At 43.7% G+C, this 269,310-nt stretch overlaps 8 protein-coding genes and 1 long non-coding RNA gene across 16 annotated transcripts; 7 read left to right on the forward strand and 2 right to left on the reverse strand.

Annotated features, from left to right (window-relative positions):
* The first annotated feature begins 10,921 nt into the window (after window positions 1–10,921).
* LOC102455806 (albumin) lies at window positions 10,922–38,341 on the forward strand. The gene is made up of 15 exons (XM_006125402.5): window positions 10,922–11,079; window positions 12,948–13,008; window positions 13,980–14,112; window positions 15,848–16,062; window positions 17,058–17,190; window positions 18,904–19,001; window positions 19,843–19,972; window positions 23,077–23,291; window positions 27,607–27,739; window positions 32,179–32,276; window positions 32,660–32,798; window positions 33,766–33,989; window positions 35,336–35,468; window positions 37,221–37,284; window positions 38,165–38,341. Exons 1-14 carry the CDS (start codon window positions 10,995–10,997, stop codon window positions 37,272–37,274), a joined length of 1,851 nt encoding a protein of 616 aa, XP_006125464.3. The 5' UTR covers window positions 10,922–10,994; the 3' UTR covers window positions 37,275–37,284; window positions 38,165–38,341.
* On the reverse strand, window positions 16,076–33,912 carry LOC149524585 (uncharacterized). Its single transcript, XR_016349515.1, has 3 exons — window positions 33,736–33,912; window positions 23,822–24,027; window positions 16,076–16,676 (listed from the first exon to the last, which is right to left on the reverse strand). It is a non-coding gene; the product is annotated as an uncharacterized LOC149524585 (long non-coding RNA).
* Window positions 38,342–44,014: 5,673 nt separating the features above from the next.
* On the reverse strand, window positions 44,015–216,160 carry RASSF6 (Ras association domain family member 6). Of its 8 annotated transcripts, XR_016349517.1 has the most exons (19): window positions 121,373–124,972; window positions 120,128–121,262; window positions 117,805–117,943; window positions 111,961–112,143; window positions 110,038–110,312; window positions 107,749–107,860; window positions 104,087–104,179; window positions 94,815–94,893; window positions 92,631–92,782; window positions 89,188–89,279; window positions 88,544–88,734; window positions 88,156–88,257; window positions 80,288–80,339; window positions 78,228–78,346; window positions 78,042–78,139; window positions 58,851–58,954; window positions 57,704–57,848; window positions 48,275–48,352; window positions 44,015–44,127 (listed from the first exon to the last, which is right to left on the reverse strand). XR_016349517.1 is itself a non-coding variant. In XM_089778152.1 (17 exons), the coding sequence occupies exons 8-17, from the start codon at window positions 104,158–104,160 to the stop codon at window positions 76,470–76,472; spliced, it is 1,035 nt and encodes a 344-aa protein (XP_089634278.1). In that variant the 5' UTR covers window positions 104,161–104,179; window positions 107,749–107,860; window positions 110,038–110,312; window positions 111,961–112,143; window positions 117,805–117,943; window positions 120,128–121,262; window positions 121,373–124,972; window positions 216,009–216,160; the 3' UTR covers window positions 73,968–76,469. The 8 variants fall into 8 exon arrangements, 5 of the variants coding, with proteins under 5 accessions (XP_089634278.1, XP_025041599.3, XP_089634279.1 ...); XR_016349518.1 differs by lacking the exon at window positions 44,015–44,127 and having other exon boundaries at window positions 48,125–48,352; XM_089778152.1 differs by lacking the exons at window positions 44,015–44,127; window positions 48,275–48,352; window positions 57,704–57,848; window positions 58,851–58,954 and adding exons at window positions 73,968–76,545; window positions 216,009–216,160.
* On the forward strand, window positions 48,096–72,408 carry LOC102455564 (alpha-fetoprotein). Its single transcript, XM_006125401.4, has 15 exons — window positions 48,096–48,255; window positions 50,650–50,710; window positions 52,955–53,087; window positions 54,516–54,727; window positions 55,953–56,085; window positions 57,134–57,231; window positions 58,700–58,829; window positions 59,715–59,929; window positions 62,093–62,225; window positions 63,215–63,312; window positions 65,531–65,669; window positions 67,250–67,473; window positions 69,003–69,135; window positions 70,898–70,952; window positions 72,231–72,408. The coding sequence occupies exons 1-14, from the start codon at window positions 48,171–48,173 to the stop codon at window positions 70,940–70,942; spliced, it is 1,839 nt and encodes a 612-aa protein (XP_006125463.1). The 5' UTR covers window positions 48,096–48,170; the 3' UTR covers window positions 70,943–70,952; window positions 72,231–72,408.
* On the forward strand, window positions 180,623–184,332 carry LOC102454150 (interleukin-8). The gene is made up of 4 exons (XM_006125396.4): window positions 180,623–180,762; window positions 181,671–181,806; window positions 182,661–182,744; window positions 183,520–184,332. The coding sequence occupies exons 1-4, from the start codon at window positions 180,699–180,701 to the stop codon at window positions 183,548–183,550; spliced, it is 315 nt and encodes a 104-aa protein (XP_006125458.2). The 5' UTR covers window positions 180,623–180,698; the 3' UTR covers window positions 183,551–184,332.
* LOC142818155 (interleukin-8-like) lies at window positions 192,900–197,665 on the forward strand. Its single transcript, XM_014574756.3, has 4 exons — window positions 192,900–193,023; window positions 193,959–194,094; window positions 195,982–196,065; window positions 196,847–197,665. Exons 1-4 carry the CDS (start codon window positions 192,960–192,962, stop codon window positions 196,851–196,853), a joined length of 291 nt encoding a protein of 96 aa, XP_014430242.2. The 5' UTR covers window positions 192,900–192,959; the 3' UTR covers window positions 196,854–197,665.
* LOC102454632 (interleukin-8-like) lies at window positions 206,018–210,003 on the forward strand. The gene is made up of 4 exons (XM_006125397.5): window positions 206,018–206,406; window positions 207,348–207,483; window positions 208,369–208,452; window positions 209,216–210,003. The coding sequence occupies exons 1-4, from the start codon at window positions 206,343–206,345 to the stop codon at window positions 209,244–209,246; spliced, it is 315 nt and encodes a 104-aa protein (XP_006125459.2). The 5' UTR covers window positions 206,018–206,342; the 3' UTR covers window positions 209,247–210,003.
* Window positions 216,161–216,512: 352 nt separating the features above from the next.
* On the forward strand, window positions 216,513–220,224 carry LOC102454894 (interleukin-8-like). Its single transcript, XM_006125398.4, has 4 exons — window positions 216,513–216,671; window positions 218,063–218,198; window positions 219,065–219,148; window positions 219,930–220,224. The coding sequence occupies exons 1-4, from the start codon at window positions 216,608–216,610 to the stop codon at window positions 219,958–219,960; spliced, it is 315 nt and encodes a 104-aa protein (XP_006125460.1). The 5' UTR covers window positions 216,513–216,607; the 3' UTR covers window positions 219,961–220,224.
* An 11,212-nt stretch (window positions 220,225–231,436) lies between these two features.
* LOC102453911 (interleukin-8-like) lies at window positions 231,437–234,611 on the forward strand. The gene is made up of 4 exons (XM_006125395.5): window positions 231,437–231,571; window positions 232,016–232,151; window positions 232,982–233,065; window positions 233,721–234,611. Exons 1-4 carry the CDS (start codon window positions 231,508–231,510, stop codon window positions 233,749–233,751), a joined length of 315 nt encoding a protein of 104 aa, XP_006125457.2. The 5' UTR covers window positions 231,437–231,507; the 3' UTR covers window positions 233,752–234,611.
* The last annotated feature ends 34,699 nt before the right edge of the window (window positions 234,612–269,310 follow it).

Below are 269,310 nucleotides of genomic sequence, written 5' to 3' on the forward strand. Positions count from 1 at the left end.
AAATCTGTTTCTTTTGGAATATCTTTGGAAGGGAATATTAATCATACCAACTCTGCAATTTTTTAACTAGCAGTTTCTTTTTCAGAGATTTATAAAGACCCCTGCCTTTTTACTCTGAATTACATGGGTTTCTCTCAAACTTAACTTTGACTTAGAAATAAAAGCCAACCTGTGTTAGGCTTATCAACCTCTAATCAATCCTGTAAAAAACTTAAAAACACGCTTATCTTTGAGCACTGACATTACAGTTTCACGAAAACATGAATATCAACTTTAACCGAGTATTTAGTCACACGGATTTCAAGTGGCCACTCAATGCTTAAAGGTAAGCATGTGCTTAGAGATTTGCTGAGTTGAGATCCTAGGGTATGTCAACTCTTTAAATTAAGTTAATTCGAAATAGCACTGTAGTGTAAATTCGAATTAAGCTAATTTGAATGAATACACACAAAAGCTATTTCAAAATAGCATGTCCACACTGAGTGGACCGTGAACCGAAGTTAAGGCTGGCCGGAACCAGTGCTGGCAGGATATCAGGTTAGGACTTAATGTGTGGGGCTGCTGCCTGAGGCTAACTGAGCTCCGTGCTTAAAGGGACCCTACCCCCATCCCGGACAGACAGTTCTCAGGGTTCCCGCTTGTTTGTCTACCTCGATGAGGGACAGCAAAGCAGTCCTGTCTTGGAGTGTCCTGACAGCCCGCACTCAGGACACCACAACACTCAGCCACATGGAGCCAGAGCTGCCCCTGGGCACGCCGGTGCATCTCATGGGGTCGTTGCCATAAACCCAGCTGCACTTGCTGCAGACTGCCATACAGGGGGATCCATCAGGAGGCTGTCAGGATCCAGGAGGCCCTGAGGGAGAACGTTCACCCCAAGGAGCCCTGAGAGCCACCCTGGTCCTCTCCACTGGGGACTCGTGCCCCATTCTTCCCTCACGTCCTTCCACTTACCCCTCCCTAGCCCCCCTTCCTGATGTCAAACAAAAGACATGTATGTTCAAAAATAGAAACTGGGTTTATTGAACAAAACTGGGGGGGATGAACCTCTGGGGAGACTGGGAAAAGGAGGTGGGAGAGAGGAGAGAGAAGGTGGGAGAGGGGAGGGGGAAACCTGGGAGGAGGGAGCTGGAAGGGGGAAGCAAGGGAAAGAAGGGGGAGGGGCAGCTCAGGGCCCAGGATTGGGGGGTCTCGCCGGACCAACTTGATTTTCATGCATACCTGCTTCTGGGTTCACATGTGGCCTTTGGTGGCCAGGCTGGCAGCTATCCTGCCATAGATGGCCACATTCCTCCATCTAGTGCGGAGATCATGGACGTTGGGGGCATCCCCCCCAAACCTGAATAAGGTCCATGATCGCCACCCTGGACCAGGAAGGCGCCCGCCTTCTCCAGCCTCTGTCAGACTCCTGGGAGCTGGAGACTGCTCCTGGGGAGTGGTGGAGGGCTGGCTGCCAGGGGCTTGCTGGTTCATGTTTTGGGGCCACTCGGTCAGGGGCCCCGGTGGCCATTGCTGGTTCTGGGCTGGCAGGCTTGGAGCTGGCGCAGGCACTGTGGCCAGGGTCTACCCCTTTAATGGCTCCGGGGTTCGAGGAGAGTAAGTTTTCCTAGCTGTGCCCAGAGTGGCCACCAGGGTTCCCTGGGAAGGACTGGAGTCCCCCTATTTTGAACTAAGTGTCTACACAGCACTTAATTCGAAATAGCTATTTTGAATTTGGCGTTCCTCCTCGTAGAATGAGGTTTGCCAAATTCAAATTAAGCGCTTTGCTATTTTGAATTAATTTCAAAATAGCGGTTTGCATATATAGATGCTATTAAAGTTAATTTAAAATAACGGCTATTATTTCGAATTAATTTTGCAGTGTAGACTTTCCTAGTTAGGAAACTCCTATCAGTATATAAGAGACACAATCCTAACTCCATGAACTTCAGGACAACTTGGGAAACATGACTAACTAATGAGCCATTGGTTTAGGTCTTTTGCTGACTAAATATGTATTTTTATGGTCTAGTTCTTAAAAAGGCCAGTCTGTGAAGTCTGTTTCCTCCAAATCACTGTTATTTACTGGGGATGGGGGGCACCAATATGTGGCTGGCACTTTATTAAAAAAAAAAAGCCAAAACATATTAGTGTGATAAGTTGCCTTCTTAGCTAACACACTGGGTATCTCACCAGAGATGACAAGAGCTAAACATAACCTCCAGAGCTGGGGACTATAACAACACATGTCCTCTGAGGAGTGGCATAGAGCAGGAAATGTAACACACATGCCATTCAGCTCAAATGCAAGCTATCCAGACAGCTTTCGAATTTGGTGCATGAATGTGAGTTGGAAAGTAGGCTGAGGATCAGGGCCGTCCTTAGGCATAGGCAGAATAGGCAGTTGCCTAGGGCACCAGTATTTCTGGGGCACCACTCTGCCAGGATGGAAGGAAGCAGTGGAGCATGTGTAAGCAGGGGCTGAACTACTTGCTATCAGCCAGCTAAAAGGAGAGCTGCCCTGGGGGGCGGGCGTGTTCACTCCAAGGCTGTGTCCAGACTGGCAAGTTTTTCCGTAAAATCAGCCGCTTTTCTGGAAAAATTTGCCAGCTGTCTACACTGGCCGCTTGAATTTCGGGAAAAGCACTGACGATCTCATGTAAGATTGTCAGTGCTTTTCCGGAAATACTATGCTACTCCCATTCGGGCAAAAGTCTTTTTCCGAAAGACTTTTGCGCAAAAGGGCCAGTGTAGACAGCACAGTATTGTTTTCCGCAAAAAAGCCCCGATTGCGAAAATGGCGATGGGGGCTTTTTTGCGGAAAACTGCGTCTAGATTGGCCACAGACGCTTTTCCACAAAAAGTGCTTTTGCGGAAAAGCATCCTGCCAATCTAGACGCGCTTTTACGAAAATGCTTTTAATGGAAAACTTTTCCGTTAACAGCATTTTCGGAAAATCATGCCAGTGTAGACATAGCCCAATTGTTTAGCTCTTCAAGATAATTAACTGTTATCTGTTGATATGTAAATGCAGCTCATGCCAGGAGGTGGAAGGAATCCGAGATGTGGCTATGTAAATCCAATTCAGCCAGGGCTGATGGAGGATCAGTGTTGGAATGGAATGTGATGTATTGTAACTAATTTGGGGCTGTTGTGGGGGTCACAAATCATGCTGCCCCTAAATGTGGGAACTGTAAAATATGACACCAGTGCTTGAAGGAGAGACACCATCATTGTAAGAGATCTCCGAGGAACAAGCCTCCTCCTGCCAGAGTTGAGTGAACTGAGTTGGTGTGGAAAGGGCTTGAAGGCTGAGTCAGCCTGCTTCATGCCTGCCAGGTGGGAGCTGTAAGACTGGCTCAACGTGCCCCTTTCCCTCTGGTTTTAAGGACAGACCTAAAGCAGACTCCATGGCTACGTCTACACTGGCAGCTTCTTGTGGAAGAACAGCTGTTCTTCCACAAAATCTTGCCAGCTGCACGAGGGTTCTTCCAGAAGTAAATTTACAGTACAGCATTGGAAAACAGGGCTTCTTCTGGAAGAGTTATTCCTCTCCCCACAAGGAATAAGCCCTCTTGCACAAGAGCTCTTCCAGAAGAGGGCAGTGTAGACAGGCAACATGTATTTCTTGTGCAAGAAGCCCCAATGGTTAAAATGGCCATCAGAGTTTTCTTGAGCAAGAGAGCTTCTACACTGCCATGGATGCTTTTGCGCAAAAGCATATCTCTTGTGCAAGAAGCTGCCAGTGTAGATGTAGCCCAGGAGTAGCACAAAGGTGGCCTAGCCTCAGGCTCAAGGAGGGGAGTCATCTGGATGATGTGTCAGGGTCTGCACTGACTGGACAGAGCTGTAAGTGGGGCATCGGAGAAAGTCTGGGTAAGTGAACTCTGTTGTGGTATTTTCCCAAGATAATGCCATGTGACTTCTCTCTCTTTCTTTAAAAGTTTCTTTTCTTCACTCAGACTCTGTGCTTGCGAGTGGGGAAGCATTTCCTCTCAGATGCGCCCAGGGGTGTGTGAATTTCCTAGGCTCGAGCCAGTTCTGTATGAGATGGACCCCGGGGCTATGTTTACACCGGCAGCTTCTTGCGCAAGAACATCTTGTGCAAGGGTTCTTGTGCAAGAAAACGTCCACACGGCCATATGCGAGCTGTGCTTTTGCGCAAGAGCATCCATGGCCGTGTGGATGCTCTCTTGTGCAAGAAAGCTCTGATGGCAATTTTAGCCATAGAGCTTTCTTGTGCAAGAAATCCCTGCTGAGCATCCACACTGCCCTCTTGCTTAAGATATCCCTTTGGCCTATTTTCTTCCACAATTTGATCTGAGGAAGTGGGTTTGGCCCACGAAAGCTCATCACCAAATAAACCATCTTGTTAGTCTTTAAAGTGCTACATAGTGCTGTTTTTGTTTCAGCTACACCAGACTAACACGGCTACATCTCTATTACTATACTAGTACCAGTTACTAGATTGAAGATTTGTATTGGGTGATATCAGAAATGCAGGTTTATGAAGCTTGCTGGTTGGTAAAAATGCTGGATAACATAGTTTTTCAAATATTGCCCTGGCAACAACAGTTATAATAATCACAGCAAATGGCTGCAAAACATGCATAACAATTGAAATTAGTTTGACCTTTTTAAGCTTATAGAAATATTCACCAAGCAAGAACATTTTAAGCAAATATTAAAGAAAACATGAGAGAGGAATATAGGAATCATCATGTCAGAACAGATCCCAGGCATATACAGTCTAGTTTTCTATCTTGGGCAGTGGCCAGAACCAAATGTTTCAGAGAAAGTATCAAGAGACTTAATAGCAGACAATTAGGGGTACGTCTAAACTACATGCCTCCGTCGATGGAGGCATGTAGATTTGTGTATTCGAAAAAGGGAAATGAAGCCTTTTCTAATCAGCTGTTTGTTGGCTCAGTGCGGCAGCCATGTAAATTTAAATGAAGCCACGATTATTTAAATCGCGGCTTCATTTCCCTTTGCCTGTCTAATCTACATGCCTCCATCGACGGAGGCATGTAGTCTAGACACACCCTAGATGGTAATTAAACTGCACAGGGTTCCAGGGAGAATTAGAGGAATGCAGGACAAATCAGAGGGAAGAGATCTCATTCTCGAGAAAGCTCAAGGCAAAGAAAAGAGTGTAGTGGGGGCAGTAGTTGAAGAGATAAGGGTTTTAATAGCCCAAGGGACATCATATTATGTTTGAAGGGTAAGAGAAATTACGCCAGTGTGTCACAAAGTGGTCCACTCACCACTGCTCTTCTGTCTCCTTTGGGGATTAGCTCTTGAGGCCAATATCCCCATCCATGAGTCGCACTCCATCACTCCAATACAGGCCTGCAGCTCCTCTTGTCCCAGGATCCACAGCATCCTCTTCACAACTTAGCCCTCTGGCCAGGTGTTCCCCCTTCCAGGTTTCAGTCCATCATCAGATGGTGCAAGTAGAAATCATTTCTAGCTGGCACTGCACTCATGGAAGGGGCCCAAGTGGGGTACGTGACCTCAACACATGATCCTCCATGTTACTCCTCCTTGCTCCACCTCCAGCCTGGGGCCCCCACGCTCCAGGGGTGCTGGAACAGTTTTTTATAGTGGGGATGCTGAGAGCTGTTCAGCCCAACTGGAAATCCTGAATATCATGGAAACCACTTCAAGCCAGGCAGTGCTGCAGCATCCCCACAACCCCACACCTGCGCTACACGCCGACATCCCCATCTCTGTCTAAAATTTACATTTTACAGATGCAGTTGTAAAATGATGCATTGGACCACTGGTACCAGCTCTACTTCTAGGTGTCATTGAGTATCTAGCAGGAGCCCACACTGAAAACTTCTAAAATGAAAGGACAGGAAGGACAATCGCTCTACTTTCCCTTAACGCACGGCTCAGTGCCTCCCTTATGTCCAAACTAAGGTTCTGCTAGCTTGCCTTTATCGAAGTGTGGCTCCCCGCCAGGCTCTAGGAAGGCAAAGATGTTGAACCATTCATCTGAGTCTGATGGAAAAGAGGCATAGAACTTTGTGTGCCATGTGCACAGAACTACAGACCAAATGGTTTTAGTATTTTCCTCAGCCTGACATACAGGAAGGTCAATCAAAATCACCTTGGCAGAACATGCATGAGAACTGTCACGAGAGATGAACAACTGATTAAAATCACATTCTCTGATTTCTTGGGGCCAAATCCTGTTCCCACTGACATCAAAAGGAGTTTTGCTATTGAATTCAATAGGAACACGCTTTGACATTTGGAGAGGAAAGGGCATCACCACCTGAGCAAGAACCATATTGCTCATACCACAGGTTGATTCATGTGAGAAAGTCAGAAAACATAAGATTGTTGTCCATTGCAAGGGAGAGATCAGCAATAAATGAGGCTAAAACAGTCTCTGTACCGTATCCAACTCATAAGTCCATCTGCAAAGCTTAACATTCTCAGACCTTTGGTTAGAAGACTTCTGTTAGTACATGTTCATAGTTGAGAGGCCGAAACAGAAAGAGGCAAAATGGAGATGTTTTCAGGAAAGGGACTTTTAGCTTCTGCCAAGTACCAAGTGAAGGGAAATCTGCTCTGAATGCGAAAGATGGAGTTTGGAGTCATGTGTAAGTTACATGTGCATTACCCTTACCCGTATTGAATGTTTTGAATGTTCACAAAAAGTCCATTAAGTGCAGACGACTATTTTCCAGGATCCATTGTGAGTTAAGTGTTCCTTATAATGAGCTATTCAACTTACTTGCCCCTTCACGAGTTGGCTAAATACCTTGTGGGCATTGCCACAGGAGCAAACATGTAGTAAATGTTCATAACTTCAGATAGCAAGATGACTATACGTACATAGAAATAGTGTAATCATAAGTAGTAGCTATTTCATGTACCTGGCTATTCTCAAAAGAGATTCTGAAAAAAATCACACCATGTACTTGAAACCCTCTGTGTCAGCACCATGTCGCACTGAAGTGTTATGTAAAACCAGAGATGGAGCCAGGACCATGACGCTGTTTTGTCTAAAGGGCCAAGGTTAATTTTTTGCTGTTGAAATGTAATTGTGCTTTAGTCAGCGAGTGCCTACTGGCTGGCACATATTCGGGTTAAAGGGCTTCAGTGTTAACTTCAATGTTCATAAACCTGGCATGTTCTGAGGTGGTTTAAAACATAATGCCACAGGTTTTTAGGTTTGCAAAGCTATGAACCTCTGCCCCATTGAGATATTAATTATTATTATTATTATTATTATTATTAATTACTGGCCATAATGTGGATTGGTATCCAATCTGCATTCTGCTCATGAGGTTATAGCACTATTCTGAATACCAGTTGGGAACAATTTATTTTTCAGTAAATATGGACTGATTCTTTCCTTTAAAAAGGGATGCATTTTTTCAGGTACACAGCGATTAACCCAGAAAACAATTAGGGCTGTTAATTTTCTATGGAACTTGAAAAGTCTCAGAGGGGTAGCCATGTTAGTCTGTAAATATAAAAGCAATGAGTAGTCCTTCGGCACCTTAGAGACTAATAAAAATATATAGAAGTATCATGAGCTTTCATGGGTAAAACCCACTTCTTCAGATGAGCTGGCGTGGGGGGAAAAAAAGGGAACCCAGAATTTATAACAGAAAAAGAAGGGAGAAAGACAGGGGGAAAAGTACCTGTCAATTGTAGTATCGGTGCTAATGAGGCTAATTGAGTGGGCTGGAAGTGTCCCATAATTAGCTTTTGAAATATATGAGGTGTTCAAGCCCAGGGAAACAGTGTCAAATTTGCATATGAAGGTCAATTCAGCACTCACTCTCTGTAACTGGCTTGTGAAATTCCTTTTAAATCCACGACTGAGTGCCCAGGTAGGTTAAAATGTTCCCCTACAAGTTTATGGAATTTAAAGAAAATTTAAGTTAAACTATATTTTCCAAGCTTCAGGGGGGTAGCCGAGTTAGTCTCTACAGGATAAACTTAAAAAGTAACAAATGGTCTGGTAGCATTTTATAGACTAACAACACATGTAGATGGTATCATGAGCTTTCATGGGCACAGCCCACTTCTTCAGATGACTGGAGTTTTGAATTTAGGATGTGCAGATCCAAAATAAATAGGGGAGAAGAGACGGGGGGAAGGGAAAAAAAGGAAGGGGGCAGGAAACAAGGAGCAGAGGGTATAAAAATATCAAAAGGAAAAACAAGTAGGCAGAATTGGTAATTATAAGCACCTGAAGATTGGCTAGTTAAAAAGAAGCAGATCAGGATCAAAGGATAGCAATTAGATAGTGTCTACACTGGGGACAACACCTGATTCCTGTTAGGCTGCAGAACTGGGCTGACATCAGAATCCAAACAGCCTCTCCTCAGTGCAAACAGAGGCAGGAATTCCGCTAATGATTTGGACTTGATGTGTTGCAGTATGACTATGGATAATTCAGACCAATGGGGAGAAAAAGAATAAAAAAAATGGTTTAAACACCTTCCTCCTAATCTACCCCTCCTGCCTTAAGGACGTCTGACCCTCCACACAATAAAGATGCTAACAAACTCACGCAAAAAAGCCTTTGTTTGTATATGTGCTGCACTCTTAAAGCCACATAAAAGAATGCCCTTCCTTGCCATATTCTGCTCCTTTAAGCCAGGGGTGGGGAGAGGTCTAGCTCCACGTTTTGTGGGCATCCCATATCCTCTCAAAATCTCTTGTAAGTACTGGAGTACACCCCTCCCAACAATCCTAGGCAACCTGCCCATTCCCTACTCTAGTGCCACCCCCTTAGTGGCTATCAGGGGAACCCAGACCTGCTCTCTACTCTGGGTCTCAGGCAGGGAACCCTCAGTTCAGCAGTTCTGGATTTCCTCTCTCTGTCCTCAGGGCTCCTTCTGTGGACTGTTTCCTCCCAACTCACAGTTCCACTCCTTTCTCTGGGTGTACCAGCTCTCAGGGAATGACTGCTGCCGGCAGCCTATCCTAGCTACCTAGTTTGTAACTGACTACCTTCTGCGCCAGCCTCTTGATTTTTGTAGAAGCCCCATCTGTTCCGGCACAGATGAACTTCCCTTTAATTAACTGCCTAAAGCTCTCCTCTTTGAGGTCCAATTATTCGAGTAGGCCTCCTGGCTCAATTAAGCTCACTCAGAGCCAGTGAGAGTAGTGAAGTTTAGGGTGAGAGCAGCCGAGGAAAGGATCAAGAGAAACCAGAAATTAGGAAGTTTTGAAGCTTTCCGGGTCAAAGTGTGCAACACGCCCCTCACTAGTCCTGTAACAGTTAGAATCATAGAACATTAGAACTGGAGTTAATTGAAATTTGACACAAAAAATGGCTATTTGGTCTTCTAACCACCCGTCACTGCCGCTGCCAGTTTGTCACAGGTTTTACTTAAACGTGCCATTGGATAGTTAGGCTCTGACCTGTCCCTGAATGTTTTGATTAGCACCGGGGAGCAGTTCTGTCTTGCCCCAGTGTGTAAACCACCTCCATGAAGATAGCAGCTAACTGCTCCGGGGAGCTTGTTTACATTGATGCTTTACAGCACGGTAACTTGCTGTGCTCTGGGTGGGTGTTCTTTCACACGCCTTAGTGAGAAAGTTACAGAATAGTAAAGTGGCAGTGTGGATAAGACCACCACATTCCCCATTGTAGAGCAAAGCTAATTTACACCATCTGAAAACATAACCCTCTTTTTGTTATTTGAAAGTATTTGCTGAATAGTTTGGACATGTATTTTTCAGTCTCTGAGTCAGTCAGTCTTAAACTCTTGCAACCTCATCACTGTCCAGAATTCCTACAATATGGTTGTGCCCTGAAACTCTCTGACTACTGGAATGAAATGTTTTTAAAACAGGAGAATAGCGAAGAAGAAATAAAGCACTCCCAGGATTAATTATTTTTCATGTGTGCTAAAAATGGTGAAAATGTCAGGGCTTGCAAACATTTTCACAATTTCTGGTAGTTGTCTAGAGCATGAGGAATAACTCAAACCCACAAAATGTGGAACTTAAACTCATTTCAAAAGAGCACAACTCACATATTTTACTGTTTGACCAGCTTTCCTCCTGGATGTTACATGAGGTCATCTCCCAGACATAGTGTTATTTGGCTGTTATTTGGTTCTGCACAATGAGAAAGAGTCAGTCCCATCTTTAAGACAACAGAGACACATTGTCTGAAACAGGGCTGTTTCTTCTCCCTGGGTCCATGTACATTCTAAGGTCTAGTTGCATCTTTGTTTCCATAAGTTTCCCTGGAATATGAACACAAGCAGAGGCACAGGCACAAGCACACAATAGCATTCCATAGTTTTACTTTTTGTTTTTCTGAGAATTTTGGGCCAATTAAATGCAGAAACTCAATCCTCCTTTATCTTTGGTCTCACTAACGTATCACATCAACCTGCGATATTCTTATTTAGACAAATAGAGGATCAGATTCACCAGTACCTCTGTCTACTTTTTACTACTCCATTGATGAAAACAATACATTCCTTGTAAATGTTCAGTGTACATCTGACACTAGATCAGGAAAATGGGAAGGATCTGTGTTTCCTGAGTGTGGTATCTAATCTTAAAAACAATTTTTTTTAAATAATACGCCTACCGAACCAAACCATTACCTGCACACCATTAGTTCAATCACTTTTGTATAAATATTGGCAAAGAATATGGATAGTTATGGAATTAGTATAAAAGATATGTTAATAAGATCCCTTGAATCTCTTTAATGTAATTTAATAAAGTAATTTACACAAATCTTTATCTGTCTGGGTACTAGAAAGTTACTGAATTTCCATCATCTTTAGAGCAATATTCCAAGTTACAAACTTCATAAGCAAATAACTGTATCAAATTCATTTTTGGCAAGGATATTTCCTGTTTTGTAATCTTCTTCAGGCCAAATAGAAAGTGTCTAGCGTATAGTTAATCTTTTACAGACACTGACTGAGAAGAGTATATTAATCAACGCTCTTTCCATCATTCTTCCTACCATTCCTGAATAATTCATCCCCACAAAATAACCTGCAACCATGAAGCAGCTAGCATTTATTTCTTTTATTTTCCTCTTCAGTTGTGCTATATCCAGAGATCTGAAAAGATCTGCTAGAGATGCAGGTAAGAGAGATCTACATTAGCTACTTGTTTTCATGCTCTCTTTGCAAACTTTGTGTTTTATAATTGTTTTAGTGATTGGTAGAAGTTCAAGTTCAGTTATGAAACTGCAAAATTAAGGGAGCAACTCACACCCCCAAAAGGGAAGGCATAGGTAGGTAAGCTTAGGTAGGCCTGAAGCCGTGTCCTTCCAGATAACAAATTTAGTAATCATCTTTCATCTACAAAAAGCCTCTCATTTACTTTACTTTTACTTAATTATTCTTCACTATTTAAAAGAAAAAAAAAATACTGAGCAATATTATTAAGACTGAAGGGCTGCTGCCAAGTTCCAGCCAGAGGTAGGTGAAATGCAGTGGTAGATGAATGATTGCTTTGTGCACACACATTGCAAAGATCCTTGGGTTGAACAGTTCTGTATTATCATTAGCTATATTCACTAGATTTAGGCTAAACTGATGTTTTTATATGACCCTTCCACGCACAGAGGACACTGGTGATTTGCATATAGTGGAACAAGAATCCAACCCAGCTTGGCTTTAATTTTGCGTTTGCAAAATAAAAACCCTTCCAACAGATTCCCAAACCAAAATGTGTCCTCCTCAGCTCATCTCTACTATTAATAGTACATTGATTGTCATTGAAAGTCCACACTAGTGTTCCCTCTAAGCTGCGCTGCAGCACAGCTTCATAGGTGATTAATCAGCCCCGCCCAGTCAGAGGCTCAGAGCTGACCGATTGGGTGGGGCTAATTAATCTCCTGGGAAGCTGTGCTGCTATGCAGCTTAGAGGAACACTGGCCCACACTTGCCAATAGTTAGTAGTATCTGACATACAGGCCTGGTCTACACTACAAATTAGGTTGGCATAACTATGTTGCTCTGATGTGTAAAAAATCCATATCCCTGAGTTGTACAATTGTTCTAACCTAAATCCTTGTGTAGACAGAACTAGGTTAATGGAAAAATTCTTCTGTTGACCTAGCTATCACCTCGTGGGGTGGTAGATTACCTATGCAAATGGGAGAGCCTGTCTCACTGACGTAGGCTGAGTCTACACTGACGTATACACATACTCACAGGCTACGTCTACACTGCCAGTTTTTGTGACAGAAAATATGCTAATGAGAGACTCATTTGCATGAGTTGCAATCTCATTTGCATGTTTCCTGCCGATCTGTTTTTGCGCTAGGGGTTTTTGCGCAAAACAAGCAGTGTGGATGTTTCCTTTTTGAGCAAAACCCCCTTTTTCCACAAGATCCGTATACCTTTGAGGCATAAAGATCTCGCAGAACAAAAGGGTTTTTGAGCAAAAAGAAAACGTCTATACCGCTTGTTTTTGTGCAAAAGCCCCTAGCGCAAAAAGGGATCAGCAGAAAATATGCAAATGAGATCACGACTCATGCAAATGAGTCCCTCATTAGCATATTTTCTGCCGCAACAACTGGCAGTGTAGACGTAGCCCTAGTAGTTATTTCCTGTACTTGAAATAGGAACACACTTATGCAGTTAAATACTAAGTGAGAAAAATGGCAGTAGTGGGAATATTTTACTTAGAATAGATTAGTACATGTAAGAAGCCAGTATAGCCAACATGAGTGCAATAGATGGGCCAGACGAGATGAGACTAAAGAGAGGGAGAACACAATTTTACCAGAAATGCTGATTAGCAAATGTTTAGATTTCTAAAGTACTCAGCACTGGCCTTTCTTCAATCCCACTGAACTCAGTGGGAAAATTCCCATTGAGCTCAAGATTTAGGTGAATGCTGAACATGTGTGAAAATCCCACCACAAATGTCCAGAATGCATTTGCTATGGGGGACAATTCTATACTATAATCTTCACTGTTCTCTTTGCTTTTTCTACTCAGAACACAAGAGTGAGATTGTTCACCGTTACAACGATTTAAAGGAAGAGGATTTTACAGAAGCGTAAGTAAACATTCAAGTTACATTCTGTAATGATCATCATCATCTTCTTCTTCTTTTACATTTTTAGTTGGCCAAAAAACCCCACCAAGATGAATCAATAGAATATAAGTGAGACACATAAACAATGAATGGGATAGGAATGTTAGCCTGCTAAATGTCTAATTAGCTAAGATATAGACAAACTTGTTTGATTCCTGAAGCAATCATAATCCTACATTTGCTTGATGCTCCGGTGTGCGCCAAAGTACCATCTGTCCTAATGGCAACACAAGTCACAATACCACATGCAAAATTTAGTCAGAATACATCAGTGACCCCCTCCCTCAACCCCAGGGCTTAGGAGTAGTGTGGATGTGATTCCCATTGGATAACTGAAGGAATCACATTTGTAGATCAAAAGAATGTTTGTTTCTTTGAAGCAAGTCAGCTTGATCTATATGGCTTTTAGGGATAGTGGAGTTAGCTGAAGATCTCATTATTTCACAATGAAAATAATACTTACTTATTTATAGCACCTACAGGAATTCTGGGTACTAATTTCAGGAAATACACAGAAGAAAAATCTGAGACATTTATATTCTGTGTCATAGTCTTTCTAGAGAAGTGTTAAGATAAATCCTACAACAGAAAGAGGGATGAGGAAAGATATCGATTGTGGAAATATAGTTATGTGTTTTTCCAGTTTAGGCATCTGTTTCTGATTTGAATGCATAATATTTGCTCAGAACCATTTGCATAATTGTGCATGCAAATTTGTGTACATGGGTATTGAGGTGCCCAGAACATTTGGCTCTCACTAATTTTTATGAGCTTACAGCAAACTTCTTGCCTGCCTCTTTCATTCAGTGGTTCTCTGCCTGGTTACCATAGATAACAGCAATATCTGAGAGTCCAGAAGCAAACTAGCAATTCAGGAAAGTTGGTGTTGTTTTTTTTAATTTACATCTTTAAATATATGCTTTGTCTTTCAGTACCCTGATCACTTTTGCTCAGTATCTGTACAAGTGCCCTTATGAAGAGGTAGCTAAACGGGTGAAGACTGTTGTGGATCTTGCACAGAAGTGTGTTGCCAGTGAGGAAGACCCAGAGTGTTTGAAACCAGTGGTAGGCAAAGTGTCCATTGTTATACTGATTCTTCTCTGCTTACACTGCTAATACAGCGTTGTGATAAAGAACTCAGTAGTAGTCTGTATGGGTATGTCTACACTAGCCCCCTAGTTTGATCTAGGGAGGCTAATGACGGCGACCAAAATTGCAAATGAAGCGCGGGATTTAAATATCCCGCACTTCATTAGCATGTTCCCGGCCGGTCGCCATTTTAGAAATTGACTAGCCCGAAGTAACTGCCCGCGTCTACACATGGCAGTGGAACAGGATTCTGAATTAAAGCCCTAAATCGAATTAGCTGGTAAACCTCATTGCAGGAGGAATACCAGCTAATTCAATTTAGGGCTTTAATTCAGAATCCCATTTGACTGCCGCATGTAGACATGGGCAGTTACTTTGGGCTAGTCAATTTCTAAAATGGCGACCAGCCAGAAACATGCTAATGAAGCACGGGATATTTAAATCCTGTCAATTGCAATTTCGGTCGCCCTCATTAGCCTCCCTAGATCAAGCTAGGGGGCTAGTGTAGACATACCCTAATAGCAAACCAAAAGCACATATTGGTTTTTCATCCCAAAATTTTAAGACTCAAGTTTTGATACTGCTAGTGAGCTGTACTCCATATACGTATTTCTGAAACATGGTGCTTGATTCTCTTACATTTTGAGAGCTGGATTTCCAAAAAGCATCTAAGGCCAGGCCTACAACAGGGGGCAATGTCGAATTGAGATATGTCATTCTAGCTATGTGAATAGCTTGCTCTAGTGAAGTAATGGAGTCACCAGAAGTGCAATCAGCTGTTGGTTTAGTGGGTCTTTATTAGACCCACTAAATCAACCCTTCAGGAGATCATTCCCCCAGCACCGATCTCCCAGTAAGTGTAGACAAGGCCTACATGACTTAGAAGCTTATGTTCCATTGATTTTCAATGGGATGTAGGGTCTTAAATCTTCTCTTAGATTTTCACATGTGTTTGAGTGTCTAAAATGCATAAGTATTTAGCTTGCTTAGGCATTTTAGAAAATTCCAGCAGTAGGCACCTAAGCATGTTATGCATCTTCAGGTGCTTAAATAATTTTGAAAATTTGGCCCTTAGCCACTTTTGAAAATGTTTACCTTGATTGCATTATTTCCACAGATGCTTGCCTAGTCAAGTCAGTTCCAATCTGAACTCCCCTGAATTTTGAATGCTTTAAAATTTGGAAGCAGATTTGATTTTTGAAACTTGTGCTCAGTCACAATGGCTCTTAGGCAATACTATAGTTAATGTGCTAGTTTGGGACTGTAGTTTAAGTGATTCTAACTGGTAATTCAAACAACAGGAATCCCATGGCTTCATTTCAAAGGCTGCCCACATTTACATTTAACTATAGGAACAATAGTTGCTTCCCAAATTAACCTGTCTATGCTCATTGACTTCAGTGGGGCTACCTGCATACGGTGAGCAGGATGAGTTCTATAGACTATTAAGTCAAACCTTCGGTGAATCTCTCTGTCGTAAAGCATCAGAATGAGGAAGGTACTATAAGTATAGGACCAGATTTTCAGGTGGTCCCAATTGACATAACTCTAAGTTATGAGCCATGTCATTGTAAATTGGGTGAGATTCTGGCCCATGGTCTTTTCAGAGTAGCTGTATTTTATAAAAGAAATCTAGATGAGTGAAACTTTACATCAGACATTCCATGAGCAACCTTAACTCTGACTCTAGTCACTGTATTTTCCCCTATAGCCTATTATCATCCTGGATGAGATCTGCAAAATAGATGAGCTTGCTGAAGCATACGGTGCAATGGCCAACTGTTGTAATAAAACAGACCCTGAAAGAAATGAGTGTTTCCTGTCCTTTAGACATTCTGCTTCAGAGCACCTTCCTCTATACCAAAGACCAGAGGCTGAAGTTATGTGCAAGAAATTCCAAGATGACAAAAAATCATTTATGGCACAGTAAGAACATTGATGTTATATATTTTTATATATATTTATATGTTTTAATTTGTGGAGAGCAGCTGTACTCAATATGGTGCTATGCCACCACACATGAACACATTTTAGAAAAATTGCTTCAGAGCATGGAAGCACCTGCACTAGAGGTGAATGTGAGTGGGAGCGGGTGTGCCCTGGTGCACAGCTCTGGCAAGAGCTGCCTGAGCTGTGGCAAAACCTACTAGGGAGCTATTTAAAGAATTGGCAGGGACCCAAGTTGCAAGAGGACAGTACCCGTGAGAAATATTAAGTTACTTCACCACCGACCTGCACTCGCCCACACTGCATACACTAAACTATGTCATGTAGGCAGCTTTTAGAATGGCAGCTGGTCACAAGTTTTCAAAATTTGAAAGAAAATGTTCACTGAATGTAGTTGCTAGACTCAGTAGAATTTCAAGATTTGAGAATGTTTCAAATAAAAAGCAAGTTTTTCAGATTAGATGGAAAAGCAAATTTTTCAGAAAAATTTCAAGAATTTTTATTTTGAAATCTTGATTTTTGTCATTTTTTTCTTCACTCCTGCTTTTTGGATTTTTCGTCCCTCTTTCTTCCTTCCTTTTCCCATTTTGTTACTGGAGAGAGACAGGGAAATAAATAAAGACAGAGCGAGAGAGATCAGAATGTTGCTGCTTCCAACCTCCCAAAAACTCTTAAAAGGGTTTTTTTTAAATAGAAATAAACACCATGGAATGTTGAAAGTTTTGTCTTCCAAATTAATAAAGAATATTAACACAAATGTGAGCAGCTGAAAACGTAAGGTGTTCACACAAGTTTCTCCAATACAGCTGAGTATTTCCTTTGTGATGAGAGCTCCTCCTTCCTCATGGATCTTCAGTAATTTCCAGAACTAGAACTGATTTGTTTTAGTATAGAATTGTTTCATACATGCTTTGTATAGACTAGAGGCTATTTGTTGTTGGTGTAACACATGTGGTTTTGTATTTTCTTTTCAGTCACATGTATGAGGTTGCAAGACGGCATCGTTTTCTTTATGGCCCCACACTCCTTGCTCTGGGTTTGGAAGTTGAGCATACAATTGAACACTGTTGCAAAGAGACCAACAGTAGTGTTTGCTTGGATGAAAAGGTATTCAGATTTTCAGTATGAAAAAATAAATATTGCTAGCTTTTAAAAAGTAGCCTTCTGACTGTAACTGTACTTCTGTTTATTGAACAATTTTAATCTTAAGAGGATACACTCAAATTTTCTTTAATAATATTTTTCAAAGAATTTTGTTAGGTCACAATATTTTTACAATCTCCAGGGAAATCTTGAAATTTAAATCTCTCTCTCTTTCCTCCTCATCCCCACCACTGTATTTGTATACACTAATCTTTGGCAGGTAGAGGGAGAGGTTAAAGCAGTGTACACAATTGACAGATTACTGGCACTAATATTAATGGCCTATGAAAATGGCACAGGAAATGTTGATCAAGTTATGTGAAAATAGACGTAGTTTGTTCCAGGTCATTGGAAAGTTTTCTTTTTGAGACATTTTCATGAAGTGGGTGGCTTCATGCAGCAGAGTGAGTGAGAGAGAGAGAGAGAGAGAGCACAAGCAAGCACATCTACACATCAGGGCTAAACTCAAAATAAACTATACAACTTGAGCTACACTAATTGGGTAGCTTAAGTCAAAATAGCTGATTTCGAGTTTTGGCACTGTCTACACAGCAGTTATTTCAAGATAAAGCACTCTTTCCCCAACTTCCCTTACTCCTCATACAATGAGGGTTATAGGAGCCAGAGTAAGCAGTCCTCCAGCTCCACATTATTTTGACATTATGTTGAAATAATTACTTGAGTATAGAACAGACTATGTTATTCCAAAGTAACAGTGCTGTGTAGACATAGCCAGAAAGAGGGAGAGAGAGAGAGAGAGCATGCGCAACTCACAATTTTGCATGTTTGCTTGTGAAAGCTAATCTTTGAATAATGTTTTGAATTTACATACTACTTCACCTCTCTCTGAAAACTGCTCAAACATCAGTCAGTATGTTACAGACAGTCAGATACGGTTGAAGAATTTCACATTTTGAAATTTCATGGTACAAGCATATATTTTTCCCCTCCATCAGAAATGTGTAAGAATTTTATCCCTTTTTCAACATGTTCTGTCAATCTGTTATTATTGCTCAGATGTCCTACACATGGGCAATATACATTCTGGGGGGTGGAGGTGGTGATCACACATTTATTGGCTGACTATAGACTATGATGACTCTGAAGCATCATGAAATACAGGAGTGCAAGGTTGGAATAAGACATACAGGCATAAGCAGTCACTATATTTCTGCCACTGTGGTTATAAGTGTAAAATAGATGGCACTTTGGTTTCTTTTCACATCTCTCTTTTCAAGTGCATGCACTCTCCTGATTTGGTATCAGTATGGACCAGTAGCAGAGTATCTTCTCTGACATACAGTTTATGGGAAAGTTCTGCCTTTACTAATACTCAGAGCTACTGACTGACCTTTCAGTCCTAATTACTTCAGCGGGGTGGTTCAGATGCCACAGAGAGCAACATGCAGTCCTGCAAGCACAGTGCTGGGTAGTCCTGTTAAATCATTTGGTCTATTTATAGAGAAAGGTGCTCCTTAAAGAAGAATTGGGGGATGTAATATATCTCCAAGCAAAAATAAAAGGCTGGACCATGAATTGCTAAAAATTGCATAATGCATTGTAGGTTTGCTTGGACTGTAAGTTAATCAGGCAAGGGCTGTTGGTGTTTCCAAACTGATGCTTCAAGCCTTTCACATATAATCATGTTGTTTGACAATGTGCTTCTTATTACTCTAGCTCCCTTTGATAAAAAAAAAAGTCCTCATGGTGAGCAAGAAGAACACCTACTATTGTGAAATCCTGAAGAAATTTGGAGAAAGAATTTTCAAGGGAAAGTAAGTCTCTGACCATTGAATAAATGTAAATGTAGCTATATAATTGCTCGAATGCATGTATAATGAGGAGGATACACTTCATCTAGAGTCAGACGGTGACCAAGTTTAGCATAAAGGCTAAATTTGGTTACAAATTAACATGTTTAATGGCTACCAGCCTACGAGACCTGACCCTTCTTTGAGGGGGTCTACAAAAGTGCAAGTACAAAACAAGATTAAAATAACTGATTTAATTTAAGCTTTTCTGCTTGCTGATTTAAATCATGATTAAATTAACTGATTTAAAATTCCTTTATATAAATCCATCATGATTTAGTGCATGCGCCCGCCAGGTGCTCGGAGCTGGCCTGGCCCCGGGCACATGGCGCACGGTGAGCGCCGGCCCCGGGCGCACGGCGCTTGGCGGGGGGGGCGCCGGCCCTGGGCGCGCGGCGCTTGGCGGGGGGGGGCGCCGGCCCCGGGCGCGTGGCGCTTGGCGGGGGGGTGCCGGCCCCGGGCGTGCAGCGCTTGGCGGGGGGAGCGCCGGCCCCGGGCGCGCGGCGCTTGGAGGGGGCACCGACCCCGGGCGTGTGGCTATGGGGGGGCCGCCCCGGGCATGCGGCTATGGGGGGGGCCGCCTCCGGGTAGGCGGCTATGGGGGGGCCGCCCCCCGGGCACGCAAGTGTCCCCGCCCCCTGGCGCCCGGCGGGCGAACGGCCACGCCCCCTGGCGCCCGACAACCTCAAAAGGTTGGGGACCACTGATTTAGTGTAACCCAAATTGTAATGACTTGCAAGTTTCCTATTTAATACAGAGCTTTAAATCCAAGCTTTAAACATTTTTCTGATTTCCCCTTTTATAGTATTTTTGCTACATTTGGCCAGAAATTTCCTAAGGCGCCATTTTCAGAAATTCGGAAAATTGCAAGCGATGTCCTGCATGTTCACATGGAGTGCTGTGCTGGTGATATGATAGAATGTACAGATGACAGGGTAAGTTACGTTGTTTTTTGTTGTTGACATTTAGGGTACGTCTAGACTACATGCCTCTGTCGCCAGAGACATGTAGATTAGGCTACCCGACATAGTAAAATGAAGCGGTGATTTAAATAATCGCCGCTTCATTTAAATTTACATGGCTGCCGTGCTGAGCCGACAAACAGCTGATCAGCTGTTTGTCGGCTCAGCGCGATAGTCTGGACGCGCGGGTGTTGACATCAAAGGTATTTGTCGACCACCCAGGTAAGCCTCCTGGGATGAGGTTTACCTGGGTGGTCAACAAATACCTTTGATGTCGACACCCGGGCGTCCAGACTATCGCGCTGAGCCGACAAACAGCTGATCAGCTGTTTGTCGGCTCAGCGTGGCAGCCATGTAAATTTAAATGAAGCGGCAATTATTTAAATCGCCGCTTCATTTTACTATGTCGGGTAGCCTAATCTACATGTCTCTGGCGACAGAGGCATGTAGTCTAGACGCACCCACAGTTCTTCACCTATATACTCTTGGCTGGCTGACATCTCAGCCCTTAAAAAGTCAGAGCTGGATCCTTAGCTAATGTACAATGGACTAACTCCACTGGCTTCAGTGGAGCCAGTTTACAGCAGCTCTGGATCTAACAGTTATATCAAAAGAACATTAAGGTTGAAAGTCAAGCATTCGAAAGCTAAGAAATGCCAGGAATATGTTTCCTTTTGTTACCTTAATTTGGACAATTTGTGTGTATATATTATACAGTTTTTAATTATGTGATAATTCTATACTATTTATCCATGTTAATATTCTTTTAACAATTTGCTTTTTTTTAAAAAAAGCCTATAAAATTACAAAACAAAGGGTCATATGGCATCATATTGGATTGGAACATTTAGATTCAGCATGCTGATTGTGAGTGTATGGAGTAACGAATAGGTGGAGTATGCAATTAATCTCTATGTGGACCAGTACTAGAGGTTGGATAGGATATTTTGCTAGTGGCTTTCAATGGTATTTATTGACAGTGGAGAAATGGGGAGGCTCAGATCTTAGGTTCCATTTCAGGCCTGGGAGAGGCATGTACTTTAGTGGGCACAAACTCTTCTGACTGCTTCTGCCATGCCTGACATCTTTTACTTTGCCCCGTCCAACTTGCCCCTATCCTGTATATACCTGACCACTGGCTCCTTGGCCCAGACCCGTCGTCTTCACCCAGTCAGTCTGAGGAGTGAAGGCTGTTCCAGTCTCCTCCCACAAAGTTAGTCTCACCTCTGGAGACTCCCAGCATTAGTAGTGGTCACTCCATTCCTGATCTTACCCACCCCTAGTCCTACTTATCCCAATCAACTCCTTCCTCCCTCTCAACAGCTTAGGTCCCCTTTGTATTTGAATTAGGCTGTTTCCAAAGAGGAGGTCACCAGAATTCTTTTAGCCTTGTGTTTCAATGTATATATCCCCTTGTTCTCATGAATTTGGCTACACACTTTGGGCTGAAGTTTCTCAGACACATTTAGCATGAAGTAGACATCTGGTATGGAAAATATCCATCCAACAATAAGTTCAGCAAAGTTATAAACAGCTGAAAACTGAGTTGAGGAGAAATCATCAGGCAAGCTTAATACTAAGCTGTATACAGGCAGTCCCCGGGTTACGTACAAGATAGGGACTGTAGGTTTGTTCTTAAGTTGAATTTGTATGTAAGTCGGAACTGGTACATATTGTAGGGGAAACTCGAGCCAAACATTTCTCCAGAGCTCAGTTTTATTCTCCCACACCTCACTTCCCTCAGTCTTTTATTCTCAAGCTGAGGTGTCTGCTGAGAAAAGCCGCTCCGCGTCTCCCTGGTCTGCTGGAGGGGGGCGCTAGCTTCGCGTCTCCCTGGTCTGCTGGGGGGAAGCAGCTAGTGCAGGGTTACCTCACCCCGTTTGTAAGTAGGGATCCGATGTAAGTCGGATCCATGTAACCCGGGGACTGCCTGTAATGCAAGCAATAGTAATGTCTTGCTATCCTGCAGCTTTCTGGGAGGTTCTAGCAATTCATTAACAGAAAGCTCTTACCCACAACATGTATATACAGGGGAGCCGACAGCCTCCATGGGCCCCTGGGCAAGGTGGGAGTGTCTCAGCTCTGTGCTGTCAGAAGTGGTGGGGCTTTGGGTGGAAGGGGTGGGGCTGGAAGCATTCAGACCCCCCCCTTCTCCCACCCTTAGAGCTGTACAAAGAATGTGTAGCATGGCATTTCAGTGATGAGTTAAAGGACCCAGAGCAACTGCTCTCTTTGTCCCCCTCTTTTGGTGGGCCTGAATACTACAATTTCAGATTAAGGTGTGCATAGACGCAAGGAGGATGCTAGCCAGTCAGCTGTTCCTTGTGTATGAGGTATTTATGCATTGCTTATTAGTCCAAATTCTTAAGTAGGCTCCAAGGCTCAGTCTAACAATCCTTATTCAAGTAATGCCTTTAAACTCAATGGAGTGACCCTCATGGGTAAGGCCTGCAGATCTGGGCCATGAATGTGTGGTAGATAACTATTTCACAGTGCTCACCAATTTCAGAGTGAGGGGCAGCTTTCAGACCCATAGGCAAGTTGTGGCATAGAGCTGACTTCTGTTGGTTTTTTTTTGCCTAGTGTCCCCTTATAGTAGCTGCCATGACTTACGGTCTAGCTAGGGATTAGGTGATTGAAAAGATAAAGTGGCAATCCCTTGTGTCAAGGTGCTTGATGACTTCTGCTACCTTTAGCAGCCTGTTCACACCCTCATCCCCCCTCCCCAGCTTTCTAATGACAAAGGAAGGGACATCTCCTCCTCATACTGGGCCAGGGAGCATGATAAGGGCACCATGGCTCCAGCCAGGTTCCAGCAGAAACAAGTGAACCAGTGGCTGGAAATCCATTAGCTCTACCTATTGTTCATTAGGTAGAAGGCAGCCTAGTGGAGTTCTGATTGTAGCCTCCCAAAAAACTGTTTCCCCTCTTTGGTGAATTTCCATTTCTTTAGAAGATTAGCATGACCAGCTCTGACTTAGGCCTCAAAGTTGTAAGAAGAAAAGCAACTGGGAAACTTAAAGTAAGTACATGCTTATTAAGGCCTCTTATCTGACACTCTATCATTCCTTTGGCAGCTAGAAGTTACGAACTATATCTGTTCTAAACAAGACATCTTCTCCAGTAAAATAAAAGATTGTTGTGAGAAGTCAGTGGTGGAACGAAGTGAGTGTATTGTTAGGGCAGAGTTTGATGATACACCTGAAGGCTTGCCCTCACTAGCTGATAAGTACATGAACAACAAGGAGTTGTGCAAACCCTTTACGGAACATCCAGAGGTCTTCATGGGAGAGTAAGTATCACAAATGTCACACGTTCTTATATCTACTGCCAGTGTTTTACATTTGTATGTACACAGCAGGACTGACAAGCCAGAAATGTACATCATGGAGAGATTCCTTTGTCTGATCCTTTGAGTGGCTGACCTATCACTTTTAGGGCATGTCTACGCAGCAGGGCTAAAGCCAAAATAAGCTTTGCAACTTGAGCTACATCAATTGCGTAGTTTAATTCAAAATAGCTTATTTTGGCTTTTGGGGCTGTCTACACAGCAGGAAGTCCGAGGTAGAGCACTCTTCCTCAGACTTCCCTTACTCCTCATCAAAGGAGGATTACAGGAGTCAGTATAAGAAGTCCTCCAGCTTGACATTATTTTGACATTATGTTGAAATAATTGCATGTAGTGTAGACATGGACTATGTTATTTCGGAATAACATCAATTATTCCAAAATAATGCTGCTGTGTAGATGTACCCTTAGTGTCTTGAAGTTCTACCATTTCACTCTATTGCAATTCCCATATTTTGCAATACAATGTATTACCCTTCTTTTGAGCACAAAATCCAGCTGTCTTCTGTTAGCCGCGGGCATAAGATTCCTTTTCATTCAGGAGTTCCATCTGCTTAATACACATTTTCTTGTCCCCGGCCCATAGCTTCTCCAGTGAGTCATCATGTTGATAGACTGTTCTTAGAGCTCCAAAAATAAGATTAGACAAGCTGCTGCTCCACCACCCATCCACAGGAGACCTACAGCCAAATGTGGGGAAAAAATTGTAATACCTTTTATTAATCATAACTACAGAAGAGACAGGTCCCTTTCTCCAGCTCTGCTGTCCTAAAAAATGCATTATTTGTAAATGATGATTTTGGCTTTAATCCCTCTGAAACTGATGTAAATTAGGAATGGTTCTATTGAAGTCAATAGAGTCACATCAGTGTGCAAACTGGTATCAGGGAGTGATCCATCGACTGAAAAACACCAACTGGTTTCAGTGGGAATCTGACATTTTCTTTGCCTTATTCCTAAAATCGGGGTGATTGCTTTTGTTCAGCATCTCAAAACTACCTTATGCCAGAGGCTTTTGTGTTTTTGTCTTGCAACTATTAGTTCTTGTTCTCTTTGGCCAACTTATCTCACGTGACTCCCACCATCTCAGGTGATACTTCCTCTGCTTTTCTGTGCTGGAGGCTGACTGCATCATACTGATGTACTTCATAGCTCGCTAGTTCTCCCTTTACCCAGAATCCACATCAGCATTTTCATTGTGGCCATGTGAAGTAGTTGTTCTGTATTCCTCCTTGTCTGGCATTCTTGCCCATTTGTCATGGCAGGCCTAATCAGCATTTTATAAGCTTTGCTCTTTAGTTTACAGAGCATATAGAGAATCCCTGTCAACTCCATCCATTTGCACCAAATGCTCTTTGTGCGTCTCCTAACAGCTACCTTCCTGTCACAGCTCAATGCCGAGCCAACATATTTAAATTGTTGAACAGAGTAACTCAGTAAAATATCAGAGAAGTAGCCGTGTTAGTCTGAATCTGCAAAAACAACAAGAAATCTTGTGGCACCTTATAGACTAACCGATTTATTGGAGCATAAGCTTTCGTGGGCAAAGACCCATTTTGTCAGATGCATGTAAAATAGTTTTGTTGGCTTCTCCTGGTCTCTCTCTTCTTGGATGATTCATAAGCAATTTCTGATGTAGCTTGCTATGGTTCTAGATTCCTGTCCAGTTTGTAGTTATCTTCACAGCACAGCATAAAGTCATTGGTCATAGTCTCAAAATACGTCTCTGCCAGATGGTGCCTGCAGTCTTGCCACCATAACAATTCTCTAGAAACTTGGTCAGAGACTTCTCTAAATTCACAAAAACTTCACAAACAATTCCTTGCATTTCCCCCTAAACTTCTGCAACATCCAGGCTGCAAACACTACATCCACTGTTGACCTTCTGGCATATACTTGAATTGCTTGTCTGTGTGCCAGCTTCTCCCAATAATTATTTCCATCCATTTCTTCCTGTGACTCATTAACTTGAATCAGTAATTACTACATTTGTGCACATCTAGATGATAATTACACTTGAGAATAGGGACTAAATATGCTCCTTCTCCAGGGAGGAATTTTTTTTTCAGTCCAGAGAATTATGCTGCTAAAGGTCAGTTGGTACCCAATCCAGTCCCATTCAGTATTGTGAAGTTGTTACTCAGGCATACTTCCTTCAATGATTTTGTTGCATTGTATTCATTGAGCAGTTTCTCACAAATCTGCTGCTACCTCCTAATGGTGGTAGCATCTTCCACCCGTACTCTCCCGTTTTCATCTTTCACAGCTCCCAAATACTCTAGGATTCTTTGCTTAAATCTCTGCTATTCTGCATCTTCTTTTCTCCTCTTCCTGGAGGGTATGTCTACACTACAACATTATTTTGAAATATCTTATTTCAAAATAGTTAACTCAAAATAGCGTATTTTGAAATAACGTGTCTACACACAAACTATTTCGAAATACTGTTTTGCTATTTTGAAATAGCGCATCCATACTGAGTGGACACTGAATCGCATTTAAGACCAGGTCTGGCAGGGCATCAGGTCAAGAGTGTCTTTGTGTGGCTGCTGTCTGAGGCCTGTGCTTAAAGGGACCCCCCCCCCCGGACAGCCGATTCTCAGCTTTCCCTGCTTGCTTGCCTACTTCAATAAAGGACAGCAAAGCATTTTGTCTCTGTGTGCTCTGGTTGCCCTCACTCGGGACACCACAGCACTCTGCAACATGGAGCCAGAGCTGCACCTGGGCACTCTGGTGCTTCTCTTGGACGTGTTGCTGAGAGCCTGGCTGCACTTTCTGCAGGCTGCCATCCGGGAGGTCCATCGGGGGGCTGTCAGTATCCAGAAGGCCCTGTGGGAGAGCTTCCACTCTGAGGAGCATTAAGAGCCTCCCTGGTCTGCCCCACTGGGGGCCTGTGCCTCATTCCTCCCTCACGTCCTTCCACCTACCCCACCCTAACCCCCCTTCCTCATACCAAATAAAATACATGTATTTTCATGAACACAAACTCTCTTTAGTTAACAAACCTGGGGGAGGAGGGAATGAAACTCTGGTGAGACTGGGGAAAGGAGGCGGGAGAGGGGAGGAAAGAGGTTGGGAGAGGAGAGGGGGAAACCTGGGAGGAGGGAGCTGGAAGGGGAAGCAAGGGGAAGAAGGGGAAGGTGAAGGGGAAGCTCAGGGTTGCAGGTCTTGACAGACCAACTTGATTTTCATGCGAACCTGCTCCTGGGTTCGCATGTAGCCTTTGGTGGCCATGCTGACAGCTATCCTGCCATAGATGGCCACATTCCTTCATCTAGTGCAGAGATCATGGACATTGGGGGCATCCTCCCCAAACCTGAATAAGGTCCATGATCTCCGCCCTGGACCAGGAAGGCACCCACCTTCTCTGGGCCCTGACAGGTTCCTGGGAGCTGGCAGACTGCTCCTGGGGAGTGGTGGAGGGCTGACTGCCAGGGGCTTGCTGGCTCATGTTTTGGGGCAACTGGGTCAGGGGCAGTGACTGCTGGCTCTGGGCTGGCAGTCTTGGAGCTGGCACAGGCACTGTGGCCAGAGTCAACCCCTTTAAGGGCTCCGTGGAGGGGGGAAGGAAGAGGAGTGTTCTTGGTTGATGCTGGAGTGGCCATTAGGGCACCCTGGGAAGGCTGGAGGCCTCCTATTTCGATATAAGTGTCTATACAGCACTTATTTTGAAATAGCTATTTCGAATATGGCATTATTCCTCATGGAATGAGGTTTACCAAATTTGAAATAAGCGCCCCGCTATTTCAAATTAACTTCAAAATAGCAGTTTGGCTAGTAACGTTATTTCGAAATAATGGCTGTTATTTTGAAATAACTTTGCTGTGTAGACATACCCTAAGTGACACCACACTCTGGGCTCTAAATGTCTAAAAGAACAAGGCCTAATGTTCTACACACCAGCTTTTACCATCTGTCTAGGCACTTAAGGCCTGCAATACTCTGGAAGCTATGCTTCTATCATAGAAACTATATTTCTTTTTCAGTGGTTATTAGAGTGTGGCCATTTCTCTAGATGATTTAATGCCTTAGAAAGTTATGCTCTATGAACGCTGTCCTGGAACACTTACACGTCACCAAAAACTGGTTGAAGAAAAGGCTACAGTGGCAAAAGGAGTCTACTGAGAAGACAACTCAAATCTCTTTGACTAAGTCTGAGTAATCACCACTGATTAACGAAGTGCTAATTACTAGGTATGACAGAGAATCTGTAGCTACTATATTCTTAAACTTCTAACGTTGCAGTTTTTATGTTACAGATTTCTTTATGACTATTCAAGAAGGCACCGCGAGTTCTCTTCTCTCATGCTTTTGCGGATTACTGATGGATTCCAATCTATCCTGGAAGAGTGCTGCAAAAAAGAGAATGCTGCTGAATGTTACAGTCACGCAGTAAGTTCTACTGTTCAGTCATACATATTATTTTTACTATTAAGAATGTTTTGGTGATGAACTCTCAGGAGATGATTGTGACCAAAGGTATTTGGATGGGATTTCAATAGTTAGGGATTTATTGGGAATTAGAAAAGGGGATTAGTTGAGATTCGCAGAGAGGATGTAGCATGAATGTGTTTGTCATTCAAAACAAGGACCTATGGTTTACCGAAATGAACAAACAATAGGAGTAACTCCATAAGGCACCCCGAGTGCATGTAAAATGATTGAGATCATTAGGTGACGTTCCTAATGGACATGTATACATATTGAAAAAGCAGCCTCACAGAACCATCTTGCATGGTGTCAAGTATCAGAGGGGTAGCCATGTTAGTCTGAATCTGCAAAAGCGGCGAGGAGTCCTGTGGCACCTTATAGACTAACTGAAGTGTAGGAGCATAAGCTTTCGTGGGCAAAGACCCACTTCATTAACACGGCTACCCCTCTGATACTTGACTACTTGCATCTGACGAAGTGGGTCTTTGCCCACGAAAGCTTATGCTCCAACACTTCAGTTAGTCTATAAGGTGCCACAGGACTCCTCGCCGCTTTTGCAGAACCATCTTGTGTGTTACTTCTGCAGAGGGGCTAAAGATTCAGCAAACCAGGAGAATGGATTAATCCATCATTCTAGAGATGGTCCCTCAAATCAAGGGTTAAAGCAAGTTAGTGGAACAGCATTTGTTGCCTCTAACTTCTGTTGTTCCTTTTAGCCACTGAACAATTTCCAAAGCTAAAAGCCCTTTATTGTCACTAAACAGGTTTAATAAAGAGAAAAAAAAACAACTAATTTTGTTTTTCCAAAACTTAAATGGATGGATTTAAATTCAGTTTCAAAATCCTATTCTACCATAATATAAATAATGACAGCACTGGGTGTGGCCTCGGTGAGGATCAGGGCCACATTGTACCAGGCCTTCTACAAATGTATTCAAACCGTCCCTCTCCCAAAGAGCTTACCATTCAGTGAGACAATTTAACTAGACAGAATGCAAATGTATTTGTCAGAAGATGAAAATGAGCTTATGCAACTTGTACAGTGCTACCAGATCCAATTGCTAGAAGATGAAGCTAGAACAATTTCAATTGAAAATAAGTTGTGATTTTTGAAATGAGAATAATTTGCGATTGGAAGAACTTAATGTGATGGTTTTGATCACAGAGATCCCCTTGAAACTGTAAGTTAACAAGCTGAAATACCACTGAGCCTGCCTACCTACCCTCTGGAGCACTCCCCTACCCTATTCTGGAAGATGCAGTTAAGCAATTTGCTCCAGCGATGGCACTGAATTAGGGTTACAGTTCACATCAGACACAGAGACACTGAGATCAGCTCAACTCTGGGAAGGCTCAGTCAAGATACAGGGTACATCTAAACTACATGTTATTTTCAAAAGAAGATATGCAAATTCCACAGGAATTTGCATATCTTCTTCCAATCTCACTTTTGAAAGTGGGTCTTTTGAAAGTGAAAGTAGTGTGGATGCGTTTTTTCAGGGGGAAAAAAAAACCTTTAAAAAAACTGCGTAAACCTCATTTTTAAAGGATGAGCCATTTTTTGAAAAAGGGTTTTTTTCCTGAAAAAAAAAAACAACAACAAAAATGCATCCAGACTATTTTCACTTTCAAAAGACCCGCTTCTGAAAGTGAGATTGGAGGAAGATATGCAAATTCCCATGAAATTTACATACCCTCTTTTGAAAATAATGTAGGGTCTAGACATAACCACAGTGTAATGCTGACAGAATCAAACCTGGGACCTCTGGAGCTTAGTGCATGAGCCTCTACCGCATGAGCTCAAAACCAGCTAGCTACTAGCTAAGGCTGTAGAGCAGACCCATTATCTCAATCAGTGGTCTCAGTGCCACTAGATTGGACAGTGCAGGTCATCCAGGAGGTGTGTGGGTTACAACAGCACACAGGTACACAGCCCTAGTGGGACCAGCACCCCAGATAATTCTGTCTTACTTTTCATAAAGTTTTTACAGAGCAAGCTCATGAAATGTTTGTCCCCTTTATCAATGAAAGATTTGCACAAATTTACCTCCCAACTTGTGCATGATACTTCTTAATGGTCAGCTCTAGGTAGTTGCAGCAGACATCTTAGATTGTAAATTGGGATTTCCTGGAATCTGGCTGCAGCCCATTGTTTGATTTCCCACTTCTATATTCCTGTTGCTAAAAGGGGGAGTCCTGTGTGTACAATTCAAATTTTTCACACTTCCAGAGGCAAAGTACAACATCCAAAATGCGTTCCAGCATCAGGTGACCTGGCGACATGTCTTGGCGGGACCAAGCATAGTCCAGGCTTACAGGAGAAGTAAGACTATTAATAGATCATTGTCCCAAGTACTGGGCCATTAAGCCCCTTGAGTACTACTAATGGCTCTAGATTTGTAAACAGGTTTATACTTCATATTTTTAATTTCAAATTCAGGAATGATGCATACACACAAATGGAATATACACATTCGGAAGATTAGAGATTTTTAAATGTTACATCAATTATTTCTTAGGACACATATGTAGTATTCCTATTCATAAGCATATTTCCATAAAAAACATAAGATGCAACATCACACAACCTTGGGTAATAGATTGCTAATTACTTGGAACCTTTTAAACAAGATTGGATGTCTTTCTAGTTCAGTAACAAGTTGCTACCCTCAGTGCAGGAATTATTAGGTGAAACTCTATACTGGTTATAGGCAGGACATCAAAGATAAATTATAATATTCTCTTGTCTTGGATCATTAAAAGTTGTGTCTATGACCATGAATACAAAATCAAAGATGATTTTGCAAACCTGGATAAAAGTGCACTAAAACTAAAGCTGTGCACAAACACTTTTCCCTTCTAAATCCCTCCAGTTTACATCTATAACACTGGTGAACTCTGTTCACTTTTCACAAACACCTGTGTGAGAAAAAAATATGTTCACAAGAATATTCATAGACATTTTATGTAAACTGTCTCAATGGACAGTCACAGAGTTATGGACTTCTTGGAGTAGTTTTGAATAATGAACAAATTCCTACAAAAAAGAGCATTCTGAGGAAGGAGGATGATAGTGCATGTCTAGACTACAGGATTTTGTCGACAAACGTTGTCTTTTGTCGACAAAACTATACCTGCGTCTACACTACCGCTGCGTTCTGTTGACAGTAAGTCAACAGAATGCAGCAGTTTCGTCAATGGTGGTAAACCTCATTTTACGAGGAATAACTCCTTTTTTTGAAAGTACTCTTTCAAAAAAAGGCACTATTGCATGCAAATTGCTTTTTCAAAAGAGAGTGACTATACGCTTTCGAAAAAGCAGCTTGCTTTTTTGACAGAACTGATTGTAGTCTAGATGCTCTTTTTCAACAGAGGCTTTGTCAACAGTATCTGTCGACAAAGCCTCTTTCGAAAAAGGTGTGCAGTCTAGATGTAGCCATAGAGTGGTTAGGGCAATAGACAGTCAGGATGTCAGATTCAGTTTGCTAGTCTGCCACAGACTTGTACCTGCCCTTGGGCAAGGCAGTTAGGCTGTCTGACTCAGTTCCCTGTATACTGGGAATATTTTCATAACTCAAAGCCAGGGGTGACTGGTGAGAGGAGACATGGGGCGGGGGGGCACCAGCCAAGTGAGCCCACTGAGCCCAGGGAAGGGCCAGAATAAGCCCCCTCTTCTTCAGGCCCTGCTTCTCCCTGCCCCTGCTCTGCTCCAGACCCTGCACCTGCTCCTGCACTGCCCTCTCCCCTGCTCATCCCTGCCCTCACTCCACCTTTTCCACCAACCACAGTAGCCCAGGGGACGAGTGGGGTTTGGGGGCCAGTGCTGGCAACAGGGGTCCAGCCCTTCCATCTCCCACTCACCAGTAGCAGCAAGAGAAGCAGAACAACCCTGCTCCAGCTTGCTCTGTCCCTCCAGCTGTGTTGTGTTGCTTCCTGCTAGTGAGCATAGGGGTGGTCTCACCCCACCTCAGAGCAACGCACTGGGAGAGCAGAGCCAGCTGGGGCCATGTGGCTCTGCTTCCCCTGACAGTGCTGGTGAGTGCTGGGGGCGGGACGACCTCTTCTTCAGGCACTAAGCCCCTCCAGTATTTGCCCTGCTTGCTACTGGTTGGACCCTTGCTGCTCCTGCCCATGGTCTTGGGGCATGTGCCCCCCTCATATCCCCACTATGTGTCACTGCTGTGCACAGCTGTGTTGAGAGGACAAAGACAAGACTGCAAGCATCTCAGACACTCTGGTGATGAGGTCCATCCATGTACCTCAGAAATAGGATAGAATACTTATGATTAGACAGGATCTAAATTGAATAGATAGAAGCTTTTCTGTGAATTGGGTGTCTGCTCTAATGAGAGCCTTAAATAGATACGCTTGCCTTTAACAATGATTATACTTACTTGCAGGAAGAGAAACTCAAGAGTTATATCCAGGAGACTCAAGACCTAGTAAAGAAAAACTGTGATTTCCTGGCCAGCTCGGGAGAAGCTGAATTCCTAAAATTGTATGTTTGTTTGGAGTGTCTTCTTGTTTATGTAATGAACATTCAGGGTTTTGTAAAGGTGAAATTCTTCAGACCCGAATGAATAAGACAAGAGTACAACTTAACCATTAGCATTTGTTCCTTTGGCATTACAGAAGATGCCATTATTCCAATTCAGAATAAGAGTATTTTGAAGTTATGGTCTGAACAGGAAGGTAGGCTTCTGCAGTCCCTGTTAGACTCACTGCTGCTTGTTACTATGGGTGAGGATGCAAAAGATTGGTTTAGCTTTGGACAGTTCAGTTTGTACTTTAGCGAACAGCCCTAAGTGATTTTTTAAAAAGTTTCTTCATACTTGAACTTTTTATTCGATTTTTTTATTCAATGAAATATTGTTATTTCAGACTTGTCATCCGCTACACTCGGAAAATGCCTCAGGCATCAACTGAAACATTGATTGAAGTCTCAAAGGAAATGGCAGATATTGGCAGCAAATGCTGCCAGGAACCTGAAGTTAAACACATATCTTGTATAGAAAGACGGGTAAATATATTTCTTTATCTTAGCTTTCGTTATGTTTCTGTTTATTGTACCTTTACTTCTCAGCAGTGATTTAAAGGGTCCAAGGCTTCAGCTGCTGCTGCAATAGCAGCGGTAGCCTACAGGAGCCCCAGGCCCTTTTAAATTTCTGGGCCCCAGGACAGCTGCCTTTATCTCCCCATCAATAGCCCTGTCTCTGTGTATTCTGCCCAAATTCAGAGACAGTATCAATTTTGTTCATGAAGGTGCAACAGCTTGTTAAGGAGGAAATACAAAGTATGGTCTCTCTCTGTGACCAATATATTCTTTTTCTAAATAGCAGCCTAAAGTTAGGTTTCCAAATACATAGTTAGAAATGAACCCCATTTGCAATGGAGATGAGCTTCCTCAATCCTGGTCACCATAAAGACATCATGAACTAGGTTGTATTTAAAGGCAGTTTAAAGATTTTTAGCATTTCTGGGCAAAGGTCTAGGTCTGGAAGTAGGTGCATTTTCCTGGGAAGTGATGTCATTTGTGAAACTAGCAGAAAGCACCTAATGTGAATGAACATGGACAGTTTTATGACTAGTTTAAGTCTGCTGAAGAAGATGCCATTGATACATTAGAGCATAAGGAATTACATAACTTTTCTGGAAGTTGGCTGCCTTCAATGGTAGGCTCAGAAATGCCAGTTATAAATCCTTTCCTGATCACTGACTGTATGAAATGTTGAGGGTTTGAATAAAATCCATGGTGCTTTCTTTAGAAAAGGCAACTTGTATTAGTGACAGTCACTTGTCTAAGTCTGACAAGTTCTAGGATGATTGCATGTTTTCATTCTCTGTTTTCATTGGTTCTCTGCTTAACAAGTGAAAGCTGCCAGCTCCCCTGCTATCATATTGTGATATAAGGAACATGCATTGTTTTTATTAACATTGGCACTAAAAGTGCTACAAACCTTACTTCGTTGCTTTCCCTCTTTGTTCAGCTGGGCATGGTGATTCAGGATATGTGTCAGAGGCAGGAAGCTACACCTGTAAATGAAAAAGTTGCACACTGCTGTAATGACGCCTATGAAAACAGAAGACCATGTTTTACCAAGTTGGGAGCGGATGAAAGCTACAATTCCACTAAATTTGAGCCTGCAATGTTCACCTTCCATGAAGATTTATGCACTGCCCCTGTTGAAACGCAGAGAATGAAAAAGCTAACGTAAGTTGTATGTTTGCTACTTCACAGCAGATTATCAGAACTTCATTTAAGATGAAGGAGAGGCTCAGTTTCACATAACACTGCACGTGGAAAATTGTCAGAGCCATGTTAGTGTCAGGATATTAGAGAAGCATGGTAGGGAAGAGAATATCATTCTTTTACTGGTGAGAGAAACAGGTTTTTGGAGCACACAGGGCTCTTCTTCAGGTAGGGGATAGGTACTCCCAGAATCACAGCCAAATTTAAGGTATAATCACTATACTTTCAAATGAGCTAGCATAGGAAAATGATAAAAACAAAAAAATCAGAAACACCCTATCGTCTGTGGGTGAACTCTTATCACAAAGTGTTTACCCCTTATCGGACCTCTCAGTCCTCATCCTCAAAGGAAACCTACATACATTTTAACAAGATTTGCCTGAGTACTTGAATTTATCACTCTGCTAGACACTAAAAGTTATGGACAAAATGAAGCCACTGAGATTTATGGATTTTTACAAGAATCTGTAACCCGAAATACCCTCTTTTTGTCCTATGACTGCCAAGGTGTTAATGGGCCACTCTACCTGGAATAATCCATGCACACATCTTAACTGCTTGTGGTAAACAATCTGTTCCGAGCATCACATACAATTCAAGGTGGAACAGGATTCCTAGTCCTAAAGGAGAGCTCTGTGTGGCTCAAAAGCTTGACTCTCTCAAACAGAAGTTTGTCAAATAAAAGTTATTGGATCACCCACACTTTGTTTCTACATTTTCCATACAGTGTGAGGAATCACTCACTTCTATAGCTCCATAGTAGCATTTTACTAGCAAGTCTTCAATGCACCCGATGAATTGTCTATCTATCTGGGACTTGGAAGCTATTGTTTTCACAACTGTAGCCATTCAACTGTAGCAAAAATTATTGCCCACCCCTGACATAAGATCCAACCCTGCCAGAATGGTTTAAGGAGGGACTTGGACACTGGCTTTGCCAATCTTTGCAAAAAGAAATCTTTTCCTGGCATATGGGCAATGTTGCAGAAGGGGTGAAGGCAGTTGTGGGAACAGTGGACGAGCAGTATCATGAGGCTAGAGTTGTAAATGGAATGGAGAAGCACAGGTGGTGGCTATTTAATATTTAGTATGTATATTGTTATATTCCATATTTAGGGTTTGATCCAAAGTCCACTGGAATCAATGGGAAAAAACTCCCATCAACTTCACTGGACATCAGATCAGGCCCCTATGGAGTATATTGGAAAGCCACAAACAGGCCATGGACCTGCATAGGGCATTACAAACTGATAATCAAGTCTCAATAAGAAGTATTCATTTTACATTGTTGCATTTTGTGTTTTCAGAATGCTGGTCAATCTCATTAAACTGAAGACCACTGCAGCAGATGAACAACTACAGAAAGTCATCACAGATTTTACTGACATGGTACAAAAGTGCTGCAAAGAAGTACCACATGAGACATGCTTTGCCACAGAGGTATCTCACTATTTTCATGTATCAAGGACTTATTTTGAATTAAAGGCATTGATATTCTGCACTTATATCCACATTTTAATTAAATGGGCAGCAACCCAGAATGGCTATAGATGCAGAAGCAATCATTGTTTACATGATACAAATACACGGTTGACAAAATTGCTGGGCCTCAGGGTAAAGAAACGGGGGGTCCTGCTCTGTGCTCCTGGGAGGGATGAGGCCGTGGGTGGAATGAGCGGGGCCGGCCCTCAGTGCCACCATTAGCACTTTGCGCCTCCCATCCCAGGCAGGCCTTAGAGCCTCCTGGAGCATGCCGTCTGGTGCTGCCAGGAGCCCCATGCCCTTTTGAGTTGTCAGGCTGAGGGGCAAATGCCCCACCCCAGCACATCAGCAGGTCTGTATTTTATTTGTTATATATATAAAATAATGTGTGTGTGGGGGGGGAGGAGGGGACGGACGGACGGGGGTGTCTCTCTGTGTGTGTTTATTGCTGCAGCTGCATGTACAGAGATTATTTAAATCTTCTTAAGCTTGCATCCAATATTTTCCTTTTGTGCTAAAGATTCTTCTAAGAACACCCAAAATTGGAAATGTAGGGATTATGGATGAATACTGCATCTATATAATTCCGCCCAGAAAGGTTTGAATAACATAGAAAGAGAAAGAGCTGGGCAAATTATGTTCTGTGGATATTTATTCCAATTTTTAAACAAGTTTACTTTGATTAACTCCTCCAGCCCCCTTTGCTTTTGCTGAATATTCAGTCACTCATCTTTAGCAGACACTGGAGAATAGTGTCAGAAAGCAACTTCTGCAAGTTTTAAGCTTTATGCTCATTCAGTCAGGAGATGAATGTGCAATGTTTTGACTGGTCACAAGACACATTTTAGATTTCAAAATTCAAAAGTGAAATATTTGGGAAAAGCCACTCTGGAGCAACCTACTAAGAATTATTCACAGAAGCCAGAAAACTAATTTAAGGCTCACAGACAACTCAGAGAAAAAGTATTACAACTGTCAAATATTATGCATTACTCAGTTGGGTCTCATGACACATAACCTCCTTTTAGAATTGTCCCCGTCCAATTTTAATAATGACTTATCCAAAACTACTTATATTATCTTCCATATATTTAATATAGCCTTATGAACATATCATTGAACACACAGAAATGGGGTATTTTAGACTAATTATGGGTTTTACTTTTCACTAATCACTCAGATACCAAACTGGTGGGCACATTAAAAATGCATGATTACAAGCACAGAGGAGATTATTCTTTTGGAAATAAACTTCTATATAAACAGATTTTATGACTATGAACTTGCAGAATGAAGTATGAACTTCTGTAGCAAATCTCTGCACAGCCTAGCTGCTTAGTGATCAGGGCTAGTTGGCTACAAGTCTTCCAGCCCTTCAAGCCATCCAGCAACAAGACCATCTCAGCAAACCTCCTGTGTAACTAGGGTTGCCAGGTGTCCGGTTCTGAACCAGACAGTCCAGTATTTGAGCTTTCTGTTGGAAAACAAATTGAGAAAATAGAAATGAGAAAATAGAAATGTCCGGTATTTTCTAAATAAGAGATCATGTAGACTGTGATGTAATGTCAAGTGTGTCCAGTATTTTTGTCAAAACTGTCTGGCAACCCTATGTGTAACACAGACCATGATGTTTAGATTATGAAAGCTTTCTGTACTATGCAATTTGCTTGCTGTGATTTTCTTTTGCAAATATTTGTAATCTTTTTCCAGGGTGCAAAACTGATAGACGAAGTGAAAACCATGTTAGAAATTGTGGGAGTCTAAAGCATTTCAGGTAACAACAACAGGATTTATATATTGGGAGCTCTGTTCATTTAACAGATATGAACAAATATGCTCAATTTAAAATGCCAGATTTCTTTCTTGTTATTATTTGTGTTGCTATTGTGCAAAGGAGCCAGGGGGCACCAACAGCTTCCACTGGCACCTGGGCAAAGTGTGTGTGTGGGAGCGGGGGGGGGGGGGGAAGGAGGAGGAGAAGCTTTACTCTACCAGAAGGGGAGGGGCCTCAGGCAGAGACAGAAGGGGTGGGGCTTGGGCCAGCTAGCGCTGAGCGAGGCAGTCCTGCAGTGCCACCCAGAACACAGCACCCCTCTTCAGACCTTAGCGCTGCCCAGAGCATTTGGCGCTCTGGCAACAATTTAAAGGGCTAAGGACTCCAGGTCCCTAGGGTGACTGTCTCTATTACTCCTCTCCCCGGTCAGCTGGACTGCCAGGAGCTCTAGTAATGGGCCATGACATTGCTCTAGGGCAGTGGTTCTCAACTGTGGGCCATATGGCTCCCTAGGGGCCACGCCCTACCTCTAGGGGGCCACATGGAAAAACCGGAACATTAGGTAAATTACGTACTTTTTCCAACTAACAGCAGCTATGAGGGGGGCCACAGAGGTAAACAAGGCTCAGAAGGGGGCCCATGAGCAAAAAAGGTTGAGAAACACTGTCCAGTGCAAGCAGAAAATGAAAAGACGATCCTTTTCCCTTATATACTTGGTTTTACCTCTTACAAAGAGTGTGCCAAATTTTGCTTCCCAGATTCAGAAGTGGTTTCCTAATTACTCCTTTATCATCAGCAGTACTGAACAACTTACTACTGGTGGTTTAGACGTACATTTTAGTTTTATCAAGTCATTCTTTTGGTTTCTCTTTCTACTTAGGGTCACCAATGGAGAAAGATGAAATTAGTCTGTGAAAGTTCTCTTGTACTTTGCTTCTCTGACCAGACACTGACATATGGTTTAGAATGCTGTTTTAAAAAACACTCAACATTTATGAACCACAGATACTTCAGAAACTTCAGTTGTTAAGAATAAAAAAAGCATTTGGAAAAAAAACCTAATTGTTCTAGTCTGTTGATTAATTTTATGGTACCAAAAGTTTCATTGAATCATAGGACTAGAAGGCTATGTCTACACTGCAGCACTACTTTGGGATACCTCTGGTATCCCAAAATAGCTATTCCACATTTTTGAGTGGGCCTGTTATTTTGAAATATAATGAGCACTGATGTCCCTGTAAACCTCATTCCATGAGGAGTAAGAAACATTTTGGAATAGTGATTTATTTCAAAATAAGTGCTGCATAGACTCAACTCAACAGGAGCACAACTCAACAGGAGCATTTTTTCCATTATGAGGAATGAGCACAAAGGAGTCAGCTTTGGCAGGAGAGCTGGGCCAGCTCCAAACACTATTATTAACAGAATGTGATGCCAGCTCAGTCTGCGAATGTTCAGGACTCAAAACACATCCTAGACACACTGGTCATTCAATAAGGTACTGGCTTACACTAAACCAGAATAAGCCTCGCTTGAACTGCAGCAAGAGCATCCTCACAGAGGCTGACTGGTGCGACTCTCACAAGGCCAAAGCCTCAGTAGAGTGTATTTGCAGTTTGCTGCTTTCAGCAGCTACCATATTACTGACAGAACTCAGAGCCTTCATACATGATGGAGTGTTTGCAGTCTCGGTTTTGACAACAAGAGTGTGCCCTGTATGTAGCGAGGAATTAAAAGGGAAGACAATGGGATTGAACTGGTATTACTGAGGATGTAACTTACCCTACAGGATTTTTACTAATGTTACTTTTACATCATATACAGATTTAGTAAAGTAACTTTTCACTGTGAAAGATTGAATTTGAAACTCTGTAAGAGTTTAGAGCCCTAACACACACAACCACCAAGCACAGAGACACACAGAATAGGCTGCTAGCTAAATACAGGTCCATTTTGAAAGCGCTACACCTGTACCACTACAGTGAAGCCACTGCTACACCAACAGGAGAGCTTTTCCTGGCGGCATATTTAATCTTTCTCCGCAAGAACCAGTAGCCATGTCAATGGGAAACGCTCTCCCGTTAACTCAGCACTGTGTACACTGCAGTTAGGTCAGTATAACTGTATCAGTTCGTAGTGAAGACATGGCCTCTGGCAAAGGGACACATCTCAACTCACCTTGCTCCAAGCTAGCTCTTTTGCCGATGACACAGACTGCACATTTCCCTAAGGGAAGTCCCCTAGCCTCCATACAGGACTAGGGTATCCCTTAAAGCAGGGATGGGGAGCCTAATGCCTGGGGGCCGGATATGGTCCCTGGCTTCTCTGAATCCAGCCCCCCCCCCCCCCAGGGTTCAGGGCTCCCCTCCGCAGCACTGGGGAGCCCACGCTGATGCTTAAGTTCTACTACCACGTTGTGGGGCTGGAGCACACAATTCCAACTACCCTGGGATCCCCCTAGGCTCTGGTGTGTGAGTGGAATTTAGGGGCCATGTCAGTGAGGTGGGGTTTTTTTTTTTGCTTCTCACTTGTGTGCAAGCCTGACTGAGTTTTCTGCGGGTCAGCAGCCCCATGACTCCAAAGAGGTTCCCCACCCCTGCCTTAAAGCTTGATGGGACTGCTTGCAATGCCAGCACCATTTTCAAACACACCACAATTAACAGCAATTGTCACAGGCTAAGCAGCCTGGAAAACCCCCGCAGGGCACACTTTGGTACTGCAGCCGCTCTGCCTCAGCCTCCCAGCCAGGGACCCCGCAGCCCCCCAAGGGAGACCCTGCCCCCCTTTCCCCATCAGGGACAGCCTGGCCCCCCTTGCTTCTCCCTGGACATGGACCCCCAGCTTTCCAGTCAGGGAGAGCTGCCCCCCTTCCTTCCCCCTGAATAGGGACCCCCAGGCCTCTTATCACTTCCCCCCTGAACAGGGATCCCCCTCCCGTATCTTAGCACACCCAACACTTCCCAGTTCTGTGGCCTAGTCCCACTGAGGCCGAGGCGGCAGCTCGGGCCTGGTGCATGGGGAGGCTCATGTGCCATGCCCCGCCAGGCTCCCCGGTACCCACCTCTCCTCTGGCGCTGGGAGCCAGTTCCTCCGCGTGAACGTCTCTCCGTCCGCAGAGCTTCTCCCGCAGCAGCTGCTCCCCCCCCCCCAGACCCATTGCAGTTACCATGGTAACCAGGCGGCGGGTGTCCGGTCACAATACTGACCAGGCACTGCCCAGGGCCCCTTCAACTGGACTGTCCAACAAACAAACAAACCCCGACACCTGAGGTCTGGCTGAGCTACTTAAGCCTTCAACCCCGCTCAGGGTAACAGAGTAATTTTAGCCCAAGTTCAAAAACAATATCAAAACAAGTGTCCTCAGCTCCACCAGGCTCAGGCTTCGGCCTCCTTTCTTACAGGCAGGGTCCTGGCAGCAATGGCTCAACCCAGGGGTTCCAGTCGACCCAGGCATCAAAGGCAGCCCTAGCCTCCTCCCAAGGGTCTCTGCCAAGCTGTAGCCCTCAGACAGTTCCTAGCTGAATCCCGTTTCCTGCCACACATGGAGCAGCCTGTCCACATTCCTCCTCAGCCAGTCTAAATGCTGGGTGTGCCTCCTCTTTGGCCAGCTTCCCTACTGTGGGAATCCTTAGGACTAGAGACACAAGAGACTTTTCCTGCCTCAGCCAGTCCATCCCCTCCAGGAGATGTTGGTCACCTTCTCTTAGATCTCTCTCCCCTCCTCCCAGCAGCTTCTTCTTCCTTTTGAGTCACAGCTGCAGCAGGATATAGCTAAATGAACAGAGTTGATGGGTCTCAGCCAGGGCCTGCAAGCAGCAAGCCACTCTGTTACAATGATGATTCATGAGAAGTTAAGAGGCCAGCTTGGGTTTGCAGGGCTGGCAGCTAGGGAAAAAACCCTGACCTCTTTTACTTGGGAATCTGAGCAAGTCTGATCAGGACACACTGATTATAAACTAAGAACCCTGGGAGTTAATTTCATAATCCTATTTTGGAGCATAAACACTTCCTCTCTTTTTTGCCATTTCCCTTTGTACCAGCTCTGCAGGGAGGTGCAGACAAAACCCTTGGGTCTCCTTGACAGAGCTGCTGCCCTAACACTACTCTTGGTTGGTTGGGGGCAGTGTAGCACCCTTCCCTCAGTTTCCAACCTCTATTACATGGTCAGCACCAGCCATAAGAGCATCCTGGCCCTCTGGCCAGACTACTGCAGAGTCCTGCCCTTTCTAGGGCAAAAATGTCTTTTACTAGAGTCTGACCACAAACCTTTGTCCTGGCTGGGCTCAGCTGGCAGCCATCTCATCACAGGTGTGCCTCTGCTACTCTACTTTTGTGCCTCAACCAGTGAGTGGCAAACACTTCTCTTCACTCAGGAGCTCGGGTTATAGCTGCTGAGGACCTGTCTCTATTCAGGGTTCTAGCTCACCCCCTTGGAGAAGTGTCTGCTTTTCTCTGCATCTCCACTTTCTTTCAGCCTGCTCTCTTGAGCACAAACATTCTCCACCTTCTGTTCTCTGAGTCTCCTTCCTCAAACTGTGGAGGGGAAGAGAGGGAAAAGCTGTGCTCCCCTACAGAAGGGCTTTATTTCTAATTAGGTCTGGCTCCACCTTTAGGTGCACCCACACTCATTTAATTGGCCACCTATTCACCCATGCACAGTGTGTGAGGTGGTGCTTATCCAACACAATTTCTCACCCTTTCTCCTGTAAACAACTGCCTGATTTACATAGGAGACATTTCACCTCAGTAATGCAGTCATAAAGCGTTTGGCTATGTGAGTTATTCACAACACTGTGCAGGGCAGCAGTTTGCACTCTTGGACAGTGCCAGGAAGAGGGCCCGGCAATGCCTGAATGTTGACTCAGAGGTTAAATCTAGCCACCGATTGGCTAAAATTTCCTCGTAAGACCTAGGGAGATGCCTGCGACATCTAGTCCTTTATTCACATGTGTGCAAATATCAAAATTCATAGACTCTGCATTGTCATTTAACATTTCGTTACCTGACAGAGGCTGCTATTTGAGATATGAGAAATGCATTTATCAGGTTTACCACCCTTTAAAGGGTGCCATAAACTTGAAACCTGGGCAGTTTAACAAGTAACTGAGTATTGGATCTGCCCTGGAGCTCAGTCACCAATGTTTTATAGTAACATTTTTCCTATTTTTTAATCTCTCTCCTGTTGCTGTGTGAAAGATATACACACACACACACACACACACACACACACACGAGAAAGTGCTGCACTCTGACTAAACAGAGGACAATCTATTTATCTGCCTATGTTTCTTTATGACTTACAACTGAGGCCTAAATGAACTGATTTATATTTCTCTGCTTTATGCAGGAGTAGTCCATCCCTGATAGATGTTTGTTTAGATAATAATTAGTTGTCAACTTACTTCATGTCAGCAAGGCAAATGCCCTGTTTGGTGACACTGGAGTCAAGATACTCAAAGGAGTTGGCAAATTCAACTTCTTGCCCATGGACGGTAGGTCCAGTGGTCCACCAGCCACAAAAATAGCTGTGAAGCAGTATCTGGAATTCGCTTACTTTATGTGATCAATATAGATAGAGCTTTTCCTCTGTTACTATTATTGCTACCAAAGAGCTTCTGCCTTATAGGGCTGGACTCCACAAGCAATTGAGCACTTGTGGAGCTTAAAGGAATGAGGCATTTCCAACTCTGATGTCAGCCCTGATTTAGAGGAGTATTTAAATTCATGCTTGACTGAGCTTTGACAGAAGTCCCATTGCCTTGAATGGGACTTAAGTACACGTTTAAAGCTAAGCATGTGCTTAAAAGCAGTATAGTCTAGCGATGTTTTCCTAAATCAGCACCTTTGGTGGGTACTGATGAGTGCACAGCATCTTTCAGAATGAAGTCATATTGCTACAGGAAATTCTACAGTGCTAAAAAGACATTTTTGGGGAGGGGAAGGCAAAATTGAGAGTGGCTTGAAGTATAACAGACGGGAGTTAATTCTTCCTCTTGCCTACTTCTTGTTTTTAATTTGGTGATTTGTTAGAGAATGGTGATGGCTGGTAACATTGTCTAAACAGTATAATAGATCTTTATGCTGCCAAAGAATGAGAAAATTGTCTACAGCTCTTTATACATTAAAAATAGGATTTAGGTTTACAGACCTGGCATAACAATATTCACTATTTTAACTGTGTGTGATACATACAAAAACGCCTTTCATTCACCAACTCATGCATGTTTACCGACTGCGTGGGATACTGTTCCCTGACTTATTCAAACTGCCCTTCCCAAAGATTTCACATGTCCTTGAATCCATGGAGTTGAACTTGGTTATTGAAACATTTAGGTTAAACTTGTTTGTTCTGGGTACAGGGTTCATTTCACTCTTCTGTGGAAATACAATCACCTCAGATTTAAAGCAGCAGTCTAAGCAGTACAGAACAATGCAGCACTCCAGTGTAAGAGTGAAATATACCTTCCCCCAGCTACAAGAAGAGTAACTGTAATTGCTCAAACCCAGGGTGCCAAAATTAAACACTCCTACACTTGCTTAAAGGGCCATTTTTGTCAAAGATCATAGCTAAAGGCTCAGATACCTCCTCTATCAGCTCCTTGAGTATCCTGGGATGCATTTCATCAGGACCTGGTGACTTGCTGACATCTAACTTTCCTAAGTGATTTTTAACTTGTTTGTGTATGCTATCTTCTAAACTTACCCTCTCTCTGCTTGTATTCATTACGTTAGGCACACCTCCAGACTTCTCGGTGAAGACCGAAACAAAGAAGTCATTGAGCATCTCTGCCATTTCCAAGTTTCCTGTTACTGCTTCTCCCTCCTCACGTAATTCAAAATGACCTTAGCAAGTTAGAGAAATGGTCAGACGTTTAATAAAGTTAATCAGAAGTTTAATAAAGAGAAATGCAAAGTGCTACACTTAGGAAGGAACAATCAGTTCCATACATACAAGATGGGAAGCGACTGTCTAGGAAGGAGCATGGCGGAAAGGGATCTAGGGGTCATAGTGGACCACAAGTTGTATATGAGTCAAAAGTGTGATGCTGTTGCAAAAAAAGCAAATATGATTCTAGGTTGTATCAACAGGTGTGTTGTAAGCAAAACTCGTGAAGTCATTCTGCCGTTCTACTCTGCACTAGTTAGGCCTCAGCTGGAGTACTGTGTCCAGTTCTGGGCACCACATTTCAAGAAAGATGTGGAGAAATTGGAAAGGGTCCAGAGAAGAGCAACAAGAATGATTAAAGGTCTAGAGAACATGACCTATGAAGCCAGGCTTCATGAACTGGGCTTGTTTAGTTTGGAAAACCGAGATTAAGGGGGGACATGATAGTGGCTTTCAAATATCTAAAAGGGTGTCACAAGGAGGAAGGAGAAAATGTGTTCCTCTTGGTTTCTGAGGATAGAACAAGGAGTAATGGGCTTAAAGTGCAGCAGGGGAGGTTTAGATTAGACATTAGGAAAAAAATTCCTAACTGTCAGGGTGGTCAAATATTGGAATAAATTGCCAAGGGAGGTGGTGGAATCTCCCTCTCTGGAGATATTTAAGAACAGGTTAAATAGACATCTGTCAGGGATGGTGTAGACGGAGCTTGGTCCTGCCTTGAGGGCGGGGGGCTCGGCTCGATGACCTCTCGAGGTCCCTTCCAGTCCTATGATTCTATCTACTGTAGGTGCACTGGACGTGGAGTGTTGCTGCCCCTGTGCGCTCGCCCTTCCTGTGCTCTGGGGCCAGGGAGGATGGGGCCATGTGCCAGGCGGAAGAAAGGTGGGGCCTGGGTAAAAAGGGAGGGGCTGGGGGTAGGGCTGGAGGCCCATGGCCAACACCTAGTATATACACATAATATATTTTTAATTTACTGTTAGTCTACAGAATCTTAGTTTAAAATTAGCTTTAAAAATATTTCGTTAGTGCGTTGCTTGATGATTATAAAAATCACATCTCTTAAAAAAATAAAATCACCCCACGCCCAGCTACCACTGGGCATAGTGACACCCGTTTAACAATACTGCTTACAGCCCCATAAGTCCTAAGGACAGCCCTGATGTTGTGCATTTTTGAGTTGGGGCTTCCTAGTCTCGCATGATTCCAACTTGTTTTTAGTTCCTCTGCATTAAGAGATGTCGCCCGTTTCCTTATGGTTCCTGCGCATGCGTCCACTGGGTGGGTAATCCTCAGCTGGCCTATCCCCAGAGGCCTCAGTGCTCTTAAGATGTACATTTTAAATGCTGTTTCCTTTTCGCTGTGGAATTTTTCCTATTTGCTGCTTCTTGTGCCATGCTTCCACTGATTCTTACTGGGTGACTTATGTTTTGAGAGACTGATGCTGATATGACAGTGATACCCTCTCAGTTTCAAAAACATTGTAGTTTGATTTATTTCCTTGTTTAAAATGCCCACTGCCATGTTACCATGTATGGCTACGTCTAGATTGCATCCCTTTTTCGTAAAAGGGATGCAAATTAGACGTATCGCAATTGCTAATGAAGCAGGGATTTAAATGTCCCCCGCTTCATTAGAATAAAAATGGCTGCCGCTTTTTTTCGGCATGGAGCTTTGCCGGAAAAAAGTGCCAGTCTAGACGCGGATCTTTCGGAAAATAAAGCCTTTTCTGAAAGATCCCTTATTTTAAGAGGGATAAGGGATCTTTCGGAAAAGGCTTTATTTTCCAAAAGATCCGCATCTAGACTGGTGCTTTTTTCCGGCAAAGCTCTGTGCCGAAAAAACGCGGCAGCCATTTTTATGCTAATGGAGCGGGGGAGATTTAAATCCCTGCTTCATTAGCAATTGCGATACATCTAATTTGCATCCCTTTTACGAAAAAGATGCAATCTAGACGTAGCCTAAGTGTTTTTCTTGATTAAGCCCGTAAGCCAGTGCTCTGGTTGGTTATAGAGGGGCCTGCAGGTTCTGTGGATCTCTGCACCTTCTGATAAAAAGCCCACCATTTGTTTATTCAAAAAAAAATGAATAAGTAAATGCTCAGCTGTTTTAAGTTTGCCTCCTTCCTGAATAAAAGTGAATGATTTATAAATACTTGCAGCTTAAACTAGTGAGCTGTTACTCCACCCCCATGAGAGATGCTTCATTGCTCATTAGCAGGGCCCTATCAAATTCAGAGCCATGCAAAACTTGTCATGGACTGTGAAATCTGGTGTCCTTGTGTAACATCTGGCCCTTTGCCTGCTTTTGCGCTGTACTATTCAGATTTCACAGGGGTCACTAAGGACTCTCAAATTCGGAGTCCTGACCCAAAAGGAAGGTACAGGGGGATCATAAGGTTATTTTAGGAGGGTCATGGTATTGTCAGTCTTATTTCTGTGCTACCCTCAGAGCTAGGCAACTGGGAGAGGGGGTTGGAAGGTTGGCTGGGTGCCCAGCTCTGAAAGCAGCACCCCACCAGCAGCAGTAAGGGTAGCAATGCCATGCGCATGTCACCTTTACTTTTGTACTGCTGCCTTCAGAGCTGGGTGGCTCAAGAGTAGCGGCTGCTGACTGAGGGCCCAGCCCTGCAGAAGTAAGGGGTACAACCTCTTACCATGCCATCTGTACTTCTATGCTGCTGCTGGTGGTAGCTCTACCTTCAGACGTCAGTTCCCTGCCAGCAGCCACCACTCTCCAGCTGCCCAGCTCTGAAGGCAATGCTACTGCCAGCAACGGAGCAGGAGTAAGGGTAACAATACCACAATCCCCTTACAATAACCTTGAGACACACCCCCCCCACACACAACTCCATTTTGTATCAGAGCCTCCTCCCCCCATTACAATACCATGACATTTCAGATTTAAACTGCTCAAATAATGAAATTTACCATTTAAAAAATCCTATGACTGTGATATTGACTAAAATGGACCATGAATTTGTTAAGACCCTACTCATCAGCAACTGAAGATGTTTCCCTTTCTCTCCAGGGATTCTATGGGCTCCTCAAATGGAAAGGCTTAGGGAGGACTTGATTTTGGTGCGCTCTTTTCTGCTTTGTGTTGGTTCAGTGTCAGTCAAATTCTGATATATCTGGTTTCTACTAACATGGAATGAAAAATTTAACTAGAAGACTTGAAAACAGTCCTGAAACCTAGGCTCTCTCTTCGTCTTACAGCTTCGCTTTAGAGATTAGTACCACTTTAATGGTACATTACACCATTCCTCATTTTATTTTTTAATGGTGCCCACTGTAGCATGAATAAATGAAACTGGAGTCATTAAAATAAGAGGGTTTTTTTTTTTTTTTTTTTTTTAATTTCCTCCTTCATTCTACAGACCTCAGATCAGGTTTGTTTCAAGCTCTGGGAGAGATTCTCAAGTTTGTGTCTGTTCTCATGGGAATCAACAACTTTGCAGATCTCCTAGCTTACATGATACCTTATTCCAGTTTTTCCCCCACCACCGTGGCACCTATCTGGGGTAAGAGAGCTTGTTCAGCAACCTAGAAAATAGGAGTTGCAAGTCCACTTCTGAACCCAGGGTCTTTCACTCGACCTATGCACTTCTAGCAGAACAGTTCACCTCTGAACAAATACTGCTGGAAGTGGATGAGTCTGTATTTGAGCTAAAAAAAACATGGTCATGAAAAAAGTAGTTTGTTTAAATATCTTGTTTGTAGTGCGATAAGGTAATTTACAAAAGTCTATTTGTCAAAATTCTGAAGACTAATGAATTTACAAGGCCTTTTTGCGACAAGATGTCCAGTTAACAAACATAATGAGCAAATAATTTTATCTATTTAATTATTAGCAGGAATATTCCAGAAGTTCCAATGTCATATACGACAGCAAAAGGGTTCTCATTAACCAGACATTACTTGAAAAGGGGTATAAAAGAAGCACTTTTCTCTTCTCTCTTTCTACTTTTCACATACATTCGAGCCCCCCCCAATCTGACACCATGAAGTGGGGAACATTCATTTCTTTTATTTTCCTGGTAATTTTTACTGAATCAAAAACCCTTCCCAGAAGATATCGGGATGTAGGTAAGAATATTTCTTGTACCTTAACTATAAACTTTCATATAGCGTTCACACACGATTGGTTGTGGTCATTGGAGGAATCTCATAGTCATTGTTCATTCTAAACCAAAAAGTGTAAAAAAAGAAAAAGTTAAGGGATACATATGAATATTATATCACAATTATAAAATGGCTCTAACTTCACAGGAACAAGATTAAAAGCACATGGTAAAGCTGACTTTTCAAAATAGGCTACTATATTGCAAATACAACAGCATTGATTACCTACTGGATTTGTGAACATGGGTTAGAAAACGCTGAATGTTCTAAGTCACATTCAGCAGTACACCAATCTCTTTGCAAGCCAAATCATGTTCACCTTTTCATGCAAGTAACTGGCACTTTACTAACAGTGCTCAGTTAAGAGTCTTAGTATTATATTAGCTACTATCTAGAGTTTTTAAAAAATGTTTTGAAGAACAAATTGAGTGAATATTTAGGGCCCAATTCTGCCATCCTTGCTTAAATTTATTAGTAGCAGTAGATTTGGTTTCAGTGAGTGAAGGTGGCAGAATCTTGCCCTTACTATTTAAAATCTAGAATTCTGTGCCACCTTTTTCCAATTTCACATGATCACTCATTTGTGGCTTATTAATGCTATGAGTATGCATGTAATATATGGGACCTTAGAATATTTACAGGTGTACAATATGTAATACAGTTTTAAACACAGAGTTTCACCATACTCATGTTGATTGTACTTTCATCTTGGGAGCTACTTACTGTGCTTTATATTAAGACATTCTATAGAGTGGGATTTCTTTATGCATCTTCATGACTTCAGTAAGAAGAGCATAGATGGCTCAGAAGCTGGAGCCATCCAGACTGTCTCTCTGCTACCTTGGTCTTATATTGGTCCTGACCCTTTTCAAAGACTTCATTATGGTTTGGTAGCCTTTTACACTCACCTTGGACAGATGTAAATAACTATACAGGATGCTAGGCAGTGGAGAGGCAGGTCAGCTGTATTTAAAAGTACCTAGTAGGAACTTAGGAAGATTGCTAGGAAAATAAGTCATTCTTCAGATTTCTGGTTGAAAGTCTGGTTTCCTCAAATGCCAATGGGCAAATAGAGATTTTCATCCCATTGCTAAATTATCAGAGAATCATTTATTTTGTTCTTGTGCAGTTGAATCATTCTCTTCACTATGTCCAAGATTGGGCCCATTAGAAAGGGGGAAAAAAGTTGTATGCAGTCTTCAACCACTAAGACCTACTTTGTTTCACTGGGCCAAATTCACTCTGTGTATGAGGGTGAATTCCATTCATTTCAAACAGTTTTAGCCACTCACGCAGTGCTGATTTTAACTAACTATATGACCCCTAATTAACTCAAACAAGCTAGTGATCTAAGACTCCTTTAAGTTTTAAGATACTGCCTGAGGGTATGTCTACACTTGCCCCCTAATTTGGATGAGGGAGGCAAATGAAGCATACCAAAGTTGCTAATGAAGCACGGGATTTAAATATCCCACGCTTGATTAGCATATTCGCGGCCAGTTGCCATTTAAAAAAGTCGGTCGCCCAAATTAACTCACCACATGTAGACACGGTAGTCTGATTCAAAACCCTTCCCTTGAATTAACTGTTACTCCTCGTGCAATGAGGAGTAACAGTTAATTTGAGGGGAGGGTTTTGGATCGGACTACCGCGTCTACACGTGGCGAGTTAATTCGGGCGACCGGCATTTTAAAATGGCAACCACCTGCGAATATGCTAATCAAGCGCAGGATATTTAAATCCCGCACTTCATTAGCAACTTTGGTATGCTTTATTTGCCTCCCTTGTCCAAATTTGGGGGCAAGTGTAGACATACCCTGAGACAGAAAGTACGTGGCCTGCCTTTACCAAATTATCAGAGCACTTAATTGTTAGTATATTTAGCCGCATCACCACAACCATGTAAGGTGAGGAATTGCTGTTGTCCCTGTCACCCAAATGGGGAACAGAAGCAGAGCTGTCCTTGGTCACAGGAAAGCTGTGGCAGACCAGAGATGGACTTGCAAGACCCAGAGTCACAGAATCATAGAATCCTAAGGCTGAAAGAGAGTTCAGGAAATTGAGTCCAGCCCCCTGCCCAAAGCAGGACCAACCCTAACTAAATCATGAAGTCTTTGAACAGGGTCAGGACCATATAAGACAACCAAGATAGCAGAGAAACAGTCTGGATAGCTCCAGCTTCTGAGCTATCTATGTTCTACTTATTTAAGTCATGAAGATGCATAAAGAAATCCCAAGTCGTAAGGATAGCATGCTAACCATTCAACCACCCTTCCTTAGAGAGCAAGAAAATGCTTAATAAAATATAAATGCCTTTAATCTTTGGGGATTCAAAGACCAGATTACCTTTTTTTCCAGATGAACACCACACCATTGGACACTGTTTTACTGAGCTACACGAGGACACCTTTAAAGCTGTGTAAGTGTGATGGCTAAAAATCCAGCTGAAAGTGGATCCTTACAGTGTGTTTTTATCTGATTCCGAAACAGGAATCATAGAATTCTAGAACTGGAAGGAACCTCGAGAGGTCATCAAGTTCAGTCTCCTGCCCCCACGGCAGGACCCAATACCTTTTAGATCATCCCTGATAGATGTCTATCCAACCTGCTCTTAAATATCTCCTGTGACGGAGAGTACTAAAGAGCCAGATACTGAAAAGTCCTTTTTAAAAATATTGGCAGAATAAAAATAGATCTTCAAAGCAACAAAATAAGTCAGAGTGACAATTGAATAAAGTGAGACTTGGACTTTGCTCTCACCTGTTGGGTGATTCTTATTGCCTCATTTTTTATTACAGCTCTCTGCAGACTACTCTGACAGATCTTGCTTATGGATATGCAGGTGCCAAAGGGCCCTAAGCACCTACTAGTCCTCAGGTAGAATCAGCAGAGACAGACAGAGACAGAGTATGTGCGTGAGAGAAACAGAGTGGGCAGAATGACAAACAATTGCACCCTTCCCCCAAATGAAAGGCTTGCATGCTTCAGTGGGCTGCCATAAAGGAGGATTGCTGTCCCTCTGGAGGAAAGGATTATGGGAGAACTTACAACCCAAAAGCTGTTGATGAATTACAATGCCTCCTAGGGTTATTGTTGTGACAGCCTAATAGCACTGTCTAGCTCTTAGTATTAGCCACCCATTATCCCCACTGGTTCATAAATTCACCTCCAAGAGATCCTTCTATCATTGCAGTTTGAAGTAACTAGAGTTCTAAAAGAAGAGAATATTTCTGGTGAAGAGGAAACAGGCAGCTAGAGACCAGCCAAGATCAAAACCACTGCAGGGGACTTAGATTTTGTCAAGTTCAAAGAGAATAATGTGTTGGCAAAGCACAATACATTGCTTTCAAAGATGGCTTGGACACCCATGCCATTTGTGAGCAATCCTGCCAACATGTCTTCCCTGCCCTTACTGCTGTCTGGTGACTTTTCCCACCAGGAATTATTGCGGAAAGGCTGAAAACTTCCCATTGGAGACAGTTCTCTGCAATGCAGACCTCTTCTGCCTACACAACATAGGGACGGGGAAAGACCGAGCTCTGACAAGCTTTTGTTTCCTCCAAGCAGTGTAGATATAGTTTTTATAGCTACAGATACCTTATGAAATACAGCTCATGCTCTATCAAAATAAAAACGTAGAAAATTCTTCTCTTTGGAAACTTTATGAACACAGTCACACAGTTTCACCTTCTCTGTGTTTCTCAGTTTGAGACTTAAGGGCATTTTTATAATAGAATCCACATTTGGGAGTTCATCACGAGTCATAGTTAAGTAGGTGTAGGTGCTCAACACTGATAGTTCTTACTAAGAGAGTTAAGCTGGCTGCCAAATCTGGGATCAAGAAAACATCATACCAATAAGATATATCGGTAGTCTGCTCAGGATTTTTTGCCTGGACTGGGAATGAGTGTGGATCATTGGTGAGGCTGATGCCAGGGGTGGGTTTTCCTGCTATCAGTTTTCTGTTACTTCAGGAGTCTTGGTGTAGTTTGGTTGCCTCCTCACTTTGGAATTTTTGTTCTTGTACCAGAGGATTTACATTTCAAAGGGCGGAGGGGAGACGACAGACAAAAAGTAGGAGGAAAGGATCATACAAATGACCGTAATGATCAGAGAGAAAGAAATGCTAAATGTAATGTACAACTAATATGACCTTAAGAGGCTGATTTGGGAATGGACACATAAGGAAAATGGAAATCTCTATTGCAATGTATTAGCTCTTCCCTGACCACAGAAAGGCAAACTCATTTAAACTGCCTTAGTGGTTCAGCATGGTCACTGAAAAGTAAAATTTTCCAAAAAAGGTTTTAGCAAGTCTTCCAAGAATCCCATTCCCTTCCCAATACAGGATGAAAGCACCTTCGGAGCTTCTTCTGCCATTCTCCTCAGGTTTGAGATAGCGCCTCATTATACGTTAGCACCACATAATGGAAAAGCCATGATTGTAAGTCTGACTCCACAATGACTTTACCATGGGTCAAGAACAATTGTCTTTAGTTGCATCTCTCAGGTTCTATGTTAGCTCAGTCCTCCAGCCCTGCCAGCTCAACAGACTGCCTCAGAGCCAGACCTCTGGCTCAGTGTTGGCACTCACACATCTTGAAGAACTCCATTTTGGTTTTGGTAGAGAGCTATGCATGTAACCATATGATCTTCGTTGCAGTGCTACGATCATGTTTGCTCAGCTTGTGCAGCAAAGCACTTATGAAGAAGATAGTAAAATGGTAAAAGATGTCACTGATCTCGCACAAAAATGTGTCGCCAGTAAGGAAGATCCACAATGTCAGAAGCCACTGGTAAGCAAAGCTGGGTCTTCCATTGCAGCCAAGACAATGGGAATGTACTGCTACAGTGACTGAGATTTTCACGAGTGACTAGTGATTAGGTGCAAAAGTGGTGAGGAGTCCTGTGGCACGTTATAGACTAACTGAAGTGTTGGAGCATAAGCTTTTGTGGGCAAAGACCCACTTTGTCAGATGCATGTCGACGAAGTGATTAGGTGGGCTTCAATTTTAGACATCCAACTTTCAGTGCCTCAGAGGGGCTTGATTTTCAGAGGATGAGCGCTCAGCACTTTCTAAATATAAGACTCATTTTAGGGCAGAGATGGGCGATCAAGAATAGTGAATAGGCCACATGAGTGGCCCTCCTTTGTCTCAGTGGACTGCATGACCAGTAGTGGGCAACCTGCAGCCTGTGGCCAACTGGGATTCCTCCTGCAGCCTGTGCACCCACGTCTACCTTCTTCCTGCATGCACCTCTCGCACACTGGGGCCTGGGAGCCCTGCACTACCCCCTCCTCCACGAAAAGCAGACAGGGGATGTGCAGACTGCAGGTTGCCCCCCCCCCCCAGCTAATCACTGAAAAACTGAAGTCCTCCAAAATCATTGGTCACTCTTGAAAAATCCTGTTCTGTATCTTCAAAAGCAAGTCTGGTTAGACTGACATTGGGCATCTGAGATCACTGTAACTAAATTTAGTAGCAGCAGGTGCCACTCACGACCAGCAAGGAAGGAGTCTTAATTTATTTAGCAACTGACCCTTAACAATCTCACTTTGTCAGAGACAAAAAACAGGACTATGTAGCACTTTAAAGACTAACAAGATGGTTAATTAGGTGATGAGATTTCGTGGGCCAGACCCCTGAGAGAGAGACAGACAGAGACAGAGACAGAGAGAGTCTGGATAAAAATGCTGCACCCAAACAGTCCTGAAATTTTGTTTTCGGCCTCAGATCTGGATCTGAGTTGTGCACATGCCTCCTATTTGTTTTAATGGGCTGAACCAAAACCCTGGATCTGAGCATCCCAGCTCTCTAGGAGAAGGATGCTTTACAGAGAGATTTGGTTCTTATCAGACATGCTCAGGCATACCTTGCTTTCTATCTTGGCATACTTGATATGACAATACGCAACACGCCATCTTGGTTTGGGTAACAATTTGAATAGTATCTGAACCTCAGGGGGAGTGGCTAGGTTCTCATTACATTGGAAATCCCACTTGTTTAGTTGCATAAACATGGATTTAGGAGACGAACGTTAGGCACAGATTTAGATTTTGATAAATCTTCCCTACAAGTTTAGGGCAAAGCAGAAAGGAATAAGAGGAAAAACTATCAGTTTATGTGAGCCAGGGCTCTATTAATAGTTCCTGGTATAAATGTTTGTTCCATCAGAGGAACAGGGCAACTCCAGACAAACAGAATTATTTCTTCTTTCCACAGACTGCCATTTTCCTGGATGAAATCTGCCATGAGCAAGGTCTTCCTGAGAAATATGGGTTGGCTGACTGCTGTGCGAAAACTGACCCCGAAAGAAATGAATGTTTTCTGTCCCACAAAAATTCTACACCAGGATTCATTGCTCCTTTAGTAAAACCAGACCCTGAAGAGGGATGCAAACAGTATCATGATAATCGAGCAGGACTTATGGGCCTGTAAGTAAGCTAATTTTATGTTAGAATTGAAGGAGTTATATAGTCTGGTTCTCAGCTCTGTAAACTTACTGCTAGGTGTCTTCTTGTGGGCTGGCAGACTACACCTACTCTCACCCCTGCAGTGATTCCTCTGACAGTATCTAGGCCCTCTAGATGAGTCACCATCTTGTTCCATCTTTCCAGAGTCACATTTGTCCAAACTCAAAGTCCCAGAAACATCTTGACAAAAAGAAAAGCTTTCTGCCTTATCTGGGGCTAGTCTCCAGCACTGTCTATGTCCCTTGCAAGGGGCTTGTATGCCTTCTTCCCCTGAAGCCAGTAGGGAACCTAATCCCATCCTCTACTCTGGTTTCTACTTCAGGAACCATTTACTGAACAGCTAGTTTGCAGCTTCATCAGGCCTCTTTCTACCAAGTCACCCAAGACTGCCATATTCAGGGCTGCCAGGGGGCGTGTGCAATCGACTCCCCTGCATGCATCTCCGTGCTTCATTATTGGCCCTGCCTACCCAGGCAATGTGTCCTACCTGAGGCGTGTCCTCAAGCTGTGGATGGTGGTGGTGGTCCCCAACCTGCAGGAGTAGAGGAGGAGGCTGCTGCAGGTGCTGGTGGTGAGGGTGCTCTGGGCAGTCCAACCCCCTATGTTGCTGGTCTAGGAGCTCTTCACACCACTGGGGGAGCAGTCCCTACAGCCCCATGTGGAAAGAGCAGGAACCCCAAGCCCCCGTGTGCAGCCACCAGTAGCCCAGGCCACAGCACTCCATTTGAATAGGCCCTGCAAATAAACACCCCAGCCCTGCCCATATTTCTTTTCCCAGTTTAGTCAAGGTGCCAGCCACGCTAGCTTGATCAAGCAACACACTGGAACTTAACTTTGAGCATATGTGAAGTTTCCTTGAAATCATAGGTGCCTAAAGTTAAGCATGCGCTTAAGTGTGGTGCTGGATCTGGCCTAGAGCACTCAGCGCCCTGCAGAATTGACTCCTTAAATTCCAGTAAAATCCCAGCACCCCTTCCCATCAGAATTCCCCCATGTTAAGTCTCATTGCACTATCCCATTCCCTGTTAGAATGGCAGGAAAACGGCGCTGACTGAGTGGACTGTTAGAACAAGCTTTGCTGTATGTTTAGTCATTTCAGAGCAGTATAATTACACTTTCCACCCTGTCTGGACTCTGTTCTGGGAGCTCCCACACAAAGTTAATTCAAGGTACCTTTCAATTTTAGATTCATCTACGAACTGTCCAGGAGGCATGCTTCCCTTTATTCCCCAACGATTCTGACCGTTGCCGGTCAATACGAGGAGATGATGAAAGGTTGCTGCCAAGCAGAAGACAAGGCTGCCTGCTTCAGTGAAAAGGTATTCAAGCTTAATATGAACAGCGACTTCAGGTTTTGATTAGTGGGCCCCTGTAGCTAGAGAAAGTCTCGAAGCAGAGCTGAAGGCCAGCTTTTTCCATTTGAGTCCTGTAAGCCTTTATTTAGGACCTGATTCCAGAAGGCACCTCTACTCAGGACAGGAGTTAAACATGTGCATAAGTGCTTTCCTGAACCTGGGCCTTTGACTGAAGAAAATGGTCCAATTTTCAGCTTAGCATTGGCAGCTCCCACTTAAGGAGACACTAATAAATAAATAAATAAATCAATCAATTTTCAGAGGCACCATTTTAGGATTGGGGGCTGAGATTTTCAAAGCAGAATAGGGGATTTAGACAAGGCCCTTCATACTAATGGAACGTCTGCATCTTAGGCTATGTCTACATTCACGGCACTCTAAAAATCAAAATAAGGTATGCAATTTGCCTTTACTCAAATTGTGTATCTTATTTTGATTTTATTTCAAATAAAGCAGTCCCAGAGTTCAGAGCAGCTGGCTGCTCCATCTGCCTCTCTGTGATAGGGATGGGGGAAGCTTTGTGAACTGCAGACCCCCTCCTTCACCAAAACTCTTTCTCAGACCCCACATTCTCTCCTCTACCCCATACCTATCCTCGAGCTCTCTTCTGCACCCAACCTCTGCCACAGACCCTGCACTCCCTCCATAGAAAATTTTTGCCCTTGACCACTTACCAAAATTTTGGAGTAGCTCTCCCCCCCGCCCCCATTAAAAATTATTGTCTTTCCCTGGATCAGACTATTCATAACAGCACAGTTTAAAAACACTGAGTACTGTTTAATAAGAGAGTTTCTGATGGGCAGGATTTCACAAAACTAGCTAGATAAGGGGCTGGTTAGCCTGCCACGTGAATGAAAACAATGCAACCCAGCATCCTTTTGCTTTGTTGGACACTTTATAGCTAAGAAAAAAAAACTTTTTATGTTTCTACTAAAATTATTTTTCTGATTCTGTTTCCTTCCTTCATTTGACCAGCACTTTTTTTTAAATGGTTGACCTCATCTTTTAACAGGCACCAATTGTGATGAAGCCAGTGAAAGAAAGTAGCTTGATTGAGGCACAAACATGTGAGGTCCTGAAGAAGTTTGGAGAAAGAGCCTTAAAAGCTATGTAAGTCTCTAGCTTGTTTTTGCAATGTACAACATTTTGAGTACTCTGCACCCACTAATTTTTCACCCATGGGTGCTCCACCTCTAGAGTACCCATGCCTCCAGGATGTAGAGCTTTCTCTTAGCAACCACTCTCAACTAAAACTCCTTCCAAGGTCCCTCCCAATACCCCAACCCAGGGACCCTATAACTAGTATCCACATCTTCTTCCTGTAATAGTTGCTGCTATTCCCTGGGCCACTTCTCCTTCACCCTTACCTCAGGATGGAAGTTCTTTCTCACAGAATGCTTCCATCACCAGAACTCATCTTCTCATTCTCCCCTGAGCTCCTGCAACAAGCCCCATCCTTGCTTTTTCTGGTTCCCACAAGGGAACTGAGCTGTTCAGTCCCTGCAGCTCCTTTTAGCTCAGCTTGCTGGACTGTGATTGGCTGATTCTCTGCAGCCTTTCTAGACAGGCCTGGAGGACTCACCTTTATTGCTCTTTTTCCGGAGCAGGGTGTGGTAGCACAGGGAGGATTCTAGTAGGGGGCCTGAAAAAGCCTGATACGTCCCATCACACCTCACGGTGGCAGTGGAATAAAGCGTTAAAGCTGTAGGCTGCAGCCATGGGCAACTCTATAGGTTAACAAAAGAGAGATGAAGGAGGTTTCTATAAAGTGAAAGCCAAAAGAACTTTTGTTTTGCAGGCCCTAGCTAAATTATTTAGATCACAATACACCATTTTTGTGCACATTCATTTGGTGGAAACTGATAGATGCAAAGAGCCGGGACCCAGTGTTACTGCTTTGAATGCCTTATAGCTAATAAATATACTCTAATTCCTGAGCCCATTTTGTAACAGAATTTAAAGGTCAGATTTGCAGCCAACTTTATGAGCAGCCAAATGCTACACAAAAATAGGTACAGCCCTGAACATACAGTTACCGTGACTATACATGCAACCACGCTGACCTTTATATGCAGAGGACCAGTGAGCTGTGTAATTGGGAATGCAAATTAGTAATGCAAATGCACAATTTTCTTAAAACATTAACTTTTAGGGGAAAATTAGATTAACAGTAATGGCCAAATACCTCTCCTGTTCACCAGTCCAGCTCCCTTTGGTGACAGCTGGTACAATTTTAAAAAATAGCCCTACTATTTTGAAAAAGCCACAGTAGTGTTTCTGTGATAGAACTGTACAAGTTATAGGCCTGATTCACGAATGTATGGCTTCAGCTTTGTACTCACGAAAACACCATTGTCTTAGATTTTCCAAGGGGTGCAAGGGAATTATGTGACCGGCTTTTATTCAAGTTCAATGGGAGTTGAGGGCCAAACTCCCTTACCACTGAATTCTCTTGCAGTTTTATCCTTCACTTCAGAGGCAGGCCACTGCTGAGAGTGAAATCTCACTCTGAGAAACTGCTAGAGATCATAGTATTGAATTCTGAGTTTAAAATAATACTTTTATTCATTCTTTCTAGGAAAGTTATTCAACTCAGCCAAAAATTTCCCAAGACTGATTTTGTTACCGTTAACAAACTTGTAACAGATATTGTTCACATGCACACGGAGTGTTGCCACGGTGACATGATGGATTGTATGCACGAAAGGGTAAAAGAATAACTTATTTACCACTTCTGGGTTTAAAAAAGTGGGTCTTCTTCCTTCTAGTTTTGTTCCTTTTTGCTCATCTTCTGTGCATCTGTTAACTGTCTTCCAAATTAGGTGTTTAAAGCCTGAAAGATAGATACAAAGATGAGAATTTTTCATCCTCCTAAATTATCCCATGTGACTCTGTTTGCAGTGAAACAGGCAAAAAGCATAAGAGCCAAGGATGAGGTTGTGGCTACAGCAGTAGACTGGAATTCCAGAAAACTGGGTTAAGTTCCTGGCTCTGCCAAAAACTTCTTGTGTAACCTTGGGCAAATCACTTAATCTCTCATTCCCACATCTTCAAAGGTAGCTAGATATTTACTTCCCATGGGAGTTAGGCACCTAAATCCCTCCAAAGTATCTTCTACTTCCATCTTTCTTCCACTCTTTGTCTGTCTTGCCTATTTTAAGAGCTTCAAGTCTGAAACTGTCCCATACTATGGTACATATAGTTCTGTGTACAATGGGTGTGGGGGAGGGCAATGTTTCCTAATGGTTAAAGCTTTGGCTTAAGCCTTAAGGTTAAGGTTCTAGTCCCACTACTGCTGCTGGTGCCCTCGCTGCCCTTGGGCATTCATTTAATCTCTTCATGATTCAGTTTCCCACCTGTAAAATAAGGATAAAAATACTAATTAAAACCAATCCCCTTAAAAAAACACCTTGAGATGTTCAGATGAAAAACACTGTGCAACAGCTGGTAGGCAGAAATTAAGGGGCCCCTTATCTCAGCTGGGGAATTGTCCAGGCTCCATTGTATTAAAAATTGTAATTGAAGGAGGGATTTCCCACTGCCAAAGAATGAGAACAACCAAATATAAGTGCTTTTTTAAAAACATTTTACAGGTAGAGTTGACAGATTATGTCTGTTCCCATCAAGATGCCATATCAAGCAAACTCAAAGACTGCTGCGACAAGCCACTGGTGGAACGAAGTGCATGTATCATTCAGTTGGACAATGATGACAAACCTGCAGACTTGTCTCCCACAGTCAGAGAGTTCATAGAAGACAAAGATGTGTGCGACCACTTTGCCAAGGAACAGGATGCCTACCTGGCCAAGTAATGCAGCGCTCTGATGTAGCTTTGTCATTTAAGCATTGCAAGCCCAGCACCATGATTTAGAAGCCAAAACTTTGCTTGCAGAACACAGACTTGTGAGCTAAGCCAGTGTGTGGGAATGAAGTCAAAGTAAAAGCCCCTGTCTTAACTCATTAAGGCTGTGTCTAGACTGCGTTTTTTTTTCTGGAAAAAGGTACGCAAATTGCGAACCCTTTTTTTCAGCACATTCCTTCTTCCTCATGAAATGAGGTTTACAGGGATGCTGAAAAACCACGTCTGCTCATCTGTAAAAAAATTTGGAGGAGCAGACATTTTCCTTGGATGCAGCAGAGTTTTTCTGGGATACTTCTGGTATCCCGGAAAAACGCTGTAGTGTAGACATAGCCTAAGTCTGGTTTAGGCATTGAGTAGGATTATTGCAAGCAAATACAAAAAAATAGTAGACCTAATTTTCAGTGGGGTTTGCCTTTATTTTATTTGCCTTTACATTTGTCATTGGTTTTTATTAATGCATCAATAAGCCTTGATCAATGAAAGATCTGCTCTTCTCCTAGTATTACAATTCCATCATCCAGTAATTGAAATATGATGTTACTTTTGTCTCTGAAAAGGGCTTAATAGAACACTTAAAAACTCATAAAAATTAGCATAAATACAAACACTGAGATATTTGGTTTTACTCAGGTTTACCTGAATCATTTTTTTTAGAGACAGGGAAACTCCCCCTTCCCTCTCCCCCCCCCCCCCGCAAAAAAAACCCCCAAACAAACAACAGATCCTCCAATGCTGCTGAAATTGAGAATGGGTAGAATGGGAGCAAATGTGGAACATCTGATTTCATGAGTGTTCTGCTATTTGGGTTGGTACAGCATGTCCAAGAACAGAGTAAAAAATCTCTAGTTTCTGGTGCTGTCCTTTCCAGTCCCAGTTTATGATTCAACCATAAAGTTGAACATGCCTAAAGCAACCCAAATTTTATTGAAGCATGTCTACTTTAGTCAGATTCTGGCTTTGAATCTACTCCCATTGTAATCACTATCAACATTTTCATTGGCATTAATGGAAGCATGATCATATTCAAAATTATACCCAAACACTGTTTAGATCAACAGTGAAATACAATGCTTTAGTTTTGAAAGTGGTAGCCAACATATCTTCTGGACCAAAGACTTGGTTAGTATAAACCGATTATGTCACTTGAATTACACCATATGCAACATCTGAGGACTTAGCTCCTTTGTTTGAAATAATTTCACTAGCACTTAAATGTGATACAAAATGGCTAAAGCTAAGCTATGCATTTTTAAAATGTTTTATAGTTAGAGCAGTTAGAAATTTCTTTAACCCGCTTTTTGATGAAAACTATCATTTTCAACTTTCTCCACAGTTTTTCAGTTTTTAATCCCCCAACTAAAAAATGGAAAAGCCTTTTTAATGTTTTCAAAATCCAAAAATGTTTTATTTGTTATGAACATTTGAAAAAAAATCTCATAGCAAAAAATTAGCCCATATTGAAAAAAAATCTTCTTTTTCAAAATTTTCATTTGCAATAGAATATATTTCTCAACCAGTTCAAGGAACAGACAGTTTACTTTACTGGAACAAGAGGTGCTCAGCACCTAAGCAGGAGCAGGATCAATAACTGCCTACCAAAATAAACAAACAAACTAACAAACAAATAAATAAATAGCGCATCTTTACAAGCAAGCAAGAAAGAAAGTCAGCATTTATGGTCAGTGGCCACAAATTATACATTAATCCTGTGCTAGAATAGGGCCAAATTATTCATTAACGGCTTCTAACTTAACCTATTGTATTTAATCAAATACATTAAAAAATATATCTTCAGCCATACTGGCTAATTGAATCCTGAGACAAAAAAAGCAGCTTATCATCAACATTCACTGTTTTTATGCTTTAACCGATCTGAGCTGATGATAATAAGCTGGCATTGGATGGGGCGAAAGGCAGGAATTGGTCAGAGAAATGTGGGATAGTTCAGCTACGAGTTATTGGTCTAGACTCACCAGGTGGAAGGCGATGGCCTGTGTTCTGCAGGGGGGTCAGATTACATTACAGTAATGGGGACCATTTAGCCTTTAAAAATCTATACATCTTTGATGGGCCCTACTTGCTAATGCTGATCTCTTCCATGTGTTACAGATTTGTCTACGAATATTCAAGACGACACCCTGAGTTCTCTGTTCAGATGCTTTTAAGAGTTGGGAAAGGCTACCAGGAATTACTGGAAACCTGCTGCAAAAGCGCTAACCCCCCTGAATGCTACGGCAAAGGGGTGGGTATCACTGCACTTCAGCAGGAGGCTTGAGTGAAATGCACAAACTCTCCTGGTCTGATGCGGATTGAGGCATGAGGTGGAAGCATTTCTACTCTCCTGCACTGCAGTGACACCTTTTGGCTTCCTAGAGGAGGAGGAGAGCTGTGATGAGGCTTTCCGCTCTCCAGTATGCGGGAAGGCAATTATTTGCCTTCCATTATTTGAACGATGTGTGGTTTGTGGGGGAATGGACATCCGATTCAGGGCAGGATCTGCATACTCATTGGCAGCTGGAGAAACTAGAAGCCCTCTTCTGCTCCCCCAGGGCTAGAGTGAGCTAGCTATTCAACCAGGAGCAGGTAGCTGGGAGGGGACTCCTGCCCTTTTAGGTGAAGTCCCCCTCTCTTGGAAAACAGGAAGTAGAGGAGGACAACTACAGAGGCCTCTCTGCTTGTTTGCGGGGGGTGCACTCTTGAGTCCTACACCACTAATTCCTCTCCCCCTTCCTTGCGCCTCCCTGTGGATGGCTCCTCGTGGGCTGCTCTATCTGTGATCTTCACAGGGACAGAAAGAGGGAGCTGCCAAGGAAGGGAGATCTCAGTTCCGTGAAATCCCTGAGATTTTTCAGGCTTTGGCAGGCTCCAAACAACAAATCTCTCAACATCCCTAATGCAACCTCTGTGCACTCACTGGGTTGTCCCAACATCGGTCAGCACGACCAGGAGCTCCCCTTGTGGCAGTTTGGGTTCCCATGACCCATCGGGATGTGGCCCTGTACACTCATAAAATCAGTTGTTTCAGAGAGGTAGGGAGGTTATGGGCTATGCACTGGTTATGCTCAGCTAGTTGAAGTTTCAGAGAGTGGATGGAAATTCTAATGCAAGCAGCAGAGATATGAGTATATGTCAGATACCAGGAAGCTGTGGCTAATGAAAGCTGTATTGTGGTACGATAATATTCTGCATTGGACGCTAATGTCTTTAACAATATACTACATTGTTTTTCAGGAAGAAATCCTCAAAAAACAACTTCAGGAAACCCAGGAATTGCTAAAGGCAAATTGTAACCGCTACAAGGAATTGGGAGAGTACCTTCTCCAAAATCAGTATGCGTTTTTTGTTTGTTTGTTTCCTAATGAGCATCCAACCCATGTTAAATAACAGGGGACCATATACTCTGCTGGTTCAAGTCAGTGAGCAGCAATTGATTTCCAAAGAGCTAAGCTGATTTACGCTGGCCAAAGGTCTGGTGTAAACAACTTGAGGATTTGTCAAGGGGAATATGTCCATATTTCAACTAATGAAGTATGGTGTTAATACATTGTTAAACTGCTTGGTCTCCTGTCTATAATACAGGTTAAGTTTCCTAATTGCTACCATGTGCAATTACATTCTGGCTGAAATCTGAGCCCTGAGCTCTGACTTAAAAGCCATAATCTGGCTCAAAGTAAATTGCTTTGCCCTTTCTCACAGGCTCCTGGTCTCTCTCTCTCTCTCTGGCTGTGTCTACACTGGCACCAAAGCGGCCACTCTTGCGCAAAAACTTGCTGCCTATCTACACTAGCCGCGAGTTCTCGTGCAAGTAAACTGATGTTCTACTGTATAAAATCAGGGCTTCTTGCGCAAGAACTATGATGCTCCCTCTCAGGAATAAGCCCTCTTATGCAAGAGTTCTTCCAGAAGAGGCCAGTGTAGACAGGCAACATGAATTTCTTGCACAAGAAAACCCGATGGTTAAAATGGCCATCAGAGCTTTCTTGCACAAGAGAGCATCTACACTAGCATGGATGCTCTTGCGCAAAAGCACATGCCAGTGTAGACGCTCTCTTCTGGAAGAGTTTTTGCACAAGATCATGCCAGTGTAGATGTAGCCCCCATGTATACGGCAAATATGCCCCACTAATTGTGTAGCAAAGGGACCAAAGCTTGAATAGCCAGAACAATGGCCTTATCCCACCGTGTCAGGGTTGATGAACATTAGGATGCAGGGAGCATGGACAAGCTTACGCTGTTGCTGGTTTGGGCCCTAGTCCATCAAGGTTCTCAAGCAGAGGAAAATGTAAGCAGGGGAGTTCTCCAACTGAAGTCAATCATATTACTCACGTGCTTAGTGCTAGGCACCTTGCTGAATCAGGCCCTTCTTCTCTGAAGAGATGTACAGAATGTGCTGCACTGAGAGGGTATGTCTACACTTCATTCCTCTCTCTCTTGAGAGGAATGCAAATGCAGACACCTGAAATTGCATATGAAGTGGGGATTTAAATATCCCGCACTTCATTTGCATAATTGCACTATGGTGCTATTTCAAAATAGCACTATTTCGAGAGAAAAAACGGGGTTATCTCGAGATAAAACTCTTTCCTCAAAATAACCCTTACTCCCATTTTTTTCTCTCGAAATAGCGCTATTTTGAAATAGAGCCATAACATGATTATGCAAATGAAGCATGGGATATTTAAATCCCTGCTTCATTTGCAATTTCGGGTGTCTGCATTTGCATTCCTCTCTCAAGAGAGGAATGAAGTGTAGACATTCTGCCTATGTCTACACTGGCGGGTTGTTGTACCAGAAGTATGCAAATGAGGCTAAGCGTGGAATATTGTCGAGCCTCATTTGCATACCTAATGAACCGCCATTTTTGCGGAAGATGCTCTTGCGCTAGAAGGAGCTGTCTACACTGCCCCTTCTTGCGCAAGAAAAACCCTCTTGCGCAATGCTGTTATTCCTGAAAATCATCAGCGTAGCAGCATTGCTCAAGAGGGTTTTTCTTGTGCAAGAAGGGGCAGTGTAGACAGCTCCTTCTAGCGCAAGAGCCTCTTCCGCAAAAATGGCGGTTCATTAGGTATGCAAATGAGGCTCGACAATATTCCACGCTTAGCCTCATTTGCATACTTCTGGTACAACAACCCGCCAGTGTAGACATAGGCAGAATGTCTACACTTCATTCCTCTCTTGAGAGAGGAATGCAAATGCAGACACCCGAAATTGCAAATGAAGCAGGGATTTAAATATCCCATGCTTCATTTGCATAATCACGTTATGGCTCTATTTCAAAATAGCGCTATTTCGAGAGAAAAAAATGGGAGCCTCTGAGTCTGGCCCCTCTCAAATCAAAACAGGCCTTGGGAACAGGAGAAATGTCCCAGTAAACCTGGCTTGACCATCAACCTGTTAACCTTTGACTTCATAATTATTGTTTGTCTTGCCACACTTGCTAATGATCATAAACATCAGGCTAGATGCTCTGATTTACAGCAGCTGAGGATTTGGCTCATTAATTGCTAGCCTGCTGGACCAGCTGTAACTGGAAGATTGTTTTTTCAGGCTCCTTGTCCTGTACACCAAGAGGATGCCTCAGCTGTTACCTGAAGAGCTGCTCCAGTTCACAAAGCAAATGGCAGCCCTTGGGGGCAAGTGCTGCCAGCTCAGTGAAGACAAAGTATTTCCTTGTGCAGAGGGACATGTGAGTATATTTCTTTCCTTGTCTCAGTCCCACTTTTCCTGGAGATTGTGCTGTCACCTCAACATTCCCAACCTCCAGCTATCCAGAGGAACACAAGACCAGCCATACTGGGTCAGACCAAAAGTCCGACTAGCCCAGTATCCCGTCATCCAACAATGGCCAATGCCAGGTGCCCCAGAAGGAGTGAACATAGCAGCTAATCATCAAGTGATTGCTCCCGTCACACAGTCTCAGCTTCTGACAAACAGAGGCTAGTGACACCATTCCTGCCTATCCCGGCAAATAGCCATTGAGGGACCTAACCTCCATGAATGTATCTAGGGTTTTTTTGGAACCTTGTTAAAGTCCTGGTCTTCACAATGTCCTTTGGCAAGGAGTTTCACACGTTCACTATGTTGTGTGAAGAAAAACTTCCTTTTGTTTGTTTTAAACCTGCTCCCTATTAATTTCATTTGGTGATCCCTAGTTCTTATATTGTGAGAATAAATAAATAACTTTTTCTTATTCACTTTTTCCATGCCAGTCATGATCTTATAGACCTCTATCATGTCCCCCCTTAGTCTCCTATTTTCTAAGCTGAAAAGTACCAGTCTTATTAATCTCTCCTCATATGGCAGCTGTTCTGAACCCCTAATCATTTTTGTTGCCCTTTTCTGAACTTTTTCCAATGCCAAGATACCTTTTTTTGAGATGAGGCGACCACATCTGCATGCAGTATTCAAGATGTGGGCATACCATGGATTTATAGAGGGGCAATAAGATATTCTCTGTCTTATTCTCTATCCCTACAGCCTACAGAGAATTTCTAACTCAGAAGCCCCATGTGGTAGCAAAAGGAATGATTGGTCACTGACTTGGCCTTGAGGTAGAGGGCCAGATGTTGAGGTGGTGTAAACAGGCATATTACCATTGAAGTCATTTGATTTATTCTGATTCACACCTGCTGAGGATCCAGGCTATAGTTTTGCAAACAAAACTGTCAGGCTACAGTTAGGCATATCCTTTGCTGAATCAGGGCATTAGTTTATGTAATGAAATTCTGACCCTGTTCTCATTCTGGTTAGCAGAATGTGTCTCCTGCATAGCTTGGGGGCAGAACCAGGCTCTGAGCATATATGACCTGGCTAAGACTTTGCTCCCTTGGGATGATTAACTTTTTATATCATTCTTCCCTCTCTGATACATCAATCTCATGGGCCAAATAATTAAAAGGGCCATAGATTAGCGTGCAGGGTTGGTTTTTTTTGCTTTTGTTTTTTGCAAGTGTTACACCCACAAATCCATAGTGGTTCAAACAAATCATATGCACATGTAAATTCTATAACCTGTGTGCTCAGATGACAATGCATAACATTACATATGCACGGAGGTTGCTGTTTGAAAATCTGGCCCCATTTTGTGTTGATGGCACTCAGCTTTCAATAGAAATTTGGGGCTGGTACTTTCTTTTAAGAAATTTGCTGAAGATTTTAATGGTGTTTGTAAGTTTGAAACCCTGGTGAGTTTATCAAGGATAGCATGTGCCCATTACTTTTTTTTAACATGCCAATGTAAAAAATCAATTCTCTCTCTCTCTACAGCTTGATCTTATTCTTGGACAAATATGTAGGAGACACTATGCCAGTCCTATAAATTCTAATGTCTGTAAATGCTGCAGTAGCTCCTATGCTCTCAGAAGGCCATGCATTGGTGCATTGGGAATTGATGAGAAGTATGTGCCCGTACCATTGACTCCTGATCTGTTCGCCTTCCATGAAGATTTGTGTGCCACTGAAGAGGCGGCGCTACAGAGAAGCAAGCAGAAGTAAGATATGCCTGTTTATTCTGTTTGCCTCAGCTTCTCTACCACTATCCTGCTAATTCACCCTCTTCGTGTCTACCCAGCTTTCTCTTACTCCTCCTGCTTCTTCTTCTTCCTTCACAACCCTTGTTAAAAACTCCTTTTTCCAGAAATATTTACTTCACCAGTTCCCCATATTGCCACCTCTTCATCCTGTTTCAGTTTCTTGTTTGCTCTTTGTGTCCTAGTCTGCCTTCCATCATAAGCAACTCACTTTTAAATTAGGTGTCTACGTTGGTATTTAGACAGCTAGGATATCAGTGGGATGCGTGCTCCTAAGTCACATAAGTGCAGCTGAAAATATCCTTCAGGTGTGACGTTTCAAAGCTGATCATCGTTTTATTTTGGGGTGTCCAAGATAGAAGCTGAAAGAGGTCTGCTTTTTTTAGAAGGGGGTTCTCAAAATCAAACGCTTGTCCCAAGCTCAAAAACCAAATGATGAATATTATCAGTTTTGAAATTTTAGGACTCTAAATACTCTTATCTGGACCAGATAAACAATCAGCTTTGTAAATAGAGCAGTTTATGGTACTTATATGGCCCTGTAATTTAGTATCGCAATACCTCAAAATCTCTGAGGTCTTTAGCCCAAGACACCTGTGAGGTGGCACAATATTATTTCCCTTCCATACAGGGGGAACTGAACCACTGATGGCATGTCTACACAGAAGTTTAGAGCAAGCTGCCCAGGTGGGCTAGCATGAATGCTCTAAACATAGTGGTACAGACAGTTGGAAGCCTGGAATTTAGGCTCTGAAGCCACCTCCTCTCTCGTCTTCAGAACCTGAAATGCAACTTCAAATTGTACACATCCAGGTCACGCAGAAAATCAGCAGTAGAGCAGGCAATGAAGCTGGTCCTCAAAAGTGGTAGAACCCACAAGTTTCTTCCTCTTCAGTGATACACCTTAGAACTAAGGAGACCTAGGTTCTTAGCATGCCATCTTTTCTTCCCCCTGACAGCAAGTGAGGAACCGTATCTCTTCCCATTGCTGAAAACAGGCACCCTGGCAACTAACTTTCTTCCCCTGAGAGCTGTGTCTGCATGGGGACAATGTCAACCAAATGCACAGCTTTTGGTGCCTGCAGCTAGTTGGTCTGGCATGTCAGTCAAGTTGCTGGTCTTCCCGTCTCCTCCAAATTAGGTCATACACCTGACCCAAGCAGGCAGAACTCCGAAGTGCTATGTGTGTGGATAGAGGCTTCTTCTCCTTGGAGCCACCAAAGTTTCGGGTGGCTACAAAAACATTTCCACAACTGAATACACGCTCAGGGCCAATCAACTCTCAAAGCCAAAAGTTACTACATTGTACTGAGGTATGATGAAAAGATTTCTACTTACCTTGCCTGATCTTCCATGTAGTAGTGACTAAGTCCAGTGAAATGACACAAAAGAAAGGCAGTGACAATTTAACTCTGAAATAAGGAGTTTTGTAAGTCATGTGTTATATCTTCAGGCTAAGTGGTCATTACTGTGGTTTGTTCTCCTTTCAGACTTCTCATCAACCTCGTCAAATATAAGCCCACCATTACAGAAGAACAACTGAAGACCATTATTGAGTCTTTTATTACCATGAGAGAAAAGTGCTGCAAAGCAGAAAACCATGAGACATGCTTTGGAGAAGAGGTAGCTCACTTTTTCTCTCACATATCTTTAATCAAAAGTGAAAGCAGGGTCGGGAAGGAATTTTCCTCCAGGGTAGATTGGCAGAGGCCCTGGAGGTTTTTCGCCTTCCTCTGTAGCATGGGGCATGGGTCACTTGCAGGAGGATTCTCTGCATCTTGGGGTCTTTGAACCATCATTTCAAGGACTTCAATATCTGAGATATAGGTGAGGGGATTAGTCTAGCAATGGGTGGGTGAGATTCTGCGGTCTGCATTGTGCAGGGGGTCATCCTAGATGATCATAATGGTCCCTTCTGACCTTAAAGTCTATGAATCTATGAATCAGCTAGTCAGAATGGCTCTACTTAAGTTTTTAAAGAAGAAACCAGATTGCCGTCACTTAAATATATGAACTCCAAGATGCCAAAGAATGCAAATTTGCCTGCGTCTAAGTATTAACCTTTTGACCATATCCAGAAGCTTACAGAACAGACCCAGCATTTTTAGCTTAGTGGGTCTGAAGGCTGTTGAACACTTTCCTGATGCAGGACTGAAGACAGGTTCTCAAATCTAATCTAACAGTTTCTCCAGGGTGGTAATTTCTAATTTAATTTCTCTTTCCAAAAGCCCAGCTCTTAGACAGGTAGAAAAATAGTCCTAAAAGTTAGGTGAAAGCAGTTGTTTCCAAAATATTAAGTGATTGAATTTCTCAGTTTCTTTCACCTAGCTCCATTTCTCACCCTGTCTCCCCATTCTTTTCCATATTGGTTTAGATCAGAGGTAGAGAATTTATGGCCCAGGGGCTGGCTCTGGCCCCTGACTTGCCTGCATCTGGCCCCTGAGGCTACTGCACCCTCCCTGCCACTCAGACCACACCACAAGCCAGCTTCCAGGCAGCTCCCCCACCCCACACTGAATCCCTTGTTTTTGACCCCACCCCAGGACCTAGCAGGGCCCACAAAATCTACTAGGCTCTGGTATATGAGTGTCTTTCTGCTTCTCAATCGGGGGCCACATCAGTGACATTGGTTGTTGTTTTTTCTCACTTTTGAGCAGTACAAATGATTTTTCTGTGGGTCAGCAGCCCCTGACCCAAAAAAGGTTCCCCTCCCCTGGTTCAGATTCATTTAATGATATCACACAACCACCTCCTTTTGCTTCTCTCTTCTCCTCACCTTATTTCTGTGCATCTTTTTCTTGTACTCTCCCATTTTTTGTATATTCCTGAGTTGGAATTTAGTTACCAATCCCATTTCCAATGTTCTGGGTGAAAAGCCAATGGTAAAATCCCACTCTCTCTTCTAAAGCTGGAGTTGGCTCAGCAATGCTAAGGAGTAAAAGGCAGTAAATGCTCATTTTTATCAACATAGAAAAGATTGTGGACTCCAAATCCACACACCATGCAGATCCGTAGAGCCTGAAAGGCCATTTTTACAGTCCTTTTTCAGAGTCCAACTGCACTGTAAATACTTTTCTAACAATTTCAGTGTCTTTCAATGAAATCTCAGTTTAAGAGTAGCAACTTGAACTGGTAAATACAGTGAGATCTTTTTGTTTCAGAGTTGATCCAAGTGAAAAAAGGAATGGTATGAAATTTCATTGAGAGATAATGCTGCAACTTTGTGTTCTGTAGATGTAAACTTCTGGATATGGTCAAATACAACTGTATGCTTTTAAATGACAGGAAATGCTCCTGAAGTTAGTGTGCATATATTATCTGTCCAATATACAATCTCATCCTGGATTCTCTGATCTATGAATGTTTGTGTCTTTTTCACCCTCAGGGCCCAAAACTGATAGAAGCAAGTCAGGCTACATTGGCAGCATAAAACATCTCAGGTAATCTTAGCGGGGAACATGCTCTGAATTACATAAAGGAGTAACAGAATTTAATAGGCTGCCTATTCTAAGTGTCCATAACATGTGATTTGGAACCTGAGAACTGCCATGATGGAAAAGATTATGGAGCAGAATCTCAGCTGCTGTAAACTGCCATAGCTCTGTTGAATCAGTGGAGCTGTGACAATTCACACCAAGAGAGGCTCTATTCCTAATAATTAATCTGCTATCAAGTCTCCTACAGTGACCTCAAAGAAAGACAAAAATGCTCTGTAATGCATTTGGCCACCTGCGGAACTCTAAGCCCAGTCTAGACACAATTGCATCAGTTGAACTAGAGGCATGCTTTTTATTATCAGTTTCATTCAACTGCTGCAAAAAGCGATGATAAATTGATGGACACCTGGCTTACATCAAATTAGCTCAAAAATGATTATGGACAGGGAAATAAGCTGAAGAATGCAACTGAAACCCAAAATGAAGAGTGTCCATCCAGGGTTTTGTATCACTTTAACTAAATGGTGTAGAAAAATGATTTAAATTAAACTGGTACGTCTGTGTGTAGAAAAGTCTCCTGTATCGTGGAGCTAGGGCTTTTTCTTATTCCAGAGTTATTCTGTGCAACAAAAGAACTGAAGGGCATTATAGTTTTTAGCTTAGCTAGTGGAACTGTAGAGTCCATTGATTTATAGTGTGTAATGGCCAGTTCCTTAACCCCTTTTAAATCCCCTTTGTGTCATTGCACAATAATAATTATAATAGGTTAACTAAGTGTTTTAATAGCATTTTGTTCAAAGTACAGTACAGATTCACAACTTTAATGTGCTAGTGTACACGAGGCTGCAAAAGTGCAAGGGGAACGGTAAAGCTGCCGGGAGGCATCTGAAGAGTCTCTTGCTGGGCACCCTGAACAGATGTAGAGCTAATGGCTGGCATAAAGACAGAGCAAGGACATGCTGAACACAACGTGCAGCACTCTGGTGAAGCGAGGCAGCTGAGTGGCTCCCTGGAAACCTCCCTGAGGTTGTTGTAACTTGCAACAGGGGCAGTCTTGGAACCCCTGTTGGTTCATATCAGTGCACAAGAAGATATGTGATGCCATCAAATACCAAAAGATAAAGTCCCTAAAAGAAAATCTGTCTTCCCAATGGTTTGCAGAGAGAAACCTTGGTGTTCAGATTTAATTAGGCTCATTTAAAGCGATTAATCTCTACCCCAAATAGAAAGTCACGTTCTTGCTTACCACTGTACATAACTAATTTTTCTCATTTTTCCTAGCTCACCGGTGGAAGGCGATAAAATTCATCTCTGCCCTGTTTACTGTATTTGCTTGCTTTCTTGTTAGTTGTCACTGTCATAGTCCTCTGATTCAAAGAAACAAAGGCAATTTTGCTTTCATGTTCATCTCTCATTGCTGCCTTACATCCCAATAATGAATAAAGCTTTGAATAAACTCTTCCTTTGTCCTGGCCAGGTGATTCATCATAGCAGACAATCTCTAAAACAATTCTTACAACATCACTGGCACATTTGCAAATAGCTGGTATCATTACAAACTGGTAGCTTTGTTCCTTTAACAGTTCAGGCCAAGAGGACATTGCAGAAAATCTATCCAGGCTCACACCAGGCAGGCTTCATAGTTATCTTTATAGTGGCCCAGTGTGTTAGATGCTCTACAAACCTGGGGAGGTGTTTGCCCCGAATAACTTACAACTGACATACACAGCATACAGACAAAGGAAAGAGAAGGAAGTCCATCACACGACACTACTCTTAAAGGATGTACTTGATTTTCAATCTCAACAAAGCCAGTGGGGTGTTATGCTTAAAATTAGGCATGTGCTTTGCTTCTTTGCTGAATCACCACCACATTTTCTTCTTTTCTGCTTTCTTTTATTTTAAAGTCTTTTCCATATGTCTGGTTCTTCAAAAAAGAATACTTACCTCCTTTATTTTTCCTTTGTATTTCACACATTGAGTTTTTCATATAGTAGAAATAAAACAAACATAAGAGTAACTTTTTTTTTTAAAGGCTCATTACCAAGCAGGAATATCACACTAGGTCCTGTGATTTCTGAGAGTGATGCATTGTCCCAATAAACTCAAGTGTAACTTACTAGGGTCAGTGTGAGGGGCTGTTTTTCTACAGCCTCTCTCACACATCAGCGTTTCAAAAATAAAAGCATGGGCTTCAATAGTGTCTGCCCATAATCTTGCAGCACCAAATGGAAGATAAATTTGACATGTAGGACAATAAGCACAATGAGAGGGTAACCAAGGCCTATGTGGATAAATTTATTTTCCCCTTAATAGAAGCATTACTTTAAATGTTATAAGGATAACTGGAAGTGAGCCTGTTTTCCTCCCTCATATCCTTTGTAAAGACTAATTTTTACTCTCATCATATATCCATTGGAATTGGATTAATTAATTTGAAAATATACCTATTATAGTTAAAGTACCTTAAATCTAGCCACTTATATTCCATTGGGCCAATTTTGCAATTTTTATATACATGCAAAACTGCCCTCTATTCAAACCTGATTTGGTTAAACAATTAAAGCCAATAGATTTAAGAACTCACTTAAAGTCAAGCAAAATCAAAAGTGTTTTGCTGAATTAAGAACAGTGTGCATGTAGGGACCAGTCCTGATATATTCCCAGCCATTTTCCATATGGTCTGCACATTGATGTGCTTTTATATCTAAGCAAGGTCAATGAATTAACAAGTTATTTACTTATTCCCACAATATAAGAACATGGGGTCACCAAATGAAATTAATAGGTAGCAGATTTAAAACAAACAAAAAGAAGTTTTTCTTCATTCAGCGAACAGTCAATCTATGGAACTCCTCGCCAAAGGATGTGGTGAAGACTAGGACTTTAACAGGGTTCAAAAAAGAGCTAGATAGATTCATGAAGGTTAGGTCCATCATTGGCTATCAAACAGGATGGGTAGGAATAGTGTCCCTAGCCTCTGTTTGTCTGGAAATGGATGACAGGAGAGGGAACATGTGATGATGATGAGTTACTAATATTTTAATCAGTCAACATTTTCATACTCTGTATTCATAAATAAACTACTCAACAGTTACTAGGCTGAATCCCATAGGCCATTCTACATAAATCTCATTACAAAATTTTTCAAAGATATAATGCACTGGATATATTGCAAATCATGGAAGGAAATCAGAGTTACAAAAAATACATTTTTGTATTAAAATTAAAAACAATACAATACATTCTTTAGCCACTATAAATAAGATCAGATCATTTTTCTTTCTTTCCCTGTGGCTCCCTTCCCACACTGACTTCCAAAACTAAATGGAAGCAAAGGTTGCCTACTGCAGTCATCATGGTGAGTGTACATACCTGATAATGCTCCCATTGAAAACAAGGACAATTTTCTATTGACTTGAATGGAAGCAGGTGTAGGCTGTTGGTGTGAAGGTGTGAGGACCCAGAAGTACAGTGGCGTGGAATTAGGCAGTTTTTGGCAACAGGGATTTATGCAAACCACCTAAGTTTTCACTTCCATAACCATGTGAGTGCTGTGTTCCATTTAGTACTTCACATTTGTTCAGACAGAGCAATGGTTCAGTCCAGCTAAAACAGGCGTTTTGTAACTTCTAATCAGCCAGTAGGCTTGTACTCTAGTTACATTAATATAAGAATACCTCGGTATGTTGTAGTGCCATCTAACCAGTGCCAAAGATTATACCACATCTTTACGTGAACTCAAAACTCAATGTGAAACTCAACTAAAACTGTGACTTGTGCTTGGTTTTAGGTGGAAACAACACAATCATTTAATGTATTTGGTCTTGGCATAAAATCATAAGCTGGTCCAGACTTTATTGAAATGTGGCCTACCTTTACAAGCCTACACCTTTTGGCTCAAATTTCCCATTTTTAAGGCTCGGCAATGAAACTTCCATATGTCTCCGTTCAAATACTGCAGCAGCACCTGTATACATCCATTTATGGGCTTAAGGCATTGACAGTTCTAGATCTGCAATATTTAAAACTAAGTATTCTTGACTGCTGAATGGTTTTAGCCAAAAAATAAGACCTTAATAAAAGACACATAGTTAGGGTTACAAGACATTGTACATTAAAATAAACTAGTTCCTGATAACAAATCATTCCCGTTAACACAGGTGAATTTCAATTTTGATACACCATCCAAGTTACAGTATCTCAGACAAGAGTAAAGTGGTTATTTATATTTATCTAATTTATTTTACTGTGTTGTACAGGAGCATATTCTGCATTATGGTACAGAACCCCCCCAATGTTTGTAATCTCCAGAAGTAAATGGCAACTCAGCATAGGCTACAGAAGCCATATGAAAGAAAGCAAACACAGCATGATAAGAGAGGGCAGCGAGTTACTCTTGTGAATTATATGGTCTTTGTTTACTGCCTGGCACGTTTGGCCTTAGCAAAATGCTTGAGGTGCAGGAGCCAGTCGAATGATATTAAAGAAGAAACGGACACAGATTGTTTTGTGGCCACAAAATGCCTGAGCCCTCAGGGACATGGGTGAATTATGCTAGTCCGCCCCCGCAGTACTCACTGGGATTGTACTGCCTACACATATTTTTACCTGCTGAACACAGCCCACCTCAGCCTCTAAGCAAAAAGAAGGAACAAGGAAAGGGGAAATAATCCATTTCTTATCCCAGAGAAAATACCTCTCGTGCAGTCTTTATGAAATGGATCAAATATAACAATGTTTAGAGAGCACTCATTACACAGTTCCTTAAAAAGGAGTTTCAGGTGAAAAATTAATCCCTCATTTTTAGTCAATTGATTAAAATAAAAGCATGAGTGGAAGAGTCTTTTTCAGATCTTATCATTCAAGCTAAACCTGCAAAGGTCTGATTTACAAAGATAAGGGAATTGGGCACCTACATTCCATCAATTTTTAAAGAGCTTTATCTACATCACCCGCTTAGGTGCCTAAATACCTTTGTAAATCTGACCTTTGCCTTTTAATGAACATCCTCAGACTCAGATTAATAAACTCTCAGACAGATTGATGAACACCCTCGGACTCCAATTAAACAATTCTTCTAAAGCAGACAGCCTATGACATTATTTTCAGTTTTCTGTAGGATTCTTAATCCATCTGGATGATTATGATATATCTCTATATTCACAATGCTCTGGCTTGTGGGTTGCAAATGGACAAGTTTCAAAGGTGTGCCCTTTTAATGGACTTTTCTCCTTTCTGAAGTTTCAAGTTACATAAGTGGTCACAATGGCAGAGCCCCTGCTAGAGAAGAATACGGGTTTTATCAGCTTTTCTTAATTCCCCTTCAGAATTCTACAGAGTTTGTTTTCAGTCCCATTTGAAAAGTTACCAGAAACAAACCCCACTCAACTTTAGAGGCCCATGTGCTGTACAGATCACAGTTATGGCACGTTCTCAATATTTCCAAAGATATAAGGAATAGAAAATTAAGTCTCCTATGGCTTAGAGGAAGTGTGTGATCAGCAGCAGAGTGTGATGTTATACAGCAGTCTCCGTTTTTATTAACCTTTTACTGTTAAGATGCTGGAGTATTATATCCTTCTCCCTATTGTATCTGAGCGAGAAAAAGAGAGAGAGAGAGCACAAAAAATTAAAAACAAAATTCAGATATTCAGCCCAAATTTAAAATAAAATATTTGAGGGGAGTCAAAAATTATTAATCAGAAAAAATTTCTGATGGAAACTGGCAACTTCGCTGTTATAAAACTTCTGAATTTTTCTGGATTCCCTAACCTGTTCATTTTGGCCTGATCATCGGCTGGTTTAAATTCCTCTTAAAAACCAGCAAATAGTCTTATAGCACTTTAAAGACTAACAACACATGTAGATGGTATCATGAGCTTTCGTGGGCACAGCCTACTTTTTCAGATGACCGGAGTATTGAACTCCTTATTCTTGCTTCTGGACATCCAACACTCTGGTCATCTGAAGAAGTGGGCTATGCCCAAGAAAGCTCATGATACTATCTACATGTGTTGTTAGTCTTTAAAGTGCTACCAGACTATTTGTTGTTTTTTAAGTGTATCCTGTACAGACTAACTTGGCTACCTCTCTGAAGCTTTTAAATTCCTCTGTTGACCTCAGTGACAAGCCCTCTACAAGTTTAGCTTTTGATCTGCATTGCAAACTGTCTGCTACTCTGGTATATCATTGGCTGGCATCAGGAAAGTTCATCTCAGCTAGCAGAAGAGCAGTCTGAGGGATGCTCAGAGTTCCATATCTATCTACATTAGGGTTACTAGAGTCTCTGAACATTGCCCAATCTTTAGTACATTGATTCTCATAAGCAAAGTACTATGATCCTCTTTTTACAACTGGAGAACTGAGATTGTGGCAGAGTCTCTTAAGTGCCAGGCTAATATTTTCACCACTGACCCACTCTTTCCATTAGCAAATCATTGCTAAGTGCTATACAAATATTATGGAATTTGTTCTGGCATTTACAGCCATTTACACCCATGGGGTCTGTATGTGAAGGTGTTGGGGAGTGTGCTATGCACATGTGCTCTAGCCCAGCAGCCCAGGATGCGTTCTGCTTGACTTATCAAGACTATCTCTGGAAGCGCTGAGGCAGTGTGTTTCAAATTGGAGCTGCATGCAAAGGGTGCAATGTGCAGGATCTGTTGGCCAGTGTGCCCAGCGCAGCTGTCAGTGGAAGACATCCACAAGTCTTGCACGCTGGGATGGTAAATCAGTGAGACTGTGGCTGCTGCTTGGCAGGTGTGCACAAGGGGTGAGAAGGCTCCTTGTGCCTTCTTCCCATTTTTGTACATCTCTGCAGGACTAGACACAGTACAGCACCATGGTAGGGGTGTTCACTTAATGATTATCTGTGCTGTTTATTCCTTTTGGGGCACCAGATATTGGCCACTGTCAGCAGACAGGACACTGGGCTGGAAGGTCCTTTGGTCTGACCCAGTATGGCTGTTCTTATGTTCATACACTATATATAGGTGCTACTTTGTAGAACCTACCAATGACTTTGTATGCAGTGTATTTACTCAGAATATAAACAAATGAGTCAAACCTACATTGTTTATTCCTACTTACTTTGCAATTGTCTGTTCAATCTCCCGACCTTCTTCCTCATTTAATTTTTGCAGAATGGATTCCAAGAGAGGAACGTGAAATTTAAGGTACTGAGCAACCTATCGTGGGGATCACAAGATATGCCCATCAGGGAGGTGTGTTAATGGGAAGAATGTTGGGAAATAGGCAGGATGATGATGTACATACGTCACTAGTAACTTCTTCTGAATTCTTGTCCATGAGAAAAAATTGCGCAATCTGTTCTGAGGGACCCTGTAAGAGTCTCTCCAGCAGCGGAGTGTCCGTGTTCTTGAGCCTTTTCTTTTCTAGGAATGAAAACAAATGAATGGACAAGCATGCTCATTTTGTGGCACAACCTAGAGCAGCAGTAACTAATACCTAATAGAAACAGTGTGGTCAATTCTTTGCATAGGCACAGTTGTTTCATACTTAGGACATACATTTTATTTAACATACATAATAGTCATTAACATACATGTGAGTGCCACATGCAGATAGATGGGAGTATATGCTCCTAAGGCCAAAATTTCCAAACGAGGCAACCAAATTAGGGCCCTAAACTTATTTTTAGGCATCTAAATATAAACTTCAGAGGGGTAGCTGAGTTAGTCTGTATGGGTATGTCTACACTACCACCCTAGTTCAAACTAGGGGGGTAATGTAGGCATTCGAAGTTGCAAATGAAGCCCGGGATTTGAATTTCCCGGGCTTCATTTGCATGATGCCAGCCGGCGCCATTTTTAAATGCCCACTTCTTCAGATGACCGGAGTGTTGGATGTTAAGGAACCAAAATAAATAGGGAAGAGGATGGTGGGAGGAAGAGGCAGTGGGTATATAAATATCAAAGGGAAAGCTGAACTAGTATGTAACAGGCAAAACTGATAGTCTATAAGCACCTAAAGACTGAATAGTTAAAAGAAGCAGATAAGAACCATTAGTTAGCAATTAGAGAAGAAGAGTACTAACACCAGATATACTAACAATATAAACTGGCAGAAAATGAACCAAAAGCTGTTCTTTGGGTGATGTAATATGGATTTAGGAGTTTAATTTGAGGCCCACTGGTTTGGAAATGTTAGCCTTAGTTCTTCTTTAATACAATCCCTGTGAATAATTCTGCAAACCGTTCTTTATCTTTCACGTTTTTACATGAATGACTAATATATTCCCCTCTGTTCAGAGTCTACCTCAGCATTTTGAATGTTCATTTTTAACATATGAAATGTATATTTTCTAATGGAATAAAGGAAGCAGGGTGTTTTGCAAAGATCCGATAAATGCTCTGCTACAGGCCCAATATATAAACTGGACTATAAATTGTAGACCTATATATAGACCCTCACCATTTCAAGGAAATATTGGCTAATGCTTCCTTATATATGTATTTTACCACCTTCTGAGAGCAATACGCTATGGCTATGTCTACATTACCCAATCTAGGCCATAGTTGCATATGTTCTTGTGCAAGACTGGGCAATGTAGACGTAGCTTATAGGTTTCAAATAGAATGTCCTTAAACAAACTTAACTATAAATTAGGACAGAATGTTCATCTCAAGTTAGGCTTTTAAGCATATTATTGCTTTTTCTAAAATAACAAAGTTAACTTGATACACATGGTCTGTGTCTAGACTGGCATGATTTTGCAGAAATACTTTTAACGGAAAAGTTTTTCCGTTAAAAGTATTTCCGCAAAAGCGCGTCTAGATTGGCACGGATGCTTTTGCGCAAAAAGTGCTTTTGCGCAAAAGCATCCGTGCCCAGTATAGACGCGCTTTTGCAGAAAAAAGCTCTGATGGCCATTTTAACCATCGGGCTTTCTTGGGCAAGAAATTCATGTTGCCTGTCTACACTGGCCTCTTCTGGAAGAGCTCTTGAGCAAGAGGGCTTATCCCTGAGCGGAAGCGTCAAAGTATTTGCACAAGAAGCACTGAATTCTTACATTAGAATGTCAGTGCTCTTGCACAAATTCAAGCGGCCAGTGTAGACAACTGGCAAGTTTTTGCGCAAAAGCAGATGCTTTTGCGCAAAATCTTGCCAGTCTAGATGCACCCATTATATATACAAAGTATATGATGAATAAATTAAACTCAATTTTCCACTGAGAGACTACAAGGTTTTCACAAATACTTTTAGGCTAACCTAATCCCCAATTGAGAGAGCACTGGCAAGACTTCTTTGTCAGCAATATAAGTAGCCTCCAAAGCCTTTTGGAGGAGTGGAGCAACATAGTTTGGCTTATTTACCTCCTGATGCATGGATGATATAAAGTGCAAATTCTTGTGGACTATTTTCAATCTGACAAAGAAAAAACAAAATTGATTCAATACACCGAGTGGCAGATTTTACATATGCTACAATTCCCCACCATAAACTGTCAGCAGTTAACAGAGATGCACCTCAAATTTGTGGCATTAAATCACAATCTGAGATTTTGGCTTTCAATACTGATAGTAGACAGAATTAGTAGGGTGGGCACCCCAAAAGATTCTGGACTTTGGACAAGGTTTCACACTAAGATATCATTTTCCTAACCTTTGCCCCCAACTGTCATGGGATTGATAAAACTATCATTGTACTTTCCAAAAGTGTAATGAATCTCAACAGTGGATCATTTCATAAAAAAGTAATAGCTTGCTACTGTCTTTTCCCCTGAAAACACTGTAATACTCCATACAAATCTTTTCGTGACAATCAGATTTATCAGCTCTATAGACGCTGCAGTGGAGAATTTGGATTTATTGCCACCCATTTTCCTGAACAACACTACAGAATTTGCTGTCCTTTTTACATCTAACTCATGATTTATTCTCCACCATTTCATAAGACATCCAATAGTCAGATTAGTTATGGATATTATTCATAAAAGTCTACGTTTTCCTCTTAGCATTTTATTTCACATGTTCCACTGCATTTTGATGACTTCACACTTCATGGTGCTGTACAGCAGCAAGATGAAATTAGAAAGTTCCAAAGCGCGATATAAAAGCTAGGCACTGTTATTGTTATTATTATTCATTATCTCCAGTATAAAGATCATTGCTGCCTATTTTAATAGCCTTTCTGCTCCTGTAATGTTGCTTGGCTGCATGCCTCCAGATGCCATGTTTACCAGTAAGGTTTCAACATGGGACCTTCCTCATGAATACACAGGTCTGGCCACGGGAGGAAAACATCTTTTGCGGTAAGCAGTGGAAGCTGGCAACTATTTTTTCTTTGAAGTTGTGGCCCAATTCTCAAAATATTTACATCCACCCCACCCCATGTAATAGCCATTAAAACTTACCTTGTTTATAAGGAAGCAGCAACAAGCAGACCAGACAGCTGGAGCTGCTACCACAGTTGCCTCTTCAAGCACGGGGCCTGACCCATGGGTGCTGAGGTCAGGAAGGCACCGGGCTCAGGTCCCATCCCTGCCCTTTACAAGCCCCCTCCAGCCTGGCCTTACTTGCTACAATCCTGCTGTAACCAAACAGCGGTTACCACAGCAACACCCTTATAAAGTGAGTCCTGCATGGTAAATTGCCATGGCAACCAGGCACATTCAGGAGGCACTATTAGCTAGACCAAGATTTGTGCTTCATCCAGCACTACATTCCTCGCCCTTTCTGGCACTGTATTTCACTACCAGGGAGAGCTGTGAAGCACAGTTTATCCTTGACTGACAAGTGTATACAGATTTAAGTTAAAAAGAGTTTCCAAAATGTATTTTGTTGCCTCACTGGCATGAGCTGCCCCAACTGTAAATAAAAGAATGGTTACTTACCCTGTAACTGTTGTTCTTCGAGATGTGTTGCTCATGTCCATTCGAAGTAGGTGTGCGCACCGCGTGCACCGCGTCTTCTGGAGCGTTTTCCCTAGCGGTACCCGTAGCGCCGGCAGGGCAATCCCTGGAGTGGTGCCGCCATGGCGGGGCATAAGTACCCCTGCCGGCGCTGCCCCACCTCAGTTCCTTCTTGCCGGATTCTCCGATGAAGGGGAGGTAGGGTGGGAGTCAAATGGACATGAGCAACACATCTCGAAGAACAACAGTTACAGGTAAGTAACAATTCTTTTCTTCTTCGAGTGGTTGATCATGTCCATTCGAAGTAGGTGACTACCAAGCTAACCCCACGGAGGAGGGGTCGGAGCAGTCATACCACCAGAGTCATGAAGAGAGGTGAACAATAAACGGATTTATTCGAACAATCCAACACGGATAAGGCACATATTAACAAAAATGACAACAGGACATATTTACATATTTTCATTACAGATTCGAGGACTGCAGAGCCCACCCCTGCATCCTCCCTGACCTGCTGTGCTAGCGCATAGTGCACTGTAAACGTGTGAAGGGAAGACCATGTGGCCGCCCTGCAAATTTCCGTGATTGGTACCTGAGCACCAAAAGCTACCGAGGATGCCTGCGCCCTGGTAGAGTGTGCCTTCACCCTGGGTGGGATTTTACCAGCCAGTTGATAACACTGTGTGATGCATTGCACCACCCATCTTGATAGCCTTTGTGTCGATATAGGCGAGCCTTTCACCCTTTCCCCAAATGCAACAATTGTTGGGATTTGCGGAACGGCTTGGTTCTGTCAATGTAGAATGCCAGCACCCGCTTAGTATCCAGGGAGTGAAGCACCCGCTCCTTAGGGGAGGCGTGAGGTTTTGGGAAAAAAACTGGGAGATAAATCTCCCGGGACAGGTGGAACGGTGACACCACCTTTGGGAGGAAGGCTGGATGAGGCCGGAGCCTTACGTTGCTATGTGAAAAAACAAGGTAGGGCAGGTCGACAGTTAGCGCCCTTAACTCTGAAACCCTTCGAGCCGATGTAATGGCCACGATGAAAGCAACCTTCAAGAGGTGCTTCAGTGAACACGTGGCCAGTGGTTCAAAGGGGGGTAACATAAGCCTGTTTTTCTAAACCAGTAAGAAACCTTTTAACCACCGGGTTAGAAAAGAGGGAAACTCCTGCCGTACCAGTATGGAAGGCAGAGAGAGATGCCACATGGATTTTGATAGAGGAAAAGGACAGGCCACTAGACCGAAGCTGGAAGATAGTCAAGGATAGCCGGAATAGGAGCCGAGGGCGGGTGTACTCCTCTCCGGGATGCCCAAGACGAGAAGCACTGCTACTTGGCAGCGTACTACCATCTAGTAGAGGGTTTCCTGCTACTGAGGAGGACCATTTGAACCTCTTGGGACCATTCCCTTTCAGGTTGGTTCAACCACGGATAAACCACGCCGTTAGGTGGAGAGACCTGAGATCCGGGTGAACTGTGGTCCCCTTGCCCCACGGCTGAGTTAGCAGGTCCCTGACTGGAGGGAGTGCTATTGGGTCTTGGGTAAGCATGTCCACTAGGATAGGGAACCAGAATTGCCTGGGCCACCTGGGGGCTATGAGAATGATTGTGGACCGAAATGTCCTCGCTCTGGTCAACACCCTGGAAATTAGGAGGAATGGGGGGAAAGCATAGAGAAAGCCCTCTGGCCACACAGCCGTCAGGGCATCCCCCAGGGAATATTTCCCCAGCCCCAGCAGGAAACAGTAGTTCCTGCACTTGGCATTGTGTGCCGAGGCGAACAGGTCTAGGACGCGATAACCCCACCTGTGGAAAACCTGACGCAAAACAGCGTCCTTGAGCGACCATTCGTGGGCTCCAAAGGATCTGCTCAGCGTGTCTGCTAGCAGGTTTTTGCACCCTGGGAGGTATTCCGCCTGAGGCGTGATATCATGCGTGACACACAAGTGCCAGAGTCGCAGGGCCTCTTTGCAGAGGGGAGATGACCGTGCCCCACCCTGCTTGCTGAGATAAAATACCGCTGCTGTGTTGTCCATATGAACCAGGATCGAGCGGTGAGAGAGCCTTGGCAGGAAGGCTTCGCAGGCTCTCCTCACCGCCCGCAATTCCCGGACGTTTATGTGCAGGGTTCGTTTGGAGGGGGACCAGAGGCCTTGAGTCCTGTGCCGCCCTAGGTGTGCTCCCCAGCCCAGGTCGGATGCATCGGTGACCAGCGTAAGGGAGGGGGGAGGGGCATTGAAAGGAACCCCACTGCGTACCACAGTTTCCTGGGTCCACCATAGGAGGGAGTCCAGAATTTCTGGGGGCACTGTGATTATTGAGTCCCAAAGACCCCTAGATTGGCTGAAGGCCTGTGCCAACCACGCCTGCAGGTGTCTCATTCTGAGTCTGGCATGGCGCACCGTGTACATGCACGCCGCCATATGGCCCATATGACCCTGAGATCAGCTCCACTATGGAGAGGAACCTGCTCTTGGGCAAGAACGCTCTTGCCACCCTTGCGTCGAGGAGGGCTCCCACGAATTCTGTGTGCTGGGAGGGGGTCAGGGATGACTTTTCGATGTTTATCATGAGCCCTAGCTTTAGGAAGAGGGCTCTTGTGAGTGCCACATGAGCTTCTACCTGATCGTACGAGCGACCTCGGATCAGCCAATCGTCGAGGTACGGGAACACATGCACCCCTCGTTTGCGGAGAAAGGCGGCAACCACCACCATACATTTCGTGAACACCCTTGGTGCCGTACATAAACCAAAGGGGAGCACCGTAAACTGAAAATAGTATTGGCCCACCATAAACCTGAGGAACCTCCTGTGGCTGGGCCTGATCGCCACGTGGAAGTACGCATCCTTGAGGTCGAGAGTCACGTACCAGTCTCCTAACTGAAGCACTGGGATGACCGAGGCCAAGGTCACCATTCTGAACCTGTGTTTTATGACCGCCTTGTTTAAACCTCGGAGGTCCAAGATGGGACGGACTCCTCCCTTCGGTTTGGGTACAACAAAATAATGGGAGTAGAATCCCCTTCCTTGCAGATGCGGAGGAACCCCCTCTTTTGCCCCTTTTTCGAGGAGCGCAGAAACCTCCTGGCGCAGGATGTGTTCGTGAGGGGTATCCCTTACTAAGGACGGAGAAAGCGGTTTTGAGGGCGGTGGGCCCAGGAATGGGATAGTATAGCCTCCATTTACTATGTTCAGAACCCAGGCATCTGATGTGATTAGAGCCCATGCATGGGCAAAAAGGGATAGCCTGGCCCCAAACGGGGGGCCAGGGCGGGAGACTGGTACAGGACTCTCGAAAAGGGTGTCAAAATTGGGGCTTGCCCTGATGGGAAGGACCATGAGGACCTCCCTGCTGGGTATCAGTCCTGGGGCGACAACGTCGACCCCTAGCCCCCTGGGGGTGCGTAGCCGCCCCGGAACCTCCACCGGAGGCCAGGGAGCGGCCCCTCCAGTAATCCCCATGGGGAACCTGGGGCTGCGCTCTCCCCTGCTGCCTATAGGGCAGCTGCCGACACTGTGGGGCCGGCGTGTGGATGCCCAAGGACTTTAAGGTGGACCTTGTGTCCTTTAGGGTATGGAGCCTAGAGTCAGTGTGCTCCGAGAACAGAGTTTTGCCTTCAAAGGGCAAGTCCTGGATCGTATGTTGCACATCCGGGGGAATTCCCGAGACGTGGAGCCATGCCCCGCGACGCATAACGACTCCAGTTGCCATAGTGCGGGCTGCTGAATCAACAGTGTCCAATGACGCCTGGTGAGCAGTTCGCGCAATGACTTTACCCTCCAAGGCAGCGGCTTCCGAGTCAACCGATGATGGAGGGGAGGTCGTGAGGCTAATAAGGTCCTGCGCCGCTTCAAACGTGTCTGGCGTGGATGGCCGGTGTGAAGGCAGGCGACCAGGACTATCGAGGCCCCCTCGGTGCCAGTGGTGCGCCGGTGAGCCCGCGCCGCGGTGCCCGATTGAAGTTGACTTCTTTGAAGGGGACCTTCTGCGGGACTTCTTCGCCCTCTTGGACGGAGGAGAGTGAGACCGGTGCCGAGACCTCGACGCCGACGCACGGTGCCGATGTGGAGCCTCCCCCGGTTGAAGCGCTGTCTCCATGAGGAGAAGCTTCAGGCGGGAAACCCTTTCTTTTCTCGTGCAAAGCTTAAAGGACTTACAGATCTTACAGGCAATTGCCAGATGAGCCTCACCCAAACACTTAAGGCAACTGTTGTGTGAGTCGCCTGGGCATAAACTTCCCGCAGTCAGCTCACGTCTTGAAGCCTTGCGGCCTTGGCATTCCTTACCCCCAAGGGAGAAGGAACAAAACAAAGAACCTAACTATCTAACTACAAGAACTATTTACAGACAAATTTGAGAACGGAAACCATTAACTAACTTGGGGTATGTCTACACTACAGCGCTAATTCGAACTAACGGATCCAGACTAAAAAACTAGTTCGAATTAGCATTTTGCTAATTCGAACTAGCATGTCCACATTAAGTGGACCCTGAACCGGGGTTAAGGATGGCTGGAAGCAGTGCCGGCAGGGCATCAGATGAGGACTTAGAGCGTGGAGCTGCTGCCTCAGGCTAGCCGAGGGCTGTGCTTAAAGGGACCCGACCCCCATCCCGGACAGACAGTTCTCAGCGGTGCCCCGCTTGCAATGTAGTCCTGGCTTAGATTGCCCGGAGTACCCACACTGGGCACATCACAGCACTCGGCCATCAGACTGGCTGCACTTGCCGCAGGCTGCCATCTGGGGAGAGGGGGTAATTGGGGGGCTGCAGGAGAGGTTCCACCCCAGAAGTCCGCAGAGCCAGCCCAGTCCTCCCCATCGGGGGCTCGTATGCCATTCCTCCCTCACCTCCTCCCACTTACCCTTCCTTAGCCCCCCTTCCTGATGTACAAAATAAAGAAAACGTGTGGTCAAAAATAGAATCTCTCTTTATTGAACAAAACTCGGGGAGACTGGGAAAAGGAGGTGGGAGAGGGGAAGAGAGAGGGTGAGAGAGGGGAGGGCAACTAAAATGATCAGAGGTTTGGAACAGGTCCCATATGAAGAGAGGCTAAAGAGACTGGGACTTTTCAGTTTAGAAAAGAGGAGACTGAGGGGGGATAGGATAGAGGTCTATAAAAGCATGAGTGGGGTGGAGAGGGTGCATCAAGAAAAGTTCTTCATTAGTTCCCATAATAGAAGGACTAGAGGACACCAAAGGAAAGGAATGGGTAGCAGGCTTCAAACAAGTAACAGAAAGTTGTTCTTCACAAAGCAAAGAGTCAACCTGTGGAACTCCTTGCTGCAGGAGGCTGTGAAGGCTAGAACTAGAACAGAGTTTAAAGAGAAGTGAGATAAAGTGATGGAGGTTGGGTCCATGGAGTGGTATTAGCCAGGGGGTAGGAGTGCTGTCCCTGCCCAAAGTTTGTGGAAGGCTGGAGAGGGATGGCACGAGACAAATGGCTTGGTCACTGTCTTCGGTCCATCCCCTCCAGGGTCCCTAGGATTGGCCACTGTCGGCAGACAGGCTACTGGGCTAGATGGACCTTTGGTCTGACCCACCCCTTAATTCAGACTAGTAAGTTCGAACTAGGCTTAGTCCTTGTAGAATGAGGTTTACCTAGTTCGAACTAAGCGCTCCGCTAGTTCGAATTAAGTTCGAACTAGCGGAGCGCTAGTGTAGCGCCTATCAAAGTTAATTCGAACTAACGTCTGTTAGTTCGAATTAACTTTGTAGTGTAGACATACCCTTGGAGACTAAGAGAGATAGAGTCGCTCCAAAGACCGTCACGGCAGTAAGAAGGAACTGAGGTGGGGCAGTGCCGGCAGGGTTACTTATGCCCTGCCATGGCGGTGCCACTCCAGGGGGCGCCCTGCCGGCACTACAGGTACCGCTAAGGAAAACGCTCCGGAAGACGCGGTGCACGCAGTGCGCACACCTACTTCGAATGGACATGAGCAACCACTCGAAGAAGAAATTATATTTGCAAGGGCCTGTCAGTAGAGGGAGACATGGTCACATGCACTAAGCCCTACATTAGCTTTCCTTACTGTAAATGTGGTTATAATGAAGTAATTCCTCCTTCTCCAGAAATGACAGTAAGGACAGCATCGAACACTTGTCACTAGTCTCAAAACATCTCTGAAGCCTTAGGAAAATAAAACCTAGCTGCGTCCCTAAACGCAGCAAGAGCACGCTATTCATTGGTATATTTTAAGTTTGTGGAAAATCTCTTTAATATTTCTGTCCTTAGATACAGCCAGAAGTAAAGGGCATTTTTATATTCTGGTTATCTTTTCTAGAATTCAATTTTTGTGCAGTGATGGGCACACACTCAGAAAGAATTACCTTAAATTTCTGAAGCAGTTGTTCTATTACTTCTCCTGTTTTCATGTTGCTGTTTATTCTTATTTTAGTTTCTGATCCAAAAGCTGGAGTGAAAATAGATGTCTAAAAAACAAGAGCAGCAATATATTAACTTCATTTAATTCCAATACATTTAATACCATGGTGGTGAAATCAACACAGGTGTAAAAACAATGTGGGATTATGCATCATGCAACATCTGCATAATAGTCTTCCTTTTCTTTAAATTGTTTGGTCACTCTGCTCTCATGCCACAGCTCCCCTGAGGATGGTTAAAGCAGAATCAAATCTTAAACAACTCATTGCATTTCACCCCCATCTGTTCTCTGCCGCATTCATAGTAACTCTTCGAACAGGAGAGCATTCACACCTCGTAGTTGTAGAAATGCCCATTAATGGAGAACCTGTGCTTTTCCACTTCCTTTCTTGCATCCGTTGGGGAATTTGCCCTTTTCCTCACTTGTAGTGTGTCACTCATGGCTCTGGTTCTGTGTGGGCTCAGGGAAGTGGGCTCCTGCACACTTCTGGGCTTGAGGGTGCTGCTCTCATAAGAGGAGCAACCTGGACAAAATAAAACATCATCAGCACAGCATATGTTACTTTACCTCCTCTCAGAGAGCTTTCAGCTTCACTTCTGCAGCTGTTTGCCAGTAGGTGGTGCTGGCAAGAAGTTATAATGGCTTGCAGAGTTCATAAGGTAGTCAGAGTTATATGCTGTTTGAACTGGTCACAGATCATTCCATTGAGTCTTTGTTTGGGGATTATCTCTTCAGAGACATTATAGACAATATAATTTAGTGTTACGGGCTGATTGCTACATAGATAATGAGCAGATGTAATAACTTCACTATTACTTCTTACAATGTATTCAAGAAGCATTTAAATATCATGAGGAAATCAAGGAAAAGCTGTCTCTTAATACTCCAGCCCATAGACAACTCTACATTTTGTCCTCTTTTATACCCGTGCAGCCACATAAGATAACTTTCTGATGAATATATTAAGAAAACTGACCTTTCTCATGGTTTAGAGGCTCTTCTGAAGAATTTGGTGTCTCTTCGCTAATGTGATGGAGATTATCAAATTCTCCCCAGCGCATCATCCCCCTGAAACAGGGATCAAACATTTATTTACAGGCTGATATTCTTTCTTAGTGGGAGTGAATCCAGTTTAGGCTCCAGCCAAGTGCCCCATAACAGATGGCTGTTCCTGTTTAGAACTCCAAGTCATCATTTTAGAGTCTTTCATTAGATTGTATTTAGTAGGTAACTTTAGCACATCACAATAGCGTATTTTACCAAACATGAATTGTGGGACCAAAGGCACCACAGGGTGCTCAGAAGCCTAAGCAGAACAGGTGAAAATTCAGACAATAATGTGTCTGATTATTCATGTTTTATAATGATTGATTTTATAGTTACCCCCAAGGCCCCACCTGAGAGGAAAGCCCCAGTTTGCTGGACACTGGGCAGAGCCATAACACAAGACAGTTCCTTCGTTGAAGAGCTTACACTACAGACCAAACAGGCCAAGGATGTCTCATGAGCTGCATTTAAAGATGGAAACTGATGCACAGAGAAATCTGTATTCCTAGCACAATGATCCAGGATTAGGTCTCCTAGGGTTACCAGATGGTTTCAACAAAAATACCGGACACACTTGACATTACATCACAATCTACATTACATCTTATTTAGAAAATACCGGATATTTCTATTTTCTCATTTCTATTTTCTCAATTTGTTTCTCGAACAGAAAGCTCAAATACTGGACTGTCTGGTTCAAAACCGGACACCTGGCAACCCTAAGGTTTCCTAGGTACTGTAATAACAGACATAAAATAATGAGAGTCACACAGGAAATCTCTGGCCCAGCCAGAACCTGAACCCAGCTCTCCTAAGTGCCAGGAATTACCTTAGCCACACGGCTCAACATAATTTGCTTAGTCATTAAATTATTTGTCAAAAAAATCTTTGACCAACTCTAGGGCTGTGACAGTATTGCTGGGTAAAGTGGGAGGGCCCTGCTCCAGGCTTCCAGAAGGGGTCTATGCCACTAGGTCTATGCCAATTTGTCCTGGAGGACAATTTCTTTCTAACCCCAAATATGGCACTCAGTTGTAGCATGTGGGCAAGACCCACCAACCAGACACCTGGGGAAGAATTCTCTATAGCAACTCAGAATCGTATCCCCAACCATTGGGCATGTTTGTTACTTGCAGCCACTGATTGGCCATCTTCCCTGTAGACAACTGCATCATACCACCCCCTCCATAAACTCATCAAGTCAGGCTTAAAGCCAGTTCACTTTTCTGCCTACATTGCTCCACTTGGAAGGCTGTTCCAGAGTTTCACTCATTGGATGTTAAAAACCTTTGCCTAATTTCAAGTCTAAACCTGTTGATGGCCAGTTTATATCCACTTGTTCTTGTGCCCACATTAATCCTTAACTCAAATAACTCCTCTCCCTCCCTGAAATTTGCCTCTCTGGTGTATTTATAGAGAGCAACCATATCTCCCCCTCAGTCATATTTTGGTTAGGCTAAATAAGCTAAGCTCTTTGAGTTTCTCCTTTCTCAAGGTAGGGTTTTCCTAGTAGCCTTTCTTTGCACCAGTTCCAGTTGGAATTCATCTTTCTTAAAACACAGGAGACCAGAACTGCACATGCTCTTCTGGATGAGGTCTCTCCAGTGCCTTGTATAATGTCAATAAGACTTCCTTGTTTCTACTGGAAATATCTTGCCTGATGCATTCTTGCTTTGCATTATAGTCTGTCTCACGGCCGCATCACATGAGTGGCTCACAGTCCTCCTGTGATCAACCAATACACCTTAGCCTTGTCACTTCTAACTAGGGTTCCCATCAATCCCTTATAAGAAGGGGCATCTCTTGATACTTCATTTCTACACAAGAAGATTAGGAGTTGCTGAGTGCTGCAAAAAGCAGCAAGAAATATCACTGGAAAATTAAAATATCATAATAACTAAATAATAATAATATTGGGAACCGGGGTGGGACAGGTTTGCTAAGAAAACCTTCCCTTATTTTTGAAATAGAATGTTGGCAACCCTACTTCCAACTGATACATCCTCAACTTATAGCAAAAATTCTTGATGCTAGTCCCTATGTGTGTGACCTTGCACTTTCCATTATGAAATTTCATCCCATTTCTATTACTCCAGTTTTCAAGGTTTCCCAGATCTTCTTGCATGATATGCTGGTCCTCTTCTATATTAGCAGCACCTCTCAACTTTGTGGCATCTGCAAACTCCCAACTTTTTTGCCACAGTTATGAATTAAAATGTTAAATAAGATTGTCCACAAGACCGATCCCTGACGAGCTCCACAAGTAACCTCCCTGCAGCCTGACAGTTCATCTGTCAGTATGACCCACTGTAGTATTCCCTTTAACCAGTTCCTTATCCACCTTCCAGTTTTCAGATAAATTCTCAACTTCTCCAATGGAATTAATAATTTCTCTGTGTATCAAATACCTCGTTGTACTCAGCAGAGCTCTACAGGCAGTCCCCGGGTTACGTACAAGATAGGGATTGTAGGTTTGTTCTTAAGTTGAATTTGTACGTAAGTCAGAACTGGCGTCCAGATTCAGCCGCTGCTGAAACTGACCAGCGGCTGACTACAGGAAGCCCGAGGCAGAGTTTCAACAGCGGCTAAATCTGGACGCCTGGAACAGAGCAGCTGGGGTGCTGCCAGGTAGGTCCCCGCAGCGCCGCACCTCAGCGCTGCAGGGACCAACCCAGCAGCACCCCAGCTGCTCTACCCCAGGTGTCCCCAAGTCAGCTGCTGCTGAAACTGATCAGCGGCTGATTCCAGGAAGCCCGGGGCAGAGCAACTCTGCCTCCGGCTTCCTGTAGTCAGCCCACCTGCTCTGCCCCAGGCGTCCTGAATCAGCCGCTGCTGAAACTGACCAGCAGCCCACCGCCCACGTCCTCCGGGGCGAGAAAAGCCCCGTTCGTAAGTATGGATCCGACATAAGTCGGATCCGTGTAACTCGGGGACTGCCTGTACTGCATTTACTCTATAAATCTTCTCAGAGATGCTAGTGTGAGGGGCAACACTTTTGGAGGCATCCCATCCCTTACCATAACTGCAGAAAACAGTGGGAATTCAACAAGTTCACACTTGCTGAGTTCTCCATCTCAAGTATGCAAGTAGCCCATACAGATGATTGGGCCTCTTTTCTTATTGATTTTTGTAATTACTTTTAAATCATACTTAAAGGCTGAATTTATTACAAAAAAAAATCTGTTTCTGGTGTTGCAGAATCTGTCATAAGACTAAGCAAGCAGCAAATGAAACCTTGCACAGGCTTTCACCATGCAAAACACAGGCAGAGCCTTTCTAGAATCTGGTGTGCAAATGTCATCTTTGTTTTACCTTCACGGTTGGACTGTGAAAACAATCGCCTGCCTGAGGCTATATAAGTTAATATATTACCTTTTACTAGGGAACAAACCCACACGCTCCGGCGACTTCAGAGTCACAAAAGGGGGAATTTGCTTCTCATCTTGGATTTTTAATCGGATGGGACGTCGTAGGCCCCAAAAAATAGCCAGGATTCCTTCGATAACTGGTTTGCTGCCTTCTGGCTGAAAAACATCAGGATTGCAGTGTTATGGCAGGCGTACAAAATTAGGTGTCACACAACAGCATCTGTTTAAGTCCTGGCCTGGGATTTTGCAATCATGGAGTGGATTCCTGACTATATGGCACAGCTATGTTGTAAATTAAAGGGAAAAGGCCCAAGCCAATACGCACTTTGAAAACAATGGAAAAGTTCTCACAGATGTTAGTGGGTCTTGCATCAGGCTAAAAGCCTAGAGTCCTTACAAAGTCCTTTCACCGGAGAAACTCCAAATGATTTAGTGGAGTTTTGGCTGCATACAGATTGAGAATCCCATGCTTCCCTTTTGCAGATTATTTTGCCAGGATTGATTCTCTGAGGACCCCATGTGTTCCCAGGAAGGCAGAAAAATGGAAAAGCTCTCCACTGTGGAAGAGGAAGGTGAGTCAGACTTCAAAGCCTGAGGATCTTGGGGGATACACCAGAAACAAGACACATGCACTCAGAGGTTCCTTGCCTCCATGCTCTCCCCCAGCCTCTCTGGCCAGAGCCGGGAGTGTGCTACCAAGCTCTAACCTGACTGCTGTTGTTCCCAGAGGCCACTGTTGGGCAGCTTCCCTGTGTTGAGGAGGATGCTGACAAAATTACAAGAAACTTGAGTGCCAGTGACCCTGCACCTTCCCTCCATGGGTTTGAACTGAGGGAGAGTAAAGAATGGAGAGTCCTCCCACAATGTGTCTTCCCTCAGCTGATGATTCTGGATCCTGGTGGATTTCTACAAGTCTGATTCCCTTTGATCTAGGGAATGAGATGGCAGGGAGATCCCACCGCCGAGTCAATAACTCCTTCCCCTTTCCACATAGCTTAGATCTGTGAGTTTCTGCTCCCCATCACTCTTGAAGAATCATAGAATCAAGGAATCTCAGAACTGCAAGGGACCTGGAGAGATGATCAAGTCAAGACCTTTCTATGCTTTATCATAGAATCATCAGAGTGAAAGGGATCCCAAGAGGTCATCAACTCTGGTCCCCTGCCCTCACAGCAGGTTCAAGCACCATTTAGATCATCCATGACAGGTGTTTATCTAAACTGCTCGTAAATATCTCCAGTGATGGAGATTCCATAACCACCCTAAGCAGTTTATTCCAGTGTTTAACCACCCTGACAATTAGGAATTTTTTCTTAATATCCAACCTAAACCGCCCTTGCTGTAAGTTAAGCCCATTGCTTCTTGTCCTATCCTAAGAAGTCAAGGAGAACAATTTTTCTCCCTCCTCCTTGTAACACCCTTTTAGATATTAAAAGCCATTATCATGTCCCTCTCAGTCTTCTTTTTTCCAGACTAAACAAATCCAATTCTTTCAAACTTTCCTCATAGGTCATGTTTTCTAGACCCTTAATCATCTGTGTTGCTCTTCTCTGGACTTTCTCCAGTTTGCCCACATTTTTCCTGAAATGTGGTGCCCAGAACAGGACATAATACTTCAGTTGAGGCCTTATCAGCATGCAGTAGAGTGGAAGAATTAATTCGCATTTCTTACAACACTCCAGCTAATACATCCCAGAATGAGGTTGGCTTTTTGTGCATAGTGCGACACTGTTGACTCATATTTAGCTTGTAGTCTATTATAACTCCCAGGTCCTTTTTCACATTACTCCTTTCTAGGCTGTCATTTCCCATTTTGTGTGTGTGTAACTGATTGTTCCTTCCTAAGTGGAGTACTTTACACCTGCCCTTATTAAATGTCATCCTGTTTACTTTAGACCATTTCTGCAGTTTGCCCTTATCATTTTGAATTTTAATCCTGTCCTTCAAAGCACTTGCCACCCTCAGGGGACTGTGTAATTTGGTTATAATACTTGTTTTTTTATATTGTGAAACTTATGCTATAACTGAAGAAGCACGCTCCATCTTATATATTAATATGCCACTAGCGTACTCCCAGGGTATTTTAATTTCATGATATATAGCTCACCTGCAGACTGCACCAATAGCTCATTACTGCAATCCTGCTGTGCTTTTCAAACAGAAAGTTATGTTTGCTTACATTTCTTACCTGATTATAGGAGAGTTGCAGATTCTCTTGGTCAACATAAAAATAGTTATAGGTCTTCAGTAAAGAGTTAAGTTGATCCCTAAAAGAAGTGATCACAATGTGACTACTAAAAATCTCTCGAGTACCATAAAATCCAGATGTCAAGGTCAACATTTTCAAATATACTTGTGCTTCTAAATCCACACTTAAATTTCAGGCATACTTAGCTCCCACAATCACAGTGGTGTCAGTGGTAATTGTGGGAGGTTGGCAGCTCTGAAAAATCAGGCGAATTATTCTTGTGGCAAAATATTAATTTAGGCAGTCAGTTTTAAAGCACCCAAGTTTGAAATGTTGGTACAAATACCGTAGTTTAATAGGAAAGACACTTTACAGTAATAATATAAAACAAGGATATAGTACAATATCTATGTCTGTTTCACTACAGTAAAGGGACTGGGAACAACAGATTCCAAAACTTTTCTTAGGAACTCTGGGCTTGATGTAATTAGAAATGCTTGCTAGACAAATGGAACATTCAAATTGGGAGATTTGATAGCTGATGAACAAATAGGGGCTTAGTTAAAATATTGCTTATAAACCAATATAAACAATTTCTCAAACCATTTGAAGGAGTGATGGAAGTTGGCTATTTAAAGATACATCTACATTTGAGAGGCAAACTATGATTCCCAGCTTGAAGAGGCATACCCACACTTGCTCTGCTTGAACTAGTGCAGGACTGGGCACGATGCAGGCCAGGGGCTGGATCTGGCCCACCTAACACTTTGATCCGGCCCACGGACTGCACCAAATTTCCAGGTGGTGGCTCAGGCAGCAGGATCCTATTTAAATGGCTCACAGCTCATGGCTGCAGCGCTATCCCAGCAGGGGTAGGAGCTGTGAGCATTTTAAATAGTCCCAGCAACCCTAGGCAGCTCCTAGATAATGCAATAGTCACAGGGCCAGGAGCTGCAAGCCCTTTAAATAGCAGCCATTTATAGGGCTTGCAATGCCAGCCCCTGCCAGGGTAGCACCACGACCCTGCAGCATAGCTGCAGCAACCTCAGGCATCTGTCAGGCAACACGGTAGTGCTGGGCCAGGAGCTGGGAGCCCTTGGCTGTGTTTTTAATTCAAAGACTTCAGCCCCAGACAACTCTGGGGGAGGCTAGTTCTCAGCCCCACCCCTTCTACCCCAGGCCCCGCCCCTTCTGGGGATGGAGCTGGCATGTGACTACATACCAAAATTAATTAAGTGCCCCCCCTTGTGAAAATTATTGCCCATCCCTGGTTTAGATTCTGGGTTTGATCAAACCTGAAACTGGAAGCAAAACTAGAGGTACAGATCACTGCCACCGAGCCTAATCCATTAAGCACCATAAATATTAACAAAAACCTACCTGTGTGCAAAGCAAACACACGGCATCTGCAAACTCATCCAAGTAAACAAATGACAGGTACACATTTGTTGAAAACACACTATTTACAGCTATTCTTTGAGCTATTATTTAATCAATCCCTTTGCCAATAATGACTTACAAAGGGAGTAGAAAATTATAAGAATGTGTTTATAATAGTAGCAGAAAAAAAATGACTTTTAAATTACATGCAGGATCATACAGAGCAACAGATTATTGTGTAAATATTACACCAACAGGCCCCTGGTTGACCAGGAAGCTAAAGAAGAATCAGGTAAATATTTATATCTTTTGAAAGCTTAAAGCTGGCAATGGGAGTTAACTGTATTTATTGAGGACACAGTATAGTCCTTAGTGAAGAGAGAATCCTAATGTGAAAGTCAAAGGGACTAATTTTCAACTCTCTCTCAAAGTAACTACCTGTTTTCCTCCAGCAATAATTACTTGCAGGCACAAATCACATTGGTGGAACATCCAAGCACGAGAAAGCACGCACAACTAACCAACCTATTGGTGGATAGTAGAGCCACCCAGAGGATCACTCATTTGTTTTGGGGAAACTCTCAAGGTTTTAATATTTGTTCTGCTTTTACATGAAAATAAAACTTTTGAAACATTTCCACGAAAACTGGAGTTTGTGGAAATGTCCGTTTTCAGATCAAAATCAGAGTTCTTAAGTTTGGGAAGGGAGGGTGCTCATCTGGGTCCAAAATCTGAGCTTTTCAATTCAGGAGATAGAGGGAGGGACAGAAAAAAATGCTCTCTCTCTGCCCTCACTTTTAGGACACTTGCCTGGGATTGGGGAGACTCAGATTCAATCCCTGCTCTGCCTCATTCAGAACAGATGTTTTTCAACCCTGGTCATTCTGAATCAGGCTTATCAGGGACTTGAACCTGAGTCTGCCATGTCCCAGGCCAGTTCCAACCAACATATTTTGACTAAATTTCATTTACTCAAAACTATTCCAAGCAGTTCTATGGGACAGCCTACGGTGACATCATTACTGGAGTCATCATCTGTGGAAAGTAGTACTCTCCCAGGAACAGGGTCAAAGCACTAGCCCATCGGCATGTTGGGCACTGCAGCCACATTCTCCAGAAGCATAGATTTCGTTGGGAAATATTTTTAGGAATGAGATAAATATGATTATTCTCATGTCAGTCATTCAGATCAGATTGTGGACCACTGTGCTGGGCTCTGTACAGACATGAAGTAAAAAGACATCTTGTACAGGCTGAATCTCCGAAATCCAGGATTCTCTGGTCCAGCAACATCTGTGGTCCAGCAGGACCATGGATATTTCTGTATCAGAGAGCCCCGTCCAGTCAGGGTCAGGAGCACAGCCCCAGCCAACTGGTAATGGGGCTGGCATGGTAGGGAGTGCAGCCCCAGCCAAGGCCTGAAGCAGAGCCCAGTGGATGGGGCCAGGAGTGAAGCCAAATGGCCAGGGCTGGAACCCAGGAGCAGAGCTGACAGTTGGGAGGGGAGCCTTGACCTTCCCTGGTGGTCTGGCAAACTCCCTGTTTTGGGACTGCTCAGGTCTTGAGGGTGCCAGAGCAGGGAGTTCTAACCTGTACTTTCATAAGAAGGATGTAGGACTGAAATGACTCGTGAAGATAATTTCTTTATGGCAGCATGCCCTTTAGTCAGTAGGGCTTTGTCTACACTGCAGGGTTTTTGCACAAGAAGCTTTTTGCGGAAGAGATCTTCCACAGAAACGTCTTGCGCAAAAGCACATCCATACCTCTAAAGCGTGTCTACACTGCATGGACACACTTATGCAAGAAAGCTCTGATGGCCATTTGCAGAATGGCCATCAGAGCACCTGTGCTTTTTCTGATAGACTCTTTTGCACAAGAAACCCCTGTTGAGCATCCACACACACCTTTTTGCGCAAAAACTCTTGTGCAAAAAGGAGTTATTCCTCGTAGAAAGAGGTATACCTATACAGCAAAAAGCCCTCTGTTCTGCTGGACCAGAGAATTTTCTTGCACAAAAATGTGCTTGAGGTGTGGACACTCCATGGGTTTTTGCACAAAACAGCTGTTTTTGCACAAAACCCCTGTACTATAGACATAGCCTTGCAGTTTGAAGTATTAGGGCTCACTACAGTTTATAGGAACCTTTCCATTGACTTCAGTGGACTCTGGGTTTGGACTTTCTTGTACAGATCAACAACCATGTTGACTAAAGTGATTCCTTCAAGAATAATTTTTTCAGCAGCTTTACCAGCTGAAGGGTAGTTGTGGAGCCCTAGGGTTTCGGCTAATGAAACAACTATTAACTGCCATTCGTCCTCGCCTTTAACCAAGGAGGTTGGTGAAATGCTACCCTGTATTTGAATTTGATTGGAACAAAGGAGAAATCACAAGCAAATCTACTGGGAGGGAATAGCGAAGGATCATCCACGAGCAAGAAGCCAAAAAACAAACAGAAAGCTTAAAATACAAAGAGAGAGACAAAACACCCCTGGGACGGATATGACAATTTCTTCCAGTATCCCCGAGACACATTATCAAATTAAGGTTTGGTTAGGGTCCACTGTATGACAAATGGTTTAGGTATTATTAGGGCAAGGATTGTATGATGAGTTCTGCTTAATAATGATCCAAAGCAATACAGACTGATGCATGTTTCATCATCTGATTCTTTTTTTTTCTTTTTTTGGTGGTTCAGGTTCTGTAGTTTCCACATCAGAGTGTTGCTTTTTTAAGACTTCTGAAAGCACAATCTGGATTTTGGAAGGCACTTCAAATCTTAAACCTTAAGTGGAATGATGTAGCTGTCTCTAAAAATCACACATTGGTACTTTCTTTACATTTTGTGAAATCTGCAGTGAAAGTGTTTTTAAAATGAACAAGTGCTGGGTCATCATCCAAGACTGCTATAATATGAAATATATGGAAGAATGCGGGTAAATCAGAGCAAGAGACACAAAATTCTCTCCCAGGACTTTAGTCACAAATTTAATTAACACTTTTTTTTCCACAAGTGTCGTTAGCCTGGAAATGTGTCCTCTGGAATGGTGGCTGAAGCATGAAGGGACATATTTTTAGAATATCTGGCACATAAATACTTTGCAGTGCCAGCTACAGAACCTCCTGTTCTCATTTTCTGATGATGCTGTAAGTAAGAAGTAGGAAGCATTATCTCTGGCAAATGTAAGAAAAATTGCTTGTCTTAGTGATTGGCTGAGCAAGAAGTAGGATGGAGTGGACTTGTAGGCGCTAAAGTTTTATATTATTTTGTTTTTGAGTGCAGTTGTGTAACAAAAAAGTCTATATTTGTGAGTTTCATTTTCACAACAAAGAGATTAAATTACAGTGTTTTTATGAGGTGCATTGAAAAATACTATCTTTGATCATTTTTACAGTGCATATATTTATAATAAAAATTACACTTTGATTTGAATCACTACTTGGAATATATATGAAAATGTAGAAAAATATCCAAAAAGTAAAATACGGTCAAATTGCTAAGGATGAGTAAAAGAGAATTGCACAAATACGAAGAGACAAAAATCAGGAAGGCTAACACATCAGAGGAGTTACACCTCTCAAGAGACATAAAAGGCTCCATAGATAGACAAGGATCAATAAAAAGATGAGGGAAAGCAGAGATCCTTTCCTTATGGGGAAGGAGAGATAAAAATGGAAGAATGAAGTGTTTAATGCCTCGTTTTTTTAGTCTTCAATATAAAGGTAAATTGTGACCAGATACTTAACACGGTATTAACAACAACGGGGAAGTAATGCAAGCCAAAATAGCAAAAGAAGAGATTAAAGAATCTTTAGAAAATTGGACACACTCAAGTCAATCAGTCCTGAATAAATACACCCTTGGATACTTAAGGAGCTATCTGAAAAATCTCAGAATAGTTAGCATTATTTTTGAGAACACAGGGAGTAACTTCTTTGACAAGGTTACTGTCCTAGTGGCTAGGAGGGAAGTAGTAGATGTGATGATTTTAGATTTCATTAAGGTTTTTTCTCAATACTAAATGACACTCATAAGCAAACTAGGGGAAACTTGGTCAAAATTAAACTGCAAGGGGTATGCCCAACTATTTGAAAGAGTAGTTCTTGATGGCTGTCTGTAAAACTGATGGGACTGGGCAAGGGAGAGGGAGATTATCTAGTAGAATCTTAGAGGGATCTCTCCTGCATCTGCTACTAGTCAGTATGTTCATTAATTACTTGGAAACAGACTATGCTTATCAAGTTTGCAAGATGAGACCACCTGGGAGTGATAAAATGACAGGATTATAATTCAAAACCACCCTGACAAATTGGAAAACTGTTCTGAAATCAACAAGATGAAATTAAATTAAAAGTGCCAAGTATGACACTTAGAAAGGAAAAAATCAAATGCACAACTATAAAATGGGGAATGACTGGATAGGGATGATAAAAAACAACAAATGGTCTGGTAGCACTTTATAGACTAACAAAACATGTAGACGGTATCATGAGCTTTCGTGCGTACAGCCCACTTCTTCAGATTGTACTACTGAAAAGGATCCATTGATTATAGTGGATCACAACTTAAATGGGACCCAATAATGTGATACACTTGGAAACAACTCTAATATTATGGGGTGTATTAACTGGAGTGTAATACATAAAATGTGCGAGGTAATTCTCCCACTTTAACTTGGCACTAGTGAGGACTCAACTGGCATACTATCTCTAGTTCTGGGCTCCATCCTTTAGGAAAGATGTGAACAAATTGCAGATATTCTAGAGGAAAGCAACCAAAATTACAGTAAATTTAGAAAATCTGACCTTTGAGGTAAGGCGAAAAAAATGTACATATTTAGTCTTAAGAAAAAAAGACTGGAGACCCACTAACACTCTCCAGATATGTTAAGGGGCTATTACAAAGAGGATGGTGATCAACTGTTGTCCATGTTCACTGAAGATAGGACAAGAAGTAATGGGCTTACTGGGCAGCAAGAGAGATTTTAGTTAGATATTAGGAGAAACTTTCTAACTTTAAGAGTAGTTATGCACTGCAATAGGCTTCCAAGAGTGTCAAGTCCTCATCACTGGAAGTTTTTAATAACATGTTAGATAAACAGCTCTTAGGGAGGGCTAGGTTTACTTAGTCCAGCCTCTGTGCATGTCATTATTCTCCTTTATTCAGCTCTGGTGAGGCCACATCTGGAGTATTGTGTCCAGTTCTGGGCCCCCCACTACAAAAAGAATGTGGATGCATTGGAGAGGGTCCAGCAGAGGGCAACCAAAATGATTAGGGGGCTGGAGCATATGACTTATGAGGAGAGGCTGAGGAAGTTGGGTCTGTTTAGTCTGCAGAAGTGAAGAGTGAGGGGGGATTTGATAGCAGCCTTCAACTTCCTGAAGGGAGGTTCCAAAGAGGATGGAGAAAGGCTGTTCTCAGTAGTGACAGATGGCAGAACAAGGAGCAATGGTCTCAAGTTGTGGTGGGAGAGGTCCAGGTTGGATATTAGGAAAAACTATTTCACTAGGAGGGTAGCGAAGCACTGGAATGGGTTACCTAGGGAACTAGTGGAGTCTCAGTCCCTAGAGGTGTTTAAGTGTCGGCTTGACAAAGCCCTAGCCGGGTTGATTTAGTTGGGATTGGTCCTGCCTAGAGCAGGGGGCTGGACTTCATGACCTTCTGAGGTCTCTTCCAGCTCTATGATTCTATGATTCTAGATGACCTCTCAAGGTCCCATCAAGGATGATATGTCATACCTGCGTTTTTTGTGGCACATTTGATAGGGGTGTTTACCGAGAAATACAGGCCATGCATGCCAGCTAGACCATTTACACCCACTTCTGTTCTCTCTCTCAATCTGCCCTTTGGGCAAGTTGAAGACAAAGGGCTTGTGTTGTGGAACACCATGCAGGGCAGGACTGACCGAGGCAGATCCAAGGTCATGGTAATGGAAGGACAAAATGTGAAAACTAAATTTGAAGTGATTTCATTCAGCAAACACTATTTTAATGCCCATTCATTTTCCAATTTTTATTTCCCTCAAAGGAAAGAAACTTGCATGGTAATAGAAAGACTGAAAAGCCTCTGCTCTGAAGCATGTCTCTCAGCTAGTTAATTAAGCACAAGAAGCAAAAGGCTCTGGCTAGCTTAGTGCCTAATCTGGAGCTCATGTGTTTGTGTGCTGTGTTCACACACATTTAAATTGGTTAATTATTGGCGAGACCTACAGCACGATGTCCTAAAGCAGAATTATCATAAAGAGAACGATGACTAAGCAGGGAGTACATAATTATTACCTACCTATGTTCCACGGGTAAGGTTCTGATGTCCCTGTTTACATGGAATGGTTCCATTGAGTAAGCTTATTGAAATCAACAGGCCCACCCAGAATGAGAGGCTATTGAGCCAGAATAAAGGGATGAGAGTCCAGTCTGGTATTTGAAAGTACAAACTCCAAAGGCCAGATTGTGATGGGTCTGTACATGAGGGGACAGTGAGGGGGAGAAAGAACAGTCACAGTCAGATCCTCTAAACTTGTTTAGAGGTTGCTTTCTCTGTGGGTCCCCTGGGGAGTTCCTCATCCAAAGGTGCTCCAGGAAGGGCAAAGAAGATGTGGGGCAACAGACCCTACTCCTGTCACACTGGCCCATATATCAAGCTAGGTACTACCTGGGGAGGAGTCTGCATGCCAGGGTGGGGAATTGTTTTTTGTTTGGGGTCACTGACCCACAGGAAAATTAGGGGCCGCATACAAGTGAAAAGAACAATACTCTCACGTCACTATTCACACTCAACTTGGGGACTTGGGACCAGGCCTGCCAATGGGAAGGGCAAAGGGGGCAATTGCCCCAGATCCAGGTGACCCAAAGAAGCCTTTTAATTGCTGCTGGAGCACTGTGATGGTGTTCTGGGCAGCTCTTTGGGGTGCGGGAGAAGGGGACGGTGCCATACGGTATGCCTTCAGGCAGCGAAGGGGGTGCTGTGGTCTGGGTGGCACTAATGGAGGGCTGCCCTCCACACTGCCCCTTCTGCCTGAGACCTCACCCCTTCCAGGAGCATGAAGCTGTCCGCTGCACCTTGCTCATGGGCCTGGCATGGCTGTCATCTCCCCTGTGGGAGAAGGGGGGCATTGGGGCTCAGAGACTTGCCATAGGACTGGAGCATGAACTGCAGTTTGCCTCACTGCAGAGGAAGTCCCAAGCCTCCCTGTAAGCAAGATTAAAGTAAGCCTCGCCCACAGGCTGGAGGCTCTCCTCTCTCATCCTAAAAGATGGTGTAATCTTTGCAGTTGCCTTGTGCATCAGAAAGTTTAGGGTGTAGCATAATACCAGGGAAACTTCCTGAGAGCAAGATCCACCCTTTGACTGTGGAACAATCTGCCAAGGGAAACATAATGCCAGCTCCATTCCCAGACACTTTTCAAATGTGACTGAACCAACATTTGCATTTGTAGGAGGCTGGACAGATGACCTCAAAGGCCTCAGGATTTTCTAGATGAGAGGTGCACAATGTGTGAATATATGTACAAATATACATAGGCAATTTCGAAAAAGATGTCTGGTCCAACTTTTCAAAAGAGCAAGGTTAGGCCTCCAAACCCATATTAGGGACCCATAAACTGGATTTCTGAGGTACTGAGCATCTGTTTGTCACATAAGAAATGGAATTTATGCACCCACATTAGAAAATGTAGGCCTCTATGTCTGCGCACCAGAAAGAAAGAAAAACGTTCAGCACATGAATGCCTGTTGACTTCATTGGGAGTTCTGTATGCAGAGGACAGGTAGGATCAGACTCTAAACCTCTACACTATTATTATAGACTCATCGCTTCTCCTTTGCATTATCTAATCTTAATGGGTAAGTGGAGCAGATCATTGCCAAGACATTAAATATTCTTATTGAAAAGTTACCTGGTAATGTACTTGTCCTCATTGATGGAAATAGCAGATGGTGGATGTTGCGATTTCATAGTCACTTTCTTCATTTATTTGAGTTAGATGGCACTACATGAATGGAACAGAATATTTTAAAAGTCTTAATCATTGTTCATTACATCTCTCTATTTGCAGTGTAGTTACACTTAAGTGCTACACTTGGAAAATGTGTGTTGATATATTTGGTTTGGGATAAGACATTAAAATGTTATTTTTCCTTAAGGGAAAACAATATATTCTGCATTTGCACTATAAAAGAGGGCATTCTCACTACTTGTAAGACTATTACAATACATAGTCCATATAGTTCCTATAATAAAAGGGACTATATGTACTATCTATAGTAATAGTCCCAAATATTACAGCTTACAATGGTATTAGTAATTCAAAGACTTGCAGCAACTACTTCAAAATACTTTGGTATTGTTTTACAAGAGAGGCTTGATACTGGATGAAAGTAGAATCTTTGGCACAGCATAGAATAGCTCATGGACAACAGATACAAAATTGCCTCAGGTTGCAAAGTGAAAGTGTCCTAGGCAGTAAACCTGAGGCAGGTTCCTGTGGATTGGATTGGAAATGTTGAAATTCCGGTCGATCCAGTGAAGTCTTGTGGCACACAAAGTCAGAAAGCTGAGGTATTAAAACGGAAGCAAGGCTACTACTTGCATCATTATCTGTTGCTTTCCATATAGCTGTCTCAGCACTGCCAGACCAAAGAGACTCCTGGGAAGTCTGATTATTCAATTTCAGCTGCTCCCGAGTCATTCCATGGTATTAGAAATAAAAGGCAGACTAAGCAGAGTGTAACTGAAGAGAATGAAGATTACGTTTCTCCAATGAGGTGTCATTTGTCAACATTTGTCTGTTTTGTGTTGAGCAATTAAGTGGGGCATGGACAAGAAGAGATAAGAATGAAATCTCTCAAATCGCTATGGATTAAATTCAAAGATTCACTCTCAGCTTTTACTCAGGTAAATGTCATTTAAAGCCAACTGGCATGCATTTGTTTGAGGAAAGAGTAAAAACTGAATGTCAAATGCTGCTTACTGGGATTGGTCCAGTGTGATCCTGGACCAATCCCAGAAAGATGAGTGGAATCATTCTGCATTTACACAGCAGATTCTGACTATGCACATGGACTTAAAGGATCTTTTTTTTGGACTGATCCAATTCCCACCAAAGATAGCCACATATATTTCATTCACTTCAATGACAGATCAGCCCTTGTACAAGCTAAAGGCCACAGGATCCAGGCCAAATGGGGGTTTGGGTGAACCCAGCTTTACATCTGTAGGAATGAATGCAATAAAAGTTCACAATGGCCAGAAATGAAAAGAGGGGGAAATTAAAAATCAGAAAGACTCTGGTTGGGGAAACATATGTGCTCAGTTCCTTCCATAGCATTCTTGCATACCAGTGTCTAATCTCTCTTCTTTAGACAAGATTTGATCCTCTGCTGACAGACCTTTATAGCTGTGTAAATGTATAGTTTATAAATATCCCAAATAAAAATAAAATACACTTAAGCAAAAAGTAGCAAGCAAAGAGACTTAACATTCCATTTATAGAATACCTTTATCCACTGCACCTTGACAGACAAGACCATCTAAGGCAGCACTGAGAGAAAATTGGCAGTCACAAAAGCAGCAGAGAACTGGATGGCTCTGCAAACCAATTGTCATCATTCTGGGCCAAGAAGATAGGAAAGGATCCTAACAGTTGGAAAGTATAAGAAATTCAGCCATTGGCATGTTTCCCTAACCAGAGTCTACTTTCATTGTTTCCTACCAGATTTAAATCCTGCCACTTAGCCTATAAGAGCAGAAGTGACTATAATTAATGAACTTTATGGGTAAAGGAGTGCAAGAAACTTTCCTCTCTGCCAACTCAGAGTTCAGTCACTTTTCAAAAGCTTGTAGAAGTCCACTGAAAAAGTCTCATTGACTTCAAAGGACATCGGATGATGCTCGGTCCAATTAAATATGCCTGCTGAGAAATGAACTCTGCTCAGTGATTACTGCGCAGCACGGAATGGTGAATGACCAAGAAAGGAGATCCCCATATACAACTTTTATTGCACTGTGTTCTCTTCCTCAGTGTATTCAATGGGAACAATTTAATGTACCCTGAAGTAATTTACTTTGATTTAGTCTGATTTACCAATGCTGGTAGGTAGATACTAATTTACATCAAACTGAACCTGTGTGTCAGTTCAAATTGGTGCCAGCATCCGCACCTGCAAAAAATGATTTGCAGATATCTGCATCCACATCCATGGATGCGGATACCCATGGACAATGCTCCTTCTAATCTTTTCCATCCATGTACGGAATAAATTTTTTATGTGCACCAGGACATGTGCGAATGTGTATCATCAACAGAAACACAAAACGGAGCTGTGGGAGCTTTGCTAATCAGTTGGGCAGCATTTTAATTTCTCCTGAGCGACCACACACATGCACAGCTTACATGGAATGCTACTCACAGATAAAAAGCAAACATTGGCGGATTTGCAGGGCTCTACAAATGGCTACGCCATTATTCACTGGTAAGATTTAAGATAATATAGAGATTCAGCCATGCATAAACAAACCCTTTTCATACTTTGAGAAATATTTATATTGATGGTGGCATTAGTCTCCTGCTGGCTGGCAATACAGTTAGGTTGGCCCCTTATATCTCACAGAATGTATCAACAATAGCCCAGTGACCAATTGACTCTTCGACGCCCAGCATTATTAAATCTAGATTATTTGTGCTAAAGCTGCGTTTGTTGCTCAGTGCTCCTATAGATTATTTGTTACATTTTAGCAGTCAGGTCATTCATTCAGTTAAGGAGTGGATCCGCAGATGGTTCCTACACAGTGAAGAAAATCTTTCTGTATGGGGGAAGATTTTGTATTGCACACAGCAACAGCCCTCACTCAAAGACATTTGTCATGGACAGGTTCAGGAGGGCTCATAATAGATTTTGATTAGTTGATAAAACTTTCCAGACAAATTTCAAATGGATGGAGGGCAAAACACAAGAGAGCCACCCAACCAGTAACATTTTCACAAATTTTGCCAAGGATGAAACTGTCAACATTTCTAATTTTGAAAAGAAAAACTACAAAAAGGGGGGGGGGGGGTCAGAAGATGCTGGAAAGTCCTCATTACTTTGGCCCATTACCTCAGCAGTGCTGCTTATCGTGCTCCCCTGAAAGAGGTGTTTAAGTCAATCTATTATGACATGGCAAAATAAACCTGGCAGCTCTTGGCACCCCTTTAGAGAGACACATTTATACTCAGACCACAAACTGTCAACGTTTCAAGCTTCAAACCCACATTGCTCATACTGGTTCCTGCTCTCCTCTCTCCTCTCTGACATGACAGTTGGGCGGTTGACTGGTTTCCATGGCAACTCAGTGCTAGGTTCTGAGCATCCCTAGGGCAGGTTTGGCCCAGATCTATCTAGGCCACACACAGCTTTCATTTGGTCTGGCTCAACTTCCTCAGGACGCAGGGCTGTCGTGTATTAGCCAGCAGCACTGGTCCACTTCTTTGCAGAACCTCCCTTACTCCAGAGAGGGCTCTAGCCTCTTCCAGTTCAGTTAGGGTGACTAATCTAGGAAATTCCCTCCCCTCACACATACCTGAAACAAAAATATCCTGCTTGTGACCAATTTTATTCAAATCCAGCACTACAGCCATCAAACACAGCAGCTTCTTGAGTGACTTGCATACGGGCATTAGCTAACGATATGCCTGTAGGTGGAACAGACTATATTAATCCTATGCCATTTACTCTTAGATCACACTGAAGTCAAAACAAAATACAGGACTATGTAGCACTTTAATGAGAGGTGAGAGCATTCAGCATCTCAGAAATATACATTATGCAGTTGCACAAATGAATACAATATAGTGCTGCATCTCTCTGTAGAAGCAACTATTGCCCTGCTGTATGCCAGTGCCTAAGTTTGTCTGCCTTCTAGATCACCTTCCTTTTCCATGTTTGCCACCTTCCCACAAAGGGAGCAAAGAGTTTCCAGCTGCTGCCTTTAACAGGACTGAGCAAGAAACAGTGAGAGGAAACTGTTCACAATCGGACGGATAATACAAAGTTGCCAGCTCTTGTTGCATTGCTTTGAGCCTGGCAACATAAGGTATTATCTTTTACAGTTTCTCCTGCTATTTAGCTGTACCTTAATCTCCTGACATATGAGGAGAGGTTGTGATAAAGAAGAATGTGCTAAATACTGGGCTTGAGTCTCTCAAACCAGTTTTACTTTGGTGTATTTCCACTGACTTAAGTGCATTTATCCCAACTTATACCAGTGAAGGTGACAGGAGAATTATATACTTTTCCTTTCAATAACTGGAAATCTCTCTTTTTTGGGGGGGAAGGAAGCAGCAGAGGAGAAAGCAAAGCAGATTGAAATCAACTGAAATGCTTCACATTTTGGTAACTTTGACATGAATTTGTTTGCCAAAAAATGCCAACATCAAACAGAATATTTCATTGACATTTTTAAAGGAAATATTTCCATTTTCTAATTCAAAATTACTTCCAAGATTCCCACCCATTGTATTAAAACAGAAAACCCTAGAGAGTTCAAAACTCAAGTGAAACTTTGATTATGAAGGGTTTTCTTCAGACCAAATGGAATTTCCGATTCACCAAAAATCTAAAAACAAAAAAGTTCCGGGTCAACCCAAAATGATTCTCCCCACCATTTTTTTTTGAATGGTCATCACATTGAGACATCCTTTATTCACACAGCTTTATTGTTTGCCTCAGAATCTAATGCAGCTATCTATTCTAGAAGGATAGTTCAACAAAATGTATACTGAACATGCTGCATAGTACACAGGGGTTTACATTATAGATACAAGGATGTATGCGTGACCCTTAATTCTTTTTATTTTAGGTTCCATGGGGAATGACACTTTATTATTTCACTTTTTGGTGTGTACCCTGGTATTCCTTTTGTTGGTTTGGTTTTATTTAACATTTGTGGATATAAACATATGTAAGAAGCAATCCACTTTCCACAAGCATAAAATGGATTTTATCTGCTTTTATACTGTTCTATGATGCTGTAAGTTAGGTGTAGCATACAGAGCACTCCTTTGTTTTAAAGGACTTTACTTATCCCCAGTGCCTCAATAACTCTAATTGAGAATAAAATACATTTCTATTTATTTTGCATCTATTTAGACACCTAGAAAGATGACAAAAAACCCAGCATTACTGTTTCAATGCATAACACAGGGCAATGCTCACAAGTGTGATAAAACCAACTTAACTGGTTGAATAAGTCAGATTTTACATCTAGCTTGGATCATGGCAGCAGTGCAAAGCAGCTAGAGTTTGTTGATGAATGTGGCCCAGTAGTTCTAATGTTAGACACAAAGGGATAGAGGAACTACATACATACAGAGTCCTATTTGCCTAGGTAAACATCAGGAAAAGGGCTTTAATAAAAGGCTTACGTGAGCCAGTCTGTTCCAGTAATGGAGGGCAGGTATTTATGAAGAAAAAATATTTTAATGGATTCCTGCTACCTGAAATTCCTGCTACTAGGAAAAAGTTAGGTCCAAGTAACTTTTGAAAACACAGTTGTAATAAAAATGAAAAGTAGAAAAGACCCCCTCATCAGAGACTTATGGCTTCTGCTTGTATACAAGACAGGTACAAAACTTTTTCTTCTGCCTACCTTGCCCCCATCGTCAATTACAGGGACTATCTTTAAGGATGAGAATAAACTTATAAGAAATCATTTCTGAGGGTTTGCACTACACATCTCCTTGGCTCTAGTACGCTAACTAGCTGAAATAAATTTGACATGAGATCTCTCCAAAGCCGCACTAATTAGTCACTTACTGACACTGCGCATTAAACAGAAAGCAGAGGCGCAGTTCCAACTAAATTCACTTACCTGGATGTGTGATCAAAATGAACTGAAGAGTAACGGAAGAGAGTCACATGCTGTTTTATTGAGCCCCTGAAGAAGCATGACAGCTCTGCACTCTGACAGATGCCTCCAGATAGTTTTATATACGAGTCCACAGAGCTATTAATTGTTACTTTGCTCACGGAGCAGGGAAGTGTTGGAAACATGAGACACTCCCTGTACCTTGGTGCCTGTTGGGAGTGTTTACCTTCCTTTCTGTGAGCAGCTGATAGGAGCACTCCCTCTTCAGGGCTACACACCTAAGGAGGTTGACATACTCTTGTTAACACTTTAATAGCTGATGTAATAGCAAAAAGGCAGACTGCTGACACTCTGTTCACTGGCCAGATGTATCCTAAAAGCATTCACCACCTGTGTGCTGAAAGTAAATCTTTTCTATGCTTGTTTCCCTGTTCCTAGAGTCTGGGACTCTTTCTAAGGGTTCCTAGACTCTTTCTAAGGGTTCAGTACAGCAGCCAACATATGCAATTTGCTGCTAAGTAAATAATCAGAGTCCAGTATGTACCCCCTAATGGGGACAGAGCTTGATTAGTAACACCTACATCTGTAAGGATATTGTGCAGTTATAGCAGGATATTATGTAGGTAAGCAATATTTAAGATTTACTGGTAAAGATTTGTCCCCATTACGGGGCTTAAGTCAGTGTTAACTGCACATCAGCTAATTGCCAAAGTCAGCTACAGGAAATTCCCAACTTATGGAAGGGTTGTGTTCCAAAAGTTTGTTTGTAAGTCGGTTGTTTGGAACTCGGAACACATTTCCCCATAGAAACATTACAAATGCCGGTGAGTTTTCTAGGCTAGCCCACAAAACCCTATTTAACCCATAATATAGCTGAAGTACTGTACATCTGCAATGAAAAACAGTAGAAAACAATACTGTTGCAACACTAGTCATTACAGGTGTATCACTGTTACTACCTATCAGACATGATTAGGGTCGTTTCTTGGCTCACAAATGGAGTGACACACTGCTTTTCCCTCGGGAGCGAACAAGCCACTGTGTAGCATACACAGATGTAGCATATAGTATGTGGTATGCTGTCCTGCCGCAAGTGGGTCCCAAGGCGATGACTTGTTCACATATGCCCGAATTATTAAAATAATAATATGTTACGGAGCTCTGTGCATACGTGCAGATGGTTGGAGATGTGTGATTAGTGGACGGCCTGTACTTGCATAGTAAGTTGCAGTTGAAATGCTGCTCTGTACTATGTATAGGCCACATCACAAGGCTATGGGCATTCATTTCTCTTGAGTGGCTGCTAGTTCGTAGGCAAGATGGAAGAAAGTCCATGGAGGTTGTGATGAAAAAGAAGAACGTGTAAAAATACTGAGCCTGAGTTTATCCTCACAAGCCAATTTTACTTGTACCTCCAGTGACTTTCATAAAGTTACCCCAGTTGAAACCAGTGCAGATAAGCAGAGAATCAGATACTCTGCACTAAATATAAAGGGTATTATTGCTTATCCTCTAAATATTTAACTTCAGGTCATTCAATTTCCACTCACAGCTCTGCATGCAGGGTGATTGGTTGGCTGCACAAAATAGTGTATTTGGTTTGCGGAAACTATGCTTATCTAATACCGTTCAATTCTACAGCTTGTACTAGTGGTGACTGTTTCACATTAACACCTCCCGCACAGTAACTGCCAAACGCACAGATGGCATGTGTTTCATAGTTGTGCATTTTGTAATTGCAGTGGAGTGCATAATAATAAGCTGTCTTGAAAGAGGCACTGTAATGGCTAGATAAGCATATTAGCTTTCATTCAGTTCATGGGTACATGACGACACTGTGAATGGTATTGCACTATTGCTCCAGTTTTTCTGCTGGGTATGGTGGGAGTAGACCGTGTCATTAAGATTACAGCAGAAGCTTCTCACCTTAATGCTTGTGATGGGTCTGGAGCAGAAAATTCACATATGGATCCAGATTCCAAGGTACCCCAAAGTCACATGTGCTTAGATGCAGAGTTTTGGTGCAAGTCCCCCACAGCTTAGGACTCGTGAATATTTCACTATTTTGCAAGATGGTGCAGAGGAAAAGGATAACATTCACATGCATGCCTGGGAACCAAAGTGAAGATACAAGCAATCAATGATTCTGAGAGGGTCTTCCAACTGAAAATCTGGACCACATTTACCATTTTTATAGTCCAATTTTTGTCTGGATCATTCTTTGGGGAAAATACGGGAAGTGAGTCTGGAACAAAAATATTTGAAATTTAGGTCCAGGTCCTAAATCAGCAGAGCTTCACTGCCATCAATGGATTTACATCAATATACATTGGTCCAAAACAATCTCAAATGCCATAAAATAAAAATAAAACAAATAAATAATTAAAAAAGATCCCCAACTCACTTAATAAGCAGTGGGTCATCTGGAAAAATCAGAGTAGACAGACTTGCATTGGCAGGACTTGAGCTATTACACTAAAAATAGCAGTGTAGCCATTGTATCATGGTCTGAAGTACAGAACCACAGACCTAAGGAGGAAGTGGGCTGGGGAGTCTGAGTTGCATCTCTACACTGCTATTGTCAGTGTGCTAGCACAGCCACTCTAGCAGGAGTATAGACATACCACATTTCACAGTCCTTCCCCTGAGCAGCCTAGAGGCTGGCAAAACCTAGCTCTGAAAAGCTTGACTTTCATTTGGTCTTTGTGTGCAGATATAATCCAGCTGGTACATGGAATCTTAGAAAAGCAGGGCTGGAAGGGAGCTGGAGAGGTCTTCCAGTCCAGCCCCCTGAGGCTGGGCCAAGACATCATCCCTAACAGCTGTTTATCCAACCTGTTTTTAAAAATCTCCAGTGATGGGAGTTCTACAACCTTGCTTGGAGGCCTAATACAGAGAGAAAGATTTTTTTGCCCTCTAAGCTAAACCTCCCTTGCTGCAGAGTAAGCTATAAGAACATAAGAACGGCCGTACTGGGGCAGACCAAAGGTCCATTTAGCCCAGTATCCTGTCTACTGACAGTGGCCAGCACCAGGTGCCCCAGAGAGTGTGTACAGAAGACAATGATCAAGCGATTTGTCTCCTGCCATCCCTCTCCAGCCTCTGACAGACAGAGGCCAAGGACACCATTTTATCCCCTGGCTAATAGCCTTTTATGGACCTAACCTCCATGAAATTATCTAGCTTCTCTTTAAACTCTATTATAGTCCTAGCCTCTGGCAAGGAGTTCCACAAGTTGACTACACGCTGTGTGAAGAAGAACTTTCTTTTATTAGTTTTAAACCTGCTACCCATTAATTTCATTTGGTGTCCCCTTGTTCTTCTATTTAGGGAACTAATAAATAACTTTTCTTTATCGGCCCTCTCCACACCACTCATGATTTTATAGACCTCTATCATATCCCCCCTCAGCCTCCTCTTTTCTAACCTGAAAAGTCCCAGTCACTTTAACCTCTCCTCATAGGGGACCCGTTCCAAACCCCTAATCATTTTAGTTGCCCTTTTCTGAACCCTTTCCAAGGCCAAAATATCTTTTTTGAGGTGAGGAGACCACATCTGTACACAGTATTCAAGATGGGGGTGTACTATAGTTTCATACAGGGGCAGTAAGATATTCTGGGTCTTATTTTCTGACCCTTTCCTAATAATTCCTAGCATCCTATTTGCCTTTTTGACCGCCGCTGCACACTGTGTAAAAGTTTTCAGAGAACTGTCCACGATAACTCCAAGATCTCTTTCCCGATTTGTCGTAGCCAAATTAGCCCCCATCATACTGTACGTATAGTTGGGGTTATTTTTCCCGATGTGCATTACTTTACACTTATCCATATTAAATTTCATTTGCCATTTTGTTGCCCAATCACTCAGTTTAGTGAGATCTTCTTGGAGTCCCTCACAGTCTGCTTCTGTCCTGACTATCCTAAACAGTTTTGTATCATCTGCAAACTTTACTACCTCAGGGTATGTCTACACTAGAAAGTTAGTTCGAACTAACGGACGTTAGTTCGAACTAACTTTCCTATGCGCTACACTAGCGCTCCGCTAGTTCGAATTTGAATCGAACTAGCGGAGCGCTTAGTTCGAACTAGGTAAACCTCATTTTACGAGGACTAACGCCTAGTTCGAACTAGCTAGTTCGAACTAAGGGCTGTGTAGCCCTTTAGTTCGAACTAGTGGGAGGCTAGCCCTCCCCAGGTTTCCCTGGTGGCCACTCTGGCCAACACCAGGGAAACTCTATGCCCCCCTCCCGGCCCCGGACCCCTTAAAGGGGCACGGGCTGGCTACGGTGCCCGTGCCAGGTGCAAGCCTGCCAGCACCCAGCTAGCAGACCCTGCACCTGGCACAGCACAGAGCCACCCACCCGATGCCCCCCAGCCCACCCCCTCTTGCCGGGACCAGGCTGGCGGCTCCCGGGAGCTTGCCCTGGACCGCAAGAGGCGGGCACCTTCCTGGGCTAGTGCGGACATCGTGGACCTCGTCCACGATCTCCGCACTAGGCACAGGAAAGTGGCCGGCTAGGGCAGGAGAGCTGCCAGCCTGGCCACCCAGGACCAGGTGTGCATGAAAATCAAGGGGGTCCACTGAGACCCCCGACACTGAGCCCTGAGCTTACAATGGCCGTGCTGGGTCAGACCAAAGGTCCATCTAGCCCAGTAGCCTGTCTGCCAACAGCGGCCAACCCTAGGGACCCTGGAGGGGATGGACCGAAGACAATGACCAAGCCATTTGTCTCGTGCCATCCCTCTCCAGCCTTCCACAAACTTTGGGCAGGGACACCACTCCTACCCTCTGGCTAATAGGACTCCATGGCCCCAACCTCCATGACTTGATCTCACTTCCCTTTAAACTCTGTTCTAGTTGTAGCCTTCACAGCCTCCTGCAGCAAGGAGTTCCACAGGTTAACTATTTGCTTTGTCAAGAACAACTTTCTCTTACTAGTTTGAAGCCTGCTACCCATTCCTTTCCTTTGGTGTCCTCTAGTCCTTCTTTATGGGAACTCATGAAGAACTTTTCTGAATGCACCCTCTCCACCCAACCCCTGCTTTTAGAGACCTCTATCCTGTCCCCCCTCCGTCTCCTCTTTTCTAAGCTGAACAGTCCCAGTCTCTGTAGCCTCTCTTCATCTGGGACCTGTTCCCAACCCCTGATCATGTTAGTTGCCCTCCCCTCTCCCAGCCTTTCTCTTCCCCTCTCCCACCTCCTTTTCCCAGTCTCCCCCAGTTTTTTTCAATAAAGACAGAGTCAATGTTGGAAGAAACGTTATCTTTATTTTGTACATCAATAAGAAGGGGGGCTAGGGAAGGGCAAGTGGAAGGAGGTGAGGGAGGAATGGGGTACGAGCCCCCGATGGGGAGGACTGGGCTGGCTCTGCGGGCTTCTGGGGGTGGAAGCTCTCCTGCAGCCCCCCAATTACTCCCTCTCCCCAGATGGCAGCCTGCGGCAAGTGCAGCCGGGCTGATGGCCGAGTGGTGTGATGTGCCCAGTGTGGGCACTCAGGGCACTCCAAGCCAGAACTTCTTTGCAAGCGGGGCACCCCTTAGAACTGTGTGTCCGGGGTGGGGGTCGGGACCCTTTAAGCGCAGCCCTCGGCTAGCCTGAGACAGTATCTCCATGCTCTAAGTCCTCCTTTTATGCCCTGCCGGCACTGCTTCCGGCCATCATTAAGCCCTGTTCAGAGTCCACTCAATGTGGACTTACTAGTTCGAACTAGCAAAACGCTAGTTCGAACTAGTTTTTAGTTCTAGATGCGTTAGTTCGAACTAGCTTAGTTCGAATTAACTAATTCGAACTAAGTTAGTTCGAACTAGCGCTGTAGTGTAGACGTACCCTCACTGCTTACCCCTTTCTCCAGATTATTTATGAATAAGTTGAAAAGGATTGGTCCCAGGACTGACCCTTGGGGTACACCACTAGTTACCCCTCTCCAATCTGAAAATTTACCATTTATTCCTACCCTTTGTTTCCTGTCTTTTAACCAGTTCTCAATCCAATAAGAAGCCCATTACTTCTTATCCTACTTAACAATTAACAGATGATCAGAGTCCTTTTTATAGAAGACTGTAACATATTTGAAGACTTATCAGTCCTGCACCCTTTTCTCAAGACCAAACATATCCAGGTTTGTGGGTTTTTTTAAGCCTTTCCTGATTGATAAAATGTTTAGAAAACCTGACCTTTTTATTGGTCTCCTTTGGTCTCTGTCCAGTTCACCCCCATCTTTCCTGAATCATAGTGCCCCCACTTGGACACAACACTGCTGAGTAAAGCAGGACAATTACCACCATCCACATCTTGCATGACATTCATGCTAATACCGTAAAATCTCGAGCATAATGCACACATTTTTCCCGGTTTTTTTAGCGTCAGAGTTGGGATGCACATTATTTATAGGAGGTTTTTTAAAAAGTTTTAAACTCACCTTTGGCAGGCATGAGCTGGGTGGGGTGGGGGCAGGCACAAACTGGGTGGGAAGGGGACCTCCACCAGCAGGCGCAAGCTCGGCATGTGGGCATCTGGGCACGGGAGGCCCCCCCGGCAGGCACAAGCTCGGCGTGCAGGTAGCTGGGCAGGGGACAGATTTCCTTCCCTCCCGTTCTCCTGTATAATGGGTGTGCATTATACATAGGAGTTTGAGTTTTTCATGATTGTAAGAGTCTAAACTCATGGTGCACACCATACATAGGTGCTCATTATACTCAAGATTTTACAGTATGTCCCAGAATGGTCACAGCGCTGGCTCATGTTCAATTTGTGACCCATTATTACCCCACATCTACTTTAGCAGTATAGGTTGAACCTCTGTAATCCGGGACTCCCTGGACCAGCAATATCCGTCGTCTGGCAGGACCATGGATGTTCCAGGACCAGAGAGTCCTGGTGGAGGGCTGGTGGCTCCTTGGCATATCACAACCGCAGTGTCAGGAGCTCAGTGCACCACAGTGGGGCTGCCCGGGAGGCCAGGAGCTCCATGTGCAGGGAGTTGGGATGCAGCCGTGAGCCAGATATGACCTCCCCTGCTCCAGCAAAATCCCTCTTCTGGACCAGTCAGGTCCCGAGGGTGCTGGACCAGGAAGGTGCAACCTATACTACACCAGTTAGTCCCCCTTTTGGAGTGGTGCGTTTGGTATTTCCTTCTTAGGTGAAGAGCGCTGCAATTCAGTTGATTGAATTTCATGTTGCTGATGGCAAATATGTCTCTTCATACCATGGGGATTTTCCAAGTGCTCCAGTGTGCTGAATGGATACAACTTTAATGTAAACTGGGAAGCTATGCCACAACATGTCAAAGTTTCCAGGGGAACAAACCCAGTGTAAGCAGAGATGTGGCTGATTGAGGCAATCCTGATTAAACACAAAGAATGTGCTCTGTCTCCACAGTATCTTTTGGATATTTTTATTCTGTGGTAACATATTTGGGGCAAATTCCTGATGGTGCAAATGGATGAAACTGAGGAAAGTGTAAGTGGGATAGGGGAAAGACTGCTGGTCAAATAGCTAAGCCATTTGATTAACCCTTAGGAGACCAAAGTTCAATTCCCAGCTCTCACACAATATTTCTGAGTGACTCTGGGCACTTGTTTAATCTACCCCATGTCTCAGTTCTCCATCTATTAAAAGCAATTAGCAGTTCTCTATGCCACAGGAGTTCTATGAGGGAGAAAAATCCATTGACAAACTGAAAGATTTCAGACAGTGGATGATTTAAAAGAACACAAATAAATTCTAAGAATGACATGTTTGCCTATGCAGCAAAGAACATGGACCACTTACTTCAATGGAGCTACTCTTGATTTATGCCTCTGTCACTGGAAGGAGAATCAGGCCTTCTTAAGAGGCTACCATACCTCATGACTTTGGTGGCAACTGCTCTCACTCGCCATGGTCTTCTCCAAGAATAGCCAATCGAAGCCTGAGAAGGAGCCAGAATTTACCAATGCACTTTGCAAAAGAGCCAGAAAAATACATCAGCAGCTCCCTCCCTTCCTCACCAGCATCTCCTGCCCACCATCAACCCCGCTGATCAAAACCTTTCCCTACCTCCGTCCTTGCTCCCACCCAGGAGTGCTAGAACAATCTGGATCTTGGGGGTGCTGAGAGCCATTGATACAAACTGTAAACCCTGTATATAATGGAAACCTCTTCAAGTCTTGGGGTGCAGCAGTGCCCTTGCATCCCTAATTCCAGCACCTATGACCCTGCTTGTCACAATCAGCTGTTTTGTGGAGCACTGGAGACTCTGGGGGGAAGAGGAGGAGCAAGGGTTCAGCTGGTTGGGGATGGGTTGGGAAGTGTTGAGGGCCTTGGGAGACGGGGTGGAGTGGGGGCAGGGCCTGGGTCAAAGCTGGAGGTTCAGGAGTGAGCACCCCCGGCACATTGGAAAGTTGGCACTTATAGGGCCAGCACCAGTGTTGGTGCCTAAGCAAAGATCCACATATTAACTTCAGAAAAGCTGCACAAGGTGCCAGAGCCAGAGGTCGGCCGCCCCTGCTGTACTCTGTGACAACAGCAGAGGACACGATAACTGTTTGCAGATAGTCTGATGCTCTTCATGAAATAAGTATAGTCTGAGAAGGAGTGACAGCAAATACCAATTGCTGAACTCTGTGGTTTTCACTCTGTTACTGCTTGGGAGCAGAATAAGAGGCAGAGACATTTGAGCTCTGGGTAAAGCTCAGAATGGAGAAAAAATTTGTAACTTGAAACCTATGTGCAATCTGCAAACATGGTCTGCAGATACGCGCCTCTGTGGATAAGGATAACCAAGGATCTAAAGTACATATCCAGGGCCATCCTCACCCACATGTACAATCTGCAGTTGGGTAGGGCTTCTGAAAATCGGGGGTACCACTGGGTCTTAATGTTCACTCATTTGCCTTTCCTATCCCTGCCCTGTAGCTTTGCTTCCTCTGGAGAGGCTCTAATTAACTGGAAAGTGAAAAAACCTGCCAGAGCTAGAAGATCACTGAACCTGTGAAAGAGCCATTCAACAGGTATTTGCAAACCATAGGTATATGCTGTCATTGTGCCTACGAAAGCTCATGGTGCCTTCTACATGTCTTGTTAGTCTTTAAAGTGCTACCAGACTATTTGTTGTTTTTTGAACTTCCTGTGTTAGCCCACAGGACCTTAGTTTAATATTCAGTTTAAAGTATTTCATTGGTGTGTTGCTGAAGATTATAAAGTCACAGATCTAAAAAAATCTGTCCCCCACAGCTGCCATTGGGCATAGGGGTACCAGTTTAATAGAGCAGCTTGAAACTCTCTAATCCGGCATTCTCTGCTCTTGCAACATCTGTGGTCTGGCATGATTATAGTTAGGCAGGTGTTCACTTATCACGGATATGGACAACTTTCCCACAATCCCATAAAGTTTGTTTACAGTCACTGGGCCTGGCTCTCAGTGTTCTATGCTGTTGTTTAGCTCTAAGGGTATGTCTACACTACAGGGCTCCATCGACAGAGCCATGGTGATGAGGGTTGTAGACATAGCAAAATGAAGTGGCGATTTAAATAATCGCCACTTCATTTACATCAAAATGGCTGCCGCACTGTGCCAATCAGCTGTTTATCAGCTCAGCGCGGTAGTTTGGACACTCGGCAATCGACATCAAAAGTCTTTGTTGACCGCCCTGGTAAACCTCATTCCACGAGGCATAATGGGGCGGTTGACAAAGGCTTTTGATGTCGACTGCCGAGCGTCCAGACTACCACGCTGTGCCAACAAACAGCTGATTGGCACAGCGCGGCAGCCATTTTGATGTAAATGAAGTAGCAATTATTTAAATTGCCGCTTCATTTTGCTATGTCTACAGCCCTCATCTACATGGCTCCGTCGACGGAGCCATGTAGTGTAGACATACCCTAACTTATCCCTAAATGTCTTCTAAGAGCCCAGTAAGCAGTGGAAGTGTGGGTAACGCTGCCAGACAATACTGACCTCCCGTGGTACAGCAAATTCTCTTATTCAGCACTGCTTAGGTCCCGAGGGTGCCGGACTAGAGAAGTTCAACCTGTACCCCATGAATACTAAGAATGGCCCTGTACATATCTTTAAAGAGGAGTTGTATGTCTCTTTGGACTCGGGTACACTCACCTTGCCTAGTCCATAGTTGTTCTGTGTTCTACAGTTATTCTCCTAGAATTTGTATACTGTACACAGAACCTGTGTATTGTACTTCTCAGATGTAACTCTGCTGACATCAGCGGAGTCTCACTGCTGTAAAAATGATGTAAATAAGAAGAGAACTGACACTATTTTGCATATAGGCACCAATTTAATTACCCAGCACTACTCTTATGTTATGGCAAAATTATACAGACTGATAAGGAAATGTATACTATGAATGTTGAAATATAAAGCTAGGCCAATGTTTAAAGAGCTGGATTTTCAAACATGTCCAAGTGGGAGCTTGATTGTAACTCACTCAGGCTCTTTTGAAAATCCCATCCACTGTGTGTGCTTGAACAGAACCAGGGAAAGCCAAAGGGGAGAATGCAAATCACAGGTTGGCTGATTTCCAGTGGCTCTGCCTCCTGTTTGGCTGTTTGCAGAGATCACTGAGGTATTGCCTCTCTTTTGGCATTTCCACCCACCCTCATGTGTATTTCAGGGCAAATACTCAGGAGTATTCATTCTCCATCTCTTAGTAAAGGGAAGCCTGCTCTCCAAGTCTCCTTTCCTTGTTATGCTGCTGCCCTTCTAACAAGGCATCAAATAGCTACCCACAGGGAATTTCAGCCCTCTAACTCCCCTTACATATCATAAATACCACAGTACTGCACACATCATGTGCTAACTATTGCTGATGCCCCATTCGGATACATACTATCTTACACCATCATATCTTTAATATTTTCTGAAGAGCAATGGCATTCTGTCGGTGCTCATTTCAATTAGGTTATTTACTTTAAAACCCCATCACACTCTGCTGATATTGCCAATATAGTGAATGCCACATGTTGTGGACAGCCACTAGCTGAGAGCTGATTGCAGAAGTGGGTGCAGAGCTAAATACTTCCCCCAGTGCTCAGACTCACTCCCACAACTGCTATGGGATTGCATAGGTGTTCCTTAGGGCAAAATTAGGCTTTGTGGCTATCATGGGCTTTGGGCCCTTCTGGTTTAAGAGTGCTATCCAAACAGTGTGAAGGCAAGAAGAGAAGCATTTATGAAACCCCAGGGTAGGTTCGCCAGCACAATCGCTGTCTTTCTCAGGACACGGATGCACCTGTAAAGGAGGCAAACCAGCAAGTGACAGGTCAGAACCATGCAGGAATTACAGGAAGAATCTTTCTTCCTGGTTGGTTAGGGTGTGTCTCAGTCTGGAATTCTACCCACCTATTTCTGATGTTCTCAGCCCTCCAGGCGATGCCTTTGATTCCAGCCCACAGACATGCTCCTGCAAGTGAAAAATTTCAGCTGCAAATGAGCGAGTTCAACCTCAGAAGGGGTCCTGTCATCCTGGCTGCTGGGGAGCAAGCTGTGGTGGGAGAAGTGCACCTAGAAACCAATTCCACGTTTAGTACATTCTGGGACAAAGCCAGAGTGCTCCCTCATGGCTGCACAGCTGCTGTGCATAGAAGGCAAGTCCCACAAGACAGCCAGGCAATGGCAGGGAAATGGGAGCGTCTCTACATGATTGTCAGCGCCATGTTACATTCCCTCAGGTCCACACCCACAGCGCAGGTTCTAACAGGTGCATGAACTAAAGCAACCCCAGGCTTGAAATCAGGTTCCAGTGGTATTGTGGACAGGGGAACACTCACAGTGGGGCAGTGCTGGAGCAGTCAGTACCATGCCCATCCTGAGAACAGGGGACACACACTCACAGCAAGGGAGTGCACGATGATTGTGCAAGTCCAGTAGATCTTTCTATCCAGTTATTTCTGGTGGAAACAACTAGGGTTGCCGGACAGTCCAGTATTTGAGCTTTCTGTTTGGGAAACGAATTGCGAAAATATAATTGAGAAAATAGAAAGGTCCGGTATTTTCTAAATAAGATGTAATGCAGATTGTGATGTAATGTCAAGTGTGTCTGGTATTTTTGTTGAAACCATTTGGCAACTCTAGAAACAATAGCTGGGCAGAGAGCACCCCACTGCCGCTGTGGATGCTCAAAGCACCAAGGTACAGCATACGATGCTCACATATTGTTGGGAAACTGCAGAACTTGTTTTTTATTATTCTCTATTGACATCTCTTCGTCCCTCATACATCCAAGAATAAAACAAAAATGACTTTCCATTCAAAAAGAAAAGCCCAATAACATTCCCCCACCCTGTTATCCACTATTACTAGTTGGCTGGGATGACCTCACAAAAGGAAATGGTACTTGCTGTGTGATGTTCTTGACTAGAACCAGAGAGCACATGGCCAGAGCAGGGAGGAGAAAGGAAGAGTATTTCTAGCAAAAAAGACCACCAGTTTGTTGGTGGAACATTTAAATCACAAGGAAATTTCATTTTCAAAGTAGATTACAAGCATTAAGGGACAGATTCTGGCTCCCTGAGTCATATTTTGCATCCTACTCCTCAGGCAATCTCGTTGAGTGGGTCTGTTCTCAGAATAAGGTGCTAATGGTTCCACGCTCTGGGCCCAAATCTCACACGAGGTAGGATCTGTACTCCAGTGTTATCTCTTTATTTTACACAGAGGAGATAAGTTAACACATGACTACAAGACTTAGATTAGAGGAAGTCACTGTGGCAAGGCCGGTGAGGGCTAAAGGACTCCTAGTTCTCCAACTCAAGTGCTCAGGTCACTAGGCCATATGCTCCAGGACCTGCCCATGCTAATCTGCTGTAAGAATTTCCTACCTGCAGGTTCTTTGGGCTGCAAAGCCTGCTACTGAGTTCTGGGGCTCATTACACCTCATTACTCCTCTTTCGTTTATAAATGAAAAGCAAATGTCTAGCCCTTTCCACTGCCTCAAAATCTAAGTTCATTACTAGCATGACATATTTGAGTAATTTTTCCTAACTCCATAGGCTGTCCCTGGTCCTGGCTATATCTGCTCATGATGACTTTGCAGCCTGTGGAGCCCATGGTGGTGGATCCCTAGATTCTCTGGGAAGAAGAAGGGCATAGGCAGGATGAGGATCATTTTATGATATCTACAAACAGCATGCTGTCTGGCAATTGCCGAGCCAGCTCCTTCACTGAACTGGGTGGACAGCTTCCAGCTACAAGGGTGGGGCAGCACAGAAGCCAGCTCAGCTGAAGGCAGAAGGAACAAGTCCCGGTGGTAACTATTTTATGTAAATGCACCTCAATAACATTGGGGGAAGCCTCTGTTTTGCATCTGTTCCTGCCGTGTATCATGTTTACTTGGCCAATAGCTATTTAGGGTGGGGTAATTACTCTGGACCCTTATGTTTTGGGCTGCAGTTTTCCAACCAACCTCCACAGCTTGGAGATCAGCAGGGAAACACAGTCTTCACTTATAAGATTATCTTCTGCATCTCATCTCTGCTAACCCAGGGCCTTTTCCCTGGAGCATTTTCTCTGGATTAAGTGTCTGCTTAAATCCAGCCCCTCCCCACACACTTCAGCTATCCATGATTGAGTCACATGATCTTTTCGAAAGTTAGCAATGGGAATGAGACACATCTCCCCTTAAAGAGCCAGTGATCTTGTGACAGGGAGAGGATTTCTGATTTCTGGTAGCAGCATTAGCATCATGCACTGAGGTCACAGATTTGACAGCTTGCCTGACACAGTTGTCCCTTTGTTTTCCCTCTGGCTCTGCATTGCTTCTCCAAAGGCGTCTTTCTCCACAGATCAGGACGAGCTCCATAAGAACAGGCTCCAAGTACAACCTCTCCTTTTCTTAAACAATATTTGAGGATGGTCATATCACGCGAGAATTCAAGAGGCATAAGGAAATACAAGTACATGACCCAAGAAACTGTGTTCAACTCCTAGATAATGAGGAATATTGAGGGCTGGAGTGACCCCTGGTGGCTTTTGCTGTAAGACATACATCAGAGCCATATATTTCATGGCCTCCATTTCTTCAGCTTCCCTTCCAAAAAATTAACTTCAGCCCACAGCACATTCCGGCTACATTCAAGTCCCATCTTTCCACAGGGTTTCAGATGTAGCTGCTGTTTTTAGCTATCCACTCATGTTAAAAAAATGTCACTAATCAGGAATGGTTTATAAAACTAGCAGGCCGAAATTTTCACACCTAAATTCATGGCTCAATTTTCAGTGATGCTAAGCACTCAGCCCTTCTCACTGAGGCAGTGGAAGCTGCTGAGAGCTCAACACTTTAAAAAAAAATCAGCGTAGAGCTGGTAAAATAAAGTGAAAGTGGGTTTAATGGAAAATGGCTTTTTTTGATTAAGTGGAAATTTTTGAAAAAAATCCATTTTTGATCAAAAGTTTCAATTTTTATGCTGAACATTTTCATAGTTTGGTTGACAATATATATCTAAAACATGGGGGATGACAAAAACTTGATTTATATATTTTTTAAAAGTTTTCATCAACAATTATCATGGGAAACAAATAAATTTAAAAAAATACATATTTTCCAACCAGTCCTACACCAGGCTTTGTGTCCTACTGCTTCTCTCCAGGTGTTCTCCCAGTCTTCTCCTTCTGACTGGCATCATGTCTTCCCTGGTCCGGTCTGACTCCCTGCCCCCACTCTTTCTCCTCAAGCAAGTCTCTCTTCAAAACACTCTCTTTCAAAGAGAGTTTTAGTCTCTGCCGCGCCTGCCCTCACCTCTTGCAGGTGTATTAACAGACTCCATTAAAAAGGTGTGCTAAAGCATCATTAAAACAATTATGTACAAATCATGGTACTTAACCAAAGGCATGCTTAATGGTGTCCTTTCCATCACAGTGCTCTTCCTTGCTTTTCTTCCTTGCGCCTTTATTTTGTTTGGCAGCAGCTTAAACTCCTGTAAGGCAGATTCTCTTTCTCCCCTTCTGTAAAATCCCCAAATATTGTATTAGTGGTATGATACATACATAGAAACAAACAATATGAATAGAATACATAATTTTATACAATTATCAATCTAATGAATCTGTAGCATAATATAAGAGGACAAAGTACAGGTTGAACCTCTCTAGTTCAGCAACACCTGTGGTCCAGCATGATTTAAGTTAGCTGGATGGGTGTGGCCAAATTTCCCACAGTCCAATAAAGTTTGTTGCCAGCCACCAGTCCTGGCTGTCAGTTCTGTGCTGTTATTTAGCTCTAATTTACCCCTAAATGACATTTAAGAGCCCAGTAAGGAGTGGAAGTGTTGCCAACACTGCTAGACAACATTGACCTCCCATTGTTCGGCAAATTCTCTGGTTCAGCACCGGTCAGGTCCCGAGGGTGTCAGACTAGAGAGGTTCAACCTGTATTCTTATTTTGCTATAAATCACTGCCCCCTCCCTATGTCAGTGAAGTGGGACAATCAGGGTGCAGTTTGATAGACAGGCCACATGGTGGGGCCAGCTCACAATGCATTGAGTCATTAGCTTTATATGAAGGAAACAAAGAGTATCAGAAAACTGCTCATCTGTATCAAATCATACAGGGAACACAGTGTAAATGCAATAAGCAACCCCCAGCCTACCATCAGACCTAGCACAACAGTGCTTGCAATTGCTGCATCTGAGCTGTCCAAGGGATGGGCAGCAGGCATACTATTGTCCAGTTGGCTGAGGAGTGCTCACCAGCAATAGGATAAATTATTTTTATTTAAAGCAAAGACAAGGAAAGAATATGTACACTGGAGAGGGCAAAGAACACAGGTTTTAAGAAGACAATAAACATGCAGCAATGGAAAAGAATTTTTTTAATAATTGATTTTGGCAATCCAATTTACTCCACAACTCGCTAAATGTCAAAGTTTAAATGCACCTCTACTTGGGGCAAGACCTTCACAGAGGTAGTATCCTTGCACTGTCCTCTGAGGCATCTTGTACTGACTGGTGTTTGAGACGGGACATGAAACCCTAGGTCAGACCCACCATGGCAATTCCTAGGTCTCTGAAAGGAAGATGCCGACAAACTTTACTTTCCCATTAACATTAAACACACAGACTGCACATCAAAAACATATAGGGTATGTCTACACTAGCCCCCTAGTTCCAACTAGAGAGGCTAATGTAGGCATTCGAAGTTGCAAATGAAGCCCGAGATTTAAATATTCCGGGTTTTATTTGCATGTTCCCATCCAGTCGCCATTTTTAAATTCCACTAGTCCGAAGTAACTGCCCGCGGCTACACACGGCAGTGAAACGGTAATTTGAACTAAGTCCTTAGTTCGAACTAACTTACTCCTCCATGGAATGAGGTTTAACAGGTAATTCGAACTAAGGACTTAGTTCAAATTACTGTTTCACTGCCGCATGTAGCCACGCGCAGTTACTTCAGACTAGTGGAATTTAAAAATGGCTACCAGACGGGAACATGCAAATAAATCCCGGGATATTTAAATCCCAGGCTTCATTTGCAACTTCGAATGCCTATATTAGCCTCCCTAGTTCAAACTATGGGACTAGTGTAGACATACCCATAAGGTGTCAAGCAAGATACAAGAAGAACTGAAATTGAGACATCCTATAGTAGAAAAACTGTTTTATTTTTCCTCTAGGTATGAATGGACAAGTGTGAGAAACTTTGGTAACTTTCGGGTGATTGTTTTCACTTTATTCTTCTTTTTAAAAAAAAGTTAGTGGTTGGGACAAGGGGAACTGAAGTTGTCTTTATGTCTGCACATAGAGTCCTGTACAGGTAGAGCAAAGAAAGCATGTGGGCAAAAATCCCCAAACCATACTGTCAGTTTGCTTTCCAAGAGTGGACATTTAGATGAGAGCAAAATTAGCGAGCAAATAGTAAAGAGTAGGAAGAACCAAACCACACCTGTTCCGGAAGGGATATAGCCTCATGCTTCAGGGCATAAACGAACCTCTGAGTTACAGAGGTCAAGAAGAGATTTTGCAAGAGGGAGTGAAATCACCTGCCCCTAGGGAGTTTCACCTGAGCCTTCCTTTGAAGCAGTTGATACAGGCCAGTATCAGAGATGGGATGCTAGAATGATTATTGTTTCCATACAGCAATTGTTCTATTCCTGTGTTCCTGACCTAGTTGGTCCACCTGCACAGTCCTAGTTTGTCCTGTCTGCGAAGGCTGTGATCAAGTGAAACAGAGTGCTAATGGGATAGTTGTTTTTATACTGTCAACAGCTGTCAAATAAGAAGCAGTTTGAGACTGTTCTTCAATATCCTTTTTCATCATTTTCTTTTCATTTCTTTGGAGTGTCTTTTCTCTGGCCACTCTGAATTCTTGGAAGGTGAGGGGAACAATCAAACTGCCCAGATTAGACTAAACTTGAAAAAAAGCTGTAGAATGAGGTGTTAAGGTCTAAACTACAGGACAGGTGTTTGAAGTGCTGGACAATTCACAAACACCTCAGACTTGGGACCTCATTTGTTAGCAGAGAGGAATCTGACCAGGTGTGCATGAGAAGCGCCACACCTTGGGGTTTGGTCTTATGATTTTTTTAAACGTTTTAGTAAGAGGCAATGTGACTCTGACTTTCTGTAGTAGCACCATGTGGGGAAACCACAAACAACCTGGCATTAAAGATGAATACCATATTATATGTTGCATGGCAATCACGGTGAATGCATAAGTCAGCTGCAGTTGCAGCAATACACAATTTTAGTGATGGCCTCTGATTTCAGACATTATGACAGTACTACAGAGGCCTCACAGCCATACTAAAATAGCAACACTCTTCTAGAAAGTGACCCTTTTCCATAACTCTGGTGATGCTAATGGGGTTTGAAAGCCACTGGATCTAGATTCCCCCCAGCCAGCATAGCCAGGTCTGAGTCTGCTCCAATTCAACCTTCAAACTAAGAGCTATGCCAGGGGTTTGGCTAAAATGCCAAAATCCAGCTGTCCCTGGATGGCAGATAGCCTCTTAGGGCTGCTACTAACTGGTTAAATTCAGCCTTGAGGCTGCTGTAAGTTATGTCAGGGCAGGGGTCATTATAGAATCAGTCCCAGAATCAGGGAGCAGAAAGAAAACAACAACAACCTTGTGGCTCTCTCTCTCCCCACTGTGCCCAGCTCAGAATTTAGCCTGAGCTACCAACTTACAGATACCACCTTAAATACCACATAAAACTGGGGCAGGTTTCTTTCAGGAGTTGGACCAACATTTCCAATCCTGAGTCTAATCTCCAGGAAAACACCGAAATCCTTATTTACATTCTTAAATGAATGGGCTGGTCGTCAAAGGTGTTGAACAGTCACAGCTCATAGTATTGAGCTTGGTCCTATTTATGCAGCTGGATCAACTTTCCATGAGACAGCACATACAACAGTTTGTGAAGACACTTAGACAGATCTGTGGGGCATGTACCATATCAGAAGGGGCCAGGGTCTCTCATTCCTAGGCACATTACAACTAACCTTGTCCCCAAAGAAAGAATACACGCAATTATTTCAGAAACAAAGTATGATAACAGGAATACCACTCATCCTTAATTGTCACATGCTTATTTGCTAGGTCTATCTAAACCCATATGGTCCTCTCAGGGAGTTTGTTTTTTTAAGAACCTCTATATATTTGGAGACATGCGGGGGACACTGATCAAATCTGAAATGTACTGTGTCTGCAATATAAGGGAATAAATTTGAAGCCGAAAGGGATTTCCTGAGTCATGCAGTCTTTCAGGCCCCATATGAGTGCAGTTATCTCACCTATCCTATTTCTGGTCCCATGATGGGACCTGTAACAATTCTCTCAGTACTGGACAAATGTCTCTGTGCCGAGTTAAATGGCACTGTGCTATTGGAAAAGCCATCTCCCAGAAGACACATAAAACCAAGGTCCTCTTTACCATTTGTGGTCATTTGTCAATCTCATGGCCCTCTTCACAGAATTATGTGTTAGTCCAGCCTCCAGATTGGGTCATTATATGCTACTTTCCAAAGGCCTCGAGTTAGGACAGCACATGAGCATGTTAATGTGCTTTTCTGGAGAGGGGATGCTTTCCCAGTCTGAGACCTAAATTTCCATTGTTGTTTCAATAAGCTCTGCTACTACTTTTCATTTTCTGTACCGCACAATTGTACAGTGTTGGTATGAGCTGTTAGAGAGCTGTCTCACTCATTGCAGAAGTGGCTGCATTTCAATGGTGTGCAAAGTGATTGCTGTATAGTTTGGCTAGCAGAGACTTTCGGAATTAAAAATGTAAGATATTGCAATCCACTGCAATATTACGCAGCACATTTTGTAATGTTTACTGTCATACTGAGGAATGATTGCATGCATAAGATGATTTCCCTATAATCATTGTTCAGGCCCTTTCATAGGAGGATGAGGCATTTCTATGATAAAATTTTACATTAGTAGTAGCTACTACTAATTTTTCTAAAAGGTATTTTAGCTTACTTATTTGAAGAACAAAAGACAAATAATATTCACAGTCTGGGAGTTTAGACAAGAGATCATACCAGTCCCTACTAGTCTGAGACTCACATACATTCTAATACATTCTAGTCACAGAATGACATATGGTCACCACATGCGTGTTAAAAATCCAGAAATTCGTCTTTATCATTGCATCAGAGAAGAAACTGAATGCCCTGAACTGATCAGCTCATGTTGTTACTGGCACTTTTGACTTCTGTTGAAATGGTCCTCTGCTAAAAATCTGAATGGAATCATTTAACACAACAAACAAGCTGACAATGTTTGTTTCTATAGCTGAACATTGAGCCACACTTGCCTGTTATTTAACATGAGTGAATAATAATAAAATCTCACATCATCATAACATTTTAGCATTTTAATATGGTTCTGTTTCCAAGGAAAACATCCCTTTGCTGGATAACACGTAGGCACATATTTAAGTTTAAGCACATGAATCAGTCACACTGAAGTCAACAAGACTTAAGCTTGGGCATAAAGATAAATTCCTGAATTGGCACCTAACAGAGAAGGAATTACTTTTTGTGGATCAGGCGCTAGGTTCTGAGTCCGGAAATCTATCACTCAATTCCTGGTTTTTCCACAAACTCAGTGTGTGACATTAGTCGAGTCACTTAGGGTACGGCTACACTGTGGGGTTTTTTTTTGGAAGAGGTATGCTAATAACGCTCGTATTTGCATACTTTCTTCCATTTTTTTCATGGAAGAGGCTTTTCCACCATTTGGCCCCATCTATATGGGGCCAAATGTTGGAAAAAACCCTCTTTTGAAAGCCCTCTTTTTCCTTGTAAAATGAGGTTTATAGGGGCTTTTGAAAGAGGGTTTTTTTCCCTGAGAGAATGGCGGAAAAGCCTCTTCTGGGAAAATAACAGAAGAAGGTATGCAAATGCAAATGTTATTTGCATACCTCTTCCGAAACACCCCTCCCCCCCAACAGTGTAGCTGTACCCTTAGACTCCAGTACATCACTGCATTTTAAGCACTTGCTTAACAGTATGTATGTGAGTTGTCCCATTGTTTTTAGTGGGATTATCCATGTACTCAAATGCTTTCATGGAGTTGGTCTTAAATCTGTCCATGCTTCACTTCATTATTTATAAAACGAAACACTAATACTTTTTTGGTTCTGCCTTTTCTATCCAGGGTGGCATTTTCCAAAGCATTCAGCATTGGCTTAACTCCACCTCTTCTGAAATCAAGTCCTGAAAGTCATGTAGCATCATTCAGTACATTATATTGCAAAACGCTTCGGCAGCTGCGATGCTCTAATAGAAGTAAGTAATACACAACTGGGCTAGTAAAATTGTTACAGGCATAAGAAGAACCTTGTCTCATGACAGACTGAAATGTCATGTGCTGAGTAAGATCTTCATTGGTCTCGCACCCTGAGTTTCAAAGGAGATTCAACTTCCTTTCAAGGGGGTGTCTCTATCTCTCGCTCCAGCCTGCTTCCCTTCTTGTTTGCTACACAGCTTCACAACACCTTCCTTTGTAGTCCTCTTCCCAGCTCACCATGTGGCAGTGGCTTTCCCCCAGAGAGGGATTAATTACTGGGTCAAGATCTTTCAAAGAGCTTCCTTCCCATCCCCTTCTTGGCCACGGAAGTGCACAGCACTTATATGATGGCTACTTCAAAGTCATCTGACAAAGTGGGTCTTTGCCCATGAAAGCTTATGCTCCAGTAAATCTATTAGTCTATAAGGTGCCACAGGACTTCTCATCATTTTTGCAGATTCACTAACATGGCTACCCCTCTGATACTTATCAAAGTCATTGTTCTAGAACTGACATCTGCTAAAGTAAGGAAGTAAAGAAGGAAATAGCTATTCATCAGTGCAGACAGGGAAAAAACCCAAACAAACAAACAAAAACCCAGAATTAACCCCCCCCTCAAAACTACAACTCATGTGTAACCAACTAACCAAGTCCATTACTAGTTCAGGAAGAGGTTTACCAGCAGAAAATGTATTCTGTTCAGTTTAAATAAGGGTTTCTAACAGCGTTTTAAATCCTACTATTGACAATTCTGATTTTTGCCCTCTGTTTTAGCAGTGTCATGGTTAGACTAATGTAGTTTGCCTTAGGCATGTTCCCTGAAACTCCAGGGTAACATCCTATTTCAGTAGTACAAATTGCGAAATTTAGCAGATGTGGATAATTAGCTCACAGAACTGCACTGAAAAAGTTTTGAAACCACTTCTTTGTTAAGGATGATTGAAACCCCTGGAACATGACAGCAAATGAAACAACACTTTAACCCATGAATGTGCTTGTGCAAAAGGTTTGATTATTACCCTTTTTCAGTTATGTTCTCCCTTCAAAGCAGGTTGTATCCATTGTACATGGGCCATCATGCTGGCTTAGTGTGGACGATATAATGTCCCAGATAGGACAAGTACACTACTGCTCAAACAAGTCTGAGAAAGGCTACTATTCTTACCTTGAAAGTACCCCAGACGAGAAGCATTGAGCTTACCTACTGGCTCTTTAAAAGGGGGAGATTGACTGCATAGGTGTGACCTCCATTTGATAATGGTGTCTCCTGATTGACAGAAAATATGAGGCTCAGGAAGTCACCAATCATTAGGCTCTGAGTTTGGGATATTCAATGGTATGAGGATGGGGTTTCTGAGGTACTGTTGAAGCACTAGGCTACATCTACATTGGCAAGATTTTGTGCAAATACTCTTCAATGCAAGAGTTTTTGCGCTAGAGTATTTGCGCAAGAGATTGTCTACACTGGCACGTGCCTTTCGCAAGAAAGCTCCAATGGCCATTTTAACCATCAGGCTTTCTTGCGCAAGAAATTCATGTTGCCTGTCTACACTGGCCTCTTGTGCAAGAACAGTTGCACAACAGGGCTTATTCCTGAGTGGGAGCATCATAGTTCTTGCGCAAGAAGCCCTGATTTCACACATTAGAATGTCAGTGTTCTTGTGCAGGAACTCCCTGCCAGTGTAGACAGGCAGCAAGTTTTTGCACAAAAGCAACTCCTTTTGTGCAAAATAATGCCAATGTAGACATAGCCCTAGAGAAGAGAGTAGAAGAATGGAGCTCAGAAGGGATGCTTAAAGAACAAATAGATGAATACATAAGATGTGGTTTGGGCACTTGGATTTAAAGATCTGTGAGGAAAAAAAAGAGAGGGGGCACTGAAGGAAATGTCTGGCAGGGAGGTGAGGTGTGATCTGATCTGACCATAGAGTTACTAGAAATAATTCTGTCATGCAGATGAGCATAGGCTGCATTGCAGGCTGAACAAAACTTTCCTTCTGAATTGTTGAGGGCGTTGTTTGGCAATATCACCATTCATAGCCAGAGAGCAGTACGGCCCTGTCTGTGCTCTGAACTCAGCCCTGGCTGGCTTCCGGCTGCCTGATTCTGTAGCTGTGCTATCCATGGACTACTTACTGAAGTCAGAGAAAGTTTGTGCCAAGCACCTGTGAATCCAGGCCTGAAGAGAATTGATGGAGTCATGAAGCATGGTCCAGCTGCCCAGTTCAGACCATTTCATCTTAAAATTCACTTAATTTCTGCTCTCACATATTAAAAAACCTCCCGCCTTCCTGTCCCCAACACCCCAAGAGGAAATGTATTGAAACAAACCTACCCTTTTGTTACAGAACGCTGATATGCCATTGGCAGACAGTGACAGACCCTAAAATTCATTGAGGCCATTCCAGCCCTTCAGTACACATCAGGAAAATAACAAAAATAACTGTTCAATTGGATCAGAAAATATTTAAAGCCAAATAACTGGAACGACCTAATCCCCGAGCGTACCAGATAACACAGGTTTTACTGCATGCTTAAAATCTTGCCATACTGTACAAGCAGTGAATAAATAATAGGCCAGGGACTCTTTTGCTTTGTCTGTGTTTGATAATGCAGCTCATGGACTGAGCAGAGTTCCTGGAGAGCAGATGTTTGTATATGTACGTGTTAACTTATCTTATCAGCCTCTCATGCATCCACCAGCTGTTGGAATTAGGGGACAAATTCTATCTGATAGCTGCCGGTTTATGGAGAACTATCACCACATGCTATGGTCCAGTACACTGTGCTGCCACTTGTCAGGAGAGGGAGGGCTTAAAATGCAAGTCTTTCATTCCTTCTCTTTGGTTGAGTGTAAGGAGGTAGTTGACAGAACACAACACACACACCTGCTGTCACACACCTATACTTGGATTCAGGAGCTAAGGGAGGAGAGTGGGAAAAGAGGGTCTCCTCAGGGTCATAAGAGAAGCTAAAAGGATCTACTGTGAGTAGAGAAAGCATAAGGAGTCCAATCTGAAGCAAGTAAAGAACCATTTTTAATAGCTGTGGTGGCTGTCACACGTGTAGGACAAATATTTTGAAATGACACATCCTAGTCCTCTAGTTCTCTACCATCCTACATGAAGCAGTCTCAGAAAAATTCCCAAGCGCATTCCTGAAAAAGGCAGGCTTTTTTGTGATGAATAATTACAAGAAGGAAACAAAACAATATCAAAGGGGAAATGACATATAGCTTGTATAGATCACCAAATACTGCCCATTTCACAGGATCTCCAATAAAATCCAGACTTTTTCATCTTTCCAACCTGTCCAAACAGCAAGACCAGACAATACAAAATTGTCAGACAATATGATATGGAAATGTAGGTTGGGGTAATAACAACAAAGAGGCTAAAAAGAAGGGAAGAGGAGACTGGAGCAAGTAAGGATGAGCGGGAAAGTGGAAAGGTCAAGTATAGAATGGAAATCTGTCATTCGTGCACTAGCTGAGTATTCTTTAGACAAGTTTATGAAGTAAGAGGGTCCAAAGTTCTTCAGATGAATATAATTGGGCTCTGCATTGATAAGCCATGCTTTCTTTCAGAGCTAACTTAGACAGGTCCAAATACACAGTTCTATGCTGGGCATAACCCAACACCTCCATTTTTGTAAAATCATGCATTTGGTAATCATTGCGGTCCTCCAGAAGCAAAATGTTTATGGTGGAGTTAAACCCAGTGTAGTAGGTACATAACCTAGGATGTAATTTTTGGCTAAGGTTCAATTGCTGAAACCAAGCTCTGCTTTTACTCTTATGTCCATAATCAGGAACTGCCCTGATTGTTGGACAGTTCCACAGCATACACATCAGGATTCCTTTCTCTTTAGTAAAGCACCAATGCATAATCAATGGACAAGGTTCCCCCATTTTGCACAACCTCAGTAGTGTTTAGATTTTGAATAGAATTGTTGTATCTGGTCCGAAACCCTCAGAAGCACATTAGGATTCCTTCAAGGGCTGTGATAACCCCCATTTCCAAGCTTTCACAAAGAATTCCCAGGCCATATGGAAAGCATACATAATGGACATGCACCTAGGGAGTTTATGAAGCATTTCCAAGGTTTCCAGAAGCTCTGGGCCCTCAGCAATACCAAAGCAACAGAACCAAACTGATACGTTGCCATGTTTTACAGTTGTGAGTACAGCCGCTCCACTGAAGGTGGCAGGCTACATTGTGTTTTAAGGTTAAACAAGGGACAAACCTTCATTATTGACTAACTGGGAGATTCACATGATGCCCTTGCTTAGTCACTTGTTCCAAATTATAATCTCCCCACCCAACCAATTTCAAAGTTACTCCAGACAGGTGCTTTTTCATTACAGTGACGTGGAAAATGGTACCACGCAACTAAGATTGCAGTCACCAATTGCAGTACCATATTTTTTCAAAAACATGATAGAACACTAGAACTGGAAGGGACCTCAAGAGGTCATCAGGTCCAGTCCCTGCCCTCAGAGCAAGACCAAGCACCATTTAGATCATCCCTGATAGATATCTAACCAACCTGCTCTTAAATATCTCCAGTGAAGGAGATTCCACAACCTCCCTCATCAAAAAAGAGGAACTGAAGAGACAGCAGAGAGAACTGGATGCAGTGAAGCTAGTTCAGTTTCCATACATCTGATCTTAAAATCACCAGCGCCGAATGAAATGTATCCTACAATAATCAAGGTGTTGACTGTGCAGATATTTGAGCCATTAACAATTATCTTCAAAAAGTCATAGAAGATGGGATAGACTGGAAAAGGGCAAATATGGTGCTCACCTATAAAAAAAAGGCAAATAAGAATAAACTAGGGAATTACAGACCTGTCAGCTTAAATTCAGTATGTGAAAAAATAATGGAGCAAATAATTTACCAATTAATTTACAAACACCAAAAAGATAATAAGGTGCTAAGTAACAGTGAGCATGGATTTGTCAATAACAAATCTCCATCATAGAAGATTTTAAAGAGATGGGTGGACAAACACCTGTCTAGATCCTAATCTAGATGATTCATAGTCCTACCATGAGAGTATGAGGTGGGACTAGATGACATCTAGAAGTCCCTTCCATTCCTATGATTCGCGATATAGACCAACTGCTTAGAATATCTAGGCACGTTGGCGGACTATTCATTTTATTGTAGTAAGTCTTCTCAATAAAGGTCAGGGAGAGCAGGCGACACCTATTTGTATCACTTGCTACATGAGGGTATGTCTACACAGCAACATTATTTTGAAATAACTTAGTCCGCATCTACACAGCAGGCAGTTATTTTGAAATAATGTTGAAATACTATCAAACTGGAGGACTTCTTACTCTGACTTCTGTAACCCTTATTGTACAAGGAGTAAGGGAAGTGAGAGGAAGAGCGCTCTATTTCAAAATAAATGCCTTGTAAATGCTCCCCATTTCGAAATAAACTATTTTGAAACAAGCTACGGAATGAATGTAGCTCAATTTGCATAGCTTATTTCAAGTTAAGCTCTGATGTCTAGACGTATCCTAACAGTACATGTTCTAAATGTATCTTCACTAGTTCATTAATGCTTCTTGGTGCTTTTCTAGCTAGATAATCGCATCCATTTGATCATCGCATCTATCTGATCGCATCCATATGCCGATGGGAATTTCATTGAGAAAAAGCCCCAGGATATGGCTATGGGGAGATTTCCAATAGTTCCAATTTTTCCTAATTTATTTTGTAACCAGCTATTGCTCCAAATTTTTGAATTTACAGTTGGAGGGCTGGAATAGTTTCTGGGTTTTGGTTATTTATCAAAGGGCATCATCTGCATAGAACATCAGTTGATAGACTCTAGAAAGAACTTATATGCATTTTATATCGGGATAAGCCCATAAGGTATTGTCAAATTAAAAAAGAAGACAGATAGCTAGCACTAGTGTTCCCAGGCCACTCAGGAGAAATTCAAATGCCGTGCAGCTGATCAGCAGAGAGCCCACAGCTAGATTTGTGTTTCTATTGATGGTGCACATTTGCACATACCTTGGAGACATACACAGGCCTGAGGATGGGGGACAAAAAGGGCAGTTGTCCCAGGGCATGCAGCGGTGGTAATTGGAGCCCCAGGCTCATTTGAGTCGCCACTGGAGCACTGCAGCTCCATGTGGCTCTGATAGCTTGAGGGAGGCAGTGGGGAAAATGTTGTGGTCAGGTGGCAATAAGGGCTGGCTGCCCAGCGCTGCCCCTTCCAACTTGAGGCTCTGCCCCATCTAAGGGGGCATGGAGCTAGTCCCTCCACACCTTGCCCTGGGCCCCACAGTGGCTGTCAGCCCCGCTGGGTGCACATACAAATTTTATTCCATACATAAATGAAAAAAATCCTCACCTGGATGGAAAAGATGAGAGAGAAGATTGGTAGGCACCCTTGCCCAACACCTTGAAAGAGGCTGAAAGTCCAGACATTTTACAAAAATGATTCTATCCCATCTCTAAAACAAAAATGTTGAGAACTGAAATAAGAATGAGACATGAAGATGTCACTTGCGGCCCAGCTCAGTGTAACTCCAATGACCTTCCATTTGCCATGTTCATTGGAGGTGGAGCTGGAGATAATTTTAACATTACCCTGGAAGAAATCTGGGCTCCAACACCATTTCTCAACAATGCAACATACTAGAGAGGGGTGCAACCCTTGCTTCACAAGCATTGCACAACAGCACAGACGTGTTTGAATTTAGTTGGCTAGTTTATCTGCTCTCAGACAATAAGCAGGATATTTTACTGCTGCAGGGTCACCTCACATGTCAGTAGGAGTCATACAGACAGATATTGTTTCTCATCTACGTCAAAGTTCTCAGCCCACAGGCACAATGCATAATTGGAGCATCTTTCTTCTGGAGTCATTTGGCTCCATGTGTCAGTATTGGCAAGGATCCGTAGACAGCAGGCGAGAGTACTACGTATATATCATCTACCAAGAATCTCAATGTTAATCATGGATCGGGACAACCGCCACTGGGGTGCTGTCCCTGCTCCCCACATTGTACTCTTTCCTACAAAAACCTCACTTCCAGCAATAATTAAATGCAAGTTGCCAATTCCTTGTGCCATCTGAAATGACTTCAAAGGTCTGTGTCGCCCCTCCCCCGCCTCACAGGCACAAGTTTTGAAATACACTTTTATGACATTGCTGAGACAGCAGTCAAACAGCCAGTCAATGAATGGTCTGACATTTCCTGAGTGATTCATCGGCATTTGGAGAGAGGGGGTTTTTTCCATTCGCTGGTGCCAAACTAGTCTTTATGTTCATGCGTTGCCATAAAAGATAACATCCTGTTTCATCTTGTTAAAGAAAGGATGGACAGCACTGAGATTCAGATGCAGGGAAGCTTGTAAAAATTCAATTAAGTCTATTCCTATTCACCACAGCCCATAAGCATATGCTTAACTTTAAGCTCACACATGTATACTTGGTTCAAATCAGGGCCTTAAAGTTGAAAGAAGAAGTCAGAGCTCACAATTAGTAACAGCCTTCAGACTTCGACTGTGGCCATGTTTCTCAGATGTGCTTTCTTTGGCAATCTCCTTTAATTACTGAAGAGCACCATGAAGTGTTACTGCAACTTGCTGAACAAAATGTACCCAACCACAGGAAAGAATCTGTTGCACCAACTTGACTGTGCACAGAGTATGTTTCTGTCACTTTATTTGTTCTGCTTTGTGGCCTTGGCAGAGGAAAGGGAGGCTGAGGGTGGCTGGCAGGGCTGCTTGTGGTAACAAGTTGCATTTATGCATCCAAGGAACTCAAATGAATTTAGTTTCACGTCTCTCTGTATTGATAACATGAATATCCCACTTTTTTTAGATTAAGAAACTGAGGCACAGAACATATGCTCAAGATTTTCCAACAGTGGTTTATAACTCTGGGGGCCTATATTTTTGGGTGCTCACCTTGAACTCTCTGGAAGGGCCCACTGTTCACAAATAACAGAATGCCAGCCCTAAGAAAATCAGGGCATGTGGAAGTTTCACAAGGTGGGTACGGAAACACTGCAGCACCCCAAATCACTCATGGGTTTGAGGGATCTGGCTCTGTGTACCTTGCCTGACCTCACACAGACAGGGGAGAACATGAACAGGAGGAGGGCAGGACAGAAAAACTCAATGCCGCCCACCTAGAACTGGCAGGAGACCTTAGCTCTGATGTACCGCAGCTTCTCTTTGCTGAAGCAGCTAAATTATTTTGCTCAACTCTAACCTGTAAAGAGCCCAGTGACACCTCCTGAAAAGGGTTCTCTGAGTGGGTCAGAGAAATAGCAATAACCTATCATTCAAACACGCCGCCCCCCCCCAGTTCTCTTTTTAAACCAAAGGACTCCCATGCAGCCTCTCAGATGATCGCACAGGAGGCGAGAGGCAGTATCCTAGGTAAGCAGATACCAACAGCAGTGAGGGCTTTATTGGTTAAAAACCAACACTTAAAACAGTTTGGCAGGCACTGTGGCTCCTGGAGTGTTGTTGTTGCACGCTCTTCATGGTGTGATCCATTTAAAAAGTGCACAGGGGCTTTCAATACAAGCTTCAGGTTAGGAAGTATCTCACCATGCTGCCTCTAGGAGGGTGCAGTACAACAAACTAAAGCAGCAGGCACCAGAGCCTAGACCATCATAGTGAGGTGCACGTCGTTCTTCTCTCCAGGTGCCGGTGAAGAAAAGCATTCGAGGCCACTGCCTACAGGAGCCCCCCAGGTCAGCTAGTACACCTAACCTAGGAACACATGGCAAATGCACTTCCTCAGTCGTGTTTGCTCCATACCAGTGCCCCAGCTCGTCTGGGGCGCAGCTGGCTGTTACCACAAAGAGGCAGTTGTGAGAATGGATACACGTTGGAGATTTGCTTTGGGCTTGGTCACAAGCCCATTCATTCATTCCTATGAACAAGAATTTTCCTTCACTGTGGCTAAGCTCAGGGATTTGGTGACATATGTTCAGACCTCAGCAAGTGGAGATGGAACCACTTTGACCTCTCTGTGCCTTGTTCTCCAGGAGCTCCCAGGAAGCAGAGCTAGGCAATTGCTCATTCACTATAATGGCTACAGTGTTTCATTTGATTTCTCCACAGGAAGCTCTTAGGAGGGGACAGGCCCTGATCCTATACCACTGATGTCAGTGGGAGCTTGTGCAATTGGCTACAATGTACCAGAATCAGGCCCATAGTGAGGAGATCTAGGTTGCAAAGTCATCAGGAGCCCGATAACGTGCAACGTTCTCTCTCTATGGTGATGTCCTGGATTGTGACAGAGGGCAGGGAGTGAACCGGTGAGCCTGCACTCTGATCACTTAGATGCCAGTAAGTTCCCCAGAGAAACTGGATAGAATAATTAGATTGGCCCTTTATCAGACTTGGGCCGGTGAGCTAAAAGGCTGGTGGGTTGGGTGGGATAAAGGTGCACAGGAAGGCAAGCTTCAGGCCAAGAGGATGGTGGGTAGGAAAGAGGAAAAAAAAGAAAGAAGGAAATGAATGAAAGAGGTAACAGGCTTAGTTGAAATCAGTCAGACAGAGGCCTCATTTCTTCCCCTCAGATCCTGAGGAGAGTGCTTAAAGTACAGACACTATTGTAAACAGATTGTTGCTCATGGGCTCCCATGGTATTGGTGGCATTGTGAATGCACGACTAGAGGAGTCTGCACAATTTCTGCAGGGCAAGCGGTGTGAGTGATGATGAGTCCTGTTATGGGGCTCTTTAATGACTAGGAACAGTAAAGACCTAGGTTCACGTTTCATAGGAAGAAAATCAACTCATTTTGCTTGAGGTAGGATAGAGCTCCCATGATGAGAAACACTCCTCGCTATATTGGAAGCTGTGTTGAAAAGCAGCATCTTTTGAGCTACTAGTCCTGGTCAGGTGGTTGACAAGTCCTTAGTTCGAATTAACTGTTACACCTCATGAGGACTTAAGGACTTAGTTCAACCATACAGCTTCCATAGGAGCCTTTCATCTTGTGCCCAAGGAAGGATCGAGAGGCCTAGTTTTAATTTATCAGAACAGCATCTATTATATAAGTTCCTGTCTGGATTCATTTAGCATATAAGTCCCACAGGGTCTCGCTGGTCACATGCAATGGTGATAGTTGCTTTTTCTAACTACTGGATTTTTTTTAGCTCATCGGCGTACATTTACGCGCAGGTGGTCTAAGGATTAGGACAAAGTCACACCCATGCATTAAGAAGTATTATTAAATAGCCCTGGGCATGTGTAAGCACTTGATGCCACCTGCCAGGTATACAGTGCATCGTGGTAGTCATTTTGCAAAGCTATTTTCATTCCTCCTAAGAGAAGAGCCCATATGAAAGTCCTTGATCCAAACACCCCAAACGATGGGGAAACTCAGATCTGGAATCTAGTCTCTGTGTTGTGTCCCAAGCATGGCTGTAAGCAGACGTGCTTCAGAGGGCAAGTCACGGAGGATTGTGCAAGGTTACAGTAGCGTGTGGAAAGTTATTTCTTCAACACGGGTGTGATGCAATCCATCGAGCGCAGCGGGCACAGCACTGTTATTGTCATTTATTTCTGCTATGGCAGCCCCCGGAATCTCTAGTCAGGATCAGGTCCCTGTTGTTCTGGGTATTGATGAACTGTTCATCTTCAAGTCTTACACAATCAACTCTGGATTAAACAAAGACTGTGAATGGCTTGCTAACTACAAAAGCAGCTTCTCCTCTCTTGGAATGCACACCTCCAGATCAGCTACTAGAAGTGGGCCTCATCCTCTCTGATTGGATCCACCTTGTCATCTCCAGCCTGATTCTGGCCTGCATATTTATACCTGCTTCTGTAAATTTCCACTACATGCATCTGACGAAGTGGGTCTTTGCCCACGAAAGCTTATGCTCCAACACTTCAGTTAGTCTATAAGGTGCCACAGGACTCCTCAGTCTTGATTGAACCCTTATCATAGTACCCAAGTACTGATCAATGTAAATACACGTATTCAATTCTCTTCTCAGAAAACGTTCACAGCATCATGGACATAGACAGAAATCCTCTCATGTACAAGTAAAAGCAGAATCTGGCCTACTACGCCTATTCTGTTTCACACTTTCCTCCCATTGGTGTCTTGAGCTACCACTATTCATGCAGACAGCTTGAACAGAGGCGTCAGTTGCCACCAATGAGATTATCATTGATAACTACGCCCTGATTTCAAGTGCAGAGAGGAGTACAATATTTGAGGAGGTTGATGTGCAATACAATTACAAGATATGAGGAAGAGATTCAGTCCGCAAGCTCATGTCCATTGTTGGGAACAGGAAGAACAAACAGAGCTGGGCTTCCCATAAAGTGATACACTTATTAGTAACAGTTCATGGATACAAGAATACCTCCTGAATGTGAGCTTTTTCATACAGGAATTTTTTTAAAAATCAAAATTAACCTAAGATTGTTGACCAGGTATAGAGCAAGCACTGTTAATCCTTCTGTTATTTTCTTGATATATCATGCTAAATTTCTTTGATGCTTTACATTATAGATTTTAGTATGCAGAGCCTTAGACTGCCTCACTGTAAATCAGAATTACTTTGCACATCAAAACCTCCAGCCAGTCTTATAGCTTAAAACAGCTTGACAGTCTTTTGTGGAAGATTTGCCAGTTACATATAATATTCCATTTTAGATGAATAACCCACAGACGTGTCAACAGTTGATTGTTTGAGGACTGTATTTGGTCTTAGGAGAAAAATTCCTGAACTATCTGAATCTTACTCTTTACCATCTGTCTAATTTCATAAAGACTTAACAGGGAGGCAACAAATTATTCCCTCAAAACATATTTGTTTATTTTCCCCTTTGTGACATATAGGCTATGTCTACACTACAAGTTTTTTTGCACAAAACTGGCTGGTTTTGCACAAAAATTGGTGGAGCGTCCACATCTCAAGCGCGTTTTTGCACACAAAAAAAACCCCAAACCAAAAAACCAGTACATCGACAGGATAGAGGGCTTTTGCTGGTAGAGTTATTTCTCTCCCCACGAGGCATAACTCCTTTTTGTGTACAGCTCTTGCACAAAAAGGCATGTGTTGACGCTCCGCAGAGCTTTCCTATCAGAAAAAACACAGGTGCTCTGATGAACATTCTGTTAATGGAAATCAGAGCTTTCTTGTGCAAGACCATCCATGCAGTGTGGAAGCTCTCTTGCGCAAAAGCACATCACCTCAAAAGTGCATTGCAAAAATGTGGACATGCTTGTGTGCAAGAAGTTTTTGCAGAAGATCTCTTCCACAAAAAACTTCTTGTGCAAAAACCCTGCAGTGTAGACAATGCCCTAGAGTCTGTGACTGGATGCCAATTGTTACTCAGCAACTAGGGAAATGTCTTCTTCCAGCCTGTGCTACTGAGTGGAGCCTGTTGTTGGTCACATTTCATTCTTTTGCTTTCATTTTCACACACTCTGCACACTCGGATACTAACAAATAATTAAGAAGGCAGATTCTGTTCCAAGAGGATACTGCAGCCAGCCATAGCTGCTGCTAGAGTGACACAGCGCTGAACTGTGCACCATCACAGTGGGGGTATTCACACCATGTGATAAAGAGTCAATTGGCTCTTTCAGTCATGAATATTTATTGTCAGAAGTAAATGGTGAATATAAAATATCTCCTCTGCACTGCCTCAGTATGTGGTGTTGGATTAATTTAGGATCACATTTGGCCCTTTAAGTTTCTAATGGGTACAAGTTCTGTTATTTATGCTGTACTGTAATAAAATCCAGGAGTCTGTGTATGTCAGCTATGTTAGTAACTATGTTACATCTTACACCAAGGAGGAGAGCTTTGAAAATTAATCAAAAAGGTGCAAAGAATGAGGTGGGGACTGAATGCACAAGGCATGTCCTGCTCATTTTGTAACACAAGCTGGAAGGAAATTTTTTCAGCGTTACTGGCTCAACTTTGGCAACCATTCACTAACCAAGAATCCAGAGACAGCATTAACTTACCTTCACTGGGGGAAGTGAGCAAATCAACTTCTGGGGAGTAATGACAATGCCCGGCTGTTGAGATCATTTTGCATGCAACATGGTTGAAAATGAAGACCTTGAACTACTGTAGTTGGTTCAGGATCACAGAATGAGACAATTCACTGTTTGTAATGCTTTCCAAAGAGACCTTCATTGTTGAGAAAAAATATACTTTGAAATCCCTAAAATACCCTGATCCTCCTGGAGGCAGCTTCAGTTTTGGCAATGGAATTTTAGGGGGAAGAATAGAAAAGTAGCTATCCTAGGGGAGTATCATGGTACAGTAAAAGGGGTAATAGGCCCAGGATCTTTAATGTACTATAAGGTTCAGATTCAGAATCAAGGCTTAAGTACATGACACTGCTAAAGCCAAATGTGACCCATTTATTGTTTCCCAGACACAGAAGGTCAAGAAAGCTACTGCAGGGAGACTATTCGACAAATAGGTTGAGAATCTGATGTGGAAGGCAGCTTAGGTGAAAGTGATCATGAAATGACAAGTGTTCATGATTCTAAGCAATGGTAGGAGGAAGTTAATCAAATTAAACACAATGGATTTCAAAGAGGCAGATCTTTAGCAAACTCAGAGAGTGGCTGTAAAGCAAGTCCAAGGGGGAAAAACAGTTCAAAGTATTTATTACAGGCACAAGTGCAAATTATAATATTGTGTAGGAAAGATAAGTAGTATGGCAAGAGATGTCCCTAGAATAATCAGGGGATCATCAATGATCTAACAACAACAACAGCTGCCACTACCACCACCATCATCCTACATAAAGTAAAATCTAGGTCAAATTATAAAAGATGAAAGTAAAGGCGAGCTGGCAAGAGATGTCCCTAGAATAATCAGGGGATCATCAATGATCTAACAACAACAACAGCTGCCACTACCACCACCATCATCCTACATAAAGTAAAATCTAGGTCAAATTATAAAAGATGAAAGTAAATAATACAACAACAAATATGTGCAAAAATAGAAAGGCCAAAGGCTCAAAACAAGATCAAACTAGCTAGAGACATAACAAGTAACAAGAAAGCATTCTACCAATATATTAGAAGCATGAGGAAGACCAAGGACAGAGTAGTATTGAAAAAAAAAAGCCATCCACAACCAAACATTGTTCTGGGATGTATTTTCAGATCTGCAGCCCCGGATCCTTAAAATTCCTTCTGTGCCCGTGAGAATTCCTGATGGGTGAATCCCATCGAATAACAGACTTCTTGTCAAAATGTCATTACCATTCTGAAGGTCAGGAAGATTTATATAGCCCTAGGACTTTTATGTAGGTTTGATATTAATTGTGGATCTTAAATATTATTTAAGTATTTATTAAAATAGCATTTAGCTAATCTTTAGGATATTTACTATTCACCTATCTAAAAATTTAATATTGTTTTCACTCCCCTTCTAAAAATTTCATTTGGTTAAAATATAACTGGGTTCCCTGACTTTTTCCAATTTCAAATTATTGTTAGGACAGTTCCTAACCATATGATTCTATTTCCCCAGTGATTGCAATATCTGTAGCTCTATCACTTCTTCAGTGTTACCAAGTTTATTACGGATGCTTTCTCCCCCTGTTATGAGCACACTTTTATTCTCAACTGACACTTTCCAAAGGACTCCTCCTTACGGCTAATCAGTTGGACACTATTTCTTCCTGTTAATCAAGAGTTAACACTATCCTGGTCTATTCTCTCACAAAAATGCAGTAGTCTCAAGGGGTATGTCTACACTACAGCGCTAGTTCGAACTAACTTAGTTCGAATTAGTTAATTCGAACTAAGCTAATTCAAACTAACATGTCTAGAACTAAAAACTAGTTCGAATTAGCCTTTTGCTAATTCGAACTAGCAAGTCCACATTGAGTGGACTCTGAACAGGGCTTAAGGATGGCTGGAAGCAGTGCCGGCAGGGCATCAGAGGAGGACTTAGAGCGTGGAGATGCTGTCTCAGGCTAGCCGAGGGCTGCGCTTAAAGGGTCCCGACCCCCACCCCGGACAGACAGTTCTAAGGGGTGCCCCGCTTGAAAACCAGTCCTGGCTTGGATTGCCCGGAGTACCCACACTGGGCACATCACACCACTCGGCCATCAGCCCGGCTGCACTTGCCGCAGGCTGCCATCTGGGGAGAGGGGGCAATCCGGGGGCTGCAGGAGAGCTTCCACCCCCAGAAGCCCGCAGAGCCAGCCCAGTCCTCCCCATCGGGGGCTCGTACCCCATTCCTCCCTCACCTCCTTCCACTTACCCTTCCCTAGCCCCCCTTCTTATTCATGTACAAAATAAAGATAACGTTTCTTCCAACATTGACTCTGTCTTTATTGAACAAAACTGGGGGAGACTGGGAAAAGGAGGTGGGAGAGGGGAAGAGAAAGGCTGGGAGAGGGGAGGGCAACTAACATGATCAGGGGTTGGGAACAGGTCCCAGATGAAGAGAGGCTACAGAGACTGGGACTGTTCAGCTTAGAAAAGAGGAGACGGAGGGGGGACAGGATAGAGGTCTCTAAAAGCAGGGGTTGGGTGGAGAGGGTGCATTCAGAAAAGTTCTTCATGAGTTCCCATAAAGAAGGACTAGAGGACACCAAAGGAAAGGAATGGGTAGCAGGCTTCAAACTAGTAAGAGAAAGTTGTTCTTCAGAAAGCAAATAGTTAACCTGCGGAACTCCTTGCTGCAGGAGGCTATGAAGGCTACAACTAGAACAGAGTTTAAAGGGAAGTGAGATCAAGTCATGGAGGTTGGGTCCATGGAGTAGTCTTAGCTAGGGGGTAGGAGTGGTGTCCCTGCCCAAAGTTTGTGGAAGGCTGGAGAGGGATGGCACGAGACAAATGGCTTGGTCACTGTCTTCGGTCCATCCCCTCCAGGGTCCCTAGGGTTGGCTGCTGTCGGCAGACAGGCTATTGGGCTAGATGGACCTTTGGTCTGACCCAGGACGGCCATTGTAAGCTCAGGGCTCAGGGTCGGGGGTCTCAGTGGACCCCCTTGATTTTCATGCACACCTGCTCCTGGGTGGCCAGGCTGGCAGCTCTCCTGCCCTAGACAGCCACTTTCCTGTGCCTAGTGCGGAGATCGTGGACGAGGTCCACGATGTCCGCACTAGCCCAGGAAGGTGCCCGCCTCTTGCGGTCCAGGGCAAGCTCCCGGGAGCCGCCAGCCTGGTCCCGGGAAGAGGGGGTGGGCTGGGGGACATCGGGTGGGTGGCTCTGTGCCGTGCCAGGTGCAGGGTCTGCTGGCTGGGTGCTGGCAGGCTTGCACCTGGCACGGGCACCGTAGCCAGCCCGTGCCCCTTTAAGGGGTCCGGGGCCGGGAGGGGGGCATAGAGTTTCCCTGGTGTTGGCCAGAGTGGCCACCAGGGAAACCTGGGGAGGGCTAGCCTCCCACTAGTTCGAATTAAGGGGCTACACACCCCTTAATTCGAACTAGTAAGTTCGAACTAGGCTTAAGCCTCGTAAAATGAGGTTTTCCTAGTTCGAACTAAGCGCTCCGCTAGTTCGATTCAAATTCGAACTAGCGGAGCGCTAGTGTAGCGGCTATGAATGTTAGTTCGAACTAACGTCCGTTAGTTCGAACTAACATTGTAGTGTAGACATACCCAAGAAGGCTTGCAAAACCTGAAAAAGACCTTATTCCCTCTACCATGCTTTTTATAATATACCAGAGAAGTGGCTGATTCTCATGGTTCCACTAAGGATTCCTTAATTAAGCTGGATCCATATTTACATACTATTTAAGCACTGCTGTCCACTTTTATAACCAGGTCTCAGAGAAATATTAATGGAAGGAAAAAGAGGTGCTTATTATTATGATTATTTTTTAATTACAATATTCAGTGGGGGTGCTTCATGGCCAATTCTGCTGTCAAGTACACAAATATGAAACTAGAATAAATCCACAGAAGTCAAACACTTTACAGATTTTTTCTCCAGTCCTCCTTTGTTTTAAATATTGAGAAGCAAACAGAGAAAGAGAGAAAAAATCCAGAGAAACAATGGAGCAAAAATTATGGGAAAAAATCCAGTTTTCAAACTTAGACCAAATAATAACATTTAGCTCTTATATAGCGCTTCACATTAGTAGATTCCAAAGTGCTTTACAAAGGAAGTCAGTATTATTTTCTCCATTTTGCAGATGGAGAAATTGAGGCATGGGGCTAAGAAGTGATGTGCCCAATGTCATGCACAAATTTCCGAGAAATCTCTATCTTGTCTGCTGAGAGCATCTTACTGAGATACAGGTGACCTGAACATGAAGAGAACTACTGATCTATATGCCTAAAGGCAGAGGTGAAATGCAATACAAATTGACCTCTCAGGAAAGCCAAATGAAAGTAACGAAAGGCCAGCAGAACTGAATGATCTGCACAGAACACGATGGGCTCGTCTACACTGGCCCCTTTTCCGGAAGGGGCATGTTAATTTCACCTATCGTAGTAGGGAAATCCGCGGGGGATTTAAATATCCCCCGGGGCATTTAAATAAAAATGTCCGCCGCTTTTTTCCGGCTTTTAAAAAAGCCGGAAAAGAGCGTCTACACTGGCCCCCATCCTCCGGAAAAAGCGCCCTTTTCCGGAGGCTCTTATTCCTACTTCGAAGTAGGAATAAGAGCCTCCGGAAAAGGGCGCTTTTTCCGGAGGATCGGGGCCAGTGTAGACGCTCTTTTCCGGCTTTTTTAAAAGCCGGAAAAAAGCGGCGGACATTTTTATTTAAATGCCCCGGGGGATATTTAAATCCCCCGCGGATTTCCCTACTACGATAGGTGAAATTAACATGCCCCTTCCGGAAAAGGGGCTAGTGTAGACGTAGCCAACATGTATGGAAAAAACAACTGAAACCATTGGTTTCGTGTGCTGCTGTTTTATTGGGTAAGTGAGATGCTTTTAGCCCTCCTTGAACAAACAGGAAACGACTGAAGAATCAACTGACACCACCTGGGATTCTGGAGGATCCAAGTCAGCTGGGAAGACCTGGGTTCTGCTGAATTTGAAGTGAAGATGATTGTGTTATATGAAGATAATGATCCATGGTTATGTTGGTTTTGGATTTCTCAAAAAAAAAAAAAAGTTACAGGCCAGACAGTACAGCGTCAGGCATTCAAAAGGCTAGAGACTTTGATTAAAGACTACACTCATGCATGTGCTTTATCCATGTTCAGAAGTCCCATTCACTTCAGTCTTGTTGTCCTATGGGACTTAAGAATGTGTTTAAAAACTGTCCTGTGTAAGGCAGGATTCCTAACTCAGGATCATAATCTTGTAGAAGACAAGAATAATACTGAATTGAAGACTGGAATATCTTCCCAGACTTGAGATCAGCAATAGCTGGGAATTGCCAAAGTCCAATACCCACAAAATAAGGAAATTCAGAGTCTAGGTTAGGAGTTTGCTTTGCAGTTTAGCTCACATCAGCACTGCCCCAGGTATATTTGTATTAAAACAAGACAAGGTTTCAACCTTCATTCAGATGAATGGCTATAATAAGGACTTTGAATGCCCTTTGGTTTATTGCAAACCTCTGACATGAGCCAACTGTTTCTGGTAAACTGATAAGTAAACTGATGTTCTCAGATTACAGCAATTCCACCTGTCAGGAAGTGAGCAAACTCCAGGGTGGGGCAAGAGAAACAGTTTATGGCTGTGGTATTGTTTCAGTCTTGTTTTACATCCATAACAAAATGAAAATTTAAGATAACAGAGGGCATCTTTAATTCAAAGGATGCCTATGATAATGGCCAGGCTGGAAACGCTCTCTGTGGGCTGGACTCATATAGGGGGCAAAAGAGCTGAAACTGAGTGTTGGGATAGATAGGACTCAGGGCTATCTTGAAACTACTGCTCATAATGTCACTGCATTCCACACAAGGTTATCTGCATGTTTGAGCCAGCCCATGAAAGCATGAAAACTTCAAAGACCATTATACGGAGATGGGCCAATGGACTGTTCTATGTATGTGTGTGTTCCTGGCTTTCTGGGTGGGTCCCCCTGTGGAATCTCAAATCACTGGGTAGTGACTAATGCAAAATCCCAAAGCCATCTATGCAGACACCCCTCTGAGGCTCGGATCCCTTGAGGGAAAGGGGAGAGAACTAGTTTCACTTGTTTTCAAGAGGCCTGGAGACAAAAGATTTCCAAGTATCAAGACTGAGTTTAAATGGACTCCGAAGCTTTCCTTTTGACTCAAAAAGCAGACTTGATCTTTTGTCCAAGGGTGGATCCAACCTTGTTGGATTTTGGGAAGGGCTTTGATATGCCAGACTCCCCAATTTGAATGATGGGTGACTTCTTGTATAATGAATCTGTGTTTAGACATTTCTATTGTTTTATATGTTTTTCCTCTGTGCATTGATCTTTAAAAGTACTCTGCCTTGGAAGAGTTGTGTGATCACTGATAACTGCTAGCAATCCCTGGTCATAGCCTTTAGAGCAAAAACAAAATTCAGGGGCGGATGTTAGTCAGACTTGCTGGGGAGAATCACAGTGTGATCCGGGGGACTTCAAGCCTAATTCCCTGGTCTTGAGAGAGAAGGACTTGGGTCCTTGCCCAGAGAGGGGAGTGACAGCTGGAAGCCTGAAATCTGAGAAGGCATTCCTTGAGCAGACCACAAACAAGGTCAAAGATGCATCTAAATGTCTCAGTTTTAGGGAGTTTTCTTAAAAGCCGAGGCAACATTCCTTTCTACAGTTAGGGATGGAAAGCTGAGAGAAATAGAGAATATCCATAATTATGGCCAAAGATGGAAGAAAGATTCAAATGGGTGTCAAGAGCAACTGCAACCACATTGCATGGGGTTGTCTCCTCAAATGCCAATTCGACAGTTGGGTAAAGAAAACAAATTAGACAACAGAAATGAGAGGTAGAACTGAGCAGAAGAAAGAATGGGGGATAGCAGAGAATAAGTGGGGGCTGTCAGAACCTCCAGAAACCCCCCTGTGGGACCAAGAAGATATTTGGTTTGGATTCCTTTGATGCAAATTTATTTGTAGTCAAAACAGCCTGAGGTAAGACCTTACCTGTGTATGGGTTGGCAAACATGAGATCTGTACTGTACACAAATCAGTGTGCATTTCCTAAGTTTGCGGAGAGAAGAGTCTTTCTCTGATCTGCCAGGTGGTTCCAAGAGCAATCTGGAAAATAACTAAAATCCCAAATTAGATGGTAAAGTCTCCTTTTCTATATATTTTTGGAGCATCTTACGATGAAGTGGAAAATGTAAAGATAGTGAAGTGGCCCTGAGTTTTTAAATCTAGTATTGTGGCCTTTGAACAAGGACAGTGCATTTGGCCTTCCTATGCAAAGCATACCCCAAAATAACAATTCTTCTAGGATGCCATCCATCATGCGTCTCAAGGGGAATTCCTCAGAGAACTTGCTGAAATTATAAACCGTGAATTCCATTTGAGTTTGTTATTCTTGGGGATGATTAGTATGTAGAACTAATTACTACAGGAAGTAGTAAGGGCCAAGGATTTAGCAAGATTCAAGGAGGATTGCAAATTGATATGAATAACAAAAAAACAAAAAACAAATCAGAAGCTACAATAGCTGACAATTTTTGGAAGGGTTATTAAGCCTCATGGTTCAGCACTGCTAGCTAATCTCTAGCTAGTGGTGATCAGAAGAAAGACCTAATACGTCAGAATAAATCCCCCATCTGTCCAACTGTGGGGCTTTCACACCATCTTCTGAAGCATCTGGCAGCTGGGCACTGTCTGATAGGACACTGGACTCAATGGGCCTGAGGTAGAATCTAGTCTGGCAACTCCTGTATACTGTTTTGGGGCTTTGTTATGGAAGTTTTGAACTGCTATGATCCTGGTCTCAAACAATTCTCTTTGAAGTATTGGGAATTTATTAACGCCTGGTTCTTTAAACACAACTGTCATCACCAATGGACCATGCTTTTATGGTTTAAATTAAGAAAGGCCGATGATGCTTCTGTTCAAGAGGCCACTCCTAGATTCAGCTGTTTTACATGCAGGCCCAATTTTTCAAATTGGGAAGTGCATTTTTGCACACGATTACCTGCACATTCTGGTTTTGGAGCATTATTACAAAACAAGTGACAAAGCCGATTATTCACACAAACTGAGAAAGAATTTACATGCAGCAAACCCATTCAATAAGCATGTTATGTGTGTGATAGTACATGAAAAACTGCACATGTAAAGGATTGGGCACACAACTTTATGTGTGCACAAACTGAGATCAGATTGGGGCACTGATTTAATGGTGACACTTATAAACCAGTTTTAACTTGATTTAATTTGTCCAAGGTCTTAGAAAGAGCAACTGTTGTGTATTTTGTGAACATCTAGCCAGTCTATGATTGAATCCTGGTTACTGTAGAGAGAGACAGTGCTACTTTGTATCAGGTATAAATAATCTCCTACCTTCCTCTGCTGCCCTGTCTTTTATTCCTAACCAGGAGTTTGAGAATTGCTTCTACTTCAATGGTTTTAAAGAAACCTTCCAGTGCACATGTTCAAGGACAAGAATCTCAGGCCCTGACGATGCAAGACAATGAGTGCTTTATTTAGATCAGGATAGTCATGCTTGCAAAATTGACAGATAATTACGCTACTGAGTTCTGATGTGTGAATTGTAGGTTGTTGAAATTTGATAATTCCACACACAGAATTCCTTTCTAATAATGTCTTTCTCTTAATCCTTTAGAAAATACTAATTGGTTTAAGAGTGTGGACTTCACTTGAGCAACACACATTTGGGTTTGCAAAATCAGCTGACTGCTCAGGTGAACTGTGGATCTGCAGCCAACTCCTAAAAGATTGTCATCCATATATCACTTCAGACAACTGCCAAGTGTTCCTTTCATGTCTACATGCAGTGGTGGATCTAGATCAAGATGTTCTGACTAAGATGTGCAGAAGTGGTGGCTCTCAGAGAGCAAACAAGTCTTAAGTAACTAAAAATGAGAGAAAGTTGCCGCAAGTTGCATTATCATTTACTGATCAATGTCTTTTCTTTTTTGGCTTGTGACAGCCTTTGCCAGGCCATCAGGAACTAGTAAACTGTTACACTTCCACTTTGGATCTATGGGCACTAGTCTGTTTTCAGTGTACAGGAAAGATGGGGTTGAATTATGAACAGAGATATAAAAGCTGGAAAGATTAAAGGATTCATTCTCAAGAGGTCAGAAAGATCTGAACAGTTCCCTAGATTTAACATCTAGAATGGCAGAAACGGCCAAGAAATGAAGGAGAAAAAGACAAGACAAGAAATGTCAAGCAAATATTTCCTCTAAGATGTTTTTGGCTCCTGTCATGGGGTAACCATGCATGCTTGGATATGAGACCAGACCAGAGAGAGAAACCAAGATACCATCACCTCCCATTAAATCCTGACTGCCTGGGATACGGGGCCCATCTCTGTGCCTCCAGGTATCCTCTCTCTATCCTTTTCCCTTCTGTCTCAGAAGAGTCTGGCTTAGCCAGCCAAGTGCGCATTGTTTGTAATGCTGGCTGTCAGCCTGTGCCCACAATGGTGGTTAAAAGTAATGCTCTTGGCAGCCCAATGCTGGAATGCATTCGTCAGGTCTCTGGGGAACAGCTCATTGTCTTTTTTTCCAGTAAGAAGGCTGAAAGTGAAAGTTCTCCCTAAGTGCAAGGCCTGCGCAGGGGCTCAGGGCTGCCGGGGGGCAGATCTCTCTTCAACTCCTGTAGCTGCTGAGAGGTGCCCTTCCCATCTGGCCCCAGCATGGAGCTAATGCAGCCAGGGGAAAAGGGCCCCTCCTTGCCATCCCCAGAAATGGAGCCTCCTAGATAAGCCCAAGCCCGACCCTCCTGCCCCAATTTGAGGCTCCCCCCCACCTGAGCCCCCTCCTGTGCTCCAAAGGCCTCATCCTTGGTGCAAGCTAACTGCTTGTACCCCCTCCTGCACTGCAACCCCCAGCCCAGAGCTCACACCCCCAGCGAGAGCCTTTGCATCCATTCCTCTCTCCTAGCCCTGAGCCCCTTTACTCCAGCCCCACTGCAGAGCCCACACTTGCATCCAGAGTCCTCACACTCCGGCACCAAAACCCTCTGCCCCAGCCCTGAGCCCCCTCCCACACTCAGAACCCACACAGTGGCCCCACTTCCGCCACATGAATTTTATTAGGTTCACCCATATGAAGAATGTGGCACACATCACCTCCATCTTGGTGCACATAATATGATTCATTCCGCTCAGGCATGAGAAAATGAGAGAGAAAACTGGTCATCACCAGAGACAGAAGCTGCATTTTCTCTCCTGTCGGCCTTCTCTTTCCCCTATTGTGTGTGTGTGTGTCTTCCGGGAAACAGGATTGGACTTCAAGAGCAGCAGCTCCGGCCCACATCATCTAAGGGCACGCCCGGAAAATTGATGCTCCAGAGGTCACTCTTCTAGGCTGCATCTAGACTGGCAAGATTTTGCGCAAATACTTTTAACGGAAAAGTTTTTCCGTTAAAAGTATTTGCGCAAGACAGTGTCTACACTGGCACGGATGCTTTTTGGTTTTAACTTCTCTTTTTGTTTATCTCTTCTATATTATCCTTGACAACCATCTACAAAACTGTCAAGCAAGAGGGGTGCGGTGGGGAAGAAAAGTTCTTTGTACAAAACAAAAAACAAAACAAAACCCCTCCCTCCAGCTGAAGGGAATGTCAACATGGGACATTGTTAAAATTAAAGCCTTATTTAGTGCTTTACATTTCAAATGCTCTATTGCCTCCACCCCCATATCTGTTACAAAGTGAAAGATCAGAGGGGGAGCTGTGTTAGTCTAACTGAAAAAAACAGCAGATAGGTCTGCAGCACCTTAGAGACTAACAAAACATGTAGATGATATTATGTATGATGTATTATGCATGTAGCTTCCGTGGGCACAAGATGTTTGCCATGGTACTGAGCAGGCTGAGGTCTCTATATCCCACCTCAAATCTTGTTCAAACAGGCTTATCAGTATGCAGTTAACACCAGAATTCCTCCAGGGGCTGCTGCAGACTCAAGTATCCCTGTTTTACCAGTCCTGACAGCAGAACCAAGCCCTCAATCAGAGTTCTAATCTGATCAGCTGTTTTCAATCTGGGCCCTTACAGGGGTTTGAGTTGGGAGCAGACACACATTTAGGCCTGATGGAACAGATTCTTAACACTCACAGCAAGCTTCTGAGAATGTTTGAGTGTATGCGTAAGGAGAATTGCACACGGCATAAGAAATGGCTGAGTAATTGTGTTTGAGGAAAGTAAAAAGGAAGTAACAAGAAAAAACTGGTTTGAACTAACACTAAACCTGTACTGACTAGGGAGAAGAGTTAACATGGAAGGAAGAGTAAAACAAATGAATAACAAAAAAAGGTTATGAATATGTTTATAAAATAATGGGAGGTGGACACGATCTACAGCAAGCTTCTGAGAATGTTTGAGTGTATGCGTAAGGAGAATTGCACACGACATAAGAAATGGCCGAGTGTTTGAGGAAAGTAAAAAGGAAGTAATGAGAAAAAACTGGTTTGAACTAACACTAAACCTGTACTGACTAGGGAGAAGAGTTAACATGGAAGGAAGAGTAAAACAAATGAATAACAAAAAAAGGTTATGAATATGTTTATATAATAATGGGAGGTGGACACGATCTAACTAGAGGCAGTGATATGATAAGCTTACTACTTGTAAGTAATTGATCATTGCTTCTGAGAGTTTTGCCTTAAATTTGTTAGACTCGTCTTCTGCCTAAATGAATCTCAGTTCAGCAGGTTGTACACTCTGGCTTTTGGTAATTACTGAGGTTGGATAGAACTGGCTAAATATTGCACTCCCATGAGGCATGCATTGAGAGGTGATGTTTCTTAATTCTCAGATATTCTGAGTCAATGGTCCCCCACTCCCTGGCCCTACAAATTTCCTGCAGTGCTCCTGAGCAAAAATGCAGCAGAACTGCAGCTTCATTGACTGGATACATCATGAGGCATTCATACTGTATAGAAGTATTCACAGCTGAGTGGCATTCAGCTTTTCTCATTTTTGCAACACCTCTCTTCAAACCTTAACCTTATATGGGTGAAATGCGTGGTCTAATGCATTGCCTGGGTCCTTCAAAGCAGGGGGCTGGCAGTGTGTGGGGTGCAGGACTCAGGGCAGGGCTTTGGGGATGTGTGTGGGGGAGAAGTACAGGAGACGGGAGTGCAACAGTGAGGATTGGGGGGGTCCTATCTGGCATGGACCTTTCTCTCCCCCAGGTCCTCCTGGCTGCCAGGGGCCTTAGCCCTCCTCTCCCCCCACCCATGCTGTGGCCAAGGGTTTAGAGGGTGGAAATGATTTGGGGCAGGGAGGCTACTTACTCGGTAGGCAAGATGGCAGAGCCTCAGTGCTGCTGGCCACTCCCTCAGTGGTGCGGCTGTTCCCAGTGGACGCTCTGCAGGATAGCTCTCCTCTACTGGCTCGTTGCCCCAGTGCCCACTCTCATATCGCATCTCTCCAAACCCCCTCCTTTTGCATGTTATGGTAAACTGTCCTTTTTCCAAGGCTTCCAGTCCTCTTGACATAACCGGACCCTGACCTTGCTTTAAGTTAAGAGAAGGGGAAAACAGATTCCATCTTTGGTGGCCCTCACTCTTACCGTTTGGAAGGAGTTCTTGAACAAAATGGACACACACACACACACACACACACACACACACACACACACACATATAGATAGATGAGCAAACGTTCAGGGCAAGTCAGTCATCTTTATTCTCCTGCTTCTTACATACGTTCACCACTAGATGGCAGTAGAAGAAGACATACACTTGAAACATTGCCAAATTTAATCATAATTGCAGTTAATTTATACCAGAGCAGATATCAGTCCTTGAGTCTAGGAGCATGTTTCATTTCATGGGCACATTAAATGAGAAAAGAAAGAGGCATTGTTTGTTTAAAAAAGTCTGCTGAATTGTAACTTCAATGGTATCAAGCTGTATGGCATGGCAAGGGGGACTGGACTTGCTCAATTCCAGGTCCTTCAGTTGGTAGAAACTTTGATAATACCAGTGTCATAAAAAATGAGCTAGCTGGGTATACAGCAGAACCTCCAAGTTACACATGCACCAGTCAACCGTACGTTTCATTTGGAACTGGAATTATGCAATCAGGCAGCAGAGACCACAAACACTGTACAGTATTGTGTTAAACACAAACTACATAAAAAATAAATTGAAAGTTTAATTTTTTTGGACAAGATAGGTAAACTGTTTCTGTGCTAATTTCATTTAAATACAAATGGTTAAAAAGCAGCATGTTTCTTCTGCAGAGTAAAGTTTTAAAGCTGTATTAAGTTAGTGTTCAGTTGTCAACTTTTGAAACATTTTCTTCAGCGTTATGAACAATCTCCATTTCTGAAGTGTTTGTAGCTCTGAGATTCTATTGTAATCTGAACCTGGAACAATCATATAAATATATAATGGAGAAAATGTTTTACAATATAAAAGTTAATTTTAAACACAAACATGCAGCCCTCACAAAGTTAAATTGCATCCCTTGATTGTAATCAGCTAAGGCTCAGAAAATGATGCTTGAATAGCTTTTCTAATGCAACAGATTACTGTAAATGGAAGAAGTGCTTCAAGCTGGTTTGCTATCATCAGCAAAAAAGTAGCAATCAAGTGTTAGTGGTTAGCAGCTTTGTTTATTATACCAAAGGAGTTGTGATGAGGCATTGGTTAAGATGTCAGCATCCAGCCAGAAATTACAAGAATACAAATGACATGTATGGCGTTATATAGCATCTATCATATAAAAACATAAGAATGGCCACACTGGGTCAGAGAAAGGGTCCATCTAGCCCAGTATCCGGTCTTCCGACAGTAGTCAATGCCAAGTCTCCAGAGGAAATGAGAAGAACGGGTAATCATCAAGTGATGTATTTCGTCGCCTATTCCCGTCCTTCTGGCAAACAGCACGACACAGCATAATTGTTTATAATCCTTAAATAACATATTGCAAAACCCTTGTCTGTGCTTTGGTCTTGATCATTTTTAGGCATCAATGAGGAGATAAAAAGACTACTGACTAGTAACTTAATCTGTGGAGAACACCATTTGAGAAGACCTGGTTAAACATAACACTTGGGGGCACTCTACATGCAATAAGAAGTGCACCCACAAATTAAATACGGCATGCTTGGAAAGGAAATACATTGCGCAGCAGAAAAAAAAGTTTGAAGATGCTGGGAGAAGTGCCAGCTCTGGGTCAGACTTGCCCAATGCTAGGTTTCGTGGCATAAGTTTCGAGAATAAACACTTGCTTCTTCTGAGGTAAGCTAGGAGCCCAAGGGCATCCATTCCGCACAGTTTCGGCTCATGCATAAGGCTACTAATTCTGGTTGGACATATTTCTGGAAATGACATCATATAATTTTTTAATTAAAAATTACATCTTTAATTCCTGGAGGGTTGGCAACACTCAATGTCTGAGAAGTGAGAAACTGTATGAAATAGTCATAGAGAATATTCCAAGGAAATAAAGTAGATGGATGCATTGATCCCAAAAGATGCCCATGCATAGGACATGGTGTATCACACTGAGTGCTACATCAAGAATGTATGGAATGTTGCATAAAAAGAAACAGAAACAGATACTGATTTTACTACGGTGCAACTCAGCTGGCATTCATAAATTGCCTCACAGAGGCTCTGATGGTTGGAAATATGGAAGTGATAGCCAAGGCACAGGCTAAGTACAGAGAAATATGTGCTTTGAACACAATGGAAAAGGGACAAATGCTTAGCAGAAAAGCTCTTAGCGCAGTTAGGGAAGATAAACTATGGAATATGGATGTAATTTTTAAGTAGTCCTCATGAAATGATTCATAGCTCATATGCTTAAAAGCTGCAAAAGACATGGCCCTACCAGAGGGGAAAGAGAGCTGACATTAACAGTAATATGAAAATTTTGTCTGCAGCTGATAATTTTTTTTTTAAATAGAAGACCATTTTCCTGCACTATGAATTTGTTTCAGGGATCCACTGCTGGGACCAAACCTGAAAACGTAATACCTGTACTACTTTAAGTGGTGCCTAGGTGGTTACCATGCACACAGCATCAGCAGGTAGAATATAAGGCTCCTGTTTTATCACAAGGCCTCATGGGTCGGTGCTTGAGTGAAAGGCAGATTTCCAGCACATACAGAACTGTGCAGCAGGTGTGTAATCTTTTCAAGTGGTTGTGGACTTAACAATTAATTCCTAAAACTATCAAATTCCTTGTGCAGCTTATACACAACCTTGGCTCCTACCAAGGACTTAGCCTAGTCATTTGCAAATGAGGTTCATCACTTGCATGGAACTGAACAAAGGGTTATGTTCCCTCAGGCTCTCAGCTGTAGGATTATATTTTGTGTGGCAGATAAAATTTAAACTTCCTTGAAGATACAGCTGATGGCAAAGATACTCTATATGCTCCTAGATACTGTGATGGTCTGTGATAAGGAACATATGAATCAGGACTAGTCCCAGCCTCAAGTGTGGTCATTTTAGCAAAGATTTATTCTTTGAAGGAACTTCCTGATTTCATGACTCACTCGCTTTCCTACCCAGATTCAAAAATTTCGAAAACAAAGAGACCAGTTTTCAAGGAAGCAGCAGTTACATTGAATATTGCAGGACATTCTGCATTCTCTAATCTTGACCTCAGTTGGTTATTGTGCAAAAATAGGATGGACTCCACAGATGAAAAATCTCTGAGAATGTCTTCAACTGTGGAGCTAGAAGATGTACCCTGAAATGATCCAGACACTTAGGACACCCCATACCACACCATTCCAGGAGAATAGTATATTCCAACATGGTCAGCCTTTAACTTGACTCTCCTGAAGGTGCCAGAGTGAATGATCCATGTATATATTCTTCCAGGCATACCTGCTAGCCCTATGGATCACTCAGTTTGCTCAGAAAAATTGCCCCCAAAGAAGGGCTGCATTGATAGCTGCAATCAAGAGATCAAACAACAGAATGGCTCTGGGATGATCAAAGCTATTCCAAACCACCCTTTTCTCTCAGGTATGGGTGGGTCTCCTGACTCAATCCTTCAGCCAGCCATATGCTCGTGTGCAAATACCAGATGCTTGCCACCATGTAAACATTCGGTCAGCAGCCTGCCTTGTATGGAGATGAAAGAATGTGGCATGGACGATGCATCTAAGGATATGTCTACACTGCAACACTATTTCGAAATAACAAGTGCTATTCCGGAATAACTTAGTCCGCATCTATACAGCAGGCAGCTATTCTGAAATAGTGTCAAAATACTATCAAGCTGGAGGACTTCTTACTCTGACTCCTGTAACCCTCATTATACAAGGAATAAAGGAAGTCGGAGGAAGAGTCCTCAGTTTCAAAATAAGTGCTGTGTAAATGCTCCCTATTTTGAAATAAGCTATTTCAAAATAAGATATGCAATTGACATAACTCCAAATAAGCTATGCAAATTGAGCTAAGTCCTGCAATGTAGACACACCCTAACAGTAGTGTGCTGGATAGAGGTAACATTTAGCCATCAAAGCTATCACCAGTGTTTTCAGCCCTTCACATCAAGGCTAACTTCCCTGGGATGACCAAAGATCGGCATCTTTCCATGTAATAAATGCACCTTCTCCCCATTAAAATATGGATTTTTTAAAAAGTTGACTTTTAAACATTTTCTCCTCAATATGTATATTTATCATTGTTCTAGCTTTGTCATGTTTGGAACCATTGTATTTGTAGGAGAAAAAACCTTCTAATGACAATGAAGTTGACCCATTTCTGACAATGCTGTATTATCTGAGTTTCTAAGTGAAAGAGGGCCTGGAACTGAGAGGTCTGAGTCCCCCCGACACCACTGAAATTAGGGTTCTGTAGATGTTTAAGAAACAAAATGGCACCTCCCTTATCTGTCTATCATTAGCTTGCCCATGGAATGCAATTTTGCTATATAATGCCCCAGACCAATATAAAATAGGCCTGTAGCATTCCATCTTTACACAGCCACTATTCCTTTGCAGTGACCTACCCCTACACAGATAAGGTGTGTGAGCCCCCCAGTCTTGGCCTGTGTTTGTGGTTTCTGTTTGGGTGTGGAATGTTGCCTAACAGTATAAAGGGGCCTTCAATGTGTCTCAGCCCATTTCAGTGGCTAAAATGCCCAGGGAGTAGATTGAGAGCCCTTGTCTCTAAACAAGCGGCATTTTCAGAAGCTCTGGACAGAGCAGATTGTCTTTAACCTGTGATATGTGCTGCCATTTCATATCGTCCCTCTCTTCCTTCCATTCCAGAACTCTAGGAATGAGGGATAGCATTAAATTTGCTAGCATGTTAAGAGGCATGTTCATGCAGCAGAGTAGAGGTGAGGTGATAGAAGTATGAAGGGTCAGCACGTATTTACATGCTGTAACCTTCCTCGTTAATAATGAGCTAATTCAATACCAAAATTGTTACCCTTGGCCTACTTGGATTTGCGCAATAACAAGACTCAACATCCTGTGCTAGCATAACTTCCTGTATTAGCACGAACCACAGCGCCAGAAGTCCTGCGGCCAACTGCTCTGCAGTGAAATCTGTGGACTCTCTCTCACGTGCAATGCTGTTAGCATAGAACTAGAGCTGCAACTGGAAAATACCACAAGAAAGAAGGTGGAGATGGGATGGGGAAAGGAAATGAACTTCCAAAGCTTTAGGGGAATTCCATAGTGCCTTATCAGCATGCACGAGCCTGCTCAGCAGAAACTAAGTACACATCTGGAAAGGGAAGTATCACTGGAAATGCCAGAAATTGTGTCAGGTTATAGATACATAGCACCCTTTGGGACTACATTGGGATGGGGTGGGGTGGTGGGTGAGTACAGAGGAAGTTAATAGGGACTTCGGGTTAATAGAGACTTCGGGTTTCACAGTGTAGACATCCACAAGAAAGTAAAGTGAGATAACCTATTGAGATGCTTGGTCCATAACAGCATCATAAAAATAAATTATGTTAAAATGAAAAAGGTTCAATCTCTCCCATCCAGCCCAAAGGCAGCAGAGCACTGCCTTGTCCTTTAGAAAGGGCTTTCTGCAAATTACATAAACTACCCTTCAGGTTGCTGGCATCCTCACAAGCTTGTTAGTATAACTACATAGGTATTAACAGCTTGGATTTGAGAGTATTTCTTCTCTAAGGATTAACCAGAGTGTCTATCTTTTTTTTTTAACCCTTACCACTGAAATTGGTCACAACATAAAGAGTTATCAAAAAAGTGACCAAATGAGGTACCTGCATGTGGTCAAAAGTTTCTACCTGCCAAGACAGAGAATAGCCATCAAGGCCTTTTAAATTGACTGGACCCATTTTGTCATTGCACCAGTTGATATTATTGTTCTAATTGGCACTCCCACAAGCGGATAAAGTCTTTTCTTGCAGCTATATAATGGCCAAAAAGGTGTGACATTCTTTCCAACCTGTGAAACCACAGGTGATGCCTTTCCTGTTGCATCAGTCATGCTGGTAAAGTCATGCATGCCAAAAATTATCTAGCTTTTGGCAGGGGTTGGCCTAGACTGGAACACCAAATCCACTGACTCCTCCAAATCTGGAGCAAGAACAGATATGAATCCATTGCATCCAACACCCTGAGTGACATGAAAGGCCACTGCCTAAACCCAGTTTGCGTGCAACAGTTCTTATACAAACCAAACACCCAGTGCATTTCTGCCAACCACCCCCCCAAGTCCATTTCCTACACTGCCAAGCAGAACCAGCCCATCTACCACCGTCCCACAGAGGGTGTTACAAAACACTATGTTCCTCGCAGTGCAAAAGCTTTTTGAATAAAAAGGGAAGTGAAGGAATGTGCTTGTCCCCATGCACGTCTCCACTGTCAAAGTGGATTACAGACAGGCATTAATATATATCACATGGATTCAAAACTAAGACTTTTAAAATAAATTCTTTATTGAAAGGTATTCATAGAACAGCAATGAGAGAAGGTACAGTAACTGAGGCCATGTTTTCACCAAGCAGAAGATCAATGGTGCTGACCTTCTGTTGTTCGATTTAGCAGATCTAGTAAAGACCCATTAAATCGAACCCAGAAGGTGACCCCGTCAGTGGCTGGTACTTCTACTTTTGTGTTTTCTCCTATTTGCCTCCCACTGGGGGAGGAGGGGGTGGCAGAGAAACTTGAAAAAAGATATGTCAACTCCTGCTACATAATTAATGTTGCTGCATATCTTGATTTGACCTTACCCTTTAGTGTAGACCTGGACTGAGCGGCTGATTTACTAATCGCATCTCTTATGCTCCTTCCTGTATCTATCCAAGTTTAGAGAAAACAAGGTATAAAAATAACGATAGAGGGAGCCAAGAAAGAATAGCAACTCCTGAAATGTTAAGTGACAGCCTACAATTTTTCAATACAACACAGATTCAACTGACTAAGGCCCAATTTCTCAAAAATATTTAGGCTCCTAACTCCCATTGATTTCAGTTGGGAGTAAGGTACTTAAATGCCTTTCTGAATCTGATCCTAAGTATCTTAGGTACTTCTCAAAATGACCTTGCATGAACCATCCTAGAATTCAGGTTACAGGTCAGTCACCCAGGAGCTCCTACAGTTGATATCCATCCCCTGAAATATTCATCCCCTGTCCCTTCTCAGGTCTAATAGTCTAGTAAATTTCTAAGGGTATGTCTAGACTAGAGTTTTTTTTAAAAAAAGTAGCCTTCACCTGCAGCTGCATTCTTTCAAAAGTAAATTGAAAGAAGACGGCAGTTTTTTTGATTGTGGTAAACCTCATTTTATGAGGAATAATGCCTTTTTTTGAAAGTACTCTTTCAAAAAAAGGCACTATTGAATGCAAACTGTGCTTTTTGGAAAGAGAGCGTCTAGACTCTCTTTCGAAACAGTGGTTCGCTTTTTCAAAAAATCTGTTTGTAGTCAAGGCACTCTCTTTCAAAAGAGGCTTTTTTGAAAGATTTTTTTGAAAAAGCCTCTTTTGACAGAGGCTTGTAGTCTAGATGTACCCTTAGGGTACCCTAAGAGAAAAGGCTGGACAAAGACATGTGGCACAGAATATGGCAGGGGTTTTCAAACTCTGGGTTATGGCTTGTAAGGGTAAGTCGCTAGCTGGCCACAAGACACTTTGCCTGTACCTATGGAGGCACAGATAAACAATCACAGCTCCCATTGGCTGTGAATTGCCATCCCCAGCCAATGTGAGCTGTGGGAAGCGATGCTGACTGAGACACCATGCCGTGAATGGTGATCTGCGGACAATGAACGCTGCAATTGCCCGTACCTATGGAGGCATAGGTAAACAAAGCGTCTCACAGCCAGCTAGCAGCTTTCCCTTACAAGTCACAACCAGACTTTGAAAATCCCTGGAATATGGCATCAGTGCTTAATGAAATAAAGTAGATTTGATAATACAGATGCAGAGATACTTGACTGACGGGCACCAGTACAAAACCCTAACAAACAGATGGAATCAATTATTATACTAGTTGGTCTGCAGCCAACTTTCACTTTATCAAAATATACCACTGTAAAACTTTGCTATAGCAATACATCTTCATTGCTTTTCTTGCCATCATATTCCATATCCCACAGTCAAAGGCCATTATGCTGGGGGGAAATTTTCTCTCAGACCAATAAAAGAATAAATTACAAATGAGAGGAAATAAAAGCAGTCACACCCATTTGTACATTAATGTTTCTATTCTTAGCTATTTATCATTAAGAAAAGCCAAGGCTCAGAGATCATTATAACTGCTGCTTCTGTTTTGGAACCACCTAGAGCATTAGCTGGAAAAAGCATCTGGTGAAATAGGATGCAAAAAAGCCTATAGGAAATGATTGTTGATAAACAAGAGAGACAATTAAAATGAAGAACTTGTTCTCTGTTATTCCTCCTCTGTTAAACCATTAGCAGCCATCGTTTCAAAGTGTTTATTATAAGTGTTTATTATTTTATTGTATTGCAGCCCTAGTCTAAAGCCCTAGTCAGGATTGTGTCTGTGCTCTTGTTATTTGTATTGCAGTTTTGCACTTGATCTGGGCCACATGATGGTAGGTGCTGTAAAGCACAGCACAAAAACACTCCCCCAAAAAGCTTTACAATTAATTTTTGAAAACTTAATAAGATGCTTTGCTCATGTGTTTAAAATGATCATGTCAAAGAAGCACGTATCATCATATTGTCTGGAGCGGTGCATGACTGGGAGTGCCAACTTCAGGGCAGACTGAAAAAGCAGGACAGACACCCCAGACCAGTGGTATGTTCTATAATTAGATTTCACCAGCCCAATAACAAAATGTGAATTCCTGGATCACTGAAAGTGTCTTGCCATGGAATCACAGTCTCCTTAGGGTCTCCCATCTATCTTGCTGCCCAGACAAGCTGGACTTAGTGATAATTGGTTGCTAGACACTAAAGATCTCAAAAGATTCAGGTTGCTTCCAGTTGCAAGAGATCAGACACTTCCAAGTTCATTTGTAACTCAGATTTCACACCAGAGACAATGCTTGTGGCCAATCGATAGCAAAACTAATTAAGGGTTTATTTCCTCTCTCTCATTTATTTTTCCTTGTTATTTACAGGTTAATACAGGCAAACATATATGCACAAATGAGTTACCATCTATCGGTCCAAAAAGCGACAAGGGTTGTAACAAGCTGTCAGCACTGAACACCTTTCACAACTAACCCAGGTTTACTCTGGGAATCTCTGTTTATGTTTTGTAGCTCAGCGAGAGGCTAAATAGCAAGGAATGAAAACTTTTCTTGTCCACTACCTTTATTTCCTTTTTCCCGAATTCAAGCTGATGAAATGAGCCTTTCTGCATGTAGCCTCATTATAAGTTTGTAATTGTTTGTAAACACAGTACAGAAACATTTGTAGTTAGCAAAGCTTTTGTATTGTGCTGGCCCATTTAGTTTGATAGTCTTTCCTAGTAGATAAATCCCTTTTATAGGAATTTAGCATTTTGCATTAGATATAATTTTTTCTTGTTTGATGAACTACATAGTTTAAAATGAACAAACATTTTACAGCTATTTAGCAAGCTCTTAGGTTTTACCTTATAGCCTGGGATAGAGGCATAATTCAGATTAACACATGTAGCAACCTGGCAAGCAGTGCATAAAGCCTAAATAAGTTGCTGAAAATTCTATAGCCATCTTAGCTACCGGTGAGCTGGACTGGCTTCCAGCAATGCATTTGTCAGTGCTTGACTGAGGCTGAAGGTCTGGATCAGAGTGGGAGCTTGGTTGCCAGTATTGCAGCCCATAGGGTTATGGGCTTGGATAGTACAGTAAGCATACGGAAGGGTGAGACTTCAGTTACTGTTTCTGCAACACTTATGTCCATGATTATGGCACACAAAGGGCATGTGTACACTTCAGAGTTTTGTCAGAAAAACGGCCATTTTTCTGACAAAACTTGAGGAACATCCACACTGCAATTGCGTTCTTCCGCAAGAAAATCGAAAAAACAGAAGGGTTTTTCTAGCATTGGTAATTCTCATTCTAGGAGGAAGAAACCTTTTTGTGAAAGAGTTCTTTTGCAAAAAGGCATGTGTGGATGGGGAAGAGGGAGTTCTTTCAGAAGAAGAGGAAATAGGAAAAAGCATAGGTGCTCTGATGGCCATTCCATCCATAGCAATCACAGCTTACATGTGAGAGAGCGTCCATTCAGTCTGGACACTCTTTCAAAAAAGCAGATCTCTTTTTCGATGCACTTCTTACAGTGTGGACACTCTCTTTCGGAAGTTTTTTTTTCAGAAGATCTCTTTGAAAAAAGCTTCTTCCAAAAGAAGCCTGCAGTCTAGATGTAACCTAAGCTGACATGTGATTTTGCTATGAAACTGATATTCAGGCCTCCTCAGAAAAACGGAAATGTAGCACTCTGGATATCAATTCTTCCACTCTGCTCTGCACTGATTAAGCCTCATTTGAAGTATTATGTCCAGTTCTGGGCAAAACATTTCACAAAAAAAAAAAAAAAAAAAAATGGAGAATTTGGAAAGGGTGCAGAGAAGAGCAACAAAATTGATGAAATGTCTAGAAGACATGATCTGTGAGGGAAGATTGAAATAACTGGGTTTATTTTGTTTGGAAAAGAGAAGACCGAGAGGGGACATGAAAGTACCTAAAAGGGTATTACAAAAAGGAGAGAGAAAAATTGTTCTCCTTGACCTTTGATGATAGGACAAGAAGCGATGGGTTTAAATTGCAGCAAGGCAGATTTAGTTTGGATATGAGGAAAACTTCCCAACTGCTGGGTGGTTAAGCGCTGAAATGAATTGCCTAGGGAGGTTGTGGAGTCTCCATCATTGGAGATATTTAAGAGCAGGCTAGATAAACATCTATCGGGGATGATCTAGATTAGGGCGAGGAACCTTTTTTGGGTCAGGGGCTGCTGACCCACAGAAAAAAAAAATCAGTCAGGGGCCAAGGACTTTGGGGGCACAACAGGCTCCCCAGTGCTGGGGGAGCCCTAAGCCTCGGGGCTGCATCCAGTCCCAGGCTTTAGGTTCCCCACCTCTGAGCTAGATGGTGCTTGGTTTTGCCATGAGGGCAGGGGACTGGACTTGATGACCTCTCAAGGTCCCTTCCAGTTCTAATGTTCTGTGATTTGCCATGTTCGATCTAAATGCAGGGCATGATCTTGATCACTCGAAACTGAATTTACAGATGATGATCCACTGATGTTAACTGAGTTTCTCCTGATTTACGAAATTGGGTATAAAATCAGAATTGGACCTAAACCTGTAAGGGTGTGGGCCATCCATCTCCCTGTAAATCACCAACCCGATAGCTGATTTGGAGTATGGCCTAGTTTCAGTTAGAAATTATTTTGATTTCATCATCATGCGGTGTAGTAGCTGTGGCTGCAAGCACAATTTTTGTAATAAGAATTTCACAAACATGCATAAATTAAGAACACACAGGCCCCAATCTACATGATAAGAAATTCAGCCCATGGTGCACACAAAAGACACTGAGCAGATACAGGAAATCTTTGAGTATCTTTTCCCTGCAATATTTAAATGAGCAATTTATCTGAGGAATGCAGAGTTTTTTGACTTCCAAAATGTTTGATATTTAAAAAAATATATATTTTAAAATCCTCTAGTCCTACCTTGGATTTTCTTTGATTATGTGCATAAAGAGCTCTGTATTTGATTTGATTCTTTCTGAAGCCACTTACAGAGGAGACCAAATTAAATCTGATCCCCACCCCTTTTTGATTTCAGAGAGGTCAGTCATTTGAACACTGAACCCTACAACTTATGATCTGCTCAGCTTCTAGATGGGCACCCTGTACAAATCCTACTACCTTTGTCTGTGAGGAAAGAGGCAGCAAAAAGCAAGGAAGGTGCTAGGGACAATTCTAGGCAGAAATACAGTAATGAGGCAAAACTCCAGCTGACTTCAGTTAGCCTGGAGTGCCTACTGATCTTTAGGTATAGAATACCCTTTTCCTTATTCTTTTCCTTATTCTAAGGAAGTTCTATCTTCAGAATTCTGTTTTCCTGATGTCACCCTCTCACAGTTTTGTATTGAAGTGCTGTGTCAGTGCTGTCAACAAGTACCGTTCCATGTTACCATAAATATCTGTAGCAATATTTGGTTCATCTCACTAAGGGCTTGTCCATGCAGTAGGGTAAAGCACTCTATGGGGGTGTGATTTCTGAAGTGCTTTTGTAATGTAGACCCTACGTATATGTTTGAATATAGTGCTGTTTGAAACAAATGATACCATGTTAAAGCACACTAGGGAGCCTTTTGGGTATGCCAGCACAACCTACCAGGACCAATCTACTTCTTCAAGACAGGCCCAACAAGGAAAACAACAGAACACCACTGGCCATCACCTACATCCCTCAGTTTAAACCCCTGCAGTGCATCATAGACAATCTACAACCAATCCTGGAAAATGATTCCTCACACTCACAGGCCTTGGAAGACAGGCCAATCCTAACCTACCAACAACCCCCTAACATTCCAGTAGCAACACATCACACCTCAGACACACTCACTCAGGAATCTACCCCTGCAATAAACCCTGTTGCTAACTCTGTCTACACATCTATACAAGCGACACCATCACAAGACCTAACCACATAAGCCACCACATTAGGGGCTCATACAACTGCACATACTCTAATGTGATCTATGCCGTCAAGTGCCAACAATGCCCCTCTGCCAAGTATACTGGCCAAACTGAACAGTCACTACAACAAAGGATAAATGGACACAAATCAGATATCAGAAAAGGTAACACATAAATCTGTAAGGGAACATTTTAACCTGCTGAGGCACTCAATCATGGATTTAAAAGTAGCCATTTATCTACAAAGGAATTTCACCAGCCAACTACAGAGAAAAAGTACAGAATTGGTATTCATCTACAAATTTGATACTATTTCTCTGGGCTTGAACAAAAACATTAACTGGGTGTCACATTACAAAGCCAGTCGCCCCAGCTTTTAACATCACATTTTTAAACATAAAAAAGCTAAATATGGGACACTTGCAGCCCACATAATTAGCCTCATTAGCACCAGTCCTACAACTGATATTTATAACAGAAAAAAGTACCTAACTTGGTTTCTGTTATTTCCACTCCAGGTCATTGTCTGATGAAGTGGGTTTTACCTATGAAAACTCATGATGCAATAGATCTGTGGTGTCCAACCGGTTCCGAAGCAGTAGCCACTGTAGTGGCTACTACTATAGTGAACTAGGCACACGCAGTTGGCCAAATAGTCACATGCTTAAATATTATTTTTTTTAAATCATAAAATGTTCTTGTAATGGAATTTTCTTGCGGAACACCTTTTGGGAAACACTGGTCTAAGGTGCCACAGGACTACTCGTTTTTCAAATTATGCATGTTAGTGTGCTTTAGAAATCACACCTCCATAGACAACGTTATTCCACCATGTGGACAAGCCATACCTCCCTACTGCCAAGTCAATTAATCGCATCCTCTAAAATTCCCCTGCCCTTATCTCTTTTCCTTCACCATCTCTCCATTCTAAAGAAAGGAAAGACAGAGCAGCAAAATAAGGACAATGGACTTTAAAAAAAAGCAGACTAAAATTCACAAAACTGATAGATAACGTCTCACAGGAAGAAAATCTAAGTGGAAAGGAGTTCAGAAGGGCTGGCAGTTTGTCACAGCCAATATTAAAAAGGCACAACTGTAAACTATCCCAGTATGATGGAAAGAGAGGTTGAACAGTAAGAGGCCAATATGTCTCCCTCAAGATCTCTTTAACCTAAAAAAATCAAAAAGGAATCCTACAAAAAGTGAAAACATTTTCAATTTCCTAAGGAAGAGTACAAAAGGACAGCACAAGCACACAGGAAGAAAACCAGAAAGGTAAAGGCACAATATAACTTACACCTAAAAAGGGGCTAAAGAGGCCATAAGGAGAGGTTCTTTAAGTTTATTAGACGCAAAAGATGAAGAAAAAGGTAGGTCCCATCTTTAGTGGGGAAGGAGTCCCTAATAATTGATGGCACCAAGAAAACAGATGTTTAATGCCCATTTTGCCAGTCTTCACTAAAGGCTAATAGGGACTCAACACAAGTAATATTAACAAGGGAGGAGGAATGGAAGCCAAAATAAGTGAAGAACAGGTTAAAGAATATTTAGATAAGTTAGTTATATTCAAATCTTCAGGGCCTGATTAAATGAATCTAGAAGTACTTAATGAACCAACTGAAGCAATATTACAACTATTGAAAAGTATCTTTAAGAATTCCTGGAGGACGTGTGAAGTCCCAACAGGCTGGAGAAGAGCAAACAGTTTCCATCCTTAAAAAGGGGGAACAAAGAAAACCCAGGGAATTACGTATCGGTCAGCCTAATTTTGATAACTAGAAAGACACTAACATAAATGATAAAAGAATCAGTTTGCAGACACTAGGAGGATTATAGAGTTATATCTGAATATGGATTTGTCAAGAAAAATTCATGCCAAGCCAGCCTATTTTCCTTCTTTGACAGAGTTACTGGCCTAGTGTATGGATGGAAAGCAATAGATGAGATATATCTTGATTTTAGTAAGATTTTTGATCCAGTCCCATTTCCATAAGAAAACTAGGGAAATGTGGTCTAGATGAAATTACTGTAAGCTGAGTGCACAAATGGTTCAAAATCCATACCTGATGAGTAGTTATCAATGGTTTACCGTCCAAATGAGAGGGCATATCTAGTGGAGTCCTGCAGATACTAGTCAATATTCTTGGATAAAGGTGTGCTTACAAAATTTGGAGATGACACCAAGTTGGAATGATTTGCTAGCACTTGGAAAATAGAACTAGAATTCACTGAAACTGGAGAATTGGTCAGATGAGACTCAGCAAAGACAAGTGTGAAGTATTTCACTAATGAAAGAAAAAAAAATCTAGTGTAACACTATAAAATGGGGTGAAATTGGCTAATCCTCCTGAAAAGGATCTGTGGGTTATAGTAGATCTCAAATTGCATATGGACCAACAATGGGATGCAGCTGCTAAAAAGGTAAGGTACTCTGGGAAGCATTAACAGGAGTCATCTGTAAGACATGGTACAGAGCTGTTTCACTCAACTCAGCAATGGTGAGGCCACTGTGTTCAGTTTTGGGGACCTCATTTTAGGACAGATGTGAACAAATTGGACAGAGTCCAAAAGGAGAGCAACAAAAATGGTCAAAGGGTTAGAAAGACTTAACTCATGAGGAAAGGTTAAACAACTGCACGTGTTTCATCTTGAGAAAAGACTGAGGAGGACTGCATAACAGCCTTCAGCTATGTTAAGAGTTGTTATCAAGAGGATAGCGATCTGCAGAGCCACTGAAAGGAGGACAAAATTAATGGATTTCATCTGCCTTGCTGCAGGAGTTAGGTTAGATACCTGAGGAAACATTTAACTTTAAGGGTAGTTATGCACCAGAACAAACTTCTAAAGGAAGTTATGAAACCCCTATCCTGGAGATTTTTAAGAACTGGTTTGACAAACATCTGTCATAGATAGATGGTCCTGCCAATTCTCAAGGTCCCTTCCAATCCTGCATTTCTGCAATTTTACCTTTCTTCTGCATCCTCCTTTAATCACTTTAATTCAGTTGAAAAGGATACACCACCAAAACAAACATAAGTAGCCACCTAATCTTATTTAGGTTCTATGCTCCTTAACCTCCAGTTCTATGCTCCTTAGCCCCCAGAACTATTTGTTGATATCATTTGTCATGCTATGTCTATAGTGATATTGTAAGCTCTTTGAGGGCAGGGACTATGATATTTGTTCTGTCACGTGCCTAAATATATAGGATACTTTATAAATAAAATAATAAAAACATATGGATATGTAATGCAAGAGTCTTGGAGGGGAAGTCAGTGAAAAAGAAATACTGGAAAATCCAAAAAATTTTCAGTGATAAGCTTTTTTCTTAAAATAATGCAAACACCCACGTAATCAGGTCAAAGGATTATTTGTTCTTTTCCCTTTTTTTAAAAACTGTTGCACGCATGAATACATGCCGACCAACACAGGCATCCTACTCATGTATCAAGCAAGCCCAGCATTTTGCCTATTTTTTTTAAAGCTGCTTCCTCTTTTTGAGATAACACCATAGGAAATGTAGTCATCACACAACAGAGGGAAAAACCCAGGAACACACTGACAGATATGACACATCCTGCAATAGCTGGATTAAGTTTAAGTGTATTAAGGAGTTTATTGTACTAAAAATGCCCCAGTGTTTATGTATCATGGTGGGATAGTATGGCTAATGTAAACTCTAATGGTGTGTCTAGACAACATGGCTCCATCAATGGAGCCATGTAGACGAGTTTACTCGATAAAGGGAAATGAAGCAGAGATTTAAATAATGTTTCACAAAGCATAAAGGATCTGCCGACAAAGGGTTCTGGGGTCAGCAGATCCCCGTCTAGACTGATGCGCTGTGCCAACAAAAGCTGATCGGCACAGTGTGGTGGCCATTTTTATGTAAATGAAGTGGCGATTATTTAAATCGCCGCTTCATTTCCCTTTGCAGAGTAAACTCATCTACGTGGCTCCGTCGATGGAGCCATGTAGTCTAGACACACCCTAAGATGTATTATGTACTTCAAAAGACTCTGAAACCACATACTAGACAAACAAGGGGAGATTCCTGAGGAGTACTTGGGAGGAAGGGAATGTAAATGACTTTCCTTTGGATCCAGCCTTTTGAAGCCGTGCCTTGAGCAGAAACTCATTATTCCAATTACTTATTTACCGTCACTTCAAAGACCCAAACTGGAGGGCTCTCAGTGAATCATGCGTCTGAGTTCTGAATGAAGCTGTTATGAACTGGTGACCACAGGGGAAAAGAACACCTGTGTGTGGGGACTGGAGTACTAAACAACAACAACTAAAGGCTGAGTTGGTGTTAAGGGATGATCTCGGTCAGCTGATTAGCATGTGTGTAGGTTCTTGTGTTTTTAATGTTTTCTGTAATGCTTTCACTTTCAGAATAAGAGTGATAGCTCTTTTTTAACTATGTGCTAACTCATAACATCCTAAACTCAAAATTCCAGTCATCTGAAGAAGTGGGCTGTGCCCATAAAAGCTCATGATACCATCTACATGTTTTGTTAGTCTATAAAGTGCTACCAGACCATTTGTTGTTTTTTAAATTTAATCATAATGGATGGTAATTGTCTTATCTGTTGTCTCTGAAGAGAGATGGAAAGCTGGAAATACCCTGGTCAGGAGGGAGACACACCTAGGATGGGTACTTTGTGGCCCACAGAGGAGGAATACAGGCGCAGTCGCTCTGATTTTGTGACACAAACCAAGCCAGATATGGTTCTGGTTTTCACCTTTTTCTGTCTGACATGAGCCGGAAGTTAAGTCTAATGATCTCTCTAATAGGACATTTGACCTCAATGCAAGGACTGACTCTTCAGGAAGTGGGCTCTGTGCTCTTGAATAAGTCTGAAAATTTCCCAACAGAATTCTTAAGTCAGCAAATAAGCATGTTGACTGAGTCTCCACTTCTGGTAATTTTCTAAAAATTAAGACCTTGTTCATAGTCAAAATAAGTCTGATGTTGTGGCTATTACTTGGGAGACAGGCAAATTAAGCCCTATGGATTGTAATAAGGCCTCCTTGGGAAGTAAGCTACCATTCAAACTGAGTAAGCAGCCTATGTAAATATCAATAAGCAAGCATTATAAAGGGGGTAGGTAGATGCAAAAGGGGCCAAATTAAAAGTCTGTTGATGACAAATGGCTAGCCAGATTTTGTATCTCTCTCTAAGTACAGGAGCTTGCACTGTACCTTTGGCACCAGAATTTTTTCAGCCTGAAACTTGGCACACTCCTTCATGGAATTTTCCTGTTGTCAGTTTAGCAAAAGGAAATAGACTAAAGGAAATAGCAATTGGACACACCTAAATTATTTAATTATAGGTGTGCCAGTCCCAGTCAAGGCAGGCAACCAAGTTATCTTGCTGTAGCTGAGGGCAGAAATTGCTTCACCGCTACAAGAAAATACGGCCTTTGGTAGAGGCAGAACAACAGGCTAAGAAAGAAAAAGGCACAAATCCAACATTTTTCTCTTTGGCAGGTCATTATTATGCATAGGTTTATGTGTTAAAAATATATGGACGTTCCAGATAATTTGAGAAATAATTTGCTTGAAAGAAACCAGTTGATTAAGTGAACTCATCTCTTGTTTATTGAATCTGCCATTATTTCTGAAGATTAAAAAAAGGAATTAATTGTATTCACTGACTCGTCTATTGTACCACTCCAGAATTTCTAAACGAAATCAGTCAGCTCTGAAAACCCAGAAAGGAGGCACTTTGGTCAGTAGCATTCTACAGTTTTATTGGAGCAACTGTACCCAGAGATGAATGCATGCTGGTCACCTGTCATGTGACTGTGATAGTAATAGAAGCAGCTGTAGCCATTTTGACAGCCAGGATAGAAAGTGTTTTGGGGGGAAGAGGAGTGGAGGCACCCTGGAAAAAATGCCCTGCTTGCCCACTCCTAGAACCAGCCTATGATAGAAACTTTCTCACATTGAGCTTAGTCACTTGACTATGGCTGGGAAATACAGTTCACTTTCTCCTTCTAAAATCCCTGCATGTCACACAATCCCACTGTTGCTTAATTGCTCACTAAAAGCAACAGGCACAATTGGATTTAATATGTATCAAGGTGCTACTGTTTCAGCTCTAAGGAGGGTGTAGAATATGTTGGCAGGGAGCTTTATTTTTCCTTCAAGGAGTGGCAATCACTTGATTTTTACAAAAAGTTTAGGGAGTTGGAAAGGAATTTTGTCTGACACTAGATGACACGACAAAATTTAAAGAGACCGCCAAAGCTAATTATAATCCTTGAAAGTTCTACCAAAAGGTGTTTGATTCTGACACTTTACTAGCCTCAAGCATTCAAAAGTCACAACTCAGATCCCCCAAAATCATGAGAATTAAGAAATAATAATTTGGGGATTCTTTTTATTTGCCTTCCGGCTCTTAAGCCTGGGAGGTTGGGGTGGCACATTCACAGGCTGTTTTCTGCAACCATGAGCACAAGAAACTCACTGGGCTTTAAAATGAAAGCTCCGGAAGTGATAGTGACTTAGTCTCTATAGTGGTTATATCTATGTACCACATTCGTTAATCATTAAAAATACATCCTTCATGATTGATTCCTGGGCTGTGTGCGATATATTTACACAAATACTGCACTAATGAAGACCTGCTAAATCAAATGCTGCGAGCATTCATCTCGGCTCTGGTACTCCTTGCATTTTGAGGAGTAAGGAAAGTCAACAGGAGCATTTCTCCCATTGACCTCTTACTCAGCTTAAGGCACATTGACTCCAGCTATGTTATTTACATAGCCTGCTTTCCAGGTGTAGTATGGACTGACCTAAGAGAGTGTGAAACAGCTCTTCCATACAAAGGGTCCAGTCAAAATTGTAGGTCTGGAAGGACTTCCAGAGGGCATCTAGTCCAGTCTCCTGCACCCATGGCAGGACTAAGTATTATTTAGATCTCCAAACGGTGACTAATAATAATAATAATAATAAATAATAATAATATCTGGCAAACTTATGAACTGAAGACCAGGCAGCTGTGCTACATATTTCCTGTACTGGAAGTTTAATGTAAGCATGCAAATCACAGAGCTTGATTTCTGGTAGAGTTCAGATGTTTGACAGAGTATTGTTCTTAATACCGGAAGTAGATCCAGTACCACCCCCTACCCATTTTGAAAGTCTTAGTGATGAAAAATTTACCATGAACAATGAAAAAAGGCCTTGATGTTTTAGGAAAAAATTAGTTCTACCTAATACAGACCAATGGCCTTCCGACTTAGAAGATAAGTAATTTAGAGGCAGAAAGTGAAGAATGAGAGTTTTAGGGAAAAAACTGGAAAAATGAATGAACCGATCACTATCAGATTTTTATATCACTCTTAGAATTAAATTACAGGTGTGGTCTTGTAATTAACTCTATCCACCTGAAAAAAATATGGGAATAAAGCACGACATTAAAGTCCTAGAATGGAGAGGATCTCTCTCATGGGAATAAAAATGTGGTCAAGCCCGCTCATAAAGTTGGTTCACGGGCGGATGAGAGAAAAGCCTGGCCCCTTCTACTGAAGGAAGAAATGCTGATATTGTTGCCAAATGGTCTTTGATTGAAGTGGCAGATATCTTTAAAGCTTTTAGGACTAAGAGGTCATTTGTACTAAGATCATCTTTAGACATAGACCATAAGGATTTTTTTTTCATTTTACAGTGCTTCTAGTCCTAGTAGATAATATTCTGCAAGGGATAAGAATGGTCTGAAATCTCTGTCTACAGAGTATTTCCAGCTATCTTCCTGGTCTTGATACAGAGCAGCTGGGTTTGGGTAGAAAGCCAGGCCAGTATTCTGTGATACCATCAACCTAAAGTAGGAAGTGTGACAAATTGGTGATCTGAACCAAAACTGGTGAGGCCCAGCAGGACCCACCTCTGTAATTCCAGAATTTTCTTGGCTTATTTTCTGTCACACTCTTTGAATCCATGGAAGTAAAGGGATGACATGTGTGCTTGCCATCACAAGTAGGTGTGATCAGATCATGACTGTGTCTGCTGGAGATCCACATCACTTTCCTGCTTCAGAACAAAATATCAGATTTTTCCTGTTTTGAATCATCACAAATAAGTCAGTCTGGAGAAGTCCACATTCTTGGAAAACGTAGTATTGCATTTTTCAATTCCCATTGGTGGAATGAACACAATTTCCTGCTCAGGGAGTCTGCTAAACTGGTGTTCTCTCCTGCAAGGAGAAGAGCTGAGACAGTCATATGATTCTGAATGCATCACTCCCGAAAGTTCCCCGGCTTCTTGGCAAAGAAGGCCTGATTTTCCTGTTTGTTTATGTAATGTGTGTGTGTGTGTTTGTGCACGCACCACAATTGTCCCTGAACTTGGATCGAAGAAAACGTTCTGCAAGCAATTTTCCCTCCAGTTCCCTTAACTAAACAGGCTAACCAAAAATGACAAGTACACGAAGTATAAAGTCTCAGAGGGGTAGCCATGGTAATCTGTATCTGCAAAAACAACAAGGAATCCTGTGGCATAAGAACATAAGAACAGCCATACTCAGTCAGACCAAAGGTCCATCTAGCCCAGTATCCTGTCTGCCGACAGTGGCCAGTGCCAGGTGCCTCAGAGGGGGTGGACCAAAGACAATGATCAAGCAATTTGTCTTGTGCCATCCCTCTCCAGCCTCTGACAAACAGAGGCCAGGGACACCATTTCTATCCCCTGGCTAATAGCCTTTTATGGACCTAAGCTCCATGAAATTATCTAGCTTCTCTTTAGTCTGTTATACTCCTAGCCTTCACAACCTCCTCTGGCAAGGAGTTCCATAGGTTGACTATGCGCTGTGTGAAGAACTTTCTTTTATTAGTTTTGAACCTGCTACCCATTAATTTCATTTGGTGTCCTCTAGTTCTTCTATTATAAATAACTTCTTTATTCACCCTCTCCACACCACTCATGATTCTATATACCTCTATCATAACCCCCCTCAGTCTCCTCTTTTCTAAGCTGAAAAGTCCCATTCACTTTAGCCTCTCTTCTTAAAAGAGACTTAGATTTTAGAGCCTAAGGGTATGTCTACACTACCCCGCTAGTTCGAACTAGCGGGGTAATGTATGCATACCGAACTTGCTAATGAAGCCCGGGATTTGAATTTCCCGGGCTTCATTAGCATAAAGCCGGCTCCGCCATTTTTAAAAGCCGGCTAGTGCGAACCCTGTGCCACGCGGCTACACGCGGCACGGGCTAGATAGTTCGAACTACGTAGCCATTCCGATCTATCTGTACACCTCGTTCCACGAGGCTGGAAGGAGGAGGAAGCCTGAGGCCTTTGCTCTTCAGGCCTGGAAAATAGGAGTGGAGCTGGGTGGGTCTTCATTTCCTGTAGTCTTCTCAGTAGCCCCACCCCCACCTCAGAGAAGAAAGGCAGCTTTCAGAGATACTGCTCCATTCCCCTGGGCAAGGTGGTTGTAATGGGAAGGTGGGAGCGTGGAGCTGAGTGGGTGCCAGCAGTGGGGGTGGGTACTGACAGGTTCCTCCGCGGGCAAGGCTGACAAAGCTGTGCTTCCTGATGTCAGCTACAGAGAGTGGAGGCTTGGCGGGTGCCAATCCTCTTTCCTAGGACGAAGGAAGTGGGTGACAGGCTGGGATAAAGGAGTTTGGAAGAGCTCTTGCTGCCAGGTGGCAGAGGGTGGTGTTGGCCCAGGGCACAGCTGTGTGAGGTGCTGGGGATAGTACTCCTGGGATCAGGAGTGGCTGACTCCCACGCCAGCCCTCACACCACAGCTCTCCAAAGCCCCATCGCTCAGAGACCCGCTCTCTGCCTATTGCACCTCGGACAGGTCCCATGGGAGACAAAAGAAAGCTGTCAAATGTGTATGGGGGGGATATTCCATGGGAGGGACAGCGGGATATGGGGGGGGGGGCAAGGCAAAGCTTTAGCTCTGGGGAAAGACTGTTTTTAGAATAAAAACACACTTTCTCTTCTTGGAGAAATATCAAGACTGTCTGCTTGCCTGCCTTGGGGACCAAATAGGGATTTGTTTGCTTCAGCTACTAAGCAAATTCTTAGGAGAGTCTAGCCAACCCAACCACTACTACAGTGGGACAATATTAAAGGAAAATTGGAATGTAATGGGGGGCAGGGAGAGGGAGGAGCAGAGGCGCAGCATCCATGCAAGGCCCCTCATCCGGGCAACGGGGGCAGCACCATGCTCCTAGAAGATGCAGAGCTGAGGGCAGAATGGGTGGGGCTGGGAGCAGACAGCTCTCAGTGCCACCTGGACCACAGCACACCCACCATCCCCAATACTGCCTGGAATGTGCCATGTGGAACCCCCGCTTTCCCAGGCAGCCCTAAGATCAACCTGGACCATGGCACATGTCGCTCTGGCAGCAATTTAAAGAGCTCAAAGCCCCAGGCCCTCAAGCAGTTGCCCCTTTTATCCCCTCCATCAGCAGGCTTGCTGATAGAAATCCCCGTGATGCTGAAGTTGACCCAAATGGACGTGAATTTGGTTATTTACCCTCATTATGGGAAAGAATGAGCTGGCCCCTGAGCTGCTGTGATCAGGCCTGTGGCCACTGAGTTCAGGGAAGCTAGGCTGAGACTCTACAACTGAAGAGCTGGCCTGAAGCCTGCACTTTGGAGAGCCATTTGAGTGGCAGGAAATTCAGGACTCTCTGAAACGGCTGGGCAGAACAGGTGTGTGGGGTTACTCGCTGTCAAAGCAGAAATCTGCCCAGCCCCTGGCGACGGGAGGTCCCCACCGTGCTTCATAGGGACCAGGCGGGTAACCCCTCACTCCAAGCCCCACCACCCTGTGGGCGTTTGCTCAGCAGAATCCCTGGCTGCGCGCTGCGGTCCCCTTTCCAAGCCAGCCTCTACCCCCCCAGCATCGGGGGCGCTTCCTGGAAGGGCACAAGCCCCGGGCAGGCCAGCAAGGATCCCCGTGATGCTCATGGGCTCCCACCGCAGAGTAGCACAGCTGCAAGAAATCGGGGGGTCATTCCCCTGGGCCCCTCGTGTGTACTTGGCACCGCTTGTTACAGTCAGTCCCTTCCAGGCAAGGCCACATCCCCAAACGCAGCGGGCACTGCAGCGAGGAGCTAGCCCTGCCCCGGCCCGCCCCAGTGCCCCACCTGGGAGCGGGGGTGGGAAGAAGGGCTGGACACCTCTAGCGGCCAGGTGAGAACAGCCCCTCAGTGACAGGTGGCGAGTTGCGCGGAGGCCGGAGGTGGAGTGAGGGGATTTCAATTCTCCCACGCAACGGGGGAAGTTTCATCCCGACAATTTTTCCGCCAGACGGGCCCCTGCAGTGGGGTAATCCCCTTCCATTGCAGCGAGGGGCCAGAGTGGGGAGGGAAAGTGCCACTTGGAGGAATCTCAGGAGTTTCCAATCCGAGAGAGGAGCGGCTAAATCCGCTTTCCAAAAAACCCGGTGCTACCGCCTGTACTGAACACAGTGTCACAGACAAAGAAATGTGGAGGGAGAGCCAGGAGTCCAAGGTGTCCTCAACAGGAGAATACAATACAGAAAGTGACACAAGCCTGCCTGAGCCAGCTGCGCGGCGACTTTGCACAGCCTACTGATAAGGAGCTTGATGTGAGGGATGGTCTAAAGCCAGCTCCATGGTTATCTAGGAAGGGGTTTTACCCATGGCCACGTGATTCTGTTTGCTAGAGAGTCTTGCCTGCTTTGGGAATTTCCTCTGACACAATCTAGAAGGGGCACACCCAGGGCCGTGTATAAAAGGGGCTGGGTTACTAGCTCAGACATCAGACATCAGAGAATAAGCGAGCTCTCAATTCCTCACAAGCAGAGGCAGAAGGAAGAAGGAAACCTCCCCTCTCATCATGAACGGAAAAGTCCTTGTTGCTGGGTTGGCTCTTTTCCTGCTCTACGCAGCAGTGGCAGAAGGTAAGCAAAACCCTCCCTAAGGCTCAGATGACTTGGCTTAGGCACCTATGGTGCACCCTCCTATGTGGAGACATTTTTAGGCTAATTTTACAAAGGTGATGTTCAGTGAAGATAGTTGAAAAGAGAGCTCGACTAAAAAAGTTCTGCTTTTAAGAAGAGTGCATCAGTAACTGCTCTGCAGAGCTGCTGACACCTTCTGGAAAAGAATAACAGAAGCATAATTTTCTGTAGTATCGACCTCACTATATGCCTTTCCCCTAGATCTAAAGGTATTTGATTGCACACAGGATCGTCTTCTAAAAATGCTCACCAGCACCTCTTGCTTTGACCCTGCATGGGGTCACCATCCTGTTTGCCACCATCCTGACACATTCTGCAACCTGCATAAGTAATAAGAGCAGAGCATGTGAACAGAGAGTTGCCTCCAAATTGAAAAGAGGACAGATCTTGTCCTAAGTTACAGGATATAACAATCTAGGCTTATTGTAAATAGATCAGAATCTGGCCACAAATGCAGGTTTTAAATAAAAAAACAAAAAAACCAACAGACAGCACCCTGGATACTTCCAATAGTCTTTGCCAAAAATACAAACACTAGATTGCAGCATGAGCCTCTCTCTAGTCCTTTGGAGAAGGAGAGGAATTAGGTAGAGTCCTGAAAGGATAAAAATTGATCCATGGATATCTTCAGTCACGTAAATAGATGACTGCAGTAGCTTAGCGGTGTAGAGTCAGGTAGCTTAGAAGTGAGGACAAAGGCAACATTTTAGCCAAGACCTTTGGGGGAAAAACTAGAAAGCAAGTAGGTCTAATCAATGCCCCCCAGAAGCAAGACCATGAGTGCTGCTTCACAGGTCTAGACACTGAAATACTCGGCTGAGCCTGACACAACTCTTGTTCTTTTTCAGGGATGAGCCTGTCCCGGATGGCAAGTGAGCTCCGCTGCCAGTGCATCAGCACGCACGCTAAGTTCATCCCCCCCAGGAGCATTCAGAATGTGAAGCTGACCCAGAGTGGCCCTCACTGCCAGAACGTCGAAATCATGTAAGCACTTTTGTCAAATTCTAACTGCTGTCAAAGAGGAGGAGACTGCTGCTTTGCATTGTGCTGCTCCAGGAGCTTTTAAAGCCCCAGTCACTCAGGGAGAGTCCCCCAAAAGTGTTTCCTTTTAAATTCTTAAGAGATTATTTTAGGTACTGCACTTTTCATTTCATAGTGTCCAGTACCTCTGGGGTGGAAATATGAATCCCAGTGAGGAATAATGTACATTAGCTATAAAGTACTAGAACCTGCATTAACCCAATTCCTGAACCCCCTCTGCAAGTAAACCTCCCACTAAAAATCCTGATTGACCTAGTGTAAAACAGAGGAATGAAGCCATTGTGCAAGTCTAGGCAAGCTGTGATGAAACAATGAGTGGTCCTCCTGATAAGGACAAGTGTCCTGGACTTGGTTCTGCTCCCATACACTCTGTGGGAAACTCCCATGGACTGGAATGATACAGGATGAAGCACCTCATGCTTCAGTCCTTGCTCACCCAACATTCCCCACTGTGTCCTCAGGAGATTTCCCTGAAGGAGCAATGCAGATATCAGCCTCTGCCATGAAAAGCAACATCAGTATAGATAAACACACACTTTATATAGAATTTGAATTCATTAGAATATATAAGCAGGGCTTTTTCTGGCAAGCCTGGAATGCTTTCTGTCAACAAATGATTTGGGGCTAGACCCTAAACTGTGTAAATTGGTGTAACTCTCTAGTGAGATCAGTGGAACCCATGTCAATCCATACCAGCCATGCCTTGGTCTTAAAAGGTAGAAAGATCCCCTGATGCGATTACAGAGAGTCCACCAAGTAGGTAGATACTTGACCATCTTTGTTTACCTTCTTTGCAGTGCTACTCTGAAGGATGGCAGAGAAGTGTGTTTGGAACCCACCGCTCCATGGGTGAAGCTGATCATTAAGGCAATTTTGGACAAGTGAGTTGTTTGTCCTCAATTAGTTTAAAGGAATAACTAGGTACTTTTTAGCACAAACTGTTTGAGGGTTACTCGTCAGAGCATAGCAAGTTGTCACAGAACTTGTCTCTCCATCCAGACAAACAACAGCAATGTCCTACCTTAAGGGAGGGTTGGTGGTTAGATTTTAGACCTGAGGTTCTTCCTGTTCTCTTCTCTGCCCCAAGCTTCCTTGGTGAGCCTGGGTAAGCCATATGCATGTGGCAGGCGAGGGATCTTGTGAGGATTGCCTATTGAGATCCCTCTCCTTGGGGCATCTGGCATTGGCCACGTTCAGCAGACAGGATACTGGGGTATATAGACCTTCGGTCTGACCAAGTATGGCCGTTCTTATGTGCCATTAGCAATGCAGGGCTGCTGGTAGTATTTCTGGTGACAGTGCAACTCACAAGTGCTCAGTGCTTCTCAATATCAGCCCCCACTCTCCAGCCTGATTTCCCTCTTGGAGAGAAGCAAGAGTAACTATGCGAAAGTTAATTAAGTTTCACCATTGTGGTAGAGAGCAAGAGTTCTCATGTTCAGGTCAGCAAAATAGGGTGCTCATCCCAGCATCAGTACTTGTGAAATGTGGGTCTCACCTTCTGCCCCACTGAGGAACCAGCAGTACAAAGAAGCCGATAATTCTCGGGTCTTCAGCTAAGCTATTCGTATGCCTTCTGTTGAGCCCATGTGATTCTAACTAATGATAATTGTCCTGTCACCAGGTTTCTAAACTGTTCCTTTTCTTCCTTTACAGGGCTGAAGCCAATGGTGAAACAATGCTCTAAGAAAAGCCAAAGAAGAAAAACCACTGTTGTTCTCCAGTTTCCTCTTGAAGGAAACATCTCTGTGAAAATACTGGCTAGTCTATAAGTAGCCTGTTTCCATCTGCTAGCATCATCTATTTATTTATTTATTGAGAAGCATCGTTAAGAGACTTTTTAAAAAATGTCCTATAGAATATGGTACTTTGTAAAGCTGAGAACACTGGATAGGGAAAAGTGATTTGCTGATGAAATGAAGACTCACTGGAAATGACTTAGGCAAGACACAGTTTCAGGCGTGCAATGTACTTGCAGCGCAGCTTCATTTATTCTCAGCCAGGCTCTTTTGCCATTACAGCAGTACAGTGGCGACACTTACCCCTCCCCTGCACAGGCATGTTGAAACAGCTGCACTGAGTCTTGGCTAACCTGAGGCTAGCTCCTGACTGGGGTTTTGTGGTTTCAGAAATGAAGCTGCCAAAGTGCTGTTCTCGGGTGGGCATTATTTATTGTGCTGTAGCACATTGACTATTTTATAGCGGTCTCTACTTAAAAAGTTAATATTTGAGTCTAAGAACTCAAACTTTATTTATTTAAGTTATTTTGATTCATCTGGATTTTTTATGTAATATGCTAATTCCTTATGAAAAGGAAATATGTGAAGTTCCTGCTGTTATGTGAGACTTTTATGTTAATTTATTTAATTTTGTTCAACGAATGAAAAAATGTCAAGGCTCATATTTGAATTTTAATGTTCTTTTTGGAATTCCATCATTTTTACATTAAAGTGTGTGCTTAAAAACTGATGCATTTTCTTTTTCCTGGTTGTTGGCACTTGGCTTGATCTTTGTCATCAAATGATCAGGGTTCAAAAAAGAGCTAGATGAATTCAAGGACACTAGCCATCCTGGCTAATAGCCATTGATGGACCTAAAGATGGTTTCCCTACCCTGTGTTTGTCAGAGGCTGGGAATGGGTGACAGGGGATGATCACTTGATTATTCCCTGTGCTGTTCCCTGCCCTGGGGACACTTGGTCTTGGTCACTGTTGGAAGACAGGACACTGGGTTAGTCTGACCCAATATGTCCATACCGATGTATTTCTACCAGAAATCTGGAATCTGATAGAGCCACACTGCAGATCTGCAGCAGGTGGATGTAACCCAGTTAGGAGTAAGTTGGCATTTCTCAAACTGATGGCCAAATGTAAGCTCAATAAGCAGACAGCAGCAGAACTCATAGGACCTGGTCAGAGACACATGGGGATCTGTGTTGGCTCAATGTCATGCATACGCCAATTTTCTTCTCTGGGTGGTCTATGGGGTTTGGTCTCCACAGTTCTGAAATGGGTACAATCATGTTGTGGGAATGGCTGCTCTATACTTCAGCAGCTCCCAATCTTTCCAGACTACTGTACCCCTTTCAGGAGTCTCGCTTGTCTTGCAGGCTGCCAGTTTCACCTACCTTAAAACCTACTTACTTTAAAAAAAAAAAAAAAAAAAGACTAGTCCCAGAGGGGTAGCTGTGTTAGTCTGTAACCAAAAAAAGTTAAACAATGAATGGTCCTGCAGCCCCTTAGAGACTAACCAAAAAATATTGATGGTATTACGAGCTTTCATGGGTGCAACAGGAAAATACAAAAGTGCCACTGCCCACTAATACTGAGCAATTGCTTATTTTCTCATAGCATTATAAAATAAATCAACTGGAAAATGCATTGATATATAAAATCAATATAGCATACTTACAGAATAATAAAGTCATTGTGGTATGAAGATTTACTTTGTACTCAATTGTGTGGTTTTTCTGTAGCCTATTATAAAACTAAGCAAATTTTTAGATAAGGTGATGTACTTGCTAGAGCTCTACAATCCCCCATTCCGGGATATACACATCGGCTGTGTCTACACTGGCCCCTTCTTCAGAATAGCCATGCTAATTTAGAACTTTGGAATAGGGAAATGCACGGGGGATTTAAATATCCCCTGCGGGATTTAAATAAACATGGCCACCACTTTTTTTCCGGCTTGGGGAAAAGCCGGAAAAGAGCGTCCAGACTGGCGCGATCCTCCAGATTAAAGCCCTTTCAAGTAGGAATAAGAGATCCTCCGGAATAGGGCTTTATTCCGGAGGATCGCGCCAGTCTGGACGCTCTTTTCCGGCTTTTCCCCAAGCCGGAAAAAAAGCGGCGCCCATGTTTATTTAAATCCCGCGGGGGATATTTAAATCCCCCGCGCATTTCCCTATTCCAAAGTTCTAAATTAGCATGGCTATTCCGAAGAAGGGGCCAGTGTAGACGTAGCCATCCTATGTTAGTATATAGATTCGTTTGTCAGCCTGAGATAGAATTGGGGTTTGTCTTTTTGATACTCTTTCACATTTACATTAATATGTGAACAAAGCCATTGTGTGCATTGCTTCTGCCTGGTCAGATGGGGTTGTTAATACAGGTTGAATGTCTCTAGTCTGGCAAAAAACCACGGGAGGGCAATATTGTCTGGCAGCATCACCAATGCTTCCAATGCTTACTGGGTTCTTAGAAGATATTTAAAGGTAAGATAAAGTTAAATAAAAGCACAGAACACAGAGAAGCAGGACTGATGGCTATAAAGAAAGTTTTATGAGATTGCAAAAGCTTGGCTGCACCCATAACAAGTGGACATCAAGCTAACTAAAATCATGCCGGACCAGAGAGTGTTGGAGAAGAGAGGTTCAGCCTGTATAATGGGAAAAAACAAAGGCTAGAACTAAAGTGTTACGGATATGGTGAGAGTGTAATGTATGAGCATAGGCAGGAATCCTCTCTCAAGCCACGTTCAAGCAACCGGTTGGGAGAGGCAAGGAATGCTAGGAAAGGCAGGCATAAGAAACCCCCAAAGCCCAAGGAATACCCGCTCCTGATGAAAGCATAAGCTTGCTACTTATGCCTCCCATGGGGAACAAAAGAGGTGGCAGGAAGACCCTAGAGTCATGACTCTCCAAAATGGAACAGGACTGTAGGTTGAAAGGGTTGGGACTGGGGCGTACATGGCAGATGTACTTAGGGCTGCCAAAAAGGAGGAGAAGGGATGAATGGGGACACAGGCAGGGCTCTGGTGTCACAGCTGGGAAGAGGGATAGAGGGTAAAGGTTCTGAGCATCAATGCTGGGAAACAGACTCTGCTGCTGTGTAGCGCAACAGATGTGCTTACTTGGAACTAACCCCAGTAATGTCGCTTTGTCTGAACTTCAGACTTCGGGTTTTCTGTTTTCTGTCTGCCTGGCAGGAGGCGATGAAAGGCAAGCATCTAACACGCTGGCTAAGAAACACTGCTTGACAGCATTATTCCTCCGCCTGAACTCACGGGCAAATGTTTTTATTGCAGGTGACCTCCATGAATCAGGTAAGCAGAGGACGTGTTTCTGGCATCAGGGCAATCAGATGTGGTGCAGTGGAGTGTTTGTTTTCAGGCAGGCACATTATTAGTAGTTGGAAAGGTTTTATCTTTGGACTTTAAAAAATTGCAGCCTGCCTACCCCAGAATCTTGCCAAGCACTGTTGAAGTCATGGGAATGAAAGGACTATACCTAATCAGTAGCAGATGCTTCCTAATACTATTTTTTGAGGGAATATGATGACAACTATTTCTGACCAGTGATGTAGTGGTAAAAAGGAGATGAACACCTAAAATACCTCCAAAGAGAAAGGCTAAACTCCATTTACCCTCACCTATGCTAATGTTTCTGACCCTGCCCTTCTTACTCTGACCACATTCAATGTATTCAGAAATACTGTGATACCTTTGGGGGCAGCCCCCAAAGAAGTACTAGTTAGCAATAAAATTCAGAGATACAAAGGAATGAATAAAGAAACATTAGTCAGAGCAGTTCCAAAGCGTTTGCAACAGATGTGCAAAAAGAACATTAGTTAAGCATTGTGCTGGTGAAATGACCAAGTTTCACAACTGTAATTGCGGACACGAGCTGGCCCAACTGACACTTTGCTCCCAAACTTAGCTATTGGTCCAGAGCGGGGACATTCAAACCCCAGACCTGAATGCCTTGGAACTTCAAAAAATTCAAAAAGCCAGATGTGATTGCTGCAACCGTGGCTTGAGTATCCTCCATCGTATTAGTAAGCTGCTGCAGTGGAGGGAAAACTTGAAGATCTGTGTTATGCCAGACCCTGGGTTTCTGTCTCTTCCTTTCCCCCAGATGCTCTTCCATCAAACTCTAATCCCCCCCCCCCATCACAACATACCAACACACAAAGAATTGTACAGCTGTGCTGCATTAACGGTGCACAACCCAACAAGTCCTTGCTCCAACTTCTGCCCTTCCCACTTGAGAAACCACTTCTGGTCTGTAGAGTGCAGCAAATCTGCAGATATCTGTACACACGTCACTCCATCAGGAAGAGAACGAGGATGAACCTGGAGATCCCATGGACTCACTGTAAAGATAAGCCCTTGTGCTGGTGGAAACGCTGCCACCAGTTGATCCTCTGGACATAGTGGAATGTCATTCTGGTGCCATTAAACAAGCACAGATTGGTGGAACCACACAGTGCTGCGGTTATGGGATGATCAGCCATGGCTGCAAAACTCTTGAATGCACAAAACCCCTCTCGCGGAACTTTGTGAATGGCTTTCCCCCATCCTGGAGCCCAGGGACATCTTTATGAGGTCTGCTCGGAACATGGGGAAGAGCGAGGCAATAGCCCTGTGGAAGCTCGCAACACCAGATTGATTCCCAACTGATTGGTAGCTATCTGGAGTGGGGAAATATACAGTGGGGATTGTTATACAAGTAGCCAAGGCCGTCAATACCGTTCTGTTATGGAAGTTAGTGACTCTGGGAAATGTGGATATCATAGTAGATGGTTTTGCCACAATGGGGCTCTCTAACTGTGGTGGGGCAATAGACGAAATGCACATCCCTATCTTGGTACCTGACCACCTTGCCAAAGAGTACATACACCACAAGAGGTATTTCCCAACAATGCTGCAGGCACTGGTGGATCACAAGGGCCATTTCACCGACATCAACATGAGATGCCTGAGAAAGGTGTATGATGCTCCTATCTTTAGGAAGTCCTACTGCTTCAGAAAGATGCACCCTGGAACTTTCCCCCCAGACTGGAAAATCAGAATTAGAGAGGTGGAAGTGTCAATAGCGATCCCTGGAAGCCAGCCTACCTCTTGTTCTTGTGGCTCATGAAACCATACATGGACAGCAGGGACTGCAATAAGGAGCACATCAACCACAGGCTGAGTAAGTGCAGAATGATGTGAACTTAAATGTGCTTTGGGGCATTTAAAGGGTGGGTTTAGGAGTCTCCTTACTAGGTTGGACCTCAGGGACTGCAACATTCCCTTTGTGGCACAGCCTGTTGTGTGTGCCACAATGTTCGTAAGAGCAAGGGTAATGTTATCTGGCAGGGTGGGAGCTGAGAAAGAATGCCTAGCCAGAGATTTTGACACCTAGGGTACGTCTAAACTACATGCCTCTGTCGGCAGAGGCATGTAGATTTGTTTGTTCAGCAAAGGTAAATGAAGCCGCGATTTAAATGATCGCGGCTTCATTTACATTTACATGGCTGCCACGCTGAGCCGACAAACAGCTGATCATCTGTTTGTCGGCTCGCCGCTAGTCTGGATGTTCCCCCTGTCGACATCAAAGCCCTTTGTCGGCATCCCCGGTAAACCTCATTCCATGAGGAATAACGGGGCTGCCGACAAAGGGCTTTGATGTCGACAGGGGGAACATCCAGACTAGCGGCGAGCCGACAAACAGATGATCAGCTGTTTGTCGGCTCAGCACGGCAGCCATGTAAATGTAAATGAAGCCGCGATCATTTAAATCGCGGCTTCATTTGCCTTTGCTGATCTGTCTAATCTACATGCCTCTGCTGACAGAGGCATGTAGTCTAGACACAGCCCTAGACACCAAGATGATGAAGAGATGACAGTGCAGGGCAGTGCAAATCAGAGAGGCCTTGAAAGAAAGTTTCATATATGGCCAGTTTTGAGATTCATGCACGTTTCTCTCAGTGAGGTGCCCCTGCTTTCAGTGTATTTGCCTGCAATCTCTGCAATACAAGCAATAGACTCTTGTGCAGAGATCATGCATTTGTATTTAGGGAAGACAGCAGGGACAGAAAAGAAGTTCATGATGGGACCCAAAGAAGGGAGGGGAAGGAGATCAGCAAGGCAAGAAAGACAGCATTTTGCTTCCTGAGGTCTGGGAGGTTGAATGTGTGGCTGCCCATTAAGTCACTCTCCCCCCGGGCCGTGTCGCGGGGTCTCTGAGGGTGAACGCTATGGAACTGGGTGAAGAGGGAAAGTTGTTGTGCACAGGATGGGAGGGTGACTCAATGGGCAGCCACACATTCAGGATCACTGCTCACTCCATTACAGTTTTCAGGGATGAAAAAATATTGTGCTGTTTCTTCAGGAAATCCTCCTGATGTTTTAGTTCCCTTCATGCTTTCCGGTCTTGCCTTTCCTATCCTGCCACTCCACTCATCTCTTCTAGGAGAGTAATCCTCCACTCCATGTGCTCCATTCGCTCCTTGAACATATATCCATTTTCGCTGGCAGGTATGAGAGAGACGGACAGCTGCTGGAGCTTGGGGAGGACATAGCAAGCTGCCTGCTATTCTGATTAACAAAAAGTTACAAGGGTACACATTGCACAGGGTCCATGTATGCCACCAGGGCAGGGTAGCAGTTCATGCAGTTTCCCTCCTGTGTGTCTGGCACACTCCTCTTCCTGGAAGAGTGCTACTTTCCCATTCCAGAAGAGTCTGAGGGGGCATAACAGGGTCCAGTCATGAAGGCCGAAAATCAGGAGGGAGGAAGGGGGTACCAGACGCTGAAGCCATTGTAGCAGAAGAGGCATCAGCCAACAACTTCCCCTCCTCCTTCATCCAAGTTGCCATGCAGGATATCAGTCTTATCTGAATCACACAGGTAGGGAGCTAATGCTGACTGATTGTGGCCAGAAACCTGGGCTCTATGCTGCAATGCTTTGTGCTGCAGTGATGCCAGACTGCTTACTGATGGCTTAGCATAAGAAAGTATCCTACCATGGAGAATGGAGTAAGGCAGGCTGTGACGACGCATCGGGGTTCCCCTGACTCCTGCACCCCTGTAGTGGCATGAACAGACTCTACCAGCCAGTAGAATAGAGGAAGTTTACTGCTTCTCCAGGATACAGCACAGTATAGATGTAATCCAGTTACAGGGCCAGGCCTAGGATGCCTCAGCCCCCCTTGAGATGGGAGAGACTGGGTCCCTAAATCACAGCCCCCTAGTTTAGGCTGCTTCCTCCATTATTCCAGACAAACTGACTCTCTTCCAGCCATGCCCTCTGGACAGGTGTTGGTCTCCGCCTTCCTCCCTTTGCCTCTCTCCCTGGGAGGCAACCTGTTGGACAGGTTGTGAGACCCTTGCCTAGTGACTCATCTGCTGTCCTGTTGGGCAGTGCTACAAATAGCTGCCAGTGGAGGTCACCCACTGCCCAAGCCCAGCAACCAGAAAGGCACCATCATACCACCCTGGGTTATAGAGCAGACAGCATGCTCCCACTATGTCACAGCCACACAGGCCTCCACAGAAACCTTGTGAGAAAGATCAAAGTTTGTATCTGAGAGCTACATGGGGATATGCAGAGAGGATTCCCGCTCTATCTCCAGACATGATAACAAGCTGTTTCGGGCTGCCGGCACTGTGCAGACACACAGTATGCCACACATCACACCGAACTGCCTTAATCTGCTTGTAGTAAGAAAAAAAATATGAACTCACCAGAAGTGTCTTCCCAGGGATCAGTGCTCACCTGGGATATGTCCTGGGGGGAGAAGGGGGAGAATTGGCTCCAAAGCTATGAAAAGTTCTTGGCTCTCACCAGTTGCCAATTGGCCATTCTCCTCATCTTCCTCCTCCTCCTCCTCCCACTCTGCCACCGTGCTATCCCTCACGCTGCTGCATGTAGTGCCCTGGGAAGACTCCACTGTCTCACTTGAGAAACTGGTCAGGTCATCCCCTAGAATCGCATGCAGCTGGTCATAGAAATGGCATGTGTGGGATGATGCACCAGACTGTCCATTTGCCTCCTTTGTCTTGTGGTAGGACTGCCCCAGCTCCTTTATTTTAACTCCTCATTGCTGGATGTCCATGGAGTAGTCTTTGGTCACCATGCAGTTTGCAATTTTCATGTAAATATTGGCATTTCTTTTGCTGTTTTGGAGTTCAGAGAGAATGGATTCCTATCCCCACAACTCAATGAGGTCCAAGATCTTCTGCATGCTCCATACTGGTGTTCTTTTGTGCCCAAGGGAACTGGAGTTCATGGGACTTGAAGTCATGTGCTGATTACGTATGCTGCCTGCTCTAAAATGTGCTAGCAACCCTAGCTACAGTACATGGGAAATGAAATCGACACTTTCCTGGGACTTTATCTGTTCTCCTGGAGAGCAGTAAAGGTGCACGTTCTGGGCAGAGTGGTCAGAATGGGGCACTGTAGGATGCCTCCCAGAGGCCAAGAACCTTAACTTTCACACAGCTGCATCTACACTACCATAAATTCAACTAGGCAAGGCCAAAAAATTTCAGAGCTTTTTGTGAAAACACCAAAATGGACTTCAGTGGCCCTTGAGGTCAACAGAACAGGCTTGGTAGCATGGACACGTTGTTTAGAAAATTGACCTTCTGTGGCTATATTTGATATGAACTCCTAGTGTAGACAGGCCTTAGAAATCCTAACCCCATTGAAGTTGCTGTGAGTGTTGACATCAGTTTCAGTGGGGCCAAGATTTCAGGTGTTTAAAAACAAAGTAAGTAGAGAAGTAGAAGCTGACGCCACTTTAGAAAGAGAAATTTTATTTTATATGTATACTTTCGGAGTGTATGATAGGACACTGGATTGAAAGTACAATTTTATCATTTCTACTAAAAAAAAAAAAAAAATCACAGCCAAAGAAATGCTGAGGGAAAGTCAGGAGTTCAATGTATCCTTAACTAGCCACATGATAATAAAAGAGAATATAAAGGGACTGTAGGTTACAAAACAATAATAAGTTATACAAACCTACCTCTTCTCCTGAGGTAACTACACAATGATTTTGTACATCTTATTTTTTATTCATTTTTTATTCATTAATAAGGAGCTTGCTTTGAATGATAGCCTGCTTTGAATAATAGCCAACTCCTTGTTCATCTAGGAAGGGGATTTACCCACAGCCATGTGACTCATTTTGCGATAGCTTTTTGCATGCTTTGGGAATTTTCTCTGACACAATCTAAAGGGGTGGTGTTGCTGCTAATTATATCCCAGGAGGACAATATATAACGCTGGTTTACACAGCTCCAACATCAGAAACTGGAGACAAGTGAGCTCTCCACTCCTCGCAAACAGAGGCAGAAGAAAAAAGGAAACCTCTCCTCTTATCATGAACGGCAAGGTTGTTGTTGCTGTCTTGGCTCTTTTCCTGCTCTATGCAGCGGTGGCAGAAGGTAAACCAAACACTCCTAAGGCTCACTTGACTTGTCGTATGCACCTGTCGTGCACACTCAAAAGGAAAGATATTTAGACTTTTTTTAAAAAAAATTGATGTCCCGGTAAACTTTTTTTCAGTCTAACTTTCTTTTCAACAAGTTCTGCTTCTTAGAAAGCTGAAAATCAGTATCTGTTCTGTAGAGCTGCTGACACCTTTTGGACAACATTGAGACATAGTCTAGTTACAGGAGCATAATTTTCTATAGTATTCTCCTTACTATGTGCTTTCCCCTTCATTCTGAAAGCATTTAATTGAAGACAGGGTCCTCTTAATAAAATGCTGACCTATGCCTCTTGTTTCTATCCTGGATAGAGTCATAATCCTCTTTGTGTCACCATAGTGACACATGGAGGATGCAATCCCAGTGAAGAATAGAAGAGAACAGAACGTGATCAGAAAGTCGCCTCCAAACCGATGAAAAGGAACGGGCCAGATTGCTGTGTCCTTGGGTCCATGATTTTAAAATCTAGGCTTACCCTTGCAAATAAATCAGACTTTGGCCAAGAGCAGGTTTTAAAAAAAGCCCTAGTTACATAGAATTCTTAAGAAAACTCCCCAAACATTACTTTATAGAATGAACCTCTCTCCATTCCTTTGGAGGAGGAGAGGTTTTAGGTAGAGTCCTGCAGGAATACAAAATTAGTATCCGCAGAAATGATCCATGGATATCCACAGCCACATACATAGATAGCTGCAGTAGCTTAAAGGTGTGGATTCAGGTAGCTTAGAAGTGAGGACAAAGGCAATGTTTTAGCCAAGACCTTAGGGGAAAACCCAGAAAGCAAGCAGCTGTAATCAATGCCCCAAGAAGCAAGACCATGTACTCTGCTTCACAGGTCTAGACACTGAGATACTCGGCTGAGCCTGACACAACTCTTGTTCTTTTTCCAGGGATGAGCCTTTCCCAGATGGGCAGTGAGCTCCGCTGCCAGTGCATCAGCACGCACTCCAAGTTCATCCCCCCGAGAAGGATTCAGGATGTGAAGCTGACCCAGAGCGGCCCTCACTGCCAGAACGTCGAAATCATGTAAGCACTTTTGTCCAATTCTAACTGCTGCCAAATAGGAGGAGACTGCTGCTTTGCATTGTGCTTCTCCAGGAGCTTTCAAAGCCCCACACACACAGTGTTGTTTTTTTTTTAATTCTTTCTTGAGACATTATTTTAGGTTTTGCACTTTACTTTTCGGAGTGTCTAGCATGTCTGGGGTAGAAATGCAAATCCCAATGAGAAACAAAGGGCATTAGCTTTACAATATTAGAACCTGACAGGTTCCTGAAGTCCCTCTGCACGTAAAACTCCCACCAGAAATATTGATTGATTCTAGTGTCAAACAGAAGAATGAGGCCATTGAGCAAGTCTGGGCAAGCTCTGATGAAATAGTGAGCAGTACTACTGCAAAGGACAGGTATCCTGGACTTGATGCTTCTCCCATTTCCTCTGTGGGAAACTCCCATGGACTGCAACGGAACAGGACCAAGCGCCACATGCTGCGGTCCTTGCTCAGACAATATTCCCCACCATGCACTTAGGAAGTTTCCCTGCAGGAACAATGCAGATATCAGCCTCTTACATGAGAAGCCACATCTGTGCAGATGTAAGGGGACTGTTACCCCTTACTAAAACTCTGTGGGAGTTTTTTGGTTTACCAGCTTCAGAAGGGGAAGGGTTCATGAGACTGACAGACCCCAGAGACAATGGAAAGCAGTCAACACTCCAGCTCAGCCTGACTGACAGGTTGTAAGTGGGGATTGTTCTGGCTCTGTCTCTGAACAAACAAGCTGTGTGCAGAAGAGGTCCTGCAAAGACAGAGAGCTGAAAGAGGAGTACAAGAAGAAGTCCTGCAGCGACAGAACCAGACACAGACAGGCCAAGCAGGGCAGACCCTGTGTTGAGCAGCAGACTGGCAGTGCTCAGAAAGCCAAAAGGAACAGAGAAGCAACACAAGGAGCTGGAACTGGCCAAGCAGCACAGCCTGCAGCTGGATGTGGTGAGCTACTGGGACCTGCAAAGTGTGGGGAAAGGCTCTGGACTGGGAGAGGGGTCTGGCCACTTAGAGACTGAGGCTGTGTGGTCACTGCCAGTGCAAGTGTGTCCAGCCTGCAGCCCCTTGCAGCACATCCAGGGCTTCTAAGGAAGAGACTGTGAACTGTCCTTACACTCTGCAGACTGCTGTGTTGATGTCCCTGTGCTACAGAGCAGGGCTGTGTGTTCTCATTTAACCATTCTCATTGTTTCTTATTCTATTCTCTTTAATCAGTTGATGTTTAATAAATTGTATTTGCTTTGAACCTTATGAAGTGATCACTGGGCCAAGAAGGCCTGCAGTGTAAAGAGAGCACCTCGGAGTGGGGACACCCTAACTCCTGCCCCTAGTGACTACAAGGTCAGGGATTAAGCCCCAGGAAACCTGGGCCCAGCCTTGTTGGGGTTTCAAGGGCTCTGCTACTCAGGAGAGTGGAGGGGGAGCCCTCAGGATCAGGGAGCCGTGGGGTAAAGGAAGTGGGAGCGGGGACTCAGATCCTTTCACTGGTTCATTTCACCGGGGTGTATAGAAGCCAGGAAAGTTCCCCACAATAGCGGGACCATTCCCCCGCTTACACAGAGAAACACACACATACGCAGAGCGAGATACCAGGCAATATTCAAGACATAAATGCATTAGAATAGATATAAGGAGAGAGCTTTGCACTTTTATTCTCCTTCAAACCTGGACCACTTTCAGCCAAAAAATGACGTGGGACTAGACCCTCTGCTGTGTAAATTGGTGTAACTCTCTAGTAAGTTCAGGGGAACCCATGTCAATCCGTACCAACAATGCATATGTCTTAAAAGGCTGAAAGATCCCCTGAGGCAAGTAGAAGGAGTCCACTAAGTAGGTAGATGCTTGACCATCTTTGTTTCCCTTCTTTGCAGTGCTACTCTGAAGGACGGCAGAGAAGTGTGTTTGGAACCCACCGCTCCATGGGTGAAGCTGATCATTAAGGCAATTTTGGAGAAGTGAGTTGTTTGTCCTCAGTTAGTTTAAAGGAATAACTAGGTACTTCTTAGCACAAACTGCTTGAGGGTTACTTCTCAGAGCATAGCAAGTTGTCACAAAACCTCTCTCTCAATCCCGTCAAAAAACAGCAATATCTTACCTTAAGGGAGGGCTGGTGGTTAGATTATAGACCTGAGGTTCTTCCTGTTCTCTGCTCTGTCTCAAGCTTCCTTGGTGAGCCTGAGTAAGTCATATGTGGGTGGCAGGGGAGGGATCATGTGAGGATTACCTATTGAGATCCCTCTCCTTGGGGCATCTGGTATTGGCCATTGTCAGCAGACAGGATACTGGGGTAGATAGACCTTTGGTCTCACCTAGTATGGCGTTTCTTATGTAGCCATTAGCAATGCAGGGCAGTTGCTAGTCTTTCTCGAGACAATGGGACTCACAGGTGCTCAGTGCTTCTGAATATCAGCCCCCACTCTCCAGACTGACTTCCCTGAAGCTGCTAAGCAAAAGTAACTATGCCACAGTGAATGACGTTTCACCATTGTGGTGGAGAGCAAGAGTTCACATGTTCTTAGCAGCAAAATAGGGTGCTCACCCCAGCATCAATACTTGTGAAAATGTGGGTCTCACCTTCTGCCCCACTGAGGAACCTGCAGTACAAAGAAGCTGATAATTCACGGGTCTTGAGCTAAGGTATTCATATGCCTTCTGTTCAGCCCATGTGGTTCTAACTAATGATAATTGTCCTGTCACTAGGTTTCTAAACTATTCCTTTTCTTCCTTTCTTTACAGAGCTTAACCCAATGGTGAAACAATGCTCTAAGAAAAGCCAAAGAAGAAAAAACACTGCTGTTCCCTGTTTTCTCATCTCTGTGAAACATCTCTGTGAAAATGCTGGCTGGTCTGCAAGCAGCCTGTCTCCTTCTGCCAGCACCATCTATTAATTTATTTATTGAGGAGCATTGTTAAGAGACTTTTAAAAACATGTCCTAAAGAATATGGTACTTTGTAAAGCTGAGAACACTGGATAGGGAAAAGTGATTTGCTGATGAAATGAAGACTCGTTGGAAATGACTTAGGCAGGACACAGTTTCAGGCGTGCAATGCACTTGCAGCGCAGCTTCATTTATTCTCAGCCAGGCTCCTTTGGTATTACAGCAGTACAGTGGCGACACTTACCCTTCCCCTGCACAGGCATGTTGTAACAGCCGCACTGAGTCTTGGCTAACCTGAGGCTAGCTACTGATTGAGGTTTTGTGGTTTCAGAAATGAAGCTGCCAAAGTGCTGTTCTCGGGTGGGCATTATTTATTGTGCTGTAGCACATTGACTATTTTATAAATTCCTCTATTTAAAAAGTTAATATTTGAGTCAAAAAACTCAAACTTTATTTATTTAAGTTATTTTGATTCATCTTGATTTTTATTCTAATATGCTAATTCCTTATGAAAATGAAATATGTGAAGTTCCTGCTGTTGTGTGAGGGTTTTATGTTAATTTATTTAATTTTGTTCAATGAATGAAAAAATGTCAAGGCTCATATTTGAATTTTAATGTTCCTTTTTGGAATTCCATCATTTTTACATTAAAGTGTGTGCTTAAAACCCGATGTATTTTCTCTTTCCTGGTTGTTGGCACTTGGCTTGATCTTTGTCATCAAATGATCAGGGTTCAAAAAAGAGCTAGATGAATTAATGGACGATAGCTATCCTGCCTAATAGCCATTGATGGACCTAAGGATGGTTTCCCTACGCTAAGTTTGCCAGAGGCTGGGAATAGGTGACAGGGGATGATCACTTGATGATTCCCTGTTCTGTTCCCTGCCCTGGGGACACTTGGTCTTGGTCACTGTTGGAAGACAGGCCACTGGGCTAGTCTGACCCAATATGTCCATACCAGAAGTATTTCTACCAGAAGTCTGGAATCTGGTAGAGCCACACTGAAGATCTGCAGCAGGTGGAAGTAACCCAGTTAGGAGTAAGTTGGCATTTCTCAAACTGATGGCCAAATGTAAGCTCAATAAGCAGACAGCAGCAGAACGCTGGGAGACTTGGTTGGCTCAGTATCATGCACAGTCCAAGTTTCTTCTCTGGGTGGTCCATGGGGTTTGGTCTCCACAGTTCTGAAAGGGGTGAAATAATGTTGGGGTTGTGGGAATGGCTGCTCTTTACTGCAGCAGCTCCCAACATTTCCAGACTACTGTACCCCTTTCAGGAGTCTGGCTTGTCTTGCAGGCTGCCAGTTTCACCTCCCTTAAAACTTACTTACTTAAAAAAAAAGGACAGGTCTCAGAGTGTTACCTGTGTTAATCTGTACCCTAAAAAAACAATGAATGGTCCTGCAGCCCCTGAGGGTATGTCTACACTACCATCCTAGTTCGAAATAGGGTGGTAATGTAGGCAACCGGAGTTGCAAATGAAGCCCGGGATTTGAATTTCCTGGGCTTCATTTGCATAAAGCAGGGAGCCGCCATTTTAATATGTCCGCTAGTGGAGACTCCGTGCCACGCAGCTACTCGCGGCACCGACTAGGTAGTTCAGACTAGGCTTCCTAGTCCGAGGAGTAACAGTAGTTCGAATTAGAAAGCCTAATTCGAACTACCTACTCCGTGCCGCATGTAGCCGCGGGCACAGAGTCCGCACTAACGGGGATTTAAAAATGGCAGCGCCTGGCAAGATGCAAATGTAGCCCAGGATATTTAAATCCCGGGCTTCATTTGCAACTTCGAATGACTACATTAACCACCCTAGTTCGAACTAGGGTGGTAGTGTAGACATACCCAAGAGTATTACACTGTTCTTTCCCATCAAAAGAGGTTTTTGTTTTGGGGTTTGGTTTTTTTTATATCGTCTGTGTTTCATACACAAGAGATGTGATAGAAGAGTAAATATAGGAATGAATAAGTTATTTCTTAGAGCTATTTGGAAGAGAAGGGTTTTGCTGCCTGTAGGAAAATCTCAAGCTTTTAGTTAAATAAAAATCAAAAGTCAAAGGATTGCATCGGAAACCAAAATACTTATTTGGAAACATCTGTGTAGGCAGTAGCTGTTGGCGGTTGTAGTTTGGGTGCCTCTAGCTGCCATTCTCAGTAGGCCGCCTGATCTGGGGATGTACCCTGGCCAATCATGTACTCTTTTGTTACATCTGGGAGAAATCATATGAACATGCTCAGACTTTGCTGGGCCCTGGGACAAAGCAGAAGAGATGACGGTGGCTTTGGGTCTATGAAAGGGGTGGGGTCTTAGGCAGTAGAGCAGAGCTTTGGGCTGGCTTCCCCCACCCAGCCCTTCAGCATCACTTAGGGCTCCAGCAGAGATTTAAAAGGGCTGGGGAGTCTGGCAAAATCCTGCTAGGGAGGCTCTGCCCATATCGGAAGATGAAACACCTAAACTGCAGCTCCCAGGGGGCACTACAGTGTCATTCTCTAATTAAAATATTTTGGTTTGTAGCCAAAAAAACATGTTATTCAATTTTTGGTTGATAGATTTTTTTTCACAGGAAGTTGAAATTTTTATGGATTGTTTTTTAAAAAATACCTTATTTTCAATGGAATATAGTTTCTTGCCAACCCTATTCTTTCTGCACCTTGCAATGGAATCACCTTTGCTTCTCTCTTCATCACCATAGAGCACAGCTATCCTTCTGCTTACTGAATGTTTGTTTGCTCAGATAACAGCGACAGGACTCAAAAGTTGACAATTTATAAGTGATAGTGCTTAGTATCTATAGTGGCTGTATCTACGTACCACATTCATTAATCATTAAAAATACATCCTTCATGATTGCTTCCTGGACTGCGTGCGATATATTTACACAAATACTGCACTATATAGCTGTGAGAATTTCAGACAAACTTTGATGTAGGGTTAAATAATTCCATCACAATCAGAAAAATTGACTTCTGCAACACAGTCAGGGCTCTCCATGGTTATAATCCCTTCCCTTGACCGTCCAGCCTTTAAGAAGATGCAAAGAATGGTCAGTTGAGTTCCCTAGTGGTGTTTCTTGGAGATTACAACACATGTGGATTTCCCAGTGCCCATGCGCCCGAGCACAGCAGACTGAAACATTTTCTCTAGCAGTGGCCAGTAGTGGTCTCACATGCACCCAGCATACCCTAACACCGCCTCCTCCCCACAGAACGAAGGTACAGTGACCTTGAACGCTAGTCAGTTCCTGCATAAGACTCTCAGCTGTCTGAATAGATCTTGGGTTGTGGGAGCCACATGTGTGGAGCATTTCAAAGAGCCACAGTTACTATCAGGTAAATAACAGTTTTCTGTTTCTATTTACAGCACATGTGAAATCCACTGAGGGCAATTAATCACCTTTAAGCACCTAGGAACTAGGAGTTATCTAAGGCCACGTCTCCACTTATCAGAGGATCAGTGCTCTGGCGATCAATCTTCTGGAGTTTGATTTAGGAGGTCTAGTGAAGACCTTCTAAATCGAATGCTGAGGGCATTCCTGTCAGCTCTGATACTCCTTGTAGTTGTAAGGAGTAAGGGAAATCAACGGGACCATTTCTCCCATTGACCTCCTACTCAGCTTAAGGCACATTGACTCCAGCTATGTTATTTACGTAGCCAACCTTCCAGCTGTAATGTGAACCTGTCCTAAGAGACTGTGAAACAGCAATTCCAAACAAAGAGTCCAGTCAAAAGTGTAGGTCTGGAAGGACTTCCAGAGGGCATCTAGTCCAGTCTCCTGAACTCATGGAAGGACTAAGTATTATTTAGATCTCCAAGCGGTGACTAATAATAATATCTGGCAAACTTATGAACTGAAGACCAGGCAGCTGCGCTACATATTTCTAGTACTGGAAATCCAATGTAAACATACAATCCACAGAGCTTGATTTCTGGTAGAGTTCAGATTTTTGACAGTGTATTGTTCTTATTAATACCGGAAGTAGTTCCAGTACAACCCGCCTACCCATTTTGAAAGTCTTAGTGATGAAAAATTTACCATGAACAATGAAAAAAGGCCTTGATGTTTTAGGAAAAAATTAGTTCTACCTAATACAAACCAATGGCCTTCTGACTTAGAAGATAAGTAATTTAGAGGCAGAAAGTGAAGAATGAGAGTTTTAGGGAAAAACCTGGAAAAATGAATGAACTGATCACTATCAGATTTTTATATCACTTTTAGAATTAAATTACAGATGTGGTCTTCTAGTTAACTCTATTCACCTGAAAAAGGTATGGGAATAAAGCACTACATTACAGTCCTAGAATGGAGTGGATCTATCTCACGGGAATAAAAATGTGGTGAAGCCCGCTCATAAAGGTGGTTCATGGGCAGATGAGAGAAAAGCCTGGCCCCTTCTACTGAAGGAAGAAATGCTGATATTGTTGCCAAATGGTCTTTGATTGAAGTTGCAGATAGTCCTAAATGCTTTAAAGATAAGAGGTCATTTGTACTAAGATCATCTTTAGACATAGTCATTCAGGATTTTTTTTCCGTTTGACAGTGCTTCTAGTCCTCGTAGATAATATTCTGCAAAGGATAAGAATGGTCTGAAATCTCTGTCTACAGAGTATTTCCAGTTATCTTCCTAGTCTTGATACAGAGCAGCTGGGTTTGGGTGGAGAACCAGGCCAGTATTCTGTGATACCATCAACCTAAAGTAGGAAGTGTGACAAATTGGTGATCTGAACCAAAACTAGTGAGGCCCAGCAGTACCCACTTGTGTAATTCCAGAATTTTCTTGGCTTATTTTCTGTCACACTCTTTGAATCCATGGAAGTAAAGGGATGACATGTGTGCTTGCCATCACAAGTAGGTGTGATCAGATCATGACTGTCTGCTGGAGATCCAGATCACTTTCCTGCTTCAGAACAAAATATCAGATTTTTCCTGTTTTGAACCATCACAAATAAGTCAGTCTGGAGAAGTCCACATTCTTGGAAAATGTAGTATTGCATTTTTCAATTCCCATTGGTGGAATGAACACAATTTCCTGCTCAGGAAGTCTGCTAAACTGGTGTTCTCTCATGCAAGGAGAAGAGCTGAGACAGTCATATGATTCTGAATGCATCACTCCCGAAAGTTCCCCGGCTTCATGGCAAAGAAGGCCTGATTTTCCTGTTTGTTTATGTAATGTGTGTGTGTGTGTTTGCCACAATTGTCCCTGAACTTGAATTGAAGAAAAAACTTTTTAAGCAAATTTCTGACCAGCCCCTTTAACTAAATATGCTAACCAAAACAGTGACAAGTACAGGATGCATAAAGTCTCAGAAGGGTAGCCATAGTAGACTGTATCTGTAAAAACAACAAAGAGTCCTGTGGCACCTTAGGGACTTAAATTTATAGGACATAAGGTTTCGTGGGTAAAACTCACTTCATCAGATGAAGTGAAGTGGAAATTACAGAGTCAGGAGCATATATAAGAACAACAAAAGAAAGAAGTTACTTCTGTTAATGAAGCTAATCAAGTCAGGGTAGGAGTACCTCATTCACACCATTTGGTGTGGAGATATGAAGACCAACAGTGGGGAAATTCTCTTTCTAGTATGTAAACCAATTAAGATTCTTATTCAATTCTAAAATGATTGTACTGAATTTGCAAATGAACTCCAGTGCACCTGTTTCTATCTGTAATCGGGTTTTGAAATTCTTTTGGAGAAGGATGGCTACTTTCAAATCCATTACTGAATGTCCGGGGAAGTTAAAGTGTTTCCCCTATAGGTTTGTGTATGTTACCTTTCCTAATGTTTGATTCGTGTCCATTTATCCTTTGGCAGAGGGACTGTCTGGCTGGCCACTAGACATGGCAGAGGGGCATTGCTGGCCCTTGATGGCACAGATCACATTAGTGAAGGTGCAGGTATAAAGAAATTACTACCAGCTATCCGACTAAGTATTAAACACCCACATAACTGGAGGATTGGGGGAACAACACTGTGATATTGGGTGCACTGCCTAAGGAGGATACTGAGTGACAGATGGGAGGGGCTGTGAACTGAAAGCTGCCTGGGATTATTGATAGTCTCCTGCTGCCAAAGCTGGAGAATACAGAAAAACACCACAGATAAAAGCCTGGTCCCGCTCAAAGCAACACTCAGGCAGTATTGGCAAGATCTGGCACCACTGCATCTTCCTGCCGTGGAACCTGACTCGTAGGCCAAGATTTCCCTCAGTTCTTTCATCTTCTTAAACAAGGCGGAGGCTGGAAGGAGGAGGAAGCCTGAGGCCTTTGCTCTTCAGGCCTGGAAAATAGGAGTGGAGCTGGGTGGGTCTTCATTTCCTGTAGTCTTCTCAGTAGCCCCACCCCCACCTCAGAAAGAAAGGCAGCTTTCAGAGATACTGCTCCATTCCCCTGGGCAAGTTGGCTGTCATGGGAAAGTGGGAGCGTGGAGCTGAGTGGGCGCCAGCAGTTGGGGTGGGTACTGACAGGTCCCTCCGTGGGAAAGGCTGACACAGCTGTGCTTCTTGACATCAGCTACAGAGAGTGGAGGCTCTGCGGGTGCCAATCCCCTTTCCTAGGATGGAGGAAGTGGGTGACAGGCTGGGATAAGGGAGTTTGGAAGAGCTCTTGCTGCCAGGTGGCAGAGGGTGGTGTCGGCCCAGGGCACAGCTGTGTGAGGTGCTGGGGATAGTACTCCTGGGATCAGGAGTGGCTGACTCCCATGCCAGCCCGCACACCACAGCTCCCCAAAGCCCCATCGCTTAGAGACCCGCTCTCTGCCTATTGCAGCTCGGGCAGATTCCATGGGAGACAAAAGAAAGCTGTCAAGTGTGGTGGGGGATGCCCCATGGGAGGGACAGCGGGAGGTGGGGGAGGGGGAAGCAAGGCAAAGCTTTAGCTCTGGGGAAAGACCGTTTTTAGAATAAAAACACACTTTCTGTTCTTGGAGAAATATCGAACTCTGCTAATGCTCCGTATTATTCCCCCTGGAGAACAGAGTTAGTCAGGTGAGTGCTGCCATGCTGATTAGCTCGTGCATGCAGCAATGGTCTAGTCTGTAAGCTGCATTAGCACTGGTGGGGACTGTCTGCTTGCCTGTCTTGGGGACCAAATAGGGATTCGTTTGCCTCAGCTACTAAGTAAATTCTTAGCAGTGTCCAACCAACCCAACCACTACTACAGTGGGACAATCTTGAAGGAAAATTTGAATGTGATAGATGGGGTGGGGGGAGGAGGAGGAGAGGTGCAGCATCTATGCCAGGCCCCTCATCCGGGCAATGGGGGAAGCACCATGCTCCCAGAAGAGGCAGAGCTGAGGGCAGAATGGGTGGGGCTGGGGGCAGACAGCTCTCAGTGCCACCTGGACCATAGCACACACACCACCCACCACCCTCAACACTGCCTGGAATGCGCCATGTGGCACCCCCGCTTTCCCAGGCAGCCCTAAGAGTCAGCTGGACCATGCCACATGGCTCTCTGGCAGCAATTTAAAGTGCTCAAAGCCCCAGGCCCTCGGGCAGTTGTGCCTTTTGCCCCCACCATCAGCAGGCCTGATAGAAATCCCTGTGATGCTGAAGTTGACCCAAATGAACATGAATTTGGTTATTTCCCCTCATCATGGGAAAGAATGAGCTGGCCCCTCAGCTGCTGTGATCGGGCCTGTGGCCACTGAGTTCAGGGAAGCTAGGCTGAGACTCGCCAGCTGAAGAGCAGGCCTGTAGCCTGCACTTGGGCAATCTGGAGAGCCATTTGAGTGGCAGGAAACTCAGGACCCTCTGGAAGGGCTGGGCAGGGCAGGGCAGGTGGTAAGGGGTGGGGAACCTGAGGTTTAGGGGGCCAGATTCAGCTCCCAGATGGCCTGGATCCTGCCCCACAGGCTCAGGGAAACCCCTCCCCACACCAGCATTGGGAACCCCGCAAAAGCATTGCCCAGATCCTCAGCCCCTAGCCCACTCCTGCCAGACCCCACAACCTGCTCCTGCACCCCCTCCAGTTCAGCCCCCTCCCCTCATTTTTGGGCCCAACCCAGAGCCTAGGGGGTCACAAAATCTACTAGTTTGTGGTGTGGGCCCCCAACTGATTTTCTGTGGGGCAGCAGACTCCGACCCCCCAATAGATTCCCTACCCCTGAGAGTAAAAGCACGGGCCCTCTGGGAATCTGGCCAAGGAGGAGCTAGGTGTGCGGGGTTCCTGGCTGTCCAAGCAGAAATCCGCCCAGCCCCTGGCGACGAGAGGGACCAGGAGGGCACCTCCTCGCTCCAAGCCCTGCCACCCTGCGGGCGCTGGCTCAGCAGAGTCCCTGGCTGCGCGCTGCGGTCCCCTTTCCAAGCCGATCCCCGCCCCCCAGCATCGGGGGCGCTTCCTGGAAGGGCACAAGCCCCGGGCAGGCCAGCGAGGATCCCCGTGATGCTCGTGGGCTCCCACCGCAGAGTAGCGCAGCTGCAAGAAATTGGGCGAGTCATTCCCCTGGGCCCCTCGTGTGTACTTGGCACCGCTTGTTACAGTCGGTCCCTTCCAGGCAGGGCCACATCCCCAAAGGCACCGGGCACTGCGGCGAGGAGCCAGCCCTGCCCGGCCCGCCCCAGTGCCCCACCTGGGAGCGGGGGAGGGGGAAAGGGCTGGACACCCCCAGCGGCCAGGTGAGAACAGCCCCTCGGTGACAGGCGGCGAGTTGCGCGGAGGCCGGAGGTGGAGTGAGGGGATTTCAATTCTCCCACGCAACGGGGGAAGTTTCATCCCGACACCTTTTCCGCCAGACGGGCCCCTGCAGCGGGGCGATCCCCTTCGCTGCCGCGGGGGGCCAGGGCGGGGAGGGAAAGTGCCGCTCGCAGGAATCTCAGGTGTTTCCAGTCCGAGAGAGGAGCGGCTAAATCCGCTTTCCGAAGGGCGTTTTCTGTGTACACACAAGCCGAGTGGGTGGCGGGGCCCTGGGCTGACAGCCCGGTGCTACCGCTTGTACTGAAAACAGTGTCACAGCCAAAGACGTGCGGAGGGAGAGCCACGAGTCCAAGGTGTCCTCAGCAGGAGACTATAAAGGGAGAGTCAAATACAGAAAGTGACCAAACCCGCCTGTTACACTGAGCCAGCTGCGCGGCGACTTTGCACATCCTTCTGCTAAGGAGCTTGATGGGAGGGATGGGCTAAAGCCAACTCCACGGTTATCTAGGAAGGGGTTTTACCCATGGCCACGTGATTCCGTTTGCTAGAGCGTCTTGCCTGCTTTGGGAATTTCCTCTGACACAATCTAGAAGGGGCACACCCCAGGGCCGTGTATAAAAGGGGCTGGGTTACCAGCTCCGACATCAGACACCAGAGAATAAGCGAACTCTCAATTCCTCACAAGCAGAGGCAGAAGGAAGAAGGAAACCTCCCCTCTCATCATGAACGGCAAAGTCCTTGTTGCTGGCTTGGCTCTTTTCCTGCTCTACACAGCAGTGGCAGAAGGTAAGCAAAACCCTCCCTAAGGCTCAGATGACTTGGCTTAGGCACCTGTGGTGCATGCTCATATGAAGAGACATTTTTAGGCTAATTTTACAAAGGCGATGTCCAGTTAAGCTAGTTGAAAAGAGAGCTCGACGGAAAAAGTTCTGCCTTTAACAAGAGCACATCAGTAACTGCTCTGCAGAGCTGCTGACACCTCCTGGAAAAGAGTGACAGCAGCATAATTTTCTGTAGTATCGGCCTCGCTATATGCCTTTCCCTCACTCTAAAAGTATTTCATTGCACACAGGATCGTCTTCTAAAAATGCTCACCTGCGCCTCTTGCTTTGACCCTGCATGGGGTCACCACCCTGTTTGCCACCATCCTGACACATGAAGAATGCAATAGAAGTGCAGAATAAGCAATAAGAGCACAGCATGTGAACAGAGAGTTGCCTCCAAATTGAAAAAAGCAAGGGGACAGATCTTGTCCTGAGTTACAGGATATAACAATCTAGCCTTTCTGTAAATAAATCAGAATCTGGCCACATAAAAGCAGGTTTTAATTAAAAAACAAAAAACCCAACACACATCACCCTGGATACTCCCAATAGTCGTAGCCAAAAATCCAAACACTAGATTGCAGCATGAGCCTTTTTCTAGTCCTTTGGAGAAGGAGAGGAATTAGGTTGAGTCCTGCAAGGATAAAAATTGGTATCCACAGAAATGATCCATGGATATCCTCAGCCACATATATTGATGCCTGCAGTAGCTTAGAGGTGTAGATTCAGGTAGCTTAGAAGTGAGGACAAAGGCAACCATTTAGCCAAGACCTTTGGGGGAAAAACTAGAAAGCAAGCAGGTCTAATCAATGATACCCAGAAGCAAGACCATGAGCACTGCTTCGCAGGTGGAGACACTGAGGTACTCAGCTGAACCTGACATGACTCTTGTTCTTTTTCCAGGGATGAGCCTGAGCCAGATGGCCAGTGAGCTCCGCTGCCAGTGCATCAGCACGCACTCCAAGTTCATCCCCCCCAGGAACATTCAGGACGTGAAGCTGACGCAGAGCGGCCCTCACTGCCAGAACGTCGAAATCATGTAAGCACTTTTGCCAAATTCGAACTGCTGCCAAATAGGAGGAGACTGCTGCTTTGCGTTGTGCTGCTCCAGGAGCTTTCAAAGCCCCAGTCACTCAGGGAGCCTCCCCCAAGAATACCTAACCCTAACCCCACATGCATCTGACGAAGTGGGTCTTTGCCCACGAAAGCTTATGCTCCTACACTTCAGTTAGTCTATAAGGTGCCACAGGACTCCTCATCGCTTCCCCCAAGAATGTTTCCTTTTAAATTCTTAAGAGATTATGTTGGGCACTGCAATTTGCTTTTCATAGTGTCCAGTACCTCTGGGGTGGAACACAAATTCCAGAGAGGAATAAAGTACATTAGCTATAAAGTACTAGAATTTGCAGTAATCCAATTCCTGAAATTCTGATGAAATAGAGAGCAGCCCTACTGCAAAGGACAAGTGTCCTGGACTTGATGCTGCTCCCATTCTTTCTATGGACTGGAATGATACAGGATGAAGCGCCACATGCTTCAGTCCTTGCTCACCCAACATTCCCCACTGTGTCCTTAGGTAATTTCCCTGAAAGAGCAATGCAGATATCAATCTCTTACATGAAAAGCAACATGAGTGCAGATAAACACAAGCTATATACATAATTTGACTGCACTAGAAAATATAAGGAGGGCTGTGCTTTTTATTTTTTTGGCAAGCATGGAATTCTTTCAGCCAAACCAATGATCTGGGTCTAGACCCTCCGCTGTGTAAATTGGTGTAACTCTCTTGTGAGGTCACTGGAACCCATGACAATCTGTACTAGCCATGCCTCTGTCTTAAAAGGTTGAAAGATCCCCTGATGCGAGTACAGAGAGTCCACCAAGTAGGCAGATGCTTGACCATCTTTGTTTCCTTTCTTTGCAGTGCTACTCTGAAGGACGGCAGAAAAGTGTGTTTGGAACCCACTGCTCCATGGGTGAAGCTGATCATTAAGGCAATTTTGGACAAGTGAGTTGTTTGTCCTCAATTAGTTTAAAGGAATAACTAGGTACTTCTTAGCACAAACTGTTTGAGGGTTACTCCTCAGAGAATAGCAAGTTGTCACAGAACTTGTCTCTCAACGAGTCAAATAATAGCAATATCCTACCTTAAGGGAGGTCTGGTGGTTAAATTATAAACCTGAGGTTCTTCCTCTTTTCTGCTTTGCCTCATGCTTCCTTGATAAGGTTGGGTAAGTCATGTGAGTGGCAGGGGAGGGATCACGCAAGGATTACGTATTGAGATCCTTCTCTCTGGGGCATCTGGTATGGGCCACTGTCAGCAGACAGGATACTGGAGGAGATAGACCTTTGGTCTCACCCAGTATGGCCGTTCTTATGTGGCCATTAGCAATTCAGGGCAGCTGCTAATCTTTCAGGAGACAATGGGACTCACAGGTGCTCAGTACTCCACTCTCCAGACTGATTTCCCTGTTGGTGTGAACCAAGAGTAACTATGCCAAAGTCAATGACGTTTCACCAATGTGGGAGGGATCAAGAGTTCTCTTGTTCTGGGCAGCAAGATAGGGTGCTCACCCTCGCATCAGTACTTGTGAAAATATGGGTCTTACCTTCTGCCCCACTGAGGAACCAGCAGTACAAAGAAGACGATAATTCTCGGGTCTTCAACTAAGCTATTCAAACCTCTTCTGTGGAGCCCATGTGGTTCTAACTAATGATAATTGCCCCATCACCAAGTTTCTAAACTATTCCTTTTTTTCCTTTCTTTACAGAGCTGAAGCCAATAGTGAAACAATGCTCTAAGAAAAGCCAAAGAAGAAAAACCACTGCTGTTCTTCAGTTTCCTGATGAAGGAAACATCTCTGTGAAAATGCTGGCTAGTCTGCAAGCAGCCTGTCTCCTTCTGCTAGCACCATCTATTCATTTATTTATTGAGGAGCATCGTTAAGAGACTTTTTAAAAAATGCTCTATAGAATATGGTTCTTGTAAAGCTGAGAACTGGATAGGGGAAAGTGATTTGCTGATGAAAGACTCACTGGAAATGACAGGCAGGATACAGTTTCAGGCGTGCAATGCACTTGCAGCACAGTTTCATTTATTCTCAGCCAGGCTCTTTTGTTATTACAGCAGTACAGTGGCGACACTTACCCCTCCCCTGCACACGCATGTTGTATCAACAGCGCTGAGAGTCATGGCTACTGTCTGGGGTTTTGTGGTTTCAGAAATGAAGCTGCCAAAGTGCTGTTTTCGGGTGGACATTATTTATTGTGCTGTAGCACATCATTTTTATAACTCTCTCTCTATTTAAAAAGTTAATATTTGAGTGTCAGAACTCAAACTTTATTTATTTGTTATTTTGATTCATCTGGATTTTTATTCTAATATGCTAATTCCTTATGAAAATGAAATATGTGAAGTTCCTGCTGTTGTGTGAGGGTTTTATGTTAATTTATTTAATTTTGTTCAATGAATGAAAAAATGTTAAGGTTCGTGTTCCCATTTTCATGTGCATTTTGGAATTCCATCATTTTTACATTAAAGTGTGTGCTTAAAACCTGATGTATTTTCTCTTTCTTGGTTGCTGGCACTTGGCTTGATCTTTGTCATCAAATGTTCAGGGTTCAAAAAAGAGCTAGATGAATTCAAGGACAATAGCCATCCTGGCTAATAGCCATTGATGGACCTAAGGATGGTTTCCCTACCCTGTGTTTGCCAGATGCTGGGAATGGATGATAGGGGATGATCACTTGATGATTCCCTGTTCTGTTTACTGCCCTGGAGACACTTGGCATTGGTCACTGTTGGAAGACAGGGCACTGGGCTAGATTGACCTTTGGTCTGACAGAATATGGCCATAGTGATGTATTTCTGCAGCAGGTGGAAGTAACCCAATTAGGGGTAAGTTGATATTTCTCAAATTGATGGCCAAATGGAAGCTCAATAAGCAGACAGCAGCAGAACCTGGGGGGTCTAGTCTGAGACAAATGGGGTACTGTGTTGGCTCAATGTCATGCACATTCTAAGTTTCTTTTCTGGGTGGTCCATGGGGTTTAGCCTCCACAGTTCTGAAATGGGTGAAATAATGTTGGGGTTGTGGGAATGGCTGCTCTACACTTCAGCAGCTCCTAACCTTTCCAGACTACTGTACCCCTTTCAGGACTCTGGCTTGTCTTGCAGGCTGCCAGTTTCACCTCCCTTAAAACCTACTTACTTAAAAACTTGGCTGCACACATAAAAAGACATCAAGCTAACTAAAATGATGCTAGACCAGAGAGTGCCAGAGTAGAGAGGTTCAGCCTGTAGAATAGGAAGAAATAAAGACTAAAACTAAAGGGTGTTACAGAGTATGGTGAGAGTATAATATATCAGCATAGGCAGGAACCCTCTCTCAAGCCGAGTTCAAGCAACTGGTTGGGAGAGGCAAGGAATGGTGGGAAAGGCAGGCATAAAGCCCCAAACCCCAAGAAATGCCTGTTCCTCACCAAAGTACAAACTTGATACTTATGCCTCCCATGGGGAACAAAAGAGGTGGCAGGAAGACCCCAGACTCATGACTCTCCAAAATGGAACAGGACTGTAGGTTGAAAGGGTTGGGACTGGGGCGTACATGGCAGATGTATTTGGGGCTGCCAAAAAGGAGGAGAAGAGATGAATGGGGACACAGGCAGGGCTCTGGTGTCACAGCTGGGAAGAGAGATAGAGAGTAAAGGCTCTGAGCATCAATGCTGGGAAACTGACTCTGCCACTGTGTAGCGCAACAGATGTGCTTACTTGGAACTAACCCCGATAATGTCGCTTTGTCTGAACTTCAGACTTCGGGTTTTCTGTTTTCTGTCTGCCTGACAGGAACCCCGGGAGGCGATGAAAGGCAAGCCCTCTAGCACTCTGGCTAAGAAACACTCCTTGACAGCATTATTCCTCCGCCTGAACTCACGGGCAAATGTTTTGAGTGCAGGTGACCTCCATGAATCAGGTAAGCAGAGGAGGTATTTCTGGCATCAGGGCAATCAGATGTGGTGCAGTGGAGTGTGTGTTTTCAGGCAGGCACATTATTAGTAGTTGGAAATGTTTTATCTTTGGACTTTAAAAAATTGCAGCCTGCCTACCCCAGAATCTTGCCAAGCACTGTTGAAATCATGGGAATCAAAGGACTATACTGAATTAGTAGCAGATGCTTTCTAATACTGTTTTTTGAGGGAATATGATGACAGCTATTTCTGACCAGTGATGTAGTGGTAAAAAGGAGATAAACACCTAAAATACCTCCAAAGAGAAAGGGTAAACTCCATTTACCCTCACCTATGCTACTGTTTCTGACCCTGCCCTTCCTACTCTGACCACATTCAATGTATTCAGAAGTAGTATGATAGTTTTGGACTGCCCCAAAAGAAGTACTAAGTAGCAATAACATTCTGAGATACAAAGGAATGAACAAAGAAACTTTAGTCAGAGCAGTTCCAAGGTGTTTTCAACAGATGTGCAAAAAGAACTCTAGTTAAGCATCACACTGGTGAAATGACCAAGTTTCACAACTTTAACTGCAGACATGAGCTGGCCCATATTGACACATTGCTTCCAAACTTAGCTATTGGCCCAAAGTGGGGCAAATTCAACCCAGAACTGAACACCTTGGAACTTCAAAAAATTCAAAAACCAGATGTGATTGCTGCAACCATGGCTTGAATAGCCTCCATCATGTTAGTATCAATGTGCTACTGTGTGAGCTCGTAGGAGGGTGTAGAATATTTTGGCAGGGACCTTTATTTTTCCTTCAAGGAACGGCAATCACTTGATTTTTAAAAAAACAGTTTAGGCAGTTGGAAAGGAATTTTGTCTAACCCTGGATGACATGACAAAATTTAAAGAGACAGCCGAAGCTAATTATAATCTTTGAAAGTTCTACCAAAAGGTGTCTGATTCTGACACTTTACCAGCCTCAAGCATTCAAAAGTCACAATTCAGGCCTCCCAAAATCAGCAGCGGCTGAATCAGGAGGCCTGGGGCAGAGCAGCTGGGGTGCTGCTGGGTTGGTCCAGTAGCGCCTAGGAGGGGCGCTACTGGACCAACCCGGCAGCATCCCAGCTGCTCTGCCCCAGGCATCCCCAAGTCAGCCACTGCTGAAACTGACCAGCGGCTGACTACAGGAAGCCCAAGGCAGAGCAACTCTTTTATAGACAGGTATAAACAATTTACATCATTTCTTTACGTACCAGGTTACCACCCTCTGTTGTCTAGTTACCATCCTTCACCTTATGGAAGGGGGGATTACTTACTATCCTTCATGCTGTCAATTCCGACCTGGTCCTGAACCTAGGTTGGTATGTGCATTAGTTTTTAGGGAGTTTTTGTACCAAGACATTTCTTATTACAATGATCCATTACTCCCCTTTGGCTTACAGTCTGTACCCAGTGCCTCCCTGTGTCCTTCCATGCTTGACCTAACTTACACAATCACACAATTATCAATAGGGCTTTTTTCTTGGCTCCTGTTACTGAACCAAAGTCTTGCTCACTAGATTGCAAGGCCTGTTGCTGTTTTCATGTTACAGGCCTCTATTTAGGCCTGCTGACTCCATGTTACTGACCCTCAACTTACTACAGCTGCCTGCAGGAAAATCTCTAGCTTTTGGTTAAATAAAAAAAGCAAACGCCAAAGGATTGCATCTGAAACCAAAAATACTTGTTTGGAAACATCTGTGTAGGCAGACGCTGTTGGCGGTTGTAGTTTGGGTGCCTCTAGCCGCCATTCAAAAGTAGGTTGCCTGATCTGGGGATGTACCCTGGCCAATCATAGAATCATAGAATACTAGGACTGGAACAGACCTCGAGAGGTCATCGAGTCTAGTCCCCTGCCCTCATGGCAGGACCAAATACCATCTAGACCATCCCTGATAGACATTTCTCTAACCTACTCTTAAATATCTCCAGAGATGGGGATTCCACAACCTCCCAGGGCAATTTATTCCAGTGTCTGACTGTCCTTACAGTTAGGAACTTTTTCCTAATGTCCAACCTAAACCTTCCTTGCTGCAGTTTAAGCCCATTGCTTCTTGTTCTGTCCTCAGAGGCCAAGATTAACAAGTTTTCTCCCTCTTCCTTATGACACCCTTTTAGATATCTGAAAACTGCTATCATGTCCCCCCTCAATCTTCTCTTTTCTAAACTAAACAAACCCAATTCCTTCAGTCTTCCTTCATAGGTCATGTTCCCTAGACCTTTAATTATTCTCGTTGCTCTTCTCTGGACCCTCTCTAATTTCTCCACATCTTTCTTGAAATGCAGTGCCCAGAACTGGACACAATACTCCAACTGAGGCCTAACCAGCGCAGAGTAGAGCAGAAGAATGACTTCTCATGTCTTGCTCACAACACACCTGTTAATGCATCCCAGAATCATGTTTGCTTTCTTTGCAACAGCATCACACTGCTGACTCATATTCAGCTTGTGGTCCACCATAACCCCTAGATCCCTTTCTGCCGTACTCCTTCCCAGACCATCGCTTCCCATTCTGTATGTATGAAACTGATTGTTCCTTCCTAAGTGGAGCACTTTGCATTTGTCTTTATTAAACTTCATCCTATTTACCTCAGACCATTTCTCCAATTTGTCCAGGTCATTTTGAATTATGACCCTACTCTCCAGATTAGTCGCAACCTCTCCCAGCTTGGTATCATCTGCAAACTTAATAAGCATACTTTCTATACCAATATCTAAATCGTTGATGAAGATATTGAACAGAGCCAGTCCCAAAACAGACCCCTGCTGAACCTCACTTGTAATGCCTTTCCAGCAGGATTGTGAACCATTAATAACTACTCTCTGAGTAAGATTATCCAGCCAGTTATGCACCCACCTTATAGTAGCCCCATCTAAGTTGTATTTACCTAGTTTATTGATAAGAATATCATGTGGGACCGTATCATGTACTCCTTTGTTGCATCTGGGAGAAATCGTATGAACACCAGCCCGGACCCCCTAGTTTGTGGTGTGCCCCACAACAGATTTTTTTTGTGGAGCAGTGGCCTCTAACCCCCCAAAAGTTTCCCAACTCCTGATAGTAACAGCACGGGCCCTCTGGGCATCTGCACCAAGGAGGAGCTAGGTGTGTGGGGTTCCTGACTGTCCAGGCAGAAATCAGCACAGCCCCAGGCAATGGGAGGTCCCCGCCTTGCTGCACAGGGACTAGGTGGGCACCCCCTTGCTCCGAGCCCTGCCACTGTGTGGGCACTGGCTCAGCAGAGCCACTGGCTGTGCGCTGTTGTCCCCTTTCCAAGCCGGCCCCTGTCCCCCAACATTGGGGGTGCTACCGGGAAGGGCACAAGCCCTGGGAGGGCCGGTGGAGATCCCCGTGCTGCTCGTGGGCTCCCACTGCAGAGTAGCACAGCTGCAAGAAATTGGGGGGGTCATTCCCCTGGGGGGCCCCGTGTGTATTTGGCACTGCTTTGTTACAGTCGGTCCCTTCCGGGCAGGGCCACATCCCCAAACACAGCAGGCACTGCAGCCTGAAGCCGGGGGGGGGGGGGGGGACTGGACACCCCCAGAGGCCAGGTGAGAACAGCCCTCTCAGTGACATGCGGTGCAGGCGGCGAGTTGCGCGGAGGCCTGGGGGATGTATTTCAATCCTCCCACACAACATGGGATGTTTCATCCCGATGCCTTTTCTGCTACATGGCCCCCTGGAGAGCCCGTTCTGCCGCTGCGGGGGGACCAAGGCGGGGAGGGGACGTGCTGCTCCGAGGAAACTAAAACTCCCCTTGGAGCAGAGCCTTGCAGGCGATGAATTTGGACTCCGATTTCAGCGGTCCGGGATCTCAGGTGTTTACAATCCGAGAGAGAAGCGGCTAAGTCCGCTTTTCAAAAGGGACCTTTTCTGTGTACACACGGGCTGAGTGCAGGGCAGAACCCTGGATTGGAAGCCTGGTGCTACCGCATCTAGGGTGTGTCTCGACTACAGGGTTTTGTCGACAAAAGTGGACTTTTGTTGACAAAACTCTGAAAACAGTATCACAGCCAAAGAGATGAGGAGGGAGATCCAGGAGTCCAAGGTGTCCTTAACAGGAGAGTACAGGAGAATATAAAGGGAGAGTCAAATACAGAAAGTGACACAAACCCGCCTGTTACACTGAGCCAGCTCCACGGTGACTTTGCACATCCTTCTGCTAAGGAGCTTGATGTGAGGGATAGCCAACTCCACAGTTATCTAGGAAGGAGTTTTACCCGTGGCCACGTGATTCAGTTTGCTAGAGTGCCTGCTTTGGGAATTTCCTCTGACACTATCTGGAAGGTTTCGGTAACCAGTGTTTGGTTCTTTAAAGGATTTTAAACCACAGACAGAGGAATACTTCCTTTTGAAGTTAAAGAAGGACTTAATTTCTACTTATGATTATTTTTTCATTTGAATCAGTTCACTATCTTTGATACTTTTAAGACAGTGTAACATACAAATAAAGAGTAGAAAACCAGTACAACTAAGACAAGAATAATAACCCCTTCTACAGCTATACCCTCCAGAGTTACCTTTGAACAGTTTGTGGAGTTATCAGTCATACCTATATAATACTTACATTAAGACGGATAGAAGCATTGTTTAGATTCAGGAGATATTCTTTTCTTTATGTCTTTCCTTTTGGATTTTTCGTTGCAACTTACAATCAGTGTTCCCCTTTCGGAGCTAACAAGCAGAAGCAAGATTCAGTGCCGGGGAGGGAGCCCTGGTTGATCAGACCTGGCTTTTTCGGATTCACAGCCCATCCGCTCTTGGCCTGTTTAGTTCAACCTTATATGCCCTTGCCTGACTATGCTGACGTTAGTTTTTTGTTGTCTCATTTTGCCTTTTTTATTTTGTTTACCTCTTATTTGGGTTTATCAGCTCTTTGTTGCTTTTGCAATCTTTAATTTTTTCCTTCCCTAAAAGCAGGGTTATTGTCGGTCATCCAAACAAATTTTGGTTTTTTGCTTACGTCTCCTGTATCTTGACAATGTTGCCTTTCTGTTACTTACAACTAAATTAGTGCTTATTAGACATTTCATAGAAGAGTCACACCCCAGAGCTGTGTATAAAAGCGGCTGGGTTACCAGCTCCGACATCAGAAACCAGAGAAAAAGCAAGCTCTACTTCCTCACAAGCAGAGGCAGAAGACAGAAGGAAACCTCCCTTCTCATCATGAACGGAAAAGTCCTTGTCGCTGGCTTGGCTCTTTTCCTGCTCTACGCAGCGGTGGCAGAAGGTAAGCAAAACCCGTCCTAAGGCTGAAATGCCTTGGCTTAGGCACCTGTGGTGCATGCTCATATGGAGACAGATTAGTAGGCTAATTTTACAAAGGCGATGTCCAGTTAAGCTAGTTGACAGAGAGCTCGACGGAAAAAGTTCTGCCTTTAACAAGTGCACATCAGTAACTGCTCAGCAGAGCTGCTGACACCTCCTGGAAAAGAGTGACAGCAGCATAATTTTCTGTAGTATCGGCCTCGCTATATGCCTTTCCCCTCCCTCTAAAGATATTTGATTGCACACAGGATCGTCTTCTAAAAATGCTCACCTGCGCCTCTTGCTTTGACCATGCATGGGGTTACCATCCTCTTTGCCACCATCGTGACACATGAAGGTTGCAATGGGAGTGCAGAATAAGCAATAAGAGCACAGCATGTGAACAGAGATTTGCCTCCAAATTGAAAAAAGCAAGGGGACAGATCTTGTCCTGAGTTACAGGATATAACAATCTAGGCTTATTGTAAATAGATCAGAATCTGGCTACATAAGAACAGGTTTTAATTAAAAAACAAAAAACCCAACACGCACCACCTTGGATACTTCAAATAGTCTTTGCCAAAAATCCAAACACTAGATTGTAGCATGAGCCTCTCTCTAGTACTTTGGAGAAAGAGAGGATTTAGGTAGAGGATTTAGGTAGAGGATATAAAATCGGTATCCGCAGAAATGACCCATGGATATCCGCAGCCACATATATAGATACCTGCAGTAGCTTAGGGTATGTCTATACTACCCCGCTAGTTCGAACTAGCGGGGTAATGTAGGCATACCGCACTTGCAAATGAAGCCCGGGATTTGAATTTCCCAGGCTTCATTTGCATAAGCGGGGCTCCGCCATTTTTAAAACCCCGCTGGTTCGGACCCCGTGCAGTGCGGCTACACGGGGCACGAACTAGGTAGTTCGAACTAGGCTTCCTAGTTCTAACTACCGTTACTCCTCATTTCACGAGGAGTAATGGTAGTTCGAACTAGGAAGCCTAGTTCAAACTACCTAGTTCGTGCCCCGTGTAGCCGCGCTGCACGGGGTCCGAACCAGCAGGGTTTTAAAAATGGTGGCTCCCCGCTTATGCAAATGAAGCCCGGGAAATTCAAATCCCGGGCTTCATTTGCAAGTGCGGAATGCCTACATTACCCCGCTAGTTCGAACTAGCGGGGTAGTGTAGACATACCCTTAGAGGTGTAGATTCAGGTAGCATAGAAGTGAGGATAAAGGCAACCTTTTAGCCAGGACCTTTGGTGAAAACACAGAAGGCAAGCAGGTCTAATCAATGCCCCCCAGAAGCAAGACCATGAGTGCTGCTTCACAGATCTAGATACTGAGATACTGACACGACTCTTGTTCTTTACCAGGGATGAGCCTGTCCCAGACGGCCAGTGATCAATCCTGCCAGTGTATCAGCACAGACTCCAAGTTCATCCCCCCCAGAAGGATTCAGGACGTGACGCTGACCCAGAGTGGCCCTCACTGCCAGAACATGGAAATCATGTAAGCACTTTTGCCAAATTCTAACTGCTGCCAAATAGGAGGAGGCTGCTGCTTTGCATTGTGCTGCTCCAGGAGCTTTCAAAGCCCCATGTGACTCAGGGAGACTCCCCCAGGAATGTTTCCTTTTAAATTCTTAAGAGATTATGTTGGGTACTGCAATTTGCTTTTCATAGTGTCCAGTACCACTGGGGTGGAAACACAAATCCCAGGGAGGGGTAATGTACATTAGGCTATAAAGTACTAGAACCTGCATTAAACCAATTCCTGAAGTCCTTCTGCAAGTAAAACTCCCACTAAAAATCCTTATTAATCCTTGTGTATAACAGAAAAATGAGGCCATTGCACAAGTCTGGACAAGTGCTGATGAAATAGTGAGCAGCTCTACTGTAAAGGACAAGTATCCTGGACTTGATGCTTCTCCCATTCTCTCTTTGGGAAACTCCCATAGACTGGAATGGTACAGGATCAAGCGCCACGTTTCAGTCTTTGCTCACCCAACATCCTCCACTGTGTCCTTAGGAAGTTTCCCTGAAGGAACAATGCAGATATCAGCTTTTCCAGAAAAAGCAACATAAGTGCAGATAAACACACCGTATATAAATAATTTGACTGCATTAGAAAATATAAGCAGGGCTGTGCTTTTTATTTTCTTGGCAAGCCTGGAATGCTTTCAGCCAAACAAATGACGTGGGGCTAGACCCTCCGCTGTATTAATTGGTGTAACTCTCTAGTGAGATCAGTGGAAACCATGTCAATCCGTACCAGCCATGCCTTGGTCTTAAAAGATTTAAAGATCCCCTGATGCGAGTACTGAGAGTCCACCAAATAGGTAGATGCTTAACCATCTTTGTTTCCCTTCTTTGCAGTGCTACTCTGAAGGACGGCAGAGAAGTGTGTTTGGAACCCACCGCTCCATGGGTGAAGCTGATCGTTAAGGCAATTTTGGACAAGTGAGTTGTTTGTCCTCAATTACTTTAAAGGAATAACTAGGTACTTCTTAGCACAAACTGTTTGAGGGTTACTCCTCAGGGAATAGCAAGTTGTCACAGAACTTGTCTCTCAATCTAGTCAAATAATAGCAATATCCTACCTTAAGGGAGGGCTGGTGGTTAGATTATAGACCTGAGGTTCTTCCTGGTCTCTGCTTTGCCTCAAGCTTCCTTGGTGAGCTTGTTTAAGTCATATGTGGCTGGAAGGGGAGAGATCACATGAGGATTACCTATTGAGATCCCTCCCTCTGGGGCATCTGGTATTGGCCACTGTCAGCAGACAGTATACTGGGCTAGATGGACCTTTGGTCTCACCCAGTATGGCCGTTCTTATGTGGCCATTAGCAACGCAGGGCAGCTGCTTGTCTTTCTGGAGACAATGGGACTCATAGGTGCTCAGTACTTCTGAATATCAGCCCCCACTCTCCAGCCTGATTTCCCTGTTGGTGTAAATCAAGAGTAACTATGTCAAATTTAATGATGTTTCACCATTGTGGTGGAGAGCAAGATTTCTCATGTTCTGGGCAGCGAGATAGGGTGCTAACCCCAGCATCAGTACTTGTGAAAATATGGGTCTCACCTTCTGCCCCACTGAGAAACATGCAGTACAAAGAAGCTGGTAATTCACGGGTCTTGAGCTAAGCTATTCAGATGCCTTCTGTTGAGCCCATTTGGTTCTAACTAATGATAATTGTCCTGTCACCAAGTTTCTAAACTATTCCTTTTCTTCCTTTCTTTACAGAGCTCAAGCCAATGGTGAAACAATGCTGTAAGAAAAGCCAAAGAAGAAAAACCACTGCTGTTCTCCAGTTTCCTCATGAAGGAAACATCTCTCTGAAAATGCTGGCTAGTCTGTAAGCATTCTGTCTCCTTCTGCTAGCACCATCTATTCATTCATTTACTGAGAAGCATCGTTAAGAGACTTTTTAAAAAATGTCTTCTAGAATATGGGACTTTGGAAAGCTGAGAAAACTGGATAGGGAAAAGTGATTTGCTGATGAAATGAAGACTTGTTGGAAATGAAATAACAGACGCTGTTAAGACACGGTTATTTTGAAAAAAAACCCTTCTCTCGAAATAACCCTTATTCCCAGGGCTCAACAATTAATGTAATCTACACGCCCATGTTTAGTAGATTTTAGCCTGGCGTGGCCAAGCAGAGCAGTTAGCGCATGCACAGCGCGTGGAAGTGCGTGGCTTGCGAGCGAGGCTTGCTGTTGTTTGGCGAGTCCTGCTTATTCCTCATACAACGAGGTTTACCAGTTATTTTGAGAGAAAGGTTTTCTCTTGAAGTAACCACGTCTTAACAGAATATGGGTATGTCTACACAGCAAAGTTATTTCGAAATAACAGCCCTTATTTCCAAATAACTTTCCTAGCATCTACGCAGCCAAACTGCTATTTTGAAATAAATAAGCGGGTGCTTATTTTGAATTTGGTAAACCTCATTCTACAAGGAATAACGCTAAATTCGAAATACCTATTTTGAAATAAGTGCTGTGTAGACACTTATTTCAAAATAGGGTGCCTCCAGTATTCCGAGGGAGCCCTGGTGGCCACTCTGGCCTCCACCAAGAACACTCCACTCCCTCCCCCGCTCCCTGGAGCCCTTAAAGGGGTAGGCTGTGGCCACAGTGCCTGTTCCACCTCCAAGCCTGCCAGCCCAGAGCCAGCAGTCACTGCCCCTAACCCAGTGGTCCCAAAACATGAGCTAGCAAGCCACTGGCATCAGCCCTCCACCACTCCCCAGGAGCAATCTGCCAGCTCCCAGGAGCTTGCCAGGTCCAGGAGAACGTGGGCGTCTTCCTGGTCTAGGGTGGAGATCATGGACCTTATTCAGGTTTGGGGGGGTTGCCCCCAATGTCCATGATCTCTGCACTAAATGGAGGAGTGCGGCCGTCTATGGCAGGATAGCTGCCAGCCTGGCCACCAAAGGCCACATGCGAACCCAGGAGCCTGTTCGCATGAAAATCAAGTTGGTCCAGTGAGACCCTGAGCCCTGAGCTTCCCCTCCCCCTTCTGCTCCTTGCTTCCCCCTTCCAGGTCCCTCCTCCCAGGTTTCCCCTCCCTTCTCCCACCCTCTCTTCTCCCCTCCCCCGCCTCCTTTCCCCAGTCTCACTGGAGTTTCATTCCCTCCCCCCAGTTTTGCTAAATAAAGAGAGCTTCTGTTTATGAAAATACGTGTATTTTATTTGACATCAGGAAGGGGGATTAGGGAGGGATAAGTGGACGCATGTGAGGGAGGAATGAGGCACAAGCCCCCAGTGCAGAAGACCAGGGAGGCTCTTAGTGCTTCTCAGTGTGGAAGCTCTCCCGCAAGGCCTCTTGGATACTGACAGCCCCCCGACGGACCTCCCGGATGGCAGCCTGCAGAAAGTGCAGCCAGGCTCACAGCAACACATCCAAGAGAAGCACCAGAGTGCCCAGGGGCAGCTCTGGCTCCATGTTGCAGAGTGCTGTGGTGTCCCAAGTGAGGGCAACCAGAGCACGCAGAGACAAAATGCTTTGCTGCCCCTCATCAAGGTAAACAAGCAAGCAGGGAAACCTGAGATATGGCTGTCCAGGCGGGTCCCTTTAAGCACAGATCTCAGATAGCCTCAGGCAGCAGCCCCACACAGTAAGTCCTGACCTAGTACTCTGCTGGACCTGGTTCTGGCCGGCCTTAAATACGATTCAGAGTCCACTCAGTGTGGACGCGCTATTTCAAAATGGCAAAATGCTATTTCAAAATGCATTTTGTGTGTAGACACGTTATTTCAAAATAAGCTATTTCGAAACAGCGCCATAACGCGAATATGCAAATGAAGCGCAGGATATTTAAATCCCAACTTAATTTGCAATTATGAATGTCTTCATTTGCAACCCTCTCTCGAAAGAGGGTGTAAGTGTAGACATACTCTCCGGGTACATCTAAACTACATGCCTCTGTCGTCAGAGGCATGTAGATTTGTTGTTTTGGCAAAGGCAAATGAAGCTGCGATTTAAATGATCGCGGCTTCATTTACATTTACATGGCTGCCGCGCTGAGCCGACAAACAGCTGATCAGCTGTTTGTCCGCTCAGCGCACTAGTCTGGACACTCCCCTGTCGACATCAAAGCCCTCTGTCATCCCACGAGGAATAACAGGGCTGCCGACAAAGGGCTTTGATGTCGACAGGGGAGTGTCCAGACTAGCGCGCTGAGCAGACAAACAGCTGATCAGCTGTTTGTCGGCTCAGCGTGGCAGCCATGTAAATTTAAATGAAGCCGTGATCATTTAAATCGCGGCTTCATTTGCCTTTGCCTATGTGTCTAATCTACATGCCTCTGACGACAAAGGCATGTAGTCTAGACACAGCCTCAGAGACCAGCTCTCCGCCTATTGCAGCTCAAGCAGATCCCATGGGAGACAAAACAATGCTGTCACGTGTGTGTGTGGGGATGCTCCGTGGGAGAGACAGTGGGAGGTGGGAGGGGGGAGAGAGAAAGCTTTAGCTCTGGGGAAGGACCATTTTTAGAATAATAACATGCTTTCCATTCTTGCAGAAATATCAAACTCTGCTAATGCTTCATATTATTCCCCCTGGAGAACAGAGGTAGTCAGGTGAGTGCTGCCGTGCTGATATCTGGTGCATGCAGCAACTGTCTAATCTCTAAGCCACATTAGCACTGGTGGGGACTGTCTGCTTGCCTGCCTTGGGGACCAAATAGGGATTCGTTTGCCTCAGCTATTAAACAAATTCTTAGCAGAGTCCAACCAACCCAGCCACTACTACAGTGGGACAATCTTAAAGGAAAATTGGAATGTGATAGACGGGGGGGGGGGGGAAGAGGGGCAGGAGGAGAGGGGTGGCATCCATGCCATGCCCCTCATCTAGGCGGGGAGGGGGCAGCACCATGCTCCCAGAAGAGGCACAGCTGAGGGTAGAATGGGTAGGGCTGAGGGCAGACAGCCACCTGGACCATGCTGCATGGGGCTCTGGCAGCAATTTAAAGGGGTCAGAGCTCCAGGCCCCTGGGCAGTTTTGCCCCCTTCATCAGAAGGCTTGGCGAGAGAAATCCATTCTACTGTTTGCATGCAATCGTACAGAGAAGTGGATGGTTGCTGGAGGTTTCTTTATTAAAACATTATGGGAAGGGCCCTACCAAATTCACAGCCATAAAACTGTGAAATCTGGGGTCCTCCTATGAAATCTGCTCCTTTGCATTCTTTTACCTTGCACTGTACAGATTGCACGGGGAAGACCAGAGTCTCTCTCAGGGTATGTCTACACTACAACGTTAATTCGAACTAACTTAGTTCGAATTAGTTAATTCGAACTAAGCTAATTCGAACTAACGGATCTAGACTAAAAAACGCTAATTCGAACTAGCATGTCCACATTAAGTGGACCCTGAACCGGGCTTAAGGATGGCCGGAAGCAGTGCCGGCAGGGCATCAGAGGAGGACTTAGAGCGTGGAGATGCTGTCTCAGGCTAGCCGAGGGCTGTGCTTAAAGGGTCCCGACCCCCACCCCGGACAGACAGTTCTCAGGGGTGCCCCGCTTGCAAAGCAGTCCTGGCTTGGAGTGCCCGGACGACCCACACTGGGCACATCACAGCACTCGGCCATCAGACCGGCTGCACTTGCCGCAGGCTGCCATCTGGGGAGAGGGGAGTGAGTTGTTTGTCCTCAATTAGTTTAAAGGAATAACTAGGTACTTCTTAGCACAAACTGTTTGACGGTTACTCCTCAGAGCATAGCAAGTTTTCACAGAAATTGTCTCTCAATCCAGTCAAATAACAGCAATATCCTACCTTAAGGAACGGTTGGTCGTTAGATAATAGACCTGAGGTTCTTCCTGTTCTATAGAATATGGTACTTTGTAAAGCTGAGAAGATTGGATAGGAAAAAGTGATTTGCTGATGAAATGAAGACTCGGAAATGACTTTGGCAGGACACAGTTTCAGGAGTGCAATGCAGTGCAAGCGCAGCTTCATTTATTATCAGCCAGGCTCTTTTGCTATTAGAGCAGTACAGTGATGACACTTACCTCTCCCGTGCACAGGCATGTTGTAACAAAAGCACTCTGGAGTCATGGCTACTGGCTGGGGTTTTGTGGTTTCTGAAATGAAGCTGCCAAAGTGCTGTTCTCGGGCGGGCATTATTTATTGTGCTGTAGCACATCATTTTTATAACTCTCTCTCTATTTAAAAAGTTAATATTTGAGTCAAAGAATTCAAACTTTATTTATTTATGGTATTTTGATTCATCTGGATTTTTATTCTAATACGCTAATTCCGTATGAAAATGAAATATGTGAAGTTCCTGCTGTTGTGTGAGGGTTTTATGTTAATTTATTTAATTTTGTTCAATGAATGAAAAAATGTCAAGGCTCGTTTTCCAATTTTCATGTGCATTTTGGAATTACATCATTTTTACATTAAAGTGTGTGCTTAAAACTGGATGTATTTTCTCTTTCCTCGTTGTTGGCACTTGGCTTGATCTTTGTCACCAAATGATCAGGGTTCAAAAAAGAGCTAGATGAATTCATGGATAATAGCCATGCTGGCTAATAGCCATTGATGGACCTAAAGATGGTTTCCCTACCCTGTGTTTGCCAGAGGTTGGGAATGGGTGACAGGGGATGATCACTTGATGATTCTCTGTTCTGCTCCCAACCTTTCCAGACTACTGTACCCCTTTCAGGAGTCTGGCTTGTCTTGCAGGCTGCCAGTTTCACCTCCCTTAAAACCTACTTACTTAAAAAAAACCAGACAGGTCTCAGAGGGTTAACTGTGTTAGTCTGTACCTTAAAAAAACAATGAATGGTCCTGCAGCCCCTTAGAGACTAACCAAAAATGTTGATGATATCATGAGTTTTCATGGGTGAAACAGGAAAATACAAAAGTGCCACAGCCCATTATTACTGAGCAATTACTTATTTATACATAGCATTATTAAATCAACTGGTCAGATGGGTTTGTTAATACAGGTTGAATGTCTCTAGTCTGGCACCAAACCACAGGTGGGCAATATTGTCTGGCAGTATCACCAATGTTTCTACTGCTTACTGGGTTCTTAGAACACATTTAAAGGTAAGATAAAGTTAAATAAAAGCAGAGAACACAGAGAAGCAGGACTGGTGGCTATAAACAAATGTTATGTGATTGCAAAAACTTGACTACACCCATAACAAGTGGACATCAAGCAAACTAAAATGATGCCAGACCAAAGAGTACCAGAGTAGAGAGGTTCAGCCTGTAGAATAGGAAGAAATAAAGATTAGAACTAAAGGGTGTTACAGGGTATGGTGAGAGTGTAATATATCAGCATAGGCAGGACTCCTCTCTCAAGCCAACTTCAAACAACCGGTTGGAAGAGGCAAGGCATGATGGGATAGGCAGCCATAAGAAACCCCCAAAGCCTGAGAAATGCCTGTTCCTAACCAAAGCATAAACTCGCTACTTAGGCCTCCCATGGGGAACAAAAGAAGAGGCAGGAAGACCCCAGACTCATGTCTCTCCAAAATGGAACAGGACTGTAGTTGTAAGGCTTGGGACTGGGGCGCACATGGTAGATGTACTTGGGGCTGCTAAGAAGGAGGAGAAGGGACGAATGGGGACACACGCAGGACTCTGGAGTCACATCTGGGAAGAGGGATAGAGGATAAAGGCTCTGAGCATCAATGCTCGGAAAAAGACTGCCACTGTGTAGCACAGCAGATGTGCTTACTTGGAACAAACCCCAATAATATCGCTTTATCTGCACTTAAGACTTCTGCTTTCTGTCTGCCTGACAGGAACCAGGGGAGGTGATGAAAGGCAAGCCTCTAACACCCTGGCTGAGAATCACTGCTTGACTGTATTATTTGTTATTCTGAACTCAGGGGCAAACATTATGAGCTCAGGTGAACTCCATGAATCTGGTAAGCAGAAGAGGTGTTTCTGGCATCAGGATAATCTGGTGTGGTTCAGTGGCGGGTTTGTTTTCAGGCAGGCACTTTATTAGTAGTTGGAAATATTTTATCTTTGGACTTTAAAAAACTGCAGTCTGCCTTCCCAAGAATCTTGCCAAGCATTTTTGAAGTCATAGGAATTAAAGGACTATACTGAATTAGTAGCAGATGCTTTCTAATACTGTTTTTTTGAGGGACTAAGACTACAATTAAATCTGACCAGAGATATAATGGTAAAACAAGGAGGTGAAGACGTAAAATAACTCAATATTCTCAGAAAGAGAAAGGGTAATCTCCATTTATCCTGAACTCTGGTACTGTTCCTGGCACTGCATCCTTCAAGTGACCAAATTAACAGTATTCAGAAGTTCTACGACAATTTTGAACTGCCCCCAAAGAAATAACAATCAGAGATACAAAGGAATGTTTATTCAGAACAATTCCAAGGCAGTTGCAAAAGATGTGCAAAAAGATTGTTAGTTAATCATCACACTGGTGAAATGACCAAGTTTCACAACTGTAACTGCAGACATGAGCTGGCCCATACTGACACCTTAATCCCAAATTTAGCTATAGATCAAAACATAGGGGCTGGCCCCACTTTCAAAGTGGGGCAAATTCAAACCCCGGACCTGAATGCCTTGGAATTTTAAAACGTTCAAAATGCCAAATGTGATTGCTGCAAACATGATTTGAATAGCTTCCATCGTGTTAGTACACTGCTGCTGTGAAGAGAAAATTTGACTATGCATGTTTTGCCAGATCCTGGGCTTCTATCTTGTTTTTTCCCCCCCGATGCTCTTCCCTAAAACTCTAATCCTTCCATCACGACATACCAATGCACTGTGCATGTGTCTACACAGCAAAGTTATTTTGGAACGATGTCTGTTATTCCAAAATAACTATGCGAGCGTCTATACAGCAACTCCGTTATTTCAAAATAATTTTGAAATAATGGACGGCTTATTCCGGCTTCTGTAAACCTCATTCTATGAAGAATAAGGTCTATTCTGAAATAGCTATTTTGAAATAAGGCACATGTAGACGCTTCACTGCTGCTATTTCAAAATAGCCCCTCACCAGGACCATTCTAAGTTATCCTCCTGGGACTCTAAATAGAGATAGCACGTCTACATTAGGGAAGCCAGCCTCAGACTCATTTTGAGTCTTCCCTGCAGTGTAGATATTTTATTTTGAAATAAGCTATTTCAGACTAACTATTCCAGAATAGCTTATTCCAAAATAACTGTGCAGTGTAGCCAAAGAGAATTGTACAGCTGTGCTCCATTAACCCAAGAAGTCCCTGCTTCAACTTCTGCCATTCCCAGTTGAGAAACCACTCCTGATGTGCAGAGTGCAGCAAATCTGTGGATATCTGTACACACATTACTCCAGCACGAAGAGGACGAGGATGAACCTGGGGATCCTATAGACTCACTGTACAGACAAGCCCTTGTGCTGGTGGAAACATTGCCACCAGTTGATCCTCTGGACACAGTGGAATGCCAATTCTGGTGCCATGAGACATGCACAGACAGATGGGAACGCACAGTGCTGTAGGTATGGGATGATCAGCAGTGGCTGTGCAAGGCCACTCTCATGGAACTTTGCAAATGGCTATTCCTGGCCCTGAGGTGCAGGGACACCCACATGAGATCTACTCTGACTGTGGAGAAGCATGTGGCAATTGCCCTGTGGAAGCTTGCAACACCAGACAGCTACCAGTCAGTTGGGAATCAATTTGGAGTGGGGAAATCTACAGTGGGGGCTCTTGTTATACAAGTAGCCAAGGCCATCAATACCATTTCGGTAGTGACTCTGGGAAACATGGATACCATAGTGGATGGCTTTGATATGATGTGATTCCCTTACTGCGGTGGGGCTATAGACCCAATGCACATTCTTATCTTGGCCCCCAACAACCTTGCCAAGGAGTATATAACCAGCAAGAGATAACTCTCGATGGTGCTGCAGGTGGTGGTGGATCATATGGACTGTTTCACCTGCATCAATGTGGGATAGTGAGGAAAGGTGCATGATGCATGCATCTTTAGGAACGCCTGCTTCTTCAGAAAGATGCACTCCAGAACTTTTCCCCCGACTTGAAAATCAGAATTGGAGAGGTAAAAATGCCAGTTGTGATCTTTTGGGATCTAGCCTTCCCCATGCTCCTGCAGCTCATGAAGCCTTACATGGCAGCCTGGCCTGCAATAAGGAGCAGTTCAACCACAGGCTCAGCAGGTGCAAAATGGTGGTTGAATGTGGGTTGGGGTGTTTAAAGGGAAGATTCAGGAATCTGCTGATTACATTGGATCTCGGCAAATGCAGAATTCCCTTTGTGGTGCAGCCTGTTGTGTGCCCCAAAATCATTGTGAGAGCAAGGGGGAAAGTTCTCTGGCAGGGTGGGGAGCTGAGGCAGTGTGCTCGACCAGAGATTTTGAGAAGCGAGACACGAGGGCGATAAGAAGAGCACAGCACAAGGACAGTTTCAGGCACAAATTAGGGAGGCTTTGAAAGAAAGCTTTATGAATGGCCAGTTTTGAGAGTGCTCTCAGTGAGGTGCCCCTGAATTCAGTGTGTTTTCCTTCAGTCTCTCGCCCTATCCTTACAATACCAGAAATATAGAGACTGTTGTTCAGAGTTCATGCATTTTTATGTAGGGAAGACAGAGAGAGAAAAGAAGTTCATGGTGGGACCCAAAAGGGGGTTGGAGGGGATCACAAATGCAAGAAGGACAGTCTTTTGCTCCAGAGGTCCTGGAGGTTGAGAGTGAGGCTGCCCTACAGTACCCCCTCCTGCCCTGTGTCCTGGGGCCCTTGAGGGTAGAAGCTATGGAACTGGGTGAGAAGGAAAAGTTGTTGTGCATGGGGTGTAGGGTGCTCCTCTCCATGCTCTCTGCAATGCACTCCATTACAGCCATCAGGCACAAAAAGATATTCTCCTGTTGCTTCAAGATATTCTCTGTAAAACCAATAGAGATGTGTTCCGTAGAAGACCAAAGTTAAGCTATAAAGCCGCCACTGTACAGTAGGTACACGGCAGAGTTGCCAAGGGAACCTCTGGCGGTTTTGTGGCAGGCATGGTAAGAAGCCTGCCGGATAATGATCCTGCAGGCAGGACTTGGGTCCATTTATGCTAGCAGGGCAGGACAGCGGCTCATGTGGCTTCCCTCCTGTGTGTCCAGCACATCCCATTTCTTGGGAGAGTGCTACTTTCCCAACCCACAGGAGTTGCGGGGGGAAGCTGGAGTTATAGTGTCTGGTCATGTGGGCAGGAGGGCAGGATGGATGGAGGGAGTGCTAGAGGCTGAAGCCATGGTAGATGCAGAGGCCTCAGCTAACAACTTCCCCTACTCCTTCATCCAAGTTGCCATGCAGGATAGCAGCCTTATCTGAATCACACAGGTAGAGAGCTGATGCTGACTGAATGTGGCAAGAAACCTGGGCCATATGCTGCAATGTTTTGTGCTGCAATGACACCAGACCATTCACTGCTGCCTTAGTGTAGGAAGGTGTCTTACCATCGAGGATGGACTACGTCAGGTCTCCCCAGAAACCTTGTGTGAAGGATCAAAGAGTTTGTATCTGAGAGCTTCATGGAGATATGCAGAGAGGATTACCACTCCATCTCCAGACATGTTAACAAGCTGTTCTGGGCCCCCGGTGCTGTGTAGGCACAGATTACGCCACACATCACACAAAATTGCCTTAACCCACTTGTCGTTAGAAAAATATTATGTACTCACCAGAAGTGTCCTCCCCAGGTTCAATGCTTGACTGATAGACATCCTGGGATGAGAGGATCAGTTCCTAGATTATGAAAAGTTCTTGGCTCTCACTGATCATTGGCTGGCCATTGTCCTCTCCCTCCTCCTCTTCCTCAGCCACTATGCTGTCCTCCATTCTGCTACGTGGAGTGTTTTGTGAGGACTCCATAGTCAGGTTTGGGAAGCTGATCAGGTCCTCCTCTGCAATCACATGGAGCTGGTTGTAGAATCAGCATGTTTGCTGCAATGCACCAGACTGTCCATTTACACCCTTTGTCTTGTGGTAGGACTGCTTCAGCTCCTTTAATTTAACTTGTCACTGCTGGACATCCATGGAGTACCTTTTGGCCACTGGGCAAATTGTAATTTTCACCTAAATATCAGCATTTCTTTTGCTGTTTTGGAGCTCACAGGGAATGGATTCCTCTCCCCATGCTTTGATGAGGTCCAAGATCTCCTGCATACTCCATGTTGGTGCTCTTTTGTGCCCAAGGGAACTGGAGCTCCTGGGACTTGAAGTCATGGCCACATGTGCTGCTCAGGCACGTTGTCTGCTCTAAGGTGTGATTAGAAGACTGGCCAGATGGGAAATGAAATTCAAACTTTCCCGGGGTTTTACCAGTTCACCTGGAGACCAGTAAAGGCACAAGTTCTGGCCCAACCAGGACACTGTGGGATGCCTCTCAGAGGCCAGGAACCTTGACTTTTGCCACACTTCATCTATACTACCGTAAATTCAACCAGTCAAAGTAAAACATTGTGTTACGTCTTGTGGAAAGCACCGAAATTAACTTCAGCAGCCCTTAAGGTCGACAAAATGAGCTTGGTAGTGTGGACAAATAGTTTAGAAAATAGATCTTCTGTGGCTAAATTTGATCTAAACTCCTAGTATAGACCAGGCCTTAGAGACCCTAGCTCCATTGAAGTTGGCATGATTGTTGACATCGATTTCAGTGGTACCAGGATTTCAGGTGTTCTTTGATTTACAATCAAAGTAAAAAAGTAGACGCTAACTCCGCTTTCACAAAAAACAATTGTATATGCATGATAGATAGATAGATAGATAGATAGATAGATAGATAGATAGATAGATAGATAGATAGATAGATAGATAGATAGATAGATACCTTTACATTGTGTGTATGACAGAACACTGGATTTAAACAGAATTCTATCATTTCTATTATTAAAAAACCATAGCCAAACAACTGCTAAGGGAAACTCAGGAGTTCTTTGTGTTCTTAACATGCCACATGATAAACAAAAGAATATAAAGGGATAGTCAAATTAGTAACAAAACAGAAATAATTTATACAAACCCACCTGTTACACTGAGCTAGCTACATGGTGACTTTGTAAATCTTATTTTTATTAGTTGATAAGAGACTTAATTTGAATGACAGCCAATTCCATGGCCATTTAGGAAGGGGTTTTACCCACAGCCACGTGACTCATTTCACAACAGTGTCTTGCATGATTTGGGAATTTCCTCTGACACAATCTAAAGCACACCCTCGGACAGTATATAAAGCAGCACGGGTTACACAGCTCCAACATCAGAAACCTGAGACAAGAGAACTCTCTGCTCCTTGCAAGAAGAGGTACAACCAGCAAGAAGGAAACCTCACCTCTCATTATGAACGGCAAGTTCGTTGTTGCTGTCCTGGCTCTTTTCCTGCTTTACGCAGCAGTGGCAGAAGGTAAGCAAAACCCTCCCTAAGGCTGAGATGACTTGGTTTATTCACCTATCATGCACACTCATATGGAGACATATTTTTAGGCTTATATTAAAAAGTTTATGTTCTGGTAAAATCTTCTTTCTTTCTTTCTTTCTTTCTTTCTTTCTTTCTTTCTTTCTTTCTTTCTTTCTTTCTTTCTTTCTTTCTTTCTTTCTTTCTTTCTTTCTTTCTTTCTTTCTTTCTTTCTTTCCCAGAGATGTGGATACCTGCAGATTTGTAGGTTCCAGTTTTCAGTAGCTTAGAAGTGAGGACAAAGGCAACCTTTTAGCCAAGACCTTTGGGGAAAAACCCAGAAAGCAAGCAGGTCTAATCAATGCCCCCAGAAGCAAGACCATGTGAAATGCTTCATAGGTCTAGACACTGAAATACTCAGCTGAGCCTGACACAACTCTTGTTTTTTTCCAGGGAAGAGCCTGTCCCGGATGGGCAGTGAGCTCCGCTGCCAGTGCATCAGCACGCACTCCAAGTTCATCCCCCCCAGAAGGATTCAGGACGTGAAGCTGACCCAGAGTGGCCCTCACTGCCAGAACGTCGAAATCATGTAAGCACTTTTGCCAAATTCTAACTGCTGCCAAATAGGAGGAGACTGCTGCTTTGCATTGTGCTGCTCCAGGAACTTTCAAAGCCCCACATCACTAAGGAAGACTCCCCAAGATAATTTAAATTCTCTCTCAAGAGATTATTTTAGGTATTGCAATTTGCATTTTATAGTGTCCAGCAGCTCTGGGGTGCAAATACAAATACCAGTGAGGAATAATGTACAATAGGTATAAAGTACTAGAACCTGCATTAATCCAATTCCTAAAGTCCTTTATTTTAGTGGGTAAAACTTCCACTAACAATCCTTATAAGATAGAAGAATTAGGTCATTGTGCAAGTCTGGGCAAGCTCTGATAAAATAGTGAGCTGTCCTCCTGACAAGGACAAGTATCCTGGGCTTGATTCTGCTCCCATCCACTTTGTGGGAAACTCCCATGGATCAAGTGCCACATGCTGAGGTCCTTTCTCAGACAAAATTCCCCACTGTGGACTTATGAGGTTTCTCTGAAGGAGCAATGAAGATATGAGCTTCTTCCATGAAAAGCAATATCAGCGCAGACAAACACATACATACACATATATATAGAGAGAGAAAAGAGAGCGAGGGAGCTTTTCACTTTTTTTGTTTTTTGCAAACCTGAAACCCTTTCAACCAAACAAATGATGTGGGGCAAGAGTGAATTGGTGTAGCTCTATAGTGAGGTCAGTGGAATTATTTGATCCATACCAGCTATGCCTACATCTTTAAAGGCTGAAAGATCCTCTGACAAGAGTATAGAGAATCCATCACGAAGACAGACGTTTAACCATCTTCCTTTTATTTCTTTGCAGCACTACTCTGAAGGACGGCAGAGAAGTGTGTTTGGATCCCAATGCTCCATGGGTGAAGATGATCATTAAGGCAATTTTGGACAAGTGAGTTATTCATTCTCAATTTAGTTTAAAAGGAGAATTAGGTAGCTTCTTAGCACAAACACCTTAAGGGTTACTCCTCAGGGCATTGCAATCTTTTCCCAAAGTTGTCTGTCTCAATGCACTTAATAAATAACAATAATATTCTACCTTGAGGGTGGACCGGTGGTTAGGTTATAGGACTGAGGTGATTCCTGTTCCCTGCTCTGCTCCAAGCTTCCTGAGTGAGCTTGGATAAGTCATCTGTAGCCATTAGCAATACAGGGCCACTGCTAGTCTTTCTGGAGACAATGGGACTCACAGGTGCTCAGTGCTTCTGATATATCAGCCCTCACTCCCCAGCCAGATTTCCCTGTTGTTGTGAACCAAGAGTAACTATGCCAAAGTTAATGAAGTTTCTTTCACCAATGTGGTGGAGAGCAAGAGCTCTCATGTTCTGGGCAGCAAGATAGGGATGCCTACCCCAGGACCAGTACTTGTGAAAATGTGGGTCTCATTTTCTTTGTACTGCGGCTTACTTAAAGCGACAGAGACAGGTTATACATGAGTTTCAACAGCTTGGCTTAAGACTTTTTTTGTTGACCGCATGTGTTCTAACATATGATAATTGTGCCATGAACAGGTTTCTAAATTATTCCTTTTCTTTTTCTCTCTACAGAGCTCAAGCCAATGTTGAAACAATGTTCTAAGAAAAGCCAAAGAAGAAAAAACCACTGCTGTTCTTCAGTTTCCTCATGAAGGAAACATCTCTGTGAAAATGCTGGCCAGTCTTCGAGCAGCCCATCTCCTTCTGTGATCATGTTTTCCAGCAGACTGCTGCTAGCAGCATCCAGTTCCTATTTATTTAATTTATTTATTTATTTATATATATATATATATATATTGAGGAACATTGTTTTAACAGACTTTTTTGAAAAAAGCTGTTATCTATAGACTATGGCACTTTCTAAAGCTGAGAACACTGAATAAGGAAAAGTGATTTGCTGATGAAATGAAGACTCGTTGGAAATGACTTAGGCAGGACACAGTTTCTGGAGTGCAATGCACTTACGGCACAGCTTTATTTATTCTCAGCCAGGCTCTTTTACTATTACACCACTACAGTGTCGACACTTACCCCTCCTCTGCACAGGCATGTTGTAACAACTGCACTGTGAGTCAAGGCTAACCTGAGGCTAGCTACTGACTTGGGTTTTGTGGTTTCAGAAATAAAGCTGCCAAAGTGCTGTTATTGGGTGGGCATTATTTATTGTGCTATATCACATCGACTATTGTATAGCTCTCTCTATTTAAAAAGTTAATATTTGAGTCAAAGAACTCAAACTTTATTTATTGACGTTATTTTGATTCATCTGGATTTGTTTCTATGATGCTAATTCCTTATGAAGACAGAACATGTCAAGTTCTTGCTGTGGTGTGTTTGAAGATTTTATGTTAATTATTTTATTTATTTTTGTTCAATGAATGGAAAAATGTCACGGCTTATGTTCCAGTTTTCTCATTTTGGAATCCCACCATTTTTACATTAAAATGTGTACTTAAAACTAGATTTATTTTGTCTGTCTTTGTTGTTGATGATCTTGGTCATCAAATGATCAGGGTCCAAAGAAGAACTAGATAAATTCATAAAGGACAGGCCCATCAATGGCTATTAGCCAGGATGGGCAGGGATGGTGTCTCTAGCCTCTGTTTGCCAGAAGCTGAGAATGGTCTTGAGGATCACTTGAGGATTCCCTGTTCTGTTCACTCCCTCAGGGGCACCAGATACTGGCCACTGTAACGATGATACCAGGTACTGGCCACTGTCAGAATAATGGACTAAATGAACCTTTGTTCTGCCCCACTGTAGCCATACTGATGTATCTCTACCAGGTTTCTGAAGTCAGGTGGAACTCAAGTGCAGATTTGCAGCATGTGAAAGTAACCCAATTAGGAGTAAGCTGGCATTTCTCAAATTGTGATGGCCAAATGTAAACTCAATAAGCAGAATGCCGCAGAATGTAGTGGGCCTGGTGTGAAACACATGGGGGACTCTGTTGGCTCAATGCCATTGATGCTCCAAAGCTTCTTCTCTGGGTGCTCCATGGGGTTTGGCCTCTACAGTTCTGAAAGGGATGAAATAATATTGGCGTTGTGGGAATGGCTGCTATTTATAGCAGTGGCTGCCAACCTTTCCAGACTCCTGTATCTCTTTCAGGAGTCTGGCCTGTCTTGCAGGCCTCCAGTTTCACCTCACTTAAAACCTACTTGTTTGCAAAATCAGACAGGAAAATACAAAAGTGCCACAGCACACTATTAATGAGAAATGCTTATTTTCCCAATTTACCATTTAATTAAAACAAATCAATTTGAAATTACCCTGAAATATACATACAATATTTATAGCATCCTGGACAAAATAAGCAAGTCATTTTCTATATGGAATTTTACCTTGCACTAAGTTCATGAGTACTTTTTATGTAGCCTGTTATAAAACTAGGCAAACTTCTAGATGAGTTGAGATACACCCTGGATCTCTACATAGCACCCCGTCCCCCGGGGTATACATAACCCTGTGTTGGAGTATAGGCTTATGTGTCAGCTTGAAGTAGAATTTTGGGTTTGACTTTTTGATGCCCTTTTATATTTACACTAATATATGTGACCAAAGCCACTGTGAATGTTGCTTCTACATAGCTAGATGGGTTTGTTAGTACAGGTTGAACCTCTCCAGTTTGGCATCCTCGGGACTTGTCCAGTGCCAAACCAGAGAATTTCCCCAACCACAGGAGGTCTATATTGTCTAGCAGCATCACCCACACTTCCACTGCTTACTGGGCTCTTAGAAGACATTTAGGGGTAAATTAGAGCTAAATAACAACAGCACAGAACACTGAGAGCCAGGACTTGTGGCTGAACACAAACTTTATGGGGCTGTGGGACACTTGGCCACACCCATTGTAAGTGGACATCGAGCTAACTAAAATCATGCCAGACCATCGATGTTGCCGGACCAGAGAGTGCAGGACCAGAGAACTTCAACCTGTATAATGAGAAGAGATAAAAGCTAGAATGAAAGTGTTACATTCTTACCAAAGCCTGTAATATATGAGCATAGGCAAGAAGGCTGCCTGACTCCTCTCTCAAGCCAAGTTCAATCAACCAGTTGGGAGAGGCAAGGAATGATGGGAAAGGCAGGCATAAGAAACCCCCAAAGCCCAAGAAATATAGGTAGCTAGAAATATTTTGTCTTTGGACTTTGAAAAATTGCAGTTAGCCTACCCAAGAATCTTGCCAAGTATTTTTGAAGTCATAGGAATTGAAGGACTATACTCAATTAGTAGCAGATGCTTTCTAATACTGTTTTTTGAGGGAATAAGACTACAATTATTTGTGACCAGAGGTGCAGTGGTAAAAAGGAGATAAACACCTAAAATAACTCCAAAAGAAACAGGATAATCTCCATTTACCCTCTACTATGCTACTGTTTCTCATTCTCTAGTCATTGCTCCTCCCCACTCTCAGCCCCCAAGAGCTCTGATTGCTTTCCTTATATAAGGAAGACCTGAACAGCATAGCATACAAGTTATTCTATGTGGAAGCACGTAACATTTTCATTCATTAGCAATAACAATGGGATTTTACTAGAGAGGTACAAATAGAAAAAGTAGGTTCTAAATGTCTCCACATTTGGGGAAATTGAGGTATCGGATGTTTTTTCAGACTCAGTTTTGATATTTGAAATTGGATTAGTTTAGCTTTTCAACTTCCTGAACTTTGCTTTGTGAGTTGTTACTACTGCACTTATGTGGAAATCCGGTAATTCTTTTAGTCACATGGGATACATCTCAGAAACAGTCTTTTATGCTTTTGCTCTCTTTTTTAAAAATGTGACTCAGTGGCTAGATTGCCTGACATGTCGTGGAAGGCAAAGTCCTCTCTCCTGCAGGCCAATATCAACAAGGTGCTTGACTCTTATGATCTTACTGAAGATAAAATGCTTTGCATTGCAATGTTGGAAATCCAAAGTTTTCTCCGTCTAAGGATAATTCCCAAGATAGCCTCTTAAAACTAGTCAAGTGGGCTGAGTCACAACGCCAATTTCTAAAATCTTATGTTCTCTCTAGCTATTTTGTTTGCTTTTTAAAGAGTCCGGTAGCTCAAGAGGAATCTGATTCAGATCGCAGCTATGCTAATATAATTCAGAAGCGTGTTTCCGTTGACATCAGGAGCATTCAAGGGAAGATTTATGAGGGCATGACACTTCTCATGGGATTTTCACATGCACCCAACCAGGCTAAATGTCTAATTCTGTTGGTTTCAATGAGAGTTAGGAATTTAGCCTGCTGCAAAATTCCAGCTAGGCACCTCTCTTCATCTTTAGGTCCCTTAGGACTCTCGTGTTGTGCCTGTCCCCTGGGATATAGGCATCGGGGAGATTTTGAAAATTCTTTTAGGCAATGTTAGGGGCTTAGATGTCTTCAAACAGTTGTCCCTGAGTGCTGGTTTGTAGGAAGAGTTGAAAAGGTGACTTCACACACTTTTACGTCATCACACCCCTCCCAAACTGGAAGCAGAGCTGAATTGAGCTGGTGTCCAGCCGCAAATAAAAGTAGCCTGAAATGCACAGGCAGTACCAGAGACCCTCCGTTGCAACTCTTGTCATATAAGAGCTGCTACAAAGGCTTTGCATGGATCACAGCAATTCCCCAGTGAATGCAATGATCTTTCTGGGAAGGCACTGTTGTAGGCAGGTGCTCATCACAGGTGACACACAGCTGCCACAGCACAGGAGAAGATGAAGGCCACAAACTCATGTGGGAATCAGATTCCGTGTGATGTGCTTGCCCTTGGCCCCACTATTCTTTCCATCTTAGACCTTCTTCCATTAATTAAGAACTGTGGTTGAGGCCATTAATAGGGTTGACATTCTGAGAAGAATAGCTTTTTCTAAGTTATGCTTGGGACTTCAGCTCCCAATACACTCTATGGAAAAATAAACTTAAACAACAACAAACAGTCTGGTATCACTTTAAAGACTTACAAAACATGTAGATGGTATCATGAGCTTTCGTGGGCACAGTACAAGCTCATGATACCATCTACATGTTTTGTTAGTCTTTAAAGTGCTACCAGACTGTTGTTTTTTAAGTTTATCCTGTACAGACTAACTAGGCTACCCCTGAAGCTATGGAAAAATAGTTCACATTTCTGGGCCCTGGATAGGAATGGACTATGCAACAGAGAGCTGATTTACCATTCTCCTCTAAATGAACCCTAGTAAAGGGATCTTAATTGTCCATTACCTGCAATAAAGAAGACTAATTCCTTAAGTAAATACTTACAAGGGGATACAGCAGAGAACTGATATGTTTCATAATCTAAATACACCCTGATTAATAGCTGATAAACACAGGCATAAAATAAACCATCTAAAAGTATTAACCAAAGGCAGCTGTTCAATGTACAGATGCTTATCAGAAGTTTTTGATTGTACTTAACTTTACTACAGTTACCCTAACATAAGTAGGATTACTTGTGCTCCTATGAATATATCATAGGTGTTTAGCTTGTGAGCTCGTTTAGCATCGGTAAGATTACAGCCAGGTCTACACTAAATGCTAAAGTCACTTAGAGGAATGATGTTTTTCCAACATTTCTAAGCTGGCAAAAGCCTTAGTGTAGATTCAGTTATCTCAGCAAAAATGTCCTCATGTCAGCATTAGCTGATTTTGGTCCTGGAACGAGTATAAGCTTCACTGACCACAGCCCCTTTTTGCCAATATAATATTCTTCTTCACTAGGACTACTTGGCAGTGAAGCTCTTCCGGTGCAGCTACAATAGCAAGCCTAGCCTAAATGCTGAGCATACTCCTTTCAGAATACCAGCAGTGAGCTGGTAAAAATGGAGGAAACGCACAGGTTGTGTAGCTTTGTAGAATCTGCATGGGCCATACTGAGTCATCGAGGGGCAGATGCTTTCCACTTGCCCAATACAGTCTCATCCCTTCACTACTCCTCACACTCTTTTGACCAAGTTGAATATTGCCCTTTAAGCACTAAATTTGCCTTAATCTGCATGAGGAGATCAAACACACATTGAAGGCACTAGCCAGCAACAGTTCTTGGTAGCACCCCCTTCTAAACTTTCATTGGAACACCCAGAACAAAAGAATTACTTTGGGAATAACAGTCTGCAGGCCAGATTCCCCCTGGTATTACATGGGTTCATAAGGCGCTTTACAGATGTAACCCACACACCTAGTGGGTGTGATTCACTGTTCCATGTAGTGGAGATAAAAATGAGTTTGCTCTACAGCCTTAGCTAAGCACCAGCTAGCTTTATAGCTCAAGCTATAGAAGCCTATGCACTAAGCTTTAGAGATTCCAGGTTCAATTCTGCTAGCCCATGGTTCCACAGGGGACTGCTTCTTCCCTACTTCTTTGAACATGAGTAGCATCTGAGAAGGGTCAGGTAGGAGGCTATAGATATAGCATCCTGCAGAGGTGGTAGGTCATTGCTGCACCTTATGTAGGGGATTTAAAAGCATACAGAGTTTTGGGTGATTGGAGCTCTGGGAAATTTTTTTCCTCATATAATGAGTTCTACCTCATGGACAATGAATTCTATTTGAGAGAAGGAAGCGTTCCCATTTTATGCCAGGTCTGAGGTTATGAAACATAGACTATTATTCTCTCCTCAAAAACCAACAACATCCACCTCCGTAAAGGAAGAGACACAGAGAAATCTTCAGCTTGGGAAAATCCCAAATCAGATACCGAGAGCAGAGGGAGTATAAAAATTATGGCAGTGTTGACTATGGCATGTTTCCAAGCCTAATTCTGATTACATAAATACCGACGCAGGAAACAAGTGTTCTATTGTTCAATTTATGCTCTAATTTAGATGTATACAAAAAAAATAGCAATGAATTATAAAGCCTGAAACTTTTATTTCCATGCATCTCAAAGCCCTTTATGAAAGCTGGGGAGCATGAATACATTAGTTCTATTTTTTGGGAAATGGAATTATAAGAAAGTGAAATGACTTGCCGTAGATTACACAATTAGTCTGTGAAAAAAATAACTCACGTTTCATGACTCAGTCTTTTGCCTGATTGATTATGCATGCACCCCTGCCCAAAATCTTCTTGGAAATAATGTCCCCAGTCAGAGAAGCCTTCTACACTGCCCTCCTTCTCCTCAGTTTTCCTGCTGCACCCTTTGTTGCCAATAATACAGTGCTCAACCTAGGCCTTTAATGTATTGCTTGGACTGTAACCTGTACACTACAAGGCTTCGCTAGCATAGCTATGTTGGTTAGATGTGTGAAGAAGAAAACCCCCAATTCCCTCTAACCTGATTTAATTATGCAAGCAAAACGCACAGGCTACATCTACACTATGAGTTTTCTTGGCTAAAAATATGCTAATGAGGAACTCATTTGCATGAGTTGTGATCTCATTTGCATATTTTCTTCCAAACCATTTTTGCACTCGGGTTTTTGTGCAAACACAAGCAGTATGGATGTTTTCTTTTTGTGCAAAAAGCCCTTTTTCCACAAAATCAGTAAACTTTTTTTGGGGCACTGCAGAAAATATGCAATGAGATCGAGACTCATGCAAATGAGCCCCACATTAGCATATTTTTTGCCGAGAAAACTCATAGTGTAGACTTAGCCCCAGTATAGATGCCATATGCAGAAGAGTGCTTTTGTCAGCATATCTAATGTCACTAGGAAGGTGGTGTTCTTATGCAGCCAGAAAAACTCCTTCTGTTAGCTTACACTATGCCTACAGTAAGGAATTCCGCTAGTGTTAGTATAGGCCTGTGACTTTTCTCCTGTTTCTGCCTTCCTTCAGGTCAGGAAACAGGAGGCCATCTCCTTTGTTTTGCTCAGCTGTGCTTGGCACAGAACCAAAAGGAGGGAAATAGTTGAAAGCCACCTTAGTGTTCCCCGGGTTGGCTAGATTAAAGTGTCACAAAACTACCGGTTCGCATCTTTAAATTGCAATCTATTTAATTAAGTTCCTGATCCAAAGGCTGTTGTCATGTTTTGGTGGGGGTTTTTAAATGAAAGTTGAGAGTTCCACCTAACCCCATGATTTCAGGAGCTGTAGCTTTAAGAAAAAGTTTCTAGGCCCCTTGATGGCAGAGGGGGAAAAAAGAAACCTGAAGCACTTGAAGCAAACTAAAAATCATGAGATTTAATAAAAATAGATTCAGGGCATTAGTAAGCCAATCTCATGATTTGTAGGGGGAGGGAGGCATTTCCATTTTTGAACACATGAGCTTGTAAATTGAGGCCCACACTGACTGAAGCCCACTGAACACACCGAAAAACCTTTGCCCATATTAAAACATTTTTTTGCTCACAAACACTTTTTTTGCATTATAACCCATAATGAAATCCACCTGGCTTACTATTAACATTTTGGGGGTGGAATCTAACCTTCTGGATGGTCTTTCTTCAAAGGACTCTTTCAAGAACGGTCTTTGAAGGTGATAAACGAGATCTTCTCTGCCAGAACAGTCAGCAAGCACAGGGAGGGAGCTACAAGGAACAGGGGTGAAGGGAAGAAACCTCCTCCAGGCCTCAGAGTAGCAACAGAACTGCTTTGCAGTCACATTAGCCTGAAGATGGGTCTAGCTATCACAGGTTTTCTACCATCCCAAGTCCCAGGTTTGTACTTACATGGCCACCTTTTCATGGGGGAGAAAGTGAATCTGCACTGATGTGGATTTTTCAAGCCACATCGTGGTCCTCCACTTGGCCAGCCCCAACCCTCTCGCTTGCTGGGGTTCAGGAAACTGCTGTTTAGCTCCATAACAGGCTTGGGTTTCAGAACCTTTGGCCACAGTCACAGCTTTCTACTGATCCTCAGACACCCTGAAACACAGCAGCCAGTCTATTGCAGCCAGGGACCTCTATGACCACAGTGGAGGGGAGATAGGATTTGACCCTAAATCTTTACATCAGCCATGGGCAACCAAAATGAGTGAGTGAACTGCATGAGTGGACCTCCTTTGTCTCAGTGTGCCACAATGGTAGGCAACTTGTGCCCTGCAGCCCACTGGGGTTTTACCTGCAGCCTGCATACACACTCTCTGGTCCCTTCCTTGACATGCCTCTGGGGCCCTGCACTTCCTACTCCTCCCCTCCCTCCCAGGACTTTTGGAGCACCAGGAATGCACTGATACATGCTCTGTCACTGCTCCTCCCCCTCCGTCCCAGAGGTTGGACAGCCATGAACAGTGGATTCATGGTGCTCTGAAAGTGCTGGGATGGAGAAGGAGGAATAGGAAGTGTGGGGCTGCAGTGTCCCAGTACCTGAGAGGCACGTGGGGTAGGAGGACAGATAGGAGGTACGCAGGCCACAGAGTGTCCACCACTGCTTTACATTGCATCTGTTTGGGAAGTGGTGCTGAGCTTCTGAGGGACTCAAAAGGAATTAGCCAGGGCATGAGATGTCATGGAGATCTCGGAAACAGCTTCATTTCTTCACCAAAATCTTCCCAGTCATGGTTGGGAAGTAAAGAAAAATAATCCTACGCCTCAGCAGAGTAGTTTACATAGTGGAGTATGTGCTTCTTCCTGAGCCAAGAACTTCCTCTACTTACAGGCTATTGTGACTGGCTTTGGAAACAAATGAAATTGGATCATGATGCTTTCCACAAGAAACCAAGAAACTCATTTGCATGTAACGGAAATGGTGCTATCTTGTAATTTATAGTTGGGCCCTACCCAAATGTCAAGTTGAATAACCTAAGCCTGAGAGTTTTATTTGCACAATGAAAGGCAGGACCAACGGTGTTCAGAGAAACGCCTGACTGTAATCAGCCATACAAATAACCATTTCCAGTTAGCGGCTTAGCTTTGATGCTAGAAATACGACCAGAGTACAATCACCACGTCCAAACAAATGCTCTTGTTTGAGCTTTGAACGGACGCTTATTGGTGCACGGAGGGAGTCACAGGAGAGGTCATGAGCAGTTCATGTCAAGCAGCCAGCCTGTGTGTTTTGCGCTTAAAGCTCTGGCTGGCATTTTCAGAAGCTCGCATTGTCCAAACTGATAGTTTTGGTGGCCTACAGCATCCTCACACTCATCTCCTTTAGATGCTCAAGGCATTTTCAGTTGTGTATATACTTGTCAAGCTCCTGGGTACTGGGCACTCTGTCTGAGGGCAAGTCTAGGGCCTGGTTAAGTGCCCATTGGCACCCTGTGAGAATCCTTTGCCTAAAGCACAATTACCCGAGGAGTCACAAGTAAACAGCCATGCCTCTCCCCTCTGAGCTGCCCACACTAATTCATGAAGCAGGACATATGGTATGTTGGCTCAACCCTTCCTTTAACACCAAGCAGCCATGCACGGCAAAAGGGGTAGTAGAAAGCAGCCATTTTATTTAAAACATCAGGTTAAAATACATGTGCATTCTGTCTGAATCGAGGTTAAATTTACACTTACTGAGACTGACCTTCATCTTTTTTCTTTCTTGTGGTTGTCAACTCCATTCCCATGTTGAGAGTCATGGTTAACAGCCTGCACCTGATGTGTCATCCAGGCAGCATATGTAGATTGGGGCACCAAGTGCCTTCTAAAAGTGCCTCACCTTCTCCATGAACTTCCCTTCTTGCACAGACCTCGTTAGCATATAATGATGAGTGATTTCTATATGATAATGAGTTTCAGATGGGTGAGACATGCAGGGATGTGCGTCTCAGTCATTATCTTCTCTTTTGACCATTTTACCTCTCTTAGCAAAGCTGAGTGTGTCTACAAGTGCTGAAATCCTAGCACCCCATCATCCTAAGAAATCGCACCCTTGGGCTTCAGCTTCTTACAGCTCTCAGTGCATCCAGGACAATCAGTGCTGCATACCCATATTAGCCACCTTTTCAAACCCTTTATGCTACCTATTGGTAGCCTGTATACACAAGGTTATAGTCAGGGAACACTTGGAGAGCTCATTTCTAACACATGAGTTAGATATTGGCTTATTACTCCATCGTAGGCTATGACCATCCTATAGTGTCCCTTAAATACAGTACTGCCAGCACTCCCTGCCTCCCTTTCCTTCCCCAGGATGGGTCTCCTCAGCATTCCACACAGGTCAGTGATGAAGATATGGCTTAACCCTCTGGCTAAGGCTATGCCCCAACTACCACTTATGCCGGCAACACTTAAGTCACTCAGGGGTATGACTATTCTGTTCTCTTAAGCAGGGAAGTTGACAAGGATCACTGGGCTCCTTGGAAACGTGTGTGGGCAGGAGCTCTGCACTCCCAGAAGGAGCAGGGCCTAGCGCAGAAGGGCTGGGGCAGGGGCAACCAGCCCCCAAAGCTGCCTGGATGCCACCTCTCCATAGGCCCTCAAAGCCAGCCAGAGTACGTGGTGCAGGGTTCTGGAGTGTGCTGCATGATGCTCCAGTGGCAATTCTAAAGGGCCTGTGGCTCCAATCATCACTTCTTGTGCAGTAGCAGCAGTGGTGGTTGAGAGCCCCAGGCCCTTTAGAATCATCTAAGTCCTGGGCAATTGCCCCCTTGGCCTCCACCCCGTCAATGGGTCTGCTTCTGAGCAACATACGTGTCACCATAAGCACTGGTGTGCTCAGCACTACGTCAGTGGAAAAGCGTTTCCCACCAGCATACCTTCTCCCACTGGCAAGGAGGATTTTTTACTGTGGAGAGGAGTGCTCTCTCCTGTCAGCACAGAGCATCTTCATCTCACTCACCACAGCAGCACAGTATGTGCAAACCTGCCCTATGCCACAAACAAACGTAACCCCTTCTGGGGCAGCACCAGTAAGTCCCAATGCACCACAGGTTCTCCCACTTATCATGGGCTTCTCAGCCCCTTTCTGGGCTCCCTTTCGGTGTGTCTACACTGCACCATAACTCAAAATAAGCTTCGAAATAAGTTTCGAAATAGCTTATTTTGTCATTTGGTGCTGTCTATCCAGTGCAAAATTCCGAAATAAAGTGCTATTCTGAAACGCCCCTTGCTCTTGGTAGAATAAGGTTTACAGGGATGCTGGAATAGTGATCCTGAAATAACGGGCTTTCTGTGAAGATGCAGGACAGCTATATTGGGATACTTTGGTATCCTGAAATAGCAGTGCAGTATAGACGTAGCCTTTGAATCTTTCCTCTGTTTCTCTACAGAGCGCTTGGCCCTCTGGCTGGCCCCCAGGCTACTGTACACTTACAGTGTCTTTCTGGGTTCTGTGCCTGGTGTTTTTCTCTGCTCCTGGCCCCCAGGTTCCCTTCCTGGGCTCAATCACTTGTACCTTTCCTTGCTCCCGTTAAGAGCACTGGCTCCCCTGGAGTACCCCATCTCTTACAGAATTTGACTCAGGGCCTTCCACAGGAGCCTGCCTACCCCTTGTGGCTCTGTAGCCCAGACTGCTCACTCTCTGAGCCCTCTTCTGAGGCCCATGTGTTCATTGCCAGATGGCTCTCCTTAGTGCAATCTCCATAGGCGGTGAGTACTTATGACACAGGCGGGGCTGGTCCTACCTCCCTTTAAAGGGGACTATCACCCAGTGCTAACCTCCCATTGCCCAGACCATGACATGAACATACGGAAAATTAGAAACACCGCCCCAGCCAGGGTGGGTAACTTCCAATTGGTATTCACAGAGACCGCTTCAACCCCCAGCACGAAATCTTTGGTAAGTCCAGTGTGTCCCAAACTGAGCACTCTGTTCCCCTGCTTTGAGCTTATTTCATCACTAATCTCTCTCTTAATCCATATTCAAGGATTGTTCATCAATGATAATTTAATATTCATTCTTCCTGAGATCTGTGTAAGTTTCCATTGATCTTAGTGATTTTGCCAAAGCCTCCTTAATAATTAACCCAATGGGCCCTTCTCCAGAAAGAAGATTTGTTGGCCGAGTCTAGTAAGGGAAGGAAAAGAACTGAAATCAGTTGCAATGCAATGGTTATTCTTAATAGTGTGGCTTTTCCTCGGGGGTACACTTATTACTGGACTCTTCTAGTTCACTGTTATCGTTGCTCTTCAAGAGCTTTCCCCCTTTTTCATACAGCTGTTGCAAATTAGTAATGTGACCATTTTACTTCTGGGAAATCTTCCCCATCCAGCTTTACAAGATGGTACAAAGAACTTCCCTCGCCTGCCTCTCCTATGCAAAGAAAATTGTTGGGAAAAGATGGGCTCCTAGCTGTCCCTTCCTTATAACAGCCAGAAGAGCTGGCTTGGGTCAGAGAGGAGCCGGCTGCAGCCTGCACACTCCCGCTCTTCTGCCTGGAACACTGAGATTGTGGAGCACTGATGTGGCTTGTGGCTAAATGGCTTATCCATTTAATTGACTTGTCCCAGGTCATGGGAAGTCAGAATATAGCCACTGTTTGTTTTTTTTAACTCAGAACCTGCCCTGAGAATTGCACGGGCTAAGTTTCATGCTCTGCTGCCAACGATGAGTAATACACAATATTTACTTTCTGTGGTTTTATTTTGAAGAAGGAAACCAGGTTGAAGTAGAATAATAGTCCTTTGTAAACACAAATTCTAATGGGCTAATTCAGACAGTGTGCTTTCCCTCTGGTAGCATGAAGGGATTCAAACAATGTAAAGTTAAACATGGGAAGGCTAGTGAGGGTTTTCCAAATGCAGGGAAGAATATTTATTTTAAAATAAGCAAGAACAGTCTTTCTTCATAGAATCACAGAATCATAGAATACTAGGACTGGAAGGGACCTTGAGAGGTCATCGAGTCCAGTCCCCTGCCCTCATGGCATGACCCAGTACTGTCTAGACCATGCCTGATAAACATTTATCTAACCCACTGTTGAATATCTCCAGCGATGGAGATTCCACAACTTCCCTAGGTAACTTATTCAAGTGTTTAACCACCCTGACAGTTAGGAAGTTTTTCCTAATGTCCAACCTAAACCTCCCTTGCTGCAGTTTAAACCCATTGCTTCTTGTTCTATCCTCAGAGGCCAGAAAGAACAATTTTTCTCCCTTCTCCTTGTGACACCCTTTTAGATACTTGAAAACCGCTATCATGTCCCCTCTCAGTCCTCTCCTTTCCAAACTAAAGAAGCCCAGTTCTTTCAATCTTCCTTCATAGGTCATGTTCTCTAGATCTTTAACCATTCTTGTTGCTCTTCTCTGGGCCTTCTCCAATTTCTCCACATCTTTCTTGAAATGTGGTGCCCAGAGCTGAACACAATACTCCAACTGAGGCCTAATCAGCACAGAGTAGTGCAGAAGAATGACTTCTTGTTTCTTGCTCACAACACACCTGTTAATGCATCCTAGACTCATGTTTGCTTTTTTTGCAACTGCGTCACACTGTTGGCTCATATTTAGCTCATAAATCCCTTTCTGCAGTACTTCTTTCTAGACAGTCACTTCCCACTCTGTGGCTACGTCTAGACTGGCCACATAAGACGGAATAGGCATGCAAAGTTTTCAAGGAGGAATAAGAGATCCTCCGGAAAAGGGCTTTATTCCGGAGGATTGCGCCAGTCTAGACGCTTTTTTTCCGGCTTTTCCCCAAGCTGGAAAAAAAGCGGCGGCCATGTTTATTTAAATCCAGCGGGGGATTTCCCTATCCTGACTTACCTGATTTGCATGGCTTTTCCGGAAATTGTGGCCAGTGTAGCCGTAGCCGTAATGTTTACATTTAAGAATCCTTGTATCTCAGGGTATGTCTACACTACAGCACTAATTCGAACTAACTTAATTCGAATTAGTTAATTTGAACTAAGCTAATTCGAACTAGTGCATCTAGACCTAAAAACTAGTTCGAATTAGCATTTTGCTAATTCGAACTAGCATGTCCACATTGAGTGGACCCTGAACCAAGGTTAAGGCTGGCCGGAAGCAGTGCTGGCAGGGCATCAGATTAGGACTTAAAGCGTGGAGCTACTGTCTCAGGCTAGCCGAGGGCTATGCTTAAAGGGACCCAACCCCCACCCCGGACAGACAGTTCTCAGGGGTTCCCTGCTCGCTTCTATAACTCGATGAGGGGCAGCAAAGCAGTCCTGTCTTGTAGTGCCCTGAATGCCCACACTCGGCACATCACAGCACTCGGCCATCAGCCCGGCTGCACTTGCCGCAGGCTGCCATCCGGGGGGTGGGTGTGAATTGGGGGGCTGCAGGAGAGCTTCCACCCCAAGGAGCCTGCAGAGCCACCCCAGTCCTCCCCATCAGGGGCTCATACCCCATTCCTCCCTCACCTCCTTCCACTTACCCCTCCCTAGCCCCCCTTCCTGATGTACAAAATAAAGGACACGTGTGTTCAAAAATAGAAACTCTGAACAAAACTCGGGGAGACTGGGAAAAGGAGGTGGGAGAGGGAAAGAGAGAGGGTGGGAGAGGGGAGGAGGAAACCTGGGAGGAGGGAGCTACAAGGGGGAAGCCAGGGGAAGAAGGAGGAGGGGAAGTATCAAACTATGGTAAGCCATAACTTCAGTACTGTGTACAGATGTGATCTTCTCTCCCCAGAAAAGATATTTTGGCCTTGGAAAAGGTTCAGAAAAGGGCAACTAAAATGATCAGGGGTTTGGAACAGGTCCCATATGAAGAGAGGCTAAAGAGACTGGGACTTTTCAGCTTAGAAAAGAGGACACTGAGGGGGGATATGATAGAGGTCTATAACAGCACGAGTGGTGTGGAGAGGGTGCATAAAGAAAAGTTCTTCATTAGTTCCCATAATAGAAGGACTAGAGGACACCAAATGAAATGAATGGGTAGCAGGCTTCAAACTAATAACAGAAAGTTCTTCTTCACAAAGCAAATAGTCAACCTGTGGAACTCCTTGCTGCAGGAGGCTGTGAAGGCTAGAACTAGAACAGAGTTTAAAGAGAAATTAGATAAATTCATGGAGGTTGGGTCTATGGAATGGTATTAGCCATGGGGTAGAAATGGTGTCCCTGGCCTCTGTTTGTGGAAGGCTGGAGATGGATGGCACGAGACAAATGGCTTGGTCATTGTCTTCAGTCCATCCCCTCCAGGGTACCTACTGTTGGCCACTGTCGGCAGACAGGCTACTGGGCTAGATGGATCTTTGGTCTGACCCAGTACGGTCATTCTTATATTCTTATGTTCTAAGCTCAGGGCTCAGGGTTGGGGGTCTCACTGGACCACCCTGATTTTTATGCAACCTGCTCCTGGGTGGCCAGGCTGGCAGCTATCCTGCCCTAGACGGCCACTTTCCTGTGCCTAGTGCGGACATCGTGGTTGAGGTCCACGATCTCCGTACTAGACCAGGCGGGCGCCTGCCTCTTGCGGCTCTGGGCAGGCTCCTGGGAGCTGCCAGCCTGGTCCCGGGAAGAGGCAGAGGGCTGGGTAGCAGCGGGTGGCTTGCTCATGCTGTGCCAGGTGCAGGGTCTGCTGGCTGGGTGCTGGCAGGCTTGCACCTGGCACGTGCACTGTAGCCAGACAGTGCCCCTTTAAGGGCTCTGGGGCCGGGAGGGGGGCAGAAGAGTTTCCCTGGTAGTGCTCAGAGTGGCCACCAGGGCAAGCTGGGGAGGGCTAGCCTCCCACTAGTTCGAATTAAGTGGCCACACAGCCCTTAATTCGAATGACTTAATTCGAACTAGGTGCTAGTCCTCGTAGAATGAGGTTTACCTAGTTCAAATTAAGCGCTCCGCTAGTTCTAATTAAGTTCAAACTAGCGGTTTGTATGTGTAGCGCCTATGAAAGTTAATTCGAACTAACCTCTGTTAGTTCGAATTAACTTTGCAGTGTAGACTTACCCTAAGAGACCAGACATCATAAAAGAGATTCAGTTTCTCCTTATCAGGAATGTTTATCTTTTTCTTTCCAGAGTTCAAAGCTGATAGGATGAGTTCTTGTGTATGTCTCTCCTTCCTGGGGGGAGTTAGATTTCCATCAGAAAAGTCTCTGTCCTTTGATGTTACACAGTGGGCCATTCTTGGATGCAGGTAAAGCACTTTATCTTAATCAGAGCCTTTCTTTCTTATATAATGACAGGGGTTTACAATGCAAACACTCAATATAACTTTATACCATGGGCTAGAGAGATCATAAGTGAGATCATAAGTGAGATCAGTGAGAGCAGGACCTTATAAGCATTTTATAAAGTCTAAAACTAACAACTTTCTTGTCAAATTCACCTATAATATCTATTTTGATGATGCTAACACACTGGTAAAAAATACTTATTTCTAGCTAGGCACTTATAGGTGTTCAGTGGGGCCTTGGCATGAGCTGGCACCTGGTCCGCCAGCACCACAAATGAATGACAACAGCCTCTGTGGTGGATTTCCCAACTCCAAATTGATTCCTAACTAACTGGTAGCAATTTGGTGTCGCAAGCGTGATCCACGGTGTGACCACTGCTCATTTCTCCACTGTCAGCGTGGCTCATTTTAGTGTCCTGGTGTGAGGCACAGTTTGGTCAGATCCGGTTTGTGAAGCCAGAGTTTTGTCTGGAGTTACACCTATGGGCTGTGTCTAGACTGCATCCCTTTTACGGAAAAGGGATGCAGTCTAGACACAGCCGTAAAATCTGACAAAGGAGGCGTGCAGGCTCCACTGTCAGACAGGTGGTGAAAGTTCACCGCTTACTTCACCTCGTTTTCACAAACATCATGACTCTGGAACATGCATTGCACTGAAAATGATTACTCTGCAATTTCTTATATATCCCCAGTTTTACTTATGCTTATTCTGTTAAACATTATCAGAAGAATGTTATCTTAATATGTACTGCAGGCTTCTGTCAGGCCTAAATAAGCTTTTACTCCCAACACTGGAGCTTTAAGAAAAAATACCAAATATCCTGAAATTCACAATGAAATCATGAGAATTGTAATTACTCCAGTTATATTAGTTCATATTAAAAGCCAACCTTTCTTTCAGGGTTGAGTATTCAAAAGTATTTATCTCTAGTTCCACTACATATAATCAAATTATATTACAAACTGTCAGAAACGTTCAGCAGCTGTGAAAGCAGTGCATCCTAATGGAGTGTGTCCTGGCTCGGGCCCCCCAGAGACTTGGTTTCTACTCCTTGGCCTGCTGGATGACCTTGAAATGAATTGCTTCCCAGCTCAGTTTTCCAATGTGTAAAATGATGGTTGTGATGCCTAATTCCAGGTGACCAGGGCTCAACCCCACACCTCTGTGCTCCAGAGGCTGATGCCCTAGCCCTAGATTTACTGGAGATCCCCCTTTCCCTGCCTACTGTCAGCTGGTCCCTTATCCTGCGTTGGCTGTCTGGTCACAGCTTTTTCCCTGGATCCCTTCTGGGACTGATTTATCTTCATTAATGAAACTTTTGCATAGCTTTGCTTTGTTGAACTTCACGGGCTTTTTTCTAACAAGGGGTTCGAACTAGGGGGGTAATGTATGCATACCGAACTTGCTAATGAAGCCCGGGATTTGAATTTCCCGGGCTTCATTAGCATAAAGCCGGCGCCGCCATTTTTAAAAGCCAACTAGTGCGAACCCCGTGCCGCGCGGCTACACGCGGCACGGACTAGATAGTTTGGATTAGGCTTCTAATCCGAACTATCTGTACGCCTCGTGGAACGTGGAACGAGGTGTACAGATAGTTCGGATTAGGAAGCCTAATCCGAACTATCTAGTCCGTGCCGCGTGTAGCCGCGCGGCACGGGGTTCGCACTAGCCGGCTTTTAAAAATGGCGGCGCCGGCTTTATGCTAATGAAGCCCGGGAAATTCAAATCCCGGGCTTCATTAGCAAGTTCGGTATGCATACATTACCCCCCTAGTTCGAAGTAGGGGGGTAGTGTAGACATACCCATAGAGTAGGAACACAATGTTACTCTTCAGATAACCCATTGCCTTCTCATGCCTTTTCAGTCCCTAACCTTTCCTGTGACCAGTAATAAGGATTAGTATTACTGCCAAATGTGCTTATGGTTTCAGTGATGGACACTTGCCCATTAAAACCACTAAAAGGCCAGTAATGGTGGCCAGGGCTTTCATGTGGTTTCTCTGGGAAGCAATCCTGCTTCCAGGGGTGGGAGAACTGTGAGCTGCAGTCCTGCTCCTTCACACTGCCATGCTGCACTGAGCAAGGATCCTCCCATCCCTGGTGACAGGCTTCACAGGCTGACTGTGCCCAGAGGAGCTCTTTAACCCCTTCCTGCCTGGGATGGGGAACTACCTTGTCCCATACCCGAGGAGCATAGGATTCCACTGACTGAGACTGACTCCCCCAAATCCCACAGGAAGAAACTCTCATGGCTGTTTTTTTCCTATGTGGTGATCACCGGGTCAACTAGTCTGACCTCCTGTTTAGGTCAAGCCACCAACACCAGCACCTGCATGTTAAACCTAACAACTGAAATTAGATCAAGGCCCTGACCCGTGCTCTGGACTAAACAGCTTCTTGGTGTTTTGTGCTTTCTCTTTTGATGGAAGGAATTTGCAAATTAGACATGAGGCATATGTTCTGTTTTAGAACTGTCCATTCTGAGGTGAACTGTTCAGGTGAGGTAGGAGCTCAGTCACACAACACAAATGCTGAATAGTAGACAGCTTACAAGGAATTCACAAGCCTCCTGGATTCTGAAAGTTGCACATGCAAATTATTCACCTGCCATTTACAAAGAATACAAATATTCAGAGAAATCTGGAGAGGTTCATGAATTAGTAACCATCACACTGGTATGCAGAGCTCTGCTCAGCCAATAATGCTCACAGCCATAAGACTCTCCTTTCCCTTCTCTCCCCAACAGAAACATTCAAAATGCCAAAGCAAAAGTGATAACTGACTCACTTTACATTTCATAGCCCATATAAATATTTATCCATTGGGTGAATTCAGGTTCCTAAAGTTTGGGAATGTCTATGTACTTAAAGGTCCCATTATGAGAGGTACAATACTCAATCCTGGGATTTAATCTTGACCTGCTTAGAGCTCAGCCCTGGCACAATTCCTATCCTGCTGGTATGAGCCTCTTTTTGTTTTCCCTCTCTCGTCCTTCTCTATGTCACTTCACCTCTGTTAACAAGGAGCCCAATTCTGTAACCAATGGGGCTATTTGCAGGAGTAAGCAATGCTCATCCTCAGCAAGGTTTGCAAAACAGGCGCTAACCAACCTGCATGCATATGTAACAGCCGCACTGAATCCTATAACACGGCATGAGACCAACGACCTGATAATGAATTTCTTACATACCCTAATCTGCCACTGAAGTCCATTGAGGTTTGGGAAGAATATGGAATACAGGACAGAACTATAGATCAATATTATTATGAACTGTATTACAGGAGCACCTATACCCTGGCTCTATTGTACAAGGTGCTCTGCAAACACACAGCAAGATACAAACCCTGAGCCAAAATAATAACAATCTCAATAAGACAAACCAAAAAAAAGAGAAACACAGACACATGGTGATTTTGCCCAAAGATACACAGGAGATCACTGATAAGACCAGGAATCGATTTCCTGATTCCCAGTCCTAACCCACTAGACCCCAGATCTGTTTTTGCCTCTCAGTAAGGTTTCTTTCTCTCAGATCCCTCTCTCCTGCCCTTGCAGATGTACGGATTCACTGAATGCTGCAGGTTTACAATCTGGGGAAGATAGACACTGACATGATCAATCATCCAGAGTTTGATTTAGCAGGTCTAGTTAAGACCTGCTAAATCAAACTCATAGGGTGCCCCTGATAGAAGCTGGTACTCCTGCTCCTGCAAGGAGTCTGAAAGGAGCAGTTACTATCGTTGGCCTCCCACTGTGGGGATGGCAGCAAAACTTGAGTCAAGGTATGTTGAATCCAGCTCCGTAATTAACATAGATGGAGTTGTGTATCTTGATTCCACCTTCCTTTTTAGTGTAGACTTGGCCTCAATCTCATCACTTCTGCTCTCAATCGCTTTCCATCTCTCTCTAGCTCTATTTCCTTGTGAAACACTTTCATGCTCTGTAAAGGATAAACACACTGATGCTAATTATGGGATGAAAGGGAAGAGTGAGGCTACAGGGAAAACAAACCCAGATCTTTAGATCTATTGTAGAAGACACAAGTGCAGTTCTGATTTGCTGAATGGCCTGAGTTCATGCTTTTTCATCACCATGACAACGTGCACACAAGCCAGAGAGAGGAGCTCTTAAATCCTTTAGTACCCCCTCTTTGAGTAGGCTTGCTGGGCTGAGACAGAAAGCATGGAGAAATTCTAGCTATAGTGTACAGGGCTTAGTGTCTTAGGGTACATCTACACTACATGGCTATTTCTGGATACCGGTGGTAACCCAAAATAGCTACCCCACATCAAAATAAATCCACCTTTATTTTGAAATATTTTTTGAAATAACAGGCATGCTATTTTGCCATCCTGGGAAATCTCATTGCATGATGGTTAAGGGCTGGCTCAAAATAGCATGCTAGTTCAAAATTTGGTGCTGTGTAAATGTACCAAATTTCAAAATAAGCTATTTTGAAATAGATTTGAAATAAGACATGCAATTTCTGAAGGGCAAATTGCATGTTTTATTTCAAGTTTAACTGTGTAGACACACCCTCAGAGAACTTAGTTTGCCACACCCTAATGATGAACTTCTATGAATTTACAAGTTTGTAGGCTGGATCCCTCTTGTTTAAATGCTACTTCCTCCCTGAAGGGGCCAACAAAGTGTTTTCAAAACTAAAGAGAAGCAAAGGGGATACCATTCAGCTGGCCAATCAAGCAGCAATGCTTGATTAAAGAAGTCCTCTTAGGCCATGTCTACATGTCATAGTAAACATGTGTCTGTGCACCCATACATGCAAACCTGCGCTTTCCAAGCACATCTTTGGCCGTCTCCGCTGCATTTCCAGACATGCTTTATATCTGCTCTTAACCCAGCTAGCACGTTCATTCTGTAGTATGTAGACATGTGTCTCGTCCTGTGACTTCTAGGAGTAAATCCCAAGGTTCTTAGCATCATTGTGAGCTGTAGCTTCTCTAGGGCTTGGTTCAAGGTATATTGTGGGATAGCTTGTCTGGCATCTTTAGACACTAACTGCGGTTCTAATAAAAAGTTAATGTTTGCCATCTATTGAATTTGTTTTCCAGTCCCGGATTTTGGATCTCAGGTGGTACAGGGTTGGGTTCACAGAGATGTTGTTTTCATCCTCAAAAGAAGCAAAATTCACCATTCCCCTCCCCCCCGTACATAGTAATAATTGTATTAGTCATGACTATAGTCATCTCATTTCAACTTTTTCTATTAATTAATATACATAACACAACATAGAAGTCAGAACACTCCATTTTGATTTTATTGTTCTGACTTTTATCAAAACAAAAAGTTTTGATCTTATTCCAACAAGGTTTTAATAAAGTCAAAACAAAATATTTTAGAATTTTATGTTTTGTGGGGGGGGAAATTAGATTTCAAATTGGAGATTTCAGATTTCATCCTGATTTAGGAATAGACCAAATTTTGAAATCTCAGAATTTTCTGTAGGAAGGAAATGTCTTGTGTTTTGGCCAACTGTATTATTCTTAACCACCCCCGGAAAAATTACAGGAAACATCAAACAGATCTGTGATCTTAAATGCAGGGCAGGTTATTTCCTGTCTGTTAAGAAAGATATACAAGGTGCTGATGTCATCCATACGCTATTAATTTTGGTGCCTTCATGGCTGTTTGTAAGTTTCCTATTATTTTTGCCTAGAGAGAGTGCATGGATCCTTGTAAAAATGGGCAATTTTACGCTTAAATCTTAATTTAAATTTTCCCTAAGTGAAGGGGAAATGTAAGATAACCTGTAACTTTCCAGTTACAAGACTAACAATAGTGTCTCCGATCACTGTAATATGTATTTATAATATCTGTATTTTTCTCCAAATGAAATGAAACTCTTTGATTTCACCTAATTAAATCTCATCTAAACTCATACCTATAGCAGTGTGGAAGGAATTCTCCATTCTCTTTGTCAATACTGCACTTTGCATAAGGAACAGTGCATTAAGGGGAACTTTTCCCTTCCTTTAAGTCTAACATATAAATCATCAGTTACTGCCAGAGGCAGGTTGCCACATTAGACGGGCTGATGGTCCAATGCAAATCCTTCACTACATTCCAGAGGATGATCTCACACATCTGATTTACAGTAACTACCTTACCGTGTCCAAAAATGGCAACTTTGTTTTCTTATAATATGTATGAGTCAAGGTAAAGATATGATCCTCTGAAGCAATTCAGCTGTTCCCTCACTAGAGCAAACCACACTCAAGGACATGAACATTGTCAAAGGTGAAAGCCAAATTAAGAGTTCCCAGGCTTTTAGGATTGGGGGATTCCAATGCCCTTTTGGGCTGCACATTCCACTGACACTGGTTTCTCAACAAGTGTCATTGCTCAAAGGAAAGACCTAAGGGTGCAGAACAGTTTATCAAGATGCAGTCAGTTCCACTGGATCCGATTCCCTACAGGGAGTTGGCTCACAAGTTTGTGCCCAATATTCCACTCTTCCCCCCAATTTCCCTGTAACAGCCCAGTGTTGGTTCCGGCACATAGTGTGTGTGGGAAGAAAAGGGTGCGCACGCGCGCGTGTGTGTATGTGTGGTGGGGGAAGGGAGAATGCTGTGCTGGTGCTGTTCACTCAGGATCTTTGCTTCCAGGCTTAGCCAAAGTAGATAGGGAAAACTTGAAATTGTAGAGGCGATGGTGTGGCTTGCCTCTCACAGGGCAAGGTAATCGGGACGTTCATTTGTGATCTTTCAGTGCCTGATATTAAATGCTGAGCACTTCCCAGGGTCGTGCTGTACACGAGCCACAGTATAGACATATTTCAAAACAATTACAGCTAGTGGCTTATTCATAGAAGATATATTTGTGTCATGGGCTCTTCTCCTGTCAAGCCTATGCCGCGGAATGCAAGACCCGTGACCACAATCACTATCTGTCTGCGTCTGACATACAAACGACTATTCTCTCTGCCACCTCTTGCCTAAGCACTCGATTACTGCAATAGACTTTTTTCTAGTCCTGACACATGCAATCTTGTCTGCATTTGTATCCATTCACAATGCTGCTGCTGTGGTTACTCTCCTGGCCCGACATTTTTATCTTTTCTTGCTTCTCTTTGGAGTAGAGCAGGGGGATGAGCACGCCCCAGCTAGATGGGAAGTTGGTGCCTATCTGCATGCCCCAACTCTCAGTAACAGTGTGTTGCCTTTTGTCTTATACTTGGAATGTAAGCTTTTGGGCAGGGACCAGCTTTCTGTTCTATGTATAGCGCCTAGCACAATGGGATCCTGCTCTGTGACAGTGTCTCCTGGGCAGCCCAGTAATGCAAATAAATGACACCACAGCTCAAACACTGACCCTTGGCAGTCTGCACAGTGAGAGCCCCTCAGCAGCTTCATGATGAAGAGAGGTACCACTCCCCTGGACATTTTCACAAAACCTGAGGGGGGAGGTTTACTTCCCTGGGACTCATACCTGCAAGGTGCTGAGCAACTCCTGGAAGGTGCTGAGCACCCTCCCTGCTTGTTAAAGTCCCTGAGGACACTCAGTACCTTGTAGTAGTGTTGAGGACTTTGGATGTTTGAAGCTTACGCAGCTGTGCGGCACATGCACAATAACCAACCTCTCCCTCTCGCCAAGGGCTGAGTATATGACTGTCAGCCTGACTGGAATATGGAGTAACAGGTTGGAGTAACTGGGGCAGGCTGCACAGAGACTTGGGCAGAGTGTAGGAAATCTACTCATTTAAATGAGTTACTCACAATCCAAGCAGCTCTATATCATCTGCCAGCAAAATAGATATGAGTTCCCCCTCCCCTTTACCCACCATACCCAAATGCACCTAGTCACTGGTCTCATGTGTGCAGCCTTTGGAGGTTATACTCCTACACAAACACAGGAAGCAGGGCTAGAATTTGGCTTTGACAAAGTCCCATTTGCGAGAGAAATAAAAGCAGCACTTGAAACTTGAAAGGTGTGAGATGAGGGTCACCAAAGGAATTGCATTCCTTTTAGCTTTGCTAAGGAAATGCGGCACAATGTTAGCATAAGGTTTCCGCGGGTATTAGAAACACCTGGGTGTATTCCATGGCATGTTTGCTCAGGCTCCCATCCACACTCCAAAGCAGTGATGGTATTTGGAATTTCTGCTAAATCCCTGTTCCAAAGAGCAGTAATAACCTCTAGAATTTCCAGTGTGTTGAAAATATAGGAAGATATAAGGAAACAGCCAGTACTTTCAAGGGAAATTCCAAAACTCTCCATCATTTACAATAGCCCAGATATTAGCCTTCACTTCACAAGAGAGGAAAATGGGCACAAAAAGCCTTGTAATATATGAGACTGTATTTGACAAAACTGAAACAAGATCCTTCACAGTATAAATTGGACAGATGGAAAGTTTCTAGGTCCATACAACTGAGCTGTTATTTACAAAGTAAGAAGAGTTGGGGACAGATCAAACTAATTTTTTTCCAATATGTAAGAGAATTACAAAGTAATCAGATTTTTGGCTAAAAAAACAACAACGAATAGTCATATTGGATGTTCTTTCTCCTACAGAACTGCAGAGCAACTAGATTGGGAAAAGGAAAAGAACCAGCAATTCTTTCCAGAAGAATGAAATGATACAATACTGGCTCTTTGAGTCAGGGATTGGCTTTGTTTATGGGTTTATACTACGCTTAGCAAAATGAGACATGATCCATGATGAGGGCTCATACATGGTATATACAACCCCATCACGGATCAATATAGAAAAATAATATCCTTTCATGGAGCGAATACCAGCTGGCAACAGTAATTAGATATTTTCATAGGCCTGTCTTGCAAAATTAAACAGACACAAAATTCACATCAAAGCGGTAGAAGGGATTCTTGGCTGTTAGGAACCATCTTTGTATCTTCTGGGACTAACCCAAGTTAAAAGGGTTTTTATTTGATTTTAGAAAATTGACATAAAAGGTATTTCAGGGCTATATCCCTCAAACTCTTATTGCTAAGCTATTAAGAAAATGGGGAAATTAAAAAACAGATACCTCTTTAGTGGTCCCATGACTGCCGCCACTAAATGTGTACCACTGTGGATGAAAAAACAAATATCACTTGTAGAAATGTGTTTGAGAAAAAAAAAGAATGAAGTCAAATGGAATGTCTTACTGCCTGTAAGAGCTTAACAGCTGAACAACTTGAAGAAAGATGAGTCAGATGGTCTGATTCAAATAAAATCATTGGCCTAACTTTAATAAGCACTCTGTAGAGCTAGTGTAACTCATAAACTCATTCCTTGGGGACAGCATCTTGACAAGCCTGGTGTGTACCAAAAGCCCCAAAGCCCAAAAGCTATGCTGGCAGGATTTTAAACTCACAATAGGGCCATTCTGGACAGGCCAAAAGGTAAACCACTTGGAAATTGGACTGTCCTTTTGGTCTGTGTTTGTACAGCACCTACACAATGAGGGAGTAGCCTATGACTAGGTGTGACAGTGCTGACAGCTAGAAGCTGATCAGCACTATGATCACCTAATCATTCATTAGTTTCACCAGAAAAGACTTGAGAGAGAAGTGAAGTACTTAATTACCTAATCAAGGGACTAATGAGCTAATAATCCCATTAGTGGAAAGGGTAATTCAAAAGCACTGGAAGGAAGTGTAATGGGGAAGCCAGGAGAGCCTGGGGAACTAAGATCTCAGGGTGATGGACAAGAGAAACCTGAAGCGTTGCTGCATGGGATTGTGACGGTGGTTAGGTGAAGGTAATGCAAATAAAGCTCACGGAGGTGCTAAACAGAAAGTATCCCAGGTTTTTGGGTAGGAACTCAGAACAGGTGGTGCCCTACCTGATACTCCAGGGACCTGATAAAAAGCGATGCACAGATCGCTGCCATGCTGGGGGCTGAGCGATAGCCAATGACCTAGCCTCACAAAAAAAGGCTACGTTACAGAATTACTAGGCAGCCATTCCAGGAAACAGCAAGACAGGCAGGGATGGCAGATCCTCTTTCGTGCCGTAAGGTTAGATCTACTTGGCAATTAAAAACTTGTGGCTGGCCTATGAGGCTGACTTGGGTTTGCAGAACTCAGGCTAAGGGGCTCTTTAACTTGGATTAGGGCCAGAGCTCTGCAAGTCTTAGACCCCAGACTCCAGCCTCAGCCTGACTGTCTACATTAGGGGTGGGCAAAAGGGCCTCCGTGGGCTGGATGCGGCCCACCAAGCAGGTCAATCCGGCCTGCAGAGGCCCTGTTGCTCCCCCTTCTGCCCTCAGGCCAACCAGGGCTTGGGGGTAGGAGAGTGTGCAGTCTCCTTCCGCCCTGCCAGGGACATGGGCGCCTAGAGGGAACCTGAGGGTGGGGGGTATGAGCCCTCATTGTGGATCGGGGAGGCAAAGATTTTACTCGCTACCCCACCACCAGACAAATCATGGTCTGTGGATGGGGAAGCAGGAAAGTGTCATGGCCCCACCCCTTCCGGTGCAGCCCGGGGGCCACTTCAAAAATTTCTGAAGTGGACCCTGGTAAAAAATGATTGCCCACCCCTGGTCTACATCATGGGTAGTAGATATGCTAGGATGGGGAAGGCATTGTCTTCCCAAACCACCAGCCTGGCCCACCCATATTCCAGCTCCAGAACACTTACAGTAGGCATACTGGGGGAGGAGTGTTGCTGCTCCTGAGTACCTGCCCTCCCCATGCTCTGGGGTGAGGGAGACTTGGGCCACATGCTGCCCACCTTCCCATGATAGGGTGCAGGGACCTGGGAGTGGGATTGGGGGCTTGACTCCCCCAGTCCTACCTTCACCCACTGCCCCTGGTCTACATCACATTTAAACAGCCCCTTACTGTGAGCTCCATAAGCCCAAGTCAGCTGGCATGGGCCAGCCATGGATCTTTAACAGCAGCATAGACATAGTGGCATCTGATGGGCAGGAAGAATCCAGATTCAAATCTCAAAGCTTACATTGCCCTAAGCTGCGCTGCATTACCTTCCCATTTGTCCATGCCACTGTTTCAGTACTGACATAAGAAAATGATGTATACTGTTCACAGTTCAGTTTACCTTCTATAAAGTTACTAATAAAAAAGCACTGGACGCAAACACTCATGAGTAGCTTGTCTGACACCTTTCAGATTGAGAGAGAACTCCTAAGTGTATATTCTTCCTTCCTAGTGCTTTACAGGTGGAGGGTTTTCAATATTGCAAATGCAAATTAATACCCAGTGGGATTTGTCTAGATTTAAGGATCTGCTCCCCTCCCCATTGATGTCAATAACATAACTTCTGTTGGGTAAGATTTTGTTGAAGTGCTCACTGCTGACCTAATTCTGATCCTAATAACTTCAGTGGTATGGACTAGTGTCACACCCTAGACTGAGGAGACGAATGCCTTCAAAAGCAAATATTTAAACTCAGAAACAAAGCAAATATACGCAGCTCTTTGAATGCCAAATATCTTACTGTAGAAATTACAGGGTACTAGGACATTGTGGGTGGGGTGAATGTAAGATTGTCTTTATTTCCTGAGTACATGGACTCTTACCTCCTTATTATATGCTCCCTAGCAGCCATACTGAGTAGCATCTCTGAATATTCACTGCTAACATTACACTGACCTAGGGTGTGTCTAGACTACATGCCTCCTTCGACGGAGGCATGTAGATTAGCCAGATCGGAAGAGGGAAATGAAGCCGCGATTAAAATAATCGCGGCTTCATTTAAATTTAAATGGCTGCCCCGATCTGCCGATCAGCTGTTTGTCGGCAGATCGGGGGAGTCTGGACGCGATGCCCCGACAAAGAAGCCTTTCTTCATCGACACAGGTAAGCCTCGTGAAACCAGGTTTACCTGTGTCGATGAAGAAAGGCTTCTTTGTCGGGGCATCGCGTCCAGACTCCCCCGATCTGCCGACAAACAGCTGATCGGCAGATCGGGGCAGCCATTTAAATTTAAATGAAGCCGCGATTATTTTAATCGCGGCTTCATTTCCCTCTTCCGATCTGGCTAATCTACATGCCTCCGTCGAAGGAGGCATGTAGTCTAGACACACCCCATGTGACAGAATAATGGAAATGAGCCAGGTGAATCTGAACATTCCATGAAAATGAGTAAGTACAAAAAACTCGCACAACAAGGAAAGGGAAGAAAACACCAAACTACCTAGTTCGTGCCGCGTGTAGCCACGAGGCACGGAGTCCGAACTAGCGGACATTTAAAAATGGCGGAGCCCGGCAAGATGCAAATGAAGCCCAGGAAATTCAAATCCCGGGCTTCATTTGCAACTCCGGTTGACTACATTACCACCCTAGTTCGAACTAGGGTGGTAGTGTAGACATATCCTTATTTATTTCCCCCACTTGCAATGCCTTCCTGTGCTTTTTCATCCAATCTCCTTATTAATGGGTTAATTGAATCATTGGCTAGTTAGCCCCAGCCTGATCTGGTAATCAGGAATTCCTCTCCTTATTCAGGTCTTGCACCAGGGCCAAATAGGTTAAACAGTTAGCAGAATGCTGATTCAGTTGCTGATTCCCAGCACTCTGTCACAAGGCCATATTATGATCTGCCACTCCTGTCACTGATCTAAACTGAAGCACGATTATGGAAATGTCTAACTCTTGCTTTTGTGTGATGCACCTTCCCGCAGTGCTGATCAGGCTACAAAGTCTTACAGATCATGTTGTTCTGTTTCCAAAACACCAGCCTTGCTCTTTAAACTCCAGGAGATAGTTGAGGAAATTCTAGAAACAGTAATAGCTAAGGAATGTCTGTGGTTGATATGACATTCTGAATGATCATACAGGCATAAAACACACCATAGTAGTTCTTACTTATGTAGGCAGCACCAAAACAACTTTTTAATTGTGGTTGTTCTCCAGAAAGTGACAATATAAAAATGGCAGCTTATTGCACAACTGATCCACTACTTTTATTAAGACTCCTATTTCATGACAAGGCCCATGGACAATTTGTTAGGACATATCGCCACTTGCCACACCAGAGATCAATCTTCTGGCATTTGATTTAATGGGTATAGTCAAGACCCATTAAATCAAGCGCTGAGGGTGACTCCAGTCAGCACTGGTACTCCTGGCAGTTTCGAGGAGTAAGGGAAGCTGAGGGGTGCATTTGCTCACATCAGCCTCCCTCTGTGAAGATGGTTCCATACTTAGCTTAAGATAAGCCAACTCCAGCTACACACTTGGCCTTAGGGAGCAGCAGGCTTCTTACAACCACCCAGCTACAGAATGGGGCCTAAACATTCTTAGAGTTTGATGGTTTGATTTTAACTGTATTAGCCCCATAGAGGCAGCCAAGCTAAAAGGGAGTGAATTAGAGTCTAGTTCTTTTTGTTCATCATAGATATCTAGGGCTAGGAGAGATCTTAAGAGATCATCTTGCATTCCACCACTGGGAAGCAGGATAAGTATACCTAGTCCGTCCCTATCAAATGTTTGTCTAACCTGTCTAATATGTCCTTTAAAACCTCTAATGCCAGATTCCACACCCTCCGTTGGTACCTTATTCCAGAGTTTAACTGTGCTTAGAGTTAAAGCTTTTCCTGGAATCCAACCTAAACCCCACTTGCTGCAAATTAACCCTTTTCCTTCTTGTCCTACCCTCAGTGGAAATGAATTGTTCTTATTCACCATCCCCGTTGTAAGATACTTTTATTTTTCTGAGCAGTATTTTGACATCCCTCCTCCCCTCCCCCCCAGCCATCTAGTCTAAAAACTAAACATGCTCAATTATTTTAACTACCTTTCCTCATAGGTCATGTTATATCATTTATGTTGCTATCCTCTAGACTCTCTCCAATCTGTCTGTATCTTTCTTATAGTGGGGTGCCCAAAAGTGGAAACAGAAAGTGTAAATTAATGCAGCTGAGAATGACGTTTGCCTGGAATTTGACATCATCATCATCATCATCATCATCAATCACTATTTACAAAGCACCAGTCAGTTACACTTGTGCAAACTTGCAGTAGTCAGCGGGGCTGCATGTATGTTACTGCAAGCACGTAATTCAGCCTACAGAACCTTTCTGATTAGTGATGATGCACACAGCTGGAAAGAACCCAGTCTGAGTCTCAGCTTAGCTGTTCAGTTCGCAGGAACAGCGGTTACAAGAAGACATCGTCTCACCAGTAAAGTTAGCCCATTACTGGGGGATCATTCACAGAATCCCACTATGCCATTTCTACAGTCCCCTTGCATTTTAAGGGTTTTACGCCAATACTACAAAAACTTACTAATGGAGGAATTATTAAATAAACTAAACCAACAATGTAACATTTTAATACAGGGCTGGATCCTCCAATAAATTCTAGCATTTCCTGCTTCATATAAATGCAATATTGAATTATTTTTTATCTAATGGAACTATTTTAAATTATACAAACTATCTCATCCCCTTTTTGGGGAGGGGGGAGACAAAACACAAACAAGGTAAGTATAAAAAACTCCAGGGTCCAGCTTTCAAAATTAAGCGTGGACAATCTAAGAAAGTAACTTGGTGACCATTTACATGCACCTGTAACTTCTGAGCTGCCAAATCAGCCATGGTCACATGCCAACAAACAATTTGTGCCTGTGGATTGTGGCACTTTGCTTACATATGTTTGGCCAGCTCAACTCTGTGTGTGCAAGTACAAGCAGATAAACCATCTGTCCCCATCAATGCTCTTGCAGAGAAACCAGTGAATTCTCCCCCGTTATGAGAAGGAGCAGCAGCCACGTAGAGTGGGAAGAGAGCTTATACAGCCAACTTTGGGAAAACAAAGGATCTGCTAGGAATGGCTGCATCCCTTCAGTCTCAGGGTGTACATGGGAAACAACTTGTCTTCTGGGTGATTTCTGGTTTCCCTGCCAACAGAGATGTCTCGATGGCTGTTGCACCATTAGTTCCCTCATTGTACCTGTGGACTGTTGCCTGTTCTTAGCCACAGCAACTACTCTCCTGTCACTTCAGGAAAAGAGTCACATGGCAAAATTCAACACACAGTTTAACAGAAGGATTTCAGTTGTCTGAGAAGTGAGGATCGAAGATGACTTCTTTTAGTGGTCTGTGTCTCACATGATGGGATCGAGGGCTCATATAAGTCTTCAGTTTTAAAGCAGGATTCCCTACTCATCTCAATGGGGGTGTTCATTTTACTTAAAAGCAGATGGCATCACATGGTCTATAGCAAGGAAATACAGGATGGAAGTGGATTTCTAATATAACCCCTATTTTTGATCAGTTGAGCTGGCCTAACATCCTTCAGCTTTTGTGGAATAAAATAGCTTGAAAGATTGACAGTGTTAACATGCCAGAAATAAAAGAGAAGCAACATATTCATAGCCACTTCCTGATTAGTTAGAAAAATCACAGTCTGTCTATAGCAAAGCTTTTTCTTGCATGATTGATGATTTCCTGAAATGAAAAATGCGCCGCACATGGATTTTTTTGGGAGTGTGACCTGAATTATACGAACAACGTGACCTCAGAGGAAGTGTTGGAAATTCCAGTGCAGAGTCAAGCTGTGCCACTGCTGTGGCTCTAATTTTCACTGATTCACCAGAATTGAAAGACCTCCTCCATGTCACGCATTCAGAGTACCTTGGATTTGTTTCCTGTCAGTTTTTAAAGAAAATTCTTCTTGGTGGGGTAGGATTGTGCAGTGTGATTCCATGCAACAATAAAAACTCCCCTCCCTGTGTTAACATCTCCTTTTGCTTTTTACTTTGGCAGCCTCCAACTCAGAGTACAGTATATTATCCTGCTGATTATTAATAGGTTCCCTGCATTCTTTTCAGTACAGAACAATATAAAAATACAAGTGTGTACATTTTCCCCTGGGAGATAAATATGGCCTTTGAAAACATAAGTAGAAGGGTAAGAAAATTCTTCTCAAAAGTCAGAAAGGTAGCCACGTTAGTCTGTAACTTGAACTTCATCCGATGAAGTGGGTTTTGTCCATGAAAGCTCGTGAGACTGTATATTTTTCTTAGTCTCTAATCAGGTGCCACAGGACTGCTTGTTGTTCTCAAAAGGAAAATGAAGGTTTGGTGTTCTGATTTACAGGGACATTGTGTCAAGAATTCGTGAATGCATTGTCTTTCACAAGCTTGGGATATTCTAGAGTGATGAGAACATATGTACCAAGCTATGGGTCAGCCAATACAAATAAGGCAAATACATACTACAGCATAGCAATACCATTCCATCATACCATATGGAGAAAATTAAAATCAGTAGGCTGAAAAGTAATGGCTAACTTAGAATTCCTGAACAACCATCAACATTTCGTGAGCTAAGGAAACACCCAGTACAACTGTCAACAAAACACAGGTCCTAATTCCAAGATGAAACGAATCCAACCTATAAGCTGCAGGTTGGGGGTAAGTGGGGATACAGAGGCCTAGGCCCTGATCCTGCAGTAGACTGAATAAGCATCACTGAATTCCTGCCAGGGATAGAGCTGGGTGGAAAATGGAATTTCTACCTCCTGGGAAATTCCAACATTTCAAAATTTGATCCCTCACTCCCAAGGAACTATCAAAATGATACAAGGAAGTGAGAAGGAGTTGTTTAGAAATGTTTCCACTGAAAATGTAATTAGAATCAACACTCCCCATGCTGTCTTCTGACTCCACTAAAATGGCATTTTCCAAAGAAAGATGTGTTAAGCTCTAGGGTACAGGCTGGTGATTGGACTGGTGTGTGAGAATAAGTCAAAATGAGTGTAACAGGCACATGAAGGCAGGAAGAAGGTGTACCACCCACTAAGTGACCAAACCTTTTACTAGCAGGACTCACCAACTGCGTTTTGTCTTTTTTTCACAACCCACCTTCTCCTTCTCACCCCACCCAGTAATGGTCACTGGCAGCAGCCTCTTCATCCCAGCACCACAGTTCTATCCCAGTGTGGAGGGTATAGGGCATGTTGGTGAACAAGCTCTGGTTCCTATCCTGTGAAGCTGGGACCACCCTTCAATCTAGACATAGTGACTTGGCGCAAAAGGTCACAGCACCGCACAGGGCAACCTGAGTAGTGCTGCAAACCTGCTTACCAGGTCATAATGCCCAGACCTGGGAGCTGGGCCTGGCCTGATGGGACAAAACCTGTCACTGTGCGGGGTGGGTTTATTCTCTAGCCCCTCCCACACATCCTATATCCTCCCCCCCCCCCCCATCATGGTGGGAGAAGGGTATATTTGCTTAGAGCACTAGTGGTGACCCTTTTACAACCTTCCTTGCACTGACCTCCACTTGGGAAACAGTACCCCAAGGTACACTTTCTTGGATCACCCCTTGGGGAGGCAAAAGTTGCATTGGTTTTGTGACACTGATGACCAAGTGCCGGTTCATGCCCATGCCCCTAGGACTCACCGAACACTGACAATGCAAAGCCAGAAGCCGGTCTGCCTCATCTGAAACTTAGAATTGTTAAAATAGAATCTGCTTAGTGTTTTGACTTTCTGAAATGCTGGTAAGTTGCTGCATATTTTAGGCTTGTTTATAATAGCAGTATCCTGTGTTACAAAGTAATATGTAAGTGTTTGCTCTGTTATTCTAAGAATGTTTGCTATCAAACTGGAAAATCCACAGTCTGGAAAGGAACACAAGGAAGTATGAAATAGAAGTTGACCACAGGAGGTCAATGAAATAAGGTTTGTAAACATCAGACCAGACACTGGGGAACATCAGTGAACAAAGGACTTGGTTGATTGTCGTCTCTACACCCATGAACAGAGGACATCCATGAATGCTCATCCTATCACAACTGGAGCTCTGTGGGAAGGAGATCAATAGCCCTGATCCAAAGGAATTTTATATCTATGCTGCTTGAACCCTGATAGGTGAAACTTTCTAGGCATAAGCAAGAGACCCATTGCCTTTTTAGTGTGGGTTAGCCCTAAAGAACATATAGAGCTTATATGTTAGAATAGCATCCATTACCTTTCTGAAACCTCATCCTGTACTCATTTGTGTATGCTTACCTGCTTTAATTTTGCAAATAACTTTCATAAAACATTTCCTAGTTTATTATAGGATTCACTATAGGCTTTGTCTTTGATGTGAGATCTAAGGCACAAATGCTCTGGGATATGTGACTGGCCCTTTGGGACTGGGAGTAACCCGATTATTGGTGCAAGGCACAGATTACTACAAAGGCAAATTTGTAGATACGGGGACTCTCTGTGACTTCCTGGCAAGTCTGTTACAGTGCTGGGGGAATTCACACTTGTTATGTGATTGATGAAATCTAAGTATAGAACTCACAGCCAGTTTGGGATTCATGCCCTGGGGTTGGCATACATGGCAGTAAGCCACTCTAGGCAACTTGACAAGTTTCACTGGATGCATGGGTGTGAAACACCGAGCCTCCTTACACTCCCTCACACTGCCTCGCACGTCATCTCTGAACCTGAACTGTACTTCCTCACGGATTTTCCTAGTCACCTGTGCACAAGGATTTACAGCAAATATTACAGGGTCTCCCATGGCAGATTATCTTTACCTTCCAGCTTCCACTTCTTTTCAGCAAAAGGGTGGAATAAAATTCACAGGTCAGCAGATGGCCCAAAAGGGCATCTTCCCAAGGAATAAGAAGAAGTGCTGGATTAAAGGGATGAGGAACTGAGGGGGCAGCAAGCCCAGGCCTTCTGCTTTCCCAAGGCCTCCAATCCTTGAAACAAAGGAGATTTTGATTATATTCCTACTACCACTAAAAAGAAAAGAGCAAAAAAAGAAGTTACTCACCCTGTGAAGTAACGATTGTTCTTCGAGATGTGCCCCGTGGGTGCACCACTCTAGGTGTCGGGTCCCGTCCCGGCGCCGCGGCTCGGAGACTTTTCATAGCCGTGCCCCGCCGGCTCGCGCATGCGTGGTTCAGCAGGGTAGCGTTCGCGTCTTTGATCAGCCGCGCGCGAGCCGGCAACCGTCAGTTCCTCTCACCCGCTCATCTGAAAGACAAATTAAGAGAGAAAAACTCCGGAGCGGGGAGGACGGGCGGGTCGTGGAGCACCCACGGGACACATCTCGAAGAACAATCGTTACTTCACAGGGTGAGTAACTTCTTTTTCTTCTTCGAGTGGCCCCGTGGGTGCTCCACTCTAGGTGACTCCGGAGCAGTACACGGAACAGAATCAGGACGCTCCAGAATCAAGACTACCAGCACGGTGTAGAACTGCCGTAGCCACAGAAACATCTGAAGCAAACTGATCGACTATAGCGTAGTGCTTCATAAAAGTCACATTAGACGACCATGTTGCCGCTCTGCAAATGTCACGAAAGGACACTCCACTGAGGAAGGCTGTAGTAGTAGCAACTGCCCTAGTTGAATGAGCTTT

Source organism: Pelodiscus sinensis, chromosome 4, assembly GCF_052426305.1.
Source record: "Pelodiscus sinensis isolate ZL-2025 chromosome 4, ASM5242630v1, whole genome shotgun sequence".
Lineage (NCBI taxonomy): Eukaryota > Metazoa > Chordata > Testudines > Trionychidae > Pelodiscus > Pelodiscus sinensis.

Excerpts from the sequence above, each read along its gene's own strand:
- LOC102453911 (XM_006125395.5), top strand. The coding sequence starts at position 231,508 with ATGAACGGCAAGTTCGTTGTTGCTGTCCTGGCTCTTTTCCTGCTTTAC. Across the intron at positions 232,152-232,981 it reads TGCCAGAACGTCGAAATCAT|CACTACTCTGAAGGACGGCA; the intron begins GTAAGCACTTTT and ends ATTTCTTTGCAG. Across the intron at positions 233,066-233,720 it reads ATTAAGGCAATTTTGGACAA|AGCTCAAGCCAATGTTGAAA; the intron begins GTGAGTTATTCA and ends TTCTCTCTACAG.
- LOC102454894 (XM_006125398.4), top strand. The coding sequence starts at position 216,608 with ATGAACGGAAAAGTCCTTGTCGCTGGCTTGGCTCTTTTCCTGCTCTAC. Across the intron at positions 216,672-218,062 it reads CTACGCAGCGGTGGCAGAAG|GGATGAGCCTGTCCCAGACG; the intron begins GTAAGCAAAACC and ends GTTCTTTACCAG. Across the intron at positions 218,199-219,064 it reads TGCCAGAACATGGAAATCAT|TGCTACTCTGAAGGACGGCA; the intron begins GTAAGCACTTTT and ends CCTTCTTTGCAG.
- LOC102454150 (XM_006125396.4), top strand. The coding sequence starts at position 180,699 with ATGAACGGAAAAGTCCTTGTTGCTGGGTTGGCTCTTTTCCTGCTCTAC. Across the intron at positions 180,763-181,670 it reads CTACGCAGCAGTGGCAGAAG|GGATGAGCCTGTCCCGGATG; the intron begins GTAAGCAAAACC and ends GTTCTTTTTCAG. Across the intron at positions 181,807-182,660 it reads TGCCAGAACGTCGAAATCAT|TGCTACTCTGAAGGATGGCA; the intron begins GTAAGCACTTTT and ends CCTTCTTTGCAG.
- LOC102455564 (XM_006125401.4), top strand. The coding sequence starts at position 48,171 with ATGAAGTGGGGAACATTCATTTCTTTTATTTTCCTGGTAATTTTTACT. Across the intron at positions 58,830-59,714 it reads TGGATTGTATGCACGAAAGG|GTAGAGTTGACAGATTATGT; the intron begins GTAAAAGAATAA and ends AACATTTTACAG. Across the intron at positions 67,474-69,002 it reads CTACAGAGAAGCAAGCAGAA|ACTTCTCATCAACCTCGTCA; the intron begins GTAAGATATGCC and ends TTCTCCTTTCAG.
- LOC102454632 (XM_006125397.5), top strand. The coding sequence starts at position 206,343 with ATGAACGGCAAAGTCCTTGTTGCTGGCTTGGCTCTTTTCCTGCTCTAC. Across the intron at positions 206,407-207,347 it reads CTACACAGCAGTGGCAGAAG|GGATGAGCCTGAGCCAGATG; the intron begins GTAAGCAAAACC and ends TTCTTTTTCCAG. Across the intron at positions 208,453-209,215 it reads ATTAAGGCAATTTTGGACAA|AGCTGAAGCCAATAGTGAAA; the intron begins GTGAGTTGTTTG and ends CTTTCTTTACAG.
- LOC142818155 (XM_014574756.3), top strand. The coding sequence starts at position 192,960 with ATGAACGGCAAGGTTGTTGTTGCTGTCTTGGCTCTTTTCCTGCTCTAT. Across the intron at positions 193,024-193,958 it reads CTATGCAGCGGTGGCAGAAG|GGATGAGCCTTTCCCAGATG; the intron begins GTAAACCAAACA and ends TTCTTTTTCCAG. Across the intron at positions 194,095-195,981 it reads TGCCAGAACGTCGAAATCAT|TGCTACTCTGAAGGACGGCA; the intron begins GTAAGCACTTTT and ends CCTTCTTTGCAG.
- LOC102455806 (XM_006125402.5), top strand. The coding sequence starts at position 10,995 with ATGAAGCAGCTAGCATTTATTTCTTTTATTTTCCTCTTCAGTTGTGCT. Across the intron at positions 14,113-15,847 it reads CAGAGTGTTTGAAACCAGTG|CCTATTATCATCCTGGATGA; the intron begins GTAGGCAAAGTG and ends TTTCCCCTATAG. Across the intron at positions 32,799-33,765 it reads TATCTTGTATAGAAAGACGG|CTGGGCATGGTGATTCAGGA; the intron begins GTAAATATATTT and ends CTCTTTGTTCAG.
- RASSF6 (XM_089778152.1), bottom strand. The coding sequence starts at position 104,160 with ATGAAGAAAGTGACTATGAAATCGCAACATCCACCATCTGCTATTTCC. Across the intron at positions 88,735-89,187 it reads GCCTCTAAACCATGAGAAAG|GTTGCTCCTCTTATGAGAGC; the intron begins GTCAGTTTTCTT and ends TATTTTGTCCAG. Across the intron at positions 88,258-88,543 it reads GGCATTTCTACAACTACGAG|ACATCTATTTTCACTCCAGC; the intron begins GTGTGAATGCTC and ends CTTGTTTTTTAG.